General features: G+C 39.7%; 7 protein-coding genes across 9 annotated transcripts in view; 4 read left to right on the forward strand and 3 right to left on the reverse strand.

Moving 5' to 3' along the window:
* MAPKBP1 (mitogen-activated protein kinase binding protein 1) overlaps positions 1 to 32,584 on the forward strand; it is a 101,286-nt gene extending 68,702 nt beyond the window's left edge. For 2 of the 3 annotated variants that reach the window (XM_018082658.2, XM_018082659.2), the window contains 15 exons: positions 552 to 627; positions 3,168 to 3,279; positions 3,852 to 3,915; positions 6,945 to 7,070; positions 13,606 to 13,754; positions 14,452 to 14,501; positions 15,046 to 15,282; positions 16,199 to 16,368; positions 17,945 to 18,090; positions 18,501 to 18,671; positions 19,548 to 19,626; positions 21,125 to 21,435; positions 22,217 to 23,128; positions 26,476 to 26,561; positions 27,556 to 32,584. In XM_018082658.2, coding sequence (XP_017938147.1) covers positions 552 to 627; positions 3,168 to 3,279; positions 3,852 to 3,915; positions 6,945 to 7,070; positions 13,606 to 13,754; positions 14,452 to 14,501; positions 15,046 to 15,282; positions 16,199 to 16,368; positions 17,945 to 18,090; positions 18,501 to 18,671; positions 19,548 to 19,626; positions 21,125 to 21,435; positions 22,217 to 23,128; positions 26,476 to 26,561; positions 27,556 to 27,849 — 2,983 coding nt within the window. In that variant the 3' untranslated portion in view covers positions 27,850 to 32,584. The remainder of the gene's footprint in view (positions 1 to 551; positions 628 to 3,167; positions 3,280 to 3,851; positions 3,916 to 6,944; positions 7,071 to 13,605; positions 13,755 to 14,451; positions 14,502 to 15,045; positions 15,283 to 16,198; positions 16,369 to 17,944; positions 18,091 to 18,500; positions 18,672 to 19,547; positions 19,627 to 21,124; positions 21,436 to 22,216; positions 23,129 to 26,475; positions 26,562 to 27,555) is intronic. The other variant, XM_018082660.2, reaches the window with a different exon arrangement.
* Positions 32,585 to 32,698: 114 nt separating this feature from the next.
* Positions 32,699 to 41,560, forward strand: JMJD7 (jumonji domain containing 7). The gene is given in 9 exon segments (XM_018082610.1): positions 32,699 to 32,752; positions 32,754 to 32,766; positions 33,374 to 33,527; positions 34,419 to 34,672; positions 35,171 to 35,227; positions 35,640 to 35,735; positions 38,013 to 38,089; positions 39,134 to 39,293; positions 40,947 to 41,560. Coding segments are annotated over 9 exon segments (954 nt in total). The 3' UTR covers positions 41,036 to 41,560.
* Positions 41,561 to 42,429: 869 nt separating this feature from the next.
* On the forward strand, positions 42,430 to 47,376 carry LOC103760118 (acyl-coenzyme A thioesterase 1). The gene is made up of 3 exons (XM_008926581.2): positions 42,430 to 43,190; positions 44,499 to 44,701; positions 45,945 to 47,376. The coding sequence occupies exons 1-3, from the start codon at positions 42,737 to 42,739 to the stop codon at positions 46,545 to 46,547; spliced, it is 1,260 nt and encodes a 419-aa protein (XP_008924829.1). The 5' UTR covers positions 42,430 to 42,736; the 3' UTR covers positions 46,548 to 47,376.
* An 11,293-nt stretch (positions 47,377 to 58,669) lies between these two features.
* Positions 58,670 to 108,282, forward strand: LOC103760775 (cytosolic phospholipase A2 beta). The gene is made up of 21 exons (XM_018082612.1): positions 58,670 to 58,745; positions 81,426 to 81,498; positions 82,534 to 82,710; positions 83,359 to 83,495; positions 84,175 to 84,306; positions 85,491 to 85,549; positions 90,887 to 90,929; positions 92,175 to 92,238; positions 92,707 to 92,834; positions 92,957 to 93,067; positions 94,175 to 94,212; positions 95,092 to 95,227; positions 96,204 to 96,340; positions 96,601 to 96,823; positions 97,430 to 97,547; positions 98,605 to 98,742; positions 99,893 to 99,997; positions 100,626 to 100,811; positions 103,819 to 103,985; positions 104,518 to 104,704; positions 106,907 to 108,282. Exons 2-21 carry the CDS (start codon positions 81,426 to 81,428, stop codon positions 107,143 to 107,145), a joined length of 2,598 nt encoding a protein of 865 aa, XP_017938101.1. The 5' UTR covers positions 58,670 to 58,745; the 3' UTR covers positions 107,146 to 108,282.
* Positions 108,283 to 111,247: 2,965 nt separating this feature from the next.
* SPTBN5 (spectrin beta, non-erythrocytic 5) lies at positions 111,248 to 205,898 on the reverse strand. The gene is made up of 67 exons (XM_029964235.1): positions 205,782 to 205,898; positions 203,092 to 203,259; positions 202,453 to 202,569; positions 201,511 to 201,668; positions 200,472 to 200,700; positions 196,922 to 197,553; positions 195,802 to 195,940; positions 194,180 to 194,412; positions 193,589 to 193,742; positions 192,495 to 192,695; positions 191,118 to 191,324; positions 189,805 to 189,996; positions 188,916 to 189,068; positions 188,254 to 188,384; positions 187,320 to 187,571; positions 186,466 to 186,753; positions 185,571 to 185,817; positions 184,584 to 184,723; positions 183,527 to 183,626; positions 182,698 to 182,868; positions 182,442 to 182,606; positions 181,459 to 181,685; positions 180,745 to 180,931; positions 179,318 to 179,518; positions 178,082 to 178,198; positions 177,367 to 177,530; positions 175,622 to 175,754; positions 174,638 to 174,783; positions 173,296 to 173,410; positions 171,264 to 171,374; positions 169,874 to 170,053; positions 165,740 to 165,943; positions 164,888 to 165,037; positions 153,511 to 153,615; positions 152,347 to 152,532; positions 148,263 to 148,418; positions 147,443 to 147,634; positions 146,726 to 146,821; positions 143,902 to 144,020; positions 143,156 to 143,270; positions 140,688 to 140,801; positions 139,097 to 139,218; positions 138,310 to 138,472; positions 136,320 to 136,508; positions 135,266 to 135,343; positions 133,568 to 133,740; positions 132,439 to 132,529; positions 131,710 to 131,856; positions 130,056 to 130,193; positions 129,077 to 129,333; positions 128,745 to 128,931; positions 126,110 to 126,322; positions 125,548 to 125,744; positions 124,870 to 125,074; positions 123,955 to 124,149; positions 122,675 to 122,830; positions 121,935 to 122,152; positions 119,606 to 119,795; positions 118,635 to 118,811; positions 117,618 to 117,722; positions 116,000 to 116,608; positions 115,115 to 115,186; positions 113,490 to 113,576; positions 112,978 to 113,069; positions 112,712 to 112,797; positions 112,114 to 112,249; positions 111,248 to 111,532 (listed from the first exon to the last, which is right to left on the reverse strand). Exons 1-67 carry the CDS (start codon positions 205,896 to 205,898, stop codon positions 111,472 to 111,474), a joined length of 11,556 nt encoding a protein of 3,851 aa, XP_029820095.1. The 3' UTR covers positions 111,248 to 111,471.
* An 8,289-nt stretch (positions 205,899 to 214,187) lies between these two features.
* Positions 214,188 to 237,372, reverse strand: EHD4 (EH domain containing 4). The gene is made up of 5 exons (XM_018082838.2): positions 236,939 to 237,372; positions 232,539 to 232,636; positions 225,171 to 225,583; positions 221,220 to 221,384; positions 214,188 to 218,765 (listed from the first exon to the last, which is right to left on the reverse strand). Exons 1-5 carry the CDS (start codon positions 237,085 to 237,087, stop codon positions 218,229 to 218,231), a joined length of 1,362 nt encoding a protein of 453 aa, XP_017938327.1. The 5' UTR covers positions 237,088 to 237,372; the 3' UTR covers positions 214,188 to 218,228.
* Positions 237,373 to 248,918: 11,546 nt separating this feature from the next.
* LOC103760805 (cytosolic phospholipase A2 epsilon) lies at positions 248,919 to 282,882 on the reverse strand. Its single transcript, XM_029964244.1, has 22 exons — positions 282,856 to 282,882; positions 282,437 to 282,515; positions 278,409 to 278,425; positions 275,332 to 275,401; positions 266,390 to 266,526; positions 265,449 to 265,577; positions 264,760 to 264,800; positions 264,148 to 264,190; positions 263,681 to 263,744; positions 262,595 to 262,764; positions 262,378 to 262,470; positions 261,579 to 261,616; positions 260,285 to 260,420; positions 258,638 to 258,774; positions 258,093 to 258,318; positions 256,482 to 256,596; positions 255,915 to 256,052; positions 254,122 to 254,229; positions 252,833 to 253,021; positions 251,749 to 251,915; positions 250,860 to 251,046; positions 248,919 to 249,184 (listed from the first exon to the last, which is right to left on the reverse strand). Exons 1-22 carry the CDS (start codon positions 282,880 to 282,882, stop codon positions 248,919 to 248,921), a joined length of 2,577 nt encoding a protein of 858 aa, XP_029820104.1.
* Between the last annotated feature and the right edge of the window lie 5,476 nt (positions 282,883 to 288,358).

Below are 288,358 nucleotides of genomic sequence, written 5' to 3' on the forward strand. Positions count from 1 at the left end.
GGTCCTGTGGAATAGCTGGGACTGTGGGAATCTAAAACTGAACTAGGTGTTACTGTCTTTGAACAAGTGGAGTCCATTCTCTGCTTCCTTTTTATCCATTTCTCCAATCTGTCTTGCTTGTAAGCAAAGGAGTTTCTCTGTAGTTTTGTGTCTTCTGCTGTTGCAGCTGGATGAGATGTTGTGAGTTTTGGTCATAGCTAAATATCACTACTGGTTTAGTATTCTAAATAAAGTGTCTTGCTCTCTTAATCCTTTCCTTTAGTATGGAGCTGCCACAGGTACTTTTACTTCAGGAAGGACTGAGGCTTGATAATAAAACCTCAAGTTTAATTCAGATAATCTGCCTCTACATTACTTTTGAGGTTGTTTCTTGAACCATTTAAATGATTGATGGTTATACTTCATGGAGATCATTTCCCCACTTCCTGTGGCCCTGTTTCATGTATTTTATGTGGAATGAGGAACAGAGATAGAAAAGGATCCTGGTGACAAAGAGCCCCAGAAGAGCACCTGGGCAAACTGAACCATTTTATCTTCTGGCATCCCCTCAGGGTTTTCAACATAAGCAGTGGGAAGCAGAAGAAGCTTTACAAGGGATCCCAAGGTGAAGATGGCACTCTTATCAAAGTAAGCTGTTTTCCTTTTTCTTCCTTTTTTTATTTTTTTCAGCTTTTGTGAATGCAACTGAGGGACAAGGAAATGAATCTGAACACAGTATTTTTTTTTGCTTGCTCCATACTTTGTCCTTTGCCCTGCTGCTGCTTCCTCCTATCTCCATCCTTAATGGCTGGTAATTTGGATTCCATCAGCCTAAAACAGGAAAAGAGTCAATAAATCCTGAAGATGATGTATGATTTTTCTCTCTGTCCTGTTTCTGCAGTAAGTCACTGGCCCATGATGTAAAAACAAGTAGAACTGCACCAGAATCTGTCAGGAGATAATCCATTTAATTTAATCCTTTACTTTCTGCTCCAGAGAGCTCATTCTGGATTTCTTGACTGTTTTTGTTAGGATTTTTAAGGTGGAGATGCTTGCTGATCAGTGTTTGTGAAGTGGTTTTCAGAGGGCAAATACAAGTGAAACTCTGAGTTGATGAAATTAAATGGCATCTGACCTGAAAAGCATGCATCTTAGAGTACTGAACAAGCCTGGTAACTGCTTAGAGAGAGTCTGTTCATATTTTCCACCTGCTGAGTGCATCCAGACCTTGGGGTAGGGTAGCATGCCTGCTTCTGCCACTGTCCAGGCTTACCCTGGTAAATCAGGTGTGTTCAAGATCCAGAGTTAAGAGTGATGTCAGCACACTGGGATGTGGAAGAATCGCATTCTTGTCTTCAAAGGAGGAATCAATTTACACAACCAGAATATCTCTCAAGTTAAATTGCCAAACAAACTGCTTCTTTTTTTTTTTTCCCCTCACTTTTTTCATACTTTTTAAACCAAATACTTCTGTTCAGCTGAACAGGTCAGCAGTATTATTATTAGGGACTGGAAGGAATGTCCTATGAGGGGCAGCTGAGGACTTTGGGCTTCTCTAGTTTGGAGAGGAAGGAGCTGAGGGATGACCTCAGGATGAGGATGAGGAGAGGATGTGGAGAGGGAGGTGCTGATATCTTCTCCCTGGGATCCAGTGACAGGACATGTGGGAATGGTTCAAAGCTGCACCGGGGGAGGTTTAGACTGGACATTAGGAAGCATTTCTTCACCGAGAGTTTGGTCAAATACTGGACCAGGTTTCCTAAGAGAGTTGGTCGAGGCCCCAAGCTGTCAGTGTTGAAGATGCACTTGGTCACTGCCCTTAATAACAAGCTTTAGTTTGGTCAACCCTGAATTAGTCAGGCAGGAATAAGTGATTATTGTAGTTCCTTTCCAGCTGAAATTGATGGGTATCAATAACTGGGCAAAAAGGAAGGGGAAAATAATTTTGTTCAGTGTCTTATCTTCTGTTTTACAGAGAAAAGATAAGTTCTCTTTCTCTTTTCCTACAAGGTTTTTTATTAGTCAGAGTAATGAAAATGAAAAATTGATGCTACACTTCATCGCTGATAAACTTAGGTGCTTGATTATGTCTTTCTTAGACCGGAAACCATGAAATGGGCTGGTAGCTGGATTTTTTTGTTTTTAACAACCTTTAAGGTTTTTGTGTTGTTTTTTTTTTTTTTTATGTGTACCTCAAATGGGGAATCTCAATTATTTTTTAATGTTGCTTTGCTCATTTTTAAGACAGTTATGTAACCAAGGGGATTATGGTTATCTCTGGAATTTAAATTTTTTTGGCCTGTTTTTCTGAGATCATAATATACATTGCAGTTTAATGAGTAGAACCCAAACAGTGACACTGGAAGCAAAAGATACAGCAACAAAATAAAAATTAAAGAAAAAACCCCAACAACTCACCAAACCAAAAACCGTTCTTTAAGTACCATGTTTCCCTTAAAAACCAGACATTTTCACTCTCAGTTCCTTAAAATTCTGTAAAGAACAGAGCAGGACATTTGGTGACAGTAGCTGTATTTGCTGTATAGCGCAGCTTTAGACCTGGTAAGGCATTTGGAGGGGATTTTATATTTGATCTGAGGTAAAGCAACCAATGGATGCATATGAAAAAACAAACAACAAACTAGTCCAAAAGTGGGAGTTGCAAGTGCCGAAGATTTGATGGTATCATTGTCAAAGACCGTTTCTTGGCAGTGTTTAGTTCTTTTTTGATTTCTTCCTCAAGACTGGAATCTTTTAAATTTCACTTAACTCTGTCAGCTCTGATTTTTTTTCTTGTGGCTGGAGGAGGGATGTTTTGGGGTGTGTTTGGGGTTTCTTATGATTTTGTTTTGATCTTAACATAGAAGAAAATAAGACCTCAGTGGTTAAAAGAAGGTAGGAGAGGTATAAGTCTGTCCATTGGTGGTGATGTTTTCACAGTCATGAAGGCATTTAATGCAAGTGTCTGTAGCCTCTGATTAGGTTGGAGGTAGTCTTAAAAGTTTAGTCAGATTGGAGATTTGTCCTGGGATGCTGGATAGTCTAGTATTCAATTGGAGTCCTGTGGGAGCTACTTGCATTTTATTCTGTTAACTACTCTGACTGTCTTTGGTATTCTGGACCATTTTCATGTGGTTTGAAGGTACTTTCTCCCCAGGTCTTTGCATTCCTCTTGTCTCCTACACCAGGTGCAAACGGATCCCTCTGGTCTTTATATTGCAACCAGTTGTTCTGACAAGAACCTGTCTATCTTTGATTTCTATTCTGGCGAGTGTGTTGCAACCATGTATGGACATTCAGGTAAGGCACATTAACTTCTGCAATTGCATTTTTTTCTGCTGATGACTATATAATTAGGGTCTGATACTAATCAAAGATTCTGAAGGTTTCTCACCACTAAAGTTTACCTGATTTGTATTTTTGAGTAGGTTGTAGCTAGAATTACTTGTAATAGCTTATTTCATTGCAATTTCAACTTTTGCATTTTGCACACAAGCACACACACTTGTCAAGCCATGTATTTGTTTACGCAGTTTTTCTATTAGGCTATAAAGTAATCTGTGTTTTTTCAGAGTATGTTGAGTTTCATTATGACATAACCTCAGCTCATACCTTGCAGGAACTATTCTATCATAGGCAAAAAGAAAATTCAGTCTTCAAGTATATTTTGCCATGGGATGCCCTTTCCACGTCAAGCCTAGATTCTTGGTTAAATGGTTATGGTAATTGGGGCATGTTGATCTGTGAAGTGTGTTGGCTTTAATCAGAATTTGAATTACTGAGTACAGATAGGCTATTTGGCTAATGATCTCTTCTGTCCATTGGAATAATTCAGGTAAGATTTTTTTTTTCTTTTGGTTTATTTTACACAGAGATTGTAACCGGGATGAAATTCAGTAATGACTGCAAACATCTGATCTCTGTTTCTGGTGACAGGTAAGAGGTGTTTGCTTGTTTATGATATCTGCTCATTTCACACTGGATTTAAGGAGAGTAGATTTTTATTTTTTTTAATGAAGGATGTTTTATGCATTCCAAATAAACCTTGGAACTTTCTGAACCCTAAATATGTGCTGTTGGTAAAGTTCACAGAGCTTATATTATCCTTCCATGGAATGAGACACACAGTGAAGTACTTCACTTTTCTGAGTGTAAGTGGTATTTGCTGCTGGAAAGGAGACAGAGATATGGCCACTTTCCTGACCAGCCTTCAGGTTTGTAATGTAAGGCAGCTTGTGCTATTTTTACCAGTGGTGCCAAAACTTTTTCTTGCAGTACTCCTGCAAGTTTCACCAGGTGAAAGTGCCTGTCTAGCACCAAAAGGGACAGGCTTGTCCCCACTTTTTGATCCTGTCTGTAGAGTCCTCTTTGCCACTCCCCTCAGTCAGCAGTGATGCAGTTGGCCCCTCATTCAGCTGATTTAGGTCACTCTCCCCAGATAAGTTTTCTGCTGATTTAGTGGACTAAATCAGTTCACTAAAAGCTTGAGTAATCACCAGACTGAGCCCAAGGGGAAAAGGAGAATATATGCCTAATATGATGATTGTAGGGGGGAGTGGACCCACTATTTCTGGAATCAATGAATGTTTAAATCACCTGAACCGAATAAAATGTTTCCTTTGAGAAAGATGGTTCCTGGAGTGCTATTGCAAGTCCAGAGCAACCCAGATTTTCTCTCTTTTTCTTTTTTTACTAATAAAACACAACTGAATTGGAAAGAGAGTTTTGGAGGGTAAGTTGTTACAAAACATACAATATATCATCTTAAATCTCATCCCTTGGTTATTTCTGTCTTTCAGTAAAAAAATAAATAATTTAGTTTTCATCTTTACCTTTCACGTGTGTAAATAGGTTAGGGAAAAAATTGCTGGAGAGAGAGTCTTTTTGTTGTGGACTTCCAAAAAATTCCAGAAACATGGAAGGTTGGAAGTCCCCAGTGATCCTTGTGATTTAGTGCAGCATCCCCTTGTTGATGTTTTCATGAGCAAAAAGGTAATTTTCTTCACTAAGGGTGTGGAGGAGGTGGATGAGAAATGAGAAAAAAATTCACGAGGAGCTTTGCTTAAAGAGATGAGAAAGCATGTTTTTCAAAGGAGAACAGGGAAAATAGTCTGTTCACACACGGCAGCATGTGCAAAGAATAAAACTGAGAATAGAAGGAAAAGCTGAGATGAGAAAGGGCACAAGGACTGTGAGACTCATGTAGAGAAAAGTACTGCAAGGTAAGAAAAAAGCCGAACCAAAACGTCCCCCCCCACTGCAAACCCCAGCAAAAGGGGTAGGTGGGAACATGTTTTTTTAGAGTTTGTGTTGAATGCCAATGTATTCACAAGTTCATGTTGTTTGCTGTTTATCTCTAGGTTGGATAGCTGTGGGAGTGGGATAAATGAACAAGCCAGATTTGCTTTCGGAATTTTGTTTCCTCCTTTTCGGTAGTTTATCAGCCGCAGATTAACGGCTGTTACTTCACGAGAGGTGTTGCTTGAGGGGAAGCAGCTGCTTGCCCTGTGTTGCCATAGTTCCCAGACACAGTGCCTCACCCCTTTCTCCTGGATGAAAAGCTTAGGTGGGAGGATGACAGTGTGTTCCCTGTCAATGGGAAGCGTCTATGTGATTTCAGTAGCTGGGAGGGATGCTACTAAAGTGTGGCACTGAGGGCAAGAAGGGAGTTTTTAATTTTTTGTTAAAATCTTCACGGGCTGCAAAAAGGGGTTTATGTTTTCTTTTTGTGTGATATGGAACTTGACACCTTTTGAAGTGTCTCCTCATGAGAGATAAAATATAGAGAAGATTCAGGCATTTAGGATCCCGGACCATTTGACATTTACCTCATATGAGGGAGACCAAATTTTGTGGTCATGGTTCAAAATGGCAAAGCAAATTAATTTTTATGGACTATCAAGAAAGAAGAAAAAGTCACTAATTGAAAAATCTTCCGTGAATTGGAGTATACCCACGCGTATGGAGGCAATGATGGGTCTTGAAGAAGTGGATTAAATCCTCCTTGGATTCAAAGTAGAGTGCAGGATTTTATAAGTGATAGCAAAAGCACCAGCTCTGTTTGTACATCAGTGTAAGTACACCCAGCTAGACAGGAAAGATGGCTGAGATGAAAAGAATTAGTTAGCACTGAGGTTAAATTTCAAAGGCAGTGCTGGTTATTTTACTTTCTAGTAGCTGAAGAAGAGATACAGGATTCTCTAATGTGATGAGGAATATATTTTTTTTAAAAGCTGAATTTCTGAAGAAATTAATGAAATGAGACCACACTGTTTCCCTTTCTTAAATGCTTTCAAATCCATTGACCAAATTAAATTAAATTTCACAGAATATTCTGAGTTGGAAGGGACCCACAAGGATTATCAAGTCCAGATCTTAAGTGAATGGTCCATATGGGGATTGGATCCATGACCTTGGTGTTATTAGCACTGTGCTCTAATCAACTTAGCTAATGGCCATATAAATTCCTCAGAAGTGCTCTGGAGGGAGTCCAAGTAAAGTAGTAGGAGCACCTGGACTGCAAAAAGTACTGCCACATAACAGTTACACTATGGAGACTCTATAGGATGGTGGGCATTAATAAGGCCTTGCCCGTGGGGGTAGTTGCAATCAGATGCTGCAGCTTAGCCACAGTTAGAGGATGCAAGGGACATCTGTAGGCTCCACTTATCCTTCTGACTGCAGAGGGACCTGTTATGGCATTTCCTTCAGCAACTGATCAGATAGTCAAATAAAGGTATAGGATCAGAGATGAGTCCGTGCAAATACCTCTGCAGTTGCTCTTGCCCACAGGGAGTCTTTGCCAGGCAGGTTTTTGTCATGAGGCTTGGGATGGGATTGAGTTTCTGTTTCTGCATGTATCTCCCTGCCACAGACAGAAGGGCTCTTGTTTGTGTCTGCAGAGGGAATTAGTGTCAATAAACTAAACCAAGACTTGATCCCAACCTCACCTTTCCCTCTTTCAGCTGTATCTTCATCTGGCGTCTGAGCTCAGAGATGACCATCAACATGCGGCAGCGACTGTCTGACATGAAACAGAGAGGGAAGCAGGCAGAGAAGTCTCCTCCTCACAAGGCAACTGGACTCATGAGGTGAGCAGAGCAGACTGAGAAGAGGTGGCTGGCTTTTTAGCATGGGATGTGAACAGTGTGGCACTGGGATTCAACTGTGAGGTTTCTGCTGTCTTCACTGATAGTGTCTTCCAAAAGTTCTCTTATACTTCTGATGGATTTGCCATGGGTTTTGTGCCCTTCTTCTTTGGATATAGAAATCAGACTGTGATCTTCCAGACAGACTTATTTAGTGTGCTTCACTGATTGAAATGTATATACAATGCCTCTTCTGTCTTAATTTAGTTTAATGATATGGTTAGAAACTTGAATAAGCAGTTCACCTAGGAATACTGAGGATGGTACATGGCATCCCACCAAGGAAGCTGTGATCCTTCATGAATAAAGTTCTTTGAATCTAAGATGAATGCAATTTAAAGGCTCTTTTCTGTGGTGTCAGTAGTGAAGTATACCTGTGAGCTGTACGAGTTTGCTATGTTGATCATAATTCTGAAAGAGTCCTTACAATTGTACTGTTTGTTGTTAACAGTTGTTAACTGTTTTCTGGAGACTTTGAAAAAACTCACCTAAAATAATTATAATATAAATAATAAATATAAAAATAATTTAAATGGGAAAAGCTCTTGGCAGCTATATCATATTACTATTTTTTGCTTGGTAAACAACATATCTAAAAACAAAGTCCTACCGCCTACAAGCTGAATAGATCTAAATTTATCTGGTGACCTTTCTTTAAAAAGTGTTGCTTCTGTTTTTAAACAGAACAAGAGTGACAGGGGATTTTTGATTATTAGTGTAATGTATTCAGTTTCTCTGTAGTTTGTAAGTAGCTGAGACTAGTTTGACTGTAAACAGTGCAGAAGAGAGTCCTGACCAAGCTGATATGAGATCATAGTGGGGAAAAAAGAATAAACACAGGTGTGTTTTGGTTTTTTGTTGGTTTTGTTTGGTTGTTTGGTTTTTGTTTGTTTGTTTTTTCTTTTTTAATTTTTTTTGTTCCTATGTTCCACAAGTTTCCTCCTCCAAATGACTACAAATTGAGTACTGGATATGAAAGTACCAAAGCACTGGAGGATTTACCACACTGGTTGTTGAGTGTCACGAGGACCTCCCCACTCCTTTTGGGAGCAAGCAATGTTGAAACAAGTCTGTCTGCATAGTTTTGTTTTGGAAAGCCTTAATCTCCTCATTCTTGAAATGAGTCTTGTCTAATAAGTGTTTTCAGTAATGATACTGGGAAAACTCAGGAAGCCTTTTTTTCTAGCCAAAATTCTGCGTCTATCAAGCAATGTGCTTTTTATAGCAGTCTCTCCATTATTCCAGCAGCTGCAGCCTCACTCTACCAAGGCTCAGCCCGTGGCAGATAATCCCAGTCCTCTTCCACGTGAGGTGATACTTATTTCCATCGCAGATGCTTACTGAAGGGCGGTGCTAGTGCCACGCCAAGCCCACAAGTTTATTAAACTTGTTTGGTAACCTCTTTGCAAGCCTGGAATCTACTTGTCAGCTTTGAAAGCTTGTTTTCAGTTTTGATCGACCGCTGTGGTCACTGGAGATCAGCAAAGACATAACTCCCGAGCATTTTGGACTGGGACTAAAGATGGAAGAAGAGCCTATTGGACCAGCATTATTGAGGTGGGAGAAGGAAAACTAGTGAACTTGAGTAAGATTGGTTTTCTAGGTGCCCTGTATCTGTTCTGGTTGTGTTTCCAAAGTCTGTCTGTGTAGGTTGCAGTAGAGAGTTGAGTTGTGACTTGTGGTATAAAGTTGTTGTCTCAAAAGACTGACAGTAGTATGGGAAAGCTCCCTGCCTGGTAATAAGTCATTTTGCTACAAGATTTTCTCTAGAACAAGATTACTAGAATTTGGTGGGGGATGTAACATATTCTGCTAGTTCTATGAGTGTATGTACAGGATGAATAAACAAAATAAGATTGGGGTAACAAAACTGATCTGATGAGGCAGTGGGAGCTGAAGATTTCCAAATCAAGACAGTGTTGTTTGTCCAGTTGCAACCGTCAGGGCAGGAATTGACCCAGGTGAGTAACACTGGGAGTGTAAATACACAGAAGATACCTTTTTGGGTCAAACCAGTGCTCCATGAAGCCCAGTATTCTGCCTGTGACAGTGGCAATGCAAGATGCTATTTAGTGAGACACTGCGTGAGCCTTGCTGTATGAACCTTTGTGGTCTATTGGCTTCATGCTCAATTGTTATCTCAGGGATGTTAGGAGGAACACCTCTACCTGTTCCCTTTAGTATTTGGCCCATTGTCCACTGAGTTTGTATGAATTCTTTTTGAATTTTGTAATACGGTCTGTCTCTGCAGCCTTCTTTTGTGACAAGTTCCAGGAGTTCACTGCTCTCTGTGGAAAGAGGGACTTTTTTGTCTCTGTTAAAACACATCCTACTAGTTTTGTTGAAAGCCCTTTGCTTCTGAATATTGTGAACTTTGGTGAACTATTGTTCTGCATCCAGCTATCAGTAGTGCTCATGGTTTTGTAAACCTTTATCATAACCTCTCTTCATCCAACCTCCTCTCTGAACTGAACAGTCCCAGCATTTTCAGTCCCTCCAAAAACTTTTAGAGAGACTAATGTTTCTCCTCTGAATGATATCTCTGACTCACCTTTATGGGGCATTGTATTATCTTGGAGCTGATCAGACCTGTATGACTCACAGTTCTCCACAGTGCACCTGAGAGCCTTTCAGTTCTGCCTCTAGTTGTGGTAATTGCAGATGTGTGCTTTTTTCTGAACATGAGGAGTATAGTTGAGGATAATAGAACTTATACTCAGCTGATATTGATGGTATGTTTTGGTTTAAGGCTTTTATATTTTCAATAAAGGAATCATGTAAAGGCCATTTAATAGGGTTTTGAATTTGATCCAAGTATGCATTTATAGTTTAAAAAAGCTTGTCTCAAATTTTTGGAAGTTTTAAATTGATTTTACTATGGAATATTTGCAGGGTTTATAGTCATGTTTCAACTGAGCATTTATATTTTTTACATTAATTTTAAAAATCACATTTCTGTTGCTTTTCTTGAAGCTCTACTATGAATAGCAGGAGATGAAAATGTTATCCACATTGAATTGCCTAAAAATTATATATATATGCTGAAGAAGTACTGTGTGCTGTCAGATATATTTGGAAAGAAGAACTCCTTATCAGATTCTCAGTGAGTCCAGGAAAGCTGTGTTGTTTCCAGGGCTCAGAGTGGCTTTTGATGCCATATCAGAAATGGTGCTTGAGTCTGCGATGAACTACTGCAATTATAACACCAGGGAAACTCTGAAGTCAGCAGCATTGTGATCTTTCTGTGGGGAAAAGCAGAGTAACTTTCTTTTTAAAACCCTTAGGCATTTGAGGGGGAAGCAAGGGGACACAACCTGCTAGGGATACCTACCACATAGGATGTTACAGTTTCATAAATATGTCCCTAAAGCTGAGGATTTAAGTAGCACAAGATTAGAGTGGGAGTGCTGAAAACATACCTCTTTAAATGGATAGTTGCCATTCTTGTCTGCTCTGTTTTGTTTTAAGAAAAGAAAACAGGGTTCGATTCAGGTCATACAAAAGAATACAGAGTGCCTGTTATCAGATGTCTTAATACTAGAATTCCATAAGGACATGTGGCACTTGTGAATCTTTATATATGTCCTGAAGACTTTCTAACTGAAGGTTCTTCCCTGCCATTGACCCCGTACTGTCCGACCCTTCAAAAACTAGGAGCTGAAGGGCAACTGGCTCTGCTGACCTGTACAGAAAAAGATTCAGGTTGTAGCAAGGTGGGAGTTTGCCTATTCTCTCAGGAAACTAGTGGTAGGACAAGGGGAAATTGCCTCAGGTTGTGCCAAGGGAAGTTCATGTTGGATATTAGGAAAAATTTCTTCACTGAAAGAGTGGTTAAGCATTGGAACAGGATCCCCAGGGAAATGGTGGAGTCACCATCCCTGGAAGTGTTAAAAAAATGATTAGACGTGACACTTCATGATATGATTTAGTGGGCATGGTGGTATTCAGTCAAAAGTTGGACTTGATGATCTTGGAGGTCTTTTCCAACCTTAATGATTCTATGATACTAGAACAGGTTAGTTCCTTAGCAAAGAAGAAGATGAGCAAGGACAATTAAAACTTACTTTAAGTGAGTCATTTAATGAGAATTGGACATGACTGTACATGCTATTCTGGAATAGCTACTGTGAAACATTCATTCTGGTATAATGATGCTTTGGGATTTGGCTGAACCTGCTCTCAGTGGGAATTCAGCAAAACCTAGAAGTCTTACTCTATCGTTTTCAAAATGCTCCCTCGTGGTGCTTATTTGGAAACAGCTCCAGTGCTTGAAAACTCACTGTACATTACTCTGACTCCCATCTAAGCATGAAAAAGAACTGCGGAAGAGTATTGAGGAGATGTGTGCAAGAGGGACTTAGGAGAAAATCCAAGTACAAACGGGAAGGCAAGGAAAGAAAGGAGAAAGTAGTGAAGTCTGAATTGAGAAACTGATTTTGACAAGAACAACAGTTAAAACACTCAAGACCTTGGAAATCTAGGTTTCATTTCAGGAATATCTCAGTTTCAAGTTAGTGGGCCTAAGGTCCTTCTGAAAATCCCATTCAGTCATCTCCCTTCAAGTTAAAGGACTGAGTTTGAAAAGCATACTTGAGTTGTAAAAAGGAGAATGTGGAAGAGGGGTATGAATTTTTGCTGGGATAATGCAAGATAATCTTACATTTGTATCAAACACATGTGACTTCGTAATTTGTTTATCACTTCCTGTGAGGTATAAAAAACCCACCCATCTGACTTCCAAAATATGTTTTACATTCTATTACTCTACTACTTTAAGAATACTGGAACATACCTTTTCTCCTCTTACTAATTTTGTCAGTCACAGTCTGATGGACAGGGGCCGTCTTTCTATTCGTAACATAATACACATGGATAGCAATCCTCCCTTCTCCGTTTACACCGATGACAGTACACAAAGGAGTTTAGCAAACACATAATCTTACCTTGCCATATAGCCTCATTATAGTGAGATATTCAACCAGTTAGATGTTACAATGTCTAATAATCTAACCCTTCTGTCTCAATAAACTCTTCAAACAACCATGATGAAAACAAGCAGAAGGATGTAATTGAAGTTACCGATACAAAGTTAATATTGCCTATCACATTAATATGTCATAGGATGAAACATGACATAACCTCAAACATACTCTGGGGCTTGGACTTTGTTGGGATTCACCTGCTTAGACACAAGAATCTGAGGGTGATAAGCTGGGCACATGAGGAGACAGTAGAAAAGAGAGAGACTGACAAATGTCAAAAGTAGATGAGGATGACCAATAAGAAACTGTTTCACTTGAGAACTCTGTAGGCTACAATCAGTTTCACTCTTCTTCTTGCCGAACACCTCAAAGCTCATCTGAAATGGTTGGGCAGTTGTTGCTCAGGCGCTCCTAATAAAATGGAAATTAATGTTCTGCCACTACACAGGAAGAGAAAAGATTAAAATATCTTAACTGCTTCTTACCATGTTTCAATACTACCTGCTATCTGTAAGCTGCAGGAGAATGGTCCCTTGCCAGACTGCTCTGTATTTGGTGGATGACCTATTTTCGTTTCATGAATAATGCTTGCCACTCAACACTCACCAGTGATATCCTATAAATGTCACTAATGATGAGTTTGGCACTCTAGCTCAAGGCTATGGAGTGGGTACTACTCAGATGTATTTGTTGGGGATTCTTCTTTCTTCAATTATTGTCCAAAGGGGGTTAGTTCATTTGGTTCTGTGGACTGGAGGGGTGAGGGGTGGAAGGGGAAGAGGAGAAAAGAGAGGGAGGATAAAGTTTGGTGTTGGTGAGTGTCCTTGATTGGTATTGGAAACTACTGTGCTAGGAGTGCATTTTAGGTCTGTATGGTAAAACTTGTCTTGATCTACTTCAATCAAAGATGTGCCCAAAATATGTTTTACATGATCCTTGTGCTTGAAGACTAAAATAGGCAGCGTGATGCTCTTATGGTGTGTGGGCTGTACCTTCAGGTTCTACCTGGTGCAATCCGTGAAATGAACCTGTCTTTTATGGGATAATTTACCATAAACAAAATTACTTTCAAAGAAAGACTATGTCTGACGTTTTTGATATGTAAAACAGTTTCAGAGAGGAAATGCTTAAGGGTGGGAAAAATATTTGCCTTTCAAATATAGTCTGTCATCTTGACCTTATCAGTTGGCAGAGGCTGAAATGGAAGGCCAAGTTTCATTCCATTTGACTTTCTCAGATTTGTTTACTTCTGTGCTGCTTTCTGTCATCCTTCCATACATATGAGATGATTGCTGTGGCAGGGTCTACACAATGTTGTGCAGGATTTAGCTTGCCCTGCTTCTCACGTGGGTTGTGCTAGAGCACGGGCTGTGTGGGAGAGTTGAGGCAGCCTGCTGAGTGTGGATGGAGATGAGCTGGAGAATTGATGTAAGGGTTGAAATGGTAAGCAGTTCTTGTCATGGACTATAATACTCCTTCTAATTCCTGCCTTCCAGGCACGAGTCCATCTCTGCCCTGTCCTCTGTGCCTGCACTCTCATCAGACAGTGACAAGGATGGTGAAGATGAGGGGAATGATGAAGATGAGTTACGTGGGCTGCAGTCTTTCCGTATTCAATCCAGCTGCAACACTGAGAGAGACTCAGGTATAAATGGGAGAGGAGCATGGGCAGAGATGGAGGAAAATGGCATGAATGCGAAGGGGGAGAAGATGAGAGATGCTAGCTTAGAGATAACAAGTTATGGACAGAAAGAGAAAGACCAAAACAGAAACAGATGGATAGATAACAATGGGTAATGTGGAGTTGCCCATTCCTGCATCTGAAGAGGGGTACTATTCAGAGTTCTAGTTAGTTCTCTAACTAGAAGTTCAGTTGTTAAATTGCCAAGTTTCTTGCTAGTTCCAACTGGCCAAACAAATTTTGAATTAGCTTCATGGGCTTGGGTCTACAAGCTATTGGATGTCTGTAGAAGCCAAAAAAGATCTCATGGTGGATTCTAGAGGTGTCTAATAAAACTTACAGTAGAGATTACCATTATTAATTTGATGTATTTTTACCACAGAGTGCTACAGTGTATTGGTCCAAGCCTTTGGGAGGGCACTGCATTGTGGCAAGTGTTCTGCAGTGGGTCTGCTGAGTCAGTAAAAATCTTACATAAAAGAGTATGTCTCCATAAAAATTTTGATACAATGATTTGGTAGTCTGTGGGAAAGCATGTACTGACAGTGGTTCAAAAGGTGTAAGAATACCGCTTTTGAGGAAAGATGAGGTAGAAGGTTGTTCAAAAGCTGGACTGCTGGCCAAGGATGTCAACTAGCTGTATATGTTTTTACCTTTCCAGATCCAGACCTTACCCTCTCAAGAAGTCTTTCCCATTGGGAAATGAGGAGGGTGAGTTACTAAACCTTCAAATTGTTTTTCTTGTCATAGAGAAACTGAAAAAGAAATTTGCAGAGATTAAAAACTGCATTTGCACAGGTGGGAAAGGTGCAGCTGTGGTGGGAAACCATTGAGAAGCCTCTCTCTGAAAAATGACCTGGGGATGGCAAAATAAAGCCTAGTTTAGGAGACAAGGGAGTTTAGAAGCTAGGGTTTCCCTTGGGATTTTTACATCAGTATCTTTCCATCAGATGTTATGCTTTTTCTTCTTCATTTTTGATCTGAATCTCATGTGGTGCTGAAGCTGTTCACATACTTGGATCTGAGCAAGACATTTAAATATGTTCAATTATGCAAGAAGCAGCAACAGAAGTATCATCTTTACTTAATGCTTTATGATTAAAGGTGGGATTTTAAGCTGTCCCACAGATGGTTTGGGGGCTTTTATGTAGATGGTCATAATTGTGTTCTTCTGTGAGCTTTGTGGTTTTTTTCTCTTGTTTTTCCATCAGCAAAACTCAGTCTTTAAGACTGTCTGTCTTTCAATTTCCTTCAGGCCAAAGAGATAGCGGCAATCCAGCGCTCAGAGGCTCCAATGAGTAAGATGCCCCGACAACGTGGGCGCTGGTCCCAACCAACCAGCAACATAGAGATGACCGTGAAATCCATGCTTGACTTGCGTCAGTTGGAGTCCTTCTCTGTTTCCCGTTCTCCAAGTCGAGACTCGCTGTCTCAAAACAGCAATGGGGATGACAGAGAAGAGCACGCTGACCTTCCTGTGCACATCAACAAAGTAAGGGCCGTAGTGCTCTGAGGAGATGAATCTACTCTGAGTGCATCTGTCCTGTATCTATTTGTTATTACCTTTATTACTAACTGATGCCATTCTTTTTATCATTAAAGGTGTTCTAAATGACTTCTGAGAAACTTGTTTAGACAACTCTTTTCGTAGTTAGTATTCCTGGAATGTGTGATTCTTCCATCTTATAGCAGAAACTGTATGGGATCAAGTTTCTGTGCAGTGACAGGAAGACCTCATGTTTTCTTTTAGTTTTGATTATTTGTGTCAAAAACAAGCTGAGAAGCTGAACTCTGAATTACAGATGTGTACCTGATTACCTGTTAGTTCACTCTCCTGGGGAGCAGTTTCTTGACTCTAGTAGCCACTGAAATGTGGGCTGTGCTAGATTAGTAAATTCTTTTTAATCTTTGTATTGATGGGTCACAGCAACTAATGTGTGCTCATACCTCAGAAAGCTAATGGCTGTTTTCCAGTAGCAGTCTGTCCCAGTGCCTAGCTTAATTAGGATTTTTCCTTCCTTTATAACTGCACAACTGAGAAAAGGATTGGGCTTGTTGTGTGTAGTAAATCATTTTTTCAGCTGTGGTCCAGTTTTATGAATTATGTCTGATCAGTTTATAGAAGGTAATGGAGGAACATGCTGTCACATGGCTTACGCTCCTGATGAGTGGTCAAAGAGTACTTTACCAAGGAATCTTAGGGGATTGCAAACGGGAGACAAAACAGGAAAGCACAGCAGTCATCTGATAAATTTAGTAAATAAGGAACAGAAAACACATAGGAGTGCTATGTTTTCTGATCTCAGATTCCTGTGCTGTAATGCATACCTTCTAGCTCTGCACAGCACTGGCTGACTTAAGGAAAAACTCTGGAAATATCTAATCTTCTCTCTCTTTAATTAAACCAGGTTAGCAGCTCAATACCTCCCCAAGATAACGGGTCTTGTGTACGACCCCAAGTGATTCGGCTTGTGTCTTGTGAAGAGGGGATTTTCTCTCAGGAGCTGGAACCTTCAGAGAGTGAGGAATGTGTAATCTACCCTGAGCAAGATGAAATCCATCCCACAGACTCTAGCAGGTTAAAAATAAGCTCTCTGCTCTGCATGGCTTAGATGTTTCTGTTCTGGTTTTCTTGCAGCTTGTGTGGTAACTTGAATGAGTTGATTGATGTCAGGCATGTTTAGTTGAGAGTTTAATGTCAGACGGATGCTAAAGGAATATAAAACTAAAAAGGCACCATTAAAATAATTTTCCTTCAAGGAAACTGCACATTAGCAGTCTCCTCCAAGTTTTTTTTTTGTTGAATAAACAACTTGGGAGCAGCCTTTTTGCTTTCTCCCTTATCTGGATTGAAATAAGCAAGAGAGAACTTGGAAGCTGGAAAACCACCTGACAGTGACACATATGTAGCAGTGAAATGTCTGCCCAGGAGAAATGGCAGAACACTTATTTATGATAATTGGGAAAGAATTTAACAAATGTAGTATGTGATGACTCTTCTGTTGGAAATCGAATGGCTTGCATGATATAGATGGAATGGAAAAGGACACTGGAAACAGTGGAGACCTTTTTTATTCCTCTGCTGTTTCTTCTGTTTTAATTTTACGTAATTCAATTTTTCTGTGCTCCATTTTATTTTCCTTCCCTGAATTTTATTCTCCCCTTCCCCTCTTAACCTGGTGCTAATAGCTGTTTAATTTCCTTTGTCTTCTCCTGTTCTGTTAAAAAGAGTGGGCTGATAGCTTTAGACAGAATTTTATGCAACAGTGCATGCCAAGACTTTGCGGTTGAAGCTGCTAGGTTTCACCTAGTTTCTCTATTTTTCATTTTCAATTTTATTATGGTAACATTTGGACAGAGTAGACCCATGTACTGCTCCACCATGTAAGAAAGGGAGACCCTCTGGTGATGTTGAATACAGACTGGACACATCTCAGTGTACATGTGAGCTGCCAGGGGTAGTTGCTGTTGGGTGACTTCTGCATCCTACATTGAAATGAAGTACATTTGAAACCAAAGTATTTCATAAAGAGGAAAACTGAAGTCCTTAGGCATCAGGCAGAAGAACAGTGCTGGTGACATTTGACAAAAAAAGATTCATGAAATCATAGCAGAAATTGGGAACCCTGTCCTATGAGATTGTATTTTTGTATGATGTTCTTCGCTAAATTAGTCTTTATCTAACCCAGAATCTTCTAGATTTTGCATCAGAGAAGTTGCCCAAAGAAGCAGGTCATGAACATGGAAAAAGTAGTGTATTAGAGCTTAAACCTATGGCAAACTAAAGTTTCTCTCATGCAGGTATAGGCCTGGTTTTAGTCCCTTTCTCATCACTAAGACCTCTACATTTGTTCCTCACCTGTGGTGGAAATCAAGCCAGGGCAATGCAGTGCTGGTGCCTGGTAATCATGGGAACTGACAACGCCCAGAAAGTCAGACAGTCCCCTTGGGACTTCACTGTCCAAGCTTAATGAAATGCAAAAAATATACTGTATTATAATGAGAGAAATCAACTTCTTTTTCTCTTTAAAGCCTTACATTTGTAATCAAAGGTGTTACTAACACAGGTAAGGCCTTATTAAAGTTAAAATGTGTTTCTTTACGTGTAGAACAAATATCTTTTCTAGTGCTGTATCTTCCTGTCTCTCTTGTAGTGAGTTCCAGGTAAAAGCATTGCCCCATGGAAAGCTATGTAGAGGTTATCACAGTAATGGATGCCCAGACAAGCACAGTCCGGACAGTGCTTGCTCTGTAGATTACAGCAGCAGTCGTCTGTCCAGCCCAGACCATCCAAATGAAGGTAAGATGCAAAGACATTATGAATGTATTTATATGTGAGCACTTCATGAGGTGAACTGAGGCCACACTCCTATTAGTCACACTAGTACTGCTGTAAAGATTCAGGTGCATTTGAACAGACACCTGAGCAAAGCCACTGTAGAAGTAGGTGTTGGTGCACTTTCCTTGTGCATCTTTGGCTTTCTTTTACCTTGCTAGATAAGGAGGCAGGTTTAGTATTGATTATCCCATAGGCTATGTTGTTTGTGGGATACTGGTAGACTAGAGAATTATTACACGTAATGCCGACTGACTTTAACATTCTAGGTTCAGTTTAGCATCTTCGTTGATTTTTTTTTCTTTTTTTTTAACCTGACTAATGTTACTCTGATTGAGTTGTTACAGCATTGGAGTTTTTTTGCCTTTTCCCAGATTCTGAAAGCACTGAGCCCTTAAGTGTAGACGGCGTTTCTGACCTGGAGGGAGAAGAAGGAGAGGAGGATGTGGGTGCTAGCATGCCAGAGGGAGAAATTCCCCAGATACCTGATCAGGAAAAGTTCCTCAAGGAGCATTTTGGGACCCTGAGCAACACTGATGGAAAAGGTACATCTCTCTGCTCAGTGGGGAGACTTTGTGAGGTCACTCTTTATTTTTTCCCCTGTATGAACCAAACCAGGCTACAAGTTTTTCTAGGCTTTTATGGACGTATGTGTACAGGCAGGGGGAAAAATGGGGAACAGTGTAGAGAGGCCTAAAGAAGTGTGACATCTGTTAACTCCATCGGTCTGTGTGTAAGTTTGTGTGGATGAGAGTGGGACCTGTGTCAATTTGGGTTAAGTGTTGTCCCTGGAATCCTGAAGAGCCGTTCTCTTGTTCCCAGACTAGTTTTTCCTGTTGCATAGGAAGGTATTAACTGTGTGTTCACCACCACCCCCATAGGTAACACGCAGTGGCCTCTAGTGGTGTCTCAAAGCATAGCAAATGTCACAAAAGAAAAGGCTGAAATGCTGGGTGGAGAGACAGATTAACAGGAGACGTCAGAGTGGCAAAGGAACTGGTTTGTCTTTATCGACCAACTCCAGAACAAAGCATATATTTTTAGAATTGATAATGGTTGCAGGCAGCAATATCTGTTAATTTTCTTTTTTTTTTCTCTTTCTTTCCCCTCTTTGACTGTTTTGTTTTCTGCTTGCTGCCAGCGCCTCACAGTCCTACAGGCAGGATAGGACACAAAGGGAAACAAAAAAGGAGGAGGCGTACCCTTAGGGAGAGTAGCAGCTTAAGGCAGAGTAATCTAAATAGAACAGAAAAGGCAAAGGAAATGTAATTATTTCATTCTCTGTGGTTTTAGCTCAAAAAAATACCCTTGTATATGAGGGAACACTTGATAGTCTCTGTGATAAGAAAATGCATGTGTCAGAATGTTTGTTCTGTAACTAAACTGCTCATTTTTCTCTCTTCTTTAACCAAAATTTTTAGGTGGCTCATGTAGGAATCTGGAAAGAACTGAAAACCTCAGCATTTCCTCTCGCTTTCTTTCCCAGTCCCCGGCTCTCAGGTATGGCTCAGCTTGTTTGAGTGTTCCTCTCTGTCTATTTTTACTAGTGTGAACATGTCTCATGCCAGGTCCTGGGTGAAAATAGTTGAGCAAACTTCTGGCCTTGGTGTGCCTAGGCACAGCAAAGTGTTAGCATAGCACCTGGCAGGCTGGCTGCAGATTTGCACAGTCTGTCCTGGTTCACTTTAGCTGTTCTATTTCTTCCTAAAGCAACACTATTGTTTTGTTCTTTTTCCTCTTTCAACAGTGTGCTTAATTGTTTCATGATTAATGCCTTGGCTGATTAAGTTGGACGAATTGCTAATAATCTAATTTACTCTTCACTGTTTATGCTCTGTTTATTCTTTTGCATTTCATTCAGCTTGGACAATGAAAGTAGACTTGTGAAGTTTTCCTTTGTTTTACAGTCTTTTCTTACTCAGCTTTGTTTCTCGGTCCCATGCCTTCACAGGGTATTCTGGGGATATTATTCTTGCTAAAAACCCTCAGCCCTAAAAGGCCTCTCCAAGCTGTTTCCCTTGTTATTTAAAAAAAAATAAAATCCTACAAACATTGAAAAAAATCAAACAAAAGATGAGATAAATACTTTTGTTGATTCATGTTCATAAATGTTTAAAACAAACAAATACTCCTGTATTTCTCTAAAATGACAACCTGAAATCTCTGCTCAAAGGAATTCCTTGTGTAGGGCTGAACAGATTTGAATTCATCTTCTATGGTTCACCAGCTGTGTCCAGATTTACCACGTTAGGGAAAGTTGTTTGTTATTGCTGTATTCAGCTGCTGTTGCTGCTGTCAGGAGTGCCTCATAGTCTATCTCATGTTGGGACCATATGTTTAGGAAGAAAGCCACTGGTTAACTATTGTATAAAATTCTGGAGAATTGTAGTGAAGAGTTCAGTGATGTAGGAAGTCACTGGTGTTTTAGAGATGTAACAAGAGAGGTAATTTTAGGTTTGGAAATCTCTGGGCTTTTAATCTGTTTAGCTCTTCAAACATTGAAAGTTGCCTCCTTTCTGAAATAAGCCCACTGTGCTTATCTGCAGTGGAGAGGAAGAGGAAACTTGACTTTCCTCTTGAAGATACTGACCAGCTTTCCTAGTCATTATGCTTTCATAATGTTAGGAAAGCATAATTACTTCCTCTTAGGATATCTTAGAATTGAAAAGATTTGTTAGTAAGGTGAGCTGAGAGAAAAGACCTGACCTGACTTTGCCCAGTCTTCCCTATACCTAGAATTTTTCCTTCTGTTTTGCCTTCACTTTTTACAGTGTCCTCCACGGAAACAGCAACCCAATGCCATTTGTGATTGCACAGCCTAGGGGCAAATGCCTGAAGAGTAGAGCTTACAAGGTTGAGTAGAATGAAGTGGTAACAGCTTAGGGCATTTTTGACTTTGAAAAGTCCAGATAGGGAAGGGCTCTTAATGCATGTTCCTGTTTATCCAGGGCAACATATTTACTTGTTTTAACTGGGGTTCCTTTATTGCATTCTCTAGACGATTGTCGCTCTCTTCCTCAAATCTGGTACTGGATTCAAAGCCCATTGAGCTGACAACCCAGACCAATCGGTTTACACCAGACCTATTGAAAAGTGCCAGCAGCCACCCTGATGATGCACTGGAGAACAGCCAGCTTCTGGAGCGTGTAAATTCAAATCGCGATATTTATGTGCAGAAAAGACGCCGATCGGCTTTGGAGGCCAGCAGAGTTGGTATGGCTCCGGGGCGAGTTATTGCCTCCTTTCCAGAAGGTCCTGTGAATGCAGTGATGAGAAAGGCGCAGTCAGTTCATGACCTTGTGCATGAGGGTAAGGACACAGGTTGGAATGAAGGTATAGACCCAAGAATGAAATGGGGACATTTGAGTAGAGATTTGAATTAAGCTTATCTCTTTCTGCATTCTTAGCTACAGGCTTTACATGTCTTCTAACTCCTTACCTGACAAGGGGAAATATTTCCAATTTTAATGCAGATGCTGGTCTTCTAATTGCCAGTCTCTGATATTTGTCTGGCAGCTGTGGGAGGAGCATTGGCAAGGGTAAAATGAAGTATTTGCAAAAAAATTCTCTCTTGCTCTGGGTAGTTGCTCCAAGCCAAGACTGAAGCTCCCCAGGGTGAGGAGGAGAGAAAGAAGGAAGGAGGAGACAGTAACAGAGAGCTTACTGTATCCATGCCCTCTATATGAAATAACTATTTTTGAAACAATCAGCTCATGGACCATTACTGTGTATGCAGTTTGTTTAAAAAAATGAAAACTCACCTAATCATCACAACAGCTATATAATTTTTCACCTACTTCCTCTGGCTTCTCTGTTAGCAGTCACAGTAGTCTGAGGTCTTCTGATCATACACTTTTAAGAACAAATCTCTCTTATCAGGAAAACAGCAGTGTGTGAGCAGGATGAGGGATGGGAAAAAAAGACAGCTGTTGAGGCTTGGTAATATTAACCTGAAGTAGTGGTTTTGTACACATCTCCTAGGGGCTGAACTGAGTCGCATAGGCAGGAGCAGCTCTGTTACTTTCCAATTTAGGAATTCACTGCAGGTTCTTGTCTATTTTTGGTGTGTTTGTCTGTTTAATTTTCACAGATAAGGGTCCTGGAGTGATATCCTCTGCCAAGCAGCGTCCTCAGACTCTTTTGGTGGTTGAGAAGGATCCCAGACCTAACAATTGCAGGGTGTTATCAGCCAGTGTGTTGAAGATGGATGGATCTGGTGCTCTGCTGGCCAAAGATGTCAGGGCTGCAAAACCAAAGTCCTACATGAACCCCACAACCAGCTTCCGGGCTAAGATGTCAAGGAGCATATCTGTAGGGGAAAATCTGTACCTTGGTTCCTCCACTGAAATGTTGACTGATGGGAGGACTAGCCCTCCAGTGACAGAGAAGACTCAAGTTAGTTCTGCAGCAGACGCTGAGAAGATTAAGCTACCAGTGAAAGAAAATGTTCCAGTGAAACCCACACTTCAGCCAGTTGTAAACTGCTCATCTCCCAAGTCCTTCCACAGCAAGTTGGCATCATCAAACCGAGCACATCTGATTCTTGACATTCCTAAGCCGTTGCCTGATAGACCCACATTGGCCTCCTTCTCACCCACTACCAAAACAAAAACCCTGCTTGAACCACAGTCTCCACAGTCACCAGCTGGGGCCTCTAAAAAGAAACCTTCTTTTCCTGAGGTCCGAGCCTCCAAGAGGGAGAACCAAACTGCCGGGTCTCTGGTTCCTAGTAGAGAGATCCCAACAGGGCTTGCTAAGGAGAGCCCAGTGGATTGTTCAGTCTCAAGGACAGATTGCCAGGATGAACCAGGGGTCAGTAATCTAAAACTGAGAGAGTTGTCAGAGGGCCTGCACCTAAGGTCTCCTGAGGGCACACTGCCCAGGTGCAGGGAGAGGATCACCGGCATCGCCTGTGTGCTAGACAACCAACCTGGACTTTGCCCACTAGACTCCATCAGGCCGAGGTCTCCTACGTCTATAACTGCCTTGGCACAGGTCTCAGGTGTGCATGGATACCCGTATCTTATCTTCCCCCTTCTGTCTCCTGTCTTTGTGAACCGCCTCACGATCCCATCACATTTCTTTACGTCCAGCTTCTGGCCTGTCTCGTCCTGTCTGCACCTGTCTCGTTCCATAAGCCATCCCCTCAATGGTGAGACACTTCTTCAACTAACATCTTTTTCTCTGTCTTTAGTTTCCATTTCCTCTGGGTCTTATGTCTGATGGTCCTTCTTAGCTGAATATTTTGTAGACCTCAGCACTGTCGTGTTTTTTAGTGATTTAGCTGTACAGTTACCTATAGGGACTCAAACCTCTTTCTGGTCAATGCTAAAAGCTGACATGCTGGGAATCCCCATGAGTGTGTAGGTCACATCCCCCATGCTCCTCTCATTGCACATTTGATCAGCAGGTGAATGTACAGGCCAACATGTGCTAGCTGAACCAAGCAAGCACTGATAACACTGACAGTGAAGTTATGCCAGGCAGCTCAAGCTTTACTTTGTTAATATGCAAGTGTGCAGGGCCCAGAAGGGTTTGCATACAATTTTTTTGTGTGAGATAAGGCTTGACCAGGGTGAGCTCCTTGCTGTAGCCACCTATAGAGTGAGAAGGTCTCTGAGCTGCTATTGGTCTGCTTTGAGGACGTGTCTGCAAAACGGGTATGTGGTGCATGTGCAGGCATAGCCTTTGGGTTTGAACATAAAGAACATGGATTAATTTTTGAATTATCTCTAGTTTGGAGAAAAAGGTGGGAAATTGTTTCACCTTCTGAAAACAGCTCTTGGATCTGCTACAGGCCCTGGTTTAAGGTACTTCAGTCAAATGAAAACTAGCAGGTAATTGCAAACTGAAGTAAAAATCCTGCCTTCCAAGACAAGAAAACCTCCAGTGGCAGAGAAGACACAGTTTAGTCTCACATCATCTGCTGAAGTACTAAAGCATCTAGTGGTTTTTTTTTAGTGTCACAATCTGAAAGGAAATACATCTTTCCGAGTCATGCAATAGAAAGCTGGATGTTAAACACTGCAGTGATACCTTGTACCTTCAGCGGCTATACAGTGCACAGTTTTTAATCCCTTTTGCTATTATTGTTCTTACCTGTATCTGAGAAGGGATACCTCTGTAATCCTCAGATAAATTACTTTCTGTGGTGCCAGGCTGTTGCACTATTCATCACAATAGTTAAGCACAATATTTCTGAACTGAAGGAATGTGGAAGGATAATCTGGTTTTGATGCACTGTTATTTTTTTCTGCATTTCTAGAGGGATCAAACACCCTAAGATTGAAGCACTGTTATGTAAAACAGGAAGTGTTTTGTCTGAGGGACCTGCTGCTCTCATACTATAACTGCTCTAAAGGACAGTGAGTACGTCTGAAACTTTCAGACCTTCCCCCCACAGGGGTGAACTTTCCTCCAGCAGCAGATGCAGCCTGAATTTGTGGAATCACATTCTACAGCAGAGTTGTAATAGTACATACTCTTTAGGCAGAGGTTTCTCTTCTAGATTTGGAAATCAGGCAACATATAAAATGGGTCTTGGTCAGTTTGCCGAATTAGCACAGATAGTGCAGAGAAACAGCAAGGTTTTTTTTTAGTATTGATTTATTTTTTTAAACAGCTCCCAAGACATAGCATACCCTGGCAGAATATTTAACAGTATTCTTTAGTGAGTTAGGATGATTTAGCACTGTGGATCCCCAATATTATTTTTTTTCTCAGTAGACAGCTGTCTGCCTTAAGGTTCTTGCAGACCACATTTCCCAAAACTTTAGTGGTAGATGCTGGAAAAACTGTTTAGATCCAAGTTGGTTGTTGCTGTGAACAACTTACTGTGGCTTATGTGAATCACGGTGTGGCAGTTTAGATTAAAACTGTAGGGCTGACAGAGAACCTGTTCTGCTTTTGACTTGCTCTGTGACTTTGGGTTTCCACTTAATTTTTCTGTCCTTCCATTTTCCTTCTTGTGTAACAGCTGCAGATAAAGAGACTTAACTGTTCTTGTGAAAGCATTTTGACATGTACAGTTAAAACGCTGTAGATGTGCTTAATACTGTTGCTGTGTTTAATATTCTGTACTGGTTTCTGAAGAGCTCTGTACTGCACACCCAAGAGGCAGAAAATGCCTGTTACTTAAGCATTTCTATTAGGTTTGGTGACCTTTCTCCAGACTTGCAGCTCCTAGAGATGGAGACCAGAATAAAAAGAATAATCAGAGGACAAATCCAGAAACAATCATGAGAAGAAACAGCTGAGTTTCAAACATAAAGAGGGAAGGGAGGGGCAGAAGGCAAGAATCTTGGACTGCACTGAAGCCCACTGTGCTCAACCTCCATTGGTGATTTGGGATCAAAACATGCAGATGGAAGGATTTGTTCATGCCCCCTTGTTCTTCTAGATGTGTTTTTTAATGTATAAATAGATGTTTTTCTAACTGTATTTGTTTTAACATCATCTAGATATATTCATAAAGTTAGCTCAGATCCCCTCCAGCATGTTCAAAGATGATGTTCTTAGAAGTGGAGAAATTATAGTGCTAATGTGTCCAGGCCTTTGCAAATTGAAGATAACTGCAGACTGTGTGTGTGTGTCTATGTTCATGGTTTATGTCTGACTCATGGAAGTGTTTATTTTATCAAAAATTGCAGGCCTTTGACTCCGATGCTTTGGAGATAATATCTGGTGGGGACAGGCAGAAGATACTGTCCTTCAGTTGCTTACTTTCTTTTCTCAGTTTTGAATTACAGTGTATCAGCTGTGTATGTCCTGAATTGCTCAGAAATGTGATTCTGTTGTGATGGAGTTTGTTTGTCAGCACTCCTCTGGACCACAGTCCTCACTAGAGAACAGTGTAATAATTCAGTATAATCTATCATCCTCAACATTTAGCCGTACACTGTGCAGAAGGATACTTGAGGGGAAGATTGTAAATTTCTGACTACGTGGAAGCTAAATTAAGGGCTACTCAGATCAGTCCCTATTGCCACTGGAAGCCTTAACACAAACTTGACTTTAATTATAATTGAAAATGGGTAATCTGTGGCTATCCTTGACTGTGACAAAAATGTGCAACCTGAGAAAAAACATTGCTGACTTTGGAGAGTCTAGAGATTGGAAAAAAAAGGGATGTTTGAAACAAGCAGCATCTCTAGGTAGTATGAAGGAAAGTTCATGTAGAACTTGCCTATTTAATGATTTGCTCAAACCAGCCCTAAAAATTGAACGAGGAGTGTGCACATGATCTTTCAAATGTGTGTAAAGAACCCTGTTTTCTTACCCAACTGTGAGATTGTGGATAGTGGAGTGTCTATGCCTTAACTCATGTTTTTGTTTTTCCCTTCCATTCAGAATCGGGCATCAGCATAGAGCAGTGTAAGCACGTGGTATCTGAGCTCCAGGACAGCATGCGCAGGGCCATTCACCTTTACCGGATGGTGAGTGACGTGAGACGTGGGCTCTGTCACAGCAGGTTGGCTTCGCAGCCCACAAACACTGAACGTGTGTGCTTGCTGGCTCAAGGTGTTCTCCTGACAGGAGAGCTCACAAGCTGCCTGGTTGTCCGCTTGACTGCACCTTAAGCTTGACTGCACCTTAAGCTTGAACCAGAGAGGCAGGAGCTCCCGATTTCCAGCTTTTGGATTTACCAATAGTTTGTTATGGTACTCTGAGCAAATCAATTAACTTTTCAGTCTGTTTAACCTATCTGTAAACTGAAGATAACAATATGCTCTTTTTCAAAGGGGATTAGGGAATTAGTTAATATTTATACAGTGCTTTTGGGATATGAAATATAGGAGCTTTAAGTTTTATTATTCCCATCTGTTCTTTGTGTTTGATTGCATGGGAAAAGGATTAGCAAATGTGAGATAGCATGGGAATCCAGCTGTGAAAGGGAGCATGCAACCATTCTCCTGTCCCCCTCGCTGCCAGACCAGAGTTACATGCAGAACGATGTAACAGCTCCTCATTTCTTTGCTTAGCACTGATCTCTCAGGTCTCCTGTAATGAGTGTGAAACTTGCGGTGAGGATCTGCCATGTGGTCCTCTGCAGCTCTGGCCACAGCACTCTGACCTTGCTCCGTTCCTGTGACCAGCTGCATCTGGCAGACAGGAGGGAAAGCAGACTGTGGGCCTGTGCTGCAGCTGGGAAACATAGCACCTCCTTAAGCCCAGTATAAGGGGAACTCTACCCAAAAATGTACTTCCCATCTCTGTCCTGTTGGAATAATGCCTCTGGATTTTGTGCAGTATTAGATGCATGCCCTGCCCATGACTAAATAGGCAGTCTTGAACGTTGAAGAAAAGGACACTAGATCAGTCTGCAAATCTTCATGGCTTCATCTCCTTAAAAGGCTGAAACTGCTTACTTGGTGCTGTACCTAAACCCAAATGCATTTTTTTTTTCCCCTCACCCCTTTTTGTTTTCAGGTGTTAAACAATACAGAATCTTCTACTGACAAAGATAAAATAGCAGGCCTCCTGACAGAAACATTCTCCTCAATGAAGAAAGAACTGGACTCTCTGAAGGATGAGGAAGAGCTTCCAAAGGTTGAGGAGGTACTGGCAAAGCCACAAGATAACACTAACCCGTTGAATGAGGGGTGCGGTGCCAATCTACCGAGTCCCAAGGGTTTGGGAGATGAGCAGACACTAGCTTTGCTGGAACAGTACTCGGAGCTATTGCTACAAGCTGTGGAACGACGCATGGACAAAAAGCTCTAGAATGGGTGGCTTTCAGGTGTTTGTGTGTACACAGAAATAATCCCAAGAAGAGGACCACAGAGAGAGCTTCAGACCAATGCTATCATCACGCTGGTCTAGGGCTGATGGGGACACCGTTGTAAATGAATTTCCTCAGGCTCCTACAACAGACTTGCTCCAATTCTTAACAATGTGCTGGCCACAGTTTTAATATTTTTCTTCAACTTCCTGTCTCTAAACGAAGTCTTGAAAGAGGAGTTTGGAGAAATTGCCTTGAAGTTTCTTCATAGCCAGTCAGGATGTTTGGCACTTAAAAAAAAACAAAGAAATTCCAGTTTATCCAAGAAATTCTGAACTGCTGACTAAAATCAAAGGAGTCCAAGTGAAGCCAATCCTTTCCTCTCCAAGGCTTCAGGAGAATCAAGAAGCAGACTTTTTCTGGGTTTATTTATTAATTTATTTCTCTGACTGTTCCTCTGTGCCATGTTTGTGGCTGTTATCTTTGTCTTTTAAAAGAACTGTCAATCCCTTTGCCATATCCCAGCGAGAAACAATCTCTGTATTATAAACCTCCAACAGGGAGACAGGCTGGAGTGTCTGTGCAATTAATGAACTGTTCTCTGCTTAAATCTTGTCTTGCTCTTCTTTCTTTTCCTGCCTTAGTTTTGTTACCTGCAGTAATCCTGCTGTTGTTTGATGACTCTGTCTGCTTTTCTTGTGTTTCAAGACAGACCCCACACTGTATTTTATCTGCATTCACTTCCCGGGGAATGCTCTGCATCCCTTGGACCATGCTTTGGAGATTACTTTATGAATTCCTAGTGGTATTTTTTATCCAGAGTTTGATGTTATATTGATACTTCAGACCAGGTTTTCTGCAGATATTTTAAAAATGAGATTTAGATACAATACAAAAGCCTGTTTCAGCCACTTTTCGTAATTAGGAATTGGGTATTGACTTTGATGTTGTCATGACTCGGAAATTTGGGGTGATGATTAATTTGTTGAGAAGTGACACAGAAAAACTTGTTTCCATCTCTTGCAGTGTAACTCTGGATCTGAGAGATCTTCAGTGTCATGACTCATCAATGTAATTTGTTTCAGTGTGATAGGAAGATGTTTTCTTCTTGCCTTTACAGGAAAACAGAATATTCACATCTCAAGAAAGTTGGGATTCTTTTACCTTTTGTAAAGCTATTTCAACTCCCCACGGAAAATGATTTCCCAAGAACTTCAAACAAGATATTTTGGGGTGTGATTACTACCATTACCCCTACCTCCAGCCTCTTTGCTTTTCATGAACTTCTGATCTGAGAAACAGAAAATCTTGTCTTCTTGCATTTGTATGTGCAATATTCTTCTTGCCCTGTGGAGCTTCTCTAAGCCCATGCTAACTTGTGTTTGTTGTGGCTTAAAACTGTCCAGTGATGTTTTCAGGTCAATAATAAGCTAAGAAAAAAAAAATTTCAAACCAATGAAATTCTTCAGCACCTTCCCCCTTACTCCCACTCCTTTCAAAAACAAGGGCAGATACACAAAATGTTTTATTTCTTTCATCTGCTGTCTGTCTTGCATTTATTTTAAGGCAGAGCAGTGTAATCCTAGTTTATAAAACTAATGCAAGGAACAAGCCTTTGGTGAGAGAGAGACTACCATCATCTGTGGAAGTCAGGCAAAGGCAGCTAGACTACATCACTTGGTTACATAGGTTGGAAAAATTTTCTTTCATTTTACTGTCCTGGCTTTGTTTCTCTGAAGCCCTGTGGCACTTGGAGATGTGGTCTGTTGACTTCTCTGTCTGTGACTGCACATCTGCAGTGCAACCTTTTTTCTACTGGGCTGACTAGACTATTGTAGGATGACCTATTTCTTCCAAATAACTCTAGGGCTGAATAATCTGCAGTTCTCTCTCTCCCCCTAATAGGTTTGCTGCCTTATCACCACTGCTGAGCACTTCAGGACATGGGACTATGGGGAACACTTTGAGAGCTTTCCAGCTACTTCTGCCTGTAATTTAAATCTGCCTAATCATGTTTCAGGTGTCCTTGCTAACCTTCCTTCCATGGGCTCATACTGAAACTTTAAAATTTTCTAGTTCTGTCTCTGCACTGCACTGTGCTGAATCAGCTGGTGTGCTTGGTCCCATGGGCAGCTTCTCTTGCACAGACAGGTTTTGCGAAGGAAGGCAAGTTGAAAACCAGAGAGGAAATATCTGGCGGTTTCTTTGAGTGAAAAGGTCTGCTGGAGAGGCCGCAAGTGGAATGTATGATGACAGTCATATTGGGTCTGTGATGGGAGTTAGTGTGGATCAAGCTTGCTTTTGAGGTGACCAGTTCCTCCACTTTCAGACTGTGAACATATGTCTTAGTATACAGGAAATTTCTTGATGTACTGGGGCAATAAGACACTCAGGAAAAATAGCAGTCCCTTCAATCCAAGTATCTTTTGGTACTGTTGATAACGGTTTGAGGGTTCTTTATATGACTTCCTTGTGCAATTTTATTCCATTTTATTATTTAAACTTTGAGGTAGTGACAAAAAAGTCAGAGATGGTACAGAAGAGCCAGTGGTGAGAATGAAATTCCCATTAAGATAAAGAGCAACAACTAGTAAAGCTGGCATAGAGATATAGAACAAAGCTCCTTGGAAATGAGTCATGTGAAACAAATCTAGCTTCTAAGCTGATCACAGTGGGTTTTGTTCCCGGGAATGGATTTTGCTCAGGGTCGTGGCTGTATACAGGAAACCAGAGGTAAAATCTGATCAGAATGATGGTAAGAGAAGTGTCAGGCAAGTAGATGAGCTGGAGAATAGTTGTGTAGTTTAAAATAAATTTAGAGAAGTATATGTAGGAGACTCGGGAAAACAGAGTAGAAGTAGAGGTAGTTTTGGCCTGAAGAACACCATTTGGCCAATACCCATGAAAGGCAGAGTACTGAAAAGCTTTAGGAAAGTAGATTTAGGACTTGGAGATGATGGTCTGTAATTGAAGAATGAATTGGAAGGGGTTTGTTTTTAAATATGTCCTATTGGGCCTCTTGTTTCTTCTCTTGCTGTTCCCTAAGCAACTGCTCTTTTCTCAAATGGCAAAGTCATGACCTGTTTGTTTAAGGCTTTGGTGTTATGAATTGAGTAGTAGAAGCCCAGTAAAGGAGATGCTGGTGCCATGAGTTTGTTGCTGAGAGGGATGAGGAAGCAGTGTTGCTCTTTATAATTTGACACTGATCCAACTGATTCTTCCCTATGAACTTCCTATTGCTGGCAGTAGGAAATATTCCTAAACATTCTAGTTTACAGAACAGAGAGGGTGTAAATGTGTTACATTTTGTTGCACCTTGTGAGTATGTTTCATCACAGGCTGTCCATTGGGTCAGGTAGAGAAATACTGAATGGTAACTGCATGGGAAGCGAAGAGGCTTGTCAGAGGAGCTAATAAATATGAGTCTATCCTTCTTAATGGTTTATGACCCTCTTACTGATTTGTGTGGGTATTAGCACAGACACAAGATACCTGTGTTAAGACAAGTTATTTGTTTAACATAAAGCCTTTAAAAATAATTTGGACTTACCTATCCTCTTTGCATACATTTTTTCCCCCTCCAACCTAACATTCCTGGTCAAAATGAGAAGTTGTAGGGGAGGTTTTTCCATCTTAGAAATAGTACTGCTTTACCCGTGAGACCCCTCAGTTCATTCTAGGGCTCTCTTGAACTGGGACAGTAGGAAGGGCTGCAACCTGATAGAGCAGCAAACTCTCTGTTTCATGCTGCAGGCTTGTCACACCCTCCTCCCCATACCCCAATTGCACCCAGGAGCTGTGGGTATGGGAGTCTGCATTTCTTCCACCTCCTCTCTCAGGTTGTCCTCTCCTTTCCATGCAGCCTCCCACGTGATAACTGGGCCAAGGCTTTACAGCAGCCCCCTCCCCAGTCCCCCGTTTTGCAGACTTCATCATGACTCAGAGGGATTTGGATGTTTCTTTCTGGGAGTAGAAACATACCAATTAAATTTTTTAAAAAGAACGAATATGTATATAAATATATATAAGAAAAAAAATGAAATGCAGGTATTTAAACGCCCTTGGTAAATTCATGCATGTATACAGTGTCTCCCCCCACCTCCACCCCTCTGGATGTGTAGCATCCAGGATACTAAATGACAAGAAACCTCATTAAAATGGTAGACAGGTCTTCTAGCAACCCCGGAGAGAAGAGGTGCTTCCTTCTCTGGGTAAGTCCCGCGTCCCGTGTTTCAGATCGTGTGTGCGAGTAAGCGGGGGGGCTGGAGCTGTGTTGGTGTGTGTAACCTGCTGCGCGGCGCGGCGGAAGCCGTGTGGGGCAGTAGCGTAAGGAACAAGCCATGTGAACCCCCTGTGCCCTTGCGTGCGCCTCGCACCAGGCAGGCACCTCCTCACCTGTGTTCTCCGACACTGCCCTTGTCCTTCACCCCTGTAAAAAACCAAGACAAACAAACAAACAAAAGTTCCCTCATGCTTTATTTATAAATGTGTGTTTTTATACTTTTGGCTTTAGGTAAAGTACTTTTTTATTATTATTATTATTTGGAAAAAGTAAAAATTCGTTTGTTGGGTTATTTTGTTTTTGGTTTTGCTTTGTTTGTTTTTGGTTTTGTTTTGTTTTTTTTTTTTTCTTTTCTTGCACTGTGAGGCTCCCCCGGGAGCAGTTTTTAACTCTGTATTCATTTGTACTCCGTGTCTTAAACTGTTTCAAATAAACACGTGACCATTTGTTACCGAGCTGCGCGACCCACTCGGCCGAGGTTCGTTTTCCGGGGGAAGGGGCGGGGAGAAATGGGAGCGGGAAGGAGGGAGGGAGCCGGCGGCCCCTCCTCCTCCGGGGCCGGGCCGGGCATGGCGGAGGGCGCGGGGTTGCGGGCCGTGCGGGGCTGCCTGGCCGCTTTCCCGGCGGGAGGCCCGCGGTGAGCGCCGGCCGGCGGGGCGGGGCGGGGGCGGGGGCGGGGCGGGCTGGGAGGCCGCGGGTGGTCCCGCCTGTGACGGGCGCTGGTGCCGGGCTGGCTCCGCCGCGCTCCGGGGGCACGGCCCGCCCGCCCGTGGGGAGCAAAGCGGGGCGTGAACTGGGGCGGACACTGTGCTGTCAGCTTCATGTTTTCGGCGTGAAGCAGAAAGGCTTTCTGCTTTTCTGCAGCAGAAAGGCCGCAGAGTAAAAAAACCACAACAACCGAAACTCAAGAAAACGGCCTTTTTGGGTTGTGTTCCTTTGTATAAAATAGCAAATCAAAGCACTACTCCAGCTTCCCAAAAACGATCCTGTGGTATCACCTCTGTGTGGGAGTTGTACCTCCTGTAACATATGCCTTTCATCCCCATGGGCGACGGCCTGAGTTTTCCATCTGGCTCTGAAACCCCCCAACGCCCCCTGGGTTTTAACAGAGAATTTCAGGATCCAGTGGGGGTACACCGCTTGCTTTCAGTCGGGCGCCTGTGGTGTGGGATTTGAAGCAGTGTGGTGGCAGGAGGCAATTCTCCGGGATGCTGAGTAACACTGTTTGTCGTTTACCTGGACAGAGCTGGGGTGGCCGGAGTCTGTACCCTATCTTGATATGCCTCCATCCCCACTGGAGTTTTATCGAGAGTGGGTGAGTCCAAATAAACCTTGTATAATTCGCAATGCCATCAGCCACTGGCCAGCTCTGAAGAAATGGACCTCAGCGTACCTCAGGTATGAACAAGCTTTGGAGCAGGACCGGTTATCAATTTTGGCTGACCTCACTAAAAAACCCTTGGTTAATCTTTGCTTTCATTTGCAAGATTAGCTCAGATTCCTCCCTGCTTCTGTATGAAGGTGTTCAATCTTTCTAAGATCAGGTGCAAATTTATTCCTTGCAAACCTACTGCTCTACCAGTTCTGAGGCAGCCAGGTGGGTTGGTGTTTTGGCTGTGTGCAGCCAACAGGCTTAGACTATTGAAACCTGGCTTGCTGGAGTGTGGCTGTAGCAGTGTAAGGACAGACTGACTGGTTCATGATTGAACAAACTTTTAGTCAAAAAAACCAAACAACGAGCATTTTAACAATGAATGAATTTTTAAAGAAAAGTCCTCCTTTATGAGGGAATTTATGATTAGACTTAAAATCTGTGGGTTAGATCTAAATGTGTAGGTTTTAAAGCTAAATTTCCTATGGAACTAAGGGCTATTAACTTCATGATATGTGTATCTATCAGTTTCTGTCCACCCCTTCTCCCTGGTCGATTGCTTTTGAATGTGTGAACCCTTGAACCCTTGGATTTGGCTGCATTGAGTGGTCAAAAGAATATCAAGCTCAGTCATGAGTCATGAAAAGAAGCAGCTGAAGAGGGCCCTCTACCTCCAGGGAGGAAAACAGAGCTCCTTTTTGAACTTGCCTGTTAGGAGAGAATTCAGACGGGAGCAGTTGGAGCAGAATGCGAGAGTCCTTACCGGACAGTAGAAAATGTAATCTAGAGACACTCATCCATGGAAAGACAGCCCTCTTATTTTTGCTGCCCATGAAACATGTTGTTTTTGAAGTAACCAGTATCTAATATATGGGTCAATTGCAGGGCGGGCTATAAACCTTTGATTTATTTTGCAGGGAGGTAGTAGGTCCCAAGGTAGTGAGTGTGGCAGTAACACCCAATGGTTATGCAGATGCAGTGTTTCAGGACCGTTTTGTCATGCCAGAGGAGCGCCAAATGCCTTTCATGGACTTTTTGGACATTGTGGAGAAGAAAGTGACCTCTTCCAGTGTATTCTATGTGCAGAAGCAGTGTTCAAACCTCACCAAGGAGTTCCCTGAACTTGTCAATGATGTGCAGCCTGACATACCATGGATGACTGAGGCACTTGGTAAACTCTATTTCTCCTGTATTCAGTAAATGTTTTGCATGGAGCTTTGAAACAATCACACTGGGTGAAACAATCGCTGCTTAATTCTTGTTCTCTTTCTGAATGCCACAGCTCAGTTTGGTTTCATACTCTTAGAAAGCAGAAGTGGTAGAATACCTAATAAAATAATCCAAGTTTTGGTGTTGGATTACTTTGCAATCGATGTCTTGGTTGTGCACTGGGACCCTCACAACTGAAAAAAATTGTGGTGATAGTGCCACGTAGCACTTCTTTACATCAAGTGGCTTTTCTCTGATCTGGAGTCATCTTTTGGCTCAGTGCTCCCAGTGTAGAAGGAGATTTCTGTTGTTCACAGAATGCTATTTGCAATGAAACCTGTCATAGTTACGAAGGAAGTTACAGGACAGAATTTGGCAGAAATTGGCAAAAAATTATTTGAAACACTTTTAAACATGACATATATTCTTTGTTGTTGACAGCATTTCTGTATTCATACAGGGAAGAAGCCTGATGCTGTGAATTTCTGGCTTGGGGAATCAGCAGCTGTGACATCTTGTACGTACCTTCTGGTGCTGTAAGTCTTCTGCGTGCTTTCAGCATAGGTTTAAGAGGGCTTGTTTTGAGTTAGGGGCTCAGGAGGATTGTGTGGTTTTTCTGACAAGGCAGTTCTATTTTAGCATGCTTTTTTTTGCATTCTTCCTTCTACTCTTCTGTGGCCTCTTGCTACTGTGTCTCTGGGTGCATCTACTTAGCATTGTGTCAGGCAAGGCACTGACAATTTATTTCATTCAGTGCTTTTGCTACAACATGATGTTGTTACATTCCTCTCCCACTGGCTACAAGAGGAGAAAGCAGCCTGATGATAATAGGACAAGCTGGTATTTTCAGTTGACTATAGTTTCTGGTGCAGAGAAGGAAATAGCACTGATTTTCTCTCTTTCTCCACATTTTTTTTTCCCAATCCTAGTACATAAAGATCATTATGAGAACTTGTACTGTGTGGTATCTGGAGAGAAATATTTTCTACTGCATCCACCAAGTGACCGTCCCTTCATCCCATATGGTACATCATTTTACTATGCAATATGTCTGGAAGTTGGAAGGAGGAGAGATTAAAACATAGAAAGATATGAAAAAAAGGAAGCAGAGATAACATTTTGATGCTTATGCAGTATTATGCTTTCCTCTGTGAATAGAAATCTCTTCTATTTCATGCTGCAGGTAGTTTGTAATACAATTGTTATTCTGAGGTCAGATTTTCCAGTCCAGTAAAGTTATAGGCTCATTGATATGCACTTCGAATACTGTCCAGTTCTGGGCCCCTCAATTCAGGAAGGACATTAAGATGCTGGAGTGAGTCCAGGAAAGGGTAGGTTTGTTGCGTGTCTAAAGATTAAGTCCTATGAAGGGCAGCTGAGGGAGCTGGGGTTGTTTAGCCTGGAGAAAAGGAGGCCTGGGGGAGACCTTATCACTCTCTACAACTACCTGAAAGGAGGCTGTAGTCAAGTGGGGTCAGCCTCTTCTCCCAGGCAACTAGAGATAGGGTGAGAGACCATAGCCTCAAGGTGTGCCAGAGGAGGTTTAGGTTGAATATTAGGAGGAATTTCTTCACAGAAAGGGTGATTGAACATTGGAGTGGGCTGCCCAGGGAGCTGGTGGAGTCATTGTCCCTGAGGTGTTTAAGGAAAGACTGGACGTGGCACTCAGTGCCATGGTCTAGCTGACATGGTAGTGTTTGGTCATAGGTTGGACTGGATGATCTCAGAGGTCTTTTCCAACTCGCTTGATTTTGTGATATTCATGGCAGTCTCTTCAGCTTTAGAGTATTTAAATTATTCAAGTATCTTGTCAATATTGTAGCATGTCATCTTTGATAGTTTACAGATTCGGATTCTGCCTGCTCATTCATTTCTTTAGGAAAAAAAGCCAGAAAGGTTAAAAATAAGTTGTAATTTAATGAAATACTCAAGTTACTAACTGAATATCTGAAAACTGGAGAACTGGACAAAGAGATTCTTATTGGCAGCATTGCTTTACATTGCCTGTTTTCTGTTTCTTCAAGTTGCTTTCCTATGTGCACAGCAGTAGTTTGCTTTGTTGCAGCATCATCTAGAAGATGGACAGCTTAACTTTATGCCTCATAAAATAAGGTTTTATTTTTCTCATTCCTTGACTTTCAAACCATTGGGTTAAGTGAATGCAAGGTGCTGCATGACCCACATATAATTTTACCTAGATATGTGAGCTACTACAGTATTTTATTTATACTGCTTTTATTTTGTTTACAACCTTGAAATCATAGAATCAGATAATAGTTTGGGTTAAAAGGGACCTTGAAAATCACTGAGTCAATTCCTCTGCCATTCAATAGACCAGATTGCTCAAAGCTCCATCCAGCCTGACTTGCAACACTTCCAGTGATGAGACATCCACAACTTCTCTGGGTAACCTGTTCCAGTGCCTCATGATCCTCACTGTAAAAAATGTCTTCCTTATATCCAATCTAATTCTACACTGTCTCAGTATGAAACCATTGACCTTTGTCCTGGCACTACAGGCCTTGGTAAAAGCCTTTCTAAGTGCCCTTTAGGTACTGGAAGGCTACAATAAGGTTTTCCCAGTACCTTCCCTTCTCCAGACTGAACAACCTCATCTCTCTCAGCCTTTCTTTGTGGGAGAGGTGGTGTTGTATGTATGTGAATGTATGAAATACTTGTGTGTGATACAAATCATACTTTGTAAAACAAGTTACTATTAAAGCATAGAACAGAGATAATGCTAACATTTCATAGTGTGCAGTAAAAAGACAATTCCGTCTTTTTGAGCATCAGGTTAATTAATGGAGAGAAAGTCTCTCAAGGGAGGGCTTGGAAAACCACATACTTAAAGAAAAGCAACCAGCAGTTTCTGAAGCAGTTGATGAGCCCCATCAATTGAAATTAGAAGTGAAATTCTGGCCTCGAGTCACTAATAGCCCTTGCTAGACTGACCTAAGAAGAAACACCTGAGGATAGAATGATGTGTAAGACAGGGATGCATTTATGACTTCTGAAAGGGAAAGAAGGCTGGAACAAAATAGGACTGGGATACAAATGGGCTTGGGGAGAATTCCTGTGAAGAAAGAAAACTGGAATTCCAAACAGGAAGGCAGCTTAGTATTCAGATTGACTTAAAAAAATTATTAAGAAACTGAATACAATTTGAAATGGAGAAAGGGAAGGATAGTGAGTACAGTATAAGTTGAAAAAGGTTTTGTCCTAATTTTTCTTTTACTTGGCGGAAGTGTGACATGCCATTAGTTTCTCTGAGTTGTGTCATTTAATTCTTTCTCTGATTCCAGAGCTCTATCAGCCAGCAACCTACCAGGTATCAGAAGACGGCTCGTTTGAAATTGTGGATGAGAAGACTGCAGATAAGGTAAAAAGTTTATAAAGAACATAATCAATATAGTAGAGACCCCTCAAACTGAGCATATTGATCGATATTTAGAAATCCTTTATTACTTGGAAGAGAAGGCCCAGATATTTCGCTTGTATTTTACTATTTGCAAAGGATACCCAGCTTCCAAAAAAGATTTTTACTGCACACCTGAAACCATCGATAGCATAAATTGTCTTCCATGCACCAAACTTACAGTTCCAGTTTTAAATGCATCAACAATAAACAAATTGATTGCATTCAGACTGAAATAGACTCCTCTACATTCACTTTCTTTTGACCTCTACTCAGATCTACATTTTGCTCTACAGTAGTATCACGCAGTGCAATAAAACGTATCTGTCTCAATGAATAAATTGTATTTTCTTAGTAGTAGCACTGTTTATTTGATTAAAATGAGGCACTTCACAAAACCTCAGTAGAATCTAATCTCTTGCCTTTTACCTCTGCAATGTGTGAATAATGCTACAACAGAACTTGAGCTGGGGCTTGTTCTCTGTTTCCAGAATGGTGCTCGTGGAATGTCATTCCTGTGACACATTAAGGTGGATTGGTGAGGTTAATGATTCTGTAGGGCATAGAAGAAATTAATGCAGGCAAGAGGGATTTTCCAGCAACAAGAGGTGTTTTAGTTGCTGGGAATAAAAATTAGACCAGAGAACTTAAGAAGAAGAAAGGAATTTATAAAAAGACTGGTGCAGATGAAGTATTTAAGTACTGAATGTAGGAGGAACGAGTGACTTAAGGGGCTGGAGGTGTTTTGAAAGTATACCACGAGACTGCAATCTCATGGATGACATTTATCGCCTTTTCCCTATTTAGAAATCCATCACTGAAGGAGGCAAATTTTTGCATCCTTGACCTGTTCCCAATTGCATGTGGGAAACTGTGTAGCTGTACATGTTTTGCTAGATAAAGTACATGTTTTGTAACCTAGTAAGTTTGACTATCAGTTGATTTTCTGGAAGCTTGCTGGAATTTTTTGCCAGGGTCAGTACCATATACACATTCTTTTGCCTTCAGGTGCCCTGGATCCCTCTGGACCCCTTGAACCCCAATCTGGAACTGTATCCAGAGTATGCTCAGGCACAACCTTTGCAGTGTACGGTGAAAGCTGGTGAGATGTTATATCTGCCTTCTCTCTGGTTCCATCATGTTCAGCAATCACATGGCTGTATAGCAGGTAAAAGACACAGTATTTCCAGATACATTTTTGAACTGTGGTGGGTGTGCAGCTAGATATCCCACAACAAAGCATTGGATAACTTTCAAGTTATCTGCCTCTCTGCAGGTTGAAATAACAATCTCGCAGATCCCATGGGGCTGCCTCCTTGCAGCCTGTTTTGTGTATAATTGGTAGCTTGGTTGACAAGTGCTTGGGATGTAGCAGAAGACAAAGTTTTTCTAGTTGTCAGGTCTGGAGAAGGATAGCTAATGCAGTGATCATGATCCAGTTTCTGTTGAAGACATGGAGTAAGCAGTTTGTCTCTCTAGCCTGCTAACTGGAACTGGTCATCTATGTATGTTTTGCGAAGAAACTGCATGTGGCATGTGCCATTATCACATGGCAAAAAAGCCCGAAACCCTGGAGGAAGAAAAGGAAACCAGAAAGTGAATGACTTCTAGGCATAGATGTAGACACAACATGAAAGATACTCTGTTTTCATGTGAGCTGAAATGTTCTGACCCAGTCTCTTATCTTGCTAATAAGCCTGTGTTTGTTATTGTTCCCCTGCACTTATCAAAAGTCTTGTTGTCTCTTTATTTGTAGGATTTATCATCACCTCTATGTCTCTTTTTTTTTTCCTTCCCCAAGAGAGTTCCAGAATTGCAAACATTGTTCTTTTGGTGCAGGTGGAGAGTGGGGATACTGCAAAGTATTATTGTGATGTCATGAAAGTTTTGCAAGGTTTGAGGAAGGGATTTTGCTGTCCTTTACCTGGAATAATGCTGTCTGTCAAGAAAAAAGTATTTTGAACAACACAACATTAGTATTAGTGTAACACTGCAAATATTGCAAGCCCTTTTTGTCAGTACTTGTGATTCTGTGATAAAAAGACAAGCTACCAGTAAAGCAGTATTTCTGATTCTCTTTCCCCAGCACTGTTGCCTCAATCCTCTAAAAAATCAGAAGATGTTTTAGAAAAAGTAGTGTTGTTTCCAGCTGCAAGCCTGTGGCCATTCTTTTTTTTTCTGCATTGAGAAGAAATGCAAAAGAGTTTGAGTTTATTTGACCTTTAGTCTGTTAACTGCAGTACAGTCTGTACACACTTGAAAAATCAATATTCTCTGGGTCTGGTCCAGTGAATGTCTGAAGCTAGAGTATATCCTCCTCCAAGAGGCATTGATACAATATTACACTTCTTGGCTTAATTTTTCTAGGAAACATACACCAAAATTAACACAAGAAACAGAACTAAAGCACTGTTTAATTGATGGCCATTGTGAAGTAGTGGTGAATTTCCCATCCTTTATATGGGAAGAAGGGTTCCTATCCAGATATTAAACTTTGTGATTTGATATTTTTTGTATAAACAGAACTATATGTTTTTTGTTCCTAAACGTTTTGTCAGCTTGTGCTTCAAGGAATCTCCAGTATACAGTATGAAGAGGAGTACGTTTGGGTTAAGAAAGAGTTGCACTGGCAGCACTATTAAAGAACACCATTGTTCACTTATGTTATTTTTGGCTGTAGTCAAAGATTTGCTCATTCCAAAGTTCAGTCAGTAATGAGGAAAAGCCTGTACTAACTGAGCTGTGTAAAAGTCTATGAACATATTTGTAAATCATTACATTCTAGCCTTAGAAATGTTTTTCCTTTTTCTTGTCTCCCCAGTGAATTATTGGTATGACATGGAATATGACCTTAAGTACAGCTATTATCAACTACTAGATGGTCTCACAAAAGCTGTGAAAATGCTGTAGCAGAGATGGCAGACTCGAGCGTGTGATCTCTCTTTCTGATGCGATGCAATCGTCAGCATCTTGTGACTGGAGTATGAACGTGACTCACACAAAAACAACTGAATTATCGTCAACAATGCCTGCCAAACAGATCATGGCTACTTTGCTTGATTTCAGAGTCCAGAACAACTGGCCAGATTTTTTGGCTTGTAAGGAGAAGGTTTGATAATAGCACTTTTAGGCCTTTGTGTGTTGCCTTTGTGATGGTGAGCAAGATAGAATTTGAAGGGAGGCAATCCAGGTTTTGAAAATCCCAAAGCAGAAGCCCTGGCTGTTCAGATCTACACGTTGTTTTCATAACAACCCAAGTGGACAAGGAAGGATCTGCTCTGCCCCTTACCTGTGCATCAGGCTGCATCTGTCCAACACATGCATTCTGCTTAAGGCAAAAGTCTTGCACAATTGTAATTCACTAAGTTCAGTGGCTCTGGGGTTTTAATGGTGGGAAACTACAACTTCTGGAATAAATAGGTCAGTTTAAAAGTTTATTTCTGTACTATTTTTTTTCCCAAATGAAATGATGGCTAAAGGACATCTAGGAGGTCATGCAAAACTCATTGGCTACTTTCCATGTTAAGCTAATAGTTTTTATTACTAGTTTTTACTTCTTTCCACTGTTGTATTTAAATGTAGCTACATTCTCTTTCATCTCGAGGGGTGATTTCAGAGTTTCCTTGCCAGATCTACAGTCCATCTGCACATCATCTATGGTCTTGTGGCATGATGTGTGATTCTGCAGCCTTATTCTGTGCCAATAATTGCTGCCTAACACGTGGTCAGGCGAGATGTGTGAACCAGGAGCCTATTTCTGCAGCCTCAATTCCGATTTGTATTCCACAGAACGGATTGAGACTACTCACATGTCTGAGACCCACAGAGTAGGACTAGAAGGCTATTAAATACACAAACATTGCAAAAGTATAATATAAATAATATTAAAAGAACCCAAAGATAGTGTTTATAGTCAAATCTTCAAACAGTTCCTTAGAAACATGAGCAATATGGGGAAATTTATTTTCCATGTATTAATTAGGAAAATACAGATACCCTTTAGACAAGATTGATTGTGAAGAAAAATGCAGGGTTTTTTTTAGTCTGTTTCTTTTGTTTTTTAAAGAAACATAGCATAAAATTTCATTTTATCTTGGGGTGCTTGTCGAAAAATTGCTGAAAGCTCAAGAGGAATTAAAAGCAGGCTTTGTTTCGCAGCTAAATTAAGATCTCACGTTACTTCAGACTTTCCAGCTTGTTTGTGTTTACTGTGCCTTGGCAGATGTGCCCAAGCCAGTTCTGCAGTCAAAATCTGGAATTTCCTGCAGTCGCGGTGGAAAGGCAATTTGAATATCTTTTTGCTACTTTGAGGATTTTAATTTAGTCTCTTTCTCTAATCAAAAGTAACACCACACGCCAAGAAGTGCCAGCTTGTGTCTGTGCAAGCGGGCGGTGTTACTGTGCCACCTCTCTGCCGGAGTGTCTGGAGAGAGGCGTGCTCTGAACTACATCTCCCAGCAGCCCGCGCTGGCCGACTGAAGGAAGTGGTCATGGTGGTTCTTCCTGAACTTTGGGCAGAGATTTTAAGCCTGAGAAGCGACGATCTCCTGACGGTGCTGTCTCACGCAGTTTCACACGACCCGTGTCTCGCCACAGGAAAGCTCCGCTGGGATGGCAGTGCAGGTGTTGGTCCTGCCTTCCCCCAGGTGTCTGTTCGATGACCCTATGCAGATCCGTGTGGTGGGTCTCCGGCCGCAGCAGGCGGTCACCCTTCGAGCCAGCCTGCTGGACGAGAGCGGGGAGCTTTTCCAAGCCCACGCTCTCTACAGAGCTGAGAGCAGCGGAGAGCTCGACCTCAGCTGCTCCCCAGCTCTGGGGGGCAGCTATTTGGGAGTGGAGCCGATGGGACTGCTGTGGTCTCTGCAGTCTAAAACGCCCTATAAGCGGCTAGCAAAGAGGAATGTCCTGACCCCTTTCTGTGTGGACTTGGAAGTGTATGAAGGCCATGGGGACATAAGCCGCTTGCTGGGAAAATGCACCAACGAACGATGGTTTTTAGGAGAGGGGGTGAAGAGGATTTCAGTCAGAGAAGGTCGTCTGAAAGCAACCCTCTTCCTCCCTCCTGGTGAGTTTTAATTCCATTCTGGTTTACCAGGTGTGACTTATACCACATATTGTGCCCCGTGTCCCCTGGATGCACTCAGCAACTCAGAGCAAAGCCTCAGCTAATGATTCTCTCAACCTGTGCGTGGTCCAGATACTTGGATCCTCACAGCAGAGCAGGGAGGAGCAGGTGTTGCCCAGTCAGGTCAATGGCTGAGGCAGGAGTGTAGTGGTGCAGGGAGGGCAGTGGTGGTAACACAAGATGTCTCCTGATTCTTCTAGTTGAGGCAGGTCAGGACCTCTCCTGTGGTGAAAGCTCCAGCAAAAACTGTGTTTATTTCTTACCTCTTCTGTGTAGCTGACAGGACAGAGAGGCCCCTGGGCTTTGGAAGAGCTGTGATACGGGACAGCTCTGGCTGTGGAGTGAAGAATGATGAGGCATGGTGGGAGCACTGAACTCAGGCTGCAGCCAGCCTAGGCTGCTCCAGCAGCTGCCATGGATCTTCCTACAGGCTCTGGCCTTGTATTTTTGTCTCTCTTTAGCTAAGGAAAAGCCAAAGCTGGTTGAGCAGCTGATCTACATGGGATATTTAGGAAGATGGGAGACAAATGGGAAAATCAAGGTCTTAAGTAAACTGGTGCCATATTCCACAGCTTCATACAGAGACAGTGCTGAGACTGGATCCTGTGCAAAGCTGCTTTGAGCCGTGAAGTGTTTCAGTTTCTTGAGCAGAACTTGAACATGGCTATCTTGCTCTGTAATTAATAAACAGTTCCTTACAGCTGCTGCAACATCAAAGCTTGTAAGGGAAGTCTGGCTATAAGAATGAGCAGAGCAGCATCAGGAAAGGAAAGTCCTATTGCTGCAGGAGGAGAGCTGAGGAGCCCAGGGGTAGTTACCTGTATCACACTGAAGCCTGAATTGCCATAGGTTAGTGCTGGTATTTGTGAGTATATTTCATAACCCAAGTATTCCCTCCCTGGCAAACCTAGCACAGTTCCTAAAGAAGTGCTGCTCATGCAGTAATACTGTTTATTCATTGATCCCCAGTGGCCTGAAAACATCTAGGCAAATGTCAGCAAAATTCATGATGGGAGAAGGATGTCCAACCTATGACTTCCTATAATGAGTTTCTAAGAGAGAAAAGAAATATCCAAAATCATGAGTGATTTTTGTGTGTGCCCGAGAACAACGCCACCACAAAAAGCTTCAAAGGATCATTTCTTCTGGTATCTACTGATGTGTGCTGAGAGGGCACCACTGAAATGACAACTGTGGGAACTTATCTCTTTGGTAGTACACTTTGCTATACATACCCCTTTGTTGCAGGACCTGGTCCGTTCCCTGGACTTATTGATTTGTATGGATCTGGAGGAGGTCTTGTTGAATACAGAGCAAGTCTCCTGGCTAGCAGAGGCTTTGTGACTCTGGCTCTTGCTTACATGGCCTTTGAAGATATCCCTACTACTCCAGAGGTTCTTGAACTGGGCTATTTTGAGGAAGCTGTGAACTTTTTGCGGAAACAGCAGCAGGTAAGAGACAAGTTATGGTGTTCTTCCTGTTGGAAACTATTTTGCAGTTTTCTAATTGGAATAGTGTATGTCACTGAATGCAACAAAGTTTCTGAAATGTTAGAAGGAAACAACATTGTCTGAAAGACAATGTGATCTTGAGAGATGGAAAAGCATGTGCTTCAACTCAAATTTTGCAAGTAGCTGGGTAGCCAGTTTTGCACAGCATCTTATAACAGTCCAAAACATGCTGGCAAACCAGATTTGTGAAAGATTAAATCAAAGCAGTTCGTGGACTAGAAGTACAAAACTGCTTAAGCAGTAAATCTTAATTTTTCCCAACTTTTGCATCTTTCAAGATTTTAGAGGGGAAAACAATCCATTGACTATATTACAGGCTTTTGATTCTGTTCCACAAGTGTCCTTCTAAAGTTTCAAAAGACAGTAATAGAAAACTTTAACAAAAGAATCCCCTACAGTTGTAGCACTGGAGGGTGTGACACATCTTAAGCTGAGGCTGTATTTGAAAAAGTGTGTGGGATAAAAAAGACACTTAATAGCAATGCATCATCATACTTCACTCAAAAGTGACCAAGAGATACTAAGTAGCATCTAAAATTTTAATAGAGTGCTGCTTAAAGAGGTATTAATTTCACAAAGTTATTTCCTTTCTAGCACATGGACACCAGGATTGTAGCCAGTGTGAGAGGGGAATTCAGCCTTGCTTGTCTTCTTTCTCATAGAACTCTGAAACGTCTAGATTTTAATATAAAGGGCCTTCACTATATATCAGTTGATTTAAACAACTCTTGGGGTCACTGAGCCTCAGGTGTAATGAACCTTACATCTTCTAAGTCAAAACAGAAAATAACAGGTCAGCTGTAGGAGAGTATTAAAAAAATGGCAATAAAGAAATTTAATGCAAGTAAACCTGTGAAGAAGTGGTTTGGAGATAGAACAGTAAAAGATTCCATATCGAGACCGCGTGTCTAGCTGGGATGTGGAGGGAGCAAAGAGGCTTTGTCTTTAGAAGTCACCAGGAAGGAAAAATCTTACAGGAGAAGAGATGTTGAGGAGCTGTGGAATTCATAGTCACTCTTGTGGAACCTCAGCAAAGGGATAGATGAAGGATTGATATAACCTGAACAGTGAGAGGGAAGGGGCAAAATATAGATGGTCTTAGAGGGATGAGTGAGAAAGCAGAACATTATGTCAGCTCAGGAAATAAGAAGTAGTTGATAATGTTTTCATAACTCTGTTTCAGGTGAAAGATACCGGGATTGGTGTTTTGGGCTTGTCTAAAGGAGCTGATCTAGCCCTTTCCATGGCCACATTTCTACCTGGCATCAAGGCAGCTGTCAGCATATCTGGAAGTGGTTTTAATTCCTTCATTCCCCTGAAGGGGAATGGCTTCACTATTCCTCCCCACCCATATAATCTGGAGAGGATGAAGATCAGTGATGAGTCTGGCCTAGTAGATTTTTCAGATGTCTTAGATGATCACAGGGACCCAACAACTTGGGATTGTCGCATTCCAGTGGAGAGGTCCTTAGCCAAGTTCCTGTTCTTGTCTGGACTGGATGACACAAACTGGAAAAGTGACCTCTATTGCCAGAATGCTGTTCAGCGCCTTCAGCAGTGTGGACGGGAAGTGGAGTTTTACTCCTATTCTGGAGCAGGGCACCTCTTGGAACCACCATACTTGCCTCTGTGCCAGGCTTCTATCCACAGAGTGCTTGGGATGTTTGTGTGTTGGGGAGGGCAGTGGAGAGAGCATGCTAAAGCCCAAGAAGATGCCTGGCGCAGGATACAGGCCTTTTTCCGGCAGCATTTGATGGACTCAGACATCATTAAGAGCAAACTATAGTGGAAGTTGTCAAAGATGCTGACCAGGGTTGGTATTTCAGTACTTACTAAATCTTGGAAACTCATCAAAAGTTTCCTGGACTGCCTTCCTCTAAACCCCACTGTTGCATCATTGTTTATTTTCATTCTCCTAATAGTTTTCCACTTAGTTGAATTTCCATTTGGTTGAATTTCGTTTGACTTCTGGCCACAGCTTCACTGTATATTGACACCATCTGGTCTGCCTGTTGCTGTAGTCTGACCTGGCATCCCATCATGTAGATTGCATTTGTAATGAGCTATTTTTGCCCTCAATCTGCAACCATCTCTTTTCATAAGAGGAAATACTCTCACAGGAGTTTTCCACTGAATTATTTAGGAATATTATTCCTATAGGAAACTACCATTAAAAATAAAAATACTTTCTACCAGCAAATCAACAATGAGGTCACAGATGCTTTCATACAGTTGTCACGTTCAACCATCAGGTTCAAGGAAAATGGTGTTGAAACTAGAGGATGAAGGGAGCTGACTGATGACTCCATCGACAGTGATAGCACTTGGGACCTCTTTGGTTTTTTGTTCTGGAATGAAAGCTTTGCTACCCAGTTAAAAGCCCTTTATTTGTCATTTGCATGGAAGCTGGCAAGAAAGACTGAAAAAGCTGGTTTAGCTGAGCAGCTCTGTACACATAATGGAAAATATTCCAGCCAATTCACTTTCACTGGGAATACTTTTAAAATGAAACTCAAATTTGAAACTTATCTTCGGGAAATAGGAACTGGAGGCAGACTAATATAAAATAATTGGAAATGGCTTAATTTCAATAAAATGCTTCTCTCTGTTCTTGAGCATGTTCTTAAGTATTTTGCTGAAGACTTTGATATTTAATGTTTCTTCTGCTGAAGAGATGATTTAGACAAATAGGGCTAGAGGGCTAAGATCACATTCTTTTTCCAAGTTAATAGCAAAAATTCTTCTAATTGCAGCCTGTTGAGTCAGGGTGATTTATATAGTTTCTCCAGGTCTACTGAATACAGACAACATTATTCAAGAACAATGTGAATTATTCAATTAAAGATAATAGACCTTTAGCTGCAAGAGATCCTCTGCCAAGCACAACTGATAAAACTAATAAAAATTGGATAGGAGAAGCTGGTCTTGTAATCTGCTTGTAATTGAAAAGTGCTTCAGATAAAATAGAACATCAAAGAACTAGCTTGAACCAAAAGATCTCATCTTGCTTCTTACATAGTCATTCCTTGTTTAGCACTGTGCACTACATTTCTGTTAAGAGAATGAGAAAAGCTTGTGACAAGTCTCTTCAGAAACTGAGAATCTCCCTGCATGTAAGTTGCTATGAACAAGTTTATTACAAGGGAACAGTACATCTTGAGGTGCTCTTTTGGGGCAGGATGATTTCCCTAGCTAACTTGGAATCAGGCAACAATGGAGAGTGCTGATTTGCAAATGTGTTCTTAAAATTTTCCATCTTTGATTTGGTACAACTTTTGGTCTCTTTACATAGGAAGGAGATTATCCCAAAAAGAAGAGTGCAAAAAAGCATGTCCTTGAATGGAACATCTCTGAACTCATCTTTAGCCTTATTGCTCAGAGCACATGGAACTAAAATAATCTGGGTGAATGTGATCTAAGTTATATGAAACTTTTATAGCTTACTGTTTTTAATTAGGTGTCCCTGAAGCAGCCCACAGACTGTGAGACCTTTGGACACAGCTTTTTGTATCACAGTGCAGATGATTTACTTTACACAGCTCCGTCCTCCTGGTCAATCTACTCAGTAACCCTTTGTGAAAAACTCCAGGGACTCCTGACAGTTTGGAAATACATGGGCACCACATGGAGCAATGTTCTCTGTACTTCTCAAGGCTTCTTGAAAAAGTTGCGGGGTTCTCTTCTCATAGTTTGCCATATATGTTGTAAGGCTGTGTATAGCTCAGGAAGAAAAAAGTTCTTGATGTTCTTTACTGGAGACCTGAAAGTACCAGGTCCAATCAGGTATGAGGTTGAACACAAGCAAAAACTGACCCTGAAGCATTTTGATACATGTAGAGGAAACTGCAGAAGAAAAGTAGTCAAAGTACCTGTAAGCAAGAAATGAACCACAGGTACAGAAGACCTGAAACATCTTTGGCAAAGTAGCTGCCTCTGCAGAAGTAGTGGGTATTTGAGACTGCAGTGGGTTTTTAGTAGGGACTGTGCTGAACAAGGACATTTCAGTGCAAATGTGCTCCTGTAACACCAGTGGCTTCTTACTCAGGCAAAACAGTGTCTCTGGATGGCTTCTGCAAGCAGGGTTATTTCACAGCCACAGGACAGAAGAGATGAAGTGGAAGATGAGAATATACATTGTGTGGTGTAATTTAGAGGTGACTTTTCTCCATTTCTTTTTTCTTTTTCCTGTGTGTGTTTGGAAGTCTAAAGGTTTAGATGTTTTTTTTTTGATTCAAAACTTAGTTCTCTAATGCACTGCCAGATCATTTGTTATCAAGCTGAGGGATAAGACCAACGTTTAATGACAAAATACAAATAGTAAGAATTTTTTTATAGCAGTATTTTGCTAAGAAATTTATAATTCTACCATTTCAGAAAAAAATCACTATTCTGTACATTTTAGTGCTCCATATACATTATTCAAAAATGGAATCTGAACCAAATGTAATGTTAAGCACAGAGAAAGTGATACTTTACATTTGGCAAGAAGGAAGATTAATATTTCCAATGAACTAACACTCCTTGCAGCATTTACTGCAAAATATCCCTGGTACTTTTCATTGTCTAGGACAAAAACTAGAAATGCTAAAAGAGTCTTAAAAAATTGTCCATGCAAAATTTGCATTAAACCTAAAAATGTCTGGACCCTGACTTTAGATAGCACTTAGAAAAAATAATTAAGTGAGTTACATTCTATTTATGTAGGATTATATCTTTTTGTTGACTTCAGCCACTGAACTTTCAACATCTTGTGTTTAGACTGTAAATATATGTTTGCATTAAAGTCACTTCAGTGAAAGGTGTGGTTTTATACTTTTCTTAACTGTTTTAAGAATACCTTGCTGCGCAGAGGGACACATGCCTTTTTTCCTGGTTACTGATCTAATCCTGTGGAAAAAAAACAAAACACAAAAGATTAAAATGTTCAGCTGGATCAAAGAAGGAAGCAGCAGGAATGTGCATGGTGTTATCAGGAGAAGCAGGGGTGAGTGATTCTCTGCCTTTCAGGATCTGTGTGACCTTATGCCAAGGCAAGGTAATTGAGAAATTAGCAGAGTTTTTAGTTATGTTTGTAATCACTAGTCCACCTGATTCTAAATTGTGAGCCATTTCTGTATACAGTGAAGTGAATGCTTGGTGACTCATTGTGTGCTGCCCCCATTTACAGTGGATCTGGTCCTGAAGGAGTGTTCAGCAGTGGAGAAAAGATTGTGAAATGTGAATGTCAGATAGGAGGCAAGCTGGATAGATGTTTCAAGGGAGATGTCCTGTACAGGAACAGAGCATGTGCATAACTCTGTCTTCAACTAGAAGAGAAGGTTCAAATGCACTGCTATCATTTTAATATGCTATGAATCCAGAAAGATAGTTTTGAATCAATAAACCTGTGCCATCTGCAAGAGTCTGTCCCTGGATAGTGTCAGTCTGACATTCTCAAACATCAAGCACTAACTCAAAATGGATGAATTTTTCTAGTCTAGGCACTGGCTGCAAAGTGCTTTGGCTCCAGCCATTCTCCCATTTCTGGATCATTTCAGATAAGAGATACATGTTGTCTTGATGCAGGAAGACTACTTTGATACCTAACAGCATCATTTCTGTTGTAGTGGGAGAGAAAGAGGTCAGGAGTCTGTACTTTTTGTTGGAAATATCATATCCAATTGCTGAAATAGCCCAGCAGTTACTGCTTCAATGCCAGTCTACATACCACTCCCTGTAAAGCTGAGACTTGGTCTCTTTTTAGACAGCAATGTACAGGGGCAACTATGTTCTTTCAAACCTTCCAGGAGTCTTGTTCTTGCTGTGGCCATCTTCCCTCATCTGAGGGTGTAATGTCTGCTTTCTCTTTTTTTCTCTGTCTTTGGCAGTTTTGCTCCCGTCTCACTGACCATGACCCAGGCCATTCCAATTCCAGGGCACTTTGCATGATCTGCTGATGGAGGGGGAGCACCCTCAGCAATATGTAAGGCCAAGGCCATAAGGGTATATGATAACACTGGCAATGATGCTTTGGCTGGTGAAGACTAGGAATATTATGTTGTCCATTGAAAAATTCCTCAAACTGGTCTTGTTTCTGGCAAGCTACCTTTAGGTAGGTCAGAAAGACAATTTTGCAGTGAGAATGAGACGTGTTTGGTATATTTATAGTGGCTAATGACTGTATGCAGCATGTTTTGTGTGTGATCAGGAACACTGGAAAGTGCACCATATGTGGCACCTCAGCAGCAAAGAAGTGAGATTTGGAGAGTGATAGGCCATTCAGATGGGTCATTCAGTTTGGGCTAATAGTTGACCTGAAGTAGTTTTTGTTAGTTTAAATTTTGACCTAGTTTAGTGTTTAGTTTTTAAGAATTATTCCAAGGAGACCTTGAGGTGGCAGTTGTTTTCACATTGTTCACTTCTAGTTGAGTTTGCTATTACCAAAAGGAAGGCATGGGACAGCTTTGGTTGTGCTTGATTGAAAGTAACATCTGCAATAATCAGCTAGTTTGACCATGTCTGAGTGTAAGGGAGCTGGTGGTCACAGAACAGCCAAGTCTGGGTACAGAGCCAAGGGTTGGCTCAATAGCCAACCGTTATGATTGAGCTGGAGCAAAACACTGGGAAAATCCATTAGTATCACACAGTAGCAGAACTCAGGCACCTGTAGATGCCATTCTTGTTCAAATCCAGCCTGCTCAATCTCCAATTTCTGGTGAGAGAACTTGCAAAATGGGAGACATCTGTGATTTGAAGGTTACCTCCCCATGTGACATCAGGTGTATATACAGATGACAGTGAAATTTGTACATACTGATGTATGTAAATGATACAATTTGTCTTGGAGCAAGATGAAAGGGCAAATCTTTCAATCTGAACTGATTCTTTATGAGAATCTCCTATGCAATTAGGTTGATATTACATTGATAAATACAGACAGTGATTATGCTGCATTTGTTTACAATTCTGGCTACTGAGCCTAAAAATTCAAGCATTAATCAGGGACTTAGAAGTCACACTTTGACACTGTGCAGAATTTGAGAATGACTCTATCAGCTGGACTTGGTGCATTTGACTGCTGAGCAGTCAGCAGTTCCCTAGTTCCCTGCCAGGCACTGACTGTGACATGAATACTGATCTACTGTACTGCTCCTTGGTGCTACTGTCAGAATATTGCTCATACTAGATTTAAATCTGCAAAGAGATAAAGTGTATTTGTTGCTTGCATCAACTGATGTCCAGGGGTTAGAAAGATAAATTGCTTGTTGATAGAATTGCCCTGCTAAGGTTTAGGGCTTGACGTGCTTCAATGATCTCAGACCTAGGGGGAGTTTAACAAAATTTGGGGAGAACGATGTACTACTACTACACTAGATGCAAAGAATGCAAAATTTATGGACCACAAGGACCTTTGGCAGAACTCCCAAAATCTCCAGCATGTGGCTTTGGGCTGCTGCCAATGGACTGAAGAGACAGCATTTTGCTTTAGGTTTGGGGATGTTCCATGGTCTCCTCTCCTCCAATATAGGCTAATGCGATTAAAAAAAATCTTTGTGATGTATCTGTCAAACTATATCTGGCTGCCACTTTATTGTGAATATTCATAGTGCTGTTTGTAGTATGAGGTAGGTAAATGCTAACTGTAAACCCATCCAAAGCCTTTCATTATTCTGACAGCCTTAATTACCTTCCTGACTTTTTTCTCTAGCAGGGGTTATAACTCAGGAAGACAGTTACATGCTACCCTTCCCTGTAAGTTCAGGGTCAAGGTTAAAATCCTAGTTGTTGGTCCAGACTTATAAACAGACTGTGCTGTGTGTATTGGTGATTGATTATTGTGGCAATGTTCAAGGCTTTAAATAAGAAAGGTCAGGTACCCTAGAGACTTCTGCTGAATACCTGATCATCTTTTATAGAATAATTTGTATGCTAGAAACATGGTGGCTGGTAAACACAGCTGTTCTGGTAAAAACTACTTCATTCACTTTGTGGGTTATCTTGCATCTGCAGGTGGAAAAAACAGTCAGACTCTCAGACACAATTCAACTAATTAAGCCACTGACACTAGCTGAGACACTATTGAAAGAAAAAGAATATATTCAAAATAAGAAAGTGATACAGATTGAGTGTGCTCTATTCTACTAGCAGGAAATGTGCAGTGCAAAAACAACACATAGTGGTCACTGTTTGCCACATGGGACAATTGGGAAACAATAGAGAAAAAAATTCTTCACAGTGAGAGTGGTTAAACCCTTGAAGAGCTGCCCAAAGAGTTTGTGGATTCACTGTTGGTGTACATTTTTGACAGAATAAAAGAGCAACATCATATTACTTTGGAATTTAGTCCTGCTTTGATCAGATGTTTGGATGAGATGACCTTGAGGGCCCTTTCCAATTTTTGAGGATTATAGGAAATAGTATATTCAGGTTCACTTTCCCCAGTGTGAAGTGCACTTGCCTGAAATAGAAAGGGCGGTTCATGAGGTGTTAAACACATGTTGTTTATCCTTTAAAATGGTATGTACCACTCATGCACTTTGTCCACAGTCAAAAGAACAGGTACTTGAACCTCTGGCTTCATTTAACAAATGTATGAATACCTCAGGAGGGGATGCAGTAACTCCTTCTGTCTTCTGGAATGTGTACATGCTTTAGGCATCATCTTTCATGGAAACTGAGGGATAAATTTAACCAGGCAGCGAATGCCACAGTTCTAGTCAGTTCTGTTGAGGCAGACATTCATGGGATTCCTTTCTTAGAAGAAGAAGGTACATACTGGAACTGAAATGTTTTTTAGGGGTAGAAACAGCTTCCAGTCTGAGAGGAACTAGTAGAGTTTTGTAAAGAGGCTACCCTTGGACCTAGCAGGCAAGTAATTCCATAGAGTACTTGGGGATCTTAAAGATATCTCTAGGATAGTTTTAATGAGTGAATGCTGTGAGTACTGTATGTCATGTAGAGTACTGTAAGTCAAAGTAGAGCTAAGTGGTGGAGGAGGTTTGTTAATTAATTAAAAGAACTGTAGCTCCTGTGGAGACACCAGTTCTTACTTTTATATTGCTCTGTTTGTTGTTCCCCAAGAGAACCAGTTGGGAAGTGACAGTGAGTGGATACGTATATACCACCCACAGCACATCTTCCATCCAAAGCTGTCAGTGGTTTTATATGCATATTGCTTCAGAGCAAAACCAAACCCTTGCTTACAAGTGATGAGAGATTGCTAAAAGCTGCATGAAATCCTGCCGTAGAGCAGTTCTAGCTGGCTTGTACTGGAACAGAACAAAAAGATGATGCTTGAGAAAACTGAATGTGAGGCTGTCTTCTGACTGGTTCTTCATTTTGTGGTCTGACTCATTTATGCCCTTCTCATCAGACTGTTTATTGTGGTACAAGTCTCCCTATAAATGACTCCCATTGTCTTATTAAAAAAAAATGGAAGGAGAAAGGGCAAAAGAGTATCCTGCAGAAGAATCTATACATTTAATTTGTCAGGAACATCCCCACAGAAAGGGAAGTTAGTTATTTCAAAATTGTCTAGATTTTATCAGGAACAATGGTTTTGCCTTTTAAATCAAAACTCACCATGAAAGTAATTTTGTTAAAATGTGACCATGAAAAATTTGGTTATGATTGCCGGATAATAGTCCTGTCACAGCTCCTTATTCGTCTCAATCTGTTACTTCAGAGGTTTGTTCATAGTCAAAGGTCAATGCATTCAGCCCATAGTCACTGATTTATTGTGTCATACACTGTCACAAGTGATTTTCAATACTTTTTCTCAAACACATTTTATCATCATGTTTTAGCTCTGTGGAAGGAAATACTATGCAGCTCAAACATGGTAGCTTTTTAAAAGTGATCCATTACAAGTCCTCTTGCCCACTACTGTCTGAAGTGTTTTTTTCTAGTTTCTACTTTATGATGGGAAAATATGTAGAAATATTTTGCTCCAGTTCAATATATGCAGTGGAATTTCAGTATATGAAATACCTAAACTCAAAATCACAATGCAGCTAGACAAATCACAAATCAACTAAAATAGAGGTATAAATTGTACATTTATGAAGAAAAAAAGAAAAAACCTGCATTTAAGGATTATCAGCTCTTAAATTTCTCCCCTTCGTAAAGGGAAGTATGTGAGTGTGTGTGAGAGGAGGGGTGTGGGTGTACATAAAAATCCATTGGAAAGGAGGGGGGAAAATGGAGAGTAGAAAGAAAAGGAAAAACAAAAGAGTATGGGTCACTTACAACTTGAAATATTCTATGATTAAAAAAAATCTGTTTAGTAATAACTTGTATGTTTTTTTGTAGAATGTAGGATCCCCATCAGAAATCTCCTTCTGCCAGAAGACACACATGTGCAAGTGAAATCATGATGGCTCAGGTTGTGACCAGATGGTTGGTTTCACTGTGCAGTGCCAGAGGTGAGTGGTAACCACTTCTAGTTCTGGGATTAGTAGAATAATCAAAGTGCCAATTGCTCAGCCACAAGGTGAACCCATTTTTCTCTGTAGAATAATGTAATGAAGGTATCAGCAGCTAACACAGAACACGGTATCTACTTACAAACAAGTCACTGAAATCTGTATTTCGTATGCCTTCTTAACTAAGAGGTTTTGCAATCAGTTATTGTTAGTACAGTTATTGTCTTGGGACGTTGACAGCTAATGCTTTTATGAAGAGGCAATAACTACTTTCCATCACTGAAGCTTTAGTCAGTTTATAGAAATTTTCTCAAAGTCTCTCACTTTGAGGTCATTGTAGAAAACAAGGAACAAGTTCTACTTGTTTCATGTCTTGTTGATTCCACTCAGATTTTTCAGTCGCTCATCAGAGGTGAAAATAATGTAGTCCTTTGTTTTCTAACTGCTAGAGAGTCCTGAGGTAAGAAAAGTATTAAAAAATAGTTTTTCTCCCACTGGGGAAAAGATTAGCACATAGTTGCATAACTCCATTTTATCCTCTTAAAGACTGATGCTAAGAGTCTCCCTGAAATAGCCATTAAACTAAAAACTGAGGTTTGGAAGGGTGATACTCATGCCTTGGCTGTGCCTGATGAGGTTCTCCCACTTCCCAGATTAGTGTTCTAATCACCAGGTTGTTTACTGGGACATGAGTGCTTATGATGAGTTCAGAAAAAAGTCTTGGGTTTTATTTCCTGTTAGACCAATAGGTTTTGAAATCTTGTTATTTTTTCCTAGGTGAGAGTTTTCTTTTATCAACAGTTACCTTACACATCATCTAATGCAAGGTGAGTCATTTGGTAATTTAGCTTCCTTAGGGTATATGGCTTATGGTGTGCCCTGTCTGTTTCCCTTGATTCATCTGGAATACTATGCCCAAAAGAGGAGGGAGGAAGATCAGAGATAAACATTAACTTTTTTCTCTTTTTTTTAAGTTGTCTCTGACTACTAAAGTGCTTTTTGCATAGCCTAAAAACACTGTCCGCTAGAAAAAGAACTGTTTGGAGAAAGCCAACCCCATTCATCTCCTTACATGGCTTTTTCCTCTTCTGAGGCCTGAGAAAAAGCTTTGAACCTGGAAGGTGAAGCCTAGTAGTTTCTAAGCAGCAAGGGTTCAGATATATTTAGACCAGACCTGTCTTCTCTCTCTGCTTCATTTGCTGCTTGTTCCATTTGCTTGTGGGTATTTTTATCAGTTGTATCTGCCTTGTTAGCCATGTAACAGACACCACACAGAGGATGATAATGGGCTGAGGCAGGGAATACTACTGTACCTTTCAATTCACAAATTTAAGAAAAATAGCTTGAATTTTTACGAACATTCAAATTTTTTAAGTAATTTACTCTCTGTCCTTTGCATATGCAGGTTCTCCCTTCCACTGGGTTGAGAGGAGAGTAGAATTTTTTAAGATAGTAAGTTATTATTCTTCTTCATTCCTTTCAGTTCTCCACATAAGGCTATTTGGCTTTCCAGTGCTTCTGCTTTTTTTCTTCTCCCTACAGAAGAACATAATTTAGCATTATCAATGAACATCAGACTAGACCTCATGGGCATGCAATTTCCTGGGCTCAGGAAGGAGTCCAAAGGTTAGTCTCATAAATCCTATGTATGCTGTGTAGCTCTTCCAGCTCTTAGCCATGTTTGGCAACAGGGTCATTTGTTCTAGCACTCACATAGTGGAACATGTTTCTTTTATGACCTCTGAGCAAGCTGCTCAGGGTAAATCACTGTACATACAGTCATGACTTGACCAATGCCTGTGCACATCTCCGATGCTTTCCTGTTATTTTGTCTGTAAAATAGTGCAGAATTCTCCTTATGAGGTGGTGTTCCTGGATGACAGAGCCTCCTGCTACACATAAAAATACGGACTGATTTTTCTGAGAGTCACCATGTGTACAGATTCCAGAGTCAAGGAGATTCTAGATGGAATGTTTCTTAGTATAAGAAATACAGTTCTTCTGGAAGTAAATGAGTGTTTGTGGACAGTTCCTCCTTGCTGTGGTCTCCAGTTCTCCAGTGCAAGGTTCCCTGTGGAGAAAATCGGGAATGCTTTTATTTGTGAGATTTTTCTTCATGTATTTTAGGTTTTCATTGAAGAGCTGTAAAGGCTGAAAGCATATTTAAGGCTGTTTTCAATATTTTCATACCTCTGAAAGTGATAGTATGTGGTTATGTGCCTCCAAACAGACTTTTCATCTAAAAAACCAGACAAAAACCACAAAAAACTCTGCCTTCTCAAAAGCCATTAATTGTCTAAAAATGTTTCACTCAAACAAGAGATACTTTGATGAGCTTAGATGTCATGATATTGTTTGCTTGGCTGGCAATTCTGCAGCTCTGACTTCCTGCAGGTGCCATAGAAACAGCAAGCACAGCTACCTATTTCCACTTTCAGGGAAGAGCCACAGACCAAGCCACTGTGTTCTGTGGTTGTTCTCAGGCAACTAGAGGCCTGAGCTTTATCCCTCCTTGGTCCTGTGTTTTATTCTCCTCATATTTTAGTTTGTTTCACTCTGTTAGGTTTTTTGAATTCTGCTTTTCTTTCTTTCCTCGTGTCTCTCTTTAGAAGAATGCCAACTTTATTTTGAGCTCTCATTGCTGACAAAGTTTGCGAAATGAGTTCTTTATCTCTTATAATAGAAATTATCGGATTATTTTGATGAAGTAGGTTGAAAGGAAAGGTATTAATTATCAGGTCTCAAGCTTTAGTCCAATTAGTAGGCTCTCAAACATACTTAGCACTGGTGTGGACTTAATGCCTCTGTGACTGTTTGGACTGCTGTTGCAACCTGAATCCATTCTGGGAGCAGACTGTATCAGAGAAGGAAGAGCCTAGTGTATTACTGCAATAGAGAGGAGATTATATATTAGGAAGATTTAAAGATTATATTTGCTTCAGGGCAGAAGGACTCACTCATTACTTCTGGTAGGTCTTAAGCCCTCCTTGTGAAATAAGGAAGAAATGGCAAACCCAGCACAAACTCTTGTTCCAGAAGCAGGTTATATTTAAAAATAAAATATCTGTATGTCTGGAGCTGGGCTCTAAGAATATGGAGATGTAAATGCTGCCATGGCAAGGATTCCTGCTGGGACATACTCCCTTTGTCATCAACATTGTGACTGTCCATTTGCATATGTGGATTAAGTCTGAGAGAGAGGGTATGTCCTTGCCAGCTATGGATTTACTTTATGGATTTACTACCATACCACAAAAAAACATGATCAATCCCTGAACATTGAATTCCTGAAGTCTGGATTCATAGAGGTTTTCTGACAGTATTCTACTATTTTTTTCTCATGAGTGGGTCTTCTACCCCTTTCAGAGGAAAGGAAGGATCTCTTTTGCAGTATTTGTCTGCTCTAAAGAGTTCTTGTTTCAGCTCACCAGGTGGAGTTCTGAACACTGTCTCCATGATTTTGACCACAAGATTACTACGAGACAAAATGGTACATATCCTGAAGGGCTTCCAATTGCTATCAGTGGAATTTTACAAGTGATCAACCAAAGTGATCAGCATCTTATAGGAATGAATGCTGAGTGAGTATAGAGATTCATTTTTCCTCTTTCTATATTCTAGAATCATGATTTACTGGATAGATATGAAGTCAGTAATGGATCAGTGGGGCTTTATGGGTTGGGACTAGAGCATTTCTCTGTGCAGATTGGGTGTAATAGTTTTTTGCTACTCAAATTCCATCCTGGTTGTAATCTGAAGGCTGCTCTGGAGTTTCACTTGTACATTGCCTTTGGTTGACCTTTTGTGCAAGAACTCACTTCATCCAAACCCAGCAGAGATATTGAATACTTTCTTTGCTGTGATAGAAGGTGGCTGTAAAAGAGATAAGGGGACAGGCAGGTATGTGCTGCTGAAAAAAATATTTGTTCCCTAGATAGTCATCAAGATGTACTTTTAGCTCCAGCAGACTTGATGTCTGGTTGATGCTTCATATTTCATTGTATCCATTGGTGCTTGCTGGAATGAAAGGGAAAAAAATGAACTCCATTCTCTCACTTGGCTATAGAGTATTAAAGATAAGCTTTGATGTGAGATTATGTTGTGGAATACATTTGGTGCTGGTAGCTCAGTGTGCAGTGGCAGTGGAGCTGCAGATTGAGCTCTGGGGCGTGGGAGCCCAAGGCAAGAGGCTGTGACTTGGCACCAACCACCCTTTGCACAAGAAAGGGCACAGGAACCTGTGGCCCAGACAGGTGATTAGACACTCAGAGACAGCAGGAACTGAGGGCTCATCAGGAAGAGATGAGACTTTCACGGGCTTGGCCTGTGGGGGTGTAAAAGCCCAGGATTACCTCTGTTGGGGGTCCCTGCTTGGAAGCACCAGCTCGAGCTATTTCTCTGTTACTGCACCGTGACTAAATTGTTCTAAGGAACCAGACGTATGAGTCTGCGCTAAGGGAATCCTGGGGTCGAGCCAGTAAGGAAACCTGGTCTGACTCTCAGAGTGAAGAGTCAAGCAAGGCTTAACATGAACCTGTCAGCTCACTGGAGCCATCCACTTTGAAGGAGCTTCGGTCTCAGCAGTTAAAATCTCTGGTGGTGCAAGTGTGACTGCCAGAATGGCTCCTGAATGGTCAGACAGGAAAATTTCCTTAACAGATGGTTTAATTCTTCTACTGCACAATACACATAGTGTAAGGAGATTACACATTGTAAAGGAGATGTAGCAGATAGTCCGGAAAACTGGAATTCACTTCCAGTTCTATAGAGGGGATTGGAAAGTGGCTGTCCAGAGTAAAAGGTATTTACAGTTCCAGAAACAATAGTATAGGTGTCCTTTCTCAGCCCTTTCAGAAGGCTCAGCTACCCCAGCTGCATCTCACACTGTAGGTCTAGATTTTTGCAACTGGTCCTTACACTTACATTCTCCTGGGTCTCAGGCACGTCAGCTGTGCAAGCTGCAGCATCTTTCCTGCAGCGTGCTGTGCTATGTCAGATGGGTCACTGCTAACTTGCAGCACAATGTCAAGGACTCTCCTCCTCATGTGACTATGCCAAATATCTCCCCTGACAGCAATTGCTTTGCTGTCAGAAATACTGGAAAGAAAGGATCTTGAGATGCCTTCCTTGTCCTCTTAAGCAAAGGTCTATGCCTGTCATTACAGACTTGCTGAGGCACTGTGGACTTTACTCTCTACGTTTTTTTTCTTGACTTAGCTTTGCAAATGGATTAGATGTAAATCTGCCCAGAGCTTCACATTGTCATAGCAGTAATAGTTATTATTATGGTTCTTGAAATACACTGCTAAGTCTCACAGAGATGATTCAGCTGGCTGTGTATTTGCCTGAATACTTTATAATTATAAGAAAGTATAAAGTCGAAAGATTTGAAGTTACAATTATACAATCAATGCAATGCAATTGGCCTACTCAAAAACAGGGAACTGGCAAATGTAATCTTCAATGGTTAGCTGGGAATGCTTATTCTGCTGTGCCATACCCTGAAGAAAATACAGTGTGTCCTGGAAACTAATCAGAGTATAAATGCAGGATGCTTTGGCAAACAAGGATTAGAGAGAAAATATGATTTGGTTGTATAATAGTGGTTGAGGCTCTGATAGTGAAGAAAGACTGATGATTTGTCTCCAGGTAGAAGTGTTGAGGAAACCTTTTAGCTATGAATGCCTCTCATGGGCTCTGCCAAACAATGCCTCAAGCTCAGAGCTCAGAACTCTGCTTGTTCCTGTCATGTCTCTGCTTCTGCCTTGCACATGCATTTCAATTTGTCATTATTTCAAGGTTTGATTCTATGTGTTCACTTCTAAAGTGTCTTGGGAGTGAACACTGATGGAAGCACATATAGTTGAAGTATAATGAAAGAACAGGAGGTTACTGGCAGAGGGGTTCCCAGCTTTTTTTTTTCAATGTGATTGCATCCATACTAAGCCTTTTTGGGATATTCCAAAGTAGTATGTAAGCAGTCACTGTGCAGCTGAAGTCTGTACTGTTTCAAGGGAACAGCATAACCACTTTGACATACAGCTATTTTATTTAATTTAACCAGATGGAACAACCTCGTTTAGATTCAGAATACAGCCAATCGTAACACAGGTTTTTTTCAAGCAAGAAAAATTCTACCATAAATATACAAGCTTTATATTTGGGAAGATGGAGAGGAAAATTTTATCATCAATGTGCAAATTTATGTAATTATTTATAATCATCAACCTTCCCAGCTGTAAAGAATATATCTTTTTCTTTCAGTGTATACTGTAGTTTTCAAATGCTAGCTGTGTGTTTTGCTTTCTAGAATGGATGATTCTCTTGGCAGCAGGGGGACATTCTGTAACCTTTGTTACAAAACCACAGTTCTTTAAATTGTGGGTTTCACCCCCTCTGCAGGGCTGCCTGCAGTCCCTACTCAGGCCTGTCCATAGAGAGCACTTCCATTAGCAGTGACAATGACATTGAAGGGTGCAGCCCATGAGTCTGAATATAAAAGAGGTCTCAGCTGCTCAAAGCATCATCATTGCACATGTACACTACCCTTCCAGTCTAGGGGGAAAACTTCTGCCACTGTAGCTTAGTAAAATTTAAGGTCACAAGATGGCAGCATAATCTCACTAGTGAGGCTGACAGAATTTGAAGGATCAGGTCATTAATCTTCCTCAACTCAAACTCCTGTTTTGAGCAGTCAGAAAGTCTTTTGTGTAACTGGCTGGTGCTTCCTGGGCTCTCTAAACTATGTATATACATGAAAGTGGGTGAAAAGCCTGTTACATCAGGCTTTCAAACTAACCTATTTAATTTATACTCCAATGCACTGTGATAGTATTGACATAAATGGCTCACCAGGAGTTCAATACTGAACAAAAAAATTACACCAGCATGTTATCTAACTAATCAGTAAAAAAGGCAACACTGATGGAACATTGACTTTGCAAAGCCTGTGCAACTGGAAGTCATATTTGTTATATCTTTCCTTCCTTTCTGGTCTTGAGAGCAAGATATTCTGAACCCAGCCTCAAAATACAGATTTCTTACTGAACATTAATTTTTTTTTTGTAGTACTACTGAGTGAATATATTCTCTGCAAAGAGCTGATTCATGTATTATTCTCTTTCTGTTTGATGGATATTTAAGTAATCGGTATTCAGTTTTCATCTGCCTATTTGTCTGCCTGTCTCTGTCTCTCTTTCAAAGAGATCTGCCCATTCTTACCATTCGTTCTGTTTGAATGTGCAGTACTTCATTTGGAAAAAAAACCTGTGCTAGGGAGAGATGATTCATCACATCAGTCACCATATTATATAATGCAGAGTGATAACAACTACTGTGAACATTTCTAGCAGCAACATTCCCACTCATGACTTTAAATACTTACCTCAGAAATGCCTGTAAAAATAAATGGAGATATTTGCATATACTTGGAAGAAAAACAAGTAATGAGAGCAAGTCAAAAATCTCTCGATTTTCAAAATTAATTGTAATTTTGTGTGATATTACTGCAGAATTAAACCATGGATTTTTAAGTTCGCCTTCCAGGTACACTTTTTTGAGAAGAAGGTAGAATCATAGATTTACCAGTTGCTTGCATCCACCAAGTGATTAGGATGTTTTGGCACAAATGCAGACTGTGCTTATGGATGTTTACTTGCTAAACTTACAGGTGCATTTCCAATGGACACTTTTGCAAACATTAGACTTTTGAACATAAGCTGAAATCCCAAGTGGTCGCTGGCTTTGGTTTTGTGTACTTGTTCAAATGACCATTATTCTCATGGAGTTTACTCTCACTGGTCAATATAGTTGTATCTGAGCATGCCTAAGAGAAATTTAATAAAGCAAAAGAAAAATTGGAAAATTGTACTCTGCCCTTTCTACTAGCAGGTCATTTCTGGCCTAAGCAATTGGCCACATGGTGTCACTGTGTTTCAAGGCAGCAAAACTTCTAGCAATAAAGCCTTTAGCAATTCCAAGTTTTCAAAGTATCCCAACCATGTGATGTTATCTAAGAAGGCACTTAAGCAAAAATGGCAAGGTCACGAAAGCTTCACAGTAGGAGTGTTTCAGGAAGATATTTTATAGAAAACATCTGATTCTCAACTTCTCGTACCTTCCTGGAATACATCAGAAATATTTTTAGCCCAGAAGCACTTGTTCACCAGATGTCTGCATAAGTGAGAATGCTTATATGGAAAGCTTTATCTTAAATTGTTGCAAGTTAGAATTTTAAAAATTCAGTGATGTGTCCTACACTTTAGTCACAGTCCTTCTTTTCTTCTTCTGTCTTTGTATATCTGAATGTGCAACAGCTTTTGACTTTGCTAAACAGGTAACTTGGTGCTGTGGTGCTCAGAGTAATATAAACTGCATCTCCTGGGACCCACAAAATACTGTTTAATCCCTGCTGGCTCTGAAGAATGCTTTGCAGAACACACCTGCTCAAGAGAGCTGTGCCAAAAGCTGATGTATTATGTGTTTAAAGAATCTCATGATGTACAGCTATAGCAACAGTGAGAGAAACCTTTGTGTACAGATACAGTATGAGCCCTTAGCCAAGAAGATGATATCTGGCTCAGGGCATGTCAAAAGATTGCAAAATCTCATGCAATAGTAAGTGTTGGTGTACACTGTTTCTTCTGGGAAATGGTAAGTGAGCCTAGAGTAGCAGGCCTTACTCTTTCATCCTGATAGTCTGCATAGGTTGGGTTAAGATTTTATAGAGAGGATAGATGTCTGGCAATGACTTACCACTCACATAGAGAGCAAGGTGCTTTGTTTTGATTGCTAAGAAATTAGATTGTTGCAATGCTTTTCCTAAGTCAACTGCTTCTGCTTTGTATGAAGCTTAGTCTCTGCATAGCTGTTAACAGTGACAGTGCTGTTTTAAGATGCATGTTTCTTATGCAATTAGTTTGCAACCAATTTTGTTTGGACCAGGAGTTCACTTGTAATATATCTGTTTTGATGGCCGTATCGTCAGTTTAAGTACACAGTCACGTCATATTTAGAGGTATTATGTGTACAAAGCATGGCACTCTGAAAATTTGAGTGCCTTAACATGAATTTCAGTGCAATGGTATGAATTGAGGAAATAGCTGTGCTAGTCTGGCCTTGAATGTGACCTGAGACTAAGTGCTAAATAAAACCTGCCCTGTCAGATCTCACAGGCCAGAGCAGAGCTGAGATGCCCTGGAGTGTGTGACTTCCTTGCAGAGACAGCAACTGCACACAGGGTGGGTTCGGAAGACCATTTCTGAGTTGCAGGTTATTTTGTGTTTCCTTTTGTATGTGCCATAATGTTTATTTGGGAACACTTACTTGAATATGATTTTGGCCTATGATTCCTTCCCATTCCCCCTCACCATTGCTTCTGTAGTTATCTTACCTGGAAGAATTCTCCATTGGCCTCTCTGCTGGTGGCAGCCCTTAGTATGGGAGCTTCTGCAGAGGGTAAAACATGATATGGTTCATCCTGGGGGAAGAAGAGCCTGAATCAGAAAGTAGCATTGAACAGTAATGCAGAAAAGCAGATGGGGCCTCCTGTAGGAGAGGGTGGTATGGGCAAACTTGAGATAAGTTGCGCCTATTGCCAAAACAATTTGTCCTGGTTCCACAAATCTTGGAAACTGCTGACCTCATTATCTAGAAACAAAGTGTCTCCTGGTAGTGTGCAAGGGAGTTCTAACATAACTATAATTATCCTAATGGCACTTCTGCCATGAGGGTATATAAAATATAAACAGGAAAGGCTGAAACCCACTGACACAGATGAAATGCAAATGAAGGGCTGGTGCCTCTACTATAGAAATTTAAAGAAGAAATGGAAACTGGCTGAGGAAATCATTCAGGGTTGTCTCCAGGAACTGCCTTCAAAGTCTTTGCTCAGGGAAGAAAGCTGTGAAGCAGGGGAAGGATGTATGTTTCCTCCCCTTGTGATTTTATGAAGCTCAAGCCCTCAAACAAAAGCTCCTTCTGACGAAACTTTTATATGTTGTCTTGTGCAATGTATTCTCTGGGAAGCTCTGTTACTCCATATTTTTTGGAAGAGGTACACTATGTATCAGTGCCAAGGGCATTTTTGTGTGTCTCTAATAGTATTAGACTGAAGAGTGAGTCTTGTCGAAATAATGGGAACAACTTGTCTCTTCATCTGAACCTTTTTTGAAAAGCACATGGACCATCACTGCCAGTGGATATAAGTCAACTACGGATTCCTAATATATGTGTGATATATAAAGAAAAGCTTGAAGAATGAACGAAAAAGAGATTTCTAAAGTGAAGGCAATCTATGATTATTTAGTTGGACCTACACAATGCATGCATTTTTCTCAGTAATTCTTGAATCAAGTTCCTATTATTTGATTGAGCTACACATAAAAGAGAATCATCCAGTTTTGATTTAAATTTAGCTATCATGTGGGAGGGAAATGTGGTGTGGAGGCTGAGAAAAGTCAGGGGTCACAATGTGAAAGGAAGGTGTAGGAGGGAAAATACATAGTTTAGCTGTAACACAGGTTTCAAGATCAGAAATAGAATTTATTGACATTTATGATACTGTGGCACTGCGAAAAGTCAAGAGAGAAGCAATTTGCTAAAAGTGATAAGAGTTCCCAGATAAACTATAGACCTTGCTCAGAAAAAACCCTGCAATCTAAATAGATTACATGAACCCCAATGCAAAGGAGAAAATAGAAGTAAAAGAACAGGACAATAATTAAACCTATGAAAAAAAAATGTGATATGTTTGGTTTTCACGGGGAGCAGAGAGGGGAGACTAGGCTGATGTTTCGTGCATATTCCTTTGACTGTTTTTTGGTTGTGCTCCAATTCATCAAACACTTGTGCACCTGGAGTGGCACTTTACCTGTGAATTATCCTATTAATAACAGTTGGAGTATTCCTGAGAGGAATGTATGATAGTTTCCAAGAGGATCAAAACTTTTGGCTTTTTAAATGCAATAACTACTAAATGGATAGCAGAAAAACTGGTATTGTCTAACCACAAAATCTACTATGAATTAGCAGTAGCTGCAGATTAGGAAGATGTCTCTGAATCTTTCAGCACATCTTTTCCCAATAGCAAAGCCACAGCTTTGAACTTTCAGCATTTTACTGTAGGACTTTTTTTTGGCTGGATGAACTTTGACTAGCTCCCCTCAGTAATCTGAAGTGGTGAGGCACAGGGGGCAGATCGTAAGGGATGAGGATTTTACTTGAGCTCAGTACTACACAGCTAGCAGCAAAAACCCCAGGATGTGCTCCTGTTAGTATGTTTTTCATTAAACACTGTCCTGACACAGACAGACCACATAATGGTGATGACTAGATATGTCAGAAGGGAGGAAATGGAGCTTGACTGATCACAACCAGAACTAGAATTAAGATATCAAATAGTTGTTCTTGTGTCTAGAAGCTGAAATGGATTGGTATGGGTTCATCTGTACAATTTTCTTTCAAATGTTGGGAATGAAAGGAGTTGTTAATACACAGCTGTTAAGATCTGTTCCCATTTAGGAAAGCATCAAATTGCTTTACGGTATCTTTGTTTCTTGGTTTTTCAATGGAGAGCATAATATCTTACGTTGAAGTTTATTAATATAGACTTCCTAGTACATGAGTATATTGAATGAAAATTAGGCACTACTTCTTACAGACTGTCCTGATGCTGAGTGAAACCATTTATTAACTTTCTGACTCCCAGGTTATTCCCCCCAGAGCTGAAGGATGTTTTGCTTGGGACAAGTGAACAGCATTTAACTGCATCTGTAATAATGTAGAACAACCATTCATTTTGTTTGATTCAGAGCCACATAAGGCTAGACAATGTCCTGTGTGGAACAAGAAGCATCTTGGAGTATGAATTCAGGGGGTGGGACACATTTGTGACTTATGCTATGGCTGCTGGACCTTTTGGTGCTCTCTGGACCACGTGTAAAATGATGCCTCCCACAATACAGACACTTAGTAGGGAATACACTAAATTTCTCTGAACATTGTCAGCGTCAGTATGCAATGTTTGCATTTGTAAATGGAAGGTGTATTCTACAACAATAGAAAAATTCCATTTTTTTCTTTGTAATTTTAGTTTGTCTTTCCTCTGAGTTGCACCAGTTTCTGTGATCTCAGGTGAACTGGATGTTGCTACTTTCATTTCACACTACAAATTGCTTGCTAACTTACCTAAGATGTGCAGAAGATTTATGACATAGCCAAGGAGTATTCAAATGGAGCAGGGGGTACCTTACCATTTTAATTCTAATTTCCTCCCTCCTTTTTCTGTTGTAAGCAAGTTATTGCACAAGGCGTTCCATGCTCCACATATCTGTCCATGTTGTCAGCTGTTTGTGTATCAAGTCTGAGGAGGAGGAAGAAATATGAGGTGTGTTAGCAATAGTCAGGTACTTCCCATTCACAGCAGAGCTGACCATAAGTTTTCTGATGCAACACTTCTCCATTCAGAAATGTTGATTGGATTCTGTATTGCTGGGTTGGCTGGTTCTCCAGCTTCTTGGAAACCTGCTTGGAAAGTAATGCTTTCGTAAACCTTGTGGACCCACCTGGCCTGTTTCTCTGGCTACCCACCATTCTGTGATGACATGACACTGCTGGCTTCTCCCAGTTAACAGGGGCTACCCCTTAGGCTGGTCAGCAGTTGCATGAGTTGCCCATTAGATGTCCTTCAGCTATTGGTCAATTCCTTTGATTCCAACTTCCTAGATATCTTAGCTTTGAAGCTTCCAGCGTGCCCAGGGAACTGTCAAGCCACCCATGTCATAGCAAAACAGCTGTGTAGGCAGGTAGGCTGAGGCATCAGCCCAGAAACGTTTCAAAATCTTTCTTATATATGTGAGCGAAATCTTTTTAGGGAAGTGCGCCAACATGATTTCCTCTGTGGGATGAACATTCCAGTTCCCAGCACTGGTGCAGGCGAGTCACAGGACATTTTACCTTTTTGTGGTTCACAGTTTGCTTGCTAGTACTTGGCTGACAAATGCATTCAGTATGTGTTTAAGTACACAGCAGGGAAGACCAGCAATTAGTGGATTTGAATCATACAAGGTGAGGGTCTGCGCCACTTTGCAATGTTTCTGTTGCATGGGGAGAGATTGCAGAGTACAAATTGCTTGTGTTGCAGAGAAGGCATCATTACTGGTTTGTGCTCTGCTGCATTGGCCAGCTGTGGGTGAGGTTTGCTTCCTGCATGAGGTTTGTTTCCTGGAGCCGTTTGTGAGAGAGGTCATCTGAAAACTAGTCTTCCATCAGATCTCTATCCCTGGAAGCTAGAGTCTCTGGGTGAGTGCATCTCCTCTAGACTGGACTCTCCCTGACTAGATCCAGGAGTTCTAATTTTGGACCTTTGGCACATGGATTTGGATCCTCTGGCAAAGGAGGCAGTGTAGGTAGCTTGTTTTAGTGTTCCATTCTGAACAGACTCAATGCCTTTCATGACCTACACAACAGTTTTCTCTCTTGTTGGCCATATCATGTCTTACCTACCACATAAACCATGAACGTGGGAGGCCTACGGTTAAAAACACTCTAGTTCATTGAGATGCCAAAGGCTATGAATTTCTATTGGCTTTGGTATTTCAAGAAGCACTTTGTACAAATCTTATGAGATTCAGAACTCCCAAGGTATTATATGAATTAAGAGGTTAAAAATGATCTGTGCCTGGGAAAAATAATTTTTCTACTAGAACAGAAGCATTTAAAATTGCAGTGTTATGCAAGTGTCATGTTTTATGTGCTGCTGAAGCAGAGGAATTAAAACTGACCTAATATGCATGTGTAGAGACATTCAGAGATAATATCAGGCTCCATGGATGACTCTGCCTTGGCACAGGTTAGAGCAGCTTTCCTGAGACCAACTGAGATGCTCAGTGTGTTTCAAGTGCCAGGCTCTCTGCTCACACTTTTCTGCTTTCTCCACTGGCTTAAGGGGAGCAGGTGACAGAAAGCTGCTTTCATACCACTGGAAGTAAGCTGAGTACCTTCTGCAAGACAAATTCCCAGTTGCACTATTAGGAACATTTCATGACTTCTTTTTGTCACAGGAATAGTACAAATTGACTAGAAGACGAGACACACACCTAAACAAGAAATTTTTCTCATTGAAAATATTTCCAATAGGGAGAAGTATCAATGCAGAAGGAGCTTTTGTATTTACTTAAATTCTCATAACTCTGTAGAACCCATGAAATTGTCTTCTGCTGTCAGAAGTTATAATCTACCAGGAGTGAGTCACAGGGTTCTTAATTGCTGTAAATAAGCTTGCAAGGCTCATAACTCATAATAACTCTAATGACTAAGTCAAACTCTGGTTATTCTATTTTAAATTGTTCACGTAGCTTGTTTGATGCCTAGAATTTTTGTATTTATAAGAAAAAATCAACATAAGTGAAAGAAGGGAAAAATTCAGTTTCCAAATTTGACAATCTTTCAGTAACCTTAGAAAAACCATACAAAGAGGTAGTGAAAAGCCCCATGACTTTCTGGTACTGAGGTCAGTGGTCGGTAATGATGCAGGAATGCACACTGAATTGTCTAATGTCTTTTCCACCTCTGATGCTCATTTCCATATGATTGCTGATGCTTTAAACAGCTTTTACAGACGATGCTGTTTGTCCATGGTCAAGTCCCCACTCCTGAACTCAAGCTGCGGTAATAGCTACATGCCACTACAGAAGGGCAGTCCTGGAAATTCCTCAGGAAAAGGAGAAGAGTAGTTTTCTTTTCTTTGGCCCCTCCAATGAGCTTAGCATTTGTCCAGAGGAGTTCCAGAGCCAACAGTGTAAAGTAGGAGCAGGAGTTTCTAAGCTTGGGACTTGGACAGGAGCAAAATCTCCTGTTTTAATGACAACTAGCTCTTAGATTTTTTGCTGCAACATGAAACTTCACCCTCAGGTATTTTTAAGACTTGAGCATTTTCAGACATTTATCAAGGATTCTGTGTCAGTATTTGCTTTTTCTTTGTGATCACTATGCCCACTACAAAGACATACTTTGCAGGTATTTCCATTGGATATATTCAGTTCATCATGAATTGGTTGTTTCTGTATTTCTTTGCCTTGTCTCTACTCTCAGATTAGTGGTTTTCTTATATTTACACTTACTCATTAACAGTACTAACCTACAGAATAACATAGCAAGGATACTACTGTTTTAGTCTTGTGTTAATTTTGGAGGGCTACTTAGACAGTAAGTTACTTGCAGGAATGGATGAATTGAACCCTTAATGAGTTGCATGTTATTTGAAATAAATAATTTTATATCTTTTATCCCTTTCTGAGCCAACATGCTCAGGCTATGCTCAGGTGAAGGTAGAACCTTGAATAAAATCACATACAGGGCTGAAACGGGTTTGACACAGAAATAGAAAGGAAATACTGCTATATGTGTCATACAGTCACTGTAACCTTTGTTTTTTAATTACTCTCGCCTGGTATAATTCAGTAGCAAACATTTCTTTAGCATGTCTTGTCCTAAAGAACTTGCAGTCACAGAGAGTGAAAAACAGTAGCAGAAAACAAGACTTAATCTCTTGATTCTAAAAGAGTGACTATTCAAAAAAATACAAGAGGTTGGTGGCAACTGAGAAAGAAACTCTTCTCTTGATAATTTGAAGATGAATACCATAACCATAAGTCAAGTCTTCCTACCAGCCAAGTGGTGAAGTGTAATACCTACCTAACTCTTCTGAGGTCTTTGCACAAGCAATTTTATATTGACATCAGTGTCAGACTATTTGAATAAGATCTGAAGATAAAGGTTTGAGAAACTGGCTTGAGTGGAATGACATTGAAATATCTTACTCAATTATTTTAATTAGCTCTGCAATCACTTGGTTTAAAATAAAAGAGCAATTTCTAAACATAAACACAGTAGGTTTCAATGTGTGGCTTTACAATGACGTGTCTTGGAAAGGTAACACAGCAGTCCTCAGATACCCCAGGTAACTAATAAGCAGCTTCCTCCTATCTTGAAGCTGCAAAGATCACTATCTTGCCATATTTACAGCCACACCTGCAAAGTATCTAAGGAAATTAGTAGCTCTCTTACTCTGGCCAGGAAAAAGAGCCAGTGATACTGGATTTACTGTATGATATCTTTGTTTAAGATTATAGTGGTTCAGAAGATAGGTAAGAGGATATAACACCTTTTACTTTTCTGAAACAGGTAGAGATCTTGATAGCCAGAAGGACGGTTCATTTACAGATGCTATCACCTGATTGCAGCTCAGATAGACCACTTGGTATTTTGTTCTAATTAACATCAGGTGCTGAAAATGGTGTTTGGAAAGTATTCAAAGATCTAAAATAATTTCAAATTATCTGTGTTGTTTGCTCAAAAAGAATGGAGCAGAGGGGAAACAATGGAAAATTAGAAGGCTTTTATTTCAGAGTTACAGGTTACATGCCCCTAAATCTGGCATTTCTGAATCTTTGCTTTATAGTTTCTAGTTTCACATGGTAACTTAGAATTGAAAAATTGAGATAGATTTTAATAAAGGTGGGTGGTTTTTGATATTTTAATTATTTTTACAGTGGTTAAATAACCCAAAGATGGAAAAAAATATTTTGGGGATCATCTAGGGAAAAAAATACCTTTTTATCCCCCCAGTTTTTGAGAACATTTTGAAAATTTTTGGTTTGAATTTGACTATAGGCATTTATTTTCTTAGGTGACTATAATTTTTCTAGCCTAGCCACTGAGCCGAACAAGGTACAAACTGATTTATAAGACAAAAAGAAAGTGATTGTTATCTCCCATTGTCACTGTCTGGCACAATAATACGTCTCCTCAAAGCTGCACAGTCTTCCACCGCCATCTCCTCTATGGTATGGCTGCATTTGGCCCTAGAAAGATCCATTGCTTATCTCTACTAAACAGCTTTTATGGGATGAATAAACAACTGTTCTCAAACAAAGTCATGGGAGATTCATGTTTCTAGGAGAGTGTTTCAGTAATTGCCATCCTTCCTTGTGAAGCTGTCAGGATTGAGGGTGGAAGGACTATGAATAGAGTGCCTCAGTTGGAACAGTTTTTGTACATCAAAACTGAGTTTGAAATTTTGCCGTGTTGTTGCCATTACTGGAATAAATAATGATCTCCATTAAATGAGACTTCAGTACGTTTTGTAGGTTCTGTCCCAGTTAGCTTTTAGGTTTATGCCAGCAGTAGGATGATCCAGTTCTCAGCTATTGAGAGTTGCTGTCATTCTGGTGCTTGGTTTTTGGTAGCTTAGTATCTTCTCGCAAGGGGCTGTTAGTGAGCAGCTCACTGGGTAAATTGCATGTAGCTGAACACTGTATTAATTGGCTTTTATTTCTTGCATGGTGGGCTTGCAACATGGGCTCGCATTCCTTCCATTCTCATTCTGTTTCACATAGTCTCTTGTGTGCATTACCCAAGTGCCAACAGGTCGCATATGCAACAATTTAACTTCAGTGTAATTTGATATGTATTTTTATCTGTTTTTTCCCCTTATAGCTTATTTCCAAGTACTTTCTTAATATTAATTCAGAGAATCAATAAGATTCAGGCACAGAAGTGGAGTAAGACCAGCCTAATTAACACATAAAATATTTATAGAATCCCTCTTCATTTTGTCTCCTGAACAGTCTTCTACAATCTGATGCTGCAGATACAGTGTAATATTTTCTAAATCTAACTCCACTAGTATAAGCCTGGCATGACTATGTCCTCCCTTTAAAAAGGGGAGGGGGAAGACTTGCTGTACCCCCTTGAAGATATTGCCTACTATTTGGCTAGTTCACTGATGTATTGTGCTGTACCCTCTTCAGGTTTAACCTTTAGTTTTGTCTTTCTTTCCTTATGCAGTTGATTTTCTTTGCCTTACTTTCCCCATGCTGTACATTTTTTGTGTCTGCAGTAAGTCTTGACATCACGTAGCCTCATATCCAGGAGGAAATGGACGTGGTACTTGTCAGCGTGCTTATTGACAAGAAACACAATGTTTTATGTATTTTTGCCCATACTGATTTACTGGAAACATTAACTTCTTGGAAGAGCTATTGGAAAAATTAGTTCTGTAGCTCTCCAAAATAACTTTTGCACCTTGATTTTAAGGCATGCTGGGACCATTTTTTTCTTTTTTCCTGTTCCATTAGGACATGGATCTCCCTGCTGCAGCTGTTCTGTTTTTAATGTGTTGCTCTGTTTCCAGGCAGATATACTGCTGTTTGAGTGGAGTTCATTTTTCTCTAGCTGTTTTTCCATTTGCCTTCTCTTTAGGAGGTAAATTTTTCAACCTACTATTTCGATCTCTCTGTTCACTACAGCAGCAGAACCTATGATCAAAGCTGCAACTGCAATATAAATAGAAAACCAGAACTCCACTCTGAATAAGAACTTTTTTCCTTTATTCTCTGCATTTTTTCTTATCTCTGGAAATGGAATGTTACTATCCCCTGTGTTCAAGGGAGCACGAAGATGAATGTGTGCACTGCAGTCTTAACTGGTCCTGTAAAAACGCACAAGTGAGGCAGCAGGAGTGCAAGACCTGCATAGTTCATTACTCTGAACCCCAGATTGCCTTCTGATGAGTTTGGCTCATTTGTCTGGAAGTAACTGCCCTTTGATTTGCTGCACATAAACAGCAGACCTTTATTTGAGATATCTTTCTTTTTAGTATTTCAAAGATGGCAACCTAACTACTCAGGTTCTCAGCCTGCTGTTTGGGTGCTTGACTGCATCCAGTCCTCACTGGTGGTGAGCATGGTGGCTGCATTGCCAGCCACAGCAGAATCTCTGTGAAATGTCAATTTGAACTGTTGTTTGTCACCTGCAGAAGCCCAGGAGCATCTGCCTAAAACTGATTTTCAACTGCTCGCAGTTTTTTTTTGTGGAAAGTATTTTAAAAAGTGGTTTAAAGGTGATTGAGTTCCAGGAAAAATCTAACACCAGATTTCAGGTAAACCTATTTTCCTAAACAACTACTGTGGTTACAATTAATTTTTTCTTCGCTTGTCAAAAGCCAAATTCTTAACTACTATTTGATGAAAATTAATTTTTGACACTGCATCAGTTTAAGGTGTCCACTGGCTGTTTTGTGAGGCTTGATCCTATCTGATATTTACAGTGAGAATATACCTTACTGCAAACTTATGGTGGCTTCCAGGCTTTTTTAAAGTCTGAGTCTCCTTGCCATCCAATATGAAATTGCAGGTGGGGATTAAGATACAGTCAGAACGGATTGCATGGAACAATGTCCTGACAGGCACCCCATGGTGCAACAGGCCACAGTAGGCATGGGAGAGGTGGAGGAAGCTATCCCTCTGCCCTCTCCAGTGGATGTCATAGGACCCACCACTGCCAACAGCAAACTGATGGGGGAATAGGATGGAAAACTGGGAGATGTCAAGTTGTCATGTTAATATAAAAGTGTGTAGAGGGGAAGAGCTCAGAGGGTATGCTGCTTTCCCTTTCTCTACCAATATTTATCTCAATTTCACCAGCATCTCTGCATTGGCCAGGTAATCAGTAGGTACTTCAAAATGAGGAGACTTGATTTACTGGTTGTCAGAAAGATTCCCAGTAATATATTAAAATAAGTCCCTATTGTAGGAAGAGTTGAAAAGAGCATTTGGAATTGGCTTGGTCTCCCACCAGAGATTTGGCTCTCCCCTGCCTTTGACTTTTTTTTTAATGGAGTAATTTGTGGAAGAACTTGAAAGATACTGAAAATTCAGCTCCTGACTAGATAGGTGGAAGAGATGGGAAGTGAAGGAAGACTTTCTGAACATCTACCCAAAAACCTGGCAGGACAATATTGGCACAATAGCAAATTGCAAGAGGTAATGAAGTGGCAGGCAAAGCTATGGTAACTTCAGCTTTCTGCTCACCTCTGACTTTGCAGATCTTTCCCTCTCAGATGTAGGCAGGCTCTTTTCCACACAGAGGAGGCAGAGGGTGGAGCTCAGCGCCCGTATAAATTATAAGTGTCCTTCAGGTTGTTTCAGCAGCAGCAGCAAGCTGCTAGCGTGTTTGTCAGCTGACAGATCTGTTAACCAAACTGGGGTTTCGGTTGCTGCCGCCATGTTTCGTGCCACGGGGAGCCCACCAGCCAAGGTAAGAGAATGGCATCTCTGCACTTTGCCGTGGCCCGGCACCTTTGCTGTTGGACCTCCCTTCTCCAGCTCTTGTGAGCAAATTCCCTCCTCGGTGCATCTGCTGAGATGCAGAGGCAAATGGCCGCTGGTGCACTGTGGCAGGGGCATCTTGAACTTCACAGATTTGCCGTTTTCCCTTTTGCTTCACAGTAACTAATATGTAAGAGAAAACAGCAACAGTGTGGCGCTTTTCTTTTATCCTGTGGTGTACATGCTGGAGTGAACTCTGTGAAGGAAGAGGAGGCTGACCTTAAAGAGTTTACCTCCCTGTAAAATGAAAGTGCTTTAGCCCTCCTGCATGTTTTTCTCAGGATAGCACATGTTCATTGCTTGCCCCAGCTGAAATAAACCAACTGCTTTGTCTAGCAACAAAGCATAATTTATATTACTTTAGCTTCAGGGGAGAGATGTAATGAGCTACTTGGCTGATTTAGCTATCTTTTAGGTAATGTTTACAGCATCTGCAATTCTAGTGGAAGTACTTCATGTCTGGACTCGAGTTTTCTAATAGTAAATTTCATTCAGAGATTTTAATTGATAGCATTTAGTATAAATCAACAGAATGATTAGCTGAGAATTCTTTTCTCATGTATATCTTTAAAAAATAATGGACGTGGTGTCTGAAATGCAAGGTGTGAATTATTTACAACTAACCACTCTTTATGTATCAAATCCTATGTCAAATTTTCCAGCAAAAAAAAGAAATATGGGCATTTGTGGATTTAAAATATAGTGGGAAACAATGTTACATGCTATGGCCTCTAGAGATCATTAATTGTGCAATGATAATATGTGCAAGTGAAGTTAAAGGCTCAGAAAAATATCAGTAACTTGAACAGATACTTCAAGTGATAGATTAAAAATATTCAAATATTGGATGCTCAGGGCAAAGAATATACATTGTAAATGTCATGTACTTTTCGGATAAAATTTGTATCTGATCCATCTACCAGTTAGATCTTAAACTAACTATCTATTGTAGAAATGACTGTTATCTATCAATTTTAAATAGTAAGGTATCTAATAAGTTAATTCTGGATCTGATATCTAGGTAGATAGCTTAGGTATAATTTTATCTAGAAAGTCTCAATTACAAAGTTCTTGCACTTCATCCCAATGCTGCAACTGATATTCCATGAGCGTAGACATACTCCTGGTTAATAGGCACCACTGCCAAAAGGTTTGAGTACCAGCATAGGTTCAGATCATAAAGCTTCTGTTCCCAAGGAAAGAGATTAATTCAATACTTCAGGTAGCTCTGGTGTTCTGTCAGGGAAATGTGTTTTTCAGTATGTGTAAGTTGGTAAACAGATATAGAAATAAGAACAGTGGTTTTGTGGGTGGTTTTTTTGTTGTTTTTTTTTTTTTTCTTTCATATTAAAAAAACCCCATGTTTAGAAATGTGGATACTCCTAACTATCTAAGAAGACCTCCTTAAAGTCTAGTAGTAGTTTAAAAAAGCTACCAAATTGACACAGAAGTGATGGTAAGTATTAATTTACAACTTTTGATATATTTTGATATATTTGATATAACAAGGTTTTTTCTTCTACTCAAACAAGAATAATCACTCTTTAGCAGTTTTATTTTGTGGACTATGGAATAATTTTTACCTAGTAAAATACTCAGAAATTTTATCAATACAAAGCCCCAAGGGACCCACTCATACATGTAAAGAGGTGAGTGATAGAATATGAACAGGAGATACATCCAAAATCCACAATGACTCTAGAAGCAATCCATCAATGCTAACATGAAGTTATAGTAAATGTGTGTAAGGTGAATTAGATTTCCTCGCTAACTGTTCAACTTCCAGTGAAAAGATTTTGGATAATTGTGATTCCCAAGAGAAAGGAGACTTCTGTGGTCATGCTCTCTCCTTCTATCCCCTCTCAGAGCTTTGCATATTTCTTCAGTCAGTTGCTTTTCCCATCAGAACTTTTCATCCCTTCAATTTTAATGAAAATAGGCAGCTGGTTGGAAGGACAAATTCCTATCAGTATTCTCACTGATGGGGGGCTAATAAACTCAGCCCATACTAGACATTAGAGGATCTATGTGGACAAGAGTGCTTTGGAACCAGGTTTATCATGAGGCTTTATTATAGTTTGTAAATTTATGGATTTAACTTTAGTATGATAAATCTCCAAGCTGTAGTTGAATCAAATCCTCAGTATCTAAGATAAAATAAATGGTTTGGCGTGAGATTTAGCAGACAAGATATTGTACAGCTTCTAGTGCACCACTGAAGAAAGAAGTAATCCATGAAAAGAAGTAATTACTCATGTCTGAAAGATATTGATAAAGCTGAGCAAGGAATTCTACAACTATTTACAGAATGTCAGAAGGTAGCAAACTCCTCATACTAAACTTAATATAACTTGGTGTTATCCCATCATGATAACTCTGCTCAACGAACTGCTTAGATTTGGTGTAGGGGGAGTGAAACACTGACATTCCAATCAGCCTTCCTACATTTACAAACCAAAGACTTAAAAAAAAAAAAAAAAGAAAGAAAGAAAGAAGATGTAGGTATGGGAGGAGGTTCCCAGATTGCAGAAACTTCCCTAGAAGACTAACTTTCTAGTGAAGGTAGCCATGAGATGTTGTTCTAGGAGCAGCATGGAGGGGCAATAAGGACTGAAATCGAACATATGAACTCCTGGTAGGTTTTTGTCCTTTTACTGCCATTTAAAGACTGTCTTGGTAGGCTCCTCAATATTTATGAGCTTTGAGGAGATTTAATACTCTCAGAGTTGTCTTTTTGGAATGAAACCTTAAGTGATTAACCACCTATAAACAGGAGAATTATGTGTCCTCCTGAAGCTGACCAACATTCATATGACTATTCTCTGGAAGCCAGTGAATATGTATTATTGTAATGAGAGAGATGTTGGCAACAGATGTGAATTTTCAGTTTGTTAAGGTTTGACACAGCTGTGGCAATTTTGACATGCTAGTTTTATCTCCTGATTGTTGACTTTTCTGTATTTTGAACAGAAATGACTCTCTCAAAAACTTGCTTTGAGAGTACAGAAATATTGTTCAATGGTAAATACTTCAGAATGAAAAGAAGTTTGGTTTTTTTTTTTTGGTTTGTTTGTTTGTTTGTTTGTTTGTTTTGTTGGTTTTTTTGTTTGTTTGTTTGTGGTTTTTTTTTCCTTTGTTTTGTTTTTTTTTCCCCTCCAATTTTTAGCCTGCCCTTTCTTTGGTACTCTGGAGGTGCTACTATTTGTTGGTCTGGAATGTTATTGTTTAGAATGCAAACATACACAGGTAGCTGAATCCTGCACTCTGTTGTTGGGCTCAGTGTGGCACTACTACTTTTCCAGCAAAAATAGAATGATACATTTGTGGGACTTGTGCACCTTTGACTCTGGATGTTTACAGAGGGATTTTGTTACTGTCTGCATGCCTATGCAAGAAACCATATTTCTCCCAAGGAAGTGAACTTAAAATAACAAGACCAGTACAGCTGCAAAACTGTCAAGAGCTATCTGGATGTGGTGTCTGTGCTCATCAAGTTGCATTAATTGAGAAGTTACATGTTGCTTTTCATGTTATGAAAATAGTAAATCTTATCTCTAACCATAATTATTTTTTTCTAGAAGGGTATTCTGGAGTACCAGCACTTTTGGGCAAAGACATTATTTTTAGACCATCCAAATCAGACCCTAATATTCTGCTCTGGGCTATTGTTGAAGAAAATTGGCTGCCTTTATCTGATAAAGAAACGAATTAGCCCACTTCTGAATGGTTATCACAGGCTGAAGTAACTGCAGTCTTGGGAGAGGGGTGGTTTCTGGTTTCCCCATGGGATTTACACAGCCCATAAGGTTTGTTATGGCCACATTTCCCCATCAGAACATGCTTGCCTTTTACCCTGCAACAATGTCAGGGCTAAGATGCACTGAATCGGAAGTAGTGAACAGTCATCTTTGGTTATATTTCCATTGGTGGGCAGATGTTGACATGTTTAAGCAAAGTGATTGCTGTTGAAAGGGGAAGGGAGGGTCTCTGGCTCTAGTGGGAAAGGATGAAAACACAGCATCTATTACAACTGAGAGTACTCTGAGAGTACTGATGATGAACTGCAGATGCACCATTTTTATAAGCCATTTTTTCATCACAAATGGTTCAAAGCAAATTTTATATCAACATCCATTTCTTCAGTGAAGGCAGACTCTGAGAATGGTTTGGGCTTCTGTTGAGCAAGGAGGAAGTTGATTACAAAATAACATAACATTTACAAAATAACATATTAATAAAACCAGTCACCTTTGTACTTGTCTGCATAATCCAATAATTTATGTAAGTGAAAACCACAAGGAATGTTGAGTGAGTTTTCTATTTGGTAGTCCTATGTCAAATAGCTATTTGCACAGGAAAATTATAGTCAAATTCTTTCAGTGGGCAACTGGAACAATATGGAAGTGTCTCAGCTGGAACCTGTAATGTCCACAATGCAGTAAACTCAGAAAGTTTTAAAAATATCAATTTTAAATTTGGAGTGACACATAATAGAACTGATTCTTGCCACACAAGAACAAATTTGTCTTGCATTTTTATACAAGCAGTGTTTCAATCAACCATTAAAAGACCAAGAGACAGGGTCATGTGATTTTGTACGTTTAACAACAGCGTTTCTCTGCTCAGGGTGACTCTTGAATATTGATCTGAATTTTAAAAGTATATAACTTTAAAACTGACATAATAAAATTTAATATCAAGCCTTCTTTTCAACATGCTAATTTACAGATAAGTTGCTGTCCATTTGAAGTAACATAATTTACCTCAAAATAAGCCTGAATTAAACTGAATGCAGGTTATTTTAATCTCTAATAAACAAGTCAGCAGTATCCACCCCATTTTAAAAGAATTTCAGATTAGCTGAAAGTAAGTGAATGATTCCTTCTGTAGAGAAGCTCCTCCTTCCCCAACAATTTGTCTCTCCAAAGTTAATCATTTCAGTGTCAGGAAAATTAATCATGGTGCTAACTTTCAAAATAAAATTGTGAAATTATTTAGTTACATTGTACTGGGATTCTCTTATTTAGACAAATTGAGACAATGTTTCAGTCAGTGTGTATTTAAACTTTAAGTTTTAATTTATTAATGATAGTGGGACTGCATGTTATTACTGCTTATTATTGCTGAAGAGCCACTCTAATATGCAAACAAGCAAAAAAAACATAAAAGAACAGAAAATTTAAAAAAACTTTTATATGTACCAATTTGAAAAAAGAGTTAAATATTTCTCTCAATTATTAAGATTGTCATGGTTCATATGTGTGCTCATTCACACTTATGAGAATGTGTTTTGAAAATGGCAAGTATTTTCTGACCAGCTTAGGCTGAAAAGCTTAATTTTTTGTTAAGAGTAAGGAACAAGTAACTTGAAATAAGTATTACAATGATAGCTTGCCTGTGATAGAAATAAATCTCATGTCTGGAAGGGAAGTGGTTCCATTCCCATTAGGTATTTTCAGGATACATAATGATACAGGATTCTGTGATACCATTCCTGCAAAGCGGGGCACTTTTTTCTTCATCTGAAGGGTCTGTGCTGGACCTGTGCACTGTTCACTTAAAGTCATCAGGATGTTTTGGTGAGCTTAGCTTACTTACAAGTGTCATGGTAATTTAGTCCTAGTTGGGATACAAAGTCAGGAGTTTATAGAGCACTTTGGTAAGTACCATGTCCTGGCCTACTGTCAGTGCTGTTCCATGACCTGGGCAGGCAGCTGCAAGTTCCTAATATCCCCTTCCACGGGCCCTGTTATGACCTCCTTGTGGCACAGGACCCGTGGTGGATTGGCAGTGCAACCATCACTGTGGCTGTGCATGCAGCAAGCTGCATGAAAACAGGCACCTCTAGGGTGACTATGAGAGCTTTCCATGCCGTTGTCTGAGTCTGTGTTTTCTCTGTCTTCATTTACTCAAACTACTTAGCAAGTAGCTGCACGTTGTGCAGTTGTGTTACCGTCTTAGCATGGTGTACTTCAACTGGAGGGTGGGTACCTCACTTCAAACAGACAAGTGGAATGACAGACTGTACCCTGTACTGTTAAAAGTACATCTTGGTTTTGTATTCTGAACAAATTGTATTTATTTTCTTTGCAGATGAAGTTTTGCCCCCTCCACATGCTTTCTGTAAGAATCATACAAGCTAAGAACATCAAGTCAAAAGACCTGTGTGAGTTGTGGTTTGACTGTATTTTTAGTCACCTAAGTGACACAGTGAGCAATATTCTTAAGTTCTGAAGGTATGCAAGCAATGTACATAAAGCACAGCAATAGCAATATTAATGCCAGGGCTATAATTAGATCAAATGCCTGAGGTATCCTTGGATTTGAATACATCTGTAGTGGCATTTCAGGGAACTGGTAAAAATTAAGACACACGGTTGAATTTTTTGGGCCACCACAGGAAAATAGACTTTGTGAGAACACTGCAGTCTATAAATCTGCTTGGAATTTTTTGGTTTTGATGTTTCTAATTGGTAAAAATCATATAATGGACAGGAATTTTGCCACACAGGCCACATATTTAGGTACCTTTTAATGAAATCCTGTACAATCATATTCAATAATCAAAGGTAAATTAGAGAATTTCAAGCCTTCTAATATACCTTATCTTTCAGGGTATTTTCTGTTCTCCAATGACCAGTCACACTAAATTATATTGGTAGTTTTGGTTAAGGAGGGCCTCTGTGGATCCAGCCCTAAGCACATGCTGAACATGAGGGCAAAACAGACTTTTCTGTGTACATTTGTGTTCAGCTGTCTTTAACTCATTATCTCACCCTCACAACCTCCTATGGCTCCTTCTCAAGGTGTGCTGTGGACCATTCAGCTGCCATTTTTGCAGTGGTCTCCCACGGGTTCCTCAGTTAGGGCAGAGACCATGAACTGCCTTTTTTCACACTTTAAACTTCTGGCCTCTGTATTCCTGTAGTGAAAAATCACTCATTCAGCCAAAAAAAGCATCACTTTGCAACCATTTCCTTGAGTTACAGCAGAGACTGTTTGTGTCTTGCCATTTAGGGCTGAACCTGGATGCGAGGGAGACCAGACCTTGTTGGTGGAGTAACTTCCAGCCACGGGGCTTCCTGTACTCTGGTGTCAAATGCCATGTAGCACTGTCCAGAGGGGGACACTAGAAAGGGGTTAGAGTGCCAAGACCTGTATTTCTGAGTTTCAATGATCTCTTATATCTACTTTATTGAAGGGACAGGTCCACTTTCCTGCCAAAACCTTGCGGGGCAATGTTATTCACTGCTTGATACCAGTCTGAAGTATTTAGGCATCTCGGGCTGCAGTAGACATCTTCAGTCAAGTCCAGACTCCAGCTCTGAAAGACATCACCCTGGAGATTTCCTTTCACACCGTTGTCAAGCTTCACAAAGTAAATGTGCTTTCCCCCCCTGGCTCTCCCCAAAGGATGGCCGCTCGAGGCACTGACTGCACTAACCATAAGGACTAGATGTAGGCTGGAAGTGACATGAAGATTTCTGACTTGCTCATGCTCTCCTGTTCTTGGGTCCACACCAGCTTTTAGCTGCAACAGATCATCTGCCCTAGTACCTAACCCTTCTAGACAGCCATTATGTCCCTCTGCATGTTTGTGTTACTAGACTGAGCAAGCCAGTCTCTTCTGATCTTTTCTGTAATATGCATTCTCCTTTCCTGTAATCATCCTAACAGCCCTTTTTGGAACTAGCTGTAGTTTCAGTTAAACTTTTTTAACATCATTGACTTGAATTGTAGGGACTGTGCTCACTGAATGGTCAGTGGAGTCTTTTATACCTCTTTCTCTTCACATGGGAAACATGGCTTTTAGTGTACTTTGTGTGTGCATGTGTACACATTTGCAGTTTGTAGTTAATCAGTAATTAGATGGTTTTCCTTGGTTGTTTCCAGCTGACGATCTCTTTACTAACTAAAAAACCAAAATGAATAAGTAATAATGTTTATTAATTCCCTAGGATTATGGCCTAGCCCTACTTTTCATCTATAACATTGGCATTAGGTTTTTAATTTTTCTCTGCTGCAGTGACTGCATCAGACTGCTATGTGCGCTTGTGGCTGCCATCTGCTTCAAAGGGAAAGCTTCAGACCAAAACCATCAAGAATTCTGACAACCCTGTCTGGAATGAGACTTTCTACTTTAGGATCCAGAGAGAAGTTGAGGTAGTAAAAAAATAGAAATGTCACCATTTTGAATATCTGGGAGTCCTCAGTTGACACCCTGTTGATCAACTGTGCTAAATAACTTAAGAAAATGCTTGTGTATCAGTGTGGTTTGCACAGAACAGTAGACATAAGCAGTAGTGTTCCCCTCAGCTAGTTACAGACATTGGTGATGTAAATGCCTATATCTAAGCTAGTCCAAATTCCCTTTGTTGTCACCTGAGTGAAATAACCACTGTTGTAGCAGCTTCTTCTGTGCTGTTTTGAATGGCTAATTTAGAAAGAGCTCTCTCTCCACTGGTTCTAAGCGAAGACTAGAGAAGTTGCTGTGTTGTAGACAACGAATTTAATCCTATTCTAAACTGCGTAATTGAGAGAACTTGGGGGATGAAGAAAATAAGTGTGTTCTTTGGGTGGGTTATCAGTTTGGTGCAGAGCACTGACATCTTTTCTGTCGTGGGAGAGTGGGAACTCTCTCTTACAGATAGTTGGTTTCTGTTTCATAGGTTTCCCAATATTAGGTTTAATAATGTTCCACATTAGCAAACTCCTGAAGGAAAGCACGTTTCTTTATTTTTACCAGTGTGCTATTGAAGCAACTGCAAAAATTTAAACCATTTTTTCGTTTACGCTTAACAGAAGCTCCATAAGTGTTCTTATTTATTTTTTCTACTACTAGAACATTTTAGAATTGGCAGTGTGTGATGAAGATCCTCTCACCAAAGATGACATGCAGTTCACAGTTCTTTTCAATGTTGCTAGAGTCAGACCTGGGGAGACAATCCGCGAGACATTTGCCTTGAAATCAGAGGTAAGAGATGAAAATACAGGGAGTGATTGACAAGACTGTATTGTCCACGTTGGCTTCCATTTTGAGTTTGGATCTTCATAAACAGACAGGCTTATATATCGTTACTGATACCTCATCAAAACAGATATAATTTTGCTGGATTTTTGTGACTTCAATAATCTCTTTACAAATTCAGAAAATGAAGCAGCTTCTCTCTCATGCTCTGTGGCGGCAAAATATTTTATCAAGAATAACCTGTAAATAATAATTTTTATCTTTTATAATCCAAATAAATAACTTCCTTACCTTTCAGCTTTATTCTACTTTTGCCACACTTAGAGGACATTTCCTCTTAAACGGCAACTTGTTTATTAAAAGTATGAAGACAATTCACTCATCACTTGAATTAAATGATGCTTTCAGGCTTCTCCTGTTGGTGTTCATGCTGTGTTTCCTTCTAGGTGATTCAGATTTCTCTAGCACATAGTAAAGGAATGTCTGTTCTGCTAACATCTTTGGTATTTTATAAAGGAGCCCATGAAAGAGAGTTGTCCAGGAAACAAAGGTGGGATAGGTCTGTGACAACTCTTGGGCTTGTCTGAGCTGTAGCTGAGGTATTGCTACACGCTCAATGCAGGAAGGAGATAGTCCATAAGAACAGCTACTTCCCAAATGCTGAAAGTTGTTAACATGGATTCTCCTTGTGACCCTGCCAGTTGGTGCCATGCACTTCTCAGCCAGTGGGTGAGTCACTGGGAAATGCAATGATTCAATAACCTCCTCAGTCACTTGTCTAATTCATCTCTTCTGGATTCAGTGTAAATGTGATTTAAATGGTTTGTGTATGGAAATGTCTCTGGCCTTAGTCTGACTTGTTGCTGGGCTTCAATGCCTTTCTTCCATGCACATTATCTTGCAGAAAGCCATTATATTTCCTGTTCAGTCAAGCTTTCCCTCTCCGATGGTATCTTTGGAAACATGTATTGTTCTACGTATCACACAATGGGAGAGTATTAATCTTACATGCCATTCACAAGTCTGTGGTTTCCGTTGCAATCTCAGCTTTGGAAAGACATAACGCAGAGCTTTTTTGGTATCATAAACAGGAGAGATATCAGCCATAGAAGTGCTTTTTAGGTGTGTCTATGCTGCCAAATTCTTACAGCCTCCAATAATGTATACTTATTTTACCGTTTTCTTTTTAGACAGAGAAGTGCGCTAAGAAATGGGAAAGTTTGGAAGTGGAATTCTGGATGGAAAAAATGTGAGTAAAATTCCAAAGCTAGAAGGTAATGATCTGCCAGGGAGTAATAATATCTCAGAGAAAGAGAAACTTCTTCCAGCTCTTCATCCCAGCAGTGAACCTATATTACAGTTTCAAACTTTTTTTTTTAACTTAACTTCTCTAGCTAATTCCACCTTTCAGGGTGGAACTTCTGTTCAACATGTACATCCAGATCCTAGAAATGGTATAAAATGGGCACAATGTGGTAACTTTTACACAAGATGCATGCAAAACATAACATAGATGTTCTTCAAATTGTTAATATTAATTGAACAATGCGTAGAACACTGTGGAGTTTCTCAAAGACCATAAAACTTGTCTTGTATGATTATACATAGAGCTTTGTAGACAGTATTAGAAAAGCTACCCGTTAGGTGATAGCTTAGTCAAACTGAAAAAAATACAATCAACAAGTAATAAAATTAAGACCATCCCTCTCAAAGTGGTGATCAGCATTGTCTGGAGGAGAGCAAGTCCCAGTAAGATAAACTTTATCTGTCTTTTAAAAGCTATCACAAGTTTGGTTGAAGAAAACCTGTTTAACTGCACATTCTGGCGTATTTGAGTTTAGCATTAGCAAAAAGAAAAGAATGTAGCCCAGTCAAAACTGGTTAATTGCATGATCAGAAAAAGGAGCTATAAATAAGGCTTCTTATTCTTAAACATGAAGAAAGGAGGAAAGTTCCTCCTTCTTCTCAAAATTTGACGGGTAGGACGGGTGCCTTCTCTAACAGATATAAGGCTCTGGAACTAGGACGCCAGACAACTGATGAGGTTCTTTTGGGGTAGTGGGGCCTCCTAAAACAACACCACCTGTAACAGACATCAAGACCTCCTCTGTTAACGGGAAGAGTAGTTGTAATATGAGACTCCCTTTTAAGGGGAACAAGGGGCCCAGTATTCAGACTGGACCCAACTCACAGGGAAGTCTGCTGTCTCCTGGGCGTTCAGATAAGGCACATTACTAGAAAACTGTCCAGTCTAGTAAGGCCCTCTGATTACTATATGATATTGGTCGTTCAAACTGGCGATGAGGAAATAATAAAGAGAAGTCCTAGGGCAATCAAAAGAGATTTCAGGGCCCTGGGACAATTGGTAGAGGGATCAGGAGCACAGGTAGTAATTTCCTCGATCCTTCCAGTAACAGGGAATAATATTGATAAGAATAGGCAGATCTGTCAGGTCAGTGAGTAGCTCCAAGGTTGGTGTAATTGGAAAACTTCTGGGTTTTTCGACCATGGGATGATCTATTCAATACCTGGTCTGCTGAAACCTGATGGGATGCACCCATCTCAGAGGGGAAAAAGAGTTTTAGCGCAGGAGCTAGCAGGCTTTGTTGACAGAGCTTTAAACCAACTTGGTAAGGGGAAAGGGACAAAACCAGGCTCACCAGTGATGAGCGATGGGATGGTGTGCCAAAACTTGAGAAAACCCTACTGGGGTCCCTCACTCTGCCTCAGGAGGTGTTGACTATAATGTACCACACCTGAATTGTTTCCACACCAATGCACGCAGCATGAGGAACAAACAAGAGGTGTTCAAAGCTTTGGCCCAGTCCCAGAGATTTGACATCATTGGCATAAGTGAAACCTGATGGGATGAGACCTGTGACAGGAGTGCCCTATTGCACAGTTACAGGCTCTTCAGGAGGGATAGGCATGGCAGAAGAGGTGGAGGGGTAGCACTGTATGTAATATAAGGGTTATGGAGCTTTTAGTTGGCAATGACACAGTTGAGAGCCTCTGGATAAGAATCAAGGGGCAAACCATTATGGGACTCTGCTACAGACCTCCCAGCCAGGACGGTGACACTGACGAATTCTTCTTTGAGGAACTCAGGGACACTTCCAAGTCAACTACCCTTGTCCTTATGGGGGACTTCAGCTTGCCAGAAATCAACTGGGAGCATCACACAGCTGGTACAACACTGGCCAGAAGATTTCTGAAACACCTGGATGAAACTTCATGGAACAGGTCCTAAGGGGGCTGACTCGGAAAGATGCTGTCCTTGATCTGCTGCTTGTCAACAGACTGGATCTCGTGAGGGAAGTGGAGTTGGTGGCCGTCTTGGCCACAGTGACCACAAAGCAATTGAGTTTAAAATCTCTGTTGACAGAGGAAAAGTGCCAGCAAAACTTCAACTCGGGTCATGAGGAGAGCAGACTTTGGGCTGCTCAGGCAATTAGTAAATAAGGTCCTCTGGGGAAAGGTTTTTGCAGGTGCTGGGGTCCATCAGTGCTGGTCACTTTTCAAACACCACCTCTTAGGGGCACAGGAGCAGCAATTCGCAAGTGTCAGAAATCAAGCAGGCAAGGCAGAAGGCCGGCTGAACAGGAATCTTCTCTCTTTGAAATAATCAAAAAAGTAAGATGTATGTCCAGGGAAAGCAAGGTCAAGTGATGTGGAAGAATTCAGAGATGCTTCTTGCCACTGTAGGGAGAAAATTTGTGTGACCAAAGCTCTACTGAAGTTGAAGGTGGTCAGAACTGTGAGGGATAATAAAAAGTTTTTTCAAATATGTTAATGGCAATAGGCAGTATAGAAATATCATCTGCCTGTTACAGAATGAGGATGGTCACCTCACAAACAGGGGCAGAGACATGGCAGAGGTGTTTAATGCTTTCTTTGCCTCTGTTTTCAACATGGATGACGGACCAAGGAGATCCCAGTGCCCTGAGCTGGAGGGCCGTGACTGTGAGAATGATCAGCTCCTAGTTGACCCTGAAATTGTGTGGGACCTGCTGCTCCAGCTGGATCCTTACAAATCTATGTGGCCTGATGGGATTCATCTCAGAATCCTCAAAGAGCCTGATGTCATTGCAAAACCTCTCTTGATGATTTTCGAGCTGTCTTGGGAATCCAGAGAAGTCCCAGATGACTGTAAGCTGGTGAACGTTGTTCTGGTTTTCAAGAAGGGCAAGAAGGAGCAACCTGGAAACTACAAGCCTGTCAGTCTCACTTCAGTGCCTGGTAAAATTATGGAGAAGATTATTCTGGGAAGTATTGAAAAACACCTGAAAGACAACGCTGTCATTGATCAGAACCAGCACGGCTTCATGAGAGGAAAGTCCTGCTTATCAAACCTTGTTTCCTTTTATGACAAGGTAACCCACCTAGTTGATCAAGGGAAGCTAGTGGATGTAACCTTTTTGGATTTCAGAAGGCTTTTGATGCTGTCTCTCACAGGATCCTTCTGGACAAAATGTCCAGCCCACAGCTGGATAAACACATCATGCAATGGGTGAGCAATTGGCTCACAGGTCGAGCACAGAGGGTAACAGTGAATGGGGTGACATCAGACTGGTGACCTGTCACTAGTGGGGTTCTGTGGGACTCCATCTTGAGCCCTGTGCTCTTCAACATCTTCATAAATGACTCTGACACAGGACTGGAAGGGATACTAAGCAAGTTTGCATATGATACAAAACTGGGAGGAGCTGCTGACTTCCTCCAAGGCAGGGAGGCCCTGCAGAGAGACCTCAACAACTTGATCAACCATATGAAGGAGAAGTGCTGGATTCTGCACCTGCAATGGGGTCAACTCTAGGTGTTTGTACAAACTGGGTAATGAGATGCTGGAAAGCAGTGCCATGGAAAGGGACCTGGGGATCTTGGTCAAAGGCAAGTTGAATAGGAGTCAGCAGTGCCCTGGCAGCCAGGAGGGACAACCATGTCCTGGGGGGCATCAGGCGAAGCATCACCAGCCAGTCGAGGGAGGGGATTGTCCCACTCTGCTCTGCACTGGTGCGGCCTCACCTTGAATATCGTGTGCAGTTTTGGGTGCCACAATGTAAGAAGGATACAAAGCTCTTAGAGAGTGTCCGAAGGGAGGGAACAAAGATGGTGAAGGGCCTTGAGGGGAAACCTGAGGAGCAGCTGAGGAGCAGCTGAGGTCACTTGGTCTGTTCATCCTGGAGGAGACTGAAGGGAGACCTCATTGCAGTCTACAACTTCCTTGTGAGGGGAAGAGTGGGGGCAGGCACTGATCTCTTCTCTGTGGTGGCCAGTGACAGAACCCGAGGGAATGACCAGAAGTTATGTCAGGGGAGGTTTGGGTTGGATATTAGAGAAAAGTTCTTCACCCAGAGGTTGGTTGGGCACTGGAATAGGCTCGCTGGGGAAGTGGTCACAGCACTAAGGTTGCCAAAGTTCAAGAAGTGTTTGGATGATACTCCTGGACACATGGTATGACTCTTGGAGATGGTCCTGTGTAAGGCTAAGGGTTGGACTCAGTGATCCTTGTGAGTCCCTTCCAACTCAGCATATTCAGTGATTCTGTGAAAATCACTGGTGTTCTTGGTTAATTTCTCCCACAGTGAAACTCAGGAAAAATGTATTTATCCATGAGAGATACCTTAAGAGAGTTGTAATCATCTCCTGCAAATGTGGAAGCAGTCACAGCTACATATATAAGTTCAGAGTGAGACACAGTGCTTGGGAACTAGACTAGAAATAAGACGAACACCTTTCACCATTCAAGTTATAAGGCATGTGGGGGATTCTCCATTCTTGGAAGTCAAACCTAGCTATTTACATTTAAAGACATTTTACAGCCAAAATAGAATTTTTAAGGCTGAAAATGGTGTTTGGTAATATACCCTGGACTTTACACAAAGTCAAAGATTGCATGCTACATAACTTTAATGGTCCTTTCAGATATATGAGAACACTTATGAATGTATGTAACAGAGGAGTGTTGGAATATTGGCCTTAATGAAAGATGCTGTTCTTAGACTCTATAGGTTACTCATATTATTAAATAACCACATCCATTCAGTGACAGACCTAGGTCTTACAAGGTAAATATCTGGGACAAAGATTTTTATTGCTTACCTCTGTGTTTTGCAGTCATACATGTAGCACAGTGGGAACTAATTCTTGTTTACCATTCATTTGTGATCAGCCATAAATTATAATCTGGAACAGTCAGAAATGTCTTTTCTAATAAGTATTTTCAGAACAGATTAATAGTAGTCTTTGCTTTCCCCAAGTCATATGGTCATTTGTTAATAGCAGGACACGATCCCACCCAGATCAGTATGTCTTTGTTCTGCTGTATCTTAGCATATAGTTTTAAGCAGTGTTACTTTTATGGGCTTTCCTGTCCTTCTTCTTGTTTGGCTACTATATTTTGGTTCATGTGCTTAGCAGGTGATTGTGTATTTTGCCTTTTAGAAAACAAATTGTGCTAAAATAACTATATGCAGTTTTAAGTAGGAAAGGTCATAGCAATGCTATTTTAAAAGAAAAAACAGCAACCCAGATACTCAAATGGCTTTCATATGTTTGTTATTGTAATTTGATTATGTCTTTTCAGCCCTGGCCCTCCAGAGCGCCTCATTACCAATGATGTCCTAGTGGTAAGGTTCACATACGTATTTATCTTGGAGTGACTTCTTCATTTTGATTCTCTCCTCTTCCCTGTATTCTTCTCCATCATTCTGATGTATTCTCCTTGGAATATGTCTGTAATTTTATAGAGAGAACAGAAACTACATGATAGAGAAGAGCACGGTGTGCATTATAAAGTGAAAGATGTGGGACAGTTCCTGTTTGTTACGGCTTAACTGTTGCCCTCTCCATGCAAAAACAGAAACCGTGTTTCTTGAAGTCCTCAGATATTACAGATGTCAATATGTTGTGAAGCTGTTGTTTGTTAATGTCACAGAGCCCTATATTTGTCGGTGTTTAAAGTGAAAACAGCTTGCTTTTCATGTAATACAGTATGGTACTTGGCAGGAAAAATAAAGGTTCTAAAAGGGATGAGTCTGTAGAAGACAGTTGTAAGTATTCAGTGTGCTTATGACTGGAAGGATATGTAATATAACACCTTTTTGGGAAATGAGTTTTTTAATGAAGAGTTATTTTAGTTGTTGAAACATAGAGCTCTGTTTCAGTATTAGTCAGCATGTGGTACATTACCTATCTCCTTGGGCTGGCCCTGCAGCTAAGGAGTACAAAGTACCTCATGCCAACCACTCCAAGCCTGCTCATGGTTTCCAGATGCTAACCCTTAGTACCCCTGAGGTAAAGTAACACGTATTCTGTTGTTTCCGCCTCATAAGGAGGCATAAGAGCTGTAATGATTGGCATGTATTGTTCCTGAGATGACTTGAAAAACTGCCCTGGCATGAGTTATTAAAGGTGAACTGGACTGACTCAGGTGGAGAGTAGGGTGAAATAAATCCATGATTTCCCTACATCAGGGCCAGTAAGAAGATGCCATGTAGATTAATCACTGCCACAATACACAGAAACTCATCATCAGATGTTTTCCTCCACCCTTCCTAATAATTATTATATATATATGTAGCTGTTTGGGCAACAGTGTGTTGTACAGAGTTTCCTGATTTTGGGATAACTTGAATGGGTTAACCATCTCTGACAAAACACCACTGTATGGACAATCTGAAACAGTGCAACTGGGCTACTGTCCTGGGATAATGAGCTCTGAATTTACTCTTGTGCAACTTGATTGCTCCCAGCACTGTGACCAGTTCCATTTGCTTTATATTATAGGTAGTGGTTTTCCGCATGATGCTTCATTATTTGCTGCAGATGTGGCATTTGCTATCTTCACCCTTTTCTACTCCTGTCTGTTACAGTCCCGTGAGGTTTGCTGCTTGGAAGTGCAAGTGGACATTAATGAAAGCAGGAAATATTTGAAAGGTATGGTGATTTCTCTGTGAGCTGAGGACATAAACAGATCAACCCTATCATAAGTCATTCAGATCCAGAGACAACTAAGAATGTTCTGAATCATTCATGTATATATATATATATATAAATGTATAAATATATAATGATATCTGTTCTAAATAATAAAATGTAATGCAGTGAAAGTCCCTGAAGTACCTTCAGTTGTAATGCTGATCTCTGTGTCTTTTTCTTGAAGCTGTCAAGTTTGGATACAGTAAACTTTGCTGGTGGAAGTGTGAGAGGGTGCTGGATCTGGGAGCACTCCAAGCTATAGGGTAAAGGCAGGAGTACCAGTTCCTGTGCTGTAGGAGACTTGCCAGTGTGGCAGCTTACAGAGAAGCTACCACAGAAAATTACTCCAGCAGAAAGTTTGTCAACTTTGTTAGCTATTCTGCCTGAACAGCAGTATTATTCTCTAATTAAACTTGTTTTCGCTAGAGGGTAAAAATCTCGTGCTTAGCGTGCCTGCCTCTCATGAGGGAACACAGAAGACTGCAGAGGACACAGATACTTTCTACTTCCATTGCTTGAAGGCTTGGGAGCCAATTCTAAAAGTCAGGCTGCAGGTAATGGGCATTATATGCTACTACTGTTCATACTGCATGCTTATTTACAGTGTCACCAAAATAGCAAAGAACTGGATTGTTTGTATTCTGTAAATACAACCCATGTTTTTTGTTTTGTATAGAAAGTTTCTGATAAGGAAGATGACAACAGCAATTTAAGTGACACCTTAACAGTACCACTGAAATATCTCCCTGTTGGACATAGAGTGAAAGTAACTCTCCCTGTAAGACATGTAAGTGTTTCAAAATTTATATGATCTTTTGGAGAGAAGAACAGAATAACCCTCAGTATTTGACATCATAATATTGAAAAAAAAATTTAGTAAATCTGAGTGAGAATTTTGGGCAAATACAGATTTTCTATGAAAAAGGTTAGTTTTCTCAAAGAAATATGAATTTTTTGTCTATAAAATCAATAACTGGGAATTCATCCTGGCCAGTTTGAAATGTATTTCAGACCAATCTCTGCTGTACTTTTACAGTTAAAGGAGAATTTTTGATAGCCTTAGCAAGCTTTTGGGATGCCCTACTGCTCTTTATCAAGCCTCGGTGGCTACTACAGTTTATATACCTAAATTTTAGATGCCTAAAGTTAGATGCATTGAATCATGCCCTCAGAAAACAATGCTACCATGTTCTTCTAAGTGTATAGTCATTATGGTAACTGGTGCAGAGATACAACTTTAAAAGCAGCAGTAATGCTACCATGTGGCCAAATGAATCTGTTAACAATAGCCAGACATCCTTTTCCAGACTGTGCAGCAAAAGAGAAGCAGAAATAGGAGGAGAAGAATTTCCCTGAATTTTCAGCAACCTTTCCTGTAACAAGAAGGAAGAATGAATGTTTTGCCATTAGTGATTCCCCACCTCTCTTTTTGGACTATCTTTTACCTCTAGCTTTTTGAAAGGATGAGATGACTTGTATTTCCTCTTTTATCACTTCTATCACTGTCTTTATCTGGCTGCTTTTCTTCATCCTCAGGGATGTTTCAGTGTAAGTTTTACTGTGTGGCAGTGAATGCAACCAATGTATTTGGGTGCAGAGGGTGGCAATGTGATACTGCTGCTGGGTTAGGATGGTTCATGGAGGTGTGTTCACAGTGAGGAAGAAATCCTGTTTCACAGCCTGTTCATCTAACCACTTTGACCCCTCCTTCCTCTTTTACTTCTCTGTACAATATGCTTGGTGTTGCTTTCCACTTTATTCCTGCTACAGTTTTTTTTTAAAAGTATGCAGGGTGTTAGTGGTGGGATATTCCAGGAGACACTGAAAATTTGGATTTCAAAGCTTTTCCTTTTCCCACTCATTCACATCCCTGCTCTTATTTCTTTGTTTACAGAATGTGCCACTGCATCTGTACCTCCAACTTAATGATTGGTAAGAGGAATGTTTTATTTTTCTCTAAAGGTTTTATTGCTCTTTGAACTGTGAAATCTAGAACAGAGTATCTTTTATTTAGATACAAGGAATGCACAAGACTAGAGGCAAAATATAACAAAACTCACCATTAAAGAGTCACCACAATAGATCAAAGTTAGATGTCCTTGGGGCAAAGGAGTCATAACAAGATGCAGAAGAAATTATGAGTTTCAAACAGTGAGGAACTTAGTCACTGAGTGTCCTTTGCATCAAAGAACCAAAGACCGAGATTGAAGGCTTCTTCAAAAAGGACACAGGAAGAAGGCAGAGGGAAAAGGAAATTTGAAACAAGCAAAACATCCAGAGTCCATACATTACTCAAACCACACAGGTATTCTTAAGAAAATAAACTTGTGGTTCTGGTGATAGCAGTAGAAAGAAGTATAAGCTAGGAAAGACAAAATGTTACATTGTAAAGTAATGAGTCAGACAACAAACAAACAAAAATTATTTTAATATCTTTATCATCACATTGTTTGTGTGTTAGAAATGCCCATGAAAGACCTTCTTAGGTTCAAGACACCCTTTGCTCAGAAATGATTTGAAGCAGAAATAGAAAGGACTCAATTTACAAAGCCACTGAAAGACACAAAGCCTTTCTCTTTTCATATTTGCTATCCTTAGCTGACAGTAAACCTTGCACTGAAACATCAGACAATAGACACCACATAGAAGCAAACCAATTGATTTCCTTGAAACTGGAAGATGCATTTCTGTTTAAATGTGAACAAGGAATCGTGATTTTTTAATGATATTTAGTAGACTGAAGTTGCTGAAAATAAATCCATATGCATTTTAAACGCCAATCCCATGCCTCTGGGTTTATTTATATTTCAGCACAGAAAAGCTAGATGTGCGTTTCGGGTATGATCTGTGCCAAGAAGAGCAACAGTTCTTGCAAAAAAGGAAGAGAGTGGTTGCCGGTGCCCTGAAAAGGGTTCTTCATCTGAAAAGAGATCTACATGGACGCGAGGTCTGTGAATTGAAATCCAAGCATGGCGTGTGGGTCTGTTGAATTAAGATTAGCACAAGTCCCCACAAAATTTCTAGTAGATTTTGCATGTTGATAACATAACCATAGATTTGATTGGTAGCAGAACAGAAGTTCTCAATGTGACACACCCCCTACTCATGTAAAATTTCAACTCAGCTGTTCATGCCTCCATTCTTTTCAATGGGCCAAATTCCCAAGGACATAATATACCACACTTCAAAGCCAGAGTTCCAATGCTGCAGTGCTGTGGGTCAGCAAGATATAGGATATTGTGTTAGATACAGCCTAGCCAGACAACCCAAACCAATAGGAAAACAGGAGTATTGGAAATTCACCTCACATAGATATTTATTAAATTATTGTAATGTCCCTTCTTTGGCCTTACCTGTTTTTTTTTTCATTTTCAGAACACTTCTCACAAAAAGTCAAAATTGTTTGGGGTGAAGAAAGAACATTTTATAACAAGCTGAAGTATTTTAGTTGCCAAGATCCAGGGTGAATTTTTAAGGGAAAATTTTTTTTTCTTGTTGAAATTATATTTGTTGAAGGAAAAAAATGCTGTTGAAAAAATCATTTTGGGTTTTTTGAATTCTGCTAAGTTCAAAAAACTTCCTTGTCCATTCTTAATTGCATTTACTGCAATTTTTTGTCATTTTTAATAAAATCATATCATTATCTATTAATAATCATTGCAATTCCAATTATAAAGAGCAAGGATAGGAAGGAGAGTTAAAATCGTTGTGTATTGAAACTCATCCAAGCTTTGGGATTGAGAAAACCCACTGAGTATCTGGAGGTTAATTTAAAGAAGGTACTGGTAAAGACGGGCTAAATGTTGATTTAATTTCATTGTCCTCCAATGAAGTCTGCTGAGGAAATCCTATGAGCTGTAAATAGACTTCTCCAAGTTCGCAAGGGAGTAGCTTTATGAGGATAATACTTATATTTTGAACAGGTCCCAGTAATAGCTGTTATGGCAACAGGTGGAGGTCTCAGAGCAATGTCAGCAATGTTCGGCCACCTCTTAGCTCTTCAGAAGCTAAATCTGTTGGACTGTGTTACCTATCTCACTGGGGCTTCTGGCTCAACATGGTGAGTATAGAAAATGAGGTTTGGTTGGGAATGACTGTGACTACATTTCTACACAGTGAGAGGGATGCATCTCTTTTAAAGACTTACATTGTTAATAAGTGAACATAATTGCCTGGTGAAGCTCTTACTGTTGGTTCTCAAATATAACTTCAGTTTTGGCTTACCGATTCTCTTTGTTGATTAAAGTGATTGTGTAAATATAGCAATTTTCCAAAATCATCTAAATAAATGGTCGATTTTCTCACATTTCTGCTGCCTAGGACCCTAGCAGACCTATATGAGCATGCTGACTGGTCACAGAAGTCTCTAGAGGAGCCACTTAAGGCAGTAAAAGAAAAAGTGACAAAATGCAAACTCAATCTTATGTCTATAGACCATCTGAAGTATTACCACAAGGAACTCACTGAAAGGGCAAAAGCAGGACATGTGTCATCTTTTACAACTCTGTGGTCGCTTGTTCAGGAAATGTTCTTACATGAACGGGTATGTACATGGTCCTGCCTCACAACTGAGAAACATCCACTCATTTTCTTTAGAGCTTTACTCTTTGAGAGCATGATGTAATGTGTGTAACAAATTCAAAGAGACTGAGGCATCCCAGTGTGATTTGTAAACTATGACAGAGGATCTTGGAGCCAGGATTTTCCAGAGTAGATAACAGTGTGAAGGTGCCTCTGTACTAGGGTACCCAAAAGCTAGGAAATTCAGGAGGGAAACTTTCAGAAAGAGCTGAGAAATTCCTGTACCTACCCTCCTGAAAAGTCAGATCTTTTACAATCTGTTTATAATTTGACACTTAAGAGCTGGAGTAATCTGTCCTCATGTGAACATTAATCTCAGCCTTAGTAAAGATCTATGGGATGCAGACAATCAAGGCACTTAGATATTCTAATGAAGAAGCTACTAGGTATCAAAAAGACAACCAAGAAGGAAAGCTCAGGAACATGAAGGAAAAGGTCTCGTATTAAAATGTGACTCACAGATTCCTCTGTGTTGTAAAATATCTGTTATCAATCTGTATACGGGTAAATTGTGTCAGTGTTATGCTCTTCCAGCGGTTTACTGTGATTTTTTTTTCTCATTGATTAGCCAAGAAAGTACAAACTCACAGACCAGCGCAGGGCATTGGAGCATGGACAAAACCCACTGCCTTTCTATGCAGTCCTCAATGTGAAAGACGAGAAGTGTGGTACTTTCAAATTTAGAGGTAAGTGTCCCTAGAGTTTCTTCTGATTCTGGGTATGGACTAAAGAGAATTTGGAGGGAAGGTGTGTGTGTGTGTAGAAAAAAAGGGGAATACATCTGTTACTTGCCCTGATTCAGTAGTCATCTCTTAATAAAATGTTTGTCTTTTTTGCAAACTACTGGGTTAGAAAGAGCAGATCTGCTGGGTAACATCCTCAGCCATAAACAGGACACTTCTGAAATTCTGGGGTGAAATCCTACAGACATTGTGTAGAAGTAAAAGTCCTACTACAGACACTGTGAGTGAGTGTGGGCAAATCATCTGATGTTTTTCTGCCTCAGTTCCACACCTATAAAATGGCTTTGATGCTTCCTTAGTTTGTAGAGGTGCTGGAAAATGTAATTGTCACTTCCCTAAATACTACACTGATAAAGGTATGAAAATGGAGTGGAGTATGATGCTGTGATATGACACCCTTTAAATGGACACAGGCCACATTAAAGAAAGGGTTTTAAAATGAGAAGATTCTGGAAGGAAAAAGCAATTAGTGCTTCCATTAGGTTAGGTTTATAGCTACTGTTCTACTGCAATGCCTGTACAGGACAGCTTGAGTCAGGAAACTGCATGGCCATGCCCACACTGTGATACTTTCTAGTTTTGTGCTGATGTGTCTTCAGGCTGCTTTGTTATATCATGTCGACTGGCAGATTTGGGTTAGCTTTTGTGCCAGTTATTCCTTGCAGTTTAGATCACGCTTGCATGTTGTACAGTTGATGCTCTTTAGATTTAGAGAAGCAAGTGGGATTCCAGAATCTTTATATAGAAATAGATATTTAAGCTTTTGAACCTAATGTTAGACTTTTTTCTGAGGGGAAAAGGCTAGATCCTTTTGTATGCAAATCATCTCTCAGTTTGTATGGAGGTCTATGGTACAGCTTGAATTAAAAAGCTGCGAATAGTACTGTGCTGCTGAGACAAGCAAGATCCATGGAGCTTGTGGATAGTTTTATCCACAGAGGAAGGTTTTGTTTTCTTACTTCTGTTACAGTAAACATGCCATGTGTCAATTCTTTTGTAGAGTGGGCAGATTTCTCTCCTTATGAGGTAACCATACCAAAATATGGAGTCTCCATTCCTTCAGAATATTTTGACAGCAAGTTCTTCATGGGAAGGCGAGTGAAGAAGCTGCCAGAGTCTCGGATCTGCTATCTGGAAGGTGACCTGACAGTGCAATACAGTTAATCATGATATTAGCTAGCCACTGACCTGTGTACAACACTCCTTTCCAGCAAGTCTGCTCTAGTCTTGATTCAATGTGCACTTTTGTACACTTCTGCTCTTTGTAAAGCTTCTTTCCTTCTGTCCTCTCTTTAAGCTGGGCAGATTTGGGAAAGTTGCAGCATGGTTTCCCTTACATTTTCTAAACCAAACAAGATAGTGGAAAAGGCAAGTGGAGGAAATAATAAGCCTTCCTTCCCTGGGCAGTCATCAACTCTTCAACTTCATAAACTATATTTCTAGAGAATGCATTACTACAGTAGAATTGGAGGGATCTGAAAATAAAATATCATCTAAAACAACCCACAAAGGTGAGAGCCACCTGAGCTTTGTGGGTTGAGAATGATGTCACTAATCTTCTTTGCCCATAAGGATGAAGGAAGCCCTTTGAACAGCTACCTTGACTGGCCATTCTGCCAGTAAAGGTAAAGAAAAGGGTAAAAACAGCTAGTCAGAGGAACCCATCTATCCCAGGCAGATTTTAAATCCTTGGGAGAGTTTTAGTTTTCATACCAAAACCAGGGGTCCAGTGGAGACAAAAAATATATTTCTCTCACTGTGAAGTCTGCTAGAGGTTGAATTTGTTCCTCATGTAAGTACCTGGCATGGGGCTTAATGATAAAGAATAGTTCTTTCTTTTCCAAAAGCAGACTCACATATGGAGCCAATTCTATTTTGACCCTGGACCAGTTGTAGTCCACAGAAACAAAATGTGCCTGAAAGGAAGAAATGGGTCTTAGATCAATTTAAAGAATAAATTGGTTTAAAGAAGGCCCTGATGCTTCACCATGCTTTTAAAGCCTGCTTCTCTCACAGCTACACAGTAAACACTTTAAAATATCATTTGGGTGATAAATACCTCTTGTTACTCTCTACTATGCAGTGAATGGTCTGTATGTAGTTCCCTCTTGAGAAAGAGCAGTGAAGTGCTGACACCATTATTTTTGAACTCTGTGAGACCTACTGCTTAAGCTGTGTTATGACAGGGTCTGTTTATGTGGGCCAATAATATGAGACATGGATACTTGTAATAGTCAGTGGTTAACATGTGGTAGGGCAGTGTTTTCACCATGTGATTTGGCTTGCAGGTCTTTGGACAAACATCTTTACTAGGAATTTGCTGGATGGCTTGTACTGGTCCTCAAATTCAAATGAGTTCTGGGAACGATGGGCCCAAGATATGGTAGATATAGGTAAGAGTTTAAAAATCAGTATTTATTTTTGACCAGATAATACTTCCTATTCAGGAGAAGCTTAAGAAAGGTACACTGTTGATGCTGTTTGTGAATAATCTCTCACATCTTCACTCTAAATTGCATGTTGTGTTGCCTCACTGTGGGTCTTCCAGAATAATTTTAATCCGTATCAGAATGATCACTATGTTATGTTTTCTTTCTTTTCTTTTTCCCTCCCCTACCCTCCTGTGCCCTGCCCTGCCCCTTCCCTTCTTTTCTTTTCCCCAGAGCCACACTTCATGCTAGTTACAAATGTTTTTCATTTCAAAATTCCTCCTGGTCTGTTATATGACTCTGCCCATGACTGCAAATGAGAAGGGTGGCTTTTACTTGTGGACAAAAGTACAAAGCCAGTATGTCATTTGAAAGAGTAAAAGACAAAAGCTGTGGTTGCTTTATAGAAAACCAAATATCTCTTTGTTTAAATGATATGGGTCATGTGCATGTGTTTTCCAGCAGCCTGCAAGAAACAGAGAGAAGAGGGACCCACAGAAAGAAAAGAAGGGCAGGTAGCCAGTAAATGGGCCTGGCAGAACAGGTTGCTGATTTTTTTCCCCTCTATTTCATAATTTCTTCTCTATTTCAGAAAAACATTCCCCTGAGGATGATATCACTGTCATCGAGCCTCCATCCTGTTTGTCAGGGAAGTTGTATGAAATGTTTCAGGACATTATGACCAAGCGCCCACTACTGGGAAAGTCTCATAACTTCCTGAGAGGCTTAGAATTTCATAAGGATTATATACATCAGAAAAAATTTATTGAATGGAAAGGTAACTGCAACAAAGAGTTAGCTGCATTGTGCAGGTAACATCTCAGATTTTTTTTTTTTTTTTAAACTTTGGAAAACTCACATTTAGAGATATTTTTTTCAGGGTTTGGAAATCTGTTGAGGTAGAACTATGTTCACAGTGTCTTTTGCTTTAGGGTAACAGGCTAAAATGAACTAGTCCATGGGCTGCTCTTTCCCTGCTGGAAGATATCTGTAATTTGTGTCAAACCATGCTCTTCTACAGGAAGTTCGTCACTCTGCATAGGTGCAGTAGTCCAAAGATTCATGAAGGGTAGAATCTTTTGAGGTCAAGAAACAAAGGTAACACCAGAAGCATAAAATAGCAGGTTATTATGTGGATCAGATGAAGGAAAGGACTGGTTGCGAGCCTGTGGTTGCCCATATGTCTGGTATTTCTGCCTGATGATTTATCCATCCAGAGACCTCTCTTTAACCCCTCAGAAACAGAAGTACCAAGATCCTGCTACAGAAAGTTGAAATCACATAGGGTTAGACTGTATGTATTAAACAAACAGAATATGTAGACTTGATGTATAAATGGAACAGCAATTTTCTATGGTCTGTGCTCTGCAGGAAGGCAAAGTAAACAGTCATAATAGTTTTACCTCAAAATCTATGAAACAATCTGTGAAATGATAGCAAGGTGATGGAGCTGAGGTTTTGTGGATCAGAAACCTTCCTATAATCCCACCACCCTCATTTATTCCATGAACAGGTAGCAGTGTGGGAGGACCCCACATTATCAAGGTTAATCCAACTTCAGCAAGAAAGTATGCGTTCTCTGCCTCCTCTGAGTCTTTCTCTTTGGCAACTTGTGTTTTCTTTCCCCTCTTTTATGCGAGTTACAGTATGTTTTGTCCCTTTCTGCCATTGCTACATGGTTTGATGACAATGGCAAGACATAGTGGTGCTTTTTTTGGATTAAGGCAAAGCTCACAGTGTGCTATCTGCTTTCAAAACGTTCAGTAAGCAAAAAGTCAGTGTCCTGAAAGAGTCTGCTCTTAGAAAGTAAATGAGAGAAGGAGAAAACAAGGAGCATAAGAAGGGTGGGTGAGAGAAGGAGCAAGCAAGTAGCTTAAGAAGGTGGATGAAGGATGAAATTGTTAGTCAGTAAATGTTAAAAAAAAGCTTTCCTTACATTTGCTGATTACCAGTTTTAAAGACAAATGGGTAGAAGCAGATTTCAAGGAGGATTTTGTGGAAGCGAGCATAGGAACACTAAAGACTATCTCCGGATAGACAATCTACAGATAAAGTAAAATATATGGAAAGCGTGAAGTCTGGTGAGGGAAAAGGGAAACTAAAAGTCTGGAGTGGGAAAATGACCAGATTTTCTATCTTCTTTTGGTTGCCTGCACAAGACCAAGCTAAACCCTAGGAGCAAGATGTCAGGTCTGTGAACAGAACTGATAGTCTTGTGGTAGGTGAAGTCTCCAGAATATAACTTTGTTTTAAAGGCTTCCCTACATCTGAGGTTATCTGACAGATTAAAACAAAATTTTAAATGTCTGCTTTTCCTGGTGAGATATTTCAGAACTAATATCGTGGAATTAGTGTAATGCGTTTACAGTACGGTTCATGCTTTCAAGGGAATTCCTGAGACAGGACTTCTTTAAAGAAAGTCTCTATTTGCATGTGGGATGGAAGAAGAGATTCTCACAAGAAAATGCCTTCTTGTAGTTCACATGTCCAGCCATGAATAAATGCTGCATATTTCCACCTCTGTGATAAGAAAAGGAAGGTAATGTAATTTCAACTAAAAATTTTCACTGGGCCAAAGACAAGTAAAAATCTCTGTTTCTTTTGTGAGGGACTGCAAGCAAATGTCTCTCATGACAGCAGAATCTGTGAATTCTCAGCAGCCTTGAATGCTAAAAGAAGCACATTTTGTAAAGAAAATGTGAGGAAATTTTGTGAGGAAATGGAAAAATTTTGAGTTATTACTTCAAGCTGCTGTGAAACATTCCAGGCTATGGAACAAGCTAGTTACTCTGTGCAGTTTAAATTCACACTACAGAATGAGGCCAAGGAAGCAGAGAGGTTGAATGAATTAAATGCTGCAGTATTTCTGTGACCAACAGTTTCTTAAAATGCCTAAACACAATAATTTAAGGCTCAAGTGTTCTGCTCTGGGCTTTCTACTTCATTTTGTGAACTTGAGGGACACCCTTAACCCATTTTTTGATACTTAAAACCATGGCAAAATGTTTCGTGTTTCATGGGACTAGAAGAGTACTAGGGGAACAATAGAGGACTTGCTGTCTACAGGACAAGTTGGTGAGGTTGCTAGCATAGAAATAAGAGTCTAACTATCAGAAACTGGCTTTAGATCTCAACTTACCAGTTGGTGTAATCCCCTTTTGGCTCTTTTTGGCATTAATGTGAGGTTTAATCAATTCAGGCAGTATTTTAAGCTGTGGGTAGGGGATACTGTGTGCATGATGTGGTATTTTTTTGCAGATAATTTATATGAGATCACTGAAAGCAGGTTGAAGTCAGATTTTTCAACATGGGAGAGGAGCCTAACCCTGAGAATACAAAAGCAAAAAAAGAGCAATGCAAAAATGCAGTGATGTATTGCATTTGTTAGCTGTGTTGCTACACTGTGAAATTGTTTTTGTTGTTTACATTTTTCCCAGTTCTTAGGGGGAAAAAAATCTGTTGAAGTCTGTATTCTGTGAAAAATGACTCCCCAGAGCAGCTGTGAGGTCAGTGGAGTCTGTGTATCACCTGTCCTCTTCCTGGCTGCCTCATGGCCTGCCTTTGTGAGTGTGTCTGGGAGAGTGTGGTAACAGGCCAGATGGGCCCAGATGTGCAGTCTAAAGGGCATGCTTCTGAGGCCATGTTTGTGGGCTTGTGTTATGGAGGGAGGTGACCCTGGTCTTGAGGCCAACCAAGAGGCAGCTCTTAACATGTAGCACAGACAGAATTACTCACTCCTCCTTTCCTAACAATGCAGCCCTAACTATATTCAAAATGTTTTTCAGACACTGTACTGGATGCTTTCCCTAACAATCTGACACCGCTGCAGAAATATCTTTGTCTGATAGATGTTGGCTATTTCATCAACACCAGTGGTGCAGCACTTTTCAAGCCAGAGAGGAATGTAGATGTCATTATATCCCTTGATTATGGTTTGGGGAGTGTGTTCAAGGTGAGAAGATTAACTTTGGTCTTTACAATTATGGTAAAACTATTATTATCTTATTAAAACTTTTAAGTAAGTGGCTCTCTAAATCTTGATCATATATTCAAGACCAAACCAGTCACTGTATCTTGGAGGAGGAAAGAAACTTACTTCAAGAACAGAACTATAGAAACTGTTAGGCTCTTTTCTCTATAGTGAATTACAGCATACACTTCCTAGGATCCTCAGGGAATTGCAGTAACAATTGTTTGCTGGAGACATGCCCTTGATCTCTCCTGCTCTGTCATGACAAATTCTAAATGTGGTTTTGGATCATTCTCTTCAGCTTGTAAAAAGCGTTATAAACTGATAAGAGGTGTCATCTGACTTGTGGTGAATGGTGGCCAAAAGTAGAGTTGTACTGCAGCTGCTTTGGACTACACATTCATTTCAGAGTGATTCTAGGGAATGAGTTAAGATGCCATAGTATTTCTAGGATACATGAGTAAACCTGATTCTTGGCTTAGAGCTTTAACTCCGTGACAATTTGTGTCCACAGCAATTAGAGATGACGTACAAATATTGCAAGATACAAAATATTCCGTTCCCCAAAGTGGAGCTAAGTGAAGAAGAAAAGAAGAACCCAAAGGAATGTTATGTCTTTTCGGATGCCGAGGACCCCAGAGCACCCATAGTAATCCATTTCCCCCTGGTGAATGACACGTTCAAGGAATTCAAGGAGCCAGGTAAATTCAGTCAACAAAACTATGTACTGTGCTCTACTCCTGGTATGTTTCCACTAATGACAGGCAGAAGAGCAACCTCTGTACACCTGCTGGTCATTCTCCACTTGCAAAGTATGGAGGACACAATCCCAGGCAACTCAGTGCCACACAGTGTTGGAAAGCATTGCCAGGAGTGGGTGGGTCTTCAGTTTTGTGAAAAACAAAACAAAACAAAAAATAACCCAGCCCCTGGAAAGCATCTGAATGTTTAATGAATGCAAGAGCAGGCAAAATGCCAAGGTTGCTGCAGTGCTCTGCCAGTGCACTCACAGGCTGCAGCTGCATGGCCGGCTGGACCTGGGGCCTCCTCTCTGGCCCTGTTGCTGTGGTTGGAAGAGAGGACCATGAACCACTTGTAGTGATCACCTACTTGCACCCAGCTCAGGAGCAGGTGAAATGGCTGCCTGCAGAGAGGGCATGTGGTGCTCTGTCTGGCCCAGTTATTAATGCAAGTAGTGCAGAATTGGTGGAGGCAGAAAGGCAAAATTCCAAAATTCTATTGTGTTTATAAGTAGGACCACAGCAGAATGGGTGTCTCTGAGGCAGCATTTGGAGAAGGGTAGGAACAGCAGCAAGACATTTTAAGTAGAGGTCCTTTCTGCTCTGCTATTCACCGATGCTCAGTGAATATGTGCAGTAAGAGCTAACCGAGAAAACCACATTTAGAAACTCTATGGATGAAAAGAGGAAATACCCTGTAGGCTTGTTCAGTGGTTGGAGATGGTCCAGATGGCAATGTGTGGTGAGATCTGGTCATTGAGCAGTGGCTGGCAGGTAAAGAAGGTGAGGTTTTTGGAATCTCTCTGAATGAAAGATAGATGAGATGATGCAGAGCAAAGCAGCTGCTGCAGCTTCTCAGTGCTCCAGGCACAAATTGGTGAGCTATGACGCTCACTTCAATGTCTCTAGCAGTTGGTGATTCATCCATCAAGCTGACAACTAGCAACTGATGTGGGTAGTTGTGGGAGGAAGGTCCTTGGCAACCTGGTTTTGTGGATTTCAATTTTAACAGTGGAGCTTTTTGTTTCTAGGCGGATGAGAGACACCTTGTGGAATGTGGGTACTTTTTTCTTGTTTTTAACTATTTAAATTCCAAAGAGACTCAATTTGTGAAGTGCCCATTTACAATGCAAGTATTATAGACTGTGCTTTTGTGTGCTTGAGGCAGATGCAGCTTTATATGGATGTGGGTAACACAGATAATATCTCTCTGAATATTGGGAGGCTCAATAAAGCAACACTGAATATTTTAATACAGCCACTTTTAGTGACAGCGTGTGCCCAGGACCCTGATATCACGCTGCCCTGAAACCACTAGGTTAGACTAAAACCTGATATTTCTCAAGCAAAATTCATGTCAGTTCATGAGCTTCTGGTTGACATCATAAGGAATATCTCAGCAGTCTTTGTAGTCCTGGTGACAGTCCTCTCACATTACATTTGTGTTTTGGGCATATTTGGTTCAGACTGCAAGGAGATAGGCAAAAAAAAACCCAGCAAGAAATGTAGCTAAATTTTTGTAGAAACATAAATATGAGACTGCAGAAGTCCCTGGTGCAAAAATACTGGCCTAACAGGGATTATGGATGTTGCCAATTCCAAGAGGCTGAGTTAACTCAAGGCCAAGCTGGAGTTTGCTAAGAGTCTGATGTGAGGTCCTCTGGTCCATCTGTACCTACACACGCTGCAACAGGCAATGCTATGTGGTTAGCATCACAAGGCCTCCTTGTATGTACTCACTCTAGCTGGCAAATGTGCACTTGTCCCCTGTCACTGTTAACTGAGGGGTGATCATGGATTTTGAAAGGTGTTCCACGTGTGTGTCTTGTCTGAGAGTCAGAGTTACGGGGTTTGGGAAAGGATGTGGACCCATGGGCACACTGCCAGGAATAACTGTCTGCAGGGGCAGGATAAGGAGGAATGTAAGGATTTGTGCCAGCTCTGCTGAGGGATTTCCAGGATGGAGCCTTAGCAGGAGGGGAGGGAGGAGTACCTGGGAAAAGTGACCAGGAATGACTCTTTCAAGCTGTGGGGTGGGTTTGTAGTAATTCCTGGGGGTTGTTTTTAACAGTGGGTTCTGCCAAGTAGATCAGTCCCCTACAACACCGTGTATTTAGTACTCCAGATTCAGCTCACTGTGGTGGTTTTTGTCTTACTCTGCAGGGGTAAAGCGTGGTCACTCAGAGATGGAAGAAGGCAAAGTAAATCTGGAGAACAGCTGCTCACCCTACTACCTCATTAGGCTAATCTACTCCTCTGAAAATTTTGATAAACTCGTGAACCTGAGCAAATACAACATCCTCAATAACAAAGACATACTCCTCCAGGCAATCCAGAGTGCTGTAGAACGGAAGAGAAGCAGCAGGACTGGGAATGTCTCCAGCTACTCTGGATACCCCTAGGCTGGGTTTTTGCACTGTTTCCTACTGAAGGCTATGGCAGCACACTGGAACACATCACAGTCACATTGCAACACATCACAGTGTTCATTATTTGCAGAAAACTGAGGAAACCTGTACATTTCTCATCTTGCCTTGTTCAAGCTCCTAGCTTTCAAAAGGGTTTATTTAATCTTTTTCCCCCACGTTTTCAGCCCACAAGAGCCTCACAGTGTGGTCTTACTTGTTAAGAAATTAAGGTCCTGGTTAGCAGAGACCTCTCAGGATCTCCCTGATGTTATATGATATGGTGGTGCTAGATAGTTTCTTGTATGTGCCTGTCCTTTCAACCCTGAGCCCATTATTGATGTCTTTTCAATGCTTCATTACAAACCAAGTCCTGGCCATTTGCATTCAGTAATGTCCAGATTTTCAGATAGGCTGAGCAACTAGAATTTGCACTGAATTGGTGGGCTCAGCTTTGAAGTCAGGCCAAAGAATCATGCATATATATGTGAACAATGTCCAAACTGCAACGTGGACAGTCACGTTCTGTCTGGCCAATTCCCCTTGCTGATTTAGAAGTTACTCCTCTTTTTTCTTCAAGAGTTTGACGCAGAAACGCTGCTCCAAATGCCACAAAAGGGGCAGTTACATTTCAAGGAGAGATGATGTTAGCTGCAGTGAGTGAGTACGGTTCTTTTGAGCGTTGGCTGGAGGAAAAGTTCTGAATAAAGCGTGAGTAATTGCATTGATTTATACCAGCAGTGCCTCTATGCGTTAAAATGGCAAGAGCCTGAAACAAACTTATGATAGCAGAAGCTTGAGAGGAATAATTACCATAGACTCAAGTACATTTAATTAAATAATCATGACCAAGCCATAAGCTGGTGCTCCTTATGGATGTAAACTGAATGTACGACAACATAACTCACTAACAGAATGCATAGCCATTATATTTTCACAGCCAGAAGATTTTTACCTTTTATAGTCTTCTATCCCTAATATTACGGACAAAGTATTTTTAAAAGGTGCTACACAAAATAGGGCATGAATAATAAAAAAAGGGAATTCTCTATCATGCCTCCTTGTTGGAGGAAAATATTTGGAAAAATAACACCTGGTTTTCATTTGCTTTGGAGTGCAGTGAGAGATTTTTGCCTTAAAGAAACCCCTCCCTATAACCTGCTTGGACAGAACACAAACTGATTCCATGATGACTGCAAAGAGGCTATGTGCTCCCATGTCTCATGTCCTGGTGCACTCTGATTCACCTAGGCTCCACAGACATTTGGTGTTTGACCCCCTGCTTGCCCTGGCTGGAAAGGATGGACAAGAAGTGAGTAACACCATCATGCTGTCCATCTCGTATTCTCACTGCTCTTAGGACATCAAATTATTGCCCACATTTTCCAGCATTACACTATTACACAGGAGCTGCAAAGGTTTGAGCTGGAGGAGAGGGCTGGGGGCTGAACAGTTAGGGGGGAGTCCCAATAACAGCAACTGATAGCAGCTAGGTAGCTGTGGGCAGGGAAGGTGGAATCTCACTTTACCAGGTGAACTGTCACCAAAATTTGTGCCAACACTTAAAGTCAGGTTGGGGACTGTTGTTCACTTTTGCAGCTGGAGGCACAGACAAGCATATACCCTTTCATCTCCTTGGGGCCCCATGTGCTACCACTGTAGCCTTAAATGATAATAGTTTTATCAAATATATTTTTGTGTTTCAGGGCTTGAAATTGTGTGAGGGCTCTATCATTGCCTGTCAGAGTGCCTTTTTGTTTTATTTTGGTTACTTTTTTGGTTTTGTAACATGACATGGATGTGACACATGGGAACACGTTTAGTGGTGAACTTGGCAGTGCTGAGTTAACGGTTGGACTCGATGGTCATAGAGGTCTTTTCCAACTTAAATGATTCTACGATTCTATGACATTAAGGGAGTACGTTGCTGGCTTGATGGTGTGGCAGGAGGACCTGGAGGGCATCTGTGAGGGCAGAGGCTGCTGGAGGACTCTGCAGGGTGAAGGGACCTACACCTGACACAGTCTTGTCTGTGCAGCTTCTTGGGAAGTGGTAGCTGGTACAGGCTGTCTCTCAAAGCACACCTGAGCTGTGGTTCACAGCATTCTGATATGCACAGCCCCGAACTCATAGAACTATAGAGCAGAGTTTCAGCAACATGAGGCCGATCAGTGATCTGTGCTCTGGACTGGTCCTTGGTCCTTGTTCTTTTTGGATATACAGCGAGTCTAAGGGCTTCTGACATTTTGTGTGTTTGTTCCCCAAAGGTTGTGGTTTCATTTTTTTACCTTGGCCCCATTCTTGCCTGGCCTTGTGCCACATGTTCTAGTAACTGCTAACTGTTCTTCAGAGAAATTGCTTGCTTGTGTCTTTTAACCATTTAATAATATATTAATTAAAATATAATAATATATTAATTAATAAAATATTGTGAAGGAACACCAGATCCATGAAACTTTATGCACTTAAACACAAGACAATTTTTTTTCCACTTGTATTAGCAGTATTTACTGCTAAATGCCTGCTGAGAACTTCATAGGGCATTTGCTGGTTTCAAGATTGGATGGAAAAATCTGGGAGAAGATCTCCAGGTTTACAAAGGCATAGAGAGCCTTGGAAAAAGTGGAACAAAATCTGCTTCCTGTGGTAAAACCCTCTTCAGTGGAATGGCACAAGGCAGGGTAAAGAGGCAGCTGTACTAAGCCACAACCAAGGCACAGCTTTGTTTTGCCTCTTGGTGGTTTGACCTAAGTGAGTATAGAAGGCTGCCTTTCTTGATAACTTTGCTGTTTTCAGTTGAATGATAAGTTTAAATGGTAAGTTTAAAATATTTTAAAAAAATGTTAGGTTTTTTGTGTTTTGTTTTTGTTTGTTTGTTTGTTTTTTGGGTTTTTTGTTTGGTTGTTTTGGGGTTTTTTTGTTGGTTTTTTTGTTGTTGGTTTTTTTTGTTTTGTTTTGTTTTGTTTTTAAATAAAAGCAGGTAAAAATGATCAACAATAATGAAAATTCATCAGTTTCCCATTACTTTCATGTGCTGGGTTTTTTGGGTTTTTTTTGGTGACAGGCAGCAGCTCCAGCTGAGGTACAGCAGATGAGAGAGCTGGACTAGCCAAAAAAAAATAAATTATTAGATCACCTTGTTGGATGCAAGTGACTGATCTGAATAATTCTAAATTTAAACTCTAGATGTTGCATGTACCCAGAAAGTATTTACATAAACTTGGTGTAAAGGGTTCTCCTTCCCTTCCACTGGAGAATTAGTCAGGGCAGAGGAGAAGACTGCAAGGAAAGAATGAGAGTCATACTTCAGATGGGCTAGAAAAGGACCAAGGCTGAAGTCCTTGTCAGAGGTTTTAGGGACTTGAAGCTTTAGCTTCCATCTGTCAAAGAAGAGCCCCCAGCCACTATGACCTGGGGGTAAAAAATGTCCTTTCTTCCCATCTTCATGCTAGATAACTTTGGCTCAGCAACAGAGATAAGTCGGGGAAAATATATATATATATTCGTCCCCATGGTTACACCATACACACAAGCTCCAAGCATGTGGAGCTTGCTGCTTGGGGACTAGACCTCCTCCTTGCTAACCTGCATTTCCTCTCCTTTTACACTGAACGAGTGGTTGTTCATGCCTTATTTTAGATTCAGATTCCATTAAAAATGAGTAACACTGCAGGACTTTTCTTATTCCTGATAACTTCATTCAGAAAGAATTGGCAAATAGGGAATTTTTGATTAATGTGTTGTAAAAAGGCAAGACTGTGGAGACTACAAAACACTGCAGGAAGTATATAGCAAACATTACCTTTGGGTGCACAGACCACCGAAGCCTCTTTAATCTAATCTGTTGGTATCTGCAAATCCACTTGCAGGTGGCTGTAGTTCAATCACAGCTTGCACCTCATGCTCTGCTAGGTGCTCCCCACTCCTGTCTTGCAGAGTCATTCCACTTGAGCTGTCTGGCTTAAAGGTGCCTCTGCTCTTCTCTGAGGTAACTCAGAGTAGATATCACTTGTGTGGTATGCTGAATGACAGAGTTGTCATACACATAAAAGTATACCAGAAGCAGTCCTGTTTAATTGTATTTAAAGATTTTATGAGATTTAATACATAATTTAAAAAGTTTCAAGGGAACCGATTACCTTAAAACATATCCATATATTTCCAGAGGGCTGAGTTAAGATATAATGATCTGGTATTCCTTGAGGCAAATATAATTTTTCTCTTCCTGCTTCTAGTAGAGATGGAAGCAGTTTTGTTTTATTTCCACTTTGTTCTAGACTTAGGGTGGTGATGGAGGCTTGTGTCCCTGCAGTCTCATCTTCCTTAAAATCTGGAAAATTCTGCAGACTTTCTCTCCGCTTTGATTTTGAAGGATGGTGTTCTCCTATCAACAATAAGCATCACCAGAAAATCAGGTACAATCTAGAGTAGTTTAAATAACTCTGTATATATAAGAACTTGCAAGGCATCTAGCTCAGCAGCAAAAGTCTGCCTGGTAGCAGGACTAGGATTTCATATCATAGTCTGCAAGTTTTTTACAGTCTCCAAATGCAACAGAAAGTGATTTACAGGAGCCAAATTTCTGAATTTGGCTATGGCTATGTTTTCCATGTCTGTGTCTCCCCCGAGCCTCCTTTTCTCCAGGTAAACAATCCCAGCTCCCTCAGAGGCTCCTTGTAAGACTTTTTTCTCTAGACTTTTCACCAGCTTTGTTGTCCTTCTTTGGATACACTCCAGCTTTCTTGAAAGTGAGGGGCCTAGAACTGAACACAGGACTCAAGGTGTGACCTCACCACTGCCAAGTACAGTGGATGATCACAGCCCTAGTCCTGCTGGCCACACTATTTCTGTGACATTAGTGACAGAGGAGTAGGACTTTTTGACCTCAGGGCAGTCTGTAGGTGACTGCTACCTGAGCACGAACAGCGCTGACATCTGTTCAGCTTTGTGGCACAGAACCCATACCTCACGAGTGAGCTTTTGCTGGTCAGTCTTTCAGCAGAGTCCCTGTCTGTAAAGTCCCACAGTCTTTTCTGGGAGGTCTCTGTATTTGAAGTGAAAGGTTGCACCATCACTGTGGAATGTGATCTGTTGCTGTTTCCTGCAAGGTCAAAAATACGCACAAATAAAAGCCTTCTGAAGTAGCATTAGAGGCAGAGTTTGCCTTTTCTGGGTCCATAACAATTTTCTCTGTTCTTTGACTTCCTTTCCAGTAAGCCACTGCTTAGAGAAGTGTCCAGAAAGAGATTTAGATTCAGCAGAAAAGCTGTTGATCAGGATCCAAGGCAGCTCCTTAATAAAATACAATCCTTGGGCAAGGCTTGGAAATAACCTGATGTTGGCCACAGTACAACTGAAAGGCTGCTTTGTGAGTCACCCTGGGCATTCTCCTGCCAGGTCACTACATCACAAGGTGGCAGGTGACCTGTGTACTGCTGTCTAACAGAGGCAAAAAGGACAGCTCAAACTGCGCTGAACTAAGGACACTTCCTCATTCTCTTCTCTTTCTTTCATCATCACTTGCTAAAAACACAGCTCATTCTTGAAGGAAGTGAGAATGTACCTATATTATTCTGTAGTGATTGTAGCCAGTCCTCCATCAGTGTCTGAGAAGGTGCTGCAAAGTAATACTCTGCCCCATCTCTCAACCTGTAAATGAGGATAGAAGTTGAATTCTAGTTAGTTTTGCCTTATACCTTCTGTCTTGGTGAGTGTAAGACATATCAGTTATGCCTCTGAACAACATACAGTCTTAGGTGACTGCAGGCAAATGTAACTGTACAGGTAGCTGTGTAGCTTTTCATTTGCACACTTCTCCACAAGACTTACCGCAACATGAAGCTGTTCTCTTTCCTGGTGTAATTTATTAGCTTCTCACATTTGGAGCCTGCAATACTGAGGGAGAGGAGTGTGGATGTGTTCTGAAGTGGGATAAAATAAAAACAAAATGTCTTCTGCGTCTGTTCTGCTAGGATTCAATTCCATACCAACCTGCAGGCTAACTAGACACCCATATTTTTATGCCACTAACTTTATAACTAGGATCACTGAATAGAAAGAACTACAGAGGAACAATGGATGATTGCATTGTATCTTGAAGGTGAATCTTGCATAAGATACTTCTTTTAAGGAATATCCTTGAAAATTTATGAAAACTTATTATTCTGTTTTATAGTTGGTATCAGTTGAATAATTGCTGAATTTTCATTCAGCTGACATTTGAAAGAGAACTGATTACCCCTAACCCAAACCAAAGCAAATGTTTTTAAATGTAATCTTTTAAATGCACTTTTACATAGGTAGACAGAGAGATTGCTAGAAAGAGTCAAAAACTGAATTACCTTAGATGCTTCTTTTTCATCATTATAGAAATCAAGCTTTAATCCATCAAGTTTTACATAGAAGGATTTCCAAGACCTTGAACCTGGCTACATGAATAGAAATGGTAATAAAATTCAGTCATTAATTATATATTTTATAGGAGTAGTGAAATCTTTCATATGCAACTTCCCCAAGAAGCCAGGAGCTATCCATATTATGATCACAGAAGTTCTCTTAGTCATTATTATCTCCTAGAAGAGCAGAACCTACTATAGTTTCTGGTGAGGGTGATTCAAGAAGGGCTCTCTATGAGTCAGGACTGAACAAATGACATAACCTGGCTCAAGCAAGCTTGGTATACCATCTTGGCCAGCGACATCTTTGAAGGTGGATAATCAAAGTTATGTCTAATTTTTGGCCACTAAAATTTTTTCCTAGCTGGAACACCAGCCCCTGCCTGCTGGTCACAGGCTAGTTTTGTCAAGTGTGTGGTTTCAACCTAATGTGGCTGCTGAACTCTTCTTAATTTCTTAAACTAACCCCAGTGGAATGCTACTGAACAATGTGCAAAAGCCAACCCCAAGTATGTATTACTGTAAGGTTTTAGTTTAGTGCCATGAGACTCTTCTGGATGAAGGATCCTATTACTTTTGTATATTCATATTTTGTTATGTCAGTGAATCAAGTTGACAATTTGGTAATTCAGAGAAAAGGAAAGAAAAAAGTTCTGAGGAACGTAAGTCATATTTTTTTTGTTTGGTAATATGGAAGTTTGGTATCACTGCAAACTAAATTCTATATATACAGAAGAGAAGAAAAACTAAATTTCTCTTCCAGAAGATGGAGTCCATACCAGATTCAGTTTTTAAAAGAGGTCTTTCAAGTTAAAAAATTTGGGGGAAACAATCTATGGGACAAATAATCCAAGACAACTTTATGTGCAAGACCTCAGGAAACACTGAGATGTATACAGATTGGTGGTGAATATTAGAAAATTTCCTGCCCTGTTATGATCATTAGGCTTCTGACCTGAAGTGGTATTATTTCCCAGGATAAGAATTTAGATTTCCGTTTCATTCAAATCCAGATTTAAGAAACCAATTCTTCAAAGATAAACAGAACTTTAATTCTCTTCTAGCACAGTTAGAAAATATAAGTATTGGGAGCATGGGACTGAGGGCTTCCATTGCCAACAAACTATCACATGCTGTTATAGGATCATGAAGCTTTAGGTTTTTTGGGGTGTGGGTTTTTTTTTTTACTTTTTGGTCTTGATGTTTTTTGGTTTTTTGTTGTTTTTTTTTTTCTAATATTGGTGGGTTTTTTTTCCAATTCAGTTGATATACTGAAACCTGTGTTTATAACTAGGAAATGTAGTTAACATGTTCATACAGCCTAGACTCTGGTTCATACATCCATTAAATGTATGACTCCCATGTCAGGCAAAAATTACCTCGTCTCTTAAGGACTTGATCAGGTACTGCCAAAGTCAGTGGACACCTCCTAATACATTTTAGGATAACTGAAGCAAACCCCTAGTACTGAGCTCCTCTTCAGCAGGGGATTATCCTGAAGAAATCTGAGCAGGTCTGGACTATAATCCAAGGAAAATGAAAAAACCCAGAGTGATGGCATTTGTTTCTACCTGTTGTCTTCCTGGAAGGACCTGGTCTCTCTTCTCTAAGAAACCCTCCATGTTCTGGAGACTTGCAGAAACCTGAGACACACAAGAACATTGCTACTTAACTTTAAAATGTCCCTTAAGCATAGGTTAAAATTTCTGAAGGTCTTTTTTAGATAAATTCCATGCAAAGAAACTAATCTTCCTCTAGCCTTTACATTAACAGCACAGCTAGAAATCCTTACTATGTTGCAATCATATCTTTGATATACTACCTAAATGAAGAGAATTCACATCCTTCTAGAGCAATTTGCTTATGAAATTTGCTCTATCATATTGTTAATTAATATTATTTTTATATTATTAACTACATTTTACAACTTAAATGGTTCAAGTTATTCATACCACCTCTATAAATACTGAGTTACACCAATGTATAGTGTTGTACTGGTACACTTGGGTATGTGACAAACACATTCCTCTCAGAGTACAGGAGTACAGGAGTGATGAGTTAACAGTGTGTTTCCTGCCTGGGTGAGCAGGAATTGTTGGTTCTAGTCTTGCGCAAGTCAGCTCTTTGGCAAGTGTGCCATTAAGTCCTGCCTCTCTCTGACTTCTAAACTCAGTGGACATTAAGCACTGCTACCTCACATAGAGGGTGTAGGTAAATCTGCAGTCTTGCCTCTTTGTGAGACAGCATCTCCTGGCTGTTTTTAGGTGCTCTGTTGAGTATTCAGCAGCCGGAATAACCTCAAGTTTGGGAAAGAAAAACAGAAACCGATGTAGTTGTTAAGACCTAGTCTATAAAGCTGAGCAAATTAAAAATGGTTTTAAGCTTTACATAGCTGCTTAAGTCAACTGTCATCGTGGAAAGTGTTTCAATTGCAAAGGCACATTCTGTGGGCTTACCGAAGACGTATTCTCTAGTCTCTCCCGAGAGGAGTTAGACAGCAGTAAGTTTGGTGATATATCTAGGGACCTTTGTCCAGGCTCGGGTGGTGTTGCCATTAGTTTGAAGATAGAGGAGCCTATAGCGCTTTTTTCTTGAGGAGATAGGTGGTCTGTGGCACGAGATTCTGACAAACTGCTACTGTGTTGCTGGTTTATAGGAGTGGGAGACAAAGGAGAGCTTAAAGAACCGTGACTTTCCAAAGAACTAGCTTGTGGACCCACCATCTTTGGTGTAGGTGGAGGGATAATCTCACTGAGCCTTGTTTCAGCTTTCATTTCTGTTTTTTTGCTGCTCAGCACTTCAGGGACATCCTCAGCAATGACTTGTTGGAACCTTGTTGGAGATTTTTCAACAGGGGAGAAAATAGTTTCAAGTGGGGCCCTCCAGGACAGGCTGGGGAAGGGCACAGATGGCAGTGGCATTGTGCTCTTTATCTCTGTCACTTTTGGTGGTGTATTCCTTCTGTCAGATGTTTTTCTTTTCAGAGAGGGAACCCGTACAACTTTGCCTTTATCCTTATGCTCACTGTCTTCTGTGTCCACTTGTTTCAGAAGATTCATTTCTCTCTGTAGGACAGAAGTATTAAATTTTTTAAATTACCTTCATTGCATTTATGGATACTTACCTAAGATTTTTATTATTTTAAGCAGGAATCATTTTTCAAATACACTGTCACCTGGCATTGAATTTTAAGGCCTGTTCCTCTGTTGGCATTCTTAGAGCTAGATCTGAACTTAATTGCTATGTGCTAAGCATTATTTTGTTACCCAAACCATGAATACTAATGGCAGTTAATCTCAAATACAGTGAATCCTGACCTTGCTAAGTTCTCTAGAAGCTGATTTTTTAATAAGCTCCAGAGAACTTATGCTCCTTTTTTGTGTCACTGCTTCTTTAAGTTTTCTGTAAGAGCACTGAGTATCTAGGGGTGTTGTCAGGGAAAATTTTAGAGGAAAGGACCTTTGTCCCTTCATTTAGCCAATTTGCAAATCAAATGAAATGAATGAAAGACAGATTTGGCCAAGCTAATTTTTAGCCTAATGTCAAATACAAAAGCTATGTTTTGCTGGTTATTTCAGGAAAATAATTAAAACCTCCCACATTGAAACAGGATCTGAGAGACTCAGTGAATGTATTTTGGTACTTATCACAATCCATTGTAAAACTCTGATGTCAGAAGGAAAAAGGCCTATCAGTGCTTTTATTTCCCTTTATTTTCAGCCCTTTGCTATCATCTAGAATGCTCAGGTAGCTCCAACTCCCTACTGAACTCCCGAATAAAGCAAAATTTCTCCATCTGTGTAGCGAGGGATCACACCACTTCTCACACTCTTTTTGCTTCTCCTAACAGAAGAAAACTTCCACTTCTTCCCTAGAGCTTTTGCAAGCTAGTTATCTTTTTTGATCCACGTATAGGTCTGGTTCTCAGCTGCTCTGTCTGCAATATCTAAGCTTTGGTTACTCATTTACTCCATCTCAGCCCAGGAGTTCATTCGTATGTGGAGTGATATCCAAACAATCAAGGACCCACATCATCCTGTCTCATACACAGCTGATTAACCTTCTAGTACTCACCTTAGTTTTCCTGCTGAGCTGAGCAAATTTCTCCTCCTGTGCTGCGAGCATCTTCTCAAAATCATGGTGTTTCTTCAGTAATTCCTCTACTTCAGACACTGAATCCTGAATGGAAAAATCATCAGACACGGAGGTCCAAAATCAAGTCCCTCAGAAGAGACCATGCCTAAGATTTTCAGATTTACCTCTTTTATTTAGCCAAATTATGATTCTGAAATTTTTGTAATTGAATGTCTAAATCCCTCCTAGTGTGTGAAAAATTTACATAAAAGGTCTGTAGCTTGCAGTCTGTCTGATGTGCAGGAAGAAAAAGAGCTCAGATAACAACCTTCGTTTTTCTGCAAAGCTATGTAGTACCACGGTTTCCAGCTATAACTGTTTACATACAGATTAAGTATATGGGTTCTAGCTTGTGCTACACACACAGTAATTCCTGCCCTATGACAAGGCATCTTAAACCTCTGTCATGCCCTCTGCTTAGTTTTTGATACCTGAGTTTATGACTTTGTTTTCCCATCTTATAAACCATCAGAAGACAGTTCACAATGAGAAAAAAATGCCAAACCAAAATAAAAATGTTGGATGCTAGTGTTTAAAAGAGAATTGACAAGCTAGCTGTCAAGCCATCTGTGTAAAACATTCTACCACTTGATGCGGAGAATGAGGTGGGGAAAACCCCCTTTTCCTTTCAAAACAGGCTCTCAGTATGACAGGGAAGGTTGAACCCTCTACATGTTATCTTATTTCAGAAAAAAGGTCTGGAATTCTCCCCAGTCTTCTACCACCCCTTGGAAGGACCACTTCGAGGAGCCCATCACCATGTCAAAAGCAGCAACTACTCTGGGCTCACTTCTGTAAGACAGCAGAGCTCCCCCCCTTTCTAATCTCAAGGGTGCATTACTGTTTAGACTGTGATTAATTTCAGGCCTGAGCTGGTACACGTGCCAAGCTCTCTGTATATGCTGAGGCATAGAGTGTTCAATAGTGTTTCAGTAGTGTTGCACTGTTGTTACTCACTCCATAGTTAGGATCTGAAAGAAAGCTCTCCTTGGCAGTCAGCCATGCTTCTGCTTGTTCTAGCTCTCTGCGGAGCAATTGAATCTCCCAGTTTTCTTCATATAACACTTTCCTCATGTCCCAGCTCTCCTTTACCTTCTTCATCAGCTCTGACAGCTCTAACAGTTTTTCTTCAATCTAGAAAAATAACATTTGCAATGCCAAGAGGTGAAAAATCCAATCAGATTTTCACAGGACAGTCAACTAGCATGTAATGATTTAGCCTTCATGATTTGGAAGATGATCTCTAGATAACTTTGTGGTGTTAGCATAGTTTAGAAAGGGTGTCTGAGTTCTCATTTTTCCTACTTAAATTCATTTAGCCTGTACACTGTATAGCTAGATGTTAGAATTTTATGCATATTCCACGTACTGTATGACCAATATTCTGCCATATGATTTCCCAAGATGAAACTTTGGCAACTTGTATTGTAGAACTAGTGAGAAGGAGAAGATTCAACAAATACATCTATTTATGGCAAGGCAACAATGGAGAGACTTAAACTGCAGAAAGTTCTCTTATTCTTTCTGCAACAGAAATAATGTAATCCTGCATAAATTCTGAAGATGTTTTTGGTGGTGTGATTTACAAAGAGTGTCAAGACAAGCTTGGGCAAAGTCTAAACATACATAGATAATAGGATCACAGAAAGGTTAACATTCTTGTTCCTTTGAACATTTCTGAAGAATTTTTATGTATCTTCTGATGTATGCAGGGGCATCAGTCCATCCTACAGGGGATTGCATTGTGATGTGTCATAAGAACTTTAAAATGTGTTTTCTTTCTCTGTGTGTGACACAGGGTGTGTAGCTTTTAACAGTTAAGAATCGGATTGTCCTGTTTAGTTCTGCTCTGAAACAAAGCTGCAACTTCTGTCCCTTTTATGTCATTGTTCACTCTTGTTTGTAAAATATTTAGCTGATCAACACACCTCCACAGACATGAAATGTGCATTCTTCACCAGGTCACCTCCTGCCCGCTGCATTTCTTCATATTTTAGCCACTGCTTCTCTATCTCACGCTTGTATTCCTCATGACGCTTGATAAGCAGTTCAGCTCCCAGGACATCATTTGCCAGTTCCTCAGATATCACTAGTGCATGCATCTCATTGGCCCAGGTCCTATAGAACAGAGCCAAAGGGTAAAAAGGGAAGGAATCTGAGTCTGTTGGATATTTGGGAATGCCCACACACATACTTATGGCTGTGGATGCATCTATACAGACTTCTGTTTCCTCACAAAAGATATTAATACTGTCCTGATTTTGGCTGACATAGAGTTAATTTTAGTAACTCTTAGTAACTGGTACAGTGCTGTAATTTTGATTTAGTATGAGAATAATGTTGATATCACACTGATGGTTTGGTTGTTGCTGGGTAGCGCTTACTCTAAGTCAAGCACTTCTCAGTTCCCCATGCTCTGCCAGTGAGAAAGTGCACAAGAAGCTGGGCAGGAGGGGAAACATAGCCAAGAAAGCTGACCTGAACTGGACAAAGGGATATTCTGTATCACAGAACACCATGCCCAGTATATAAACTAGGGGGAGTTGGTCAGAAGTGGCCATTTGCTGCTTGGGGACAGGCTGGGTACCAATCAGTGAGAGGTGAGCAATTTTATTGTGCATCAATAGTTTTTTTTTTTGGGGGGGTGTATTTTCTTCTTTTTTTTTTTTTTTAAATTATCATTATCATCTTCATAATGAGTATTATCATCATTAATATTATTATATTTTACTTTATTTCAATTATTAAACTGTTCTTAACACAAGTTGTTTTTTGTTGTTTGCTTGTTTTTTTATTTCTGATCCTCCTCCCCATCCCACTGGATGCCTGGAGGAGTGAGTGGCTATGTGGTACTTAGCTGCTGACTTGGGTTAAACTGTAACAATATACAAATACACTGATGAAAGTTTACTCAAATATCTATGGATTTTTATAACCTGATATAATATTTCCAGGGCTGTTTCCATAGATAATCTACTAGAAAGACAGCTGCAGCAACTATACATACTGAAGCACTGAGAATTCAAATCCTCAGAAAAAAACTAACTGCAAATGCCTAGGTTATACACATTAACAGTACTTTTATACGTTGTAAAGGAACACAGAGACTTTCAGATATCCATCAAAACCTTATCATCATACATGAAAGTACTTCATATGCATATAGAGCACTCCTGCAAAGAAGCATATTGATAGATTTTAAGGAAAATTTTCTACTCCATGAGTCTCAACTGGCATAAACCAATGCATCCTGATTTATCTGAGCTCAGGATCTATCCCTTAGCATAGTTAATATCCAATAGTCAGTAGTAACCACTTCACTCTATATTTCTACTCATTTCATAGATTAACTTCTTCATTATCTACACTGATCTAAAAATGTCCACATTACTTCTATGGAAATCCTGCTTTAAAACCACAATTTGCATTAAAAATGTATAAATGTTGATGAAGATGACATTAAAATGATGAAATATAATATTTAAGATTGGTCTGGCACTTTAGCATATTTCCATGAGCTATTTCAATTTTTACGTTAGACCTCTGATTATAGATACTTTGGCATGATTGATTTAAAAAAAAAAAAAGAGATTTAGCTCAAAATGCATTTTTAAAAACATTTGTAGATGCTTTAAACCTTCAGCATTTTGTTCTAATACTGATTTAAAAAACGAAAAAAAATAAAGGAATTTCCCAGCCATTGAATTCTTGCAAAAAAATGATCCCTAATAATAATGGACAGAAGAATGTTGGGCAATGCCATTAAATACATGTGTGCAAGATGCTTTCAGCACCTGAGCAAGTGCTAACCTATTTTAGAAGATTATCTTTAATGTAGTTGCTTTGACTCGGAGAAAAAGGGGCACTGGTAGCTGTGCAGGTGTACAAATTACTTCATTATCTAGCCAGAGATATCCCACCTTCCTATAGAATCAACAATATTTTCACTTGGAATTGTGAAACCACCAAATCTATCCAGAGTGACTGAATTCTCCAAGACTTCTTAGGAAATGGTCTAAAAATATAGTCTAAAAAAGTAGCTTTGTCATGCCCTCTGTGCTGAAGTGCTACGGTCACCTCTGATATGTGGTAAATTCTGTGAAGTGCTGTTGAGCAGATGCCATGAGAGAGACTTGAAAGCAAGCTGCAGAGCCCCTGGGACGGGGGTCAAAAACCTAACAGGTGGAATTTTAAAAATCCTATATAGGAAAAACAAGAAATAGGGCCCACTGTCAAGCTCCAGGGGCCAACACATACATCAGCTCCCTGCAGGCATTGAAGTAGAGCTGGACTTGTTCTGCCTGACTCAGTCTTGCCTTCCTCTCCAGAAATTTTTTGTCCAGTTTTTCCCAGGACTCTTCCACATCTGTGAGTCTCTCCATGATATTTTCCTTAACTTCAGGGTATGTGCGGCTGAGGTGCCAAGCCTCTCCTCGAATCCGTTCCAGCTCTTTCATGATGACTCCTAGATCTCTCTGGAACAGAGACAGAATGGATTGTAAGACCAAGTCACTACTTAGATCTATCAAAAGTAGATTTTAAAGATGGTGCATATCTTTTCTACCCACTGGCTGTACAGAGGCTGGAAATATGAATCTGTCAAGACTTTTTCTCTCAGTTTTCTTTCAATGCCTTTTAATATCCATCATCAAACATAAAAGAAACTTCTTTAGATGTAACACACTGATTATTTTGGTAGGTGTGGAGCTGTAGTCTCCCGTAGTTCAGATGACACCTTTGCAATTATAATAACAATTTTGAATAGATTTTATAAGAGAAACTCATCCTTAGGAGCAAAAACTTTATTAATATAATATCACAATCTTAAAAGCAGGAGGAAAAGGTCCTCTTCTGTGAAGCACAAAGAATATTTAAGGGTGCAATAAATTTATCTTTTGTTAGCCTGCAAGCAAGGCCCTTGAAAGGATTTAAAATCAAGCTTTTTTTTTTTTGCCATCTATGCTTTTCTGCCACTGCTTCCTGACAAATCCCCTTACCTCTACTCCCTCAAGATGACTGAGAAGTGTCTGTACACCTGGAAGATCATAGCCATAATCTTCTATATCCACCACTGCCTCTTTCTCCTGCATCCAGCCCTTTACTTCATCCACATCATGATCGTACTGGTGAACTTGACATGCTGCTCTTAGATTCTGCAATAAAGAAGCAATTTAATGGTAATAATGTACAGCATGTCTACAACACAAAAAAAGGTAACCCTAATATGTCATAATGCAGTAGAAACTGAACAAGGCCTGAAACACCTTCCCAATTAAGTCATCTGAAAGCGAGATGTTAAGCTAACCTAATTTCCCCAAGCTCCCTAGGACAGTGGAAAGAAGTGGATGTCTCCAAAGAGCAATTTATCCCTACATAAGAAGAATGATCAAAATGGAGAATGTGAATTGTCCTCTAAAGGTAGGTCTTTACACCTTTACACCTAAAGGTAGGTCCTAAAAAGCTTGCTTGGATAAAGGTCTACACTGCAAACTGTGAAAGTAAGAGGTGTTAAGTAAAATTCATATTTTTCTGAAATTAGAAGATTAAAAAATGTTCTAATACTATTTTATGGTCAAACTATATATTAACAATTGTCATACATTTATTTCTGCTAACAGACAATAGTGGGCTTGAGCCACCTTATAAGCAAAATGCGTATGCAAGAGTAGTAGAAAGAAAGAGTTGAGGACATCTGGTATTTTATGTTCTCCTTAAAACAAACAAAAATGTTGAGTTCTAGGTATCATCTCTGCTTTTTCAAACACATCTGTGACTGCAGTTTCCTGAGAGAGAGTGAGCTGATTTAACAGCTAACTGCTGCCAAAAGGTATGGGCTTTGACTTTGTGTCCTCTATCACAATCTCTCCCATATGCCTTCTTCGACTTCAAGTAGCTAACTTAGCAAAAAAACCTGGAGACTTTCAATCTTGTTTAACAAGCTGTTTAATAAGTAGTTTAATAAAGAGACCAATAAGTGTCAGAGCTGGACTCCTGTTAGTGGTGGCTTTGTTTTTCAGGAAACCAGAGTTAGCAGGGAATTAAAAAAAAAACAATTACTTGAGGCTGATAAATATCTTTGAAGTATAAGCCTTGCCAGGAACAGTAGGGTAAGCAGGGGCTATAAAGGGAAATGAATCAAGAAAGAATTGAACAAAATGCACTCATTTCTCTTATAAACCTTGTGTTTCAGCATGAGCAATGCACTGGTTTGGAAAAGAAAGAAGGATATGGGAGACTGCACGTAAATCAATAACCCAGTTTTTCATGTGTTTCCTACCTCTGTCCTCATCTGAATGGCATGGCATAGTTTCTCCCAGGTTTCATTGATTTGCTTTGTTCTTGTCTCAATAATGTCCATCTTGCTATGGCCTTCCTTAGAGAGTTTAGATGTTAATTCATTTAAGGAGACAACTTTAGAATGTCCCAGAGGTTTCACCTCATTTACAAAATCTTTAAACTTTTTCTCCAGCACCTGCAGAATAAATGGGGACACAGAATTAGATAGAAGAATTTCTGCCTACCTCTATGAGAGAGACAGAAGGAATCACTTTCTCTGTTCTGTATAACACAAAAGCTATGTATTGCAATCTACAAGTGCAAATCACTTGACAAATGATCTGGAGTCAGAAGAAGGCATCTACTGTCTTGATCATTTAACATCCTATGTCACAAGGAAAAATCACCCACATTCTGACAAGCAGAAGCTGCTCAGATCAAAAGCTAGTGAACATAACTTTTCTACATATGCAGCAGTTGTTGAGGAGTGGATACTATGACTTATACCTCTCTGCACTGTGTGTCCCAAGGAGGAATTTATCCTTGAAACTGGCAGCTAGAGGTGTGAATGCTGCATCCAAGAATTTTCTATAGAATTTGTTACAAGAGCATGGCCCATAGCCAAATTTTTTAGGTCCTGTCAAATTTATAATCAGGGTAAGCAGTGAAGTGTACTGACCTCACCTTATCCCAAGAAAAGCTAATCTGACACACTTTCTTTTTCTGTTGGAGGATGCTACCTCAGAGAGCCCTATATAACCAGACAGAAGCCAGTCAGCTCCTGCTGCAGAAACAACTGGTTTGCTTAGTTTTTGCAGACATAACACGCTTCACTGTCAGCAGCTGCACAAACATTGCAGGAAATATATTCCTGCTTTGCCACACAATACATGCAATACCTTTTATTTTCTTTTACCTCAACATCATCTAAGTCCTGCCCATAGTCATCCGACTCTGCTACAGACTGTTTACTGGAAAGCCATGCATCCACCAGCTGGAATTCTCTTTCAAACTGATAGAGCTGGAATTGTTCTTGTAGGCATTTTCTCTGGGTCTCAGACTTCTGTAGGAGAGACTGGTAGTCTGCTAGGATCCCCTGGAGCTTTGAAAGTATGACTGAGCTGCAAAGAACAAGAATCAGAAGGTATGTCTTTGTTTTATTGTTCTTTTTGAACATTGTCTTTTCTGACGTTGGATTTGCAATGCCTTTAAAATACAGAATAAACAAGAAAACGTCATGGAGTGAGTTATGCTGTGCCATTAAAGCCAGCTAGTTCAAAAAATTAAAGTATATCATATAAATGGCTGCTCTTTACACTTCCTTTCCCCCAGATATAAACACAAACTTGCAATAAAAACAGTGAACTGTCAAGAATATTCATTTCCTTTCTGAAGCACAGTGGGAAAAAACAGTCATGAAAACATTAAAACAATCATCAAGCTTTTGGGGAGCTCAGTGTGTCTGATGGTGATGAAGGAGGGTTGGATGTCCCCTCAAGTCTTATTTCTGAAGGAGCCATCAAACTTTTCCATATTTGCCTTCTCTAGGCATTTCTGTTAGACCTGGAGAAGAAGCCTGTTCTCACTTTCCTACCTCTCTGGACTGTCTTTGTTTATTAAGCTGGCACCTGTCTCCTGTACTTTCTCGATCCGGGACCTGAAACTATCCATGTCCAGTTTGGTAGCTTCAAGTTTACGAAGTAAGACTTGCGTGGATTCTTCATTCTTCCCATAATCCAAGGTATCCAGAATGAAACTCCTCTCTGCCAGCCATGCCTCCACCTCCAGTAGCTGTATAAAATACAGGGATGGACCTTAACATAGTTTGGTTTAGGTCAAGATAAAGAAAACTGGAAAGCAGTGGTGCACTGATCTATCAGTGAAATCAGAGAGTAGCTTAGGTGTCTTCCTGTAATGCAGTCTAGCAGACACTTCCAAAAAATATGTACCCAGAACCCAGCAACTGCAGTTACATGTTACTCACTGCAGTTAGTTGAAAGGTAATTGTTATTTCTCCACTGTACCCATATTTACCAGACATGAAAAATTGGGAGAGTATGAATTCTGTTCCTTTCTCAGCTCTTACATCCATTCAACAATACAGATTCTTTTAAGCAAAGAATGACCAAAATAAATCTCTCAGGAAACATTTTTACCTCATTTAGGAACAGATGGGCCTCATATGACTGCATGAGCCTCAGTCTCCTCTCTTGAGCCTCTGCCTTCAAGTTTTCTACAGAAGTCTCAAGTTCCTTCAAATGCTGCATAATCTTGAGGGAGGCTGAGTGGCCTCCCCTTACCAGTTTCTGTCCTGTACTGAGCACTGCTTTGGTCAAAGCATCCCGACTGTTTATCTCATTCTCCAAATTCTGGAAAGAGTAAGGGTAAAGTGACATATCAAAAATAAAAGTTGTGGAGATTTTTATTCCAGAAAACCTAGTCATGTAATTATGAATTTGCTTCCTATTCATGAAGATGAGTCAGAGGTACAAAGTCCAAGTGCATGCTCTTAGTGGAGTGAAGGAGCTTTTGGAGGTGAAGGCATAATTATAGAAATCAAATTTAGCCATGGAACTTTGTTGTGTATCCACCTCAGAGTCTGGAGGGAAGAGGTTGTAAGCATAAACCTCTTATCTGTAAATTCCACCGAAATATACTCACTTTCACTCCATTACATGGTGTTTCTTGAATGGTGTACCTAGGTAAGAAAAACCAGTTTGCCTGCTCATTAGTTTTTATCACGTGCCGATGCCTTTGTAGAAAAGCATAACAGACATTGCAAATGCTGTGGGTACATATACTATCAGGCAGCTAACAGGACAAGGAGAGAAGAAAACTACCTGAATCAATTCTGAAAGACTTTCCTTGAAATTAATTTTTGAAGACTGGTAGATTTAAAAACTATATGCATACCTCTGTATAGCCTCTCATATGATATTTGCCTGGGTAGACAAGGACCATGCTGTGATTTATCTGCAAGCATATGTGCATTCCTTGTCTGACTATGCCTGAGCACCTTGAGCACAAACCCCACAATTTTACAGGTGTTCTGTTTAATTTCATAGCTATGAAACAGTAGCTTCAGAGTTAGACTGCAGTGCTGTGTTAATGTAGAAAAGATGTCTTCTATGAGGAGAGGAGCCGCTTTCTCAACTTAAGTGTCAAGCTTGGCTTGGCTGGAAAAGAGCTCTGATTCTAATCTTGCCTTTAACTTCCACCGATAAATTTCAAGACGGTCACTATGCTGTTGAAAACTGACACCATATCTGCTCCAAGCCAAGCAGTTGCTTGTACGCATATTATATTTGTGTGTAAATGCTGTTTTGCAAGACAGTGTGGGGTTTTTTTCCCTTTGGCTAGTGCATTTCATGCACAATCTCTTTTGTGGTAAAACCTCAAGTTTTTCAAATCTGACTCATTAGGTTGAACAGTAGAGGGTGGAACTAATAGTATATTCAACTCTTGACTGTTAAATTCTTGACTGTTATGTTACCTCTGACATTTGCTAGCTTGTAAATCAACATTAAAACAAGGTGTAGAGGCTCTAGCTACTAACACATTGAGAATTCAAACTTATATTTTAGTCCTGTTTCCAGAAAAATAAGAAGTAAGATGGCAGGAAAACTGGCATTTTATTATGTACTGATAATCTGGTCTATATCTCCCATTCTCACAGTTCATTGAACAATTTTGAGACTTAGCTAATTAAAATTAAGATAATTGCAGCCTAAAGCAGCCTAACTGCTCCTTCAGTTATTTGAAATACTTTCTCAGATTAATTCAGCTCAAACATTCTTTTCTTCTGTGAATCTAATTATCTTCCTACCACGTCAACCACAATTTTTAGGAGTAATTGCACATATAACAACATTTATACTTTTAATCTGGATGAAACAAGCTTTTTATTAGTACTGGTTGATAATGATTGTATCGAATGCTTGGGATTTCTCTCTCACTGTATATATATCACTACATTCAAAATTTTTATGATTTCTGTCTTTCCCAATCCTAAAGCAGGTTGAACAGATTTTTCCCCCAGAGGCACTTACTGTGGCACTTAAATGTGCTGCCATTTGCTAACATTAAATACCAACAGCTGCTGGAAACTTTTAGTGGGAATATTTTTTTCTTCCACCTCGTGTTTGCAAAGAGACTGTGCTCCTTATTAAAAAATTATCAGGAAGGCAGCTGTTGTTTTACTGGTATTTGAGATGACAGTATTCCAGATGCTGCTTTCTCTGATGGCCTGTCTGAACCTCATGAAATAATTCAGCAGCTGTTTTGAAAGCTACCACTGGAATGAAGGTTGTCTAGGGTTTGTAATAATTCCCTGCTATTTCCCTTCCTTCAGAGCACAAAAAGTTTTGGGGAAAAATGTTTTCCTGGGAGATCATCCTGAGACATCTGAGCAATGAGCTTTCTTGGATGTACTTACTGAGTTTCAAAGCATTTTGTTAGGACATCTGTTGCCCAAAGAACCTATGAAAGCACACAAAAGTTTGTAAAATCTATTTTGTACTGAAAAGGTCAGGTTTTTAACTCAGTTCATAGAAAGAGCCAATGTATCCACAGAAAAGCATATGGTGTGGTACTTGAACCACTGCAATGATAAGCAGGATGGAATCTCACATGTTGCCAAGCCATGGACATATCCATCAAAAGTGAAAGGGAGAAGAGGCATCATGACTCTTGTTAGCCAAAGCATAGCAGACAAAGTTTGATACAGACAAATTCAGTTCAGTGTTCTCCATTTGATTCTAAAGACTGTGAATAGTTCTCATATGACATTACCTGGTGCTTTTCTTGTAGACTCTGAACAGTTGCCAGGGATTGGCCATAATCCCTGGAGGAAGCCTGGGGGAGCTTCTCATGAACCCAAGCCAACTCCTCATCAACATCTCGGAAGAATTGGTACTGAAGTCTGCTTGCCTCCAGATTCCCGCGTCTCTCCTGCAGAGGATCACGTAATCTTTTGTATCTGTAGGTTTTAAAGATAATCCAGTGAGGACCGCAGATTGGTTCAGAATGGTGTAGAGAAGGAAAGAAAAAAGAATATTCAGGGAAGAAATAGGTTGATAAAAGTAGGAAAAAGATGGCAGGAGACAGGCCAGGTAGTTACACACCTCTGCACCAGTTGATCTACTCTCTCTTCTAGTTCATCAGCAAGAAAGTGTTTCTCCTTCTGGAATTGCTGAGCTGTGACCACAAGCTCTTGCACCCGGTCCCTGTGGCCAGCAATATGTTCCTCCAATTCCTCTTGTTTCTTCAGATGACTGTTCAAAACCACCAGATCATTGCTACTGTATGGTGCTTTCAGCTCATTTTCCACACCTTCCAACCATTTCTCTGTGTCCTCTACACTTCGCTGAAAATGAAGACCCTGAGAACAAGCATAAAGAAAAGATATTTAAACGTTTAGGACATATAATGTGATGTAAAAATCTTCATCACTTTCAGTAAGAATTACACACAAACATTGAGTGACTTCCCAGTGCTCAGTGAACTCTTCCCAGATATGATTCTTGAAATGAAGAAGAGAATTCAGTCATGGTGAAGACAACAACAGATGCAGAAAACATCAAGATTTCATCTCACTTGTGTTGCATAAATGCAGATCATGGACACAGTACCTTAAAGGGAAGCCATTTAAAGGGAGAGCTCTGTTTTCTAAACAAAGATCTGAGAGCCCATGCAGAACTCCCAGTCACAAGAATTCACGTGCCTAGAGCTGGAAGAATGAAAAGCAGCTGTGGGCTTCTTTCTCAATGTACTGGAGAAAAGATGCCCTTGTGACAGATGAAGAGAGCTGACACATATTAGTAAACATATTTTTCCTCAACATCCCTCTCTGGAATCTGGATCTAAACCAGCAGCAGAAAACAGAAGGGAGCCCAGCCTACAGATCCTTTTCCCTCCATAGGAATGTACAGTTCTCCTGCCAATTCCATTCAGCCAGTCTACGTTTTTTAGTTTCTTTGCACTAATGGTCTTGAGGAATCAAGTTTGATTGTATCAAGTGACACACTTGTAGATGAGACATGTAGCAAGGCAGCTGTGCTATCTCTGGAAATGACAACAAGGTCCACTGGTATGTTGTATTACCTTGTAAGCATCTTGCAGTTTGGTCCATTTCTCCTGGCAACTTGCTAGCAGTTCCTCCCATAGCTCATCCATTTCTTGTAGTCTGGACTGAATGGCTTCTGAGGCATGGTGCCTTTCATGGAGCATCTTCTCCCCTTCCTATAGCACAGCGAACAAAGTTTTCTTCCTTTGTTGAATGCAGCAGAATATATCACTTTTGCCTCCATAAACAAAGCCTGCTGTCACAGCTATGTAAAGGGCCAACTGCAATTGCCGTTTCCTCACCTAGCACAGAGAGGCTACAGAGACAGAGAAAAAACTAATAACTGCAAAAGGGTTACTGAAACCTGGGCAGAGAATGCATAGCAAGGTAAGCAAGATGTACAGCTAAAGAAAGTTGCTATAGCAGGTCAGTAGATGTTCTAAAGAGCAACTACTAAGGCTATTTCCAATGAAAAAGGCAGAGCATAAAGAAATAATGCGAAAGAGATTGTACAAACAAGAAAGGGAAGGGAAGGTTTGGGAAGGGAAGGGAAAGGAAAATAAAATGAGAAGAGAAGAGAGAGAAGAGAAGAGAAGAGAAGAGAAGAGAAGAGAAGAGAAGAGAAGAGAAGAGAAGAGAAGAGAAGAGAAGAGAAGAGAAGAGAAGAGAAGAGAGAGAAGAGAAGAGAAGAGAAGAGAAGAGAAGAGAAGAGAAGAGAAGAGAAGAGAAGAGAAGAGAAGAGAAGAGAAGAGAAGAGAAAGAAGAGAAGAGAAGAGAAGAGAAGAGAAGAGAAGAGAAGAGAAGAGAAGAGAAGAGAAGAGAAGAGAAGAGAAGAGAAGAGAGAGAAGAGAAGAGAAGAGAAGAGAAGAGAAGAGAAGAGAAGAGAAGAGAAGAGAAGAGAAGAGAAGAGAAGAGAAGAGAAGAGAAGAGAAGAGAAGAGAAAGAAGAGAAGAGAAGAGAAGAGAAGAGAAGAGAAGAGAAGAGAAGAGAAGAGAAGAGAAGAGAAGAGAAGAGAAGAGAAGAGAAGAGAAGAGAAGAACAAAAGGTTTTGCTAAGATAGTGATTACAGGTGAATCTGGAGGAGGAAATCTAATGATTAGTAATATATTGCAAAATACAGCTAGTAAGCACTGTGCTGAAAATAAAGTTAATTAACATGTAACAGTCTGTCCTTCCAAACTTATCATCTGATCACAGCTTCTGCCAAGTATCTGACAAAGCTTGTCAGGCTTCCTTCATATCTCGCCTACCAATATGTATCTGCAAAGGAAGTACTTGAAAAATCTTTATCCTTTTTGTTAGATACCTGTTAAAGGTTGTGCACCCAATCAGCTAGGTTCTCCACTAGAGAGAAACCAGTACATCTAATGTAGCATCCACCCCAGAGAGATGTTCCTAAAGTCAGTGGAATGAACCTTTTATTGAAGGCACTTGTCTGTTTCCTTTGCATCCGTGGTGAATATAGATAGCAAGCTAGCATTGGATAATAAGAGAGAGTGGGAAGAAACTGATGGACACAGAAAATTCTTGATGGACTAAAATAATAAGCTTCCTCGTCCCCTCAGAAAGAACATGAATAACATCAGTGATGAGACAGTGATTCCCCCTCACTTGTTTGAGATCACTGTAACTCTGTCTGCAGAGTCTTTCATCCCAATTGCCCACCCCTGCCATCAACCCCGCTTCTCTCACAGATTTGATGGAGTCCAGATGATTCTTATTGGCCATGATCTCTGCTTGGAAAGTCTGGTGTTTCTGCAGTTTGGTCTGCAGATTGCTTGGATCCTTCCAGCTATCATCCTGGGCAATGCTATTCTTCTCATTAATCCAGGCAGCCACCTTTGGTGAGGAAAGAACAGAAGTAACCAAAACCTTCAGTGTTTCTTCAGGTCCAGCCTGTCAGTCTCTCCTCTTATATGTATAAAACAGGGAACCAGAGAGTGGGGACCCAAGTGAGTTGTTCTTCTGAGGTTCTGCTTCCCTAAGCTCCTCCTGTCCTTCATAAAGTCACCTCTCTATGTCTGCTTATGAGCACTGTTACCTGGAAAGGGGGATGGTTCCATGGAGTGAGAAAATGCATGGACACCTGTGTGCATGAGGGAGAATAGACAATGATCTCCCTATTTCTAACCCATTGTCAGTATCTTCTCATGGGTTTTTAAATGGTGGTACATTCCCTTTTAATGCTTTCATTTCTTCTGCATTTTGCTGGCATCCACTGTACATTAGACCTTTCATCTGATTGCTAGAGGGAAGATGAAAAAAATATCCCTTTATTCTTATTCTCATTTTCCGCAATATTATCTCATTCCAGACTCAGTTCCTTGATTTTTCTCACAGTAAATCTGTCCAGGGATTCAGACCTATGCGGCATAGCATGTTTTGAGAAACTAGAATACCATGAATCCTGTGTAATTGTACCTCAAAGGAATTCCTCAGGAACTTCTGCAGAAGCCTTGATTCCTCTAGCAAATGTCTGCGAGCAGCAGCATTCTCCAGTAGTCTCTCTTTTCTGAGATGAAGACAGATGTGTGAGGTCGAAATCACAGAGTGAATTAGATAAGGGTTTCCAAATTTCACTTCTAGAACACACATGCTCTAACCCTCCATTCTTTAGGAGGGAAATGTCCATAACATACAGACTCCCTTGATCTGAACTGTTAGAGAAGATGATCGGTGCACTGATAGGAAGGATTGCTAGCAGATATGTTTAAACTACACACAAATTCTGTACATATGATATTTGCCTTTAGGAATAACCATTACTGCCTTTCAGAGTTCAAGAGAACATAAGCTCAGCATGTTTCTTATGTGGAAATACTGTAAGCATCATGGTATTTGCCGTGCATAAACCAAAGCTACACCATCCTTTAATCTCTTTAGCAATTTTGGATCTGCAGCACTTTATTCATGTTAATGCAGATTTGAGATAATAATAAATAGTATCAAATTAGATCATATTAATAAATTTGTATGTTCACTTTAATTATAAGGGGTCTCTAATCTCTTTTCATAACTTTTATGTATATCTTTTCATCTACCATAGCAGTGAATACAACTGCTTTTACTGTCAGCATTTGTTTATGATGAACAATACGCAACGTGCTACAAGAAATAAAGTAGTTCACATGAAAGGGCAAGATCTGATCAGAAATCTGAGCAGGGCTTTAAGATCAACCCTATTAGAGCAGTGAAAAAGCAGTTGTCTAGCTAATGACCTATCTTGATGGTATTAAATGATAATGAATTATTTAATGGCACAGCAGACCTCAGTCTTTTTTTTGCAGCACTGTCCCTAAGGCCAGAATACAGAATTACAGAAATCTGCCTTTTTCTGCATCCTGCTCACTCTCCACTTAATTTTGCATTTTGGACACCTCCTGATGAAATTATTATTAGGCTCAGGCCAATATGGGAATACGACAGTGCAAAGCACAAAGGTGAGCAAATGCAAATCAGTTTTTAGTTCTCTTAAATAATTTAAAGACATTAATCAGCATGGAGAGGGTCTTATCACAGAAAGGATGACATGGGAAAGGTTTGACTTCACCTCCTCAAAATGGCCTGGCATCTGTTGGTGATGTTGTCTGAGTCATAATGCTTGTTCTGTGCTAGCTGCTGAGAAAATGAAGCCATTTCATCAATTTTCTCCATCTGAACTTCCAGTGCTTTTTCAAACTGTGTGTGTTTCTGCTGTAGGCTCTCCACACTAGACAGTGAGTCCTGGATAGAAGACAACAAAAGGTAGCTGCTTTCAGTCAGAGTTTTTCCATCCACAGCACTGATAATCCACAATCTAAATGGCATTTACCCCATATTTGCAAGCTAGCTGTCAAGAAAATTTATTGTTCTTTGAAATGTATTGGCACTGAATATGACACTTGGGGCCTAAATAAGGTTCTATGCAAGGTCTGAGGTCATTATTTCAGGGTCAAAACTGAACTGACTGCTAGATGCTTAGCTTCTCATGCGTATTGTTGTGCTGCATAGAACACATAAGTTCTCAAGAATTAAAACATGAGAGCCTAATTATAAATCAACCTTAAGACAGATGCTATGTTGAAAGCAAATATGGAATGCTAAGCAGAAATCACAGTTAAGTGAACAAATATGTCACAGAAGAAGGTTAAAATTAGAGCCTCAGTTTCAACTCATGGAATTTAGAAGAGCTCTGATCCAGATTTGAATTTGAGGACTAAAGTCTGACATTACAGTTCATCTGGAGATAAATACAGAATTTGACTTCTTGTAATGTTTGTGAATCCCAACCTTAATGACTCAGAGTTCTCTTTGCAGCATCCCTCTGGACTTTAAATTATAGATTCAGTGGAGTCAAAATGTTGTTACTGTGATAAACTCAGCTTCCCCACAACTCTAAAGGAAGCAATAAAGCTTGCATCAAATGGTTCAGAAAAAAATTCAAACTTCTGGGTGCTTACATGAGTCATTGGATGGGAAATTACTCACAGAGTATTTTCTGTACATTGCTGAGCTAAATATGATTGGGTGACTCCTTGTAAGTCTCATACTGTAATGAAAGGACTGTAAATACATACCTCTATGCTGAGAATTACAGAGGCAGACACCAGCCACTAGCATTTTATCGTTTTCATACCATTTGTACCCATTGTGTCTACACTGAACTCTGAGATGTCATTGTCATTCCTGCAGAGACAACTAATTAGGTAGCACCACCTACACAAGATGCAGGATAAGCTAAGTATCAGAACGTATATCTGGCATCGTACACAGCTCTTGCAACCCATGCATCACTTATTGCAGTGTTGCTGATACCTGTGATAGGTAATTTAAAGCTAAACTGGGTATGTAATCAGTGACAGCCGTGATGACTTGTGTACTGCTGGCAAGGGTATTTGGGTCAGATATGACAAGGCCGGGCTGAATGGAGCATTGAGCAACCTGGTGTAGTGGGAGGTGTCCCCACCCATGGGAGGGTGGTTTGAACTGGATGATCTTTCAGGTCCCTTCCAACCCAAACCATTCGATGATTCTATACAGTCTCACTTTCCTGTTATAATCAGAGTAGTTGGATTGTTTCATTACTCTTGGGGCTGAAAATCCCATCCTGAGTAAAGTATCAAGGAAAGAAATCTGATTCTAAACCACCAACAAGACAGAGCAGTAAGGAGAAAGACCACAGGAAGGTTCAGAGCACATTACCATACTTCACAGTCCCCTTTCCATCAGACTGATTGCAGAGAAAATTGTAATTTCTCAGAGCACATACCCCTGAGTCCTCATTAGCTAGGAAAGCTTCTTTGCTGCTGAGCCAACTCTCAATCTGTTCCACATAGCCATAGAATTTCTGTATAGGGAAAAAAAGCAGCCATAAACATGAAAAAATGCTGTAAAAGAGAGGCTAACCTGATTTCGGCAGAGTACACTGAAAACCCCTGAACTTTCATGGCTATTTAAAAAATTAACTGCATAGCACTGGATGGCAATAAGCATTAGATTCTAGAAAAAACATATGTAACAATTATTATTGTGACTTTCTCCTTAATAATAAGACTATTTCTTTCTTGTCTAAGACATAGGATACAATATAAGTACTTCTAGATTGTTTTTTAACAGTGTAGAGAAGGCTGCATAAGTAACTGGCCAATGAAAAGTTAGTAACACAGCCAGAAATAAGTACTATGTAATACATAAAGAAGCATTAAAGCAGCCCATACCATATGATTTAAGTTCTCATATATATGAAGATTTTTGATGGAACTAGTAGCCCAGCTTTTATTTAAAGTATTTGACATTCCCATTTTTAAAATCCCTGTTTGAGCAGAAATTTTTTAAGTAAGATGACTATTACAGGGAAGTATTTCTAGGAAACTACAGCCAAAACAGTTCTTTTCTTAGGGAAAAAAAAAACACCCAGGAAAAATTAATTATTCTGTTAATGCTAAATTCATCTTCAGATTTTTTTTTTAAATACTTGTCTGGCTCCATGTTTTTGGGGAAGGTTATAGAATTTGGTAGAGTCATGATGTTGCTTTTAAATATGTGTTTTTTTCCAGCTGTATGAGAGTTTGAGCACACTTTGCTAAGTTTTAAAGGCTTTGAAAAATTTATGAGCACATATTTCACAGAAATTTCTGTGATTGTAACTTAAAGCCCTGTAAGCACTGAATGTGCTTGGCCCTCAGCATGCCTTCTGAAAACCAGTGAAATATATATTAAACACTGGGTATTATTAGCGTTATACTACCTCACAAATGTGCTGTTTTTATCAAGGAAAACTGTCAGTGGCACGTGCATTCTCTCTTGAATGTCTTTTTACTCACCTGTAAGTCTTGTGCCTGAAACAATTTTATATATCGCTCTTTCCATGCTTGGGTCAATTCAGACCAGGCTAGCTGTAGTCTGGAGAGGGACTGGTGAATCTCGGGGGTTGCATAGTGACCAGAATTGGCAAGTTCTTTACCACAGTCACTGAGAGAGTTGAATCTTTCCACTCGTGCTTCAATCTCCTCCTAAAATATATTACTAAGGTTGATGTCAAGGGTTTATGAGAAGCCAGTTATTCAGAATACAAGCCTTAAGGGGAAGAATATGGGCTGTAACTTTCCAGCACTAATAGCTGTATGGAAAATCATTCATCTTTCTTTGAGCTATGTTACTGGAAGAGCATAGAATTGCTAAGAGAAAATAAGTGTAGAAAATGAATTACTTTATTGCTTTAGGAACAACTGTTTTCCTACAAATGAAAATTGGGATTAAATTAGAAACAATCTACCTCCAGTCTTCCTACATAAAGGTAGTTCTTATGAGAGACAATGCCTAGAGTTTTTCACCTCCTGACACATAACTTGGCATCAGACTTTTACATTAAAGACATAGTTTTACTTTATTTTGTGGTGTTAAAATGAAATACATTTAACTTTTGCACCTAGTCTGAGGAATGAGTTATGTCCATATACTGAGTCCTGGAGGCAAAAACAACTATGGCCCCTGCAAACCAAATGTGGAATTTCTAATGCATGCAATTTGAAAATGAAAATAACCATGCACTGAAATAATACCATGTATTAACTCATAAACTACCTTAAACACTATGGCATGTACTATTAAATTTCTGAAATTAGAACTGCAGCTTTTAGGGATTTTTGGGGTTGCGATCTTGCCTAATCAAAACACAGCTGTAAAAGAGTAATTTCATGGGGTTTTTTTGTTTCACATCAGCATCTTATGTTCACCTCTAATCTCTCCAAAGGACTTTATTTTGAGCCAGTAACCTAAATGAAAAAAAACTCTCAATTTTTCTTGTTTTGTCTATAATTTTAGTTTAGTCAACATAAGAACATATTGCCTGGATTCCTCCTTTTCTGTATGACTGTCTCCTTAGAGCCATTTGGGCTCCTTTACTAGCAGATATTAAAGACTTAGATCTTGCTTCCATTTAAATTTGGAGCACACTACATCACTGGATATTTTTAGTGTGACAGAAACATTGTGAAGTCTGTGATATAAGAAAGCATTGTTAAAATTAAAGACTAAAAAAAAAAGAGGGAATTTCAGGTACTTTGTACTAAATTCAGGTTTAGAAAATTATTCAGAATCTACAAACTATTTGTGCTAATTATGGGACCCACAAAGCACTGGATATTGGTCAAGATTCTGAGAACACGATTTCTAGAAAAAGTAACTTAATTGCAGAGAGAATGTAACAAAACAGCTGAAGGACAGCTATGATGCTTGGGAAAAAGTAAAATATTGATTTTTTTTCCCCACTAAGGTTAATCAAGAATATCACTCCTTTTAGAAAAGAAACCAAAAATATTAGCCAAATTAGCCACCAAAATATTGTGTTGCAATTGAAGTGTTTTGGAACTGAATGTGTAGCACTGTTCAATGGTAATTTACTGCCCTGTGTGAAACAAACTGCTGTTTCTATTTTTTTCTCAGGCAAAAGGAGTTTGCATGAAAAAAACTAAATCAAAGCCAGAATTGACTGGCATGAACTTTTTGGGCAATCTTAATAAAGAGATCAGCAGCAAGCATAGTGTGATACTGAACCTGTTTTTTAACTACAGGCTTGGACAGCAGTACAGGTGAGAGCTAATGGGGCTTTCTGAGCCTTTCTGAAAAGACACAAGCTGTCAAACAGCCCACGAGACACAGTTTTGTCAATATGTAGGTGACTTCTATCTCTAATCTGGTATTGAAAAGTTTTTTACCTGTTACTGACAGATGCGTGCAGCAAAATTCTGCTGTATCTGCAGCAAATAAGAAAGATTCGCAGTATGTTCAATTGGAAGCAATGGTGATACTTGCCTTTCTCTCCTGATGCTCCTCAATCATACTTTCGGCTTCATTTGCGCTTTTAGGAAGCCCCCCTGCTTCCATTAACCCTCTGATGTTTTGGGTCCAGTCTAGTAACTCCTTCATCTCCAAGTTGAATTTCTGCAACTGATATGAAGCTGCCAGCTTCTCCTTCCTGCCACACAATGTGCAATTCAGCATTATCCAACATAGAATTATTTAATTGCTTCTCTCTCCCCATTTGCAGAGGAAAGTATCTTAGGAGAAGCCAAATGAAATGAATTCAAGCTTTCCCTTACAGTTCCTAGCCGTCCTCATGTCAACTAAAATCATAGGAAATGCACACTGCTTTGGAGACAACATGCTTACTATTTTTACTACATCAGCTCATTAGCACAAGAAAGGCAAAAAAGCCTTCATAGCTGTTGCTTCCAGCAATGATTACAGACCAGGCCTAAGCCTTTCTTGTTTTGGAAAGATTTGAGAAAAAAATATCGCCTAGAACTATCCAAAAATAAGTCTTTCACAAAGGCTTTATGATAGATTTAATTTGATAGTCACAAGGCATTATTTAATGAGATAAACCACAAAAATTGCATTAGTTTTCTCAAAGTCGTATCAGTGGAATTTTGTGTGTGCCAACTCACACTTTTTCCAGTGTAGGTGTCTAAGACGCCTGTGTAAACTTTGTAAAGAATCCTTAAAAACTTTTAAAAGGCCCCTGGCAAGCAGAGTTTAGACCCCAGAGAAAAGCTTTTCTCCTGCTGAGAGATATTCAAACCACTCTCTAAGTCTTTACCTTTGTTTGGCCTGTCCCTGGAGTCGTAGCCAGTTGTTTTTCATCTCCTGTTGCTTCATAGTCAGTTTGTCATTTATGGATGGATTCCTTGTGGAAAGGTGGAAAGATTCCAATTCCAATGTCTGGGAAGAGATTTATAGTGGGGTGAATTTATGCCAAATGCTTATATTCATTCCTGAGTTTGCCTTTTAGGAAAAATAGTTCATATTAAGATCCTAAGCAGGTACTTAAATTACGATAACAAAATAAACAAAGGGAAGATGTTATATGCAAAAAACCAATACATATGCATTTGCAAACAAACATCCATGTGAAGAAAGATAAGTGTGCACTGCTTCACATGTACAAATGGTAATTTACAATGAAAAAAATAGTTTTGCAGAATATGGACAAACATAATCTAACTAAGCCTAACAAAATCTAACTAAATGTAACAAAAGCCATGAAAATATGGAACAGACAGAAACAAACAGATTTGCCTTTCAGCAGAAGGCTCAACAATTTTTTGTATGTGTCTCAGCTAACAGCAGCAACAAACCACGATTTTCAGTGTAGACTTCTAGTTGATGTTTTCCTTAACACAGACTGATAAACAGTAGAGAACACTCATCAACTCAGGTTTAAAGCTGGTAACTTTCTTCCAAAATTCCATCAAAATTATGAAAATGAATAATTCTAATTAGGCAGAAAGGAGAATATGCCAGGCTGGTTTTAATCATAAAAAAGTACAGTTACTATACTTTGTACATGGTACTTGTGGTACTATATCAAAAAAAGCAAACCCAAACCCAAATGTAAGAATTGATACACATGCAGGTAAACCCAGATACCAAACCACTGCTAAGATATTAAGGAAAAGTTTACTCTGAAGTCAGAAACTCTAAATATGCTGCTAAAATCTCACTATTGAGAACAACACCTTTGGAGAAAGTTTGTAAAAATATTTTCTATATGACAGGAGTCATATAACTGACCATAACACTCTGGTCAACAGTGAAAAAATGTGAGACATTGTCACAGCATTTCCGCTACTGTGGTTCAACAGAAAATACTTCTTTTTATTAAAAATATACAACTATATAGGAGCTTAGACCCATATCTAATGGTTAAGATTAGTCCTAAGTGATGCAAACTGGCCATTTTACGAAAGCCAGAGTGGATCAGGCAGGCAAGTATAATCTAAGATTCCTGCGTTTGATGTCTGTGTCAGGACATTACCTGCACCGTGGGCTTTATATCTAAGTTTTAAACAGAACTAGAGTTGTGATTTTGGTCAATTCAGTACGGAAACTGGGGGAAAGATGGACTCCATACTTTCCAAAAGGTATAGGATAGTCTGATCTGGTTTGTAAATGAGAGCAAGAGAGTCAGACAACATGTTAAAAAGGGACTTTTCTTCTTAGATTTAGTGTATCAGAAAGAATGATATTGATACGATAAAGCAGGAATAATCAGAATGGTATTTTACTGAGAAGAAATTTATGCTGCATTTGCATTGCAGAAAATTCATACTAATCAATCCAAATGATTTTTGCACCATATTCCCAAGAAGCAAAAATGAAATTTTTTACAGTACTTCCTCACTTCTTACCTCCATTTTGGACTTTATAACACTGATTTCTCTCTCCATTTCTTCATGTCTTCGAATCAGGTTTTCCACACTTTCCACATCTTTTCCATAATCCAGTGCTTGTATAAGTACACTCTGGAAGGAGCAGTAAGATGTGCAAATGGTGAAGATTACACAAAGCAAAAGGATCATATCTTAATTATTTCAAAGAGTCTTTTCCTTCACTTCTTTGCATTGCCATCTAAATGTTCTTATTGTCTTCTTAAATATCAACAGAGTGCATTGTCTGCTTTCTGGTACAGAAATAAAACAAGAATCCACATCACTTTGAACAGTCATAATTCCGCTTAAAATGCCTCTGGCCATTCACATGTAAAACAGAGACAGGCATGCTTCCCTGCATTTCTCAGTCTTTCTTTTTCCTTTTTTTTCCAAATACCAAACCAGAAAAATATTTCCCGATAAATTGTGGCACAGAAATTTTCAGATATGTATTATGAAAATATGAAAAGTAAAATTTACTCTCAAGCTCCTAACAGAAATTAGATCCCATAAAATGAAGAAATACATTTGTAAAAGTTGCTATAAAAATTCTGAGCCAACAGCCTCATGGTACCTTAAGTAGTACCACTTGCCTACTGACACATAGTTAAATAAATATATAATATTATAATATCTATAATAATATATAGTATATATATGATCCAGGATAGGTATTTTTACTTCAATTTTCTGAATGAATAAGATTTTATGCAACTTCTCAAAGCTGCATACTTAATAGGTCTGTATTGCACAGCAGGGAGAGATATGCAAGCTAGTGTTGAATGAACTGGCTTTGAATTTGCTACACTAGAAGTTGTATTCAAGCTAAGTAGGTAATGCAGAAACAGCTCTATGGTAACTCAGCTAACTGGCTTTTGGTATTCAGAACCAGCTTGGCTCAGCATTGTCTGAAGGAGATGCATACCTGTGCCAGTAACACAGCAAAAAATAGGCAGCAGTCCCTTAGTTTCTAAGATATGTACTCTACTTACTGCATCTTGCTGTGTTTGTTTATTGTGGGAGGATTTGCTAGACAACATGGAGATGTTTAGAAATGTAAGGATGCCACTACTTCATGACTTGTCTAATTCTGCTTACAGTTAGTGGAAAGGAGTCATTGCTGGGGGATAATTTATTTCATCTGGGAGGTACTGGAAAACACCCAAAAGACAACACTGTCATCGGTCACAGCCAGCACGGCTTCATGAGAGGAAAGTCCTGCTTGTCAAATCTGATTTCCTCTTATGACAAGGTAACCCACCTAGCTGATCAAGGGAAGCCAGTTGTAATCTTTTTGGATTTCAGTAAAGCTTTTGATGCTGTCTCTCACAGGATCCTTCTGGACAAAATTTCCAGCACATTATCCACAATATCCACACAGCTGGATAAACACATCACACAGTGGGTGAGCAGTCGGCTCACAGGTTGAGCACAGAGGGTAACAGTGAATGGGGTGACATCAGACTGGTGCCCTGTCACTAGTGGAGTTCCACAGGGCTCCATCTAAGGCCCTCTGCTCCTCAACATCTTCATAAATGACTTGGACACAGGACGGGAAGGGATATTAATTTTGCAGACAACACAAAACTGGGAGGAGCTGTTGAGTCCCTCAAAGGCAGGGGAGGCCGTGCAGAGAGACTTTGACAAATTAGAGGACTGAGTAATCCCAGCCATTTGAAGTTCAATGAGGGGAAGTGCTGGATTCTGCACCTGGGATGGGGCAACCCTGGATGTTCATACAGACTGGGAATGAGATGCTGGAAAGCAGTGCTGTGGAAAGGGACCTGGAGGTACCCAATGGCAAGTTGAATCTGAGTCAGCAGTGCCCTGGCAGCCAGGAGGGCCAACCATGTCCTGGGGGGCATCCGGCAAAGCATCGTCAGCTGGTCAGTGGAGGAGGTTGGTTGGAAGGGACCTCTGAACATCATCTAGTCTTGTCTCTGCCCAAAGTGGGGTCACCTTAGGACAGATTGGTCAGGGTCTGATCTAGTTGAGATTTTAATTTTTCCAAGGACTGTCTCTTCAGGTAACTTGTTCCAGTGTTTGACCACTCTCATTGTGATTTTTTTTACTATACACCTATTTTGAACTTCTGACTTTGCTACTTGTACCCACTGACTTTCACTATGAACTTCCAGGGAGAGTTCAACTTGATCTTCTCTGTAACCTTTCATTATATAAAGAGAGCATCCCCTTTTATTGCAGACTCTAATCTGTGATTTCTCACAATACATTTCAAACGTACCCATTATAATGAATGCCTTGGAGTTGGTAATCTGCACTGTTTAATGATATTTCAGCCTTCCTACACACTTTAAACACAGACAACTATCAAAGATCACTGTTGAATACTCAATGGTTCTCTCGAAATCAGCATGCCTGGGTTTATTGCTGTTGGCAAAATACAACATTTTTCCATTTTAATCAATCAAAATTTGAAAACTTACCTTCTCAGTAATTCTTTCTGTGATGTCATCTATTTCTCTGATTAAGGCATGAATCACTAGGGCTCCCTCTAATTTCTTCCTGTATGCGTTCAGGTTACCATGGAAACTGTTCCACCTTTTATTGAAAATAATATTTTAGAGATGTATTTCATAGGTAAGGATTTCCACAACTGAGTTTCATGATGCTCATATTTAAGTAAAAAGACAGGATTTCTGAACTACCTTATGCATTGATCCCCAACTCCCCATAACAGGGCACATCACAGAGATAAAGCATTAGTGTGAGAAGATTATCTGGTTATATTTATACCAGGTTTTCAGGATGGCATGGGGGCTAAAAGCTAAAAAGTACTGATCCAGTTTCCTTAGACTCTCAATAACTTCATAATCCACATGCTTTTGTTTCTTAGACAGTGGACTGTGAAGCAGCAAAAGCAATAGGCAATTCACCAGGACAACAATGTGAATAGATGGAAGTGTCTTAGCTTCATGAATCTACTGTGTCAAGTGCTGTGAAACAGCATGTTTGCCTTCAAGGCTAGAAACATGACTTTGGCCCTGCTGGATTAAAAATCGTTCTAGCTAACTGCTCTGAGAGTATTAGACAACTCCAGTCTCTGATGTTTGGTGGTCATGGTATTAAAGAAGAAAACATATGTTTCGATTCCTCCATTTATCCCAGCCAAAGACACCTAATTTTTCCTTCTTGTTTTTGCTTTACACAGAAGATTTAAGAGCATACTCACTTCTCATTGAGATGCTTTCGGCGCTCGTATATTGTCTTTGTCTCTTCCTTGTTCTGTCTCTCCAGTTTCATGGCCAGGGCATTGATAGTCCTGATGTGAGCATCGTCAACTGTTGACTCCTGTAAAGCGAGAAAAGAAACAAAGGTATGTGTTTGAATTGCTTGTGATTGAGTTTTCCATCGAGACATGAAAAATAACACCAGCAGCAAAAAGAAATAGTTTTACCTCACTGCCAAACATTTCAGACATATAGGGTTTGCTCTACTACAACTGCTGGTGTTACTAAGTCCCTGATGAGAAGACAGTAAAGGCAAGAAAGAACATTAATGACCATAGATACAACAATGATCTAGGTCTAGATGGGGGCCCTCAGGCAGTCGTTTCTAAGCCAGACATTCCAGCAGGGGTTCATTTGTTGAAGAAACATAGGTGCAGGTGCTGGTTACATAGGTGGCTGCTGTGGAGCAGCTGCTGTGTGGCAGACTGATCCTTTGTCAAACAGACAGTGACTCATGGCTCCTAGGCCTACTTGCTGTTTTATCTAGATAGGCTTCTGTCCAGAAGTGCCTTCTGTACTGTAGGCAACAGGCTTAAAAATCCATACAGCCTTAAGAATCCCAGATGACCTATGCCATTGCGTTTTCTTCTAAAGCAACATCACTGCATTTTAAAAGGTATACCAAGACTTCAAGGCAATTTGCTTCCCATGCACATACCATGGAATGGGTAATATTTGTACATTGCATACATAATCTGGACTATAATGAAATAATTTTTCTTTTGGAGTGTTATGGATAGCCAACACTGAGCACCGCTCCAAGACTCAAAAACATTCTCTATTTTTCTAAGAGCAGTAAATCACAGACTCAGCAGGGAGACAATCACTGGTGCAATAGAAGCGCAGTTAAAAGATGCCAGCACACTGTTAATAGAAGTATTTGCTCCACTGGGTATTTTGTTTGCTGCATCCATACCAATATGCATGCTTCCGAATATGCTTTACTATTATACACAGCCATAAAGTAAACAGGAGAAACTAGTAGACAGCCAGATATTCTTCAGAAACCCTGCAGCCTTCTCTCCTGAGAAATAATAGCAGCACAATGAGTAGAAAATCTTGCACCCATCAAAGCAGAATGATTACTCCCTACCCTGATCTCAGATTTGTCTAGTGGGAAAAAACAGACTGGATGGATGCACACACTGTGCCAGGAACACCCTGCTTCTGCTTGTATCACCCCATGAAGTACTGCATAACTAAGCATCAGCTATCAGGGCATAAATGTCCCAGCTTTTTTTCTGCAGGAGTCATGTTCAGAGTATTACAGGAGCAGTGACTACAAGCTGATAATATCTAAGGTCAAGAGTTTCCTGTGGCACAAAAGATCTACCTTAGTTTATGGAAAGATTTTTCTATTCAGGGTCTTAAGCAGACTGGGACACTGTTTCTGCCTTTTTCATCATCTATTTTTTGCTGGTAAAACCTGTAGAAGAGCCCTTGCTCAATCCCTAAGTCAGCTGGTGAGTACTGAAGGCACAATGAAAGTCTCTTCAATAATTCCCTGGAGCTGAAGTTGAGCAGTTCGGCTCTCTATCCAAATTCAAGATGAATGCACTAATGTAGTGTCACGAAATTCTGCTGGTCTCTGGAACAGGGAGCTCAGGGTTTTCTTGCAGGGGTCAGGCATATCTACATTGCTACTTTGCATAGATGAGGATTGTCTCCTTCTGCTATTAGGCAACAAAAATAGAAGATGGGATCTGCTGTAACAGGAATTGGCAACAAGATAACAGGCAAACAAAGGAAAAAGAATATCAGGAGAGAACAGAAGAGTAAACCTCACTCACAAAGTCCTAATATACCTCTTTCCAGACCTTCCTCACAATTTCCAGACTGGCAAATCAGCACAGTAATCGTTCCTGTGTGACACACAGACCTGTTAGTCCACAACTATAGCAGTTCACACAGAGAGAACAAGAAGTTGCTGCAAAAGCATCCCTCACAACTCTTATGGTAGGAGCTGAAGCACATCACAAGGAGGCCCTTGTTGTGGTAGGGCCTGTTCCCCAGGTTTGGTGCCCAAGTTAGCACATTCACTGGGGACAAGAAAGGCAGCTGGCGTGACTCCTCAGCACCACAAGAGTCAGAGATCTCAGCATAGAAAGGTGAAGTGTGCAGCCAACTTGTCACATGGCTGCTACTCAAAGTGTAAACCATTGCTCTATTTTACTAAATGTCTGATTATTAATGTTATGATTCATGACTAACCACATGTACTGTATAAACAAAGGCCCCCAAGTTTACACGCTTCATTTGTATGAAGGAATATGAGAAACCTGACTGTTCCTCACAAGGAGAAGAAGGGAGAAATAAAGGATGGAAATAGAGAAAGTAGTATTTTTTTTTTCCCACAGGCTTGGTTCATGGAAGATCTATATTAGTTTTCAGATTCATACAAATATGGCTGAAACAACCATGTTTAAAACCACTTCTGGGTGGAAATGACTGTGACTTTGCAGACTGCACAAACCAAACAAAACCCTGCTCAAATTCAGGCTCACACCACAAGTTTTCCAGTCATTTAACACAGTCCAAAATTTTAGGTTGTGTCATGAGCACCTGACAGCTCTGTTTAGACATCTTCAAAGCAAAAGGCACGAGTGAAAATTTTATCTTTTTTTAACAGCTTTTGAGGTTGTAATGCTTCCTCTCACCCTGATCTTTCACCTTCTCAGTGTACTGGAACTGTATTTACTACCTGAACTGAAAAGTTAACTGCTGCTTGCAGCCGCACAAGAAATGTGCATGGAAAACACCTCTTACCCCTGATGTTGCTCCCCGGAACTCATTCAACTTTTTCTTGAGTTGCAGGCAGTGTTCGTAGTCATTTCCCACATCACCTACATTAATCATGACTTCCTGAGGAAATAAGCAGCAAACAGACAAATATTTAAGCTAAGAGTACAAGAACACAGCAACTCCCAATGCTTATGCTGATGCAATAAGTTCTGTGATTTGCCTGTAAATCACTGACCTACAGCTTCTGAAGTAGTCTCTTCTGATCTTTAAATAATTATGAGACTTACTCCCAACTCTCTCTTCAGTCTATTACTGATTATGGAAGCTACCTCTGAATGAAAGTGATTCTTCCTTCACTCCTACAAAGAGAAACTTTCAGATTTGATATATGAGAGTGCAAGCCAGTTGCCAAGTACTTCAAGTCTCTTTGATTCTAGTCTGCTTTTATTTCTCTGTCTCAACAGAGACATAGGAGATGGCCTCCAATAATCACAAACTCTTCATTTGCACATTTTACATGAGAACATGTGCTAATACTGTCCAACTAATTCTGGTATTAGGTAGACTCCAGGAAATGTTTAGAATTTATTGAATCATTCCTTTCATATTTTCTGTAGAATGTTTCATGATTCTTACAGACAAAAGCCACTAAAAATATCCTGGAAGATGACACTTTTATCAGAATTTCATTGCTAAATAGCAAGTCTTTAGCGTGTTAGCTAAATACTAAAATACATTTACCTTCTCCCTGATCCAGGCTTCCACCTGGTCCACCTTCTGGAGAAATTCTAGGAAGTCCCGACTGTCCTCCAGCATCTTTCCACGAGCAGCAACAGCTCTCTTCAACTTCTCCCAATGCTCCTGAAGCAAGCGGACTTTGCGACGGATCTCTCCTGATTTTGGGTGGCCTTTTGATATCAGGGCTTCTCCTTTCTTCACATTCAGAAAAAGAAATTAGAAATTAAGATTGCCACTAATTTTTAAGGGTGTTATCATGTTACATGACCTTTCTAGAAGGATTCTCTCACTTCCCTAGCCTGGACTGCACAACAGATTACTAATATAAATTTTTACCACCCAAATGATACAGCTCGGCTGGAAACCTTTTACATCTGGAGGGAATCTAGAATCACAGAACACTAGGATTTGAATATTTCCTTGCCAAGAATGACATTCATGGAGTGGGAGCACCAAGAGAGATTTTACAGATGACTGCACATTTCAGCCATATGATTCACCCAGTTTCAACAAGAATATTCACAAATGGGGCATGAAATCCTGTTTACTTTTTGTAGGAGTAAACAGCCCAGGCAAGGAAGAAGTCAGTGATATTTTCAGGTCTATAAGAAAATCTATTCAGACTATAAGGAAAGATGGAAGCTCCCTGGATAGAGCAATTTACATATCTCCCTGTTGTAAATTAACAGCATTATATTTCCATGGCATAGCAATTGAGTTCTTGTCACACAAATAGGATAATTGATATAGAAGCATTTCATCTATCTGTTCTTTGGATAAGCAGCAAGAATCTGTAAAAACACTAGCAGAGTGATAGAGTTACCTTATTAACAGCTGTGATGATTTCTTCATTTGCTAGAATCTCTGCCTCAAAGACCTGATGTTTCTGCAGCAGCTTCATTTTGTCCTGCAGATTGCTAGGGTCTTGTACGGAAGGATCCTCTAACTTCTGCATGCGTTCACTGATCCAGTCTTCTGTCTGCAGCAGTGTGAGGCATCCAAGTTAGCATGACAACTACATGAGATCCTGGGGCCTTCTCCCAGGACATACCATTATTCTATGCAAGTGTCTATGCTAGGCAGACTGAGCTGGGAGCTTGACAGCTGGAGTGGCTCTCCAGTTTCTGAACTATTCTACTTGATAGGAGATAAAAGCAGGTAGGAATGAAACTAATTTTTATCTGACCACAAGAGTAATGAAAAATTCCTTGAATACCTCAGATTTTATCACAAGCCATAAACAGATCACACAATCTTCTAAATTATATTCAGAGAATCCTTGAGCAGATATTAAGCCTTAACATGTTAGACATTTAAAATGAGATTATGACCACTGAATCTTGGGATTTAGGGCTCTGAGTTTCATCTCACATCTCTGTCATTGACCTACCTTTAAGGTGGGTTAGATTCTTTAGAATTCTGTGCCTCACCTATAAAACAGTACTAACATTTCCTGATCTCAGTGATGTTGTGAGACCTAAATGAAAAATGCAAAGTAAATAAAGCCTTATTGATGGGGCCAAGCACTAATTAGATTATTTGAGGGGAAATACAACCCTGTTTGCTTTTATACTTCATAAATTTCAAAATGGTCTGGTCGGGAGTATTAGATTCAAACAAGCAGGAGATCTGTGAGAGCTAACAATGCAAGGGTTATGTGTTTCTCTTAGGAAATTATTTTTTAGGGGATTTAAATGAATGCAGAATAAAATGGATAACCGGATAGGGAGTTTTCCAAAATTTTCTTTAAAATCTGCTGAACTTTAGACCTTCGCACTAAAGGAAATATTTTCTATCTATCAAAACACTGAGAACTGTCAACTTGACATAACTGATCCTGTTGTCCTCAGAGCACTGAAGTAATGTAATGTTTTGACAACATAAGATCAGCAAATTGAAGGCAGCTTTATTAGTTTCAAATCATTTTGGCTGTCCTTGTGGAACTGTGTGTTACATGTGCACAAGGCTTGACAACTGGAGGATTTTCTCAGTTAATTAATGATTTGAAGTTTTGTTTCAGCTGCTGAAATTCTATAAATAAACACAGAAAGAGCTTTCATGAGCAGCATGCTCTCCAGAAACTGTTTCTTTCAAAGTACAGTTAGAAACTCAAACAGGAACCTTATGTCAAGATTACCCAGAAGAACACATTGTCATCTGCTGTTTTCATTTCTGACACCCTCCTCAATGGCCTTCTCCCATTACCAGCCACACATTAACTCTTCAATGTCACTGAAGTGACTCTTCATTTGAATAGAAGAGGCTCATGCCTACAGTTAGAATGAGAAACAAGTGAATCCCCTGTATGTAGCCACTTACAGGTCAATTTCTCTTCTATTTTTTAAGCAGAAGCAATGGCTTAACAGCAGACTGAACATCTGCACTCTTAGTGGCTTGGTTTATTTTAAGGCTTACTTAAGATGGCTCTAGAGAGTGAGAGATCCTTCTCCTGGCCCCATGCCCACATTCAGATGTGAACCAAAGTTGATTTGTTGTCCTAAGATCTTTCTGTGGAAAGACCTAATGGTCGTCTGGACAGGCATTTTCATTTTATTGAAGACAACAGTAAGACAAGTGTTATGCTCAGTGTAGAGACATGAGACCAGTCTTACTTCTACAGGACTCATAAAAAGTGTGGGCACTACCAATTTAGAAAGCTACATTTTCAGAATATCAGTTACTGTAACCTCATGAGCACAAACTTTTTGTAAATTACACTGATTTTTAATAAAAGAAATATTTAGAGCTTATAAAGGAGTGTGCCTGTTCCAGACATCGAGGCAACAACTAACTCTCTCACTCATCTGAGATAAAGAAGTAAATGTTTTTTTAGTCTCTTGTAGAGGGTGAAAGGGAAAGGAAGTGCCACTGATATGATGAGCAAGTTTCAGGGTCAGCATAAAAACTCAGGGCCAGCTTTAGAAGTCAAAACGTTCAACTTTATGATCTTTCCTCTGCAATTATTTAAATACACATTTCTAAGTAGCAGCCTGCTCATTTGCCTTCCACATTAGCACAGGGCTACAGACATTGTGACAATAGGGTAATCTATAAGTCTGTCTCACTTCTTTGGGACTCAAAAAGCACCCTATTTCTACTGTAGGAGGGTGTGTCCTATTTTGTGAGCTGAGCATAATCTCTTGAATTAGTGGGTTTTACACAGAAAAAAACCAAAGTCCTGTGTCCTGCAGCAGCTTGCCTTCTAAGCAGATTATATGATGTTGAGTTCTCTGTCCTCTCATCAGTAATCACAGACTGTGTCATCTTTTTACTAATGTGTGCAGCTCTCTGTGTAAGTGCTTCTAGAGAGTAACCAGGAGACTTTTAATGATGACAGCGATCACTAATTTCTGCTGAAGCCAAAAAAAGTATGCTTTATCAATAAAAATTACTTAACATTCTTGCAGGAAGGAGAGTTTTCAGAAGAGTGGGATCTGAGCTATGGATTTTGTCCTCTTAATAAGTAAGAATAACCAATGATCTCATTGATTTCACAGTTAAACTCAAAACTCATCTCTGAATTTAACTTCCCTATGGGGACAATTCTCATTTGTGAACATGTACACATCCAGAACATCATTAAATCAAATTAAACATTCCATTCTACCCAATAAAGAGAGAGAAAGAAAAATATTGCAATAAGATTTTTTTATTTTTCTTTTTAATTCCTTGGTGGCATTCACATTCTACAGTAGTAGGCAATGGTCGGCAATGTAAATGACCATATAACCTGAGAGCAAAAACTCTCTTGGATGAATTTATGTGGAGAAAGTGAATGAGAAAAGGAAAATGTTCCCCACTATGCAGGGTCAGATCCTCTGCTCTAAGTATGTGATTCAAGAATGAAGGGGGAGCCCAGTCCAAGCACTGATTTGAGCATTACAGAGAGATGGGGAGAAATGCATAGATATTCCTACCTAATGGGTTGATGATATCTCCAGCAGGGCATTGACAGTTTCTCTACCACAGAGGATGTTGACAGTTCTGGGAACTTTCTGTCAGAGTTATATTGCTCTTTTCAAAATATTATTACTGGGCAACACCCCCTCCACTCCACTCTGCTAGTCCAAAAGGTGGCTACTACTGGTGGAATTTCATTACTTCCACATCATGTGATAGTAAAAGTATAGTTAAATAATACAAGTTAGTGTTTGGGTGTATAAATAATTTCTGATAAAGTTTACTAAAAGAAAAAACAACCAGAAAAAAAGAATAGGTCTGGCTTTGTAGTGTGGTCAAAGAAGAGGGTATTTAAATGCCTGACTGTTTGGGGTAGGGGGGGTTCCAAATACATTGTGCTGTCACTGGAATTTTAGTAGCCTTAGATTATTCTTTTTCTTGAAAACAAACAAACAAACAAATTAATTAAAACCAAACCAAACCAAAAACAAACCACACAAACACAAAAACCAAACAAAAAAAAAACAACAAAGAGAAATTTTGTTGCTGGCAGCAGCTGTGTTGTAGGCATTCATTCTCTTTTGGTGATGATCTTAACCTGATCTGTGTCTTTTTCATGGGCTGGGAGGTGACCAGCACCTGCAGTTTTTTCTTTAAATCATGGAGGATGTTCCATGGGATACAGCAGCAGAAGGGGTGGATACCAAACCAGCAAGTGTTTGCAAATGTCTGCCTGAGCCTATGTGCTCTTGTTTATGCCAGTACACCAGATATGCTAGCACATTTTCAGTCACACACATTGTGCTGCTCTTTGAAAGATTGACCTAGTATGCCTTTCTAACAGTACTGCCAGGAACAGAGCTACTCAGTTACAAGACTAAGGCCAGAATAGGAGACAAACGGAGACCAACATATTCTGCAGAGACCAGTCAAAGCGAGCACTTCATCCAGTAGAAGTAGGCAGTTGCTCTGCCTTCCAGCCCCATCCCAGTCTAAAACCCTCTTACCTCTTCCAAGTTCTGGTAGAAAAGTGCCAGAAGAAGGGCAATCTGCAGCTTCTCTCTCCTATTCTGGGATAGATTCTTGATCTGATGCTTCCTCTCATGAATGACATTCAGTTTGTGCTGAATCTTTCGCCCTTCCAGTCCATCAGCCTTTTCCAGCCTGCTTGCCTGTTCTTGAAGAGATATCATCTGAGGAGACAACAAATCTGAAATTACTTTTATGCTTCCAAGTGGTGTGAAAGAAACAAAATCCAAGCTCCTTTCCATACCTAAAAGATTTTCCTTTTTTCTGTAATAAATCAAGAATAGCAGGGAGAGGTTAATCAGCATTCCCCCTCACCCTGTACTATATTACACCTATGACATTATTATTATTGCTCTGTGTGGTGGATCCCGGCTACTTAAATGAATTGAAGCTGTAGCTCCAGGAGTCCCTATGTTACTGATCAGCTGGTGCAAGGAATCATGGAGCAAGCATGACACTCATAAGTGCCAGTGCTCAAGTTTTATTTCTTTGTGGAAATCAGGTGTTGGAAGGTAGCTCTCAAAATAAGCAATCTGTCTGGCAGGGAGCTGGCAAGAGTTCTGGGAGTTCATTCCTTCTAAGGAACCCAGGCATAGTCCCAGGTTTAAGTTTAGCCCTAGCCTGGCTGAGTTAGAGCAGTGGCTATCAGGCAGATTCATTTACATGAAGGTGAGCAGATCAGTGTCTATTCCAAAGTTGTGGAGAGGCAAGCCAGTTTGGCACAGCCATTGTATACCAAATGCATATTTAAATAATTTTACCTCCTGTATTTTACTTGCTATAAAAGCCACTATTTTTTTAATGAAAAAACCAGAAACTTCTGATATCCATGACACAATAGGGCCTGCTTTAAATATTTCTTCTTGTAGCTCCCACTATTCAGCACACTGAGTGGTTTTCCTATCTGCTGCAAGACAATACAGGGAGGCCTTGGGCGTGGGATGTTTTAACACTTGTTCTCCAATGCTCTGTCTCTTATTTCCCCAAGCTTTCTCATTTTCTCTTTGGTTCAAGCATATCAGGCATATCATGCCTGTCAGCAATTCAATGTGTTAGCATATTAATAAATATAATTATATATATATATATATATAAAATTCTAGCTCTTGGGCTGGTAGAATATTTGTTGTTGATTTTTGTACCTTCTCATCCTGTGATGCCAGAAGCTTCTCAAAAGCCTCATGTTTCCTTATCAGTTGCTCTACTTCATTTACAGAGGTTCCGAGGTCATTGCTTTTCAAATAAATCTATAAAAAAAGTTTATTATTTCTCTCAGTGGATTAATTATCACATAAAATTTATTCATAAATGGGAGAAGAGGTATTAACTCTGCTGTTGAGAGTACATTTGAGAGGGAAAGAAAGGAACAGGAGGCAACTGAAATTGGAAACTAATTAGTATAACTCCATGGTCTTTAGCTAGAAAGAGAAGCATTAACAGGTCTAGCTGAAGAAAGTGACCTGTCACTGCTTATTATAATCACTAAGTCACAAGGCAGTAAATTCCAGAGGTCTAAGCCATCCTTGTAATCTCAAGTAAGATCACTCTCATGTCTGACAGATGTCCATATCATTCCTTCTCAGAAGAGTTCTTGTAACAGAGACTTTGCAGCCTCCCTGGGCAATTTACTCCAGTGCTTCATTACCTTAACTTCATTACCTTAAATTAGCAGGATTTTCCAAATATCTATCCTGAAAATGCATGGCTAGCACTACATGTTGCTATATACTGCCCTCTTCATCACATGAAGGATGATCATTCCTTTTACATCTGCTTCAGCCTTGTACATGTTTGTAGACATCACATATTGGGATTTCTGTCTTCTCTAGGCTAAAACTACACTGATCTGATCAATTATTCCACAACAGCTGTGTCTTCTTGATTCTGTTTATTCCTATTTCTCTCTGGATTTTCTCTATTTCTTCTTATTTTGAAACTTGATGCAATAACTGTCAATAAGCAATCAGACTGCCAGAGTGAAGGCTGTGAAAACAGCAGAACATTTATATGTGCCTTTCAAGCTGCAATCTTCAGCATGTGTCTGTATATGGTGCTTATCTTCTATACAATACCATGAACTCAAGTTCACCTTGCAATCTACTATAAGATTCCAGAAGCTTTTCAGAAGAACTGCTGACAGACCAGTTTGACCCCATCCTGTATTTAAGCAGCTGATTATTCCTGAAAAATGTCATAGCTTGCATCTGTACCAAGTGCATTACATTTGTTATATTTTCAGGCCATCTTTCCAATTTGTCTGCATTAATTTTATTTACTGTCTGTTCTGTCAGTGCAGTTTTAAAGAAACTGACCTCTGCACTATTTGCTTTTAACACTGTGAGAACCTTTTCCAACTATTCCAACTAAGGCACTGCAGTGTTTCCTGATTCTGTTCTGGTGTTAAGAAGGCTGACTGCCCAATTACTTCTGCCGTGCATTCTGTTATATTCGGTTTTGCCAAATGCAGAAGAATAAACAATGTAGTTATCTATTATCAAGAAAAAACTATGCTTTTCTCCAGATTAATAAGAACGTATTCTTTTCTAGTGGATTTAATTGCCCACATTTTTTTTTTTTATTCAATGAGACAACAGCAAAGCAAAAACCTCAATTAGAGGTTCTGATGGGACATGAGCAAAAATTACCCATGAGTAAGGATCACACTGAAGTGACTATGACTGGACAGACCTGGGGAAATCAGACTGTTGTGAGGGATTACATTTATCAGCAGTGTGTAATGTGTAATCCATTTTGTGAGCTCATGGAATCATAAATATTTGGACAAGGATGAGAATTTCCAACCAGTAACTCTACCTGGGTAAAGTGCAATTAATGGAGATGGAAGAAGAATTTGAGATCAGTGATACAGTGTGAAAGAATTAAGAGGCAGGAAAGAAACAGAAGAGAATCAGTGAAACACAATTGCTAATAGTTTCAGAAAAGGGCTGGTAAATAACATAGGTAAATCTGTGCCTTAAAACCATAGATATGTGCAGAAAAAAATAACATCTGGAGAGGTCCTTCTTGCTTTGCTAAGCATTACAGTTCTGTAACAGTCTTACAGTGTGTTTTTTATGAGAGGTAAAGGATATTCTTTGGCAGCTACTTTAGAAAACCAGTCATGATGTTCATTTTCTGCACAGAAGTATTGGATGATCGTTTCACTCCACAGGGCATCTTCTGAAGGAGAGGTTTCCCAAGCATGAATGCATGTGCAGGGCAATCCACATGTACTTGCCAGGGTCCGAATGCACTAACAGGCTCTGGTGGTTCTGACTGCCCCCTGGATGGACGTCCTGCTCCCATCTGGGGGTCCCTCTGAGGCTCGGCCCTGGCCACCAGCCCTGCCTGAGCTACACTGAGGGGAAGTCTGAGCTCTGCCCTGGTCCTCCCGGACAGACCCCACATTTAAGTCACTACCTCGCCTTGATGCTTTGATCTTCAGCTGGTTGATGGACTTTTTTACTGCTGCCACCACTCAGCCCTCCTTGGCAGCTGTGGATAAGAGGACTGACAGCCAGACTTGACCTGATGTTCTAGTCCATTTTTCAGGAGTGAATATTTTGCATATAGAAAAAAATGCACAGAAGACTATCATGTCCAGGCTGGATGTACAAACTGCTCTATACTAATCCATACCAAGTATCAAAAGAAAGGTAAATAAATCCCATCACAGTAATCACTGTCAAGAAGACAGTGAACACAACAGGCCTAAGCCTATAGTATGTCTGTCCCATTAATCACCAGAATGCCTAAAGAAATATATTGATGCCTCTGCTATGCCTCTGTCTGTTAAATATAACCCCCATCAGAAGGCAGATACTCTGTAATTCAAACTTTAATCCTTTGATCTATCCTACTCATCAAGTGTATGAAATTATATATTTTTTTTTTGAGAGTGTTACTGGATTTTGTTTGCTCTTTTGAAGAAAGATCTCCACATGTGTGGGTTCCAGGTCTGTCTACAGTAATGCCTTATTAAACCACCTTATTATTACCATCTATATCTACACTGCTGTTACTAACACAGAAATAAAAAGTTATCAGCTGAATCTAACTCACTGCTATTTTGGCTACACAAACATACAGTCACACACTGTATCTCCATTTTGAAGCTTTAAACACTGCTTAAAAAATACTGTAGCTTCTTTACATATTCTGTGAATTATCTACCATTTTTGGTCAAAAAAGATTTACCTCTAGGACTTTTATCTAGTACTCTTAGCAGTGAAACTGGTACCTGAAGAAATGGTCAACTATTAGTTTTCCTGCTCATAAACCTGTGATGGAAGAAAAACACAAGGGGTATCTACCGATAAAGGTGATTAGATTCCTTGAAGAAGAGAACAGAGACATTTGAGAGCAGGGGTGTGGGGTGGTGAGTCATAAGCAGCTGCCACTGGAGTGTTCAGGGCTTTGCTCCCACTGAAAACCACTAAACACAAATGACACTGAGCAAAGCTCGATTCCTTCAGATATTACAGCAGTGGGAAAAAGTCCTCCTGAAAGCTTTGGACCAAGACCTCCAAGCAGAAGCTCGTGCAAATGCCAAAACCAAGGCTTTGACACTGAGAAAGAAAACTGGTGCACAAAAAGAAAATTGCTGCAAAAGGAAAGTGGCTGCATACATTACAGGAGAGGCAATGGCACCAATTTTAGAAGAAAGTAGCCCCTGTAGCACTAACAGTGCTACTTGGAGAGCTGCTAAGGTAAAAATTTTCCATTCCATTCATCTTTTAAACAGAAATCTTATGACAGCCATTGCTAGAATCAGAACCACAACATTTTTTTCATGTAAGTACTTGTTATACCAGTCTGAAAGCAGAATGAAAATTGTCTCCTTTGCCACAATGCTGGCCTGTGGCCAAGTACATCACTTTCTGGCAGGTTTTTAGAAACATCCCCAAACACCTGCTTTGAATAAGACACATTGATTTCAACTATAAAACACTGCATAGCTCTCCTCAGGTAACCTACCAGGGTCTCCCAGAGGAAACAGTATATATAAACTTTTTTTTCAAGTTTGTTGCTATTATGAATCATGGCCCATCATCAGGAATTTTGCTCAGCCATGAAAAGCACCAAAGACTTGGCCACTTACTATAAAAGGGACTAGTTTTTAAGAGAAGACTTGCAAAGATGCTTAAAACCACAAAATGTTTTTTGAGATTTTTGAGATTTTAAATGGAGAATGGAACAAATAGTCAATTTATTAATGATGTAAAGCACAGAAATGGAGGGTTTAACCCTACTTCACTAGAGGTTTTCTCTATTTCTGAGCTCATTGCATAGTTTTCAATACACAGTCATATAAGAACTCTTGCATACAAGTTAATGCAGAACTAAAAATGAAGTCCAGTTTAAAAAAAAAATCACTTAAAATAAGTCAGTACTATATACACACTTATGTGACAGCTTATGCCAGCTCTAGCTTTTAAAGAAATACTGAAGAAACATTTTAACCATTAGCCCAGCTATGCTCTCTGGATACCACAACTTCAAATTTATATGTACTGGAAGCTGACATAACCCCAAAAGAAATTCATATTCCAAGAAGACTAGTTTCTATTTCTCTAGAATAAAATTTAAGTATTTCTGCAAATTCACTCCCTTCTGCTCTTCACAGTATAACAAGCTCCATAGATTTTGCCCCTCGCTGCCTGCCCTTGGCTTGCTGTTGAGATTGCTGGAACACCACAGAAAATCCTTCTGCTTTAAACATGCACTAAAAGCCTGAATTACTTCCAGTTTTAAAAGCCTTCACTTAAAGCATGTAATGAAGTCCAAACTATCTGCCCAAATAGATAACAACAAAGTTTGATTTGACTTAATTCTGATAGAAGTAAATAAAAAAGAAAAAAAATGATATTTGATTTAGCAAAGCAAATAAATATGTTTGATACGATGACTATATATGGTACACAAAAATGTTGTACTATGCTTCATTTCAGTAAAAGTTACAACAAGGTATCATACTATAACCATAGGTGGAATAAAATGCACTGAAGTTTTTTATAAAGAGAAAACACATACTTTTTCTATCACACTGACATCACTATATTATTGGCTTCTCTCCTCACAATCTATATGCAAAATTCTAATGTTAAAGATATTTAAAATTTCCTTCCCTCCTCCTACTGCATGCTGTCTTATGGCATAAGAATATAATTGTCTCACATTGGAAATGTATATGGGAAAAAACACAGAGATAAGACAGTGGGGTTTTTTTCCCATAACTGCTGTAATTCCTTCCTCACACCTATCTCTGTCTTCAAAATTCACAAGCTCGATCTCTATCCTGTAAGTAGTAGGTGTTGGACCAGAATCTTAAGCCCAAACAACATCATCATTAAAATATTTACTTATGAAACATTTGTCTGAAGGTAGACTAAGTTCTTTTTAAACTCCCCATAGTTTCACTGCTAGAAACTTTGCTGGGATATTCAAATTTGACATGCTATGGAGATTGAATTCCCTTCATTTCCCTCAGGAAAGGGCAGTACCTCTCCTTTTCTAAGAAGGGGAAAAAAGTGATTTCTTCCTATGCACTTAAATATTTTGGGTTTTGAAAACAAGTATTACTTTTAAAACTTACAAAACCAGGAATTAACCATTTAGAAATACAGCATTTGAGAAGTAAGAAAATGAAAACACTGAAACAGAAAAGGACTAAGAAAAACTACACTGAGTATTTGTTCCAGGTCCCAGACTGACTAGCAGAGAAGAAACTAGTTCTCGGCTCTGAAGTCGTGAACCTTCAAAGTGCTGAGCACTGTGGCCCAATCATGAAAAATCTGTAAACAGTTGCATGTCATGTTAACAGTAGCATTCTAAAGGTTAAAATGAAACACTTGTTAAGTGCTCAATCAGATCAGAGTTCTTATCTTCATTTAGCATGGATCAAGCTGTATCTGCAGCCTTGGTGACAGCAGAACACAAGTAGCTTTCTTATTGTTCTGTAAGTCATCTCTAGGGAGTTGGAACATGGCAGTAAGCATACAAATAGAAATCCATATGGCTTGATTAAATACGAATCAGATCTTCTGTTTGCAAATGTTCCTAGAATGGAATGGAAATCTTCACCACTCGCCTTCCAGAGTCAAAGGATGCAATGTTGACAGCAATAGATGGACACCCTGCACCCTCCGCGTCTCTATGACTTGAAGATGTGGTGGGAGCTGGTGTGTTTGTCAAAAGGTTGTCAGGACATACACTTTTTACAGTGCATGTTTCCTGGGAAGGTCTCCAACCAGATCTCGTCCAATGGCTAGAAAGCAATCCTGAGCAGCAAACTGGATTCACTGATCGAGAGAGGTCAGCCCCAACCTCCACAGGGTGAAAGGGTGGGCCAGCTATATCTATATCATGTGTTTTGATAAAGATTGTTGGACTTGAACTTCTTCTAAATTCTCTTACCACCTGGATAGGCATAGCAGTCCAAGGGGTGGCAAGTATCAGGGTGATTTTGGAAACCTTGTGGTGAGCAGGTGTTAGGTCATCACATGGAGTCTTCCTAAACTCTGGCCTAGATGAAGGATAATTCTGAAAGACAATCAGCTCTGGATTTAAATCCTTGCTTATGACCTCATTCCCACTAGCTGAATTTCCTCTTCCAGTCAGCATAGCTGAGGACAGCCATATATCTCTGGAGACAGACTGCTGGGGAAGGCCAGGATACTTAGAGGAAGTCACATGAAGTCTTGTGATTTGAAGGGCTGGAGATCCACCTGCAGGGAAGTCTTGTTTTGGTTTCTGGTATCCTGTTTGAAAATCAGCTGAAGTTTCAGGCATCTTCTCTAGCTGTGGTATGAGCAGACCTGAATGAGCATGACTGCTTCCATAGGAATCTGCTCGAAAAGGCTTTATCATCAAGCTGCACGTTGAAATGTAAAGCTTCATTGAAGTGTGGAGGTCTGACATATGGACATTGCATTGGCTACAGCCTTGTTGGGATGGGAGAGAATCACAAGGTTCCAGGGATGCATGCAGATTTTTGCTGTGGAATGTAGAAACAGCTGGAATAGCAGACAGATCAACATCTAGGCGTGATGTCCAGCTTGGTGGAGCTTTGCAGGAAAGGACATCAGAGGGCAAAGATAGAGCAAGCTTCAAGGGATTGCTTTTTTCAGAAGTACGATGAACACTTTTTTCTCTTTCTGAATATTGCTTGTAAGATGCAGATGTTGACTGAATGCCAGACGCCTTGTATCCATGGCTCCGAGGGTCCTTGCAAGCACTGGAACGTGTGGATGTCTCATCAGAAGGACTGACACAGTGACTAGTGCTCCCAAAACCTTTCGTCTGGTCTGTGTGTGCCAGGATGACATCTAGCCTTGAACAGTAAGCTCCGGAAGACACACTGCGTGGCGGTGAGTTGGCATTTCCTGGAGCAAGCTCTGCAACTGACTGACCAGTGGGACGATGCCATGCTGATGCTGGCATCTTTTGCAAAGGCCTGTCCTGCACAGCAGATTCAAAAGGAGGACGTGGGGTCATTTTACTGGAAGATAGAATCATTTTCGCAGTGGAGATATAGGTTGCAGATGAAGGTTTCCAGGGACGTTCCCTGTATGACATTCTGAAGTTTAGTTCTAAATGATGCAAAAACCAAAGCCACAGAAGCTTGCCTTTCCCCCTGTGTTTAAAACCAACTCCTAATCCTTTTTCCTTTGGCACTGGAAATTTCCATTCTTCCACTGAAGTAAAGGAATGAGAGATGAATAAACATTCCCTGGGAAAAAAAATATGAACTAAAAAAATCCACATTCAAAATAAAAAATCTCAGCTTTCTAATACTGCTACCACCACTTGTCACGTCTGCAAAGCGATACGAGCGTGGGATGGGCAGAAAGATAAATTATGGAGCATACGGCTCTGCTCCCTGAGTGTTCTGACAGTGAGACTGCAGACAGTAGGAGGGAGCCAAAAGTGCCTGCCAGAGACAGCCTGGAAACTCTCTGTTATTTCATCTGCGAAAAAAGGAAAGCAGCTAACCTGAGCTGCTGTGAAAAGAGCAGAACAGAGCAGAGTGTACTGGACACTGTTTCTGCTCTAAGCAAAAATTATTTTTTTCCTTCTTTCTCTTTTTTCAGCCATTGCTTGTCTGCACTCTGAACTATGAGATGTTAGTTCGCAGGTCTTACAAGACTTTCCTACAGAAGTTCTATGTGATGGCACAACTGAATTCATTATAAAAAAAATTAAAAAGATAGCCGGTTGCCTAATTTTCTAGATATGTCCTCCATTTTCTTCAGCATAGAACAATGCTAGACTATATTCTGCTGAAATCCTTTGAAGGTTTAAGCAACTTGGATGTAATATAAGATGCTGGCTTAAAGTCAAACCTGTCACACTGGCACATACAGTGAATGAAAGAGCAGTTCTCAGCAGTAGTTCTTAGTTTAAAATACTCCTCTGCTATCTTTTTCCTTCCCCTATTCCTTGCTGCTGGGGGAGAGACCATCTAAGGCATATGAAGTACTGGGATAATAGGATTAAAAAATTACAACATGGCAGAAGCTACTTTCTTAGGCACATATTTTGCAGACATATGAAGTGAAATGCACATAACTGCACTTTGCCTCAAACACAAAAGTCAGAAGAAACACAAGGGGTGAAGAGATTGCTTATATTTGTTTGCCTGAAAGGAATCCTTTTTGAATGTGTTTCCTTTTGTCCTTTCTGAAAAGAGCGAATGATGAAACTCTCATCAGGAAAGGGGTTTGAGAGTCTTCAAGTGATGCCTTGCCTGAATTTTTTTAAAAAACATGTTTGAAAGAACTGCTTTCCTACCATCTTGCCTGTCTCCCTAGGGAGCAGAGTCTACATTGCTATGCAGCCACATTTTAATTCCATATAGTAGTAACAGAGCTCCATCCAAAAGGAATAGATTCCTCTTCCAATTGTTCTTCAAATGCAGAGAAATGAAATATAAGTAGTGACTAAAGAACCTCACTTCACTATCAAATTGTATATGCTGATCCATATGGCAGATGGTGGCAGCCACAAAAGACAGCTTTGTGGTTCTTTAAATTTCTCCCTCATTTAGATGGGAATTCTGCAGCACAGGAATAACTTGTTTGAAGAACGATCACACATAGGGATAAGAGAACAAAAGCAATGGGAATGCAGGATTTCCAGCTGTAGAGGAATCAGAACAGTGTTGCCATTTCTATTCAAGGCCAAGCTGATGCACTGCATATTCAGGAAGAACTATAATCCAGTAGAAGGTAAATGCCTTCTTGTTTTTCCATGAACAGCAAAAAAATGAACCTCTTCTTGCAATGACTTGTTTTCTTTATTGATTTCACCCCATATATTCTTCAAAGGTACAACTTATTTTGTATGTAAACACACACAGTTTCTGTCTTCTCAGCAGCTTAATAGCTTAAACCTGCATCACTGTGTTTATACTCACTGTGGAGCAACTCTGCTCTCAACATTGAGGTGATCCCCAACATTGCCAGGTTTCAAACCAGTAAAACTGATTTAAAAATAGCAAAATATGATTTCAAATGAGCAGGTAGCAGTGGAATTTGTGAAGCACAGCTGAGATATGCTTTCACCAAAACCTCCTCAGAAGTTCATTGAGAAAATAGTATGAGAGAAAGATTCAGATAACAGAATTGCCCTTCACGATCCTCAAGGTCACAGTCTTCATTCTCAGGCTTTGCTTTGGCTGAAGAAAGTTGTGGTAGGAGGCAGGCACTGTGACTGATCCCACCGAGACAATTTACCCAGTCTGTGATGAACACCCACCCCTTTTGTGGCAGTCTCCCTCAGAGCATATGGCAATGGTAAATTCACCCGAACAAAGGAGCGAAAACAAGTTCCATTTACCTGTAGAGAATGTGCTGGGGCCATACCAGAAATGCCAGGTGCATTACCCTTTCATGTAAGAGTAATACAGGCTTTCAACTCAGGGATAAGAAGAAACACTAATCCACAGTGGCTTCCTACACATTTACCTCTGAAGTATACAGAGCAAAGCAGATGCCACAGTGACAGTGCCTCTGCCTCTGCATGTTGGCTGATGTCCATTTCATAAAAGGAGAAAAAATACAGCGGCCAAACTTTTGTAGAGTTTACATTTTCCCTGATGAGCTCCTATGCAGGAGCTTAGCAATGATGTTAGTAGGGAATTGAGATAGATGTAATGCAAATCATGCCACTTGCTAATGAAGCAACAAATAGTGGGTTGAACCATATAATATTTTACTCCAGAAACCTGAACCTAGGTGAAACGCTCTGTTTCATATTTCATCACAAACTCAAGAATGCAGGGCACACATGCCAAGATTGCCAATTGTAGGGAATTATGAAGATATGCATTTCCTTCAATGAATGAGTAGCAGAAAGCTCCAGGCCCACGTGCTACAAAGGGTTAAGTATCACTGCATGGCACAGCGAAGGGTCAGTTTTCAGAAAGATTTAGTGCCAGTGGCAAAGCGCTGGTGAAAAACAGCTCAGCACAAACTGAGAGCCATTATATTTTTCTATCAGTGGTCTTGGAGAATTAAGTATTATTTTTCCTTAATGAGAAATGACTGGAGGTACAACCTCCTTCAATCCTTAAATTTGGCAACCTTCAACCCACTGATGTGGTTTGCATGCCAAGTCTCAGCATGGCTATAGCAATCTATCAGTTTGTGAATTCACAGGGTGACTGCACTGTTTTCTAATAGCAAATGTTAGACCTTGAGCTGGAACCTTTTTAAACAGTTACATGAATCAAAGTGCAAGAAAGACAAAAGATAATTTAATAATGGTGAAAAAAAACCTATTTCAAGAGCTGCAAAAAGATGACAATAAGAACATCCTTCTGTCTCTTTGCATTAATTATATCTGCCCTCTCTTTTCATGAGAGGACCTTTTTCACTAGTTCATCTCTCTACTGCATCAAACAGAAACTAATACTCCTTAAAAATTCTTTTGTAGTTGTTCTACACACAGCTATCAATACCCTTGCAGAACTGAGAAGTCAATTCACTTTCCTGTATTAACTCACACTGCCAACATCCATCTTCCAGTAGTTGCATTTTCCCAGCACTAACCCTCAGCCTGAGGTGAGGTTTCCAGCAACACCTGTAAAGCAAACTCCATTCAAACCCACTTTCCCTTCCCTTTGAAGCCTACAAAACAATTTGCCAATGGTTAAGCAGCTGGTATGATGAGATCTGTTTATAAAGAGGACTAATACTGGACTCTTGTCTCCCTCTTCTGTTGTGACTCTCACGTGTTAGCTGTCATGTTTATTTGCAATTAATTATCTTTCAGGCAAGTATCATCTGTTTGTTTCTGGTTCCACACCTAAGCTCCATAAGAAGGGTGGGGGTCCTGTACATTGTTACACTCTCTAAGTAATACACAATGCAAATTATAAAAATAAAAAGAGTGTCTTGTGTATATGCAGACACAAGGATTTTAAGCTGTAGGTGAACAGTCGTGCCCCTTTTAGTTTGAAAGAATTTAAATGATTGAAGAGTTTATCTGCTTATTTCAAGTTTATAATTCGCTCACCTCCTGTGAATTCAGGAGCATGTCCAAGTGGTCCCAATCCTTGTAGAACATTTGTTCTTGGTGTATTTTCTCCAGCCACTCCTTCTTCTGTTTCCATGCATTGTATACATTTTTCTTCTCTTCCATTAAAGCCTGTAGTTTCTGCTGAATCTGAACATAATTTCCAATTAAAAAGTCATGTTGGTCTTTAGATCATATGGATCAGGGTAAGCTGAGACAAGAAAGGATTAAGCGGAGTGGTGGATAATCCCCTTAAATTGCAACAAAATTATTAAACAGAAAAAAAAGCAAAACAAGTTCTAGCAATTCTATTTGAGCATAGAGATAACCAGAGGTGCCTCATTTCAGCAATGGAGAAGTGTTTCTTACAGCATATACAGCAGTTCAAGCCAAGAGCAAAGAAAGGTAACTGTTTCCCAAGTGTGCTTTCTAAAATAAGATCCTAATTCTCCATTGTCTTTAGTCATTAATAGTGCCATTATATCACTCCAAATTTTTGTCCAGACTGTTCTGGTGTGGATATACCACTGTGATATGAGGCATAGTATTTCTGTGAAAATCCAGTTTGGGAAGTTGGTAGAATTAAATCCATTGCTCAGAACATGGTGAACTTCTTGAATGAGCCCAGCTTTGCTGCAGGGGGCCTTCAGGAGATGCCAGCACGCATCTGCTGCTGAGATAGGAAAAGGAACAGATGTTTCTGTGCCCAAGCTAGGTAACACACTGAGGCAAACATAGGTCATGTGTATAGAGAATTGATGCACATGTGTATTTGTATGCTTACAGTGTGATAGTTACACTGGTGTCAAGTAGCTGAATATGTATGATCGAACTCAGAAGAGTTTCAATTACCTCTTTTGATCCCATTTCCTCATCTTGCAGGAGTGACTGACCCAGCTGTACAGTATGACTATACTTCTCTTCTCGTGCTTCAATCTCTGCCAGTAGCTGTTGATGCTGAGTAAGTCTCAGGCTGCTAGTAGATATGTCCCGAATGGTCTCCTTGGCTCTCATTTCCCTTATTATTTCTGCTGTCCATAAGAAATAGTCCCACACCTGGAACCCAAGAAAATGTGAAAGTTGAGGTTAGAGCTCAAGCTTAGGTTATGAAGGAGGAAAATCATAGGCCTGTTCAACTTGAAGTGATTAATAGATAATAAAATCACAGATAAGAAAGAAAATATTTCATTGGTGCTTACAGTACTTCTCTGAATTTTACAAGCATGGATAATGACTGCTGGAATTTCTACATACTGTGTTAAATCATATATGGTTTGTAATATCATAATTATAGTCAAACTCTGTCATATCATGTCAATGACAGCATGATATAATTTATTGCCCTTTTGTCCATCTTTTCTTAAGTGTTTTCTAATGTTATTCCTTCACAAAGGATAAAACAGTATCATCCTATTTTTCTGCGACAGCTTTGTCTAATGCAAGTCTATTTGAAATTAGGTTGTGCACATATTCTCAAATGAGAGTCTGAATTTTCTGATAAAAAACAAATGCATTCTAATAAATGTGGAAAAAGGGTAAATCACAGCCTAGAAAAAATTGCATAACCAAATCAGGTATACAGATTCAGCTTTTGGTTTGTGGAACTATAGAATTGAGATTGACACAGAAACACAGTTCTGGGAGGAACAAGGACGTGATGCTAGTTTACTTTCAAAATCTGATTAAACAATAAATACATTTACAATATCTTAAAATGCTTGAAGCATTCAGCTGAAGCAATTATGAGCAAGAAAGTTCTAAAACAAATATCTGAGAATTATTTTCTAACTGTGACTGAAGCAATTTGCACAAGTAAAAATAATTTGACATTTTTCTATATGTCCTTTTCCACATTTGATATCTACACCTTAAACAGTCACTTTCTTTAGGCATCTTATTTGAATCTGCAATAGGAGTTTTACTCTTCCCTGTCAATTGTTAAAATTAGGATTGCAAGGGACTATACTGGGAATTACATGCAATGACTAATTAAGTTTTGCTATAGTTTAATTGTGTCTGAATTAGTTGATTTAATTTTGAGGTAGTAAACAGTTTGTCAGGTTTTTAAAGTGTATTTTAAAAGACTATTAGGTATAGTAAGTGTTGAAAAAAACCCTCTTTCACTGCAGAGAACTAAAAATTTTCTCTTGTGAGTGGTTGCTGGCTTTTCCACTGAAGGAAACTATGTAATGGAAATAGATTCTTGGCTGCTCCATTTTACCCATGGATTTTTGTTCATATCATCAAAATTTTGTACTGCCAGCCAAGAAAAAAAATTTCAGAAAAGCACCACAAAATTGAAACTGGCCAATTTGGGATCCTGAGTCTAGGCTTTGAAGCCAAGATAAACAGAGATAAAGATTTCTTTCTTAAAGCCAACAAACACAGCTACTAAATGACTGTTTAAAAAGACTGTGGTCCTTTTAAAGGGGCCCACATAGTGCACACGTGTTGGCATAATTTTGATTTTTAGAACTAATTCATTCACACAGCTGGATGTCACTGCAGACACTGACATTGCACTTGGCACTGCAAATGTCTAAGACTCCTCGAGATTTTAAGAAAGCATTAGGAAAAAATACATAAATCTCAGGATATATAATGTGATGGAACAAGTCAAGAGCCAATGAGTGGTTACTGGACTGTCACTGCCAGCAACATTTAAAGATAGACAAGGCATCAGTCTGCAGGAAACTCCTAAGCAGAGCCTGACAGAGACCATGCAAATCCTAGCAGAAACTTCAGATTAAGAGCCTCAGATCACTTAGAAATACTTTGAGTCTATGTCTACATTCATCTTCCTTGACAAAGTTTCTTGGAAGATTTGAAGCCCTCTGCTGTTACCGTGCGTTGTCCATTAGGCCCAGCTCTCTGCTATTTAATCAGACTAAAATTGTACTTGATGGGGTGCAAGGAGATACACTAGATGATTGTGTAGAATTCTCATTTTATGGAAAGACTGAACTTTTTTTGTTTCACCTAATCTGTGCACAATTTCTTAATGAAAAACCCAATGACTGCATATGAACGATATAATGAAAAAAGTACACTGAACAGCTGTGACTAACATTGTTTGTGGACCTCTTGTCATAGCTGAAAGAGGAAAGATAGCAAAGTTGCCTCTTTGCATTCAGCAATTTGGGTGATGTTCTGCAGCAAAGCTGCTCTAACCTACCCTAGAGCTACTGAGTTTTTCAGTCACTAGACACAGCTGCATGATGCTGCCTTGTCCCATCTGGGCAGAAAGACAAGTTTACCAAACTTGCAGGACCAGATCTTCACTGTTTCAAGAATTATTGTCAGGAAAGGAGGTGAAAATTAAGAGGATCAGGAACACTTTTTGCCATCCATTGGTAAAATGGAGCAGCCAAGAATCTATTTCCATTACAAGAGGCAGGAAGTTGCCTGGAGCATAATCCCGTCTAAGACATGTCATTGAGAACACAGTCACCTGGCTTTGTCATTTTGTTTTATAATGTTAAGAGTCCTAAAGATCAAAGGACACACTGCCAGATGGAGAAATGGGCTATAGATTTGCCATTCAGACAAAATTCAAACCAAAGGTGCTTTGTATGGTTCCAGCAATAGCAATTAAAAAAGTACCCCAACAGGTGGGGAAAACAAGACATTTTCTATCTGAAGTCAATAACTAAATTTATGATGTAAGTTATGAAGCAAAGTAATAATGAAGTGAACTCTGAGTGACTACATTTTGATGGATAAATCCACCAAGACCCACCTCCCAGGTGAAGACGTTCCCAGGCTGCAGACTTCAAGACTCTAATATATGTTAGAAGAATACAATTCTGAAAGTTTGACTTATTTTTACTATCATTCCTAGATGCTATTAGAAAGACAGTGGACAAATGAACTTTTCACCTACATCACTAGAGACACTTTTATTTTCCCCATTGACAGTTCTGCACAAGATAATAGACTTGTAACAGTTAAAAAACAAACCAAGCAAACCCTCAAAAAACCCAAAGTGCCATAAGCATTCTTTATCTCTAACTATATATTTTTTTTATGAAATAGGCAGATAACACCAATTTGAACACTTATAAGAGACTTGAAGTGGACTACTCTAATATGAAGAAGTCTCTCATGCTAACAAAAAAGAACCATGTACACCTACGGTGGTCTTGCTCCCAGCTCACAAACCTAGGACAGAGTTGTAGGAAGTTTTTTTCCAGCATACCCTGGACATTCTCTGCTTCCCACCAAAAATGGAAACAGAATGTGAGTTGACACTGAAGTTACATCTAGAGGAGTTCAAGAATAAAAGAACGTCAAAGTATTCTAGAAATCTACATTACCAATTTCCTTCATGATATAAGGGGACACTCGTTGGTTTAGAACCTGCTACTGCAGTACTTGCAGCAGTAATCTACTGATTTGCAATGGTGTAGCTCAGGTGCCTTCACTGAGATTACCAACGTTTGCAAAGTATTCTATGGCAAATTATAGTTTAGTGACCTATTGAATTCTTTGGAGACAAAGCTACTGTGCATTGTTGATTACAATATTATGCTGATATATCCATGTCACTGTTTAAGCAACTTGAGAAGTTAGTGCAAGAACTAGTGAGTTGTATTTGATACATTCCATGAAGTTAACTGTGGGTTATTGCATACCCTGAGAGAGCAAGATCAAACTTTAATGCATTATAAATGGGAGTGTAACATCGCCTTTTATCACTCTTACTCAGTGGAAATCGCAGTCTTTGAAAAGACTACTGCTGCTCCTGTCATTTCTGACAACTGTCAATTATTCCATACACAGCTGGATATGAGCTTTTATTCCTACAGAGGGTAAAAGATCTTTATCCTCTAACAACTTTCTAAATAGCTACACGCACTTAAATGTTTCATTAATACCACATGTAGCACCTGCAGCCTTTTGCAGCTTGGAAATACACCTATGATTCACACAAATTGAAGGCAACTTTCTCCTGAGTACCAACGGACAGATGGCAGAAGTGCTTACATGTGCCTGAAACTCGTGAAGCTTGTATATTTGTTCCAAAAGTTTCTTGCGCAGTTCCACTTTAGACTTCAGAGTCTTCCAGTTGGTCACTATTGCCTGCTGCTTTGCTTTTAGGTCTTCCACCTGCTTCTTTGAGCAGTGAGGCAGCACATGATCTGCAGAGTGGATCAGCTCCTGCAGCTGTATACAGGGACGAAAGAAGAAGGTAGGAAGGAGAGCGTCAGAGACATCAGGTAATATCAGAAAAGTTATGATAAGGGATATGTTAACTGTGCACGATATGTTAACTGTGCACGAAACTACAATTCAAGCAATGTTATCTGACTTAGCTTTTCGCACATTAAACAAAAACTTCCATAATTTCAGTTCTATGGAGTAATAGTGACATCCAGTGTTTGCCAAGGCTCATCGCAACAGTGATTTTTCAGATTTTGTTTTCCCTTTTTACTATACCATTTATTATTTGAATAATGCAACCAGTATTGTAATTTCTAATATAATGCAAGTATTTGCTAACTATTCCCTTTTTTTCTCATTGACCATTTAGCTTAACTGTGACCACATTCTCTTCATGTGTCTCTCATGCTCTTTTACCTTCAAAAGTCACAAATAGTTGGTGGAATCAATTTTAATGTTATCTGTCCTGAAGCCAATACATTAGGCTGCTGATAATTAATACTGGGATAACTACTAAAATAATCTCAATATTACACTTGCTGTGTTTTATACTATATATACTATTGTATACTATTACATTTATTAAACAAAAGTGGAGAGTAAACTCATACTAGTTTTATTGGCCTCGTTGAAACCAAGCAAATCTCTTTTATACAAGGAAGCTGTTCTCTTGAGCTGAAACTTTTTATGTTTGTATTATGAGCCCTATCCTTTTTTCTCATGGTCCAATTTGTACCCTTCCAAACATAGAGAAAATTTCAGACTGTTGCCCTATACTTTCTTCTCTAATCCTCCATAGTCAATCAAAGCACTTTGTGTTTAATGAATATTAATTTTCTCTGCACATAAAACTGATTCTGGCTTTTTCCTTGTAATCACTTGAAACACTATGAAGAGGATGATAAGCACATCACAGAGCCCGGCATAATCATACATTCCAAACAATGATCAAAAATATCCCTGTGAATCACTTCAATAATCAGCACACATTATAGTATGTGCCTTATTTGAAAAGTTTTAAATTACTTACTTTATCACTGCCATTAGACCTTGAATATACAAAGAAAACCAGAAAACTAGTGAAAATCTGTAGAGATTTCCAGTCTTTCTGTGAGAGATGGTAGTAATTTGGTTCACAATACCAAATTATTATGCTTATCTTGGAAACTTGAATTTTGGCTACACATTAAAGATCCCAAATGACTGCCATTACCTGCTGCTCATTACCGGAGAGCTCATGTTCCAAGGTCACATGGTTGCGGAGCTGGGTTTGCACACCTCTCATGTCCTTAGCAACATCATCTGGAATACTTTTGGACTTGTCCTAGAAGGATGAAATTACAGAAAGCTTTGTTACTTTCTACTTCCAAGCAAAACTCACTACAAGCCTATATTAGTAATTTTGAGTAGTGCAACTCATACTGCACTCTTGAGGACATCCTGGGTTACTCAACTATTATAGGTAAAAGGAAGCCAGAAAAGTCTGTCCTAGTAACTCACTTCTAAGTATCTTAATGATTAAACTATTCAAATGAACTGTGACAAATAAAGGTTCAAGTCTTGCCTTGATCAGACAATATAAGAGAACGTCTTACAGGCTTTGTGTTGGGAATCAATCTGGAACAGCTGCTGCAGTGACATAGTGAATTCTTAAAAGTAGCATTAACAAGCAACAGCTTCAACCCATTCTTTGGCATACAGGTGATCTTTCTGTGAACCATCTTTATATGAAAATTTTAATTATAGATGCTCAAGCAAGTTTACTGTAAAAATGAAAGAAATGGAAGGACCATTACATAAAAGGAAACTTAAACATTTATTTAGCTCTGAAGGGATTTAGTTGTTATCCAGACATGCATCGAAAATACAGCAAGGAGACAAAAAAGAGGCTAGAGAACAACAGCTAGAGAACAACAGTGTTGCTAGAATAAAATTATTAGAAATTTGTTCCAGGTCAGTTTAGAGAAAATTAGAAGAACATTTTTAACCATTGAAGAAGTGCATTTATGGAGCAGATTCACAGGCTAGTTTGGGGTACCAACAATGCATCTTGGTAAGGTCTTATAAAAGGAGATGTTGTAGTTGTCTATACTATGATGACACTGGAGCTGATGACTTAAGCAAGATCTCCTAGTACTTGGTTCCTATAAGAAATGGCTTTCCCTGGTAGACTTTTGACTAGAGTACACACGAAGGGATGAGCAAGATGATTGTACTGCTCTCTCACTCTGGCATGAAGCTATTAACAAGATGTAATGCAAGAAGGGTGTAGTGGCTGCCTGGACCAAACAGCATGGGGATAAACTGACAGCTGGTCTGTGAAGTGTTTCTGAATTCTGTTTCTGCCTCAGAATTAACTACTTCATCATTGAAGTTAAATATGCACCAGGTTCTGAAAATCCCACCTGGCATATGGTGAAATAATATGATGCTTGATTTTCCATTCATGACAGAGGAAGAAAGTTCAATAGGGCAGTCTCTGCCAGGATAAACAACTAGAAAATCAATTGCATGTAACTAAACAATGCCCTGTTGCCTTGAAAACAGTGGAAACTATTGGATTGCTGCTCCTGTAAACATCTGCATTAGGGAAACCACACCCCTCATTACAGCAAGCATGTGGTTTCTCTGTGAAATTCTTCAGGATGTTCAGATAAAACAGAAGGCTGAAGATTTTTTTATTGGGAGTTCTCCCCCTAGTTTTCACAATGGGACTGATTGAAATTATTGCCAGTACTGGGCACTGAAATGAGAGGAGAAGATTTTTGGCCCAGCTTTTCACATCAGGTCACATGATTGCCTGACAGCCTTCCAGGCTAATGGTTACTGTAATACAGACAAATGCCTTTTTCAAAGGATAGTTCTTCAGCACATAAAGCTACAACAGCATACAAAGAGCCACCACGGTGAGGCAGTAAATAGTTTCTTAGGCCTGATGACTCCAAACAACACTACTGTATACACTGCACTGTGAGACAACTTAGTTCAAGCACTGATCTCAGCTTACCCCATAGATCAACAACTCCAGCTACACCTGCTTTCACCAATGGTTCTCATTAGGTAACCAGTCACGTATCTAAGGATTACAAAGGATTTTTTTTTTTTACACTTTGAGTAATAACACTGGTTTCTTACTGAGAACTTTTTTGAAGTCATTAGTAAGCATGCTGAGAATCACAAGAATATTCCACAAATAAAGCTGAAATAGAGTTCGCATTATATGAGAATTTCCCATTATTTTTTACCTCAATATGTGCCAGAGCATCAGTTAGATCTTGGTAACACTTGTGAATTGCCTCAGCGTCTCTCAGCCGTGCACCTCGTAATCTGGTAATTTCTAACAGCTCCTCCCAAGAGTTCCTTCAGGGGAGGATGGGGGAAAGAACCATGTAAAAAATTTAAAGTAGGAGTAATGGAGACCAACAGTCTAAAGAAAAACTGAAAACAAGACCTGCTCTTACTTTGTTTTTCATTTCTGCCATTAAATTCTGTTGGAGTGATTCTCTGAAGGACAGCATGTCTCTCACCCTTCTCTGTCCTCCTGTCTACTCCATAAGCTTAAAGAGATGGTCATATGTGAGACATAGGACTCAAAAAGCAATTATGCTTTTTGGGTTTTATATGCAGGACTTGGACAACTGAGTCATAGAATCACAGAATATCCTGAGTTGGAAAGGACCCCAAAGGACCATCAAAAACCAACTCTTAGCCCTGCACAAGACCACCCCAAAAATCACACCATGTGCCTGAGAGCATTGTCCAAATGTTTCTTGAAGTCTGTCAGACTTTCTGTCATGACCACTTCCCTGGGGAACCCTTTCCAGTGTCCAACCACCCTCTGGGTGAAGAACATTCTCCTAATATCTAATCTAAACCTCCCCTGACATAGCTCCATGCTGTTCCCTTGGGTCCTATCATTGGTCACCAGAAAGAAGACATCAGTGCCTGCCTCTCCACTTCCCCTCATGAGGAAGTTGTGATGAGGTCTCCCCTCAGTCTCCTCCAGAGGAGGCGGAACAGACCAAGTGACCTCAGCCACTCCTCATACGGTTTCCCCTCTAGGCTCTTCACCATCTTCATAGCCCTCCTTTGGACACTTTTTAAGAGCTTTATATCTTCCTTACACTGAGGTGCCCAAAACAGCAGACAGACCCACTTCTCTTTCAGGTCAGTTTGGACTGATGCCAGAACTAAGAAGCTCAGAACATTTTAATGTTATTCTAAAGAGCAATCATGGGATTCAAACTCAAAAATCAGAATAAAAAAGCAACAAAACTCCTAGCCTTTCAGTTAGGTGATCTTGTTTCAAAGGGCAAAGGAAGTTCACTCACCCTTACTTGTAAAGCACCTCTGATGCAATTTACAGAAGCTAAAAGCAAGCTAAAACCAAGTAGGTAATGCCTGCATTATAGTAGTCAATTTTTAAATGAGGGTGGCAGCAGCTCTGCTTCAATAAGCAAGCCATATATTCTGCAATTAGAGAATTAGGAGAACCTGACTTATTCTTTTCCAGTATTTTGTCTCTTCTTCTTTCTCGAGAGTGAATTGAAAGGACAAAGCATTATGGAGCTAACATGAGTCTCCTACCTTAGCTCTTTCTGCATCTGCCGAATTTCCTGGGACCCAGAATGGTCGCAGCTCAGCAAGTGGTCTGCCAGCTGCTGGAAAGCCACAACTCTTTTCCCAGCTGCTTCCAACTGGTGTCGGAATGTGTCATATCTGGCACAAAGTTGCTTTTGAAGGGAAAACAAGAATAAAAAAAACAAACACCTTTTGAGTGCTCTCATTTCCCAAACATACCTGCTCATTTAACAGAGCACAACCAAAAGACAGGTAACAAGCTGACCATACTTACAGATGGAGACCCTATAGAGTGACAGGATTTTACCTCCAAAGAATGTGAGGAGCTGCAAACTCTTAGTAAAACATGAGGTTTGTGATGCAAATGGGAGGCAGAAACATTATTAGTGGGGATGGAAACAAACATTCTATGTACAACGAATTTCAATTATTAAATTATATGTTTTCCCTTCATGAATGCAAATGTGTATTCAGTACTGTAAATGGATAATGCAGTCTCATTTTAAGGTTTAGAATACGAGTTATTTTGAAACAGATTATAAAACGAGGATTCAGAGCAGATATTGATTTTTAACAGGCTGATATTAGATTGGTTTCTATGCTCCATGAAGAGGTATAGCTGTAGATGTTCGTACAGCAATCAGCAACCTCAATGAAAAAAAAGAAAAAAAGGAAAAGTCCTAAATGGATACCATACTAAAATACTTGATTATTAAAAGTAGAGAGAACTTGCTCTCTGAAGGCATAGACATTTTAGCATGCAGTTGTTTCACACAGTTCAGCCCTCATAGTAGCAGGATGTGTTAGGCAACGCTGTCTGTTCTTCAGACCTTCCCACCCACTCTTCACCCTTTTCTCTTCCCATCTTCCAGTTATTTATCCTTATTCTTTACTCTGTCTTTTAAGTTTTCATGGACAACCCTAGAATCTGTTTACAGTCTTAATACATATAGTTTATTTGATTTTTGATCTGTTACTCAAAAAACTCACCAAGACATGTTCATAATCATTTCCATAGTCTTCAGAGCTGGCTGTTTGTTTCTGCTGAGTGATCCAGTCTTCCAGATCTTCATATTCTCGTACAAACTCATGCAAGACAAGAGTTTCATCCAGCTTCTTCCCTCTGTTGGGGGAAGGAGAAAAGGTAATACAATTAGATCAAGGCAATATGGAGGAGGGCAATCAGTAACTTTCTTCCTATGAATCCCCAAAACCTCTCACAAAAGACTCACTCTCTTTAATGAAAGAGCTGACTATTTCTGAAAAGTGGAAATAATGTTTGTAGGATGACAGTTGTCATCCAGGTCATACTCATCTCGTTGGCTGGGTGTCCTGGAAGAGCGCTGTGCCTAGTTGAGTTCTACCCCTGTTCTGCTTTTGATTTCAGTTGGGTTTCATTCCTGATGTTTTTTTTGTTGGGTTTTTTTTCTTCCCATGGAAATATTTTTTATTTTTTTCCAGATCTGCCCTGATCTGTCTTTCTAAGGATAATTGTATTGCTCATGAAAATGAGAAGGAAGTCTTTCTGAGGATGGTGCATCAGGAAAGTGGATGCTATGAAAGCCTTTTGATGCAATTCTGCTTACGTTGCCTGTTTAGCAAAATTGCTGCAACCATGGTCTAGAGTATCTTATAACTCAGCCAGACATTACAGGCCTTTCACAGTAAATAATATATCAATTTTCCATCTGCTAACACTGACTGACCATCGTGCAAAAATTCCAGGAAAGATGAACTTGGCTTCCCTCTTTGAATCACAGCTGCTCATCACAAGAGAGGCAGCCTGCTCAGAGAGAGTCCAGCCCAAAGAGAATGCAGATTAGAGGTACAAACCAGAGTGCCAATAAAGCACAACAAGACTCAGGTTAACATTAAGCATGAGTGAAAAAACAAAACAATTCTGTGTTCAACACACACACATTTTGGTATTTCTAGATTGAGGTTTTTTTTTTCTGAACTTTTCATTCACAGGATTTTCTATTGTTGCTTTTACTTTTTCAATTGTAAACAAGAATAGAAACAAAAGGTAAAATACCAGGTTTAATAATTCTAGTATTTAGATTAATCTATTTGTTATTCTACTTACAGAGCCTCATTCTTTTTCTGAATGAAATTTTTGTGAAAGAAAAATCTAAACTGTTCAGACATTTGTTCCTTCCTGACAACAAAGTGCTAAAAACCTGAGCTAACTGTCCCATTGTAAACACCTTGCTGTAATAATAACAGAAAGGAAGTGAAATGAAAAGTAAATGATTCATTCAAGAATAAAAAGCTTCCTATACTAACAGAGTCACTGGGCATAAAGATAAGTGTATCTGTAATTTTCTCCCTTATGTTATGTAACAAATTAAGTAATTTTCAAGCAACATTAAGGAAATCTTTTAAAAATACTTTTTTTTTATTTTCCTGTGGCATATTCCAAGTACCACAAATGCAAGTCAGAACCTGGCATCTCAAGTCACTTTACAGGAGGATGATTAAGGATAAAGAGGAAATTTGTGGGCTTCAAATTCTTAATATGTAGCAAAACTCCTTGAATACATTGTAGAGGTTTTGTTTAGCAAAAACGAAAAGCTTATAGGTGCTTGGAATTATAATATAGAAACAAGCAATTTCCTAAATACAATTGAAAAGGGAGGAGATAATTATTATGATCTAAATTCCAGTAAAGTAATTGGAGATATCAGTGGGCTTTGAATCAAAGCTAAGACTCAAGAGGCAGTTCTAGTTTATACCTTGCTGCTGATAGCTCCTGTAACTCCTGGAGTCTTGAACGAACTTGTTCCTTTGGTGCATCAACCTCAGTATACTGGATGAAGCCCACAAGAGGAAGACTTTGGGCACTTTCGCTCAGTTCTTTCATTAAATCTTGGTAAATGGCAATCTCATGCTCCAGTGCCTGGCAAAGAAAAATAGTGAATTGAGAGTTGTCGAAGATCCACTGTTTGTGAACAGCCTACAGTTGAGACATTAAATGATGAGAAATACTTTTGGGAAGGATATGACATTTCCAAGACTTGATCAATTTTAGATAATTTTCTAGCAACATTTTTTGAAAAAAAAATGTACATAAATTCATACAAGTTAGGCGAATAAAGACAATTAGAATTTCCTGATGCATTATTAGGTAGAGAAAAATATCCCTGGAATAATGCTCTATCTGTATCTTTGATTTTAGGAAAAAAATATAAGGCTTCTGCATGCATCTGTTGAAAAAGGAAAATAAGATAAAAATATTCACTATTATCCTTTTTACCCAAACTACATTTTTCCAGTCATATTAGTATACCGAATTGATCTCTTCTATCAGTCTATTCACACATGGACATATATCAACACAAAATATCTTGTAGATGGCTTGACACTCAATTATCAACAAGACAAAAAATTTTATAACCTCAGACAGACCAAAAGATCATGCTAGCTTACAGAATTTAAGCAGAGAAATACCTTATGTTTCTTGATGAGTTTCAGTGTTCCATCTTCATCTTTACCATAGTCCTTGCTTGTTACAAGTGGATATTTTTCTGCAATCCAAGCCTCCAGGTCTGAAGTATTCACTAAAAACTATCAGTTAAAGAGAGAACAAATGAGTTTTTACTTTAAAAACACTCATATCATTTTTTTACCTAATAAATTCTAAATGGAGGGTGCATTGTAAGATTTACTGTGACGTTTTATTAAATATTTAATTCACTGTTTTGTGAAATCATAAAAAGATGAAGGAGATCACAGATGGAAGACTTCAGCACAGGATAACTAAGGTCTTTTCCAGGCATTACAGCTCCGTCAGTAAGTTTCAATTTGTCTCGCTTTTCTTTCTTCACATCACTTTCCTTTCTGACTCTTTCTTTACCTGATTCACTAAGGGTAGGGGTTAACTGTATCATATCAGTGTGACATTTCTCCTTCCCCTACCTGAGAAGTTCAAATCACTATAAGAATCAGGCTTCATAAAGTTTACAGTATGGATAAGTGTTTTTATAGATAGAGGAAATAAGAGCCAGATGATCATATACCCCAGGGACCATACCATAGCTGGTCCGGTGAACTCTGTGCAAACATTGTTTATGTCTACCAAACAGCATGTGCTACCTGAATAACTGAACTCCTACATGATCCACTAATGACAGAAAATTTGGATTATTGATATAAATATTTGCGTGCAATTTTTAACTTTTTTTTTTTTTAAAAAAAAAAGGATAAAGTCTAAGGATAAAATTCCAGAAGCCTATAGAAAATAATAGAATCAAAATCCCTAACTTTCTCTGAATCTTCACTGGGAACAGGTAAAGATTGGATAGCACAAAAAATCCCCTCTTTTCTGATTTTCTTATCATAATTCTCCAGTATGAAGGGCCAGTTCAGGATTCATTACATTAATTAAGTCAAAGCCTGAGGCTGTATAAAGATACTGAGAAGGGAGCTACTACTAGGAGAAATGTGTGTTCTGTACAGAACCAAAAGGGGTGGATATAGAACTCAAAGGAAACCTCTAGAGCAGCAGGTCTAGGCTGGGGGCTGCATTAAACTACGCAATCCAGCCCTCCACTCCCGTGAGTCTGGCCTCAAGCAACTGAAGAGAATACCAGTCCCAGCAGAGCTGGGTTTTTATTCACTTTAATATTTTGGTCTTCTTATTTGTCTGAAGAAGCTACTGTGTAAGCTCTTTGCTGTAATTTGTACCTCCTGGAAGCCAACTGAGTGCTGCAGCTGCTTCATCCTTTCCTCACAGGACTTCTCCAAGCCCTGCCAGGCAGTCACAAGCTCCTGGCATTTCTCACTTATTTTCTGAGGTGATGGGTGCTGGCCTGCAACCATTGTCTTTCCTTTATCCAGGACCCGTTGGACTTGCTGTTTATGGGCAGTCACTTCTGCCTGCAGTTCCTGGGAACGAGATAAAATAAAAAGTAGAAATAAAGGAAGAAAATGTGAGGATAAATAAATTCTGTTACTCCTAGTCCTAAGGAAAACTGGCAGCTGGTGACAGTGGTTAGAGTACAGCAAGTGGATATGGGCTGTCTATTTCTACAACACCTGCAGCTTCAGACACTACTCCCAGCCCCACTTGCATAATGCTCTGCTCTTGGTACTGCCATTGAGAGAGGAAAGAAGAGTATGTAAGGAAGCAGCAGACATCCCTTAACTTCCCTACACCAGAGTCCTCAGCCTTATGCTTTGATCTGGTCCTACCCCTTCTCCCCTTATCTTTACCATGCTCTTGCCCCTTCCCCTGTCCAGCAGTCAGAAAGGTTTGGGAGGTAGAACAGAACAAGAGATGAGACACAAAGCTGGGTGAGTCAGTAAAGAGTGTTGAGCTGCTGGTCAGAAAACAGAATATCCCAGAAGATGAATAGGGCTGGAGGATGATGGGAAGAGAGATACTGTCAACAGTACCATGAAAATTATTAGACTCCTGCTCCATAAGGCATCCCCATTGGTTTTATAATCTTTCTCATGGAATTTGCAATCAAGGTGCTGCAGAATCCAGCATTGCCTGTGGTGCAGGACAGCCAAGATGTCCCTCTGGCTGTGAGGAATTGCTACATAGAACCCAACTCCCCAGAAATTAGTGTTAACTTACCTTTATAAACATATTGACTGTAGCTTTGTCAAACCATTTTACAAGCAGTATAGAATTAAAATAAATGTTAAATGGCTGTTACATGCTCTTGCAGAAAATCTAGCATGCACGAACTTCAAGATTTCATGTATAAGGAAGCAGTAAACATAAAGCTACAGTAGGACAAGGATGTAACAGTCAAAAAAAAAAATCAACCCAGATTGAGCCACAAAGGAAAAAACCTCTTATTTTCTGTTTAGTGTAAGGTACACTGGCTTTTTATCCACTTTCAATAGGAAGAGCTACACAATTTCTCAGAATAATAATACTCCAAAATAGGACAAATTTTGCAGTTCTCACAGGAATTTTGTATTTGCTTGGAAAATCATCACCACACTGCTGATTTGTCTCAATCCACTGAACCATTTTAGCTGGACTAGAGCTGTTAGCAGTGAATGCACTCATACAAAGTGTTAACTGTGCAGGTTTGCAGGCTGAGATGAAGTGCAATGTGTCACCATGCTATAATACACTTGATTAAAGGAGTTACCTTGTGTTTTTGCAACAGGTTTTGAGCCACATCCAAGGACTTCCCACAGTTGGTGGAATGGGCAATAGCCAAGTGCTCATTAATCCAGTTCAATTCCATGTCATGATAATGGTAGAACTCATAAAGATCCACTGCAGCTTCCAGCAACTTACGCCTCTCATAAAGAGGTGCTTCCAAAGACTCAAACCTAGGGGTTATCCATTAAATATACGTTAAAACAAAGCTTTATCCTAATTCTGCTACAGGAATTAGGTTATGATACCATTGTGAAGATTTCAAATGCTAGACGTTTCTTTGCAATTAAATATCAATGGTTAATGCTGACTGCATATACAAGAATCCCTTCTACAGAAGGCTACTTATGACAAGTAGAACTATATGATAACACTAAACGTTATGCTTTTGAAGTCCTAGGCTTGTCCTGTGATGTTTTAAGAAACTAGTCACTATTAAAGCGATGGATGACCTATGGATAAGCAAGGGACTAGAGGAGGAGTGCAGCAGGCAAGGAGCAATGTCCAGCCACAGAGGTTGAGATGGGTCAACAGACAGCTGTACAGTTGCAGATCAAAGCCTAATTGTGTTACAACTGGGAGGAGAAATCATTCCTGAGCATGGGTTAAACTCAATCAACTAAAAGACATTTTCTACAAGGTAGAATAAAAAATGTTATTTGTTATAAGGAGTGGAGACAAAAAGAGAGTGACACCTCACCTTTTCAGATATTTCTGTGTTTCATCCAGAATCCTCTGGGAGTCAAAGTGATTGGTGGCCATTTTCCTTGCATGAGATACAATAGCATTCATTTTCTCTGCCAGCTCATATGTCTCATTTTCCAGCTGTCTGTGCTGCTTGAGTAGATTACGGCTGGAGCGCAAATCGTGGCCTGTCTCAGGTTCCTGAAGAACTTTCTCAATTTTCTCTATCTTCTTTTTGGCATCCTGCCAGGAAAAGATTACAGCACACTCATCCTGTCCTTTCAACACTATTTTCTTTCACTAATCCCTTCCTATGACAACTTCTTGGACACAATTTTTAAATCCAACTGTCTTTTCTTGATAACATAATGACTGTCTGTAAGAGGTCTCTCCCGGGAATATTTTCTTTTGCAAACTATTTTGGAGCACTCTTCTCTCTGAGCCACTAAAACACACAATTAAAAACAGCCTCTTTGAACTATCTTCAGTGACATAATACAAAACAATCAAACAATCTTCAAAGATTTCAGATTGTAGCTACAACACAGTGACAGTTCCATGTCATAATGGTATTGAAACACCTTCATAACACATTGTTCCTCTTGTATAATTTTCCTGGATGACAGTGTGCTTAATACAGTGCCTTGCCTCCAGCCCTCAAACTGACTCCAAGCAAGCATGTTTGCACAGCAATGACCTGACCCTTACAGAGTTTTGATTGTTTTCCTGGTACAGGATGCCCACACAGATGCAGTGCTGAGCCTGAGCTCAACAGCTTTGTATCTTGGTGCCGTGCTGGCTCTGTTATCCTGCTCATAACTTTGGAGTGAGCTTGCTTAGTGTTACACTGAACTTTCTCTCTGGAGATTGTAGACAGAATGGACACTTTAAAATACACTTTTGTCTGGATGGTATTCTCCTCATTTTTTTGGCATCCACACAACACAGGAACCGGGCTCCTAGGCCATTCCTCCCCACTGTTCCCTGTGACTTCCTGACCTGGAGCAGTTCCATGAGCTGTTCTTGCTGTCCAGCTTGTCTCAGTTTGTCACCTCGCTCTATCATCTTGCCGTACAATTCCTTCCAGTTCTTTTGAAGCTCTGACATCTTCTCCTGGATAGAAACTGCAGCATAATGGTTGTCTTGAATCAACTGATTTCCTTTCTGGAGAAACACAGCACATCATTTTATTAGCAGATCAGCAACTATGAAGTTTGGGACAAGATGAAAAACTTAGCTTCAAAATTGCCTTCACCTTTATCAGTGTCGTAAAGTGCTTCTCATTAGCCAACATTTCCTTCTCAGCAGCCTCATGCCACTTTAGTTTGCGTAGAACATTTGTTGGATCACGATAGGATTCATCCGATGCAATCTTGTACTTCTCTTCCATCCATATTAAAAGCTCAGCAGTATCACGATTAAACTCCTTACAGAAACAAACAGCATTAAATGGATTTAATTTCTGATTCTGTGTGGGTTTGCAGTGAAGAAATGTGATATATTTTCATATAAAAGTTGTTCTACATAATGAACACTTTTAAATGAAGTATGATCTTAAAACCATTAATGAGGTTTTAAGCCTTCACAGTAAAATCTCTTAGTCCCTTTTTACCACATTTACTAATCTGTTGCCTTTAATTGTCAGTGAATCAATTCTATCAATTCTCATTGACTGAATATTTTAACCATAAGAGGTCCAATCCTCCAGTATAACTTTGTATCTCAGCACTGAAAGCTGAATTTGGTGCCAAAACTTACAGTAACTATGCTAAAATATTAAGGTCCAGAACAATAATAAGTAATGAGCAGAATAAACTTATCCAGTAAACAAAACATTCTATTTGTATTTTTCATTCAAAAATCTCCATTTTTGTTTTGGAATTCTGCTATGGCTATAGCTTTGTAAGATTTATCACCAGTGCATCACCTGCTCCCTGGTGAGTGAGACTCTGTCTCACAGCCAAAGAGAAGGTGAGCTGCAGTAGGAATGCTCGGTAGTTTGAAATTTTGTCTCATAATAGGACAAAGGGCAAAACTGAAAATTTACACATCTCTGACCAAATCTGCAGTACTACTCTTTTTACCTGTAGCTGCAGGGAATCCAACAATCTCTGTTTTCTCTTTGCATTGCTTTGTATCAGCTGCTCCCACCTTTGCTGGAGAGTGACCATTCTTTCTTCAATGCTACCAAGAAAAACAGGAAGTTCAATGCAGTACTAGTCTTATCGGTTCGCCTTGGTTCTGCTGTAGTCATGAGTACACTATAAATGTAATCTAGTTCCAACAACTCTGCTAACAGGAGGAAGGGATATACAGCCCTGTCCTACCACTGTGATGGGCTCATCTGGAAAGCAGCTATTGCTTGCCAGCTGCTCTGGATTTTCCTTTTGTATGGTTGTGTTACGTTAGTGAATTGTAGTCACGCACTAAAACACCAACACCTTCCTCTGTCCTGAATATTCCACCTTAACTAATAAATTTCTCTGTAATGTATGTACAATGAAGCTTTGGAATGACCTTCTAGTGCTGGCAAGAAATCAGATCTAAGGGCATTTTTTTATAAATTCGTGGAGGGAGTTTTCAAGACATTATCACTTGTGATCACAAGAATATAGTCTTCTGATCCAAGAGGTCCATTCTAACCCTCTATTTCTAATTCTTGTTTGCAAAGGGGTCCCCTTAGTAGATCCTAGTGGCTCTACTACAGAAAAAGGAATTACAGATAACAGTTCAGATTCAATAAAGACACAAAAGATCTGCTCCCAATGAATTATGTCCTTGTGAAGTCTTCTGTAACTTTTTAAAAGCAAACAATAGTTCTAATACATGATACAGATAAATGAAAGAATTCTTTTTTGGTAGGCATTTAATCAGTTTACATTAAAGAAGTTTTGTCACTGTATGTCATTTATGATACAAGGCAAATTGTTCTAGTGTTCTGCCAAATGCCACTTCTAACCTAAAGCATTTTATTTATCCAGGAAATCTATTAAAAAAAAAAATTCATTTTCTCCTGCTCATCCAGCAGATCATGGTTTGGAGGTCAACTAATTTCTCCTCAGAGAAAGTTTTTCCTCTACACCTAATCACACTGGATCATTTATTAAATGTTTGGACATTTAAATAAATGTTTGGACTCACACATGAGATGCAAAGTGCCTGCTCTCTAGGAGGTTCGCCCCATTTTCATTAAGTGCTTCAACTCGTCTCTTCAGTGCCACCAGCACTTGTTCAAATTCCTGATGTTGCTTCAGCAGGCTTCGAACAGCATCTACATGGTCCTGCATTTAAGAAAAAAATTTGATCAAGACTTTTCTTGATTGTATTGTTGTTTCTCTAGCAATGAAAAAAAAAATTGACCTTATTTTCCTCCTTCTCTCTCAGGCAGGGAATATAGTGTACATTTGCATGTGCCTAAGGAGGTTCAGGACTATAAACAAGCAGCAGGTGCTCAGGTTTGTGTCATATCTGATTCCTCTGTTCTATGTTTCCATTATTGTTCCGTTGTCACCTTTTAAGAAAGTCTGCATTCTAAATTTATGTCAGCATTCTGGCACATCTAGAGATGTGCAATACAACAGGTTGTAACTAAGTAAAACTTTATTCCACTCAGTTGATCCAAAAGTATCAATGTTTTAGGTTCAGCTGAAAACATACGAGATGGTGAGACACCACAAACTCCTTCTTCACTGATCTTGTGAATATTGCCTGCATTTGTTTTTTGCTTCATTTGCTTTAAAGTTATTAAATCAGTGAAAAGAAAAAGTGGTTTTTTAAAAAAAAGTCATGGTTTTACTTGACAAAAAAAATTATGTTCAAGCTGAAACATTTTTTTTAATGGTTAGCCACCAAACAGATGAGTCAATTTTATATAAACCATATGACATGTTCAAACATAGCAACAAATCACAACTCTAGTTGGTTTTAAATTTTTTTTTTGAGAGACAATGAGCTTTTTTTCTCATGAAGATGAGCAAGAATATAAGAACATTAATGAGAACCTGAAAGTTTAATTCCCAACTATGAAAAAGCCATGACTATAAGAACGAGGAAACCAGTTTAATTAAGAAAATTGTTGCTACTCCCTGCATGGGGAGATGAGAAAACAAGATCAGCTGCTGTACATACCCCAAGGTCATCTCCCCGGAGAAAGGCCTCATGGCCAGAGAGGGCTGCATTGATACGGTCTCCTTCCCTATTGAACTTCTGCAATTCTAGGCCATCCTGCAGCTTTTTCAATCGCTGTTCCCACATTTTCAGCAGTTCTTTGTTCTCCTTGGCCAGACTCTCCATGGACTGGTGGACGTCCATGGTCCTGCTGTTACTGGGTTGTTGGTGGATTACTTTGTGCCCTAGCTCTTCCAGCTGCACAAATCTTTCCAGAGTCAAAAAGAAAAATGAGACCTCATTGCATGAGGGAATATGAATTCTCTTTCATCACACCTCTTTGCTCTTTTGGCAGTGCCTATACATCAAGCTTCCCCCTTCCCTTTTACTCTTCTCCTGCTGGCCATGGTTGTGCACTGCAAAATGCAGCTGGTTTTTTGCTCAGGGATATATGCTGCAGGCAGTAGGTGAGATTTCCCTATTTGGACAGAAAGCCCATATAAGCAGCAGGCTTTCACATCAAAAGGGAGAGGAGGGCAAACAATATCTGGAAATTCATAACAAGCAGAAGAAGAACTAAAAATTATGGCAAATGGAACATAAGGCCTGAGAAGGAGTGGGGGAACTGGAATAAAGTGCAGATGGCACTATCGGAGTTTGTCAAGAGAGCTTATGGAACACTGTTACTGCCAACATACAGCTCCTCCTTCCCCCTCCATCAGCCATCAGGATAAGTATGCAAAAGCTGACTAGATTTTGTGTTTTGCAGTCTCCTTCTGACAGTAAGTTTCAAGTGCATTTGAATAAACTTTTGGCATCACTTTCATGCGCAATTTATGTACAAGATAGACATGTTTCATTTTCACAGTACTGTTGTCATATCACCCCACTGCCCACCCTCACAGAATCTCTCTACCTTTCTTTCTGAGATCTAATTTCTGTCAGCAGGTCTTGATGTTCCTTCAGCAATTGCTCTGCAGAAGCCACATCCACACCCATTTCTTCACTTCTCAGCTTCTCCTGAATACCTTCTGCCCACAGTAGAAGCCTACGGCTGTCTTGCAGAAAGGACTGTTGATTTTGTGCCCACTGCAGAATGTCCTGCTTCTTTTGGGTCTCCAGCTTGAGCTTTGCCAGAAGCCTCTCCATGTTCTCTACCTGCTCAGTGATGGCCTTGCTCTCTGTGGGGTTGGTGTCCTTAATACTGAAATAAAATACATTCAACTGGGTGAACAGGCATTTATTTAAAGTTTGAATCAAAACTCTTTAAAAGGAACAGATTTGGATATTTACACTTGCATTAAAAAGAAAGTCAGCTAGGGCAACAAATTCTCATTGTGAATGTATAGAAAACTCAAGGCCATAAAAAATTTTAAAGTAGTGTTTCAAGTTCAAACTCCTATGCACAATTCTCTGCTATCTTCTTATGTTCACCCTTGCTTCCCCCGATTACCCTCTTTCAGGGTCGAAATGATACTTCCACATTTTGAACTAGGTAAATCCCATTAGTAGAAGTAACTACTCTACTTGCTAGAACTACAGACAATCCTGTGATATTTATCTTCCTGCACCTGTGAAGTCTAGAAGCAATCACTTCACCAGTTACCCAGCCATACTCAAGAGAGATCATCTCCATCCAGCATGCAAGTTCATTCTTTGGACTGCTAGAAAGAAAACTTCAAAAGCTGCTCATCCTCTTTATAGCCATAATTTACAACTTGATCTTAGAGAACTATCAAAGAGTATGGAAAAAAAGAGAAGGTTACTTACGACTTTGCAACACTCCTCAAGTATTCAATTTTCCTCTCTATCACCAGGACCTCTCTCTCAACTGTATGCAGTTTGCGCTTGTCTGACTCCAGCCCAGCAGGCAAGTTCCCTGGTTCCAGATCCCTGAGTTGGACCATCTTGTCTTGCAGTAGTACTCCTATGCTCTGACAGTCCTGAAGAAATGTCTTCACATCAGCCACTCCAATCAGTTCGGAGCCCTTTTCCTCTTTCAGAGTTTCCATGCGCCTCCAACTTGAAGAAAGATAACAATTGTTATACATGAACTATATCCTTTTTTTTTGTTCAGAAAAAGTCTTTTATAAAGATTTCATCAGGACTTAAGTGTGCTGAGGGAGTGAACACTAGCACTACCTCACAATATTTCATATCAGTGCCATGTCAAACAAGGGGACCCTGTTCATTTCTGACCAGGTTCAGAACACACTGAATATGATGCAAATCAACTACCATGGTCAAAATAAGGACCTGGCTGTGCCTCACGGTTCCCACTGAGTGACATGGTGCCAGGAGTATGTTCACAACAGGTACTAAATATACTTCATGAAGTTAAACATTTGATATTCCTTTCAAGGTTTGTGAAGGGTGTCCTCACCTGATGCTTAAGTAACCAAATCAGCTGCTGCAGTGCAGTACAGAGAGAACTACTCTGAATACATCACTGTCTCCTGTGGGTGAATTCACATTGTGCTCTAACATGCACACAAAAATTGCTGCAGTTTAAACATCTTGGTGTCAGAGGCCTAGAAGCACCCCTTAGTCCTGGAGGCCTGACACTGGGCTCAGGACCAGCCTACAGCCAGGATGAGGGTTGCCCCCTTCCCACTGATGAAACTGTTGTCTAGATTGGGAATGAATGGTCGGGTCTCCAATTGGCCCCATGAGACAATCCTCTGTTTATCACTAGCACTTTTACCTGATGTTCATCTCTTCCAGCCAAACTTGCATCTCAGAATATTTGCTGGGACTGATCTTCCCATATTTAACTGCTAATTTTTCAATGTCTCCCAGCTGGCCTTTGCCTGCAGCCAGTTCCGTTAAAAAGCTCTAAAGTAGAAAAGATATAAGAATTAAGAACTTGAGGTTTTTCCATTTCTATGGACACAATTCTCAATAATCTGTCATATCCACTCATCTCCCACTTTCACAGTTGGCTTCTCCATTTACCAGCCTGCTGACAACATGCACAGCTGTGCAAGTAGCTCTCCTACAGCTCTCCTGGCGTCCCCCAGTGTGCACAGTACACCTGTGCACATATGTCCCACTCCACTGGGGTGCAAGTGCACTGATGGATTTTTTCATCATTTGGCATTTTTTTCCAAGTGGTGTAAGATAAACCACAAAAAGAATCCTTTTGTACCATGATATTTGTACGGGATACAATGCTCACAAAAAGATAAAGGAACAGAATCACATCAGCTTCTGTAATCTGGCATAGTCTGTATGAAAGAAACATCTGATCTATGCATGACTCTAAATTGAAAGAAAAGACTCTCAAAACATCATTTCTCAACTATCTTTTCTCCCAAGGTCAAGCTGATTTAAAAGGTATCATCTGTGATCAGGGAAAAGGGATACCTGATATTTCTGCTGCATGACCTCCACATTGTCTGCTTGAGGCTGAAGAGTCCGGAAAATGTTCTCTTTATCTTTCATCCATGACTGAAATTCTTCGCAAGAGCTACAGAAGCGGTAATAGCCAATCATCTCCTCCAGAGCCTTTTTTCTGTTCTGTAAAACAGATGAAGACTTAAGTATTTTTGTAATGACTCCCTGCCATTTGAAGAAACAAACAAAAAAAAAAATCCTTGCATTTAAGCTACAATACACAGGTGATACTCAGTAATTTTCCCAGACACCGCTGAAAGAGAACAGAAAGGTGATACTTCAAGATCACGATACTTCTTCCCAGAGCAACAGTAGTTTAAAAGCATAAGAGAAGCAGTTGGAGAGTACTCAGCCCCTGACAGGCAGGAAGGCCACTGTGCTACTTGCTGCTGCTGACCGAAGACTTAACTCAGTAGTCTCAGGAACAGGTATGTCACATAGTCACAACATGTTTTTGTTGGTCTTTACGGCATGATTACACTAGGTGAGAATGCAAAATAGCATATTGAGAATGCAAGTTACAGTTGTTTATTTTTTCTGGTACCAGGCCAGACAGCCTGAATATTTAGGAGCTACAGTAAGCAACAATTATGGGGGGGGGGGGGGGAAGATTACAGAAAAGAATCTACTTTTCATAAAATAAAAATACTAGAATGTAAATGGGAAGTTTGCCAGCATAAAATGGGTTTGGTACAAAACTTTAATGCTAATCTTGAGCCTTGAAGGCCTGCAGGAACTAACAGGGTTGAGGCACATTATTAAACTGAAAGCAGAAGCCAGCACAGCACTTAATTTTTATTTGCATTACCTTGGATTTGACTTTTTTTTGTGAAATGCAAAGTAGAAGGGGACACTATACCTCAGCCATGTTCTGTAGATTTTTATAAAGTGAATCTATTTCGTCTTGGGTTTTCCAGATGTTCTCTGAAAGAAAATGAACATCTGGACTTAAGGTTCCAGTGGATGCAGTTTCAGATGTTTCCCAGGTTCGACTGAATGGTAGCTTAGTTGTCTTTTGATTTAAGTCACTTGGGGCTTCCCTCTTCATCACCTGTTAAGAAAAATTTAACTAAATCAATGAATGAATATTTCTGATTTGGATAAAAATTTCACACAGAAGGGAAATTTGGACTTGCTAGTTCAAATCACAGCATTCTGACCCTTTAAACCAAACATTTCAAGTATTTCTTTGAATTTGTTTCCATTGTTTTATTCTGAAAGAATGAACCAAACAACAGAAAAAAAATTTGGTTTTGTTTAAAGAAGTTTAAATCATTTAAAAATATATTGATTGAGTAAAAATTCTCATTTTGGACCCAGATAAAAGTTGTTTTGTTGTAGGGGGTTTTTTTAGATTTTTTATAAGTTTCCAAAGCAAGGCAATTGACTATGCTCACAGTCCTATTTGTGGTGATATTTTAGTACCTGAATATTTCCAGTTTCAAAGCCTGTGAGTGCCCTAGTGAATCAATACTTCTATTTGTATAAGGATACCATCTTGTCACACGCTTTTTCATGTTTAATAACAAAGCAATAAAATTTTTATTCTAATAAAAATTAATGCTGGATTGATGGAGTAAAGGGAAGTGCTCATAGCTCTCATATTTGTTTGGCTAAACATTGAGTAAACATACAAGTCTAAGAGAAGCACGCTATGAAATGTGTCATTCATCTCTTCTGAATTCTGTTATTAAGTGAACCAATTTCAAGTCAGAAGTTCCCTTTCTAGTCAGTGAAAAAGAGGGGCATCTGCAAAAGTTGACTTCATCCCATATGCCTTAACATCTGCCCTGGATTGTATGAGCTGCTTCTGGAGTTGTGGGATGGTTCATCAGGGTACAAAAAGAATTTGTAAAGATGTTTTGATTAAGTGTCTGCTCTTTAAAGATGACTGAAATTAATAATTATGAGAATAAAGACTGAGAAAGTATTTCTGAGGATGGGTAGAGGGAACTAATAGGATGAGAGTATTTCTAGCACTTCAGAGAACACTAACTAGGTGTGCTACAAGCGGCCAAGGAACCTCTTTGTTACCTAAAAATTTGCCTCAATTCTAATTAAAAACTTAATTTGGAATATTTTATGTTATCAAAATCAAAATATCTTATGTAATTAAAAAACATTTCATTTACATTTTTCAACAAAATGTGACACAATCCCTCATGTACTTACGGCAGCTGGAGCTTGCTGTGCTGCAATGTCAGCCTGCTGTTTCAGGCGTGTCATCTCAGAGGAATAGGCTGCAATCTCCTTCTCCAGGCGCAAGTGACGATGCAACAGTGCTTCTGCACTCGATTCATCTTTTCCATAGTCCTTGCTGGCTAGAAGGGGCTGCCTTTCTCGCAACCATGAATTTGCTTCATCGATGTCAGCAAAGTACTAAACACAGGGAAGAAAACATTTGGATTCATCCTGAAAGTATCGTATCCAGCTGCTTCTTCTTTATAAAATTATGAATAAGGAGAAATTCCATTAAGTTTGTAGCCATAAGGTTACAACCTCGTGTCACAAAAGCTATGAGTAAGGTAGCTCTAAATCCATGATGTATTTCATGTTTGTATCACAGATAATTCACAGAATCACAGTGAGTAAAGAGATTCAAAGATTGCCTATATAGCTCTTTAAAAGCTCCTAATTAGCTAAAATTTCATGGTGCATAATAGTGGCAGTAAAAGAAACCCACAATGTATGATGTTAGTAGGTACTATGTAATTCCAACAGATATTTTCTAAATGTTTAAGGAACAAACAATGAACTTAGTCTACAACAGAAGTTTACTTCTTTTTTCCAGAATTTGCAGTCTGCCTGGCTATGGTTGTAAAAAATGATAACAAGCTTTTGAGACATAGAATAAAGGTACAACAGAAAAAAAAAACAAAATCCACAGTAGTGAAGAACAAATAAAGAAGAACTAAAGCACCATAGTGGTGTTAAACTTACTAAATGGAAGAGAGAATTTAGACTTTCTCAAGGACAAAGATGTTCAGTTTTGTTCAAGCATTTCATGGAAACAACAGACTGAACAAAAAACTTAAAAAGGGAGATTGGGAGAAGAAAAAAGGGGACCTGAGATAATGTGATGTGATTTAAGAATGCTGCTTTTTAAGAGTTATTTATTTGCAGATATTTGAGTGCTTGCAGGAGTAAAATCATAGTCAGAATGGCAGTGTCAAACATTTGGCAGGCTTTGTGAAGTTCATGGTCAACCTAAATTTCACAACATGTTACTTTTGTTGTTGGTTTTTGGAGTTCTTTTTTTTATGTGAGGAAAATGTCACACAGCTACCCCAATGCCATTCTCTAAAAAGACTCTGCATCAGCACTATCATGTGAGTTATTTCCACTAGCATTTTCACCTTTAGAGCACCTCCTAGCTGCTCAAATCTCCTGCCTAGCATGCTTGCAAGAGGATTGAGACTTCACTGCCACAGATCCTGTTGAAGACCAACATCTGAAGGCTTTCCTGCCATGCCTTCCATGTGGAGGCATTGGGCAGAACTGAGCCACATCCATGTCCCCCATACACACATCACAGCAGAGCCCTCTTACCTGTTTGATGAGAGCTGCTGCCTGCAGGCGGCTTTTGCGATCAGCCACCTCATTTTGGAGCTGCTGCCACAGCTTCTGGAGGTTGTCTGTCTGCCTCAGAATGTCATCCTGGCGAGCGGGGTTCTTTTGGCTGAGCTCCCAGCCCCTCCTCATCACATTCGCACATATGGCTCTGTGGGAATTGCACTCTGCTTCAAGAGCCTAGCACAAGGATGGGAAACATGTCAGCATAACTCATTCCCCACCAGTGAGAGAAAAGAGGGGGTCCTACTCTGCTACTGTAATGCATACATTTCCTAGAGCCCCATGTCTTATTCATGCCTAAGATATTTCCCTTAGCTCTCTGAGATGATTGCCCCTCTGCTCCCCACATTGTTCTACTTCTAGCCTTTGATCTGAAGCTTGTTATGCAGTCTTCTCTGAATGAGATACTTGTCATCCACCAATTCAGCTGTCTCATGCTTTCCAGAAGGAACAAATACACAAACAGATGCACACAAATGTATATTAAAATAACAGAAGAGGCTCCTGTTTCTGTTATCATATGAAAGTTCTCAAGCCCCCAGGTCTCTTCACTTGTTCACAGTGATTCTTTACCATAAGAAGGCACTAGCTCATATAGCTAAACTTTTGATATTAAGCCACAGCAAGGTCTGTGGCAACAGATTTGTAAGGTCATACAATATTATTTGTTCTGCCTACTGATACCTGTCTTCTTTTCACCATCTCTCTCTTTCCCCACATCATTCTTGGCCAGGAAAGGAGGGTGAGAAAAACAAAAATTAGCAATCTTTTGTTTTCTGCCCATCAAAAGTTAGCTAATATGAAGCTCAGTGTCTTCACTAGAAGCCCCACTTCTAAGTCCAGTAGGAGGCATACTCTTTCTCTACCATTTCCTTCCCCTTTTGGGGAAAAAATCCTTACACTATACATTTTTTAAAAATTCCAAACACTGGTCATTACACTTGAGAGAAGTAGCAGTTTGACAGCTTTTTTTAAGTGAACTGAAGTGTAACTGACTGAACTGAAAGACACTGATGTTCTAAAGTCTTGCTTTAATACAAAGACAAGGCACCACCAGCAAAGTAAGATACCTTGTTCTTCTGAATAGAGGCTGTAATCTGGCTGACATCTTTCCCTAATGTTGTAGTTCTTGCTAGCTTCCATTTCTCAGAGACCCACGATTCCTCCTCTTTGCAGTCACGGAAGAATTCAAAGAGCTTCAAAGCCTCTTCTAGCTGAGATTTTCTAAACCAAGGAAACAAACAGTGTATGTCAGTCAGAAGTAGGATTCCATGGAGACAGTGGTAGCATAATCAAAGAAGAATTTAAAAATCAAAAATTTGAATGCTTTTAGTTCCTCTTTTTCATATATTAATTTATTCATGGAATAAGACAAGAGAAACAAAATTACATTTCCTTCTTTCTCTAGATGAAATAACTGCTTGCTAATCAGACTTCTCATAAAACAAGTTTTAATAAATGCTGAGAATGAAGTTATTCTTCATCTGTGAAAGTGAGTGATCCTTTCAGTCAATTGCAATCAAGACACTCAAGTTGCTTTTGTTCTGACTTTATAAATGGAGAAATGAAAAAAATTCAAATGCTGGGAAGCTGTGCCCTCTGATTAAAGAAGTGATTGGCCATCCTAATCAGGAAGAACAGAGATATAAGCATAGCCCTACCGTGATTTGCTCAGAGTTGTAAGGTTTTGATACAGCTGATGAAGCATCTGAACTTTTGCATAAAGCAGTTCTGGTTTAACTGTGCTGTCCTTGCTGATTTCTGTTGTCCTCTGGGTGATATGTGTCAATCTACCACCATAGGAAGAGATCTGTGAGTCAATCAAGCTGTGATTCTGAAGCAAATCTACTACTTCCAGGAGCTGCTTACCACAATCCTGGGAATTCACTAGGACCTACAAACAAAGTGAGAGAAAAAAAAAGGTATTGGTCAAGAGTGCATCCAGGGGCTTAGTACAAACAGATCAGTTGAAAGATTCGTGTTGACTCTCATAGCTTCTAAGCGTCTGAGAATACCAGCTAGGCAAAGCTAAAAAGCTGCCTATTTAGAGGAATTATACTTTTTTTTCAATTTCACAAGCTAATGGCAACAATTCATAATTTCTATCTAATGCAGTGCAAGTAATGTTCTCTTCAAATAAACATCTGTTTTAGTACCTAATTTACTACTATTGATTAAGGACTCAAGGTCTCAGAATTTGTGGGAGTGATGAATATCCCTTTCCTATAAACCCATCTGTAGACAGATTGATTTACAATCTGTATTTTGAGAATTTTACAATATCCCATTTTATGGTATGTTCTAACTGCTGTGTTCTTTTATTTGAGGAACCTAATTGCCTATCTAAATAATGAAAATAAGTACTTCACAGTATTTCATTGGTGGCTGATGAAGGTACCAAGTGCTTACAAGTCAATTCTCCTTCTAACTGTATCAACAGATACAATTATCAATCCTATTGTAGGATACTATCTTTCCTTATCAATCTTCTCCCACATCCTCAGGCTATCATGGTTCCAGCAACGCTATTACCATTAGGTGTTCTTTGCTTACTAACACTAGGAGAGAAAGATTTATAATTTGGAGACAGCTCTTATCTTTAATTTAAAATTCAAAACTTCATATAGCATGCTGGCTCTTTCAACTCGGGCACAAGGTAACCTGTAGTCATAAGGATTTTTCTGTCTTCAAGAACAAAGAATGGATATATACTCCCTGCCATTACAAAATCAAAATGATCCTGGTTATTATTCATGCTAAAGAGAAGACTTTGTGCTCTGTCAGTCCTGTAACAACTGGAAATTCTTGCTAAAAGCAAACTGTGCATTTACAGTGGAACTTTTCTTTCTCACAAGCTTATAAACCTGAAAGACTGAGCTAGTTCTCATCTGTATAAACGTTGGAGGTACTTCCAGAAGCTACTTCAGAAGAATTATGTGAAATGGAAACAGAAGGCCATTTTATTCCACTTTTCCTTCTACATTTCTAAATTTAGATAAGATTATTTCCCGTCTTTATTTTACTATATAACTTGACCCTGTAGTGCACTCCCTGTAATACCATGCCTGGCTTTCTGATTAGAGAGAGCCCCTATAGCAAAGCCTATTTTTTTCTGTGATGATGAACTGAAATGCACAGTTAGGCATCTAAGTAAAAATTGTGCATTTTTACATAGCTGATGGACTTATCTCCTCTTGGCACCACCCAGTCCCTGGATCAAGGTAGTTTTTCCAGGGACACTGGCAGCAGTGCAAGCTGTGTGCTGGTGGAGAGGGTTCAGTACCTGCAGCTCTTTCAGCTCCTCTGTAATGGCATCAATGTCCCTTAGAAGGCCAAGAATTTCCTGCATTGTACCCAGGGATTGTTCTCGTCTCTGCAGCTGATCCAGGAGATCCTGCCATTGCTTTGAAATGGTTTTTTGCCTACAAAGGAAGAGAAAGAAATGATCGATTTGGACCAAAGGCTCTGGACAGCACTGAAGGATTCTCAGTGTTTGTAGCTTTAGAGGAGCTAAATGAACATGCACAACTTTTCACACTAGTGTAAGAGAACAGGTCATGATCAGAAAACAGGTCAAAGCATTGTTGTTACAGGTATTTTGACTAGCGCATCAATTGTGATAGACTTCTTAAAATTTAGAAGTTTTTTTTATGGATGTTCATACCTGACATTCCTCATTGCTTTCATTTCATACAGTGGAAAGGCTTGGAAAAAAAGAAGTGGTGTTTAAATGGCTGCTTAAAGTAAAATATTAATCTAAACCATACCATGTTACAATCTGATCCCATAAAGAGTTCAAATTCCTCTTTTATAACTGTTTTTCTTAGTTTTCCCATAGGTTTCTGATTTTGTCTGAACTTAGAAAAGCATTGAAATACCAAAAAATAAGTCATTTGTATGGCATTCTTAGACATTCACAAATCAGGCTATATAATAACCCAAGATAATCGGAGAAGTTATAATGTCTCAATATTTGCTCCAAAGTGGAGTCAACCTGAGAAGACTTTGTGCCTTAATCAATTTGTATTTCCGCAAACTACAGAATGAAAAAGAAATGTGTTGATATGGGGAAAAAAAAAGTATCTAAGCGTTTTTGATGGAAGATAGAATATTTGATTGAAATTTTTAGATATATTTTCATATAAAAAAAAATCTTAAAATTATTTTTCACCCTAAATCAGTCTGAGAGTTTGATCATTCAAGGCAAAAATTAGAATTTTGAAGGAGATGAAACATTTGCCTTATCTGCTGAAACTATTCACAAATAGAAGAAATTCCTGCCAGTTCTACTCATAAGGAGCAGAGCAAAGATTTATAACTACAAATAATTTTCTTCCATGACACCACAGAATTTCAGCTAATTTTGACCTCCATCAACACACAGTCTCATGACCGTCACTCACTTCTTCAAGATTTGATCTTTGCTGTGAAAGTTCTCTTGGCTAATAACAGTGGCCATTTCATCCAAAGCTGTGAAGCGTTCCTTCCTGGGCAGTACATCTGCCACAATGGCTTCCAGCTTCTTACTGGCAGCCTCCATCCTGTCCACACTCTCTGGCCAGAAGTCCTGCTTCCCAATAACTTTCCTCATGTCTTCTAAGTAGGACTCACGCAGGGCTGCCTTCTTCAGGAACCTCTGCGCTAACTGTTCCAGCCTTTCTAGCCTAAGCATCTCCTTTTGCAGTGCTTTTCCCCGGTTGTGCTCTGACTTTTCCAGTATGATCCAATGCTTTTCCACATCCTGCAGCATCTTCCCCTCTGGGGGCAAGTATGGCCGTTGGTTGCTGGCTCTCTGTTTGGTCCTGATGTTGAAGAGATGAGCTTCAATCATGCCCTTCTCTTGATATTTGGGGGGTTTCTCCACAGTGCGGAAGGTTTTGAAGTTGGCCATGAGCAGCCACATTTCCTGAAGAGAGTTGGGGAAATGACGGTCATCCAGTTCCATCACCTTCTGCTTAATCCATTTCAGGAGGTCAGAGACCATCTGCTCATACAGAAGCTTCAAGTCATCTATCTCCTTCAGGAAGAACACAATCTGTGATGGGAATATAAAGTTACAAGCCACATAAGAAACACAATGAAGCAAGGTGGGTGAACAGAAAGCAGCATCTTCAGCAGTCATCACATTTTTATACAGGTCTGGTGGTAGCTGTCACATCTGAGGCCAGGTGAAATCCTAGACTAGCCTTCCATGAAATGCAGATAAATAAATATTATTTAATGTCTCATTTCAGTTTCTATTCAAGCAAACATTAGTTTTGGACTAAACAGCATGTAAGTGGAGACTGTCAGCGATTCCTAAGTGGGCTGACTAGAAAGTAAGAATCCCAAACTGAGGGTTCACATTTTTTGTTTCGCAATAAAAAAACCAGATTTTTTTCCCCCCAGTCTTGTTGCTAAACCTAAACCAATTCTGTCCTAATATGCAATTACACCCTCTTAGCTTCACCAGTTTAGGGTGTTAGGAAACCATCTGACAAGATCCTGGTTCTCCCACATGCACACAAGCAGACTGCGGTCAAACAGCCCCTTCTCAATCTTCTCTGTTGGAGCTGTTTCTCTTTATATAAATTATTAGAAAATGTATGGTGGCCCAACAGAGTCTGGTAAAGATGCTAACTCTGACTCAATACTAACATTTCAAGTCCAGGACATTTATCTGTTTCATCTGTGGCCTGATCTAACTTTATTTCAAGTTCAGGTAAATACTGGAGCAAACATCTAGAATGAAATCCATAATGAAATAAAAAGCATTAGAGTGGAATTATCCTTTCTTTCCATTATATATTTTTTCCATCTTTGTATTTTTACTTCATATTATTTTTTTTCCTCATCCTAACTTAGTAACCCTCCTGCAGATGTCAGGTTTAACGCTGAACGATGTTGTCTGCCTCTATCATTTCGCTGAGTTTTCCTGCTCCAGCCAGGCAGATTAGTGAGGGAGATGGCACCGAGAAAAGACCCAGTCCTTCCAAGTGATAATCTGCTTTTACCTACCAGAAAGTGCACTTGGCAATGAATAAGGGTCACAGTGTAAGAGGAGTAAAATAGCACCAACCTTCAGTGCAGGAAAAGCAGCCCGTGACATCAGGGCTCCCTTCTGTATTTTCTGCCATCGTACCCAGTTCTTGCTGAAAGATCCTAGCAAATGCATGGTCACCTCACATGGGAGAGGGAAAGGAGATTTACCTCCCAGAGCTGTTTCTCTCTGCCAACCTGGTCACACACTTAGTCTGAACTCAAAGGCTTCCTTGACACATTCAGGCTTCCCTCCCAATCCTATTAGTAAATTCAGAGCTGCCTATTTGAGAGGACTAAAGACATGAAGAGATTAACATCAGTTTCCTTCTCCTTCTGAACCTTTGTGTGTATCAGAAATGCAGGAAGACAGGAATGCAATATTAGAGACAGGCTAAAAATAGGGAAGGAGGCAAAGAGAGAAAAAGAAGCAGGTTAGTGGAGAGAGAGAAAAAAAATAATAAATATAAATGGAAAAAACAATGAAGCACAAAAAGAACTGAAAAAGGACAGTAAGAAAACTGTTTCTTCACATAATACAAAAGTTATGTCTTCCTTGCTCCTTATAGTTCCTCTAATACATGCTTGATGACTCAAGGACTATTTCAGATTTATCAAAAGATAAATAGTGACTCCTGGCCAATATCCAGTGACTCATGTAGACCAATCAGATCCTACTGCCCACTCTCCTCACTGATGTCCAAACTTTGACTGAATTCCAAGTCCTGTTCTCATCTAATGTTTCTCTTCTGAGAACATCCTGTTCTAATACAGAGAATCATAGAGTATCTCAAATTGGAAGGAAACTATAAGGATCATTGAGTCCAACTCCCTGCTCCTTGCAGGACTACTTAACACCAAACCATATGACAAAGAGCATTCTTCAGACACTCCTTGCACTCTAGCAGGCTTCATGCTGAGGGGAGCCATGTTACGGGATCTAATTCTTGCCCCAGACCACTTTTTCAGCTGACTAAACACTGTTTTTCACCTTGTCACCACCAGGGAAGCCTTAGTCTGGATTAGTGTGCCTCCTATTAAGAAATATATTCCCCCTCTCAACTGCACAGGCAGATCTCAGAATCCAGATGTTCACGGAGGACCCATCCTGGATGTGTAGGTTTCCTGCAGGCTATTTCTTTGTACTTTTGACAAAAACAGAATAGATTATTCTAGAGATAGAAGAAAAATTCTCTCTCAGGAAAGTGGTCTTCAGTAGAACAACTACAAAATTCCTTCAATTTTCTATCAATAGGATGCAAGTATTTTCAATATAGCTCAGTATTGTATGTGAGGTGAATTGTATATGGAAACAAAGAAAAAAAAAATAGCTTAGCAAAATTTAATAAAATTTTAATAAAAAATATTAATAAACATTTAGCCAATTTAGCTAGCAGTCTCTCATTTTTAGTGTTTTTAGTGGTGGTGGTGTTATTGAATTGTTGTGGTTTTGTTCAGTTTGTTTGGTCTGGGGTTTGTTTGTTGTTTGTTTTTTTTCCATTCTGTACCTCAGGAGTTAGAAAGAAAGGATGAGGACTTGGAAATAAAAATCCAAAGTAGTGTCATAGAATCAGGGATCATCTTTCCTATGAAATAAGAAAATTGTTGACTAGGTCTGCTTTTGCTTAGCTGTGTAATCTTATCCCAAGATGATTGAGATCTGTATGCCTCAAACTGCCTTGAAACCTTATAAGTTCTTAAGCGGAAACTGTGAGGTCAAAAAGGGATTCATTTTTGGTGAGATAATTGCAACCCCCTTAGAGATTGGAGAGTCTACAGGCACTTCTCAAGATACAATGTCTTTCAAATGTCTATGCCATTTGATTCAGTTCAAATGATCCTGAAGGTGAGCTTGCACAGAACTCCCCACATCTCCGACTTAAATTTATCTTTACATTTTTAACTTTTAACTTATGAAGACAGCAATGCACTTACTTTGGTAAGTCGCTTCTGTACTGTCTGGCCTTGTTTCAGTCTGGAGAAGTAGTGGTAATAGAGTGACACATAAGTCATGATGGATCTCTCATCTGGATAGGGCACAGCCACATCCTCAGCATCAAGCAGTTTGCTGATTCCAAATTCTTTCTCAGCAACATCAAAGGCATTGTTCAGGTTTTTAATGGGCTGGTCCTGCCTCAGTGAGCTATAGTGGATAAGATCAGGCCTGGGCAAGGAGAAGAACAGGACATGGAGGGGAAGAAAGATTTATGTTTGTTATAAATTCTTTCCAATTATAAACTATAAACTGTTTATTAGACTAAGGAATGCGAGATTAACACTGAAATTACTTTGACCCTGAACTTCATTCAAGAGCATTGCCCCTTTCCTACGTAAGGAAAGAAAATTGCCCTTTATGAAATTGAAGTACCACTCCCAGCAAATCTCTGCCCTTCACTTATTTATCCTCTTCAGTGATGCGTGAAAACCAAAGCCCACTGGAGAGGCAGTTCTGAAAAGGGAGGTGACTGCCAGCTTGGGAAGCTAAAGAATATCACTGTGGCATCCTGTATAAAAAGTAGCAGAACAGTTAATGGACAAAGAAATGTTCAAGGTTCTCTCATAGGTAGTTTCTCTCTCCTGCTTTGGGCTGTTTTCTTCACACTTCTTCAAAAGGACAGAGAAAGGAGAAAGAACAAGACTGAGAAGTTGCTTGCTCTGTTACAATTGAACCAGAAGGGATACACGCTCACAAAGTTCATACGACAAAACCAGTCCCTAAAAGAGTAACTTTAGAAAAAGAGCATTGTTCAGACGCTCTTGGAAATTCACTGTTATGCCCAACTAAAGGAACAGCAAAGCAGGAGCTTTTGGTCCTCCCTTTCTTAGAGAGAGAATACCCATCTAAGAAAGAGTCTTTAGTGAGAAAGGGCAGAGAGAATTTGACAGTTTCTTGACAAAAACTTGTAATTCATACCCTAGAACAACTTGTGCCAGAGCAATGAGCAATTGTCTGAACTGATCCATCAGATCTTACCTGTGAGCATGTATGAGTGCATTGAAAGCCAGCCCATCACTCCAACTTCTGGAGAAGTCCTTCACATTTACATTGGAATAGCTGGCAGTTTTATGCTGACACCAGAGTAGTAAGGCTTCGTTGGCAAACAGAACATCAGCTCTGCCTCCAAATTCTTCCTGTTAAGAGAAATCAGCTTGAAAGATATATGGAAGTAGCATCAGTGAGTTTACACTTAGGTTTGTGAAGATCACTTTGTGTTACTTTTGTCCTATTTACAAATCTGCTCAAAGTCATAACTTGCAGACTGTATCTGACATAAACGTAGAAAGATTTAAGATGAAAGTAGACGTTTTATACTAAAATAAAAACAAATTGAATGAATTCAGAGATTATAAAGTGAAATGCAGTTGTTAAAAAGCTTTTAAAATTTACTCTTCTCTAAGGTTTGCAGAAATCAGGTGGAAAACAAAGCTCAGTTTGTGAAATAGGACTCAAAAACAAAATATGATGCATTCAGGTCTAATGTGAGAAACTGTTAACTTTGATTTCATGATACCTTCATAGATTCTTATTTTTCAGGTACTTAGAGTACATGTCAAATAATTTTAAAAAGCATATATTTCTTCAGAGAAGAAAAGGATGCAGCATGCAACTCAAATCTAGAGAGAATTGTTGACGGAGAAACACTTTCTGAAGTCAAAAGTCAATTAAAAATCAGTAGAAGAACATGAATATCCTATCTATCTCCACGTTACTGTGTTCAACCTCTTTTCAAAACTATGAAGTGGAAGTGGATTCAATTGCTATTAGAAATTGCTGGATGAGTAACTGGATAATATTATAAGACCTGCATGATCAAAGCAATCAGGAAACATTATGAAAGTGGTCCTTGCTGGCCCAAAACTCTACAAAGTCTCTGAAATGCTCCGATCAGACAAAAAGACAAAGATACAGTTTTACCTTATCAAGTTTGATAGATGAAATCTGAAATCTAAGTATGATGATCCAGATAAGTCCTAGGATTAAGGTTCTGTCACCATCTACGATATTCTCAGGACCAATCACTTTTACTTGTACCTGCTAATAAACCAATATCTGTTCAGCATAATAACACTCATGTCCAGTGCTCAGTGTAACAAACTGTTACTGAAAAGGGTGTTCAGGTGTTTTCTTAAGGAAACAGGTTTTATGTTTATGTCTCTTCATTGGTCCACAGACCTGCAAGCTCCCATGTTCACACCCTAGCCATCATGTGCACCAAGGATGAGTTTCAGCAAAAGCCTGGTAAAAGGATGGTGGTCTCAAAGATTTAAAGTTCCTATATGTGCTTTGAAAACTGGTGGTTAAGGAGAGGAAAGAAACAGAATTCAATGTTCCTTTCTTCCAAAGAAGAGGGACGTTAGCTGATTATAAATGATGTTACTCAAATAATAAAGAAATTCAAATCTGATGAGGTTTTTTTTTCCCTTTTAATAAGACCCCTATCTTCAAAGAATATCTTATTGTTTATTAGAGGGGGAAACTATAATGAACATAATATTATATTTACTTAGTAACATCCATAAACTGTTGTGATCTCTAATATCAATATTAACTTACCTTGGATTTCAGAAATGAGATGGCTTTGCTGTTGTTCTCTAAAAAATGCACTCTCATAGTTCCCCGGCTTGGTTTGGGCAAAACTTCTCCTGAGAGCAGCTCCAGGAGTTTCATGAGAGAGATGCCATCTTTCAAGTCTGTGTAAATATCCTCTAACTCAACCTTCACCTGTGAAGAGCAGTCAGACAATACAGACTCTGGCTTAATGATTGGCACACAGAACCCTCTATTTCTAAAATAAACAAATAACACCTTCTTGCTGTTTCACTGAGTCTTCTGTATGACAGTGCATATATGCAAGGAGTGGTGAATCTTAATTCAGAAAAGAAATGAATTTATGAAAGTAGGCTGAAGTAAAAAAAGCAGCAACAACCCAACAAAAACACAAACCCACAACTGAGTAAATAAAGAAAAAAAGCATGAGATTTTGAAAAATAAAAACATCAGAACATTTGCAAAATCTAACATTTTGGAAGTGCTGACATTTTTTATTTCAGTTCGAATTAATATTTTCATTTTTTTATTCTGAGCAATGCATTTCATTTAAAAATTGAGCTGATAATCCCATTCAATGACTTGATTTTTACTCCATAGTTTCAACAAAGTTTGTCACATCCCGCTTAGACCTGTGCTACCACCTGGTGTCTCCATACTTTTTGCCAGAGTCTAACACTAAGTGAAAGATTAAGATCTTCTACAAAAATGTGTTTCATTGCTGCCAGTAGTGAGGTCACCCAGTGCTTAGGTGATACAACATGACATAGTGTGTACTCTGACCGAACAAGAACTTGCCTTGGGTGTTTCCTTTTGGCCTTATGCCATTTGCCATCTAGAAGTGACATTAACACACACCTAACAATAATTTACTGTGATTCTGGACTTTTGGTAAATAATCATTTTGTCTTCAGGGAAAAAAAACTAAAGTAGTATATTTTTTAATTCAGAGAATAGTTACATGTTAGGGGGAAAACAGGACTGATAACAGACGTGTGCTTTTTAATTCCTGACCAAACATTAATCAGTTTAGGAGATCTTTTCTCCAGGGAAAGAGGAAAACACTGAAAGTGTAAAGTAAAAGCAACTCAGAGGGTCTTGAAGTCTGTACTGTGTGTGGAACAAGAATTTACAACTTTATCTGACTGATTATCTCCACAAACCCCCTCCCTGCTTAGTTGCCAACTTTGGGTTTTTTTCATATTAAACAAACTTAAAATTCTGCCTATGGTATATTACAATAAAGAAAGTTAAAGCTTTTATATTCTGTGACACTTCTATAAATGAATAACAGTTCTATTTAAACTTGTAAAGAGACAGACTTCATATATCTGCTTTATGCGTCACTCAGCAGTAGTTTTAATAGCTTTGTTGCATCATCCTTCTCATAAAGATACGAGTCACACATTGCTTAACAAATTCAATCTAATAGCGTTCTTAGTGCTAAAGTAGTCAACAACATAACTCGGAACACTGCAGTGTCCTGTAGTATGATCCAATCACGTTACAGTGTGTATTGGAAAGCTGAGACTACATTGCCAGGAAGACCTAGATAAGCTCTCAGTGTCTGCACGTCTCTTACCATATATGGTTTGGAAAGCTCTCTCAGGCTTTTTCCCCCCATGCTTTTATGATACATGAACAAGTACATTGCAGGAAGTTAAGACTGATATTTTAATCTTTGAACTTGAAGGTATTTTTAAAATGAGAAATTATTTATCTATGGATAAACAGAAGTAATTTCCGACACCATAGAAACCTAACTTTCTGCAGGTGACAAAATCAAAATGTGTTTTGCATTTTTTTTCTCCAGTTAAGAAAAATAAGTTTGAGTTTATTTTGCTCTGCAGTTGCCATTGTACCAATCACAAATTTAAAACATTACACTGAAAAACTCCATCTAGTACTGAAACACTATATAATAGTGATGACCTAGAATAGATCCAAGAGGCCTGGTCCCGTCTGGTGTCCTCAAGGTCCATTTTCATGACTATCATCTACAGTCAGTAGGAAAGAGAATTTGGTTTGGATGACGCCATTCCCTACTGTGCCACAGCTACATCATTTGTGCTTTGAAATGAGCTTATCTGCAGTGAGTCTGGAGACTTGGAATATGTTGGAGTTATCTTGCACACCCAATAGCCTGCACACTAATTCTGAAGATTTTTGGAAGTCTGAGAGTTACTGAAAACAAACTGGTCTGTACTTGCATGGCAGTATATCTGAAATTGCTAGAATTAAAGCTACTCTTTCAGAGCTATTGAGCAGCAGCTCAAGCTGAACTGATCAGGAAAAGCAGAAATTTTATTTTTTTGGCCAGGAAATTAAGAATTGAGCATTGTTTGGGGAAACGCAAACATTTGCAGATACTTAACAGGAAAAAGAAACAAATAAGGAGCTTCCTCTGAGAGGATCACCAATATACAATGGACATCACATTATGATAGGCTTATACATTCTACAAAAATGAATCTTGATTTTAGAGAAGACTGCTAACATGAACAATGGAGACAGATGTGAAGTAAAAGATACAGGCCGTAGGACTCCAGTTAGTCAAAGCTTTCCTTGCTTGCCTATATGTATAGTGCCAACATTCAAGAAAAAACAAATGTTAAAAATAACATAAAAAAGAATACAGTGGGTGAAATAAAATAAAAACAAACCAAAAGAATCCCCAGATTGAAGGAGCTACCTACATTATTCCTGGAGAAGACATTGTTAATCCAGTTGGTAAAGGTTTTCTTTTGCATGGACATACGCTGCTCCTGCAGCTTTTTGATATGATCTTTTTCATATTCGGTATTCATGGTCATCTAGGAAGTCAGAAACCTCAGTGGCGTGCTGAGTGATGAAGAGATCTGCCAGGCCACCTACAAAAAACAGTCACACACCCAGTGTATATAGGAAATCCAGCACCAACAGGCATAGGATTCAATACCACACCCTTCTGCTTGTACTTTGCACTTTAATGTCACTACCTTTATTCTTAACTTACTTGCATTCACACTTTTAAAATACATCTCTTGTTCAGGATGAAAATGTGACACGTATCGCTGTAGGTTTACTTTCTTGCTCTCAATCTCCACTCATGAGGGCAGAGTTCCCATGAGGACCACCACGATATGCAAGCCATCAATAACTTTCTTGGGTGTGCTTGAAGCACATGACAGAGAATTGACCTTAGACCCCATTAGAAAGAGAAATCTGCAAATCACTTCCAATCCAGTACTTGAAAGTGTGTTATGTTCTCTGAGGACTGGTTGAGATTCTCCTATTGGCTTTCAGACTACAGTACTTCCAACAGAAATCAAAGAGCTTCTTAGAAAGGAAATGGAACCAACTTGTTTCTTTCCTCTTGTGAGTTCAGTTTTTGCATATGTATCACTGTAATGATGGAGACACATAATCATATCATACATAACCACATTAACAAGGTCCGAGGCTGGATGTCAGCAAGTAGTATTCCTCTTCCCTAGGCTGTCACAGACTTGTCTGCCTCATCCATGCTGAATATTTAGAGAGATATGAAACTAGGAGTCTTCCCTTTAGAGTCTGTGATACAATAAACTGGATTTCAGCTCATGTGAGCAACTCTTCTGAAGTCACTTGGCTTATGTAGTAAATCTGCAACAGCACTGACCTTGCTGTTATGAATGCAAGATAATAACTTTAAAAAAAATAGTCAGTTTAAGATTCCACAGCTACAGACACCTTTAGTGACCGAACATCATTTGCTTGTACTACTGCCACAATTATAAGTTTTGTCTGGATAACAGCCTGGCTCCAAAACCAAGAAACCTGTTGTAGTGGTGGGAGAGTGTTTCATTAAATTAAATCAGAAATGTTCCCTGTATTGGTAAATGATTATCATAAGACAGATTTGTAATAGATTATCCGCATTGTCAGGATGTAAAAGCAGCGCTTATAGCCAAAACTGGTTATAATGGTACATCACAGAAAAAAATACTGCTGTCAACCCACTGCAAAGAGATAAGGGAATGAAAAATTAAAACCTCTGACAAACTGTGGCAGTGTGGAGCAGGGTGACCTGCTTCCCAAAATTCCAAGTCTGTTTTGCAAAGGTCAAGTTCTGAGCTACCCTTTAAATCCATAAAGCATAAAATCCTGGAAAAAAGACATTGTGTGTCCTAGCATGAGAAGACTGCAATAGGGAACTAGCAACAGCAGCCACTGCAAATGGGAAATTGCTTGCCTGATAGTTTTCTGTGCTCTGAGAAGTATAAAGAATTTTGCCATTTTACAATATGGAAAGATACGGAAAATGCAGAAGCAATCATTTGTTACTGCGTTTTTTATTATTGTTTTTTGGGGCAGATGTTTCTTAACCCCCAGTGCTTGACTTCTGCAAAAGAGCGACAGCATTGAAGCCTGATAGTTCAGCAATAACATGGGGAAGGATCACGACTATAAATAAAAACCTAATGAAAGGAATAATTTAGCAAAGTTTGAAATAGAATTATAGAGATCATCACAACACTTTCTTATCTGGTGGGCTGGTTCAGCTCTGCCTGCTTTCTCCATTTGTAATAACCTCTATAGTTAACCCACATCATTTGTGAATTTGCCAAATGGTTCTCAGAATATCTGCAGGCTTCTTTTCTTCATTTTTTTAAAGTGTTTTTATCCAAGCAACACAGTCATGCTGAATAATAACAGTAATGGTTCCATTTAGGTGCAAAGGAAGCTTATTTGTTGAGCTACCATCTCACTTAACAGCTCACCTGTTTCATTAAATTAAATCAGAAATGTTCCCTGTATTGGTAAATGATTATCATAAGACAGATTTGTAATAGATTATCCACATTGTCTGGGTGTAAAAGCAGTGCTTATAGCCAAAACTGGTTATAAAGGTACATTACAGAAAAAAAAAAAAATCAAAGAATGTGAAAGAAATTGCACTTACTCGGGTTTGGAAAAAGTCCTTCCTGACATTCAACAGCTGGTCTTTCTAAAGAATGACTTCTACTACATCCACTCCTACATTCACCTCACTGTTTTCATGAAAAGCAACCTTTGATTTCAGGAACAGAGACCAAATATTTATGATCTACCTATGAACCTTTCATCTGATCTGAAGGAAATAACCCATCAGAACACAATGAATAAAGGTTGTCACAGGTTTTGTTCAATTCTTATTCTCAAAAATAATATATAAACTGCACCAAAATTGCTATAAACCAGTGAAAAATCATCTGATGTTTTGGTAAAGAGCATCTTTCACAATTGCATTAATGGCTCTGCCTGATCCCAGGTTGCTTTTCTAAAGGAATTCTTACCTGGAAAAGTGAACCTGAAAATGGAGTCTGAAAATCAAAGTACAGCAGAGAGTACAAAGATCAGAGTAATATCCAAGTGGTTAAATTTGGATACAGAAAACGAAAAGGAATTTGCTCAGCACTCAGAACAGGTTTGAGGAAGCTTTTGTTCACAGATATCTGCTGCTGGCAGGGTAAACTGGAGTCAAGCTGGAAACACCAGCTGATTCCAAAGTTTATTATTGATGGACTTTCATTAATAACAAAAGGGAATATAATTCCAGTGACTTATATAGATAGCAGTGAGTTCTTTCTGTCCCTTACAAGGTCGCACAAGCACGGAACACAGTTACCTGGCATCGTTGCCAGAAACCACAGAGCTGCTGCTGGGAACCACTGCTAGAAAATAGGCAGACATCTGAAATCAGAAGCTGTAAGTAAAGATGTCCAGCTCAGAGATGATGTAAGGGAATAGCAGTTTTTTCCCTTCTGGTGAGTGTAGTTTAGTTAGCATCCAAAAGGGACAGGAGGAAACACATAAGAAGAAATGAACAACCCCCCAAAACTCAATACAGATAAAATTTGAGATCAGCAGAATCTGTGTCTTCATATGCACCCTAGAGAAATGTCATACATAGTGTCACATAAAACAGCTAAAAACAAAAAAATCAAATACTTATGTTACAGCTATTTCTCAAAATATTCCCTTCAAATTATTGGACTCATATCCTGGACTAGCCAATTAATATAACGTAATACAATAGAGTGTATTGTATGACAATGTATGGAATGCATTGTAATACAATGTAACTAATACAATGTAATTCTTAACTATCATTAATTGCAGATAGGAGGACAGGAGAAAAGAGATACAAATTCAGCAATTGTTTACATCTCTTCCGCAAGTTTATTGCCTGTTTGTAATGCCAATCTTTTCTGTCTTGCTTTTTGCAGAGCCACAGAATTGGCCAGGTAGGAAGGGCCCACAGTGGGTCATCTGGTCAAACCTCCCTGCCTAAGCACGGTCATCCCAGAGCACATGGCACAGGATCGCATCCAGATGGTTCTGAATATCTCCAGTGAGGGAGATTCCACAACCTCTCTGGGCAACCTGTTCCAGTGCTCGCTCACCTGCACAGTAAAGAAGTTCTTTTCATGTTTAGGTGGAATTTCCTGTGCACCAGTTTCTGCCTGTTGCTTCTTGTTCTGTTGCCTGGTACAACCGAGAAGAGCATGGCTGCATCCTCTTGCCACCCACCCTACAGATATTTATACATATTAATGAGGTCCCCTCTCAGTTGCTTCTTCTCAAGGTTGAACAGGCCCAGGTCCCTCAGCCTTTTGTTGTAAGAGACATGCTCCAGACCCTTGACCAACTTAGTTACTCTCCACTGGACCTGCTCCGGGAGCTCCATGTCTCTCTTGTTCTGAGGAGCCCAGATCTGGACACAATACTCCAAATGTGGCCTCACCAGGGTTGAGTAGAGAGGCAGGACCACCTCCCTCAACCTGCTGGCAATGTTCTTTCTAATGCATCTCAGAATTCCATTGGCCTTTTTGGCCACAAGAGCACTGCTGGCTCAAGGCCAGTTTTTTTTTGTCCATCAGGACCTCCAGGTCCTTCTCTACACAGAACTGCTTACTGCTTACAATCAGACCCCAGCCTGTAGTGGTGCAGGGGGTTATTCTTCCCCAGGTGCAGGACCCTGCATTTGCCCTTGTCGAATTTCAGATGGTTCTTTTCTGCCCATCTCTCCAACCTGTTGAGGTGCCTCTGAAGGGCTGCACAATCCTCTGGGGTATCGGCCACTCCTTCCAGTTTTGTACCATCAGTGAACTTCCTGAGGAGGCATTTGCCCCTTCATCAAAGCCACTGATGAACAAGTTAAACAACACTGGGCCCAGTATAGAACCTTGAGGGACACCACTAGTGACAGATCTCCAACTAGACCCTGTACCACTAATCACAACCATCTGGAATCTGCCACTCTGCCAGTTTTCAATGCATCCCACTATCCAGTCATCCAACCCACACTTCTTCAGGTTGCCTATGAGGATTTCATGAGTGACAATGCAGAAAGCCTTGTTGATGTCCAGGTAGACAGAATCCACTATTAACTTTTAGTTACTTACATTCTTATAAAGGTAGGATTGTAGGCTGTCAGTTTAAATCCGGCACAGGTTGGCTAGGTTGCGCGTGTTGGGAAAATGTCCTCGCTCCTTTCATATAGAAGGCAGAGGACCAGTAGGTGAATTGCCCTGGATGCAGGCATTTCTCCCTATTGCAAGTTAATTATTACCTATATGATTAAATGTGCAAATCACTGTATGCTTTTTATGACAAAAGACAATCAGAGATATGGTATAAAATTTCACTACCTTCTGAATATCCATCTAAAGTTCAAAGTTAAATGGTGGACACTTATGTGACAGTGATAAATAAAACCACAATCTTGTAGCCCACAGTGTGCCAAGTAAGTACAGAAAATAGCCTGCTGCCTGGGGCCAGCACCCTGGGTCCCACAGGTAGCGCTCCCTGCCACCACCCTCCTCAAATCTTCAAACAGCTGATGTTGAGTCTTGTCAAGGCAGGGTGGACACAGGGGAGAAGAACTATAATCCCAGAATATTTCATAACCACATCTTGAATTACTCCTAATCTTCAACCTCATCGTGGCATAGTGGAACTGTATCTTGGATACTGAGAACACCAGAGAGGAGCAGACAATAATTATTGCAAGAAGCTGTTCACTCATTTGGGATACTAAGGCTAAAGAAAAGTTAGGGAGTTAGTCAAAAGCAGTTTAGGAGAGGCATGGCAACCTCCAGCTCAGTATGCACAAATTCCCTGCTTTCACAGGCCTCTCAGCTGAACTTTGTCCCAAAATAGCCAAATACTTCTCTCAGCTTTTTTCCCCTCGAAGGACTTGATCTCACCACCCCCAGGTACCCCTTTCCCCTGCCCACTACATACCTGCCTTGCCAGCACTGCTGTCACCAGTTGCCCTGGGGTGCCACCCACCCAGAGGCGGGGGGGTCCATGGTGGATGGAGCCCCAGCTTCTCATAAAGCTGAACTCTGTTTGGGAGGATTTAAACCAGCATCCCAGGATGCTGGGTTGTTATAAACCTCAGCCTCCCCATGCTCTAGTCTAAACTAGAAGTTGCTTTTCTCTTTGAATAGTTGGCTAGCAGCGACATGACATCAACAGGGAGCAGAATTCAAGCAGAATGGTCTAATTACATCATCCAAACGAACTGGAGCCCCTTGTTGCATTTGAAAAAGAGGACAGCTTAAAGCAAAATCAGATGGATTTATTTTTCCTGCCATGAAGAAGTTCAGTCATCTTTTTGAAACAGAAAATATACATTTGCTTGTTTAGTCATGAGTTAAAGACATTTTCTCCTTGGAGCTGTTTATATTATCTTGAAATTTCCCTTCTGCTTCTGAACCTGAAATAGTTAACATAAGAGCTTCAAAGGCTTTGTCCAATCAACACATGGGACAAAGGACTTTCAGTCTCTTTCTATTTCATACAAACATAGATAAAAGGTTTCAAGTGACAGAATAACCTTAATATTTTGAACATCAAACTGAAAATGGGCCTTAGAAATCGCTTTTGGCAATGCCAGATCTAACCACTGTATTTTTATCATATGATTCAGATGTTTCCATTTCTTTTTCATTGCTACTAAGGAAGACCACTGCATAAGGGTGAAAATTCTCCTTCACAACTGTATTTTAGGGGATTGTTTGTATACTGTAGTCATAAATCAATTAGCTCTATTTGTTGAAGAAACAAAACTGTGAGATTTGCATATGGATTGGCTCCCAGCACCCTTAGTGCCAGAGCACTGCACCTTACCCACAGAGACACTGCACACCATGGTGTGCTCTCAGGTTTTGGTCCCCCACTGCCCTGAGCAGCAGACTACTGATTGCAATCACAGCTCTCCCCCAGCCCAGTCATCCCAGTTTCATTGTGAAGGTGTCCCAGTCACGTGGAATGACTGAAGGTAGTTGGCAAAAGTGTTGTATAAACAGTCAACATAAAAGGTGCAAATTTTAGCAGATGAGCGATAAGACAGGGTAATGCAAAATGAAGAAAACTTGAAATTATTCTCCACTGTAAGCTAAAATTGTCAAGCCCTGAACTTATTGGTTATAGTTACACTGTTAATTTCTTACTTTCAGACTAGACACAAAATTAATGCATTTTGAGAAAAAACCACAAAATTATCTGAAATCACTAAGCATGAGCTTAGTGAAACAAGGAACTGCTGAAACTGCATGTTTCAGCAGTTCCTTGTTTAAAACATTTAAGAAACGGTAATCATAGAAATCTTACGGTATATCTGAAATACAGCATCTGGTGAGAGATATGTAGCATTCATGAGCTACTTTCACTACAATGAAATTGTCAGAGCCCCAGACTGAAGTGGAATATGGGTTGCTGAGCTAGCAACACCTTGGAAAGAACATGGACAAGCTCCAGCGGAGAGAGAATAGGTGGGAGAACAAGTTAGACCCGGCATTAGTGAGTTTTATTGGACCAGCAAGTAACTGAGTCCACAGCCTATCACCACATACAAAACTGTGATAGCATGAAGTCCAGCAGAAAAAGGGAGAGGAATCTCCCTCAGTACCATGGTTTCCATCCATATTTTTTCCTCAGAGGTCAGAAAAGTTGCACAGATAGATACAAGACTTCTGAACATTATTTGTGAAAAACAACCTCTTCCTCCTGACTGTGTTTTGATCACAACAGGTGTTTGCTGGGTTTGGGTATTTATTTCCAGCTTATTGCCATGAGTCCTGAGTGAAGGAAGGCACCTTCAGCAGATGCATTTGTTCATCTGTCAAGGCAAGGCAGGCGAGCCCAAGGGCCCAGCTTTCAAAATGTCCTGTGCCATATGGCAGAGCCTTGGATTAGAGAACCCCAGAGCAGTGTCTGCTCCAAAGCTCTTACAAATACACCACACATGGAAGCAAATAAAGTCTGGAGAAACTAAGTGGCACAGTAGTACTCTTATTTTTCAAGCTTAGTACCCCACTGAAGTTACAACAGAAGTGTTTCACAGTTTAAGGGTGCCAAATATTGGAAGCAACAATTACCACAGAACTTACACACTGGTAGTGTGAACATTTGTCTTCTTTTCCTGTTGTCTAAACATAAGCCTGTGGATTAGAGAACAGCTATGAAGTGTCCTATAAATTTTTCAAAGTCTGAAATATCTTGTATATGGAGTATGTAAAACAACACTGTTAAAAAAAACAACCCTCCATCTCCAAAACCCATTAAAACCTCATCATCTTCAGATTATTTCTGACTTTCATAAGGAATAGTTCAAACAAGTCATTGTGATTCAACAGCTATGTAGCCTTCCAGGAACCCACAACGTGTTGTTTGCATGTGAAACACTTGCTTTCATGTGACATATGGCATGACTATCAAGAGCCTAACAGCCTAGTTTGCCAACAGTGCTACATATGAACTCTGCAGCAACTGAAATTTGACAGCAGTAGGAGTAATAGTTAAACTGTAGTATCCTGATGGCACAGGTTTATCCTTGGAGATGACTCAAGTAAACTATATGGACATGGGAGAAGGAGAGGGGTGGGAAGAATTAATTTAATCACAACATAACAGTGAATGTTCTACTGATATAACCGGTTATTCTTAAGTAGCAGGTAGCATGATGTGGAAGATGTCCTTGGATTTTTTGGCACAAATAGCTACTATGCCTACAAGCCTTAAGTAGCAGGATTACAAAATTCAAGTGACCAAAAGATTATTTCCAGAAAGAAGCATACAAAAGAAAATACCCAGTAGTTCAATATTAGTTTATTAAAGCAGCAATTTTTATCACCACTTTCTAAAAATGATTACAAAGCATATTAAAATATATTACAGTATCTGCAAAAGAATTTATTGTGTAATAAAAGTGCAATAATAATGAACTTACAACTTTGTTTGCCTAGCTGGACAAACCAAAGCACACTGCACAGACCAAGCCTTTCCTCAAAAATTACAGTGCCTTTGAAGTGAAAGCAGTATTTAACAACAATATTAGAAAAGGTGAGCATGTGAAATAGAAAATGAAGTTCATGTTCATTCTCTCAGTGCTAAGTTACACATACCCATCAAACCACACACTTCAAACTCTGCTTGAGGTCCAACAATTTAAAGAGCCACCAAAATGAGTGCACATTGTGAAGGGAGGGAAGTGACAAAAAGAAGAGGGTGAATTTCAAGTGCTGGTGGTGAACAATGCTGAAGGCCAGGGACCAAAATCCTCTGCTTTGAGATCAGGTTCCACACAAATCCACACCATCCCCAACTAACAACTGGGACCTCACCCTGACTTAGAAATCTTTGTAAACTCACCGATTTCAAGTTGTCACAGCTTTAAAAGTCTCTTGGTGTCCTATACTGTCGTTATGAGCAGTAGTCCCACATTTTCTGTTTCAATCTACAACAAAAAACTCCTAGTTTTCCTGGGAACAGAACTGTTGAAACTATTGAACACTGAAAATTATAACTGTGTTGTGGAATAGTTGGAAGAAGAGGTAAAAGCAGCAGTTTCTACTTTGGCTTATGGCAGTAGACTACATCAGTGGGCAGTGATTTCACAGAACGAACTACTGACAGTTTTGAATGATCTTGCAGAAAACTAAAATCCTAAGCATAAAATGGCCAACAAATCCAACATCCTCATCTCTCTTCAGCAAATATTAGTAACAAACTAAACACCACAGATTACCTTGTACTTCTGTTACCACTAACTACTTAGAGCATAACGTCACGAGAGAAGGCAATTCTGCTCACTTCTCGTGCTTCTAACACAGATTCACTAACTCCACAGAACGTTATCCAAACAGCTGTGTGTGGTTGGTTTAGCTGAATGGGCTTGGAGAATCCAAAAAGCCAGACAGCCAGCAAGGCAAATGGGGTAGGCCCATAGATTTGCAAGGAGGTAGTGAGAAAAGAGATCCCTTCCCCTGAGCAACAGCAACCTATTATATGAGTTTAGTTGTACAAGAAAGTGCTGTTTAAAGTTCACATGAAATGTACTTTATTCCTATCAACTAAGTACAATGCTAGTTCACTACACCATATACCTAGAAATACATTCACATAGCTCTGCATGACGACTGTGAAACACTTCTATTCCTCCAGACAGCCAGAGAAAATCCACCTCTACTCCTATACATTCTTCATACTTTCCCCTTCCAAATTCTACAGGAAAACAAAGCAAAATCTTACAACCTCATCTAGGCAAAATATTTTAACTTACCAAATGATGTATTTCAATTTGTCTGCCTCAAGACCAAGTTAGCATACTGTCACGGAGACTGAGGAAAAGGCTGTGTTCTCCATTTTACTACCAATAAAACTAGAAAAATAAAACCACTGAAACTATTCTGCTCTTCTCACTGAAGGAGGGTATTTCTACCGGCATAGCATCACATAGCTCCAATGTGTTTGGAGCATCACCCCTGGAAGCTACACATGGTGGGAACTCAAACATGGGTTCATCCCTGTAACCCCGTGCTGCTGCAAACCAAGGTAAGGCAGTCACAAGATCAGCAACTTCCCAGATCCTCTCAGCTTTGCCTACACTACAGTAGTCACATTCACAAGCCTGCATTCTTTCTCCTGGTGGTCTCCTTATTAAGCTAGTCAACAGTACTAAGCTGGTGAACAGTGTATACACTTGTTACCAACTGCAGACACTACCCACAAACATACAAACATTACTGCTTCCACTCTTTTTTTTCTTAACACCTGCAATATCTATAGACTACTTTTTGTTCAGTCAAAAATAAATTACATAGAAAACAGTTACTCTGAAGATGTACAGTCAGACAGGCAGACTCTGGGTCATGTTTTACAGCTCTGTTAAAGTGCACAGAGAGGCACTAAGGTTAATTTGGCTCCTAATTTAGATCTAAGAGAAATAAAGCTGGTATGCTTGAATGATAGGAAAACCACAAAAGAACACAAAAAAAAAATCAAGTCCTCAAGAACTATGCCAGGACATCCTTAATATAGGCCCAGAAGCCTGGCAAGGTAAAGGTGTTCTTCTGCCATTCCTTAAAATAGCTTCATTGTTTTCCCATAGTAGAGCCCTGGTAAAATTCATTTTACATCAGAACAGAACAGATGCAGAAGGATAAGAGGTCCAGAAATATCTGAAGTTACAATAAACCTGACTGACAACCTACAAATATATGACTTGAAAAAAGAAGTTGAGGCTTCTCTTAGATCACCTACAAATCTGAACACAGAAGTGTGACTAAAACCTTAACTGGGAGACAACATTCAAACGACTTCCCTCCCCACCCCTACTGCAAGTATGCTTTTTGCATTGCTCTGTCTCAGAAGGCACTATTGCTGCCACTTACTACTGAGACTCAATGAAAAGTACAGTACCTTTGATGTATAGGGTATTTCATACTACAAATGGAATACAAGTCAATTCCTTCTCCTGGAGCAGAACTGATTGCCAAGTTTGATTTTTGAAAAGAACTGGCCCTCCCTGAAAGACTCAAGTTCACAGGGCCAAAAATCTGCATTCTTTTGAAGTACTGATAAAAATCAGTTTTAAGCAGATGATATGTTCAACTTTGACTGTGTTGTTAGAAAATTAATGTTTATTAAGCATCTATTCCTTTCATGGATTGTTTTGAATAAACAAATAATATCTGGAGGGATTAGTCTATCATTTATTACAGTCAATGTAATGATTCCTGTTAGCCTCCCCATCCTTCAAATTTGCCAGCACAGGAATGAAATCTCTTTTTTCTGGTTGTCAGCTACATATTGGCAGAAGAAATTGTTAAAAACTTTCTTAAATATATCATATATTGAAAAATACAGACATAACTGTATAATTACCTGTAAATAGAAATTAAATACCTCTGAAAATTTCCCAAGATAATTTGATGTGCTTTGAAGGGGCTGACCTTAAGCAATCCAAAAGTGAGACTTGATTTCAATGCAAACATGATTTTTTTTTTTAGCTTATACAAAAACATCCTACTTTCACTTTGAACCATTCAGGAATTTATTGTCTGCAGAGCAGCTAAACTGAAACCTCAAAGAAAATTCTCAGTCCCAGGAAAAAATAAGATTCAGTTCTTATACTGATAATACTGAATATATAGTGCTGTGTAAAACTGAAGAAGCTGTTCTTCAGACAAAAAGACACACTGACAGATTGAAAGAATAATTTTAGTACACTGCAGTTCTAGCTAGAGTCAGTAAAGTTTTAAAACAAGTCCGCTCATATTCTGAGCACTTAAAAGAGACTCTCCCCATCACTCTTCTTTCTCTAGCCCCTATAATACAATAAAAAGAAAAAATATAAGATTTCCTTTTATATCAGCCTTTCCTTAGATTGTAGAGATGCTGACACTCAATTGATGTCTAAAGTACATTTTTAGAATATAAATGTTCCTTGCATAGGCAGGTGAATTTAACATTTTGAGTTTCCTTGCACTATTTAGAATAGTTTGGAGAAACTTATGGTTGATAAGTATTTAGGACTGGTGAAGGTCAGCAATTTTTATACATGGTCTTTTCTGCTTTATGATTATAAAAGCAGCAAGACATGGACACAAGACTACAAAAACATTTTCACCATATGATAGAGCTATATAAGGCACTTGTGATAAGCATGTCTGAGTGAAGATCAGCAGGGACAGCTACACAAATGTTTCCTTGCTACCATGCTTCTAATTTCAGTAGCTTGCATGAAATGTGTTGTGAGATTTAAAGATCTAAGTCTAATTTCAAATTTTGGTGGTTTTCACACATTTGTTGAGATATTTTCAAAACCCACATTCTTCTCCTTGTGTTGTTCATTCTGCTGTCTGGAAAGGTTTCCTGTGAGATGGTGGCACCAGGTGGGAAGGTAGCGTGCCAGGCAATTCATACCCATCCAGTTTAATCTTGATGAGATGTTTTGCTAATGCAAACTCTTCATCATCCAACATCCCATCGCCATCGCAGTCTGCAAGTTTCCAGATCTTCCCCAAGACACTATTGGGTAGTTTGGAAGTCACCATCTCCTTCTTCGCACTAATCCCAGATATTTTGCCATTGATTGGTGACAGAGTGTAGAAAATCTCATCGTAAGCAGGTTTATCTTTGGCAACAACCCATTCGTCTTCATCAGCTCCTTCCTTAGCACCTTCTCCATATCCGTGGCCAAAAGGTCCTGCCATGGTGCCATCAAATGCTCCACCATGTACCATCTCTGTGGGCATATTGCTCTCCTCCTGTCTGATTAGGTTCATCAGGGAGGCAATTTTGTTGGCCAGCATGTTATCTACAGCTTCGATTAGCTTTGGTTTCAAAGAATGAAATTTAGTGAAGTCACAGTTCTCCAACAGCTCCTATGAATGACAGATTTCAGTGACAGCAGTTAGAAACATTTCCAATACATTGAAAAGTTAACAGATTATTTTAATTTGAAGCCCATTCTTTAATCTTTTGAAGTGTTTCCATAACTGAAACTTCTCTTAAAGGAGAAACAAAACTGACCCATGTGTACCATACATCCAATAGACTAATCGAACACACTAAGACAATTTTGCAACAGTGTGTGAGTTTGTCTATTAAATTACATTTACAATACAATTTTCAAAATGACAATGCATAAAACCACAGCAGTTGATGAATATTACCCAGAAACTTTCCACTTGGTGATTTTATTCCAAACATCAAAGAAAACATGCAAGTAAATCCTCAGTCCTGTCAGCATTTATGCAAGTGTTTAAAGTTAAAAATAAAAGCAAAAGTTTGCAGGATTGATCTGATTTTATGATTAAACTTCTTGTTTGTAGTTAGGTCAGGAAGAAGTGTCCTTTACCAATACGGAAAAACTGAGTTGGGCTAATAGCAGCACTGTTGTTATAGTAGCACTGCCCGAACTCATGAAGTCATACGGTCCCTGCAGAGTTTGTGGAGTTTCATCTTTTACATAAACTACTAACTGCAGTGAGATGTTTAACTAGGTGATATGTACTATTCCAACATAAGCCCAAGCATGTTTTACACTGGAGTGTTGGGAAATTAAAAATGTTTTAGGCAATTATTAAACTATTTCTACATTGAAAATGCTTGCCAGGAAGAGAAAGTTACAGTGGAAACTGTTAGAAAAGACCCAAACACCACCACCAGCCCACACCCTTCCTTAAAATGGTGTTACACTGCTTTAACGAATCACATCTATCATCTCAGGGAGCTGCTCCCACACATATCAAAATGATAATGACATGAACCCAACAAACCTGAAGCACAGGTTGAAAACTGTCAACCAACAACTATCACTCTGTTCAGGTGACATACACAGTCGCCTGATTTATACTGATCAGTATAAATTTATGTTGTGCAATAAATCTTAGGAAGCAAAGGTCAAACTTCCTGTTTGTTTTGGTACAATTTTGTTTTCTCACAATTTTGCTTGTTATTACAGAAGTGACTGATCTCTCCTGCATATATTTGCTGCCATCTGCTGCTGAGGCTTAAGCAACACAAATTCTAAGTTTGAAAGAGTTTCATTCAAATTTTGTCTCAATGTACTAACTTCTCATTCTCCCATATTGCATCACAAAGAAAAGCAGCAAGGGAAGACAGTCAACTTTTCCCAGAGAATCCCCTTTTGAAGTCTAATTCAAGAAACCCTTGCAACAACCCTGCCTGTGAAAACCTAGCTAAAATACATCTTGTGCATCATCTGTAATTTAGTATTTCATGGCAACAGTTGATTCCCAAGTTAAATAGTTTAGTTCATGAAAGAAACTTGGGCATTGCTATAGACAAGGTAATCAATCATCATTCTTGATGATTAGCTATGAAGTGTACCACATATGCTATCAGAATGATACGCAGCATCACTCTGGAAAACATTCAAGACACTCATGACTACTCCATGGTCAGACCAAACTGCAGGCTCCTGATGCCTTGTTCTTCTGCTTCCAAGTTGAATTATCTTCCAATTCAAAAGCCATTTAAGAAGTCTATGATCTGAGATCCAAAAATTGCAAACTGAGGCTTGAGGAATAAACTGGAAAGCATTGTTAACACATTAGCCGTTCTTCCCTAGGATACTCTCTAAACAGCTCATCTCAAATAAGAGGACAGAAAAAGGCAAGAAAGTGACAGAAAGCTGGTTATAAGCCTGCAGAAAGCTCAAAAGAGGAAGAGATAAAAGGTATTTAAAATTAACAGCAAGTATAAACCAAGAACTTCTATTTCCCTCCTTTGTAGAATACAAGCTTAATAGGACAGGAAACAAGTGAAAGACCATTTTCAAAAGTGACACATTTTAAGTTGGACTTTTCTGGTAACACACTGCCTTTATTATTTACTGGCAAACAGTGCCAGTAAGAGCAGGAACAGAGTAGGGGAAAATGAACTTGTGACTAAGGATACATATGTGCTAGGATTACAAAAATTATATACATAACCACATTTAGGATGCAAAACAAGAACAAGTTTAACCTGCAAGTGTTCACTGTCATTTTATTTGCACAAGACCTTTAGTACTATCTGTCATAAGGGACTAAATACTGACTAAAAGGACAGAAGGTCAGATTCCTTATGACAATTTTTGTAGTCCTTTATCAGTGAATGCACACTAAGCAAGTTATTGATCTTTTTTTTTGGATTCTGCACTGCTTCCAAGTCACTCTAATCCTGTAACATACACATGACTCACTTCAACTGCTCTGTTGCTGAAGACCCTGAGCTATAATGCTGAGACACTCTGTCCTACCTTTTTCCAACTTGGCAATCCTGTTAGAAAGTTAGAGTACAATTCCACTGAAATAATACTATCATCTTACCTGCATTTTCTTGACTTCAGGGAAGTCCCCTGCTGAGATATGGTATTCCCTTTGCAGCTGGATGTAGATCTCTGGCAATTTGTTGATCAGTTCCTTCTTCTTGTTCTCTTTTCCAAATACAGAGGGCATCTCTTTTTTCAAATAGCTGATGATATAAGCATGAACCTAAGAAGAAGCAAAGCTAAAATCAAGCCAACTGTTTACCTACACTTCACATTACTGTTGTTCACTCAGGTCACAAAAAGAAACAGAAATATGTTTCCCTAAATCAGCTCAAGGAGAAGAAATTATCACATACTGTTTCTGGAACTTTGTGTTTACATGAACTAGCTTTAGCTGCTTTCAGCATTCCTTGGAGGGTCAAAGAGAAAGGAAACCCATTTAAAAGAAATACAGATGCACAGTTGCAGTTTTAAGAACCATGGTACAGCATGGTACAACAGAGAGAGAAAAAGCAAGGTCATAAACACCTGACACTATACATGGAGCTCCAGCCATACTGGTCCATCTGTCTCAATGGTAGAGATTTGTAACTCATTTGTCTCCCCAGCTGTTGTGGGAATCAACGGGATAATTCCAAAAGTAATCCAAGTATGCTAAATGGCAGGGCTATCTATTTGAAGTGGCATTGCAATCCTACCTATTTACTCACAGAAAAGTGAGTACCTGTAGTCTATACACATGCAGCCACCTATGTAGATGACAGACCAGTCAGTATACTATAGGAACAGCACGCAATGGTTGCCCTGCAAAGCCTTAGGCAGAAAAGTAGAGCCTTTTCAGCATATAAGGAAATACATTAATTTAGGATAACAAGTCTTTAAACACATTGATACTGGTAGAGCTCTTAGAGTTTCCCATCTGCCACGATCGAGACAATCCAACATTGCCATCCAAATATCCGTCCTGCCCATGCACCCTCCTACCTTTATCGTTAACTATTCATCTCATCTCCCTTCCCATTCTCCCACAACTTTTCACCACCAAAAGGATCTACTTGGCCACACAGTGAGTGATCAGGTCCAGAAGAGAAAGAGTGGTTGCACTTCTTAACTGAGGTGAGTTCACTTATCCAGCTCGTTGTGTGGTCAGTTATACTTGTTTTGCACATAAGAGTGAAGGCACAAGAGTAGTCTTCTTTTAGAAGCAAAGCACGACTATCACAGCTTGATATTATCAAACTCCTTTCCTAAGCTCTGACCTGGCCAGGACCACTAAAGACAAATGACCTCCACAACAGGATGCCTTTACAGAACTCATGTCCTTCTTCATTTAAAAAGGATGCAGCTGTTCACAAAAAGAAGTTACTTGGAATTTTCACATGCACAGAAGAAAAATGTTAAAAAGAAAAATGTCCAGGACACTGGTGAGCAATAAAAAGTTGACGTTTTGAAGACGGGGAAGACAAACTACCCTTAAAAAGCATCAGTAAAACAAGTGACTGCTTAGATGTGGTGGAAGTATAATACTTAATACCTTCCAAACCATGACAGAATGTGTATTATAGTATTCTATATAAACCTTACACAATCTGCACATGGCAATTCTCTCCCATTCATTTCCTTATTTATTTAGGAGGAAACGGGGGGAAAAAAATCTTTGGTTTTCAATAAAAATTATATAAGCAGTTTCTATTTGCACACCCAAAATAAGCATAAAATCGTGAAATTTTCTAAGAGGATAGATATCATTATTTCTCCATAATGACCGAATGGATTCAATAAGGACATTTCTAAGTTTATAAATAATTGTAAGTAATTTTATGGACCTTATGTCTAAAATAATGCTTCTACCAAAACCAGAAAAGTATGTTTATAATTCACAAGCACTAACAGTTTCCCATGTGTATGCTAAGTGGCCTAAGGTCTGCCAGTATGCACATGTGTTTCTTGTAGATAAGAACAGTTCCCATCTTCAAAATGGAATAGTGAGTCACAAGACTTAAAAAAGAAAAAAAAAAGGCAAAAAGCCTAATGCTCAAATTTGACAGCACATTAAGAGTTTGCTTTTGTTTCTAGTCACTGTACAAGTTTTAGAAGAGATTAAGAACAGGGTAGCACAGAAATAGGGCAAAAAAAGCCATCCATGCAATGCTGTAAAAAAGATTTCTGAGTGTCTGTACTTTGAGTTCAGTTTCGAAGATAAAAAGACATCACTGGAAGGATTACATTGCTGCTTTCCTGCAGATAAACAGTTTATTCCCCTTCTGCAGCTGCCTAATTAGCATTTCCCTACGAGCATTGTATTTTGTATTCATGTTTATCCATTTTTACTTTACGTTTCATAGAAACACTAAAAATTATTCAATTGATGCTCTTTCAATGCCAAAACAATTGTAACAATTGAAAACAAAAAGCTGCCAACAACAGGCACAAAACAAACTGAGATCAGAGCAACTTCTAAGACAACGTCATTGTGATTTTAAACGGAATTTTCAAAGAAGCATCTTCTACTAGGTGCCCCTATAGCACAAGCCACAAAAAGAAAAAAAAAAGTGTATCATCATATTCAGAAAGTTAAATAAGCCAACATAGGAAATGGTGCATATCACAAAACAACTATTTATATATCAATGTAATTGCAAGCCCTCTTCGTTTTTGCTTAGAAGTCCACATGGAAATATGTTCTAAGACAACTGCATTAACTCAAACTCACATTCTGTTTGATAACTGCACAGAAAATTGCAATTCCTGTTTGCTACCAACAGCTTTCTCCCTAAGTATTTCTGAAGTTAGTTTTCCTTTGTTTCCATTTTTCCAAATGACAAATTTTGTTTTTTGAGCTTTTCAAAACAACAAACAGCATGGCAGTTCTTTTAACTATTATCCTAACAGTAGCTACAGTATTACAAAAACTCACTGCAGAATCAGAAAAACAGGCTGCAACCAAAGCTCATTCTAAGTCACGCTGTGAGAAGAAAGGACAGATGAAGCTAGCATTGCTAGGCAGGGAGTCTGAAGGCTAGTGTAAAATATAACCTGAAGGTTTTACATATAGGTAATTAAAACTTGGTGGCAATTCACAAAACTTAAATGACATCCACTCATTCAAAGACAACTAGAGAGCTATCAAAAAAATTAAACAAGTTGTCAACAGTCAGCTGTAGAGAGTCACAGTGTTGTCACACACAACCTGCTCACGCACACTAGTTAGTGACTGTAAGTTGCAGACAGTGCGTGTATTCCTCCAGAGCCAAAACCAAGGGGAATGGTGACAGGGGCTGCCTACACTGAGGTATATAACTCATGTTCCTGGATAATGAGACTGGTTTTTCTGCATATAGTGACACAAAATCTGTATCACTCAATATCTTCCCAAGCGGGAAGGAAGATATAATCTGAAAGGCTCAAAAGTTTCAATCTAACAACACAGAAGTACACCTCCATCAGCATCTGTGCTTCACCAAAAGTGAGACTTTTAATCAGTCTTTTGTTCCAGTGTATAACATAAATGGATTAGTCAAAGTGTTTTTCTACAGTAGCTGACTGACAGTATGCATTAAGGCATTAATGTACAAAAAAGCATATGGCTTGTTGAATGTGAATAGTTTTGGTTGTGGTTTTTTACCACCTCCTCCCCTTTTTTTTTTTTAGAGTTCTCTACTTTGTCAAAAAACTAAAGTGGTTTATCTCCAAAAAGTAACATTAAGATCAACATGCTGCACAGTGTAAAAAAAAAAAATCCACTCCCCTACTAAGCAAACAATACCTTTAACGGCCTAAAAAGCATCAAATTCCTTCTCCAAAGTAGGGAGGCATCCCAGTACAAGTCTCTGTTTCCTCCTACTTGATTCTATATTCTCAGTGGTTACCTCTTTCTTGGAAAAGTGACAATTCAATCCATTTGCTAAAAACACATAGTTACTAGAGAAAGATTAGGAAGGCTGAGAAAGGACACAATCAAAGAGCAGTAGAGATTGCTCATTTAATTAATTTAGTTTTCTTTTCTTACCTTTGCAAGTCTTGCCCTTTTAATGAGATCATTGAGTTTCCTCACAGCAGCCTTCTGTGGGAGACTCTGGATATCCTTGAAAAGATCCTGTGCCTCAGCTTCAAAGAGTCTTCGATTCTCTGTGTTTCGGAGAGGGTGGGCCCAGAAGGAGCCAATGTAGACCCGCAGGACCTCTGGCGTGTCTATCACCTTTCCCAAAGACCACATGAGTGCACCGTAGACCCTCATCAGCTGCTGTGTGTCCACTTGGTCAGCCTTATTAAGCACCACTCGAATCTTGTCATCCTGACCCCGGAATGATTTAATAGCCTCTGAAAACTCATCAGATATATCCAGCTTATGGGCATCAAAAAGCAGGATGATGCGGTCGACCCTCTCAGCAAACCATTGGAGGACTTGGCAGAAGTCATAGCCTGAAGGAAGAAAACACTATTACAGTCCTACCATTCAGAAAAGCAAGAGAAGGTAGGGCTGGGGATAGAGAACAAGGTGATCATAGCCTCTACCCGGGGTAAAAGAGGAGATGGACCACCAGAAGGACAGTATCTGCAGACAATGAGATCAGGACAACTGTATCCTGCATTTCCTTAGACCAGTTCTTACTACTACCAGCTTTTGTTTTTATCACTGCCCTTCTTTTGACCTTGCCACCCATCTCTTATGTCACTATCTTTTGTGCTGCTGGGAGCTATTGTCTCACACCCACGTTTGCCTTCCCCCAGGAGTTCTGGCTGCAGCAGAGCACTCAAGCTACACAGGACTGTGAGCCTCTTATCACAATCTCTCTTCATCACTACTAATGTTGGTCACTTTGGTAGCACTTCTTATCAGAACTAAGAAGGAAAAAATGGTGCAGATGCAGCACTCCAATGCAAGTCAGCAACCAGAAATATTAGGATTTTAAAAGCATGTCCAAACTCATCTCTCCTCGCATTACATCACTTGCTGCTATTTCTGCCACAGCAGACTCCAAAATACAATTTACATGCAACGTGATTGCACTGCTGATGGCCCTTGAGGACATGACAGATTATAGAACATGAGCAATGACCTTTCTGATCATCTAAAACAAGCTTTATCATGTTCTAAAGGAAAGCCTATTCACAGTACCTGTCTAAATGCTTTTATAAGTGCAGCTGGTACCTAGTTCACACAACAAACAGTATCCAGGAACTCCTTATTCAAAAGTGACACATCTAATCTGCAGTCACCACTGGTGATGTGGCATTGGGCTTAGCATGGATGTGACTCATCCTGTATGAGTAAGGAACAGCAAAGTATGAGCTGGGAGCTGACATCCCTCCCCTTCTCTTCCTCTCAGAAACAAACCAGATCCAAAAGAGGGAGCAGTCAAAATTCAACGACTGGTGTAAAGTAATCCAAACAGAATCAACAGTTTTGCTCCCAGCAGTATATATTTAAATGCCAATAGTAAAGAAAGGTCAGTTACCAGGGTGTCTTTGGTCATTTCTCAAATGTGCAAGATAAACCTTTAAACTTCCAATCCCACCAAAGAAAGCCTAATTAGACTACTCATATATGACTCTTCATAAATCTGGTCCAGATACAAGCAAAAGACCCTTCCCCACTCTTCATTCTCCCTAGCATCTTTCAAACAGTGAAAATAAATGGTGTAGGAGGAAACATCGTAAAGTCGCTTAGCTTTTCTTAAGAGTCATTATTTATTATATCCTCAAGCTGTTGGTCTTCAATAGAGAAGTCAAAAGCAAATCAGCTGTTTGTTTGGTTTTGTTTTTTGTTTTTGTTTTTTTTGCTTTCCAGTAGAACCTGACTAGGACCAACATCAAGAAAAGCAGACATACATGAATGTAGTAGGAAAAAATGACCTCCCCATTTTTCATGGAGCATACTTGTGCATGCTCAGGAAATAACTCAGCCTTAAACCTTTCATTTAAAAATTACAAACAGCATATGAAATTAAATCCAGAAATTCTAGTTAATAGTAAGAAAATATCCCTAATTACCTGTATTTTCTGCCCTGCCCCCTCCCCACCCCCCAAAAAAAATTAAAAAAAAACAAACATAAAACTCCACTAAAAAAACAGACAGACACATCACACTGAAAGGAGGGGGCTACATTAAATAGCTGATAGTGCTGCTCTGGGGCTTTCCTAAGTTCTTTCCTGTGACCAGTTCCTGAAGGGCTGAATGCAAGCTGAAAATTGAGGGGGCAAGGAGGAAAGCTGCACAAAACATCTTTGGAAGAGAACTCTTCTCCCTTTATACTATGCATCCATTCAAAACCAGTATGAGTAATTTACAAAAATTTAACAGGAAATAAAGGGAGAAGTGAGATCCTCTATGTCACTTGCATGTCACAGCATAACTGCAACAGTGCAGTAATGCTGAGCTACGCAATGGTCTGTTATGCTTCACTCACATGAAACGAAATACGGTTGAAATTAAACAAAATTGCAAATTGAAGCAAGTTAAATTCTATGAAGTTTTACACAAATGGGTATGTGAGAAGGTGACTTAAAAGCCCAGTTGCTTAGGTTCTCACCACCCATTTGATGGTCTGTGAACTAAAAAAAACAACTGTACAGGCAACAAGTGTATAAATAAACTAATTTACTTTAAATGTGGATTAAATATTAATGAAGCATTTGCTTTGAGAAAGAAAAGTCTTTTGAGGCTAAGAAAGACCTCAAAAAATCTGAAAAATCTGCTAATTTTAATGAAAATTTGTCATTAGAAGTGAATTTATCTATGGATTCAGTAGTTTTACATTAGAGTATATCTGAACTACAGAGAAGTACTATATGGTGAAGTATTTTCATACATTTGTGTGGATTGTGGCTTTCAAAGTTGAGCATTACTAGGTCAACACTGATCAGACTGGAAAACTCGAGCAAAAAAGTTTTGGTGCTGATACTTTCGGCCTCTTTTTGCTCTAACTGTTGATATTTCTTCAAAGGATTTTTCCCAATGACTGATGTCAACAATTCCATCCAGATTGAGAACCTTTATGTCACCAGGTTCAATATCTACTTGTAAATGCATATTAGAAAGTGGCAAGTCACCCCTGTACCCAGCTAAGGGATAGAGGAAAGCAGTGATCCACCAGCAGCACTGTGGAGCTCTTGAACTCACCCCAAGCTGCAGGAGGGAGCGAACTGGTGTTTCAGACAGAGGCATAACTGTTGGGCATCAGTAATGGGCTGAGCAGAGACCACAGAAGAGAACAAAATGAAACTACATGGAAGAGACGAAAAACTCAGAGAGAAACTGCATGTGGTTATCAGCTCTGGAAACACCGATAAATGATCATGAGCTACATGTCATCAGTACAGGGCAAAGTGTGCCCTGTGCACAACAGCCACTAGCCATACTCAAAGATATAGCTTGCAGTTGTGCAGTATGAGCATGGGTCAATTTTCTGTGCCAGTTAGTGATACAGATTTAAAAAATGCCCTAATATCATCTTCCAAAGCTATTGCAATTCAGAAAACGATTTGGGAGGTTTGATGGACTCCACCCATCCTCTTTTAGCACAGACAGGCAGGCGGAGTGTCCTGTTCTTCCACCCCTGGAGCTGGCACCATTGGCACAGCAGCAGAGAGGCATCTCTCAGGTAAGTGCTGCAATGAGGAGCCTCCAGGCTCAGAGAACATCACCCACCTACCAGATCAATCAGGCATGGGCAGAGTGCAAGAGCAATCCCACCTGCCACTGCTGTCTTAGCACCACACAACCAAGGCTATAACACACAACTTGGACAAGAACAAGTGCAGCCTTTCTCCCCTACCCAATCTGCTGTTCTTCTAATGCCACAGATGAGAATCTAATTTCCCAGTCTTTCAAAGAGAGCTCAGTCACACATGGAAAGATGTGCCCTTCTGCTATTTGGAGCGGAAATTTCCAGTTATATTAATGAAAGCTTGTCTTAATCCAGCACTCCTGGATAACACACTTACTGCTCTCCTGTTGGCGGACTAATAAGGAGAACGTAGTGTCTCACTGCAAGGGAAAGCCTGACACAATGTTGGAACTATATATATCACCTTACTTAATCCATAAGTACATTTTCACAAGCAGATTGAACTGTGAAAATTATCTGTATTTAAGTAACTCCAGTTTTAGAAATGCACACTAACCAATATCCATTTTCCCCTGAGCTCTTTCCTCATAGTTCTTGAAAGACTTGCTTTCTTGCCACTCAATCATGAACCAAACCCCCCTCGCTTTGCTATAAGTGGTTCCTTCCTACATCCTGCCAGACACTCAATGTTCCTTCCAAATCTTGCAGACCATATGCATGTTTCTGTCTGACATAGACGCTGTGAACATCACCAGTGATGCTGCAGACACAGCACAGGGAAAGGCATTGTCTGATCACAGGACAATTCTGGCACATCTGCATATTCCCCTCCAGCCACTTGTACAGCCCCTGAAGCGACAGGCAGGAAGCTTCTGGCATATCCTCCTGCCGACAACAGAAGCAGGAAAGGTGTGTCATGAGACATCTTTGAATATTGCACTCTGTATATTTTTGACCCTTCAAGCAATCAGCTCCTTCATCCACAGCCTGGATGCTTTCCAGAGTTAAAAATAGAGCCATGCTGGGAAATGGTGCATGTCCTGTATTTTTACCAAGTCCCTTTATCATTTTCCTGCATTTTAAAACAAAGTTAACATTTGATTCTCTCCTTGGTCTCAGAAGGCTTCACTGTGCTCCTAGTGATACCTGTCAAATTTAATCATTATGCAGGTATTACATTAATTCATAGGGAAACAATTAAACAGTTGCTCGTGAGAAGATGGGAAAAAACCCACTAACAACAAAGAGTTAAGGTTTTACACTGAGGCCCTGCAACCTTATTCTTCCATCAATGACTTTAAAACATCACCTATAAGAAAAGGTGCTGCTCACCAATATTAGACACAAGCTAAATTTCTAGAAAGAAGAACCTTCACTGACAGAGATGCATTTAGGGACAGTAGAAAAGATCTTGTAGCATCCTGCTTACATATGCACACAGTGATTTAAAAAGTAATCAAAGTTCAAAACATGCTAACGTAGACTTACAGCATAAATATGCTTAAGTCAGACTGACTCCTTCTTGAAACAGGTCACACAAGCCTTGCTGTGTGCAGCATCACAGGACAAATCAAGTTTGTACCCCAAAACCCATCTAATATGGAAACAGCATAAGCAGCCCAAGAATCATATTCAGGAAATGTATCTGACTATGCAATATTTCAGCCAAAGATGAGCCTGGTATTGCCCAATCATGATAGCATGGAACAGGTGCATGCAATAAGTCCATAGTCCCCTGTAGGTAACTTTATGTATGCTGATGCCTAAATAAATGAAACCTTTAACCCACTCTTAAAGTCTGGGGTACAGAGAGAACAATACTCTAAAGCCAACTCCCAAAACCTCCTATATGGTTCAACTGCACTGATTAAACCTAACAGCACCCAGGAGAATCACGTTTGTGATAAAAGAACTATGACAAGTGATACATTCAAGACAATCTTTAACGCGTTAAAAAATTCATGAAATGCAATCTAATCAAGTTAAAGCCTTCAAAACAGTTAAGAGTTTGAGGTCATCACTGAGCTATGTCAACTTAGGGGAAAGTCTACCATATCAAAGGGCAGGCCACCTAGGCCCTAACAATTGATAAGGTACATACCATCATGAAACAGAGCTTCTGAACAATAAGAGAAAAAGAGCCATATGCTTTGTCAAGTTACAAGAGCAATTCTAGATGGCAATGAAGAGCCACAGTCCTTTAGGCAACACAGGACTCAGTTAAACATAACCTGGTGTGACACAACTGTCTTCTACATGGAAGTCTGAGACTTCCACAGGAATCCCTAATGGTGTTGAATTACACAACTGCTCACCTTTTCAGTGTCATATGAATACGATACTCTAGTTTTTTGCTTATTTCATATTCACTTCCATAATGTTATGAAAGTGGCAACAGAGACTTGAATGTTGCCAAGCATCGTTTTCTCAATTTAACCAGCAAAGAGGGAGTAAGATGCACCTAGTTTTTATTTGAGGAGGTAACAGGGAGCTGGAATCCACAATGGAGAAGTTGGAGGTTTAAGACCATCTTTGATTTTATCAGACTCTGTAAACTGAGACCTACACATTTATGATTTTTTCAGGATTAAAGATCATTAGTTACACACCCTATTTCTGTCTAGAAATAAGAGTCCAACATGCAGTATTTGTTTTATTTCTGGTTTCACAACATTCAAGCCTTTGCTTGCACAGACACAGAGCACTCACACTGTTCACCTCTACTAGTCCACTAACAGATTGAAAAGGAAAGCACAGCGCTCTCCTCATGATAAATGCTTTACCTGACTGTATGAGTAATAGAGGACAAAATTTCACTGAACAAAGAATCCAGAAACATCTAGCAAGTATAATTTAGATTACAGTCCTAACAAGTTAGTCCCTCATTCTGTCAGTGTAATGTAAAGACAAGACTATTGTTGCACAGCTGCCATATATTGTGCTGACACCAGAATTTCCTCAAAAAATCCCAAGTGTGATATGCTAAAGAACTGTTTATTTCCTCTCACACAGACATGAAACACAAGTTTCCATTTCTTAAGCAAAAGTCTGAGAACAGAGGGCATAAGCCACACCCTGGATCACTACCATTTACAACTCCGCAGAAAACTGACATGCACTTAAATGCAGCTGAAGAAAGCAAGGAAGAAAGTTGTTTACATTATGCTGCCTTTGTTTAAATAGTTTCTCAAAGACAGGCTAATTTCTTAAACAGCTTGTTAAACAGCATACAGTTCTTTGCAGAATTTTCATATTATTAAAAATATTCTCATTCCCTCTTCCCCCAGGAAGTCTTTTGACTGGAAATTATACTATGGCACGACTGAGCAACCTTAAGAAGCAACACTAGCAGCTTTGCCCGCTACAAAACCACCTTATTTATGGTCATTTTTTAGACATGACCAACCTATAGCTATTATGAAACATATCTTCATTCCTGAACTTCAGTAGCGTATATAAGAGTCTATTTATCTTAATGTTGTCAAAAGCAATTAAAATCATGAAAATAAGGATTTTTCTCAGGAGTGTCAAAGCACTAATTAGACAACAGACTGCGTAATTGTAGCCACTGCAGCAACAGCAGCAGATGACAGAAATCCCAACCCCCACCAGTCTTCAAGAGACAAAATTCCAAATCCTACATCCAGCCTTAAAACACGGCTTTAACAGGGCTTGCAGTATGAAACTTTGGGACACACCACCAGTCAGTACTACTAAAACCACTCCCAACAGATTACAATGCTAACTTGTTCAATAGAGCAAAAAAAAGTTAGTGAGATTGGTTATTGTCAAGCCCTGCAACTCACCTCTACTGATGCGCTGCTTCTCTCCAGAGAGAATGCCAGGGCTGTCAATGATACTGATGCTCTTCAGTACCTGGTTAGGTAACTGAGAACACATGAACCTGCAGGAAAGAAGGAAGAAAAAAAACCATTAACAATAGCTCTAGCTCTTATACAGATTGTTGCTTGAGAGCTCCCCATTATGTATCTGATTTTAGAAAGACTCAAGTGAGATTTTAAAAAGTTTCTGAAGGCCTGATGAACCCTTATATTACTTGGCAACTATACATGTTTAAGAAAAAATATAAAGAGAGCTTCTTAAAAAAGAAAACACAGGAAAACCTTGGAAAACTGTATGTGTAAGTGCTGATAAAACTCCATATTTTGCAAGAGCTGATAACATGGGCCTTAAATGCAACATTAAAAAGACTCCATCAAACCACCATTTTTGCTAGGACCAAAATTAGGGTTCATATACTCCAACTTATGCCCAAACTCAAAGACACTAAAAAGAAAAGGATAGCAGGAAGAAAGCCGTACTGATGATATGTTTATGTTCCAGTCCCTGGCATATCTCCCTCTCACCTGATTCAGCAGCATTTGAGCAGTCCCCACTCCATAACCTGCTGCACTCCTCAGGTGGGGCTTGTGGAAAAAAACTGTATTTCTCCCACAAACCAAGCCAAAACTTTCACACTGCTTGAACCAAGAGTTCAAATTACACACAGCATGCTCTAAACAATAACCTCCTGCCTCTGCAACAGGAGACAAATTCAATGGTGGTATTATCGAAAAATAAATAATTCACAAGGACTCAGAGCCCTGCAGAACACTTGGTGTGTTACATCTAAGCTACTCTCATGCTTCTAGGATAGCTCATGACTGAAGAACTTCACCACCCTTCATCATAAACTGCCTTTAAGAGATTTGCATTAGAGTTTAATCTTCTTATCAGAGGCAGCTGAAGACTACTAACAAGCACACAGTGTTAACCTACTCTCCTCCTCTGAGGCTGCCCAGCACGGGGTTAAGCTGCAGGCTCAGGCTGTAAGGATGCCTGCCCTGTGTCAACCGTGGCTTCAGAAGGTGTGCTGCCTCAGAAACAGCTTATCACAGATAGCAAGTCATAATTGTGCCAAGGTCAGACAAGAAGTCTGAGACCAAAGATAATCTGAGTTAGGAAGAGTTCAGGCAGGCAAATATCAGATATAGAATGTAAGCTATATCAAAATCCGGGTGCTACTTTATACGATACAAACGATTCAAAGGAAATTGGGAAAAAAAGTCCTTACACCTCACTTCATTTTGTTTTTTAGTGGACCTTGTAGTAACGAGCCTGTAACAAAAGCACACAGCGTCCCTTTCTGGGTACAACAGACACTGCAGCATCAGCTATGCCTCTCCCTGAAATCCAAGAGGGGATAAGGAAACATCAGCCATCTGGGCCTGATAAAACCTTACAGTATGTAAACAGCAGCATCCTTCTTGGGTTTTGTTTGTTGGTTGGGGGGGGGGTGTTTGTGTTTTTAGTGGGACACCAGTGTAGAAAATACCACACATCTGAAGAAAATTTTTTCACTAGGGTAATTTTCTACTAGCTTAAGAGATGCTTTTGAAAGAGCAACAAAGGAAATACATTTCATCTTGTAAGCCATTACAAAAAGCATATATCACTAGTATGTACAGCATAAAGTAGCTTTCATAAATTTTGAACTTTTCAGAGTGAATTTTCATGTATGTTTTTTCTTATCACTTTCATTCAATCTTAGACAGCCCAGCATTTGTTCAGTATCACTGAGATGCTTCTAGACACATCATATGAGAAGACAGGCCCTGCCTGTTATGTTAGCTGAACAATACAGCAGTATCTTCATCAGAAAACAGAGAACTACAGGCCTCAGAAATGTAGGCGCTGCTGTCTTTGCAGCAGTCATTAGTGGTAATAGGACGAGAAAAGTACATGGGAAACACATACGAAATAGAAGAATAAACTCAAAATTAAGTGGCTGTAACTTTTCAAATATACCCGGATAAGCTCAAGATGACAGATGGGTTAAAAATCTTACCTCAAACTAACATTTCAGACAACTTAAAACTGTAATGCTAGTTGTATTTGAATATCTCTTTTCAACATTTTCTTAAAAGCCCACTTCATGCAGGTCACACAAGTGCTGCACCATAAAAAGCAAAACTACACACTATCCACCTGAATGATAAACAGACTTTCACCAAAGAAAAGTGTTACAAAAACAGTTGTGTGAATGAGATGACTGTAATGGCTTATGACACATCATAAGAGAGCCGCACCACGCATTTCTTCTCAGCAGCACTGATTTATTTACATAGGGTATAATGCAATATTCTTTCCTCACCTGCATCCAAGGGCACACTAGGTCCTGTCCCCCTTCCCTTCCCAACTTTTCTTAAAAGAATGCAGGAGAAATAAGAGACTAGTTTCTACACTCAGGAGTCTCAAAGGAACATCTCTCCCAAGCAGTGAGATACAGGGGGAAATAAGAAGCCGTCATGGAAAAAACTAGCAAGGTAACATCAATAAATTAATGTGGCTAATTACTAAGTACAAGCCTTGATTGTACTATTGTGTTCTTGTTTTGTTTTAGTTTCTCCATTACCTCAGTCCCTGTTTCCTGTCATTTGGATTATAACATTTGGATGAAAAGGGCACTTAACTTCATAGTCTAAGTGTCCATAGCCTTAAATTCTTCCATAAGGCAAAACACTAGGATTGGGAAATCATTTAAACATAAAGTGGGAGCAGGGAGGAGGAAGTAGAGGAAAGTCTATTAAGGCAGGAGTGAAAAATGCATTACTGAGTTTAAAGTACTGTCAGCATGGCAAATGAGAGAAGGCAAAGTAAAATATGTAGCATGACTGCAGGTAAGATCCAGGGGAAGTTACTCAAAGATACTGAAGCCTAAGACATTTTCAACTAGGGGAAGTCATGAAGTGAAAGGAGTTTGCAAATTTTGAAAATCAGCAATGTGATCAGAGAGGCAGACTGAGGTGATGCTAGCATCTAGATCTTCACTGCAAAACTAAGGAACAAATGTGACTGTTGGGGAAGATAAGGCTGCTCACAGCACTTCAATATAACAATATCGCAGTCACAAATAACTTAGTCAGTTACTTTGAATGTACATCTTTTTAGGTAGCAAATAATCTTGCTTGCATAATATTCAGGACCTGATACAACTAGTTAGAGAGATGATTTAGGCAAAAAGTTATGTCTATTCCATTCATTCAAACAAACACATACCATTATCATATGTTCTGTGCAAATATTTGAATACTGTGCAAAATACAATTTAGAGTAATTAACTTTTGATAGAAAGAGCACAATGGTGGCAAAAGGGAGAAACACAACAGTGATCTGGAGGACAGAACTTAGACAATAATCTAAAAATTATTATTTAAAATGGGACTTGGCTGCAGCTTCCCACAGCACATATTCTTATCTCAGCAAAGTGATAGCCAAGCCTACTATAAGCAGCTATAAACTTTCTTTGTTGAATAAGCACAGCAAAAGATAAAACTGTACATGATGAACTTTTAACACATATGCCAGTGTTTATCAGCCAAACAGGAAAGTTTATTGTTAAAAAGAACCAATTTAGATTAATTAGCTTGCGAAGTGAAGCCTCCATGTCAAGCTACCATCAAATACAGGAAGAAAACAAGGTGATTGCTCAGACAATGTGAACAAAGTTATTAATAACTTTAACTGGAAATATTTAGCACGCTACTTAAGTTTACTATGGCAATACTCACAGCCCCTGAACAACTCTTCCCTTTTTAGAAATACACAGTAGCCATCCAGAAGCTAACGCTATCTCTGTGCTCTATGGAACTATGGTCTGTGAAAACCAGCCAGTCAAAAATAAACAATTAAGAGCTTGAGTACATATTTTCTCCAGAAGGCAAATTCAAATCTTCTCCATTCTTGCAGGCAGTTTTACATATCCCAGAAATTCACAATTTTAAAGAGCTATACCAAGACATCCAGTGAGATCAATGGAAAGGAACAGGACAGCATCAAAAGGAAAATTTTTTCCCCTTTTTTTGGATGGGAGTTTTTATTAATAGTACTAACTTACCAGTTTTATTGAGCAGAAGAATTTATGTCTTGAGTTCCAGTTGGTGTACTGCCTTACAAACAAGTCACCAGTGGAGCATTTCAGCCTTTTTCTGTGAACTGGTTTTAACAAGGATTTCCTGTTCAGAAAACTGAATCTCTCTATCCTAGCAGCACCCACCCTACCTAGTACTGCCTTTTTTTTTTTTTTTTATTCACTTTAACTGCCACTGCTCTTGCTTGTATTTAAATATTTATTCTATGCTGTTCAAACAGAACATACAGAAATTTAAACATAAACATCAGAAGACAGCAAGCAAGCAGATCCCACCTGTTCAGGAAAGCATTTCCAAAGCGGCTGAGTTTGCGGAATGGCTTCTTAGGATCAACAACTAGGGCATTTCCAGGAACGTTTCCTTCTGTATCTCCATACATCACAGCAATAAAAGAATCTGTGGTAGGTTCTGGACCAATCCGCATGCCTGGAAAGTCTTGTTCAAGCAGATATCTAGAGATGCAGAATACATAAACATATTTATACAGAATTATATTTATACAGAGATATTAATACAGACTGAATGACTGGGAACTATGATAAGAGCAAATACTTTTTTTTTTTGCTTGAAAATTTGCTTGATAATTCCCTAGGATATACATACTCTGTAAGAATAGATTATATTTTCCTGCACTTCATTATTTCTGTAACCTGGTGAGGAGGGGAGGAAGAGAACTGAATTAGTTTTTCACTACAACTTACTAAAGGGATAAAGTAAATCCCTTTACAAAAACAGTGTGGAAAGTATTCCCTCAAATGCAGCACCTGAACCATTCCGGTGGATGCTTCTACCAATGATCTCAGTGCTGTAGGTTACACTACAAGACATGGCTGCTTTTCTGAGTTTTTTCAAGCCTATACAAGTGCTGCTGTACTAAACAGGAGTGGTTTGAAACTGCATGTGAGCAGATTCAGTTGGCTGACAGATCTAACCCTTTAATGAACTCGGTATGATTTTACTAATTTTAACTCAGTCAGAACTGCAGAACTTGAGGTCTAACAGTAAAGTACTTCCAAAAGGCATCAAGTCAGGCAGTGTATACCACTGGAAACCATCCTTGCACCTCCCTTTGAGTAGGCCACCGACAGATGCAGACAGCACATACTCAGTGGACCAAGTCTTGACTTTCCGGACAACCAAGTCTGAAATGAAGTGCATATTTAAATATTAAAATTTAATGGAACCAGAGCATGTATTTACAGAAAAGGTCTGTCTGCATCCCTTCCTGGATGGCAAGTGACAAGAGAAGCCCCAAGCCAATCAAGCAAACCTCCCTCTAGCCCGCATTCTTTGATAACTGCCACTATTCAAAAACAGACTCCAACAATCCCTGCTTAACTTTAAGCATGTGTGCTACTGTTCTCACACACATCAGCACCACTTTGGTGCTCAAGACTAAGACCAAAATGTTTTCAAGTCTGCTGTAATGTGACATTACAGGAGCATTAAAATTATCTCATGAAGTCATTTTAATCAACTACAATTTAACTATTTACATGATCAAAACGGGATCTAAATGAGAATTCTTCAGGCACAGGTGATGGTCCTACATACAACAACAGCACTAGTTAGGTTTCAGTGCATCTATATTAACATTTCTCTTACAATAAGGGTTTGTTCTGGCCTTTAATCCAAGAGCACTATGCCTGTTCTGCTACAATTTCATAAGTCAATGTTGATTTGAAAGGACTTGTTGGCTGATTTTGCTGCAAAAAACATTTTACAAAGTATTGGTACTTGCTGAACGATTTCTGCCTTTAAAAAAAATACCCAAGCATTCACTAACTTCATAGATCAGTGCACAGAAGCTGAACTTAAGGAACTAAATATATGTGACATATTTCAAAGATTGTTTTCCACTAGCCTTAGCAAACTGGCTCCAATTAGTTCAACCTATGATCTGGGAGCTTAGAACACTTATTTACATGAGATTTCCTGCAGCTTTCTGCTTCCAAACAAACAAATAAAAAAAAAAGCCAGTGCTAAAACTTGTGGGAAAGGGGGACCATAAGAACAATCATGCCAGAACACGCCCAAGTCAATTTGTTTTACTTCTAGAATAAACTTTACCCAATGCATATCAACAGGGAAATAAAACTGGTTCCTCTCCAAAAGCAAAAAACCCCAACTCTCAAAGCTCTCTGCATATGCAGGATTGTACAATGCAGCAGATCCCTCACCTTACAAAGTAGATCATGTAACAAAATGAAGACAAAACTCCTTTAATAGCTCAGCAGTTGAACCCTTGATGCATGGAAACTGAGGACAAGTGTTCTAGCAAACAGGGGAACACCTGAAACACAGAAGTGTGTTCCTGCCTCTTCACAGAGCATCATTGCAGACTAGAGCTCTCCAAAACAGGATGCCAAGGCTAACTCATAGGAGCCAGTATAATTTTCCAGACAGGAGTTATCCACAACTTTGATTTTGAAAGATCAATTATACTTTCATCTTCTAAAATAAGATTTTTAACTTGCCATGATAAAATGTTCTATTTCAAAGTCTCTTAATTCTCCTCTTCCTCATTGTCCTTCTTTTAAAAGAGAAAGGATCTCTATGAGACTGGTAAATAAATTCTTCTCTTGATGCAAATTGTCATTCCCAGACTTCTGCTAACAGAGGCAGCAACTCATAAGGTGACAAACAAAACACACAACAAGAAGCTCCCACAGCAGCGGTAAAGAACATTGTACTGAATCAAACACACATGACTTAAGTCCCAGATTCCAGGTCAAAGGAAACTATATGGTGGGTTCTGAGTGCAGGAGAAGACACATCCAGGGTAACAGGATAATTGCTATGCATCATAAGCTTATGAACCTGTTAGGTTCATAACAGGGGATGCCATCACTGTCAGTGATGGCAGTCTTCAATATGCCTAAAAGAGTTAATTTCATGGCCTGCTCATGAAGTTGCTGCACGTGTAACACTTGCAAAATTTAAACATTTAGAAGTGCGGAGCACCTTTCAGGATTTCCAACATCTTTATTTGCAGCTTGGAACTCAATAGTGCAAATTCAGATTAGCTGCTTACTGAAATGACTAAACAAGAATAAAGTGCTACTGAACTGCAGTGGTGCTTCCAAGTTAATGACACAAATGCAGCTTTAAAAACCTGGCTTCTTAGATAACAATTTAGGAAGGCAAGATCTCCCAAATACCAAGCCCCACCCAGCAGTCACAATGCTGAGCCTGGTACAGCTATTCAACAGAGACAGGAATCACTCTGCAAGGTAGGTATCTTCCACTAAGACTGGCTCACAATTGCACATCAATAATCAGTACAGACAAAAATAAACCCATTCTTGAGCACTGGCTGTACAAAGTGTGATGGTTTTAGCTGGGACAGTACTAGTATGTGGCTGTGCTTTGAATTTGTGCTGAAAACTCTTGATAATACACGGATGTCTTCATTACTGCTGAGCAGTGCTTACACAGAATCAAGGCCTTTTCTGCTTCTCACCCCACCTCACCAGCAAGTGACTGGGGATGCACAGAGAGTTGGGAGGGGATGCAGCTGGGACAGCTGACCCCAACTGACCCAAAGGATATTCAATACCATACAGCATCGTGCTTAGCATCTAAAGCTTAGGGAAGAAGGAAGAAGACGACACTTGGAGTGACAGCATTTTCTGTTCCCAAGTCACTGTTACGTGTGATGTAGCCCTGCTTTCCTTGGAATAGCTGAACATCTGCCTGCCTGTGTTAAGTCATGAATGAATTCCTTGTTTTGCTTTGTGTGTGCTGCTTTTATTGTACCTACTGAACTGTCTTTATCTCAACCCACAAGTTTTCTCAATTTTACTCTTCCAATTCTCTCCCCCATCCCACTGCAGGGAATGGGTGTGAGTGGCTGTATGGTGGTTGGTTGCAAGCTGGGGCTAAGCCACACCAAGCTATATCATACTTCTCAGCATGAAAAGTACCCACACAAAAGGTATGAGCAGCCTTCTGTAAACGGAAAAGCTGCCAATGGTTTTGCACCATATGCTACATTAACACAGGAAAATACCTGGATTTTCAGATCTGCAGTTGCATGCTCTTCTCAGGAATTTTCAGCAGAGAGGGAGTTCAAAAAGGTTTACAGGAAGAATGCTTAAAAATAGCCAGTGTCCCAAAGACAGTCTAGTTCAAATAACAGACATCCTGTTGACTCTTCTCCCTTTGTTTTCACCTGGGCTATAACCTTTCTGCTTTGCCAATAAACATTCATCTATGTTTCTTTGCAAGATGTAGTTTGCCAATCTAGGGGAAACTAGTTTACAATGTTCCAGAGATAGAAAAGATTACTCACAATTCTGGATACTTCATCTGAAGTCTAAATGCTTTAGCTAAGCCATACTAATGCACAAATGCAGGTGAGCTAGACAGAGCAGCACTAGCAGGGGTACTCTGTGATGCACTGGGAGACAAACTCAAGGCAGAATTCTTTATAAGTCTGCTCACCTCCATACTACATACTGCACCAGATATTCCGCTTGTTTTTAAACACAGCAAAACTAGCAGATGTTTGCTTTACTTTAAGAATTCTGCTCCAAACAACTCAAGGTTTTCATGTAGAGCTAGTATCAAAAAAATTACTGTTTTCACTCAAAGAAATTAAGAACCTGCCCCCCCCAACTCCTGAAGAAATAGATGCAGCTGTACAAGTGATTGCACACTACTTGCAGACTCCAGATACTATGCACACATAAGGGTGCTTTCACAAAAGCCAGCTCTGGCTGAGTTTAAATAGCAGGAAGTTTACAATTTTTAACCTCTGAGTAATACCTGTAAGCAAAGTAAAAGCACTGCCTGGCAATCTGAGGAATTTACTTCTGGTTTGTCTTATGTTGATAAGTTCTTTAAAAACAGCAGTCTCTTACACTTTTAAAATAGAAAAATTAATGACAAGGTAAACATTACTAGACTAAAAGTTTAATTAACTGTTAGAAGAAAAAGGTCAAAAACTACAAACTTGCATTGATTACGTTCTATTTCTTTTTCATACACTACAATTCTCCCCTCTTGTCCTTCCTTTCCCCATTTTTTTTCCTAAAGCAGCCAGAAGAATTTGAGACCATTCTAGAAGCTGCATGGCCAATAGCTCACACACAAGATAAGGAAATGGCTCTCACCATCCTCCCACTTCAATAAACACAATCGGGCAAGTATTAACGTTTGGGCGTGGATGTATTTGTTTGAATTATCATCATTGTCAAATACTTGAATAAAACACTATCACTGCACTACACCTTAGACAGCAAAACTGGCTGAATTCACTGCATTGTTCCAAGTGCCAAAGCGGATAAACAGCATCAAGTGAAAAAACATAAGAGCTGTTAGAAACCTGGAAGTATTTGTTTGCATATTTAATCCCCAAGGATATTCAGTCATTGCTAGATCAGTGTTTTCCATAAAGCCTTAGTGGAAGGAACTGGGTGGATATGGATGTGTCAGAGGTATGAAAATGTGAAGTTCTCACAATAATGGCTAAATCACAGTAAATCCCAAATGAATATTTGACAGCTGAAGTGAATTGTTACATTCACAAGTAAATCAAACAGTAAACACTTAGGTAGATGTAGTATGCCCTCCTGACTACGAAATGGAGAAATCAGAACAAAAAGCAGTTTTACTTAAGATTTAAAATAATGTTTATTAAAAGGTTTGCAGGAAAAAAACCCCACTACTGTCTTCTACTTCAATCTAAGAAAAACTATCTATAGTAAACCTAGAATTATATAACAATCTTGAGAGTGTATGACTTTTTTCCATGGGAAATTCAGCCTACCAGAGGAGAAATTTATTTCAGGCTGACCTGGACATTATAATATTTTCCCATGTCTTCATCTAAATTTGGCACTCAACATACAAGAACTTCTCTTTTTTGCCCTTCTTTTTCTTCTCTAAACTGAATTTTGAGTAACAGTCCCTATGACACTATTGTCCAAGTTGCTGCCCATCTTGAATGGAGCAGCTTTCTCATGCTGATTAAGCCAATGATTATCTATTCCATACATAACACTGAGGTAATGAATATTGATAATGGTGCGGTCAGACTGTGGTCCTTTAGAAGCAGTAACAGCTGTTCTATTACTGACAGGGGCTCCACAGTCAATGCCTGTCTTCTCCAATACCCAGTAAGGGATTAAACCACTCTGCAACCTACAAAAAACAGGGACAGGAGAAAGGGTAAGAGAGTGGATGAAGAGAAAGGCACATAGGAGTAGAAGTCACCTCCTCCACTTCGTCAGATATTTTATTAAAACACATAAGAAAACATATTTGAAAACTTTATATCTCTCAAATTTTTCTGGGTATCTTCGCCCAGCAGTGACCAATGCTATAAAAAAGCTGGAAATAGTTGTAATAAACTACACATCTTTTCTCATTCAGACTGTACCTTAGTATCAGTCAATGCTGTTGCTCAGTATTTTATGATGACAGTGATAACAAGTTCTTCACAAAGCAACGGTACCAAAAATACATCTATGGCACCGCAAGGAATATCAGTGTTTCTAAGCACAATATTGACTTGCACTCCAGTCAAATATGGACAACTATAAAGGACAGAAAAGTAGAATGTCCATAAAACTGTGTTCTCATCCAAGGCAAACTTACAGGAAGGGAAAATTTTTTTCCTATGAATTGCAAATGACAGACCAACTCTGCTGACAGGCAGGACAGGTTCTGGTATGTACATATTTGGGACTGTTCTGTCTCCCGCCCCATGCTCTCCCTATTCCCTGTCCATAAGCCAGCTAACAATGCTTATATGGAAAAGTATAGACTTACAAAGCAATTGTAATTTTAATGAAGAACATGAATCAGTATGGCTACAGAAATGTTAGAAAAATCCAAATCATCCTTCCCACAAACACACACCTTCTTGTGACTATATGGGGGGATCCTGAAACGAAGTTTCTTTTCTTTTAATTACAGATATATTTCTATTTTAAAAATATTCCTCTGAGCAACACCACTTTAAGTGTTTGCAGGAATTCAGTAATATAATCAGTAAAGAACCAAGTTCAAGCCTGCAATTAGCTGGTTGTAAAACCAGAAAAGACACATGATTAGTTCTGTAAACATCTGAAAAGCTCTCAGGTGATTAAAGGTAAACATTGCTCTTCAATGTAGAGGGGAGGTAGGCCTTTTGCACTGCAGAAAGAAAACATTGTTATGGCAAGGCTGCCTGTAATCTTTGGAACCGAAAGATAAACATTTGTAAAATTTACAGAAGGACTATAATGAACCTCAGATATACATAAGTCAAAATTTGATCCAATTGACTGGTCAGTGTCTTTTGTAGAGCTGGGCATAACCTTAGATTAATTTGTAAGGGGCACATGAGAGGTAAACACACTCAAATACATGCAAAGTATTCACAGGTTGTGCTTACCCAAGACACGCTTCGGCTTCATAAAAATGAGCTTCTAAGAAACTTAAAGAATACAGGAAAGACAGAAAATACTACAACAGGAACAACACTGTTAAGCTGTCTTAGTAGTGATACTGCTTTTTCAATGTCATTGATCAAAATAAAGAGACGGGCGCGGGGAGGAGGGGGTGGTGAGTCGTTCCAGGTACCCTATGCTTTTTGCCCAAAACTCTTGTCACGCTACTCTTTTATCATCACATGCAATCTGTGCGTGATACTTTTGGGAAAGAAGGGGAAGGAGAGAGGGTTAAACGGTCCGTGACGGCCGGTGCAATCATACTGCTTTAATACGAAGTGACTGGTTTTCTTTTGAAATAATTTAGAGATTAAAAGAACAAAGAGGAAGTAGACACTTTCTCGGCAGAACACGAAACAGAGCTAATATTCTTGAACAGGAAGCTAGCGGCGAGCTATACAGCATGTAACAGCCTCGGGAACGGCGTCATCCTCGACACAGCACGGAGGCTCTCGGCTAAGCCCCGCTCCTCGGGAGGGGCGCCGCCCGCCCGCCCCGCAGCTCTGCTCGGCTCGGCTCGCTCGGCTCGCGCAGCGGGTTGGGCGGCCAGGGCGTGCGGGCCGCTGCCCGCACGAGCGGGCTCGCCGCGGGGACAGCACGGAGGCTCTCGGCTAAGCCCCGCTCCTCGGGAGGGGCGCCGCCCGCCGCAGCTGCGGACGGCTGCTCGCTCGGCAACGCTGGCGCAGCGGGTGGCGGCCAGGCGGGCGCGATGCCCCGCAAAGAGCAGGGACTCGGACGGGACGCGCCGGAGCGTGGAGGGATTAACCGAGGGCGCAACGCAGGGCAGGAAGGGACCGACTGACGAGCGGCCGCGGGTGAGGCGCGCGGCGCCGGCGCGGGTTGCTAACGAGAAGTGGTCTTGCCGGTGCTGTACGCTCCACCAGCAGCACATGGGCTTGTTTCTGAAGTCGGCGTCCTCCAGGCGGGGAGTGAACTCATGGAAGCGGTAGTGGCTCTCAGGGCAGCAAGCTTGCGGAGGTCAGAGTCCGCAGCCCGCGGTCCCGTCTGCCCAAAGTGGTGCGCAGGGGCTCCCCCGACCGCCGCCATGCATTGCTCAGCAGCTGAACATCCCGCCGCCGCGCCGTCCCCACTGCCGTCCGCAACTGCCAGGTCCGGCACTGCAGACCAGCACTGCCGGCCGGCCCGGCGAACGCAAGCCGCCAGTCGGGGCGGCACGGCCGGCCGCCCGGCGCAGGGCCGGTGCCAGCGGCTCTCCGCGCTCGGCTCAGCGCGGGCGGGCGGGGCCATTGTCCCTGCAGTACACACCCTGGGTGCCGGGTGCGGTTTGGAGTTTTCTGAGGGTTATTACTTTTTTCATAATCAGAGGATTATATTTTTGTGCCACAAATCCGCCTCCGGAGGTTAATTGTACACGCTTCTCCTCTACGCTAAAATCTCAGCAATGCAATCCGGAGAGCTTTTGACAGCTCCGATCTGAACGTAGAATCGCCCAAATACTTTTCGTGTTTTTCTGATAATGGTTGCTGTCTCTGGATGCCAAAGAAGTCTGTGACTAAGCGCGGTGGTGTTTAGCTACGACATCAGGCAACTGGTTTAAACAGAGTGAAAAATCTTAGTATAACATTGAAATATTTCTGTGGGACATGTGTAACGATACGGCCTTTAGTTTTAATCTTAGGTCCATTGTCGTGTTAAGCCACATGGAAGGATCACCTTTTCCACTGATTTTACAAGAGATTGTAGTGGAATATAACACCACATTCACTAAAACTTTGAAGAAGTAAATAAAACAAATATGTTTTTCTCTGACATGAAACTTTGTCTGTGCTCACTATCTAAAGAAAAAAACTTGGGGTACCTGTAAAAAAATAAAAAACAATGGAGGGGCATTTTTTTGCTGAATCTGCATGCAAACACTATGTCACAAGTGTTATCTTTTGTGCCTTGGCTCCCTTGCAGCATCCTTATTTAACTCCCCTTTTGCTGGTCCAGCACATCTACTGATTCACATTTTTAGCTAGGTATTTCTCTTCCTTCTCATTCCCATATTGAATACTACATTTTTTCAACATGCTCCAGCTCTTTTCTAAATACATCAGCAGGTTTAGATGTGCCCTTTCCACCTCCTTCCTCTCCATGCTGTTCCTCAAAGAACAGATGTTAGGCTTTAGCAATTCTCAGTCCTGGGCATTTAACCACTTTGCCTTTTCTTGGTTCCTTGCTTGGCATTTTATTTAGGGCCATGCATATGTTTTGCAACTCTTTTCTTGCAATTTCCATGCTGAGTCTAAAGATTTTATACCATTTCACGTAGGGTCGTGCTGACTGGCTTCCTCATTTTTTGAAATCTCCTTTTTATAGTTAGGTTTTGTATTCCTTTCATTTTCATTGTATTTCTCTATGGGTTAATTCATAGGTAATTAAGTTATCCTTCTCATTACTTACATCTTCTCCATGTTACTTCAGTAATTTCTTTTAAATTAATCTTGTATCACGACATCTTTAAGAGGTCTGACTGCTCCTGATTGAGCTATGGAAAACTTAAGTACAGCAGTGTGCAGCGAGACTGCTTTCCCATTTGTCTTTGCTGCATCCAGTATTTAGTGACTGGAGAACGTCACATACCTCACATACCCCACAGGGCAGGCATTGTCTCAGACTGTCCTCCTAGTTTCTGAGATTTATGATTCAGTGCAGGACTGAGGCAGATGCAGAACCTTTGTATTTTTTCAGTCCCTAAAATTATTCCAGTGAATGTGTCAGTCAGTTTTTGAATGCATAAACTTTTATCAACAAGAAAATCCAGGGTTAGCGAAGTCTGTAACTTAATCACATGTTGTGTCCAGAACAACTTCACTTTATTACCTGCTGCTTGATAGTTTTGTCTGATTACCTTCAGGTCTGGTCTTAGAAGAGAGGTGCACAGTCATTCTTTGTTCATCTTCCACAGGGCACTCCAGATTTTCTGTGTCTCTCTTCTCTGCTCTTGATGCCTCTTGTCCTTTTACTAGGTTGCAGATTCCTTATCTATTCGTGCCTTGTGTGTAAGCAGTTCCAGCTCCTTGATCAACCCTGTCATTTTCCTCTGTATTCTCATTGAACATAGAAAACGGAGGTACCGAGTAAGTATTTCATGCAAGCTTTTTGAAATGGGATAAAGTGTTCATTGTTCTCCATGACCCTTTTGTGTCTGCTGGAAAGCAGCAGAAAGGGCAGGGAAGTGTTTGCACTCACACACCTCATTCTGCTTGTCTTCAGAGTTCCTGTCTAGATGCTTCCTGCTGTCAGTGAAATAATTTTTGCCCTTCAGACAATAAAGCTCTAACTGTATATGGGAACCTGGGAGTGCTTCCAAATTCCCAGGTCTGGCTGTGCCCTCTGGCTATGTCCTGTCCTATATTATGATGACATCCAGCATTCATCAGCCCGACTGCTGTCTCTCATTTCCATGGGAGATAAATATTGGGCGTATAGTCCATACAGGAGCTGTATGGGATCTGGCAGCGTGCAGGTAAACGTTCACAGTGATAAACAGTGTGTAAATTGTGTTCAAGTGGTAAAGAGAAGGATTACATTTCTGTGCACCACCTCGCAGGAGACCCTCAACCTTGAGGGCAAAGAAATTTGTGAGAATTCCATTTTTGGCCCGCAACAACAGGATTTCTTGACAAAGAATGCTACAACAGAACTGAGGAGTGAGAAAGCCTGTTGGAAACATGGGCTTGTAGATACAAGATGTCTAATAAATAAACCAATAGCACTGAATAAAAAACTTAGAAAAAGAATAAATGGAGAGTTGGGATTCGATCTGTCAAAAAAACCAGACTGCTTCCTTGTAGCCATGTTAATGTCACAACCAAAGTGCCAGAAAGCTGAAAACTGATGATTAGTTAACTTCAGTTGCAATATTCTACAGCAAGTTAAAAAAATCACATTTGCATGAGTGGTATTAGGTATACAATTTTAGCTCTGCTTTGTCTGTGTTTCCTGTGTCTTTTCAATGTAGTAGTCTCAAAAAAATTTAAAGCTTTAAACCTTTGTTATATATCAGTAACATTTAAATCCAGCTGGAAAAAATAAATTAGCATGAGTCGGTTCTTGTGGAGATGGATCTTAAATGTAATAAGTGTAATCCTAAACTCAAGGGATTTCCAGGATTCTGGGGCAGTTTACATCAAGGTCTGGAGCAGGTACAGTTTCTTGTTCAATAATTTTTCAATAGCTATGAAATGTCTGCATGTTGGATTTAATTGTCTTGCTACAAGAGGAAGAAGCACCTAAAAGAAATGGCTTTTACATGTATTTGCTATGAAAAATGTTTATTTGCTGTAACTCTTACTCAAAAAATGTGGTTTATTATATAAATTTAAGATTTATTTACAGCCACATAAAGTTTCCTTAGTTCACAAATGGCTTTCTTGATTTTATTTTAGAGACAATGGATTTTGTTCTTTGCTGCATTTCTGAACTGACAATCCTCTGTTTTTATAGCACAGGTAGAGAACAAACACAGTCAGTATGAACTTCCTCATGCTTCTTTGTCCACGCATTTCGGCCCTGGTCTAGAAGGTCAATTCTGCAAGTACAAATGGAGCACAGCCTCATCCAGCCACAATCCTGAGATTTTCAACAAGGGAAGCACATCAGTTTATTAAGGAAGAGCTCTGGTTTTTTCTGTTTATTCCCTCCACTGACAGGCAAGCTTTAGCAGTTTTGATGACAAATGAAGTGCTATTCTTAGCATTCTTTGGCTTTTCTTCACTTCCTAATAAAATTAATTTTCTTCTTCATTAACAGGACTCATAGATATTTTATTTCATATTCCCTAGTGCTGGGCAGTCAGCCAAATGCTGGGTTACCCTCTGTCAGGCACACACGTACCATACTCATCAGGTGCTTTTTGCAGAGGTTGCTCTTTCTTATGCTGCTTTTTCCGTTCCACAGCAGTATGCAAGGCCTGAAGAATCAAATCTTTGTTGTTCTGGACATTGTAGTAACTTAGATTAACAAGTTTGTCAAAATCTTCCTCTGAATAGCTCAGATTGTTTATGTAGTATGGACCACAGGCATTTGCAACATCAACATCACCATCTGCCATCTCTGAGGGACTCCGTTTCACACCTAACAGACAAACAATGACTTGGTTAATTTACAAAAAACAGTTAGTGTCTGAGTGTTTCTCAGGCATGCAAAAATAGCAGATCACAACCCAAAATTTTCCCTTCGTAGATGTTTTATTGCTGGGATATTTGGTTGGCAGCAGGGAGTGGAGAAGCTCGTAGTGGTGAGTCAAGTAGGAGTTGTCCTGGGTACTCTTGGAAATGCCAAAACAGGTAGAATAGTTCTTTTGAGCACAGGAGGGTGAGATTCCCTGCCTCCTCCTCTAGCTCTGGAGTAAGCTGTCAGCATAGTCCTCACGTTCCCCTCCTTGCTGACACTTTCCCAGGCCAGCCTCTGCCTTGCTGCAGCCTCCCAGCCACCACAGCACCCTACACTTTTAGCCAAGGTGTAAGTGAATGGCAATTACTCTTTCTCTCTTTCCTCCCCTTCTCCCAAAGCAGACAGCAGCAGCAAGAGCCTCATGACAGCATGTTTTTTTTCCCAGATGATGAGCCTGAAATTATGAGTTCTGGAAATTATTGCCAGGGAGAGGGGAGACAAACTCCCTCACATAGCAGCTCTACAGAGCTAGAAGAGCTCTACAGAGTGCATTATAGAAGAGCAGCTCAGAAGTTAATTCTCAGTTACTCTTCTAGTTCTTTCTCCTTTTCTCTTTTCACTAATTCCCTTTACAAAGGGCAGCTGCAGAAACTAACCTTTCAGTTATCTGATCTGTGGAAAAAGCTGGAGTAGAATGGTGTGCGTACCTGCATAAATATCCTTAGTCTATTTGAATCCTGTTCACAACCCCAGTTGTATACATTGAATATGCAATGAACTCAATCCAGAATATTGACAATATGATTTTTTAAAACTTATTTAAAATAAAAGGATAAGGATGGATACAACTGGGACAATATTTTCTGCATTTGTTTTGATTTTAAATTTATTATACCATATACCAACCTAGAACTTTAGGCTTTCAGGATACTGTGGGGCTTTGAAGTGAACTCACAACTGGAGTTAGGGATTGTAGCATCTGGAGGAGTATCTGAGACTTTTGGTACCAAGAGAGTAGTATGGCATGTGAGGTATGGTACCAGGACTTAGAATTCATCTGTTTTGAAGTGACTGGCAATGTTGCTATTGAAACTCTTTAAATTTCAAAGTAAAACTCACTGAAATGAACAGAAACTGTCAGCATGGCTGTGTTGTACTTTCATCACTTCACTATGCCTCACAGCTACATTTTCATCACTTTGCTAGTTCGCACTTTTGTTTTCAAGGTTATCTGCCTGACTGTGAGCCTGGAAATTATTTTAAACAATGAAATCCTTAGATTCCCCAGAGCATTCTTTAACGGGAAAGGATGACAAGTATGAGAGGAAATAACCCTGCTTATTTCTGCCACTGCAGATAAACAGAATATACTTTTGCTCAGTAAACTCTAAACCTACCTATGAAAAGCAAAAAAAAAAGCTGAAGAGGGGCATATGGGCCAAAGGCTGATCACAACTTCTTCTCTACTGTCCAGGACAAATCACATATTTTAAGTTTCATAATATGGTTCAGATCTAAGCAAAGAGAGTCCAAGTCTGTTTTTACAGCATGATCTGAAGAACAGATATTGGCCAGTGAAAAAGAAAAAGAGGGTATCTGCTGCCTCTGTTAATGTGATGGGTAACAATAAACTTACCTGGTGCTTTGTATTCCCTGAAGGTGTCATTTACTAGAGGGAAAAATACCACAATTGGTGTTTCTGGGCTTTCTTGATCACCAACAATGTAGCATTCCTTCAGATGTGGGGTTTCCTGATCATCTGGCACCTTTCTAGGAAATGGAATTCCCTGCTTTGCAAAGTATTTAGAGGCTTCTTTCAGGGGCTAGTTGCCACAATAGGAAAACAAAACAAAAGAAAACATCAGAATATACAGGAAGGACTTTGAATTTGACCAAAACCTGATTTCACTAGGAATATTTGTGAGGTAAGGGACAGGTACTGACATATTATGGCACATACCCACTTTAGATGTAGATTGTTTATGGAGCCAAGACCTGGAAGGCCAGAGTCAAGTGAGATGGATCTGGATCCAAATGCCTGTCTTTGAAAATCTACATGCCACATTTGGATATGAAAAAAGCTGTCTTTAGATGATGTTTTATTCCTAAGGAATTTAACATTCCTAAATACAAACCGTTCTTGCATTTTTTTGCATATCTGGCCTTCTGCATCAAATCCTTCTATTGTTACAGTTGTATTGTCCTGAGAGTATATTTTCTTATGCATAAGAATATGTATGATTGCATCGAGAAATCCTGGCAATGTTTAAAGGCATTTAGCTTCATTCATTCTACATCTGACTGCCTTCAAATCAGCTGAAACCATTTACACGTAAAAATGGGAAGATTCAGTTTACTAAATTATTACTTCCTGATAACACTTGTACTGTTCAATAAACATATGTAATCTTCGTAAGTTGTTAACTTATTTACACTTCCCAGATACTCTATGAGTAGAGGATCAGCTATTCTGGGAATTCAGTGATGAAACAGAAAAATAATAAAGAAGAATGTACAAGGCTCACCCCTGTCTGAGAGCCTGAACTGTAGTTGAAATGCAAAATGACATCCACTTTCCTTTCTGGTCTCATAAGGGGTGGGTAACTGGTAGCAAAGGCAAATGCAGTATCAATCAGGATGAGGTAATCTGTTGCTGTTGTCAGGTGGTTTGGCTGAGAGTCAAGCTCACAGTCTAGAAAAGAAGCATATTTTTTCAAAGGAGGTACCTCAATGTAAAGGAGGTGCTGAAGAAAGTTTATTGTTAACAAAAAGAAAATTTAACTTTTCTTGGGTCTTAGATCTACCTATACAGCTGATGGGTGCAGTTCAGTCATTTCTCAGTTCCTCATCTGGCTTCCTCTTTTCACTATTTACTCTGCAATTTCTTTGGCTTTCCTCTGATTAAAAGGGGTTGATTTGGGGCTCTGGGAAACAGCATTAATTCCATCCCCTGCTTTTAGGTGTGACTTTAATCAGGTTGGAGGGGAGGTGGGTTGTGTTTTGGGTTTGGTGTTTTGTTTTGTTTTGTTTTGTTTCTTTTTTTAATGCAGAACAAATTAAAATGGCATCTCACTGTCTCAACACACTAAAGACTAAGGACATTTGGTGCCTTGCTTGCTATGAGAACAGGCACAGAGCTACAATGGTACATGGAAGATCTGGAAGATCTTGATTATGAAAATTCCCAACCTGGATAAGAGGGAATACTGTTACGAATGTTGTATCTTACTTACAATTAAAAATGTAACAGGAAATAGGGCTCCATCCACATCCCATGAGTATTGGCCAGGCAAGAGACAGCGTTTGATGGCACCAGTGCCACGTCACAAGCATGCAGGCTGGATGGCTGGCACATCAGCAGGCATATGCTGAGTGACTGGTAGAGATGTTTCTCATCTATTGGTCATGAAACTTCATGAAATTTTTTAAGAACTTATTTTTGAAGCCTCTCCTGCTACTAATTTCAGCTTTCAGTGCAAACAGTTTCAAATATTATCGGAACATGGGCACAAACCAAAAAAGCAGTCAGACAGATAATCTTTTAAGCATGATTTCTTTTTCATAAGGATTGTTTAAACAATAACTCAAAGCAGGGTGCTATTACCATACCTTTCCACTTGGAAAACTCGCTCTCTAGGTAGTTGTTGTTCATCTGGAGGCCCTTCAGGAAGTTATGGATTTCTGATGCTGCTGGACGTAACATTGCAACATCTCGGAAAATGTCTGAAAAGCTGTCAGTTGGACAAACCACTCGAGTATCCAGCTCATTTGGTCTTGTAGGGAATAGGGTTTCATCATCTGCAGAAGAAAGAACAACAGTTCTTTTATGCCATTTCATTGTTGATGTCAATCTATGCAGTCATGATTTGGTTTAATATGTTTGGCAAAACTGTAACTTCTTTCTCTTTTTATTTCCAGGACTTCCAGAAATATCAGTTTTTCAGTAAGCTTTGAAAAATCTCTTTCTTCTTCTCATTTCACAGTGATAAAGACATTATTTGTACTGCAAAAGAATCCACCTCGCCTACTACAAATTTCATTGCTTTTCTCTTTTATGTACTAAATATCTTGTGCTTACTTTGTCTTCCTTTGCTACTCTATGTCACAGTTTCTTTCTCAGACACACACATAAAAAGGCACATAAACACAATCTCTCAGCCACATAAACATAAGTAATATTTCTCACAAGCAAATGTAAGCTCCTTGTTTTAAGAACAAGAAACTACACCCCACAAGTGCAAGAAGATAAAATAAATAATCTTTTTTGCTACACTTCTCTTCCTTCTCATCTTTTTTCTCTGTAACATGTCTGTCTTGTGTATTTCTCTTTGAAATCCCACTCTGCAGATCTTTCTTAACTTTTTAGCATGTTTTGCAAGTCTCATCCTTGTAACTAGTTTGGAGTGACTTCCAGTAGTACTGAAGTTTCTATCAATGCTTTGTAGACTTCGGAGGTGCAAAGATGATGTTTGCTCTTGCTTCTGTGATTCTTCATGCCACACTTCAACTTCTGAGAAAATAACTGGGAGATTGTGGAATGCTACGGGAGGCTTTTGTTCTCTTCTACTCTACAGAGATATTTTTCTCTAGTTTTGCACCTGTGCTCAGAAAACATCTCATAAGAGGACCATTCTCTCTTTTATTTATTTATTTTTTTTGTGACATATTCCATGGGTTCTTTTCTACACAACTGAAATGGTTGACATACTATAATACATGGCATTAATTTCCTCCTGGTTTCCATGTGGATAATTGAAATCCTTGAAAAGGATGTTCTAAAACGGCCTTGAAAAATTCAGTGAGAGAATAGAAGCACAGACAATAAGAAAAAACATATAAAAAGAGATAAAAAGAAGAGAGAGAAAATAAAATAACATAATCATGTAAGAATAACCCACCTATGTCAGTAATTTTGTCTTGGGTCCATTTGTGCCAGAAGTCTTCTGAATCAACAGATATATACCAAGCATCCATAAGGTTCAAGGAAAATACACTGCTCCAGATCCCTGTGGCATAGGTTATATTTGACAGAAAATGAACTGATAAAGACCTGAGAGCATTTTCATTCACCTTCGGTATCTTCTGCATTCTCTAGTAAATGTAATTCATTATACTATACTAATTCATTATACTATATTAATGCACAAATAGAAGGGACTGTCTTTCTAAATTGGTATAGGAATCCAAAATGTATTTGAAGAATCTAATTTATTGGCATATATTAAGAGGGCTGGTAGTTTTTTTAGTATATCTGCTAACACATTCATTTTTGTTACATGGCAAAGTAACTTTTTGTCAAGTTCATCTCAGTATTTTCCATCTGTCCTTATCATTTGTTACTCCCCAAGTTCCCAGCATTTGTGATTCTAAAGGTTTCATTTGTTTCTAGCATAATCCTGTTACAGGTACGCAGTTATCATGCAGGACTATCAAACACAAAACATTCAAGAGTCGTATGCTAATATCCCTTAGAATGAGGAAACCAACTTAAAAGTTTTGACAATAGGAAGTGCAAATGTATGAGTCTTTTGATTTTTCTTCTAATTTTTTAGGATTTGGAGCATATCTGCATTCCATTTTCAAGTTCATCTACTAACTGGTCCAGGCTGACACCTATTTGCAGTCTATCAGCCTGATAAAACATCATTATGTGATATGCTTGGATATGCCAGGTGTCCCACAGTGCCTTCCTGAACCTTTCAAACTGCAGAACTATACCTGGTGCTCTTGGGAGGAAGAGGCCACACCTGAGCAGGAAAGGACTGCAGGACCTACATGATCAGTCCTTGTCTTGTTCAGGAGCTGGAGTGCAAAGGAATTTGCTGAAAACCTTTCGAATAATTGTGTTGCTGGACGCTGCCTGTATGAGGGGAGGAACTCTAGCTCACTGTCACGGAACAGGGGCAGAAATGCCCCAGCATTGCTCTAGAGAAGGGAGGAAGAAAGCACCAAGGTGGGAGGTGTAGGAAGGGGCTGGTGACCTGCCAGCATTTCTGACCACAGAAGAGGAGAACTGAGTACCTTATCTGAAATTGCAGCCAGGGAGAGAAAGATACTGAGTTGCTTCCTTACACCTCACCACTAGCTGTAGTGAAATCTCCACACAAGCAGAAAGTCTCAACTTCTCAAAAAAACCCCCTGAAACTTCCTTTTTCCTTCATGCAGTTGGTGGAAGTAGGAAGAACAATGAGGCAAGAGATTGCTTTCGCAAAGGGAAGAAAGATTTCCTTATTACTTTCACTTTCTTGTGCAAGAGGGAAAAAAGAAAAATATTATGATCTATCTGCACTCTGAAATGGAAGTGTTATCCTAAGAATTAATCAGGGTTAGGTGTGACAGGAACTTTGTAGATAAAAGTGGGTATTTTAGAGACTCAGGTTGCAGAATAAACTGATGATTTAACTTAGTGGCAATGATACACAAGTTTTGTTGCTGACAAAGACATACAAGTATTGCGAAGGCCTCATGTCAGTAAGCATAATCACATACAAAATCAAGTAAATCTGTTCAGCTGAATAAAATCAGAGAGAAAACAAAAAATCCTTCAGATGGTAACCTGTTATCAGTTCTAATATTTTACCATATACTGCTCCTGGCAGATGAAAAAAATACTAACTGCTTCATTTCAGAAGAAGGGTTTGTGCAGGAGCAGATTATATTATTTTACATTTTCCCAGAACAAAAAAATCACCTTCCAAAAAGCAGATTCTGGATTCTGGGATTTTCTTCATGAGACGACCCATGAAGAACTCACTGCCAAAATCTTCTGCACGAATGAATGCTCCATATTTTGGGAATCCTACCTCATAAGGGGTGAATTCCACCCATTCTAAAAGAAAAAAGAACAAGGCAGTCTGATTACAGCATCAGAGGTATAATTATTTGAATAAAGCATATGATATTGGCCAGGTTAAGACAGACTGCTTTCTAAATAACACTTTGCAAGAAGACATTTATTCACTGTACATTTCACAGTGGTAAACGTTAAGAGCCAATTGTCCTCTTACATCTAAATGTCTCTACAAACTTTCTGAAGCTTTCTACAGAAATGCATACAGATAATGTCCTCCATCATCCAACTTTTGATCCTGAATACAAGATAAACATACTAATGCCTTCAAAAAATTAACTATTAAATTTCTGCTCTGAAATTGATTGGCCTTTTAGTGTATTTGTGCACTGAATTGATTTCCTCACCTAATCCTAAATTGACCCCAATTAGGAACAAATATTAAATGCAATTCTAGAGTATTATTACCTCTAAAATCCTTGTCGCTGATTTTATCCTTCACATTGAGAGAGAGGTAGATGGGCAGGGGATTTTGGCCTTGATTTAGTGCCTGCTGCTGATCTGTGAGCTTATGGGTGTCCTCCTGTTTTGAATAAGGACAGTAGCTGAGGACAGTTAGATGGTACAAAGATCTTCTCACTTCATCTATACCTGAGTGGTGACAACACAGTGCATACAAGACTCCAACTGGGATGCTCCCCACCTGTTTAGTTCAAAGTGTCATGACCCTCCCCTGCCCCAGCACTTGAGCACACAAATAGTCCTAAGTTCATATGTTGAAAAAAATATGAGATTTCAATGGTAGGGAGAAAATGTTGTTATTCACATTTTTGTTTCAGAAAAAATGTCTGGAAACATTTGAAAAGCTCTTTCGAACAGAAATATTTAATTTCAAAAGAGTAAAACTTTCCCTGACTGCCCAGAGAAACATTTTTTTCCTCAGACCTGTGACAGAGGCAAGGCTCAAACAGAGTTAGTCTTCAATGAGCCTTGACCCTTAGTGTTTCTGCTGCAGAGCATACTCAGGCAGGGTAGAAAGGGCAGGATGGTTTGGGAGTAGAATCAAAGTTTGAAAGGATGCTCTGTTCAGATCCTTCTCAAAGCAGAATTGAAGGTGCTCCTCCTCACCAGAGCAGCGCTTGGAAGTATGGCTGTGTCACCAGGGCCACTAGACTTCCCTTGGGCTGTGCTGGTCAGGGGACAGGGCTGTGACATTGCAGGGACACTCGCAGCTTCCTGCTGAGGAGACCCCCAGGGAGTCTAGCACTGTGATGTGGATGTGTGCGGGTTTAATCATATTACAAGGGGAATGTTTTTGGGAGGGAAATATTAATGAAGATTAAAATAGAGCTTGAATATTGCCTTTTGGTGGAAGTGTTTACAGAGTAGCATAATGCCATTAATAGCTCAGAGATACTGGGTTTGGGTTTGTGATTTTCATTTGTTGTCATATTGTGCAGCTTTTTAAAAAGAACAGCGGGATTTTCATTTAAATTTTTACATGTGAGTTCATAGAACCATAGAATGTTTAGGGTTGGAAGGGATCTTAAAGATCATCTAGTTCCAACCTCCCTGCCATAGGCAGGAACACCTTCCACTAGACCAGGTTGCTCAGAGGCCCACCCAGACTGGTCTTAAACACCTCCAGGGACAGGGAGTCCACAACCTCTCTGGGAACCTGTGCCAGTGCCTCACTACCCTTATAGTAAAGAATTTCTTCCTAATATCTAATCTAAACCTACCCTCCTTCAGCTTAAAGCCATTTCCCCTTGTCCTATCACTACATACCCTTGTGAAAAGTCCCTCTCCATAATCTATATGAAAAACAAACAAGTCAGAAAAAAAAACCCTTTCTGTAAGGGTGGTCAAACATATGTCGCCCAGAGAAGTTGTGGAGTCTTCACCTGTGGAGATATTCAAAGCCCATGGTTCAGGGTAGCCTGCCCTTCCTGGTCCTGTTTGAACAAGATGAACTCCAGAGATCCCCTTTAATCTCAACTAATTTTTGATTTACTGTCTTCCCTCACTGTTGTATTCACTAAATATTCAAATCTGAAGAGAAAGGTGCTGTTATTGTACCTTGTCATGGAACATGGCTTCAATGATGAGTCCCCATAGATCTGTGAAACATAGCTGGTGTCCTTCCTGTTTCCTCTGGCACAACTCCTTCAAATAGTATTTCAAACGATCAGTTGCAAAACAAGTAAGAAACTTATTTTTGAGCACATGCTTTCGGGCATCACTGACTGTTTCCTTAAGATCTTTTTGGGACCAGTTAGGATCTTCATACAAGTTTGACATGGTCCTGAAAAAGAAAAACAAAACAAAACAAAAAACCACAAGGAAAGTGTGAGTTACTGTGAGTTTTGAAGCAGAGCTTTGTGAAGTTATGGAGGCTTGTGTATTATGTCTTAATTCACATGAAAAAACACCATGTATGTGGTACCATCCACGTATTTAATTAATTCCAAATGTGGGAAAATATTCACTGGAAGAAACAAAGAAATGCCACAGCAGAAAAAGAAAGCCCTTTCTTGATAGTAAAGATCATACAACTCTTCAGATCATTTCTTGATGTCATATATAGAAAATTCCTGTGACAACTTTGCATATCTTGGTCTTACCATGTTGTACCGGATAAACCAGTGATGTATGAGACACAGTCCAAGACACTCATTTCCTGTAGACTGAGAAGGTGAGCATACATGGCTGTCAGAGCTCTGGTTCCACCACCTGTTGTCATGATTGCCACCACAGGTACCTATTCAATCCCAAAATACATGCATTTAGTGACACGATCTAAGAAGGGAGAGAGACATCTTTGGTTAGAAAGTTACAGCACTGATAAAGTAGTAAAGATTCTGCATGCCAGCAGTCCAAGGTGAAGAAAAACCTGAGTTAATAATGGGGCATATAAGGAGTAAGAAATACTTCATATTTCCTCTGGCATGCACCTGTGCATTAGAACATGAAATCCATCTTCTCAAACATTGCATTTTCAGTGCTCTATTGCAAAATTATTAACACAGGCTGGCCAAAAAAACTAGAGGAAATGGTACCTCCTACCGTCTGAGTCAGACTTTTATTGGATGCAATAGACCAGAAAACATCGGTGCTATCTCACAGTTTCCATGTGAGCAGTAATAACCTCTCTTTTCCTGAAGTTTGCTAAGGTCAGTTTCTACTATTGTATAGTTATTTCACAGGCCATACTAGAGGTGTCATGACTGATGGATTTAAGAGCACAGAGCAGTTCAGAACACCTGAGACCAGAGGCTGGTGACGCCATCTCCTTTTACGATTACTGTAGGGAAAGAGAAGCAATATTCACTCCACCTGCCACATGTGTACATACAATACTAGGTATGCAAGTGAGATGCAATTACTTCTTTCTGTGATCATGCGGAAACCCAGGGACTGATAGTCTTAGGAAGAGAATTAATTTGTGAATATAAATTGGCTGCATTAACAGTAAAGTCAGCTACCATGCACTGGGGTGAATTAGTCTCATGTACAAATCATCAGGAGAATCTAGAGAGATTGTTCTGCAGGGAAGTATGGGTGCCTCTACATCTGAGGGGAAGGAAATGGTCCATAGCTTAGTGCTGGAATTTCAAAGCAAGGTCTTGTGCCTGAAAGGTCCAGCTGTGCAAAAAGAGCTAAACCCAGTTTAGGTCAAAATGAGGAAAATTTGTCATCTCTGCATTTGAGTTCAGGCTTCACACTGCAGTCGTGGGCAAACAACTAAAAAAGAGAAACCTGATTTCCTCCTGCCTTGGAACCTCTGTTATTAATCCCCTTTGTCAAGCAAGCAGAGGCTACAGCAGGTGATGAAGTCAAACTGGCAGCGTGCTGGGCTTACACAACAGGAACGTAAATACTGGCACAAAAGATAAACAAAATGAAGTCCAGTTTTAACTGTGAGGGAATGAAGTGCTGAATCAACAGTTTAGATCTGGCTGAGATGCCTATGGGGCCTAAAAGAAGCTTTGGTTTAGGTTCTGAGAGCACTTCGCCCTTCTCAGCATTATGGTGCAGACTGCTAGTGAACACAAGGCTAGATTCTGTAGCAACAGGGCTACAAGGTTTTTATTATTGTTTCCTATGAGTACTCATTTCTTCCCTAGAATAAAGAAATCAGCCACAGAAAAAAGAAGTCAACCATAGCTTGTACATGAAACTGTACACTGTGTCCAGGAAAATGTAAACATCAATGACATGTTTTGACACTCATCTGCAGAGAAAGCAGAGAATAACTATGTCTCAGGTACCTCATCATCCTGCAAGTTCTCTTCCAGCTGGAGAATGTCCTTCAAAGCAGCTGCAACCACCTTCTTCCTCTTGCGAATGAAATCCCGTTCCTGGACACACAGGTCAAACCCCAGGCGTACATCTAGGTCTTCCTGACTGGAACAAGTATCAAGTGTCTTACATGACATTTGTATTTTATATCAGCATTGTAATTTCTTCTACTTCATAAATAGACATGCCTTCATTACCAGGTCTATATAAAGCAAAGCAGAAAGATATTAAATGTTCTAGTTTGTTCTTGGAAAAAAATAGTCCATCTTTCTTTGAATTGAGGGGTTTTCTTTTTTTTGTCCTCCCCGCCAAAGGTACCTGAAATTAAATATAGCTACATATAACATAATTGTTCCTTTTCAAACATGAATTCAGAAGCCTGCAGAGGGCAGTGTTTTAAAGGTGGCTTTTAAAAGTTGTGCAAACTTCCACTGATACCTGTGAAATATGTACTGAAGTTGTAGATTTACACAATCAGATGGGTTTGCTATATTTATAAGCACTACTTTTGTAGTTTGGAAGCTGCTATGAAAATTCTTCTTAAGTGTGGTAAGGAAGTTTTTAAATCACTACTGTAAATGGTATGTATATCTCATAGCATATTTACCGAAAATAAACAGCATGATGTAAGAAATACCTGCTTTTTTGGAAGTTCTCTTTCATTACAATGTGGTACACAATGCAACATATTCATCTTATAAATTTTACTAAGGCCTTAACCATATTCCAAAATACACAGTGTGTTTCCTTTGTTTAGAAATAAGCATCACTTGATTGTGTTTATTTGCATTTATCTCTTTGAGTACACATTGAAAAAAAAATAAATGGAGGTACATTGATTATTTCAATTTTTTTCATATCGTAGAGCACTCTGATTTTGGTCCTTTAGTGAAAGAAAACAGTTAAAAAAAACCCTTGGGAAACAGAAATGTTTCTTTCAATTAGTTTTGAAATTATGCTTTTATTGAAAATCTGAATTTGGCAATAAATTTAGAGGTATCAGAGTGGCCTATACTATGTAATATTGATTGCAGCACAATATGAATAGAAAATTGATGTCTTCTTTATAGAACCTTTTCTTTACTCACTGTCCCATCACATAAATTCACGACTGTTGAAAATTTTTGTGTTGTGTACTGACTTAATTTTATTTTATAGTCTGAAATGAGGATAAACCATCATTCAGGACACAAAGTCAGTAACAAAGGAATTGGAACTTGATTGACAGCTACCTGAATACAAAGAACTAAGGAGATGTCTTACCATTTTTTCACCTTAAAGCGCAAATCAACTTTTCTGTGCTGAAAATTAAAAAGATAAAATTATGAATATTGATATTTTGTTTAAAACAGTCCTTTTCCCCCATGCAGATTGAGACATAGATCTTTTGGGTCATCATTACATCTACGAAGCTCTGAATCTCAGTCAACCGAAATTGGGAAGATAGGCTCTCCTCTCAAGGTTTCACTAGTACCCAGAATGTGCACAGATTTAACACATTAAGGCTTTAGTACTATCATCTGTAGTCCACATCTTCTCTCTGTTATGAAACTCAGGTGTAGCTTGTGCTGGTACTAGTTTGCTACACAAACAAGTAGCAGAAGAGCTGCAGTGCAACACCTCACCTCCCTGGAAGAGTCCACCACTAAACTTTGAAACCTTGAAACTAAGTCCTCTCACATGACAATGTCAGATACAAGGGGAAGACAAAAAGTCTGAGCACCCCAGATTTGTGGCATGGGTTGCCTCTTGTAGCAGTGTACCAGGCTGCAGCCTCACCCCTCTTCCCAGTGGCTCCCAGTGAATTTCAGCCTGGTTAAGTACATGGAGAATAGAAGGAGCATGAGAAAAAGCCTAGACATTTCCCTTCTCCCCCTTCTCCCCGGATTCCTCATTTTATTTTGCTCCAAATAATTCACTTCATTATGCATCGCCCTAGATTGAAGGGGGATTAGAAAGCAACCATCTCTGTAAAGAGAGAAGTGGTCTTCGGTTTCTGCTTCTTGATAATCACAATTTTAAAAAGCTTATAAAGGATTCCCCATGGCCAGTAGACACTTACCTCACCAACTACTTCCCGCTCTGAGGGGAGTGACTTCAAAGGGATTGTCAGGGGGATGGTTCTCCTCCGTGCTCCACATGACACACAAGCACACTGAAAAGTAGCATGGAGTGCTTTTTGGTTAAAACAGAAATGTTCTCCTCTTGCTGCCTACTCACATGTAAATGTCAGGTCATAGGACTGTCTGTGTTCTCTACCATGTTCTGGGGTAACGTACAAAGGTGGGAAGCTTCCTCTTCTTTGTGAGTGTAACATCCAGGGAGGGTTGCTTGTATCTGGCATAGTGGAAGAAAGTGGGATCTGGGAGAGGGGAGCGGGAGTCACAGCCCACTGAAACTGTCTGGCTTTCTTCAAAGGATCCTCTCACTGTAAATGTTAGCTCATTCTCTAAAACAATGAGATAAAATGCACACACAAAATTACTTATAATTGCAAAAAAAGGAGCGGGGGGGGGGGAAAGAAGCAAAAGGTAGCTTTGAACAAATTCCTTCTCTTGTTTTATATTTGGAAAGCTGTCTTCTGAAAGTGATCCAAACCCCAAACGTCTCTTTGTAATGTGCTGAGCAAGAAGTCAGATTAGAGTGTGATGTGAATGGCACTGAATTTAAGACTGATGCATTTCTGTTGCAATTGCATCATGACACGATGAATACAAACAGGTACTTTGCGTTGTAAATTACCCTCATCTCAATGAGCAAAAGAAGCTCTCAGTCCCCTAAAATAAGATATTACTCTGCAGCAGATGACCCTATTTATATGAAGAAATTAGCTAATCCTGCCAGTGTGCATTACACATGCTCTGAGATTGCCTACCAGATCCAGCCTCTCAGGGGATGTGGGCAGAGGAACTTCTAGATTCTGGATCTTGATCAGGGTCAGGCAGGAGCCAGCTGCTGAGTGGCTAACCCCTGCAAAAAATGAGGTGTTGCTATGCATATGCAGAAGGTGAACTGACAGAAATGCTGAGGAAAGTTAAGGTTATGGACTACTGTGCCTGAGGAATTAGGCTTCTTCAGGGTTTAGCAGCACTATAGCAGAGGTTTCCAGAATCTCAGCTCGGGATCTAGATACCTTCTGTACAAGCACCTGATGTTTTTTCTGTACTCTAGCACAAGGCTCCCCGTGAAGTTGGAACCTTGAGCCTACACCTGCTGCAGGACTGGTAGCATTATCCACTGAAGAATTTTTACAAATCATCTTTGATATGATCAATTAAAATCTTATTATTTTGATGATTCAATTTCTAGGCCTTGTTAGAGAGGGTAGAACCAGTAATATTCATTTAAACAATTAATAAACTTACCTGAAAAATGTTTCTTTTGCATTCTGCTGTCCAAGTGAACTTCCAAGCAGGCTTCCTCACGACACTACAGTAGGCATGATGGGGACAGAGAATTAGAGAACTCATCCAGCCACCTCACCACCCATGCTGGCAGATGTTGGCAGGGGCATTGCTTGAATGTGGGGGCCAACTGTGTTGGAGGCTTTTGCCATATCCAGTGAAAGTGAGAATTCACTTCATTGTCACATAGGAAGATGGTGCTCTGCTAAACACATTGCAATTTGCAGTGGATGCAGACAAAACAGGGGGAAATCATAACAGTCAGAAAGCTTCTCTAAGATCATGCTGGCCTCCTTAAAGATAAAGCTTCTAAGAGAAAGTATCACTAAAGAATGAAGAGTGGGGACATTTCCATCACTGATGTTATAGTCAGCTAGGGTAAGGAATGATGTGGGAAAGAACACAAAAGAACAAAACAAATATTTTACCACTATTGCTCCATTTGTGATGATGGTTTCAGGAGGATCCAGGCTAGAAAACAAGAATAAATAATATGTATTTTACAAACAATATATTCTGGATATTGTCCTGAACAGGACACACTATTCTTTCTTAATTTTTTAATTACAATTATTTTATTTGCTCCTTCTTATTGTCTCCAGAAGTATGCTCCCTTTATGCTATATGCCACATAATGACCCAGCGGAAATGATTAAATTGCAATAAGGTGTCTGGAATGTGCTTGTAATAGCCTTAGTAGCACAAGTATGTCACAAGATGGGTAGCAACCTTCTCCTCAGTCATGACTTTCCCAGAGAATGCTGTCCAGTAAATCTATAGACTTACTGCAGAGGGATTTAGCATCCAACTCTGAACTATGTAAGTAATACATAAATCTTACTAAAAAGTCACAGAATTAAAAATTTGGAACTCTCCTCCACATCATAGCATTTTCCTTTCGTGGGATGATTTGTTAATGCACACATCAACTTTGGAAAAAGATTGAATTTGGCTATTGACATGATACTGGTCTACAGAAGGTTTCCCTGCACTAATGCACCACTCCAAGCTGTAATTCTGATTACTGGGGTTTTACTCACATGCTCTCCAGTACAAACTCAACTTCCAACTCCTCCTTCTTCTGAAAATAAAAAAAGAAGCAATCTCTATTAGCATGTGCAGAGGTTTTCAAAGCAACCTTCATTTTTGCAAGCACAGTTTCCTTTATGTTTTCATAAGTAACAATATTCTGTTTCATGCTTGCTATTGTCAGCATTAAAAGACAGAGGCAGCTTTTTCTTCACCAAGGATAAGATTTCAATTGTACTAGCAGACTATAGCGTGTTTGGTGCTTAAAAGTCTCCCTACCAAACCTTTATCTTTGCCAGCTTCCATGTGCTGAACATGGTATGATAAGACTTGATGTTTAGTAAAATATTGTGGAAATAGGCTGTTTTCCTGTCCTTGGTTCTTTTTTCTTTTCATAGCCTTTGTGAGGATTACATAAATTGTCATTTTCTATCAGATTATTAAAAGTGCAAAGCTTCCCTAAAATTGCATCTACACTGGGGCTTGAGATTTTGGCCATGACATGCCAGAGGAAAGCAAGAGGAATTTGAGAAGGCTATCTATTTTGTCACTGGCATGCAATTTCCAGGATTTTAATAAATTTTGCTACATTTTTACTACCAAGTTGGTCCTGGTGGTAAAAGACAGAAGAGACAGCATGCCTTTTTAATCAGAGGGGAGAGAATGGACATTAAGATGTACTAAATGACTGAGCTCTTACCTGTGGATTTAGAGGGAATGTTATAAACACTCTTTCCCCAAGGGGGATTTTAGCTACATCAAAAAGCACAACTGCATGGTCATCATCATGAATAATGTCATCATCAGAAACAGTAATTTCCAGAATATTCTGGGAAAAGAAATTAAAAATAACCAATTCATTAGCATGTACTCAAGAAGTATAATATTCTGCAGCTCTTGCAGGTTTAGCATCTGTTTTACAGAGAGGAAATAGAAAAATATTGATGAAAAAGTGTCACAAGGAAGAGTAAGAAAGTGAGTCTTATCTACTTTATAAGAAACAGCTCTTAGTCTCATCAGTTAAGGCTGAACTGAGATATCTTTCTGGTCACCTTTTATGCTTTTAAGTAGCTCTCATGAAAAATGCAATCTTTTAGGGAGGAATATGGATTGCCATATTCCTATATTGTTTCCTATCAACAGAGGTAATAAAGGACACTTCATATCAATAGTCACCTTTCCGGATCCTTGGACATTCATTCTGCTTTCAGCCACCTGTTCACAGCCATTTGAGTGTAGTGTAACCATCAGCAGCAAACTGAGTAAATATCTTCATCTTACTAGAATTTGGCAGCTTCCTGGCATTGATATGCCGTTTCATGTCCTCTCAGGAAAAGATGTGTTTTTCTGTTATAGTGTAATTTTATATTTTCATTTCATAGTGTCTCTCTGTTGTAACTGTCATTGGTCCTGTTAGCCTTCCCCAAGGAGGTCATACTCACATTATCCATGTATAAATAATAACTATCTTTTGGGAGTAAAGTGGATTCCAGCAAAAGCCAGAACTGTTTTGCTCCAGCTTGCATGGGGAATTTTAAGTAAACTCAGAAAGGCATTAGAAGACATGACCTCCTGTTTTGCTCTAAATTGAAAGATGTTACATAGAGACAAAGTGAAGAAGAGAGGTTTTAGTTTGTGTACCTTGACTTGTCTCTGTATCCGGAAGTAGAAACTTTCATTCCACACGGGATTTCTGCAGTTTTTGATGGTTTTGGTGTGGAGTTTTTCATCTGAAGCAGTTGGCAACCAGAGGCTCACATAGCAATCAGATTGGCTTACTGTAGAAACATAGGCACAAAATATCTGTCAGAGGAATCACAACACAAGCAGTGGAAACATTTAAATGCTCCATAGCTTGAACATGGGTGAGAAATGGCCAGTTCTTTCTGATATACATAGGCCAAACCAGAAAGATAGAAATCACATAGCTGGATAAAATTAATTTGCTCATCACAACACTATTTTTAATAAGCAGTGTATTCAAATAACTATGCATAATCTCACACATCAAAATTAAAAATACAGTCCTAGCTAGTGGATAGTATGGATAGCCAGGAGTTTCGTATTGCTCCTGAACCAAGTGAACACCAAACAGATTCTCAGACATCGGACAGGAACTGTTCCGGAAGCAACTGGAACAGATCCATTCTGTTGTGTATAACAGACTTTCGTGAGAAAAGAGGAGAAGTCTAGTCCCATGTCAGTCAGCAGAGATAACTACCTCATGAGTGGAGAGATGAACACTTGCTGTGTATAAGCATGGCGCAGGTCTTGCGGCAGCTCCTCAAGGTTAAAAGAGAGTTTGTCCTGGTGTCTTTGTTCAGGATATTAGATGTATTGCTTTGGGATATTTTGTCTAAAAATAACATGTTGCCTAAAGTCCAGAGACCCTGTGATCGGGACATCTCCAGAGGAGGATGACTATTAGGCAGGAAGACTCCCATGTAACAATTCATGCTGAATCTGAAGGAATTTCTTGACACTGCCATGAGTTTTCTCTCAATAAGGTAGTAGATTGCCTTCCAGACTTTGAAATTATTTTCACTGGCAACATTTCAGGCTCTTAGATTTTTACATAATGGAAGTGACAGAATAATACATGGACTTTAATATAATATTATTACTTATTTATTATATTTAGTATAATATTTTTTAGTATAATATATATTCAATTTACTATGAGCAGGAGGGCTCTGATTACTGATCTATCTCATAACTGAACCATCTCTCATCATTGTGCTGTCTGACAGCTTGCTGAGCTGTGATGTGCTCGTCCTGATAAGTGGTATCACTGCCTCTGATCTACAGAGTTTCTCAAGAGCTTATAGGAAGCCAGTACAATAGCCAAGAACTAAATGTAGCCTCAGGGCAGCTGGACCATCCCTCCTGCCATTAATGAGAGCACTTACCACTGCCAGTCTCAAGTGTTCCAAAACCAATCCCAAAATCACCAAAGAGGCTGAAATGGGACATCCTACAGAAATTGACATTTCTGAACTGATCTGAGACATAATTTCTCTCATTTTTAGTTTCTAGCCATCATAAGGTGCAGGAAGGGCTCATTTCTATATTTTTGTTGTAGTTGCAAAGGCCAATTATTTTCTTTTCCTTTCTTTTTCTTAATGAAAGCCAAAATGCTTTAGCTTGATATTAAATTCCGATTATGTGAACTGGCTTCCTTTGTTCAACTAGGTGAGTTTCCTTGTCATAATAGAAAATCTGGTTTGATAAGCAGGACTTTCCCCTCATGAAGCTGTGCTGGCTACTGATGACAGTGTTGTCTTTCAGATGTTTTCCAGTACTTCCCAGAATAATTCTTTGTCAAATTGATGAAGTACATGATAGATAAGTGGACAGTGAGTTGGACTAAAAACTGCCAGGCTCAAAGGATTGTGATCAGCAGCACAAAGTTCAGCTGGAGGCCAGTCACCACTAGTGTACCCCAGGGGCTGATATTGATGCCAATGCTGTTTAACATCAGTATTAACAATGGGAGTGATGGGACAGAGCTCAGCTTCAGCAAGTTTGCAGGTGAAGCAAAACTGGGGAAAGTGGTTGACACACTCGATGGCTGTGCTATCATTCAGAAGGACCTGGGCTGGCTGCAGAACTGTGCCAACATGAGCCTAGTGAAGTTTATCAAGGGAAATGCAAAGTCCTTCACATGAGGAGATATAACCCCATGCACCAGGATGGGCTGAGGGCTGACCAGCTGGAAAGCAGCTCTGCAGAGAGGGACCTGTGCATGTTAGTGGACACCTGGTTGAGCATGAGCCAGCAATGTGCCCTTGTGGCAAGCGAGGCCAACAGTCCACTGGGCTGCATCAGAAGCAATGTTGCCAGCAGATGGAAAGATCGTGTCTACTCAGCGATGGCAAGGCCACATCTCTGGGTTCCCTGGTACAGGAGAGGTAAGGATGTAAAGTCCACAAAGAAAATGCAGGATTGGAGTATCTGATGCATGGGGAGCAGCTGAGAGCCGGGACTCTTCAGCCTGAAGCAGAGAAGGCTCAGGAGGTCTTATCAATGTGTGTAAATACTTGATTGGGGGAGAGGAAAATAAAGAAGTCTGAGTCAGACTCTTCTTAGTGGTACCCAGTGGAAGGTAAAAGACAATGGACACAAACCAAAATACAGGAAATCCCACTGAAACAGAAGTAAAAACTTTGGTTTTGTCATGAGGGTGGTCAACACTAGCACGGGTTACCCAGAAAGGTTGTGAAGTCTCTGCCCTTTGAGATGTTCAGAACACAACTGGACATGGCTCTGAGCAACTTGCTGTAGCTGACCCTATTTTGATCAGGGGGCTGCACTGCATGATCTCCAGAGGTGCCTTCACACCTCAGCCACTTTGTGTCATTCTGCAATAACAGGGCTAGTTGGTCACAGTCGAATTACATATTATGGTTAGTAATTACTATGTGCAAATTTGACCTTGAACATGATATGAGGTGATACCACTAGGAAAAAGCATGCTTTCTTTTTGTGAAGAAAGGGGACTATGCCACATATGGTTTTGCCACAATTAATCTACAGTCACTACTGCTGTGGAGAGGTTATTGTTTTCCATAGGATTCCTTTGATTTTCCATATTTTTCTTGTACAGTGTGGAATGATGGACAGAGTTAAATCTAGAGGGGATTCAGAATTTTAAGGTAAAAAGCAGCTGCAACTCCCTGGATGGCCTGAGGTCAACATGCTCCCCAGTACAACAATAAACAGCTGAATGTCTGCTGAATACTATGAAAACTATGATACCATCATTATATGGGAACCCTTGAAATGGCTAACCAGCTTATATTGCTCCCTCTTATCCCTGAAAAAAGTGTACGAGAGAGCTACCGACAATGTTCCAGTTTATTCATTGCTACCTGGGAGCTAATACAAAAAATTCATATTTGCATTTTCATCATACTCTAGTTGTAATTCAGTTGCTGGGCTTCATTAACAGTTCCATGCCATGCCAGGTCCTTACTTCAGTGCACGTGTTGCAGCTTCATTCCCTGATGACATAATATCACCCCATGTGCATGCTGAGACTTCTCAACTCACAGTCTCTTTGAAAGTCAGCACTAAGTGGCCCTGATATCCTTTCACAATTTTTAACTTCTGATTCAATTTTTATGTTGGTGGGACTGTTTCTCATCTCTGTCTTCAAGCTAAAGATGGGTTAAAAATACAAGACCGAAACAAGAAGTTCAGAACTACAGCCAGCTGCTTGCTACCCTGTGAGAGTACAACCTTGCAAGCTGTACCTGAAATGAACCATCACATGCTAAAATCATTCATCTCCATCACAAGTAAGAAGGAAATTACAGCACTGAAAACCAAAGCATAAAAGAAAAACTGGTCTTATAAGAACAATGAACGTAAACTGTAAAGTCCCATCTGTCCTGTTACTGTGTTTCATAACATCAAAACAAAGATTTCTCCTAGTGAAATCCTCTCCACCTGCACAGACAGGTTCCCCTTGAATTCTAGTTTACTGCAGTTCACCTAAAAGGAGGAGGAGAGCCACTCCCATTTCTCAATCGTTGGACATGGTCTCTGGGAACATTTTTCCTCTCCAACATAACATGATATAAACAAGATTAAGAAGTTACCTCGTACTGCTTGTCTGTCTGAGACAAGATTTAAACTGAACTCAGTCCTCTAAAAGTGTCCAGGTGCAACACTCATCTGTAAGCACAATATTACTCTCTGTAACTTTCTTGTGGAAATAATGAAAGCTCACAGATCTACCATGCTTAATCAGTGATGTCCTTTACCAGGGATGAACAGAGTCCCCATATGAATCCTCCACCCTGTCCAGCCATTTAAGTCCACTGGCAAAGTAGGATTTTCTCCCTGGAGCAGGTTCAGTGGGTGCAGTACCTGTTGCAGTCACAGCACAGACCTTTCGCACCCTGGGTCACCTCTCTGTCCTGCACCACTGTGCTCCCACCAGCACCACTTGCATTTTTGCAACAGGGCCATTAGTATAACTTGCACTAGCTGTACTCTACCTAATTTGCTTGTGCTTTTTTTCTGTAGCAATAATAACCCCTAATATCTCTGGAGAACCACTCTGATTTGCAAAGACTCCAAGTGTATCACCCCAGAACTAACTCATTTCTTCTGAAAGGATAAAATAAGAGCTTCCACAAAATAATTTCATAATCTGTTAGAGGACAAAGTCTCTGAGCTCCTCCTTTATAAATATGCAAGGTCTCTCTTCATCTAAAGATGAAAAACAAAACAAAGATCTGAAAAGAAAAAGGAAGGTCTGAAAATGAGACGAAGGTCTGAAAACAAAAGGAAGAGTAGAGGGAGAGGAATTATTGTTCTGATCTCCCAGTTAAAATCAGCAGGTTTCTTTCCACAGCTGACACAGCTTCCACAGCTTCCACATGCTCCTGATTTCTACAGTTACAAAATATACCCGGTACGCACAGTCATATTTCAATCCAAGACTGTAAGTTTCCTACTTCAACTCTTAACTGCTGCTTCACAGGGATGCCTCTACCCACAGCCTCTTGATCTGGCAAGACAAATCCTCTCAGAGAAGTTATCATCTTCCAGAAAAAAAGCACCTGTCAGCCTGAAACTCACTCCAAGTAATTTCTTATTGGACATACGTCTCAAATTCACCTCTGTAGTCCAGGCAGAGTATTGCTAACTCTCAACACCACCAAGGCCAAATATGTCAAACCAGACCTGACATCACCACTCTTCACCCTATCTGTGTTAATGAGCCTGAACATGCTCTCCAGCAACAAAGGTCAGCTCTTGGAATTTGGAATCAGCTAGTACCCATGTAGGCTGCCAGAGTTTCAGAGAGCAGTATTGTCACAGAGACCACTTTACTCAGGTTTTCGGAGTTACCTGAGATCCAGTGCAGTCCTACAGAGTTTTGCTCTTCCACAAGGTAGTAAGTAGTGGTGGAGAGACCACACCACTACAGCTCTATCACCTGTGTTGTCTGAGGACCTGGGAGAGGCTTCCTTCCGCTTGCAGCATCTCAGGGCAAATTTCCTTTCTTGGTGCTTGGGCTTCAGGCATGCCAGATGAGGCTGATCCCCTCACTGATGGTCTGTTTTGTCCATGGGAGCAGGGTAAGGTGTCAGCTTCAGCTGTGGGATTTAGAGGCTGTCACAAAACAAGTAAACACTAATGATGGTGAAGGTGGGCCTGGCTCAGTGTAGCTCTGTGTGGTCACCCAATAACTCATTTGTTTAAGGAGAGCAGCTGGAAGGTATTGGAGAGCCTATGTGACCATGGTCCTCCTCTCCTATCAGCTGGCTCCTTTCTCATTCTTTTGGGAAGCAGAGTCACTGGAAGGGGTGTTAGCAGCAAGGAAAGGAGCTAATAATAATTTTCCCTGCCACCTCATCCTTGCCAGATATTCCTCCCACACGTGGCAAATTCTGTAGAAGAAGTGATGCTATTAATAGTTAGGAAATATGAGCTTTTGTAAAGGCCCTTGGCACTGATCTCCAGCTGAGAAGGAGCAAATGGACACATCAATGACCTAAAAAGTAATTCTTTCACCCAAGGCTGTCTGCTGCTCCAGACTGAGGAGGGGAATACCATCACAAAGCAGATACCAGACTATAAGAGACCCATAAACTTCAATGAAATTGCTTTCTTTCTAGTACGCCCAACACCTCTACAGCCTAACTGCATGCATCATCGGAGCCTGGTGATGACACCCAGCACCTCCAGGGCAGCAGGATGAGTGTTAGTGATCTTATCTGGGCACCCTCCTTTCTAGAGCCCACAGTGAGGACGGGAGTGCCAGAAATATTTGAGTCTGACCCATAACTACTACTTGGCATAAAGGTTATTTAGGAGTACAGTGGAAAATAATTAGCTCAGGTCTGCCAAGAGCATTTGCATGATAAGACAACACAATAACCAGTTATATGAAGTATTTACAGAACAAATGTTGGAGTGGAACATCACCTAAGTATAGAAGAGACTGCAAAAGTGGTGGAGCAACAGCAAGTATATGAAAAAGGTTAATTGATCCATTGAGGAGTGGGCTGCTTTCTTTTTGGTTTGATTTTTTTTCTTTGTGTGCCGAACCCACCAGCAAGTGCTGTCTACAGGCAAAGGTGTAACATCAGATTTCAGGATAAGCTGGGATTTCATCCCAGGCTTGTGAAACACACATCCCATGGATCTTGAGGTGTGAGTTTAAAAAACAGCCAAGATTAAGTTGGGTGCACAAGACAGTGAGGACTGTCAGTGGAAATATATAGAAGTGGCATTCCCTGAAGCCAAGATTTGGCAAGTAAGTCAGGGAAAAACATAGAAACTCTGTGACCAAAGGACCTAGTGTGGCAGTACTTGCAACAAACTGACAGAAAAACTTGGAACAGAGCATTTTTTAGCCAAAATGAAGTGAACAGAAACTCTAGCAAGCAGATAATTGCATGTACCAAAAAAGATGGGAAGTCAGCATGCAGACAGAAAAAGCAAGTCAAAGAATCTGTTACACTTGGTTGGAAAGGTGGCTTGTTCCTGGATTTGTTAAAGGAAAGATGGAAATACAGGGAAATCTGAAATTAAAAAAATTGTCAGTCTTCCACAGATATTTCACAGTCAGATAGCACCTGTATCAGCTGCTTATTATCAGTTTTCCAGGAGAAAGATCATATTGCTGAGAAAAGGCTAGGTAAACATAATTTTGTAATTCTCATTAGCACACAATAGCACGTGTAGTTATATTAGTTTTGTGATACTTCAAATGCATACAGATGTTAAAACCAAAACATTAAGCTAAAAGGACATTAGTACCAGTGCAAAATCAGTCACTTAAAAGGTACGATAAATCTTTTTGACATTGTACTGAAGTATTTAAACCACATAAAATCACATTATTTTTCCTTTGAGGCTCCAGCTTCTTTGAAAGCATGGGCAGGTTGCTGCTCAGCCAACAAAGAGCTATCTAATATTTGTTTATCTTCCTTGTTCAATAGCATTTTGACATGACATCCTTAAGAAGTCACAGAGTACCTGGGAGAATTACTGACAGACAGAAAAGACATCCTTTTCTTACCTGATGGTCTCTTAAATATATCTTATTTACTGGTAATCAACAAGATAATCTGAAGATACTTCTCAGTGTTTCTAGGCCTTACCTCACATCTTAAATTAGAATCCCTCTACCCATAATAAAAGATTCAAACAGATAAGAGAGAAAAATGTATGGGAGAAGATATTTGGTTGTCCATGTTTTGTAAACAGGGCAACAGAGGCATAGAGTGCGTTTGGATGTGTAGATGTACTTAAACTTCTTATACAAAAAGTCTATTAACAGAGCTAAAAACTGAGCCCACACATCCTGAGTCCTACTCCAGGGTTGTACATATTGCTGATAATGGGAATTTTCAAAATGTCTCCATATCATTAACAAGACTTTCTCAGAAACCACACTGTCCTCAGGATGAAGGACAAGGTCACAACAGTAATACTATTTCTGAGAATGCAGCATCATTTTACTTTGTGCAATCCCTTTGCAGAAGCTGTTGAATCATGGATCTTCTCTTGTAATTCAATTTCCATGATAGATCAAAGGTGATACTAAGAGAAATTAAATCAGCACTTCAAAAGATTGAAGGTGAGGTTTTGCACATACATGCAGTGTTTCATAGCTGTCCAAAGGAATAAAAATTAATTTGACCTTCTTTGCTGTCCTATAATATTTTCTATTCTCTGCAACCCAATATTACAGACTATGTGAGCTGAACACTTCTCTCCACTGAACTGGAAAATAAGCAATGGTGACATCCATGTTTTTGAAACATCAAATAGAGTGAAATACAAAGAGATGGTGAGACTTTTATCTGTAGGACATTATGGCTTCAGCAAACTTCATCATGATCTCCCAAAAAGGAAGGAAAATGCAAAACAAGAGATGGATGTATGATAAAGGGATATGCAAAATTGTAGTTATTAATGATGTGTCAAATTCATGAGACACATGTAGGAATATCAGGAGAAAATTCTTCAGAGGAAAGCCTCTGTGAATGTGGACCACCAGGTAAGGGCTGGCCAAATATCACACATTTTCAGAGCACTTTGCATGTGAACTGTAACATATCATGTACTACTGTCTTCAAAAGACTTCTGTTAGATATCTTTCACTTAGGGGCAAGATATAACAATGTGGCAGATGTTATGATGCTCTGATGCTCTGATGCTGGGACATGTACATGAGACACCTCACTCAGCTTCTGAGATGTGGCAGGGCTTTTTAGAGCAAAGAATTTAGAGGGACTGATGTGTAAGGATTTCAGCTCTATATTCTATGCATTTGTCATGGACATGGGATATAAACATCTGTGTATTAAAACTGATGTTAAGATATTTTTACACCTCTGAAACAGACAACTTGTCAGATAAATAATGTAAAGAAATGTAAAGGAAAAAAGCAAACAACGCAATAAACCTCTGAAATTGTAAATAGATATTCTGTGGCAGAAATTGCCTTTGATTGTGATTTCTTAGCTAGTATGATTTACAGTATCTAGCACAATCAGGGTCTGAAACAGTAATTTAAGAGCTGTGTAATGTCAATAAGAAAATCTGATACTTACAAAAATCTGCCTGACGAGCATTTTTCAACTTTATGATTCTCACAGTGAGCAAGGAGTAAGGTGTCACTTCCTGCTGAAAAAAAACCAACAAAGGAGATATATTTTAAAGTTTTGAATAAGTGTTTGTAATGACAACCAAACACTGAAAAGAATCCAAGTTCTGTTAAAGCTATCTCTTCCATTTGGCATCACAGCAAAAATGCAATAGGCGACAAAATGCACTTTCTCCATGAACTTCATTGACCCCTAAAGGGTATAGTTATCTAAGCATACAAACAGAAGATGTGGAAGAAGAGAGTGAATAGGAAAGTGAAGACAGAGTAAATAAGCCGAGAAAGTTCAGTTAGCTAGCTATATTAAATCATATACATGACCACTAGAATCCAATATGAAGACAAAATTCAGCAAATCCACAAATCAGAGATGCTTACATTTGGTTGGCTATTCACTAGCAACCTGTGTTGTGCTGTAGATCGAATTAAGGCCTATACAAAAGTTTCTGCTTTTAATACAATGTCTGGATAACTGGAGAGAGGAAAAAAAGATTGGTCTTTTTACCTTTTCTTGCTTGTTTTTAAAAGAATCATTTTCATGGCGGGTGGGTGTCTAAGTGTTAGCACCTTGGGGAATGTCTCAGGACATACACAGTACACAGCTTTGGACAAACATTTCCATCTTGCTTTGTGGGAACACAAGTTTTCCTTACCAAATGTGCTTATCTGATTCATAGATGTGGAGTAGTATAATGAAGTACGTAGATTGGACTACAATCCTTAATTTCAAAGAAGGCTGTCTCCAATTCCTTGTTGAAGGTGCCAGGCCTGACCACCTTAGTCTGCAAAAGTTGTGACAATCATGTGTGCTTTATGGATTTTACATCTTCAGAGAACATGCTCATCATGTCCATTAGCAGCAGCTAGAGCAAGCAGGGTATTGGCAGAAAGGGGCAGAAAACAGGCAAAGCTTCATATGGCTGCAGCACATATGGTTATATTGATACCCTGGCTACATGAACAGTTGTAGAAGATTTATCAAAATAGCTGAAGTTTATAGAAAGGAAAGAGAGTTGCACCGTGGTTGTAGCAAGAGACTGAATGAAAAGGGTAAATCAGCAGTGGGGGTGGCTACCTGTATCACTGTTTACGAACAGAAGCAGATGAAAATGATGAATTTCAGGAATTTCAGACTCTATTAAGTTCCCAAGCTGATCTATGATTATACTAGGAACAGGTCTTGTTAAATAGAAGGGGTAACACAGAATGACTGCAGTGAATGTCAGAGGATGAAGTTCCGCACAAGAAAGAAAATGCAGACTCTGTCATATCCTGAGGTCAGACTACTGCTGCATGAAGAGCACTAATCTGCATACAAATATGTTATAAGCAGATTCTGAATTGGATATCTCCAATAAATGGAAAGATATAAATAGTATATCTATAAATAATATATATGTGAAAAAGTCACCTTGAGATAGTCAGGTTATGAAGTACTAAGAAATTTTTTTGAGGACTTCTGAGCAAAGCATTAATCAAAACAAAATGTTATGGCATTAAAATGAGGCAGATTTAGGAACAGAGAAGTGTTAGTTCACAGTTCTAATAGCGAGGGTCTTTGGAAGTTATAAAATGATCAAATTTATTATGATGACACTTTTGGATTTGCAAAAAAATATTCAGCCAAATAATACTCAAGGCACAGTACATATTGGTGTCAAGCAATGGGTGGCCACTTCAGTAGAGGCCTGATGGTAGCCACTAATATTCAGAAAGAGCTCAAGGAGAAGTTGAGATAATGGCAGAAGACAAATAGCTCAATAATTCTTAGTAAGGTAACCTCACAAAACACAACAGCATGAAGAGGAGGCCAAAGAAACAAGTTGTTGTGAAAGCTAATCACCAAAACTCTGAAAACATTATCTGAAGTAAATGGAGGAAGATGATGAAATAATTCAGAGATGTTATTTTCTGAGAAACTTCAAATAAAATAACTGGGATAAACTCCTGACTGAAATTAGACATACAGACATGCTGCTACTGTGACAAAAGTCAAAGACTGCTAAAAAGGTCGAAGTATAAGAAATCAATGACACAAGACAGTACATCAGCTGAAGTGTGTAAAGCATTAGACTATGAGGAATTCATCATGACAAAATTTGCTTAACCTCCCAAATAATTTCTATCACTATGAGAAGGAAAGACATGAAGGTCATAAAAGGAATGTGCAAAAAAATGCAGTAATTCTCAGGCTATGAAGTAATCCAACAAAGTGGCAAGACTGAATTTTTTCTAAAATGCTGGATAATTTAAAGGCATTTTAAATAGATGTTAGCCTAAAATAACCAGAAAGCTTTGCCCATGTGCTCAAGCTTTTTGCTGTGAGGTACAGAAGCATCACACTCAAAACAAGAATGCTTAGTGCATTCTCTTTATCAGGGTACAAGGGGTAGAATATCTTGTCTTCTGGGTAGATGTATTCCAAAACTAAAAAAAGGAATTAATCACTGTTGCTCAAAGTTGTGTGTAGGGCACAGGATATTTTATAGGGCTGTGTTCTAAACAGGGGAAGTAACATCTCAACATTGTCAGGACACAGGCTGAGCCAGCTCCACAATATTTTTTCAACCATTATTGTTAGACTATTTCTCTTCCACCAACAAGGAACTACTCCATGTCTACTTACCTCAAACTGTTTTGTTCTGAGAAGAACAAACACTCATTGGGTTTGTCCTTTTGTTTCTATTACTTTCTCAAAAATAGTACTCAAATTAGAGAAACACATAAAAACTCTGGCAGACATATTTCAGGAGAAACAATGGAAAGAGTTAAAGAAATTGCATTTAGTATTGCTGATCTCTTAGCCTTCTTTAATGGCACCAGTCCTTCAGCCAGCATTTTGGAACATGTGTTTTTAAAGATTGACAGAGTTGTGTATGAACTACTATGACTTGGTAAGTAGAATGACAGAAACAGAAATAAACGTGGGTTCTGCGAAGACACACTTTCACCAAGCACTGTTTGTGCGCTTGTACATTGCAGCAGACTAAAGTACAGGCTATGGGATGAATGCATCACAGAAACCTCATACTTTGCATGCAAATGAAAACAAACTGATAAAAAAGTATGGTAGGGCTATATTCAAACAAAAAACCCAAATAAAACATTAGAACATATCCAGTGTTTCTATGAAGAGCAGTAAATTACGACACAGATTAGACAGTGTCAGAGATTATGCAAGGCTACAAACACCTCATTTTTGTAGAATCATGGTGAGAAAATGGATAGGTATATTTGGTGTCACTGGAAGATAGCTTGGTGCAAAAAGCAGAATTTTATTTAAATTTTAAGAGCTTGACAAGGGAACAATAGAGCAGAGAACCCAATCAGCCCAAATGTGCAGATTAGAAATTTGATTGAATGAGAACCAAGAATTATTCCACATCTCCAGGAGGAGAGCTCTAAGCAGGGGCTGCATAAGAGAAAACCCAGTGTGAGCTATGCGTGTAAACTGTGTACTAGGAGGAAATCTCACTGTAGTGCCCTAGAGAGTCCTATGAGAGCAAGGTACTGGCAATGCCAGCCGGAGCACACTCAACATTCAGTCATGGAACAAAGACCACGAGAGAGAGAATGGAAAAAGTGACTCAAGGAATTAAAAACAGAGGAAAGAGCTAGTGACGGGAGCCTGAAAGATACATTCAGTGTGTTTTGTGTTTTGTTGGAGTCAGGCAAGCCATAGCTGATTTTCTCTCAGCCTGAGCCTTGTTCCCTGGGTCTATTCATTGGGTCAGAATGATTTATTAGCAAAATCCCTTCTGCTATTTGGCTTCCCCCAAGAACATGATTACTTTAAGTTTGAAGGAATAATGAAAATACTAGTTTTATCTCCATATCCTCATAATTTTTACTAGTTAGAAAACGTTTTTCACAGCACACAGAACCAGTCTCTACCCTGAAATGTCATCCTCCACCCCTCAATGACATTCAGATGGCCATATTACAGAAATCGAAGTTCTTTGGAAACAAACAAACAAACAAACAAACAACTTTGTTCTAGAAAACATTTTCATCCCCTCCTTAGGGCATAAAATGAAGAACGATATTCTTTGATCATAACAATAATTTGAGGCACCAATGCCTTTGAAAAGAGCTAATTATTAAGCAAACTATTAACTATAAAGGAAATCTCTGAGATACCCTCCTCACAGAAGTTAGTGAAAAATTACTTCCTATAATATTTTCCTGATGGCCAAACACCAGACATGAGAAATACTGCAGATAATTCAGAGAGCAAATAACATCTTCATGTAACTGAAGCTCAAGTCCCTGGTGCCATCAATGAAAGTCATACGACTAATAATTTTTTCCCTCTAGTCACTGCAATAATACATTGAACAATGCTAATAAACTAAGAAGCAAATGTGCTGCCTCTGCTGATTATCATTTGTGTTACCTTAAAAATCCATACCAAGTCATGAGCAACTCCTGATGCCCAGAATAAAGGAATTATTACCAAAAGTTTGAGAATCCACAGTACACAGATGAGTAAATCCTCTTGCAGTTCCCGCAAACAAAGATACGTCTGTGTACCATGAACCTCTGAACTTCTCCCTGCAATTCAGAGTGATGGGCAGACTGAGCATCCTCCCTCAAAGGCTCATTGTTACCCTTGCAAAAGGTAACCTTGCATGACACAGTTCAATCACAGATGCTTTTTTTATAAGAAGGAAAGGTGACAGGGCCCTAAGTAATGTCATGGCTTTTTCTAGTTTTGCGGCAAACTGTTAAGGAATATGTATAACTTAATGTTTATCAGCTACAGAAATAAAAAACTGATTAACATTCTTCTGGTTTCTGATTTTCTGTCCAGCAGAATACTTTGGTGAGACTCTCTGCCTCATGTTAATAGTACTAACCTTGAGCTGAGATTATGCTTCTTGGTTTCTTGCTCTTTGCATTACTGTGTATCAGTTTTCACTGCATACACAGGTAATAAGCCAATATCTATTTTTTTAAATTGGTAATTTCCGAAGGAAAATACCCTTTTTTTTAATTTTTGGAAAGAAGTAATTATTTTATATAAGACAATGCACTAACAAATAATATCCAGTGATAAACTCTCCAGATTTTTGTAACTATTTATGGTCTTCCTTTAGTATGTTTCATCTTTCCTGTATTCATGTGTAAACTGCTTTAAGGAAAACTGGCAGTTCAGGAGTCCCTGAAAAAAATAAAGAGATGTTCTCTCGATTCCTTCATTCATTTTAAAATACAAAAGAAGTTTCACAAGGTTAGTACATTTTTCTGAAAATTTAGTAGTGGGGCATATTTGGCTTTGCACCATAGGTAAGAGACACAGCTAAATTTCATGCACAGCCCCAGGCATGTTTTTCTAAAACAAATCCAGTAATTATTCAGTTTATCACACAGCCATGCAAAGTTCTCTCAAACTCAAGCAAGTACTTGGGCAAATGTTTGAACATTCACGTTAAGGAATGGGGCTTAATGTCTGCTACAAGCATATTATCCTTTCTAATAGATCTCTGCTAATGATTATCCTCCTGTTGAAGACGGCAAGCCATGACTTGCAAAAATCCAGGCAACTACTGAAAACTATCCAGGAAACCCAATGCCAGTAAATGCAGAAATTGGCCAGCTCAGACAAGCCTGCGCCTTTAATGCCAGTTTTTTACCCAGCTTTATTACATAGGAGAGAAGACATATTCAAAGCCAGGAGACAAACAAGGAGTGTCTGAGAACCTCTTCATTGTTAAATACCTGCGGATAGCAGACAGAACTTTCAGAAATTCCCTTAGTAGGGAGAAATTATGACACAATACATTAAAGCTGTGCAAAGGGTTCCATGGGCCCTATATATAGGAGTTATGGTCACAAAATCCTTTTTTTATATTACTTTATGTACATTCAAAAATATATGCTGAATTATAACAATCTCTGTGTAAATGTAACAATATTAGTGGTAAAGAAAGGTTGGATGCTTTTAGCCATGGATATTCTAAAGCAACTTCGGTATGAATACATGAAATCATTACAAAACCGCTAAGGAGATTGGGTCATTGTTTTCCCGAATAGCTGCTTTTCCTGCTTGAGTACACTCCCTTGCTGAACTTTAGCACACAGACACACAGAGAGCAAATTGCGAACACCTAAATGACATGTCAGCTTTGGTTATGCTACTTTGCCATTTACATCAAGTTTCACACCCCACTGGTACTTTGTCACCCTTTTCTACACTAATTTCCATCTTTAGGAGGTGCCAGAATGGTGTTAATAAGAGATTGGTTTCATCAATTAGTGTCATAAGGTTATGACATACATAATCAAAACAGTGTTTGTAGTTTTCTGTTGATTTGGAAGTCTGATTACACACAAAAAAAAATTTAAAATACAGGTCTCCTATGGGCTATAGATGCTTTAATAACACATCATTTAAGATGCCAACAAAAATAAGTTTTCTTTTTATTTAGAGTACCCAGGTTTTACTTTGAGGTAGCTTGACACAATGCCAGCTGCAAGTTAACCTGGAGCGGAGACAAAAATCATCACTGATATAGTCTGCTACGTGGCTGATGCAATTAATCTCTGTCACAGGCCCTGCAAATGTTGCTTAAGCTGTTCTTTTGTTGTGATGAGGTGCACAGTGAGCGAAGTGGACATTTTTTCTGGAAACAGGCATTAACGTCCAGAACCCAAAGGATCAACAACACCCATGCTCTGAATCTCCAGTTCTGGCAACATTCTCTGGGTTAAAGCTCCATTAAATCCATAGAGATAGATATCATTAAAATAACGCCAAAGTCAGTCCCATTTTAACAGAAAATTGAGAGCATTTTCATTAAAGAATTTCTCTAAGGAATAAACCCATGAAAACAACACACTTTGTGAAAATAGACAAAGGAATGGAATAAAAAAATAATGGAATGGAGATGTTTCACCTAAAAAAATTTTTCTTTCATTAAATATTCCTATTTCTAAATAAGCATGTGAATCTTTAATAGCCAATTTTGGGGAAAAAATATCCTACCCTTCTAAAAAATACTGGTTTAGTCCTGCATATTTCTGGTTTGTTGAAGTTGGTACCTTAGCATCATCGCTTGGGGCTATATAGTGCATCGTCCACTTTCTTTCTTCATTTTCCAAGAGTCTTGATTTTCTGCTTGAATGTTTCTGAGGGAAGAAGAAAAGGGGATGAAAAGGAGAGATGAAAAGATAAATTTTTCTACTTATTTCAATTCCTCAATTGAGATTGAATTGCAGAGTGAAATGGGCAATTTGCACCTCTTCATAGTGGTGAACAAAATGATTTCACCAGGAAAGTGGCAGTGTACTACATGGAAAGATAAGGACTCCAGTCCTGGTAGATGCAAATATCCAAGAAAGGACAATCTTGTTTTCCTGGAGATTTATGTCCTACAGATAACAGTACACTTGAACTGTTGTAGTCCAGAGACAAATCTGAATCAAAAACTCAGAGACTCCTTCCAGGCTGGTTCTGTTTTCCACTTACCTGAGGTAAGGCAGAGGTTGATGCCATCGAGATCGCTGCTACATTAAAAGAAGCTGCTGTGAATGGCACCTTAGTAGTAGGCTGCACAGTTGCCAGTGTCTCCTAAAACACATTTACAGTCTTGAAGAATGTCAGAAGTTGCTGAACAGGTGTTTTATTCGATTGAGTCAGAGCTCCACCCTTCCATGATTTCTGAAACAGGAAAATTTCCCACCCACATTATTTGTTCAAAGAGCAGGTCTGCTGTAGGGTATGAATGTTCATATGTGCAGATCTTGTGACTGAGCAGAGTGAACTATCTGGGGGCTTGTGGAAATGCAATAACAGCAATAACCTGATTGATTATGTGATAGAGATCATCTATGAGAAACAGCCTTACAATGATGTTCTAAAAGTGAGGACAACAATAGCCTAATAAACACATCTACCTCTTTTCTCCACACAAAGACCCTGAATTCCATGCATGATGGCCTCCATAATAAAATATAAATTTAAAAAACCAACACTGGATATGATCACTAGAAAAAAGACATTTATGTATGAAGATGTTAAGAATTCTTCTGAAGCTATATTTTCCCTGAAAAATGCTGTTGCATCATGGTTTCTGTGTGTACAACTCGTTTTTATTGTAGTATTCTACTTCAAAAGAAATTAAAGAAGACTTGATAAGCTCCATTTTTGTGCTCCCTAAAACACAATGTATCATTTTTTCAATTTGAAATGTTTTACTTATTTCTGGGTTTCACATTTAATACAATATGCATCTTAACAAATTTTTATGGGATTTAAACATTTCACCTTGAAAAATCATGAAGCATTTCAACAAACAGTAATACCATTTTCTGATGCAAGAAACATCCAAATTTCTGAGCAACTTTATTCAAATCACCAGCCAGCTGGGCACTATTAGCAGATTATTGAAATTTAATGGACTGATTCTGTACATTTTTTTTTTTTTAATCTCACGAGCATCTGCATATGCTTAGCACATCTCTAGGAAGCTCAGTGATTAAGTTTTCTAATTCATTATGCAAGCATTATTAGGCATTATTAGTTTGTACTGAAAGTCCTCCCAAAAGATTAAAAGTAGTGCTGACGAAAGAACTTGAGATTGATAGGATGACAGGGCATGACGCTTCCTTTTACAGTCAGGTATAAGTATGAAATCACAGCCACTCTGACTGTGGCAATGAGTTTTGTACGAGGACCTTGTCTGACAGAAACTAGACACAAACCTAATCACTTCTAGCAGTTTCATTACATACTTTTCTTATATGAACTGAGGAATCAATAGGAAAAGCTGTTGTTACAAGAAGAACAAGACAACCTGATGATCTTATATGCAGTATTCCATCTTTCCAAAAGTTTGATTTCTTAAGTTTAATTTTGTATACTCATTATCTTTTTTTTTCATCATTGTTTAATGAAATAAGCACATTTACTTTGCCAAAAATTTGCTTTGAACTTCCTTTCTCATCTTCATTGGATTGAAACTTCTTGATGGAACAGGAACTGCTTAATTGAAGCCAGACTTAGATAATCTACAGCAATATTTTAAGGAGAGTCACATGCCTCTCCCATGCTTTGGCTAATGCTTTGCTTAATATGAGCACTTGTACTTCCGTAAAAAAAGTTTTAGAATCTGACTTTTTTTTTTCCTGTAAAAAGGGTGACCAGACACCATTTAGAGAAAATTACCTGTACACACGAAAACACACACATTTTCTGTTTCTTCTGCTACAACCTATTCGTATCCTTGAAAGAAATGCTAGAAGAGGTACAGAACCACAACAGAGGAATATTAGCTACAATTTTTTTGTAAATGTGCCCCACAAAGGTTATCAGCTCGAGGTCTTGTTTCTGTGACGTATGGAAACTAATGGGTGAGAGGTTTTTGCATGAGATCCTGTTTTCATTTCATATTGTCATAGTGTACCTTTGGTTTTAAGACAAAAGGAAATGAGGTGAGGAAAGAAGCCTCTAGCATCCTTTAGGAAGCTAACCAGGTGTTGCTTGTTGCCTAACAACTAACTTTTCTTTCCTGACTCAGTCCTTCCACATATAAAATACTTGTTCTTTAAGCTCAAGCCAGAGGCAGCCAAAGGTACCTTTGATTCAGAGCTGACACTGGTATTGAATTTCCTAAATAAGTTCAAGGTTCAAAATGGCTTTTTGCTATGAAGCACTATTCCTTTTGAGGCAAACGTCCTTTTCACAAGGCATGCACTTAGGATACACTTGACTGTTAAGTCATCTAGAAGTTAGAGTAGAAGCTGATTGCTTGTGTTTCCTCTGTACTGAATGGAGGAAAAGGAAAGCATGGTAACTGCAAGTAGTGACTAAATCCCTTTATACTGGAATCTTCTGGAGAAGCCCAAAGGTCCAGGTCATACTCGACGCCTAACTTCTGAATGTCTGAAGGTAGCTGGGGTGAATCCCACCCTGAGTAATCAGTATGTCCTCTTTAATCACTTGTTTCCAGAGTTACAGATGCTGAGAAACCTGACATTGAGGAACTTGGTTTTGTTGTTACCACATGATTCACCCTCTTGCAATGTGAAGCTGCAAAACACCCTTGGGCAAAAGCTCTATTAGCATATAAATAAAAAAATCCTCTCAGGGATTTATTCAAATAACAAAGAAGAGGTTTTGGGATTACAAGGGTGGCAGAGAATGCAAAATTCAATGTGGCAAGTATCAGTACAAGTACAAACTTCCAGCCATATTCCAGTTCAGGATCACCTAAGGCCCCTGTGATCATGAAGTGGACAGTCTGATGTGGGACTGCTGTTCATAAAGCACAGGCTGTATTGTGGTTGCTCATGTCCAGGCGCAGTAAGGGAGAAATAGTAACCTTGGTCATCTGTGAAACCTCAGACTGTAATCTGTGCAAGTTCAGCAGCAGCTTTATACAAATCTGAGACAAGTTTGGGACAAATGGGGAATGTCAGAGGGGAAGATTGACAGAAGAGACTTCAACAACTCCCTAAATGTAATGCACTCCTGACTTGTGGGGGAGAGCCCCAGTGGTCAACTAATGCATTTAGTGTAGCTCAAGGAGCAGAGAAACTATGCTGGGCCACCGCTAAGATATTTACACTTACGGCAATTTTGGGGTATTTTGGGGTCTGTCTGTCGGCTGGTGAGCTACCAGTTAAATGCAGATCACCCAAAAGTGCTCTGCCTTGAATTGATTGTCATTTAAGGCTTTTTCTGCAATGATTTTTTTTTCCTGGACTAGTCTGATGGTGTCTAAGACTACAATAAACATGTTCTGAAATTACAACCAGTTGCTGAGCTAGGCCACTTTTAACAATAATGCTCAAAGACAGGTTGGATCAGATATTCAAAGACTTATTAAACTGACTGCTAAGGACAAACAAAAGATTAGATAGATTTTGTGGGGTTTTTTTACTTTTCTCAATCATTCTTGATGATCCCTCTCTTCAGAGGGAAGCTCTCATAGCTTCTCTGCAGCCTACAGATTCTTCTTTATGTCTCATCCCTATATCATGGGCTTTTGCACATCATATACTTCAGCACATCTTCCTCTCAGATTTTACAGACCACCTACTGGAACATAGGAGAAAGGGATGGTCCAGCTTCACTGAAAGCCCTTCTGGTGTATTCCTGATTAATATCTTTACTAGAAACAGACATCTTCTACTCCTCAGGGATACAGCAAGATGAAGCTAAAGTGCATCAGTGTGATGCTTCAGACATTAAAAGTATATTACAAGGTGGATCATCTGCATAAAAGCAAAAATGTTCAAGTTCATGTCAGAAAATCAAGAGATCATAACAATCTCCATGACAGCAGTGGCAAATATCACTCAGAAGAATCAGGTTTTAATATGGCAATGGCTGTGAAACTTTGCCTGATCCCAATAGTTGCTGCTGGTGAGCCATATGCCCTTCATTTGAATAAGATAAATATGTATGTAATAATGAGAAATGTATACATAAATATATTTATCTATAATTCAAATATAGATTAATAGAATCTTTTAGGCTTGAAGAGAGCTCTAAGATCATTGAGTCCAATCGTTAACCTAACACTGCCAAGTCCACTGCTAAACGATGAAGGCATAAGGACAGAAAAAGTGAAATGGATTGATAAAATTTGAACCATAAAGTAAAATCAGCAGAAAAGGGAGTGTTTCTGTACACTAGGAGTACTATATTGCTTTTCGGAGGGCTCTGTATGCTCCTCCACATGAGAAATATGAAGTACGGATATTTGTTGTTACATTTATACAAACTTTACCCAAACTCAGAGAAAATGTAAATACAGAAAATATTTCAAAAACAGTTGAAGTACTTAATGTCCTGGACAAACACTGACAGTAGCTCAGATTTGAATGGTTATTTGGCCGGCTTATTCTTTCATGGAACATAATCTCTCTTCTGATCTGACTTGTAGAAGACATGTGCTTATGCACAAGTACAATTTTTTTTATTATGGAGCTTAAATATTTGTAAGGCATGCCCTGCATGGATTCTAGTTCTTACCACCATCACCATAGTCTCCCATCAAACACTAAAAGACATAGGAACTGCTAAAGCAACTTATCCTAAAATAACTGGCTTCTAAACATTTACAGCTGTAGTAAGTTAATGGTATCTTAGTATCTTAATAAAATCAGCATGTGCTGATAAGGTACATCTTTGAGCTTGCTATTCTTGTCTAATATATGTCACATAATATGCTATCGCCAACTTCAAATTTCCACTGTTCATTGCAGTTATCTCCAATGGATAAAGTACATTATAAGAATCTAGTTCATACATAAATCTATTGGTCACCAGAGGGCATTTCCTGACTAGAGAGAAAAATGTGGTTTCCCAAGAGGACTGTGATTTGAGAGTCCCAGAAAAGATCAAGTGGACCTCAATGCAGGTGACAGGTTTGCCACTGATTCTGGCAGTTCCTCAAAGCCTTCCTCATTGGCAAGGATCACTTTTAATTCCTCAGTGTCAAGGTGATCGTGCCACCTTTCTGAGTGCATTGCCTTTTCACCCAAGAGAGGCACAGCTGGAGTGTTTCCACAGACATCAGGAGACTCCTTTTATCAACAAGGCAATGACTCAGGATTTGTTATAATTCCTAACTTTTCTGTTACAGAAGATGATAGCGCAGTGCCCTATGAGACCAGAGCCCACCTCTGATGCAGTACTGTGAGAGAATTAAGTCCTTCTCTCTTAATTAACCAAGAGGGACAGAAACAGGTGAGAGATTCTGCCCTAAAAGACACAGCTCCCCGCTCCTCCACAAGCTGGGGCATGTGGCTGTCTCCAGTATGAGAGCCCTGGTGAGAAAACGTGAGTTATATGAAAACGACATCCTTAGGTAAGGCATACCCAGATGAAGAAATGCTCCCAGCTTCTGTGGGCATTTCCCATCCCACTTACAGGCTGAAGAGGAAGCACAGGATTAGGCAATGTACTCACTCCAGCTCAGGCGATGTACTCACTCCAGCTCATCTTTCAGTGCTGAAATTCC

Source organism: Manacus vitellinus, unplaced genomic scaffold (genome assembly GCF_001715985.3).
Source record: "Manacus vitellinus isolate BGI_N305 unplaced genomic scaffold, ASM171598v3 scaffold_6_pilon, whole genome shotgun sequence".
In the NCBI taxonomy this organism is placed as follows: Eukaryota; Metazoa; Chordata; class Aves; order Passeriformes; family Pipridae; genus Manacus; species Manacus vitellinus.

What these genes read in the sequence shown, in the direction of transcription:
- LOC103760118 (XM_008926581.2), top strand. Translation starts at nt 42,737, where the DNA reads ATGGCAGTGCAGGTGTTGGTCCTGCCTTCCCCCAGGTGTCTGTTCGAT. An exon ending in AACCCTCTTCCTCCCTCCTG is followed by an intron (nt 43,191 to 44,498) that starts GTGAGTTTTAAT and finishes CCTTTGTTGCAG; the next exon opens with GACCTGGTCCGTTCCCTGGA. An exon ending in TTTTGCGGAAACAGCAGCAG is followed by an intron (nt 44,702 to 45,944) that starts GTAAGAGACAAG and finishes ACTCTGTTTCAG; the next exon opens with GTGAAAGATACCGGGATTGG.
- LOC103760775 (XM_018082612.1), top strand. Translation starts at nt 81,426, where the DNA reads ATGAAGTTTTGCCCCCTCCACATGCTTTCTGTAAGAATCATACAAGCT. An exon ending in GGATCCAGAGAGAAGTTGAG is followed by an intron (nt 83,496 to 84,174) that starts GTAGTAAAAAAA and finishes TTCTACTACTAG; the next exon opens with AACATTTTAGAATTGGCAGT. An exon ending in CAAGGAATTCAAGGAGCCAG is followed by an intron (nt 104,705 to 106,906) that starts GTAAATTCAGTC and finishes CTTACTCTGCAG; the next exon opens with GGGTAAAGCGTGGTCACTCA.
- SPTBN5 (XM_029964235.1), bottom strand. Translation starts at nt 205,898, where the DNA reads ATGACCATGAATACCGAATATGAAAAAGATCATATCAAAAAGCTGCAG. An exon ending in GTAGATCAACTGGTGCAGAG is followed by an intron (nt 128,932 to 129,076) that starts GTGTGTAACTAC and finishes TAAAACCTACAG; the next exon opens with ATACAAAAGATTACGTGATC. An exon ending in AGCTCAGCAGGAAAACTAAG is followed by an intron (nt 116,609 to 117,617) that starts GTGAGTACTAGA and finishes TCTGTCCTACAG; the next exon opens with AGAGAAATGAATCTTCTGAA.
- EHD4 (XM_018082838.2), bottom strand. Translation starts at nt 237,087, where the DNA reads ATGCGGATTGGTCCAGAACCTACCACAGATTCTTTTATTGCTGTGATG. An exon ending in GGAAATGCTTTCCTGAACAG is followed by an intron (nt 232,637 to 236,938) that starts GTGGGATCTGCT and finishes TCTTTCCTGCAG; the next exon opens with GTTCATGTGTTCTCAGTTAC. An exon ending in CTGAAGTCAAGAAAATGCAG is followed by an intron (nt 218,766 to 221,219) that starts GTAAGATGATAG and finishes TGTCATTCATAG; the next exon opens with GAGCTGTTGGAGAACTGTGA.
- LOC103760805 (XM_029964244.1), bottom strand. Translation starts at nt 282,882, where the DNA reads ATGGCATCAACCTCTGCCTTACCTCAG. An exon ending in AGAACTTGCAGGATGATGAG is followed by an intron (nt 258,775 to 260,284) that starts GTACCTGAGACA and finishes GGGATTGAATAG; the next exon opens with GTACCTGTGGTGGCAATCAT. An exon ending in GTTCAGGCTCTCAGACAGGG is followed by an intron (nt 251,047 to 251,748) that starts GTGAGCCTTGTA and finishes TGTGGCAACTAG; the next exon opens with CCCCTGAAAGAAGCCTCTAA.